Source organism: Phyllostomus discolor, chromosome 11, assembly GCF_004126475.2.
Source record: "Phyllostomus discolor isolate MPI-MPIP mPhyDis1 chromosome 11, mPhyDis1.pri.v3, whole genome shotgun sequence".
Lineage (NCBI taxonomy): Eukaryota > Metazoa > Chordata > Mammalia > Chiroptera > Phyllostomidae > Phyllostomus > Phyllostomus discolor.
Window position 1 is genome coordinate 288,952 of NC_040913.2, and position 248,514 is coordinate 537,465.

The window sequence follows — 248,514 nt, forward strand, 5'->3', positions numbered from 1 at the left end:
GGGCGCAGGGTTCTGCCCTCCAGCTCCCTGGTTCCTGGCGGCTCCCCTCCTCCAACCAGGCAGGCAGGCCTGAGCTGGAAGCAGGGGGAGGGTCCCCGTGGGCGAGGGAGGCCTGTGGGCCTCCAGGACCGAGGAGAGGAGGAAGCTGGGGCCTGGTTGTGGGGCAGGAGGAGGAGACTTCTCTGTGCCGTTAAGGTTCTTTCAGCTGCTCGGAGGAGTAAATGTACGCTAAACCCATTAAAGAGAGAAAATGGCCAAATTTAGTTACATCCATGCACGGGGGAGGCAGGCGGTGGTGTGCGAGAGAGGCTGGAGACAGAAAAGCGCTCCGAGCCACGGGCGAGGTCGGGCCCGGGGGCTCTGGAGGGAGGGAGGGAGGGAGGGCGCAGCAGGACCCCCAGAAGAACAGATGTTTATCCACACGTGTGTCCTGCCCTCGGGTCGGTTCTGAAAGCTGCTCTCTGGCGATGGCTCTCGTTATGGGCGAGGCCCCTGGTTTAACTTTCTTTAAGGAAGAGGGGACACCATCTGCTGAGCCTGCAGGGTCTCGTGACTTTCGGCTCAAAGTGACTTACACCCCGGGGGCACCTTGGGGGGGGCGTGGACCCCCCCTCCCTGCAGACCCCCCCTGAGGCTTCCCCGGGACGGTCACCCTGCAGGAGCGGGGTTGCTGCCTTGCTCTCCACCTCCTGCCAGGGGACCGGGGTGCGGGTGGGCTCTCGAACCTGCCGGCAGCTAGGTACAGTGCACCCTTGGCCCTCAAACTGAATTCCTTCTGGAAAACCGTCCGAGAAGCGATTTGTTCAAAATCGGAATCTTCCTTGTTTGCTGCCTGAGAAACCCCTGGCTGGTTTGGGGCTCCTCAGCAAGAGGCACCTGCACCGCTCACTCGGGGTTCGAGCCTTGGTGGGTTTGTGGAGAGACCGCAGCGCGGCCCCAGGCCGGCCGGCGCCGTGGGCCAGCCTCAGAGCGGTGCTTGGGCTCTGGGTGGGGTGGGGTGGGGCTGGGACTTGGAGCATCGCCCGGGGGTGGTGAGTGCGCCCGGTGGTGGGAACTCCTATCTGACCCCCTGCGGGCTCCTCCGGTTGGGGGTCCCAACAAAGGAGCAGTGGTGCCTGCAGCCCCTCCAGCCCCCACCCTGACGCAGGACGCCTCAGTTCCTCCCCGTGAGCCCCGGCGAGAGGGGGGAGGTGCGGGCCCTTCGCTGGAGCGCCGGGGGCGTGTGCATGCGTGAGCGGGGCCCCGTGGGCCCTTCACTGGGACGCCCGAGTCTTGGGCAGCCCACTTGGGTGGAGTCCCTGCTGCTTGTTCACGTCCAGTGGTCAGGACTCTCCTCCCGGCCCTGGAACCCAGGGTGGGGGGCCTGGCGTGGGGCTGGGACCCCTCACTGCTCGGGGGGACCTGTGCAGCCAAGGTACATCCCCCCTCCCCCGTTTCCAGCCGCCACGTGTGGGTGTGGGACCAGACCCTCTTGTGTCTCCGCCCCTCCCACCAGTTTTCGTGTGGCTTCTTCCGTTCAATTAGTCTTCCAGTTCCCCGTGGAGATGGTTCTGTGGTTGTAATTTTTAATTTATTTTTAGGTTGGGGAAGGGAGGGAGGAAGAAAGGAAGGGAAACATCAATGTGTGGTTGCCTCTCGCCCACCCCCAACTGGAGACTGGCCCACAACCCAGGCCTGTGCCCTGACTGGGAATTGAACTGGTGACCCTTTGATCCTCAGGCCAGCACTCGTCCACTGAGCCACACCAGCCAGGGCTGAAGTTTTTAATGCGAGCACTTGTTTGTTTAAGCCAATTAACTAGACCTCTTCTCCACGTCAGTAGTGCCGTCAGAGGCGGAGGAACCGCATGCCACTCAAGAACACATGGACTGGTGCAGACAGAGACGCCCCGGTCTCTGGAAGTTACCACCCAAGACGAGTGATAAGATCATCCACTGAGACGCTTAAGGCTCTTTCTTGTTGACATTGGAGGGAAAGACAATATAAAATACGTTTTGTATTTGGTTTTGGCGAGGGCGACTTAGAGCCAGCGAGGTGGTTTGTGTTTTCCAAAATCCCTCGTCTCCGCCCCCGCCAGTGGCTCAGTTGGTTAGCGTGTGGTCCCCACACGCCAAGGTTGTGGGTTCGATTCTCGGTCACGGCACACGCAGGAATCAACCAGCGAGTGCACCAGTGGGTGGGACAACAAATCAGTGTTTCTCTTCCTCTCAAATGAATCAATAAAATTTTTTATAAAAACAAAACACCTGGTCCTTTTTCTGCAGCCTCAGGAACTGGGGTGGTAGAGACAGCTGCTCTGGGAGAGCTGGGCGGTCGCTTGAGCGACATCGGAGGCTGACCCGTGGGACCGAGTGGGACTGAGTCTTCCCCTCCTCGAGGTCGGCGTCAGCACCGTGCTCCCGCTGCCCCTCCCCCGAGTGCCGCGCGGCAGGGGGGATCCCCCACGGCTCTGAGAACCCTCCTGGGGGAGGGGGGAGCTGGCGCCTTTGTTGTGAGAAGGAAGAGTTGTGGTTAGTGGCCCTGCCAGGGGTAATAATAATAAAACGGATTTCCTGTAAACCGCTCGGTTTGCTTTATTAGCTAAGCTTATTTTTGTAGGAAACTCCCTGATGTGCACACTGCTTACAAAGTGTCCGTGACCGGCCGCCCTCCCTGTGCGGGCCGTGAGGCCTGGGCATCGGGAGCCGGGGGTGGGGGCTGAGCCCGGTGTGCCACGCGGCACTGGGGCGAGTCTCCGCACTGAGGGGCCAGCACCCAGGTGCTGGGCAAGGGGAGCGGCCACCCTGGCCAGCGGTGGGGTGGCGAGGGGACCCACTCGGGGACTGCAGTGCTCGGAGCTGGGGGCCCAGGACAGCGTCCACGTCCCTCCCAGAAGGTGTGTCCCACCCGTGTGTCTGTGTCCCTTCCAGGCTGCTGCCCGGGACGCCTGTGCCTGGACTCCGGTTGTACCGCCAGCCGCCATGAATCGTCAGGTCAGGTGCTTCCGGGGCGCGTGGGGGTGGGGGGGTGGGGGGACGATCAGTGGGACCCAGCCGACCCTGCTGGCTGTGGTGGGCAAACGGAGGAGGACCCTGTGGCTGGATTCTCGTTCCCCCCCCCCCCCGCCCCCGTATCCCCCTCTCTGCTTGCAGCCTTCTTCTCCCCCTGCCTGTCTGCAGGGGCAGGGCGCTTTCTGATGTGAGGTCATTTCAGCACTGCAGAGGTCACCCAGAGGTCAAACGGGCCAGCCCCGGCCTTCACAGGGTGGCACCTACACGGGGCCTTGTCTGCACCTGCTTTCCAGTGAGCTGGGAAGAGAAAATTGTAACGCATTCCATCAAAAGCTCTCTGCCCCTTTGCTGAGTTCTGTAAGGTCTTCAGGGCCCCCAGCTCCCCTGCGTGCACCCGAGGGCCCCGGCCCTCTGCTGCTCCAGCGGCTGCCCCGGGCGGACGGCATCTGCCCGCACTCTGGAGCCTGGAGCAGGTCCCGGCACTCGGGAGGTTTGTGCAGGTGCCTCCGACATCTCTTCAGGAGCCCAGGAGCCACCCGGCAGCCGCAGGGCCGGAGCCGCGGCGTGGTGGGGACGCCCTCCTGTGTTCCTGCCGGGAGCTGCGGGGGAGGGGGGGAGGGCGAGGCCTCTTCCCCACCCCCGGCACTTTCTTCCTGTGACTGCTTCCTCTCACCTTTGTCTCTGATTTCTTTTCATTTGTGAAAATTGTAAAATATTTTAAGCTGTGGTGGAATGCACATGGCGTAAAATGTACCAGTCACCCCTTCCACGTCCAGTGTGAGGGCCTCAGGCCCGTTCACGGGAGAGAGTCGTCGCCTGCGGCCGGAGCTCTGTCCCCGTCGAACTCCCTCCCCGTCCAGGCCGGCGCTGGTGCCTGCACCTGCCCACGCACCTTCTGTGCCCGTAAAACAACTTCCCCCTAAAAATCGTCTTCTGAAGGGTTTCTTATTTTTCTGTTGAAAACTATCACAGACTCTGGGGCAGAAGTGCACCCACCTGCACCCCCATCCCCTGCCGCCCAGCACGCCTGCTCCACGTGTGCCCGGGCCTCCCACACTCCCCCTCCTCCCTCCCGGGTCTTTGACTGTCCTGAGCACGCCTGGCCGGCGACGCCAACAGCACTGTCCCCAGCACAGTCCCCACACCAGTCACCCACAGCAGAGGCTGTGCAGTGGCAAGCGGGTGGGCCAAGGTCACGGCCACTCCCGGTCGCAGCAGGAGCCCTGGCCCCCCAGAGTAAAGCCAGCCTGCCCGAGGGCCGAGGTATCCGGCCACTACTGCCCAGTATTTGCTGAAAACCTACTGTGTGCACAAGACCACCCAGCGCCCCCACAGGACACGGTGGAGGAGGAGGAGCTGCCCCTGCAGGGTCCCTCGTGGCCGGCGGGGGTGGGCGTGGGTCAGGGACTCCTGGGACTTGGCAAAAGCCAGGGTGTCCTGAAAGCGCCCTGGTGGCTCCCTCCCCCACACATCTGGCTACACGCCGCCAGGATGTCGGTCACACGGCGGACGTCCAGCTGGTGTGTCCCTGGGCCCACAGGACCTCCGGGCCCACAGGTGACTTGGGTCTCAGGCTGGTGTCTGAGGCTCCCCCCCGCTTTCCCCTCAGGTCCGCAACGGCTCCAGCCTCGGGGGTGAGCACCTCACAGACCTGCTGGTGTTCAGCTTCCTCCAGCATGGCCCCAACAACTTCCAGGAGGAGCTGAAGAAGCTGGACCACACTCTGCCGGTGCCCCACGGCCCCCAGGAGCACCTCGAGGAGGAGCTGCAGACCGACGGCAGCCGGTGCAGCCACTTCGTCTTCGAGGACCAGAGCAGAGGTGGGCACCCGTCCCTCTTGCCTGGTGTCACCAGTGACAGTCAGGGTACCTAGGGCTCGAAGGGCTTGGGGCACAGTCCCCACCACACGTCTGGGTGCCATGGGGGTGGCAGAGTCCCAGGTCCATGCAGGGGAGGCCTCAGGGTCTGCAGTGGTTTCTTTTTTTTTTTTCCTTTAAGATTTTATTTATTTATTTTAGACAGAGGGGAAGGGAGGGAGAAAGAGAGGGAGAGAAACATCCATGTGTGGTTGCCTCTCGCGCCCCCTACTGGGGCCTGGCCTGCAACCCAGGCCTGTGCCCTGACTGGGAATTGAACCGGTGACTCTCTGGTTCGCAGGCCGACATGCTCAATCCACTGAGCCACAGCAGCCAGGGTGCAGTGGTTTCTTTGCAAGGACGCTTTGCGTCTCTGCAGCACCTCGCATGCTCACCTCTGCGCACGTCAGGGGCACTGCGGGGCGGGGTCTGACTCTGGCTTCCAGAGGAGGAAGCCGGGGCCCAGAGAACAGAGAATGATGAGCCCGGGTCAGACGAGTCCCGGGCCCTGGCATGGCCGCCCTGCCTCCGGGCCCGTTGTCCCCCACCTTCCTCACTTCCCGCACCCTCATCCCCGTCTAGCCTCAGGGTAGACTCCCCTCTGCTGCCCCTGCTGCTCCCACGGAGGGAGGGGCGAGCACCCGCTGTTCCCCAGCTAGGGATTAGTGGTTTCCACATCGGGTCTGTGGCCCTGCTCCTGCGGCCTGGGCCAGCGTGTGCCCGGCGGGGCGGTCACGGTGGGCACCCCCGCGCGAGATGCGCTCGCTGCCTGGGAAACCTGAGGTGACCGGGAGGCCAGAACAGGCCTGGAATCCTGCCCCACAGACACCTGCTGGCCGAGGGGGTTGCACCGCCCTCTGGTGGCCGCGAGGAGGCCCAGTAGCCGCCTGGCCCTCGGATCCCCAGCTCGGCCTGAGGTCGGGGGTTCGGGCCCACCGTCCCCACCTCAGAGTCCGGCGCTGGCTGAAGGGGTCGCAGGGTGGCGCATGTCACCTCGCCCTCGGGCAGGAATGCGCGCGTCGACTAGGGAGGCGGAAGGCAGACCGGAGGCTCGGGCCACTGCCGGTTCCGTGGGTGAACCCACGCACGGAGGGGCCACAGTTCCCGCAGCTGCTGGGGTGGGAGGGGGACGCCGCGCCCGCGGGGATCAGGAAGGGCCTCTGCTCCGCTGACCTGGCCGGGAGGCCGGGGCAGTGCTGCCCGTCGGCTCCGGAGCCGGGAGGCAGGAAGGGCCCGGGCCTGGGGCGGTCCCGGGCGTCGTTGAGTTTGGCCAGAACGTGTGAAGGGAGGGGCTGGGGTTCGAGGCGACTGAAGGTTCGGTGGGGACTTGTCACGCACGTCAGCAGAGGTGAGCGCGTGGGAACCCGAGGGGGAACGCGGTGCCGGGCGGGCACTGCGTGTGTCAGGGTCGGCGCCACGGGGAGGCAGGTGGAGCACCCGGGGCTCAAAAGGCCTCCGGAGCCACCCGCCGCGGGGAGCGGGTGGGCCGGGGCGCGTGGGGTGCGGAGGCCTCCGACTGGGGGAGGGGGGTGCGAGGCCGGGGCGAGCCGGCGGAGGGAGGGGCAGCCGGTCCGTGCCGGGAGGTGGGATCTGCCCGCGGGCCGAGGACCGGAGGGGGAGATTTCCGTCCCGGTGCGTGGGAAGCCGGTGGGGGGCGGGGGGTCACGCCCAGGAAAAGGGAGCCGCCGTCGGAGCCGTCCCGAGCGCGAGCCTGCCCGCGCCGAGCCCTCACTGGGAGCCGGCGCGGTGTCGTCCCCGCGCCGCGCGGCTGGCGGGAAAGCGGGGCCCTCCTGACGCCGGCGCCCTGGCGAGAGGGCCCGAGGGAGGGCGCAGACCGCACCACGTCGGACGCGGTCCCGGGTGTCGGGGAGGCGGCGTGGGGGGGAGGGTGCGCCTTGGACATGGGGTGTCGAACAGTCCTTGGGGGGGGGGCTGCGAGAGAGCCCCGGGCCCGAGCGGGGCGCGGGGTTGGGGGCGGGCGGGAGGGCTCTAACTGGGCCTGACCCGAGCCCCGCCCTGGCGAAGCCCCGCCCGCGCCTGCCCGGGGGTGGGGCCCGGGCTGCTGGCGGCTCCCGCCTCAGGTGCCGCCGCTCATCCTTCTCGTGGGCGGGCGTGGAATCTGTGTTCGGGGGGTGGGGGGAAGCCTGCTCGCTCGGGACCTCCCCCCGCCCCCCCGCCGCGGGGTGCGCTGCAGGTGGGCGCTGGCTGTGTTCCCAAGCAGCACCCCGCCTTTTCCGGGGCTGGTGCGGGTCAGCGGGTGGAAGAGGCCGCCGTCTGAGGCCGCCTGGTCTCTGCCGCCCCTGCCCGAACGCTCAGGTTCTGAGACTCAGGAGGATGTCATCCGGGACATCGCCCGGCAGCTCGCCCGGATCGGGGACACGATGGACCGCAGGGTCCCCCAGGGCCTGGTGGACCACCTGGTGATGCAGCTCAGGGACCGGAGCCTGTCCGATGAGGTGAGTGAGGCATCCCCTCCCCCAGTGCCTGTTCTGGGGTCCCCGGGGGAGTGGGCGGGTCTTCTGTGCCGGGTCAGACAAACCAGCCTCCGTGAGGGGCCCAGTCCAAGACCCTCCGCAAAGGGGCCGGCAGTGGCAGTGGCAGTGGCAGAACAGCTAAGGGTCTTCCCGGAGAATGAGGTCCCTTGACATTTAAGAACCCTGAGCCCTGAGCCACAGTCAAGAACTTGGGGATAAAAGCAACAAGAGGAGCAAAGCGGATACGACTCGTCCAGAAACAAGGGTCTCCCGCCGCAGGGGACAGCGGCAGGGGACGCCGAGTCCCTTCCCCGGACGGGGCGAGGGGAGTGGCGTTTCAGCCGCGGCGCTCGCTCCGGGGTGTCACCCACCCGCCCACTCACGCTGTGGGGGTGCGCACACGGGTCTGCAGCACCATGTCCTTTCTGCAGAACTAGGGGGAGCAGGGGGAGCAGGGGAAACACCCCAAGGTCAGATACCTGCCGGCAGAAGTTCTCGGGGAGAGAGGTTCCATCCTTCGGACTCCCCCCTGAAAACGCAGGTGCCCCTCACTGCCGAATAGGGGCGCGTTGATGCTCCAGGGTCCAGCCAGGCTGAGCCTCGGGCCTCCAGGGGTGCTCGTCCCTCCTCAGTGGTCTGGTCCCCTGCGCTGCGCTGCCCTGCCTTGGGCGCCCTCCCACACGTCCACTTCATCTCCCACGGGAGTCAGGAGCCTGAGGGTCCTTTCCCACCACTGGCATGGTGGTGGGAATGAGCTCGCTCATTGCCAGTGGCGGCGCCCGAGAGGCAGGGGTCCTTGGGGCGGGTGCAGGCACACGATGCTCCGGGACCGTGTGTCTGGTCCGAGTCGCACTCCAGGGAGTGGTCTTACCTGCCCTTCCAGCCGCCCCTCAACACTGAATTGTTGCTCATTCCCTCTCCCTGCCACCAGGGCTGCTCTGGAACCACCTCCCCGTGACACTGGAGCACCCTAGGGGGAAGGGTGGCGTGGCCCAGTCCTGGTTCAGGCCCCATGGGAGCCCTCTGTTCTTGCCTCTGCAGGGCCGGAGGGCCTGCCTGGCCACCGCGGTGGACCGGGTCTTGCAGGCCTGCCCTAGAGACATGGAAGAGGAGAAGACGATGCTGCTGGTGACCATGCTGCTGGCCAGGAAGGTGGCCAGTCACACTCCGTCCTTGCTGCGCGAGGTCTTCCACACAACAGTGAATTTTATTAACCAGAACCTGCTCACCTACGTGAGAAACTTAGTCAGAAATGTAAGCTCCTTGGCACTTCCCTGAATGCTTCTGGTCTCCGCCTGCTCCCCACACCCACCTCCCCTGAGGTCGGGAGCCTGGCCGAGCTCTCTGCCTCCTCCTCCTCCCTTCAGCCTGCATCTGACGCCTGAGCTGCACGGAAGGCCGTCGGGCCATCCTGCTCAGGCAGATGGGCTCGGCCCTGCCTTCACGAGCAACACAGTGGTGTGGTAGGAGGCCCAGGGAGCCCCTGGTGTCCTTTTCAGCTTCGCCAGCTTTATTTGTAAGACATGCTGCTGTCCTCGGGGAAGGCTCACTTACCCTGCCTGTCGGATGATGACTGCGGGGCAGGCACACGAGGGGCCCGAGCTGAGCTTCTCGTCTGCTCCCAGCTTTACCTCGTCCCCAAATAAGTCTGACTACATTCTTTAAATACACGGTTATCAAAAAAACCTTATCAAGAAGGATGAAGGAGAGAGTGGCCCAAACGGGGGAAACTATCTAAAACCCACCCTGGAAACATGTCCGCCAGGCGATCACCAGGACCTTAAAAGTCCCAGCTCCTCACAGTGCCGCCCGGGAGGCAGGCGTCCTTCAAGCCCGCTGCGTCCGTCTCAGCGAGCCGAGGGCAGTGCAGTGGGTGTCTCGCTTCTGTGCAGTTGGCAGTCTTGGCGACTCTGGGATCTTAGGGGTCAGGAGCGTGACCCAGACATCCAACCCTCTTAATGTTGACCGATAAACCTGAAAGGTTCCTGTCTGCCATGGCAGCAGGGACACCAGGAAGGTTCCCGGGCAGCAGTTGCCAGCCAGCATCTGATGGGTGCACTGGTGCGATGTCATGGCCGCTCCCCAAAGCCCGAAGGGCCCCTACAGCGGCTTGACTCCATGGGCTCGATGCGGTGCCACGTGGCACCAGAAGAGACCCTGTAGGTGGGAGTAGCCACATCTCGGCTCCTCTGGGGAATGCAGTTTTGTACAAAGCCCAGCTTCTTCGGGGCTGAATTCTGGTTTGTAAATTAGAACAGCTGGTTTAGACCTGAGGGAATGATTGTGGACAGAGCCGTGAAGTCCACTCTGTCAGAGGTGTGGGCGGGTGGGGCACAGAGAGCTCATGGGAGAGGACAGCAGTGAAGACCTAACTGGACTTGAAAGGTGCTAAATGAACGGTGTGCCACAGGTGTTGTTAGCAGGGCATGAAGGGCTACAGATTCTAACGCGTCCTTGAAGCAAGTCAGAAAATCCAAGTTTCCGTTGTAGCAGAGACTGCTCCCCCATCTCCCGCAGTTGCAGGGCTCATAGTGGGGCATGCGGCCATTCTGTTTGTTGACGGTCCCAGGCTCCCTTGCGAGCTGGGCATGACCTGCAACCAGCCTGGCAGACCAGGCTGCAGGCCGGAGCGCGTCTCTGACCTGGGTCCCTGGAGAGAAGGAAGTCAGTAAGTGGAGCAACAAATCCATGTTTCGCTCTCTCTCAAATCAATTCCTAAAAAATTAAAGTAAAAAAGTCAGAATGATGACCAAATATCTTGGTGGTAAAAAAAATTAGAGCAGCTAATTCTGGTTCTTTCTGGCTCTAGGAGATGGACTGACGGTGGCTGCAGACAGTCCGGTCGGTACCTGCGCCTGTGGAGACGGAGTCCAACCATGTACACGAAGCTCCTAGAGCAGATGGTCTTTACTCTTTTAAAGGTGATGCTTGAAGCTGGTGCCCCACTTAGAAGTCTCCCCATTGACATACTTGAATGGAAATGGCCACGTGCACATATTCAAACGAGTTTGATCTTATCTTGTAAATCTATGTGTTGTGGCTTTATCTTTTTGAGCTATGTGGATCCCCACTCAAAAATTAAAGTTAAAAGCAGATTGTAAGACAAGATAAAAAACACACTTAATGTTTCTTCTCTAAAACAAAACACTTTATTAAAGTGCAGCCGTGGGGCACAGTCTTACAGGGGTGTCGTGTGTGGGAGAGCAAGACCCAGACGCGGGACTCGTGTGCCCCTTAAAGATCCTTGAGGAACAGGGTGCATCGTGATGCTTAGGGAGGGCTAGGCCTCCTGTTGAAAGACCACACAGCGCAGGAGAGTCTAGATTCAGAGCACGTTGAACGTTTTCAACCTGATTTCATCAGCGTTGAGAAAAACCGCAGGCGAGTGAAAGGTGTGGAGGGGACTTAAGGGCCCATGTTATCCAGTTTCCAGAATCAAGTAGCTGCAGGCACCTGTGTCTCTGTGAGAAGTCCAAGGCTCTGATAAAATTTTCAAGGTGCTGCAGTGCCAGAAACTATTGTGTATGTTCCATGTGAACTGTCTGCTTGTAATCTTGTTTTCATCCTCCAGCCGTAACCCTCAATTCTTCCAAGCCTCAGAGGCTGTATCAGGAGAGAACAGGTTCTTCTGGGCATAAAAAAGGAAAAAAACATTTAAAAATTCAACAGTTGAGGTGCCTTTTCTAGTGACACAAAATAAAATGTCCTAGGGAGCACGGGCATGCGTATGTGTAGCGGTGGTGCCACGCTGCCCGAGACTTGTTCCCCACAGTGTTCACTGGAGCCCTGTTTACACGCGTGACAGTCGACACCCGTCCGTGTCATGCACGTGACCCTCGCTCCATACTAACACCCTTGTTGCTGTGAACATGACACTCTGGAGAAGCTTATGAACAAGAGTAATAAACAAGTACCAATAAACGTTTCCTGTTACCAAACGCTTCTCTGTGCGTTGAGTGTTTCAATTCATAAGAAAACAAGACGTCATTCAGCATTAAATACACACCACGGGGCTAGGGCGCAATCTGGTACATGTTGCAAATACTAAAAGCGAATAGTTGTTGCCTCGCAGTGTGAGGCCGTCGTTTGGGAAAAAATTTCCAGTAAGTTAGCATTGTGAGTGTTTTAGAGTGGACCTTCACCGCTGAAATAAGTTGAAACACGTTTATTGGACCTACACTCCCGCCCATGCCTGCATCACCAGTGGGGGGAGGGGAGGTTTTCTGCCAGAAAGCGCAATTTAAATACAAGCAGTCGATTAAATTAATGGAAAAGAGCTCTAAAACAGCCACTGCTTTGCTTAAATGAACCCATTAGGCCACTATTTCAACGCACGATTTGGTGGACAGGTTTCCAGTGTGACCGACTGCTCATAAAGCAAGGCCGCCACCCGGTCAGGGCCAGGGCGCTGGGGTGCGTGGGAGAGGCAGCCGAACGGCGTTTCTCTACTTCCTCTGGAAATCAAACGGACCCTCGCCCGAGGGTTTAAAAAACGGCAACAGAAACACAAAAGGCTTCCCCCAAAGGTGCTGGCGCAGCTGCAAGGCGGGTGGGTTCGGGCGGCCGGCCCAGCAGCTCCCGGGGCTGCGCGGCGCACACGCCGGAAGCCCGCCGTGCGGTCCGGCTCCCGGCCGGCCGCGCGCTCGCGAGACGACGGCCCCGACGCCCCGGGACGGCCGCCCGCGGGGCGAGGAGGCTTCTCGGGCTGAGGAGAGAGACGAGCCGGTCCGGTATGCTCTACCCTCGTCCCGCGCAGCCGCCACCGCGCTCGCCCCGCCGCTCCCACGGGAACGGAACCCCGACTCCGAGCCGTTCCCCGCCGCCGCTCGAGTCCAGTCGCTGGGCCGCCGTTGGAGCCGGCGATGCCGTTCCCTCGGCGGGAGTGAAGCGGCTGCGGAAAGGTACGTCCAGCCGGGAGAGGAGACGGAAGACGGACGGGGGACCGCGGGCGGGCGGGAAAAACCCCGCGCCCTCCCCGAAGGCCCGGCCCCGGTCCTCACGCGGCTCCCGCTGGGGCCGCCAGGAGCAACTGCGGACGGCGGGGACCTGGCTCTTCCCGCCGCCGCGTGTGGAGAGCTGCGGGGGCCCGTCTGTCGGCGCGCGCCCCGTCGGTTAGTGGCCGGGGCGCGGGGAGGAGGGGGCGCGGGCGGAGAGCCTTTGGCTCGGAGGACTGGCACAGCCGGCGGGGCCGGAGGGGAGAGTCACAGGTTGGTGGGCAGAGGCGGTGCCTGCTTTCCCAGGGGGCGCGACGACCCCGAACTCCCTGGTCGGGGCGGGGGGGGGGGTGAGGAGCGTGGGGGGTCTGTTGGCCCGAGTCCTTGTCCCGGACCCGCGTTGCTCGTCTTGTTGTAAAACAGACACGCGACAGGAGGCGGTTAGTGACGACCGGGGCACTTTCCGAAGTCAGTTACGGGCTCTTTCTGGGAGCACTGGGGACCCCTCGAGAAACAGCGGCCAGAGGTCCACAAAAAGCTGTGTTACGGGCTTTTCCTTTGGGCACCGGCGACCCTCCCCCGCGTGCCAGGCCTGGGGACGGAAGCCGATGCAGGGCTGTGTTCCCGGACGGTGGAAACGCTGCACAGAATCTCGCGGGCTCCCCTCCCTCCCTGCGAGCGCGGCGTCTCGGGTGACGCGGGAACACCCGGCAGTGTTACCCCGCCAGGCTCGGGGCTGCGGAGGCAGCGGGTGGGCCTGGGTCTGCCTGCCGTGCTCCCCGCCGAGGGCGGAGAGGCCGTTTCCTGGCAACCGGGACGCTAGACGCGGGGCGGAACTGCCGCGCGGTCTCGGCGCTCCTGCCTGCTGTCTCCCGCCTCACGACCAGGGTTCCGCAGACTGTTTAACAGGGGAGACGCTACCTCTTTCCTGGGAAAGGAAACAACAAACTACTTTTTAAAAAATGTTATGTCTTTATTTTAGACGGGGGGCGGGAGGGAGGAAGCGGGAGAGGAACAGCGGCGTGTGGCTCCTCGCGCGCGCCCCCTACTGGCGGCCCGGCGCACACGCAGGCCTGTGCCCGGACCGGGCCCGGGCCCAGCGCCCCGACCCTGTGTTCGCGGGCCGGCGCTCCACGCGCTGAGGCGCACCGGCCGACGGCAAGCCGCGCACTTGGAGGTGGCGGGAGTTTGGGTCTACTAGCCCATGAGCGAGCCACCTCTAGCGTTGCACAGCGCGCCCCGAGGGGTCAGTCACCCCAAAGCGCCCCCCAGGGGTGGGGCGGGAAGGGCCGGGAGCCAGCGCGATCCCGGCCCGACGAACGTACTGCGGACGAGCGGCTCCGCCGGAGCCACGGCGCCGAGCTGGGTTCCTGCCGCGTGAACTCCGCTCCGGGCTGAGGGCCTGGCTGACCGGCGCGGGTCGCTTTTACGTGAAGGCAAAGACAGCCGCGTCACTCCGACGGCAATACGACGAGGGTTTCCAACCCCGCTTCCCGGGGCTTCCACGGGGCGGCGCCTGCGGTCGGCCTTGGCCGCGCGAGCCTTGGGCCAGGGGCTGGGTCCCGCGGGCCTCACCGCCCTCGGCGCCGGCAGGGGACCAGCCGGGACGGAGGGGAGAGAAAGGGGTGCCGGGCGCCGCTTTCACACCACTCGGCGCAGACCCCTGCCAAGGCGCCGCGCCCCGGTGCAGGGACGGAAATACCCTCCCGACGTGAACTGAGGCGGCTAACGGGCGCCAGCTGGTGTGGCTCCGGGCACCGGCCCGCGAACCAAGGGGTCGCGGGTTCGATTCCCAATCGGGACACACGCCTGGGCAGCGGGCCAGGTCCCCATTGGGGGCGTGTGAGAGGCAACCGCACACGGATGTTCCTCTCCCTCGCTTAGTCCTCCCTTCCCCTCTCTCTAAAAAGATCTGTAAAAAAAAAAAAAAAGAAAGAAAGAAAAGAAAGGCCCTGAGCGGAGCCCCGTCCCAGGCTGTGCGTCTCCCGCCGGGTCCGAAGGAGCCCCGCTCGGCGGGTCCGGGGCTCGGGCCGCTCACAAAACGCCATACGAACTCGAAAGGCGTGGAGTCGGGAAAATTCACGGCCTTCATATGCTCGGCGACTTTAGAAAACTTAGTAAACGCTCAACTATTTGCCAAAATGCCAGTTACCCACACTTTTTTAAGAGAAGGGATATTCTAATACGTACAAAGTATGCCTCCTGAGTCCGAACCCACGCCCCGGCCCCGCCGAGCCTCCTGGGGTCACTGACACGCGGGGAGGGTCCGGGCCCCAGCGCGGGCTGGGGCTGCGGGCGGCTGGGGCGCTCCTTCTGTGAGCCGAGGAAATGGTCCTGTCCCGAGTTGTTTGAACGATGAGTTCGTGTAAAAAGACGTAATAAGTTGAGAAGGAAACATTTTTTTTTTACCTGCAATACCTTTTATTTCTATAAAACAGCTCTTAAAATAATTTAAACATTCTACGGGCCTGACATTCGCCCACCGGTCGTCGTCCCTCTGGGAGAAGAGCGGGTGCAGGCCGGCTTCGACCCCGGCAGAGGCGGCGAGCGCGGGGCCGAGGAAGCGCAGGGCAGTGGCGGCTCCACACGCTGCACCTCCGTGCGGGCTGTCCCCGCCGTGCGGGCGGGTGGACGGGCACAGAGGAGACGGCTGGGGGGCGGGGGGGCTGGGCGAGTGTTGGAAACGGACGGTCAAGCCGTTCTTCATCCAGAAAGCCTCCTTTCTAGAAGGCAACGATGATCGGAGAGCCCCCTAAGGCACACTACAGAAACGGATTTCCCTGGGCTCGTAATTATTTTATTATAAAGGATAAATTAGCATTCTTTAATTGGGGTTATTTCTCTCAAGAAACAGTCACTGGCTTTTTGCCAAGCTACCAGAAACCCTTCCACCCAGCAGAGCAGTTAGGAAGGGTTGTGGACTGACGAAGACAGTTGGAAGAATGAGGAATGATGAACAGTGATCTTAATTCTGCATTTGAGTTCTCTAAGCACGTGGGTTTCTTCTGAACCGTCCTTTGACCTTAGGTTCAGATGTTACTTAAGTAGGGGCAAGAAGGAATGGCTTTCTACTGCCTACTGTCCACTCCCACCAAAAGAAAGGGGGGGTGAGAAGTGACTTTCTCTTCAAATAGCAAAACTCACAGCTGCTCTGCAGAGCAGCTTCTCGGCGCCCCCTCTGCGGGAGGTGGGGGTAAGGCCACGCGGACAGAACCGGGTGCTGGTGCACCCCGTTTCTGCTCAGGAGCTCAGGACTGGAGAGGAAGGAGGAGCCATTTGCCAGGACCCAGCACAACGCGGCGGGCCAAAGACCGTGTGTCACTGTCCGACAGGCGGGAGGATACGGCGGCACAGGGCAGCGTGGCACCCGCCGCCTGTTCCTTGCCTTAGTGGGGACACCAAAGACCCTAAGCCATGGGTTGCTCTCAGAGATGAACCTGGTTTGTTAGTGCTGAGATGTGCTCAGCCAGTGGGCTTGAGGACAGAGTTTGAAAGTGTGAATAATGTAAATATTTTACTATAAAAGGGAGGAAAAATCAAGGTAATGACCAGCCTGCTCTTCCCCTGTGCAGACACAATTTTTAAAGATTTAGAGAGAGGGGATGGGAGAAAGAGGAGACACACCTCCATGTGAGTGTGCGTCCCCCCTACTGGGGACCTGGCTTGCAACCCAGGCACGTGCCCTGGACTGGGAATTGAATTGGTGACCCTTTGGTTCGCAGGCCAGCGTTCAACCCACTGAGCCACACCAGTCAGGGCTTGACCAACTTTTACATAGTACTGCTTTAGGGAGAAGTTTTAATTTTAAAAAATAAATTTAAAAAAGTATATTTAAAACATCAACTTTTGGTGATTAGGATCGGTAATTTTATCACAAATTTCAGGATCTAAAAAGTAATGTGCTCCACTTGCTAAGATAAATCTGAGATGACTGGTGTCAGGCAAGTGTGCCCACATCATGACACCGAGACCCCTGGGCACAGAGAGGGAGCCCCCTCCCCACCCTGTGGGGGTGGGGTTGGCAGAAGGAAGAAAACCATGCTGATTCACAACAGCACACGCCACCTAGGACCGTCTGGCTCCACGTGCCAGCACTGGACTGTGCAGAGTTCAGCGAAGGAGCCGAACTAGACTTGGGGGTAACCAGGAAAGTCAAGCTTCTCTTTTCATAGCTTTTATTTCGATGACATTTAGGAGACTTTCTGTATTTATTAATAAGAACTATGATTCGGGTGGTCGGTGAGGACTGCAGGTAGCCAGCTGGCCGACTGGAAGTGGACTGAGTCCGAGGCCCCGGCACCAGACAGTGGCCCTGTGCGCCCGAGGGCCACACCTGCAGGGCCAGAGGCCATGTGAGCCATCTGCTCCACGGGACGGGCCTGTGAGCCGTGATCCGCCGCGGCACAGCACCCCTGGGCAGGGAGGGAGCACGCATCCCTCTCTGTGAGGGATGACTGAGGGCAGTGTCTTCACCAGGTGAGGCTGTGAGAAGAGTCGGAGACGGGACGGGGCAGAACACAGCTGCTCTCTCCATGGATCCTGGAGGACACCTGGGGCGAAGGGGAGCCTGGTGGCACCTAAGATGTAGGGCGGAGCCCCCTCTCGTGACCGGACCGAAAGGCAGGTGAGAAGAGCCAGGGAGGAGGACTGCAGAAGGGCGCACGGGCGTCGGGAAGGAGGGCGTCTGAGGGCAGGATCAGTCGTGGCTGAGGGGCACGGCCATCCCGAGGCTTCCAACATCACCCCCCCCCCCCCCCGCAAGCTGAGGCTCTGCAGGGGAGCAGTCTCACCCCCAGAGGGCATCTGGCGATGTCAGGGGACACTTGGCTGTCACAACCAGGGGAGGGTGCTGTGGTACTCAGCAGGCAGAGGCCAGGGATGGTACTAGACATTCTACGATGCGCAAGACAGCTCCCCCAACAAAGAGTTATCGGGAGAACGTTGGTGCAGGGGTTGAGTAACCAGGGCCCAACGGAGGACTTCGCTCCTGAGACCCAGGGTCAAGCCTGAGCCCCAGCCCTCGGGACTCACAGTCAGACACCCATGAGTACTGCCACCCCCCACCCTTCTGCCTGGTGACCCGAGCGTGCTCCACAGTCATGCAGGCAGCTGCTGACGGCTCACACTCAGCACAGCCAACACCGAACATCCTGCTGTCTCTCCTGAGAAATGTGCTATTTCTTCCTCAGAGCCAACGCCACCCCGACCGCCACCACCAGGGCAGCGACAGCGGCAGCCCCTCCAAACAGTAGCGTAGTTGTGCCCCTGGCTGGTGGCAGGGCCCTCTCCTCACCCTTTGGGGAGGGCCCTGGCAGGAGACCCTCTTGCCCTGCTTCCATCCCCTCACTCCGCAGTGCTCCCTTGGGCTCCAGCACAGGCACCGCCTGCTCCTTTGCTTCGCCAGGTTCTACAGCTGAGGAGGGTGCCATGCTAACCTTCCCCACAGCAGTCACCTCTGCAGGCTCCCGCGTCTGCAGCAAGGAGGTGGCAGTGAGCCTTGGAAGCGAGGGAACGGGGGCTTCCGGAAACGCTTCTGGCAGCCCCCTGGCTGACAAGATTCCGGGAGCCTCAGCAGCCTCTCCTGCGCCCTCGGGGATCTCTTCCTTCTCCACGTGCACGATGTCGGAGTTGGAGGAGTTGTTCTCACTCTTCTCTCCAGCCCCGTTGCTGTCTAAGCTTTTGACCTCTTCTGGGTCCACAGCAATCTGCTGCCAGGACTCGGGACCCAGGGACACCGGGAGGCTCTCGGTGTGCCAGCTCTGGCTGGCAGACAGGGAAACCGGTAAGCTCTCCGCCTGCCAGGAGGTGGTCACAGTGGGCGACTCCGGAGGGCTGACCTGTCCAGAGTTGTCGCTGGGCAGGATGTAAATGTCATTGCTGTCTTCGGCAACGACGCCAGGGTCCTCCTCCTCCTCAAGACTGAAGACAGTGCCCTAGAAAAAGAGCAGGAGAGTCAACACAAGGAATGGTAAACATAGTTCAAATAACTGTAAATCTGGAGCAAAGGAATAAACACAACACATTGTTTAAACCTACAGTATTTTCTGGATTCAAGGCATTTACTTATAGATCAATGCAGAGAAAAATTTTTAAGAGATGGTCCTCTGACTAGTTTCACTGAGGCTAAAAAAAATAAAAGTTAATTCATATTTAATTGAATTTATATATATTCAACGCAATAATTAATGCAAACCAGCAGAGAAAACAAGGTGAGAAACTTGCTCTCGAGGAACTGATGAGTTAGCAGGGCACAAAAACAATGCTATGCCCTGGCCAAAGCGCTATGAAGAGTTCAGACGGAGCCCTGGCTGGTGTGGCTCAGTGGACTGAGTGCCAGCCTGCCAACCAAAGGGTCCCTGGTTTGATTCCCAGTCAGGGCGCATGCCTGGGTTGTGAACCAGGTCCCCCAAGTAGGGGGTACAGGAGAGGCAACCACATATTGATGTTTCTCTCCCTCTCTCCCCCTCCCTTCCCCTCTAAAAATAGATACATACAACCTGTAAAAGAAAAAGAGCTCAGATGGAGAAACAACTCTTTGGTGCAGGCTGGAGAGGGCGGGGAAGTGGCTGAAAGCGTCCCGGGGGAACCAGCGTCTACATCCCCCGACCCTGAAGGTCAGGGAAGCATGCATGGTGAAAGCCACACAGAAGCTACAATACCCACAGGACGAGGGAAAGCGGAACAGGAAGCAGCCTAGGTTAGTGTGCAGTTCACACGAAGAAGAACAGGGAGTTCCCTTAGCCGACAGGACTGTGGAGGAATGTGACAGAACTAAGCAATATGAACTTTACTCAACAGGAAAAGGGGAAATGGCTACTCCGTGATGCCTTCACTACAAAACAACAATCAGGGACACCAGAAATGAGACTTTTGCTAAAAGCAAATAGTGTCAGTTTTCATTTTCACATTTAACAGCTTAGTTTAACAGGACCCACTGTGTGCCCATGGACTAGTAGGTGCTGTGTTAGGCACCAGAGTCATAAGAAAGAATGAGACCTAATTTGTGTTGGTAAAAAATTCACTGTCTAGATGTAAAGACTGGCATGTGGCCCTGGCACCAGCCAGGCTCCGTGGATTGAGCACTGGCCTGCAAACCAAAGGGTCCCCAGTTCAATTCCCAGTCAGGGCACAGGCCTGGGTTGCAGGCCAGGTCCCCAGTAGGGTGTGTGGGAGAGGCAACCACACACGGATGTTTCTCTCCCTCTCTCCCTCCCTTCCCCTCTCTCTAAAAATAAACAAATGACCAGCAACAAACTTCAGTGTGATCAAATTTCAGACAGGTGTGTGCACAGGGTGCTAGGGGAGCCCAGAAGTTAGACACGATCAGAAAGACAGGAAGAGAGCCAACCAAGCGTCATGTCAGAGATGCAGAGTTCTACAGAAAGTCTGGGTGGTGCTCAAATGCTGCGGAGTGTGACTAGCATATGTCAAGTAGATTAATTTTACTCCTTAATCAAGACCGGGGACTTCCGGCCAAGATGGAGGCATAGGTAGTCGCACTGTGCCTCCTCGCGCAACCAAAACTAAGGACAACAAGAATTTACAAACAAAAAATCAGAACAGAGAGAAATGAACCGAACGCAAGTCTGACTACCATACACCCAGACCGGTAAGGAGGGGCGGAGTTGTAGGCCTACGGAGAGGGGTCCCAGCAGGGAAAAGCGGTGGCCGGCAGACGCGGGTGCGCAGGGTGCAGACGGCAGCTGACGGACCCGGTGGCAGACCCCGGGCGCGGGAGGCAACGAGCAGACCCAGTGAGGCGCGCAAGGCAGCTGGCTGTCCGCAGCCGCACATTCGAGCGCAGACAAACTAAGTGAAAACGGGCAGCGACACAGACCGCGCGACCCAGGGACCCAGCGCCGCCGGGAAACAAGGCCTGACAGCGCCGACTGAAAACACCTGTGGAAGGTGAGGCCAGGAGATTGTCTCAGCCTCACAGGAGGCTCCTTGGGGAAACCCACAGAGTCCGAGAGAGTGCACAAGCCCACTCACCCGGGGGGCCAGCACCAGAAGGGCCCAAGTTGCTTGTGGGAAGCGGCAAAGGGGACTGAAGTCCTAGAGAGCGCGCAGCGGGCGCCATTGCTCCCTCTCGGGCCCGCCCCCACATACACGTCACAACCCGGCGACTGGGGTGCCCCGCCCTGGTGAACCCCTAAGGCTCCGCCCCTCATGTGTAACAGGTGCGACCAGACCCAAGTAAAAAAATAAATAAATAAGATGGCGCAAACAGAATTAAAAGCCCCAGAGCCAGTTTTTTTAAAGCGACTGAGAGGTAGCCAACCTATCAGATGCACAGTTCAAAGCACTGGTGATCAGGATGCTCACAGGATTGGTTGACTTTGGTCATAAATTAGACAGACAAATGCAGGCTACGATAAGAGACCTTTCGGGCAAGGAGGGGCTGGAAAGAAGTATTCCAAGTCATGAAAGGCAAGGACCTACATCCCAGATTGCTCTATCCAGCAAAGCTTTCATTTAGAATGGAAGGGCAGATAAAGTGCTTCTCAGATAAGGTCAAGTTAAAGGAGTTCATCATCACCAAGCCCTTATGATATGAAATGTTAAAGGGACTTATCTGAGAAAAAGAAGATCAAAACTATGAACAGTAAAAAAAATACATTAAACTCTCAGTAAAAACCATACCTAAAACAAAAGCAAACTAAGCAAACAACTAGAACAGGAACAGAACCACAGAAATGGAGATCACATGGAGGGTTAGCAACAGGGGAGTGGGAGGAGAGAGGGGGAAAAGGTACAGAGAATAAGTAGCATAGATGGTAGGGAGAACATAGACAGGGGGAGGGCAGGAATAGTATGGGAAATGTAGAAACCAAAGAACCTATGACACATGGACACGAACTAAAGGGGGGGGTGTGGGTGGGAGGGGGTGGGCAGGGTGAGGGGAGTGAAGGGGGAAATGGGACAACTGTAATAGCATAATCAATAAAATATATCAAAAAAAGAAAAGAAAAAAGACCGGGAACTTTCCGTGTACACTAAGGGTCTAACGTAAATCAGTAGTCCCTCTAACCACTCCACAAAAAAGGGGAGCCAGAAATACAACTAAGCAAATCACAGGACCACAATGTCAACCATTCTGAGTGCCCCCCATTCACCCTGATCCTGCTGCAATCTCAAGAAGAGATCCCAATAGGCATCAGATCGCCCAGCAATGAATATAAGCAGAGAGGCAAACCAGCACAGTAATTAAAAATTTGGCCCTGGCTGGTGTGGCTCAGTGGATTGAGCGCTAGCCTGCAAACCAAAGGGTCGCTGGTTTGATTCCCAGTCAGGGCACATGCCTGGGTTGTGACCCAAGTTGTGCCCCCAGGAGGGGATGTGTGAGAAGCAACCACTTGTTGATGTAAAAAAAAAAAAAAAAAAAACAGTGTTGGTAGTAAAATAAGAAGTAGCTTGAATCCCACTTCCATCACGTGCCAGCTATGCAGTTATGAATGTCTTGCTTAACTTTTTTTAAACTTTAATTTCTTCAAAAACAAAATGAGAATGACTTAATAAAATTGTTATAGAACTAGGTGTAGTATTTATAGTGCTCAGCTAGTGCCTTGTACACAGTAAGCACTCGATAAATGATGCTATTTTTCAGCGTTTTTGTTGTCGTTTCATTTTGACTGCTGCTGTTTGGGGAAGCGTGAGGAGGGGCCGAGCCGCTCTAAATGCCATCTAGCTCTCTGCCCGTAAGCAGCCTGAGGTAACCTCTGAAATTGATTTGGCAATTCATTTTCAGAGGTCATGCCACAAAATCATGCAAATTGAGAGGTTCACATCCTTGTGTTCACTTCAAGAACACTCCTGAAACTTTCTAGGCCAGCAAAGGTGTGCATGTTTGAAATGCCACCAAGCATCTGAAGGATGTCATTTCACAGAACCCACATGCGCCACTCTGTCGTTGACACCGGTGGAGTTGGCAGATGCGCACTGTCCGACCGGTGGGGCTGGAAGCAGGGTCAATGGCCCAAAAACCGTGAATTCTTGCTGCGCATGCGTGCAAATGCAGGGGGGAATGCTGAGCGGGAGGGTTCAGGTGCACACTCTCTGGCCCCCGAGCACACCCTGGTGGACAAGCCCCCAGGAGAGCGGTGCAGTGCAGGAGAGCACCCGGCCACGTGGAGATGCCGCCACGGAAGAAGAGTGATGGCCCCTAAACCAGAAGGGAGGTTGGACAGAAGAAAAAGATACCCCAGAAGCAAGTGAACAAAAACTTACTGCCCAGGAGAAAATTCACGATAAACTAAATACTAATAGAAGTAAAAAAATAAAGTAAGAGCAGCTTGAAATAATACCCTTCCCTGGCAATTCAACTTTTCCCTCCTCTCTCATTCCTTCCAGAGAGAGACACCGCAAAACTGAAAACCTCGGTCCCTCTAGAAACGACAGTGCTCTACCTCGAACCCACACAGGGCTGCTGCCCGAGGACAGGGTCACAAGGCAAGCATCTTACGTTATTTTTTTTTCACAGCGGTCATGACTTAGCAAAAAAGATCTAGTCCCATTTTTTAAAAAAGAATGTGATATAAATGGGCTCTGCTACCTCCTGGGAACCCAAGATGAGCAGACATTCAACCATCTCAGTGTGAGCTGGAAAATAACGAGTCGGGGGGAACCAAGCTCCCGAATTTCCCCTGCACGAGTCTCCCAAGCAACCGGCAGGGCGCAGGAACACGCTATCCGAATGGGGTTCTTTTTTTAGTGCTGACATCTACCTCCGTAACATTCACGTAACCTGACATTCACCATTTTCAGATGTACAACTCCGTGGGTTTTAGCATATTCACACTGCTGTGCAGTAACATTTCACCACTCTCGGATTCTTCAACATTTCCCTGATTTCAAAACGAGAGACGTAGCAGTCATCCCCTAGTCTCCCCCTTCAGCCCCAGGCGACCAGGCACCCGCCCCCCTCTCTGCATGTGCCTGCTGCGGGGAGTCCACCGAGTGCGACTGGCTGGGAGCCGCTCCCTCGCTGGCACCGGCACTGGCACTGGCATGCGGCACGATCCGCCCGAACCACCAGCCTGGCCGTCTGCGACGACTGGTAAAAACAGTGTCCATGAATAAATACAAGTCACAATAAAAAAGAGGGTGAGGATGGGTGGGGCCATAACGAAAGGGGGTGTTTTCTCTGCAGCACCTCTTAAGGGGCTCACTCCAGGTCTCTTCCTTGATGCTGGGCCTGCACACGCCCCAGCTGCCCCGGAAAGCAGGGGCCTGGGAAGGGAGGCAGCTCATCTGAACCAGAGACTCACCGAGTGGGACCCGCCCTGCCACCCAGCGTCTACTGTCCCAGTCCCAGCGACTCCCCCCACCCCAGTACTTGATTCAAGCCCCGTGCAGGCATTTTACTAACCCTGTTCCCTTTTCGGCTTGTAAGACACTTCAGAATTTCCTCACAGAGGTTACTCCTGTTTAGAAATTTTCAAGGGCTCTTTTCTGCAAAGGTCACCAACAAATTATAATTTTGTCAACAGCACTGTTGTCTTTTACTGACACAGGACTTGACTTCCAGTATTCATAGTACCACATGGGGCAAAAGCAGGTTTATAGTTGTGAGTATGTGAATGAAACAGGTTATTCTCGTATTATTATTTATTAATTATTATATTACTTTCTATGCAAATACTACAAACCTACTTTTGCCCCACCCTATAAAAACCTTACTCTTGCATGATAACTACCATGACTCTTTTAAAACAAGATGAGGTTAGTAAATGACATAAATAGCTTCGTTGTTTTTATTTTCTAGAGAAAGGGCAACTTCCCTAAGCTTGAATTTATAGTTTCTAAACAAACAAAAACAAAACATGAGAAAAAAATATATCCTGCCCAATAAAAAATTATTTTAATAAAAACAAAAAAGGAATTCAGAATAGAAATACAAAGGGAAGTATAACTCCTTATGTTGCAGAGATTAAAAAAGGATGTTTTGAGACATTTAGAAATTTGAATACTAACAAGATATTTGACATGAAAAAATTATTTTTTGATGTAGTAATGGTATTGTTTAGAGAGCCTTTATTTTTTAGAAACCCATACTGAAACTTCTTAAAATTTATTTTATCTTTTTTAAGATTTTAATTTATTTTTAGAAAGGGGAAGGGAGAAAAAGAGGGAGAGAAACATCCGAGTGTGGTTGCCTCTCACACGCCCCCTACTGGGGACCTGGCCCGCAACCCAGGGATGTGCTCTGACTGGGAACCTAACCAGTGACCCTCTGGTTTGCAGTCCAGTGCTCAATCCACTGAGACACACCAGCCAGGGCCCATACTGAAATTTTTATAGATAAAATTATACAATGTGTGCATTTTGCTTCAAAATAATATTAACAGTGGAAGTGCCCTGGCCGTGTGGTTCAGCTGGTGGGAGCGTCGTCCTGTATGACTGTGGATTCAATACCCAGACCAGCGCCCACAGGAGGCAGCCAACTGCCGCTTCCTTCACACTGGCGTTTCCCCCTGCCTCTCTAAAACCAACAAGCATATCCTCGGGTGAGGATAAAGAATAGAGTGGGAGCAGGCAGAGTGTGGATAAAGCCTAACTGGCAACGAGTCAATGACTGCCGGGCCCCAGTGACGGGGGCCCGTTCCGTTGCACTGTCTTTTTCACAGGTGTTTGAAATTCTCCAAAATAAAATGATTTTTAAAAAGTAAGTAGGATAAAAGAATGAAGATAAAGAAGGGTATTATAAACAGCTCTATGCCAACATAACTGAAGATTTTCTAGGATCATATCCTAGAAATATCATCAAAAACTGACAAGAAAAAACAGAAACCTTCCCTTGGAGAAAACACCAGGTGGTTTTCTAGGAAACAAGGCACAAATAATTTCAATCTCACATAAACTGCTCCCGAGCAGAGAAAAATTCTTCCTAATTCCAGCTTCTTGCACGAAGCCAGCACACCTCCACACTGAGACCGAACAGGAAAACCGACAGGCCAGCCTCGCCCACCGAGACTGGCACGGCTGGGGGGCGGGGAGCCACCAAGGGCACACGTCTCAGCAGCAGGAGGCAGGCCAGGAGGCCTCCGTGGCTGCTCCTGTCGGGCCCAGACCCTGGCGAGTGCTGTGTTTTTAGAAAGACAGCTTGTCAAAGGGAAAACTATCACTGTTCACAGAAGCTGTGGGTTTTCTCTGTAGAAAACCCAAGGGAACCTAGAGATAAACAATCGGACTTAATACAAGAGCTCAGGAAATTTCCGGGGTATAAAATCAACATGGAAACTCAGTCATTCAGACAAAGGTGCCATATGATGTTAAACCAGGGAAAACTGTGTGGACTGCATAAAGAAACACTTGATAACTTTTTTTATCAATCTAAAATTATTCCAAAGTAATCTTACTTTTTAAAACGACTTTAAAAAGTCTGACAATATTAAACGTTAGCAAAGACGTACAGTGACAAAAACTCTTACATGCTGCGGACAAAGGTCAGTTGAAGAACACTTCGGCCAGAACACACCTGTACACCTGGACCTGGGAAGTCCACTCTGAGGTGCAGGCCCAGAGCAACCCCGGCACCTACGTGCAAGGATGTTCATGACAGAGTGTGACAGCAAAAAAGTGAAAATGTCTGGTGGTGACAGAGGAATAAATTATAAACAAATAAGCTGTGGTACAGCCACACGATGGGACACCAGACATGAGCCAGCACCTCCACCTGCACTGTGCACCCTTCACAGGGAAGGTCAGGAGGCAAAACTAGTTTGGAGAGGTGGGGAGACCTCACTGTCCCAGCAGCGGTGGCCTCCCACACACCACAGCACACGGGCCTGTGTCTGCGAGGTTACATCCCATGGGGGAGGAGGGAGGTAATCAGCATAAAGATGTCTAAAAAGGATGGCCTAGGTAAATCTCAAGAAGATACTACCGAGTGAAAAGCAAGTTACAGAAGAACACAGGTAGTATGATACTAGTTACATAAAGTTCAAAACACACAAAATAATATATTGTCCAGGAACAGGTATGTGTTTATGTGTATATATGCAAAAACACGTGTTTAAACGACAATAAAGAAGAAGAAACAGGAGCTACCCTTGCGAAGGAGGCAGAACCAGGCAGACGTGGCGCAGGGACACGCGAGGAAACTGCAAAGTGTTGGCTACGTCCCTTTACAATGGATCGATTTTATTTCCTCATCCCTTAGTTATTTACGTATCTTTTGCTACTCTGAAATGCTTCATAATTAGAACTACTTAAGAGTACTACTTAAAAACATCACACGTCAATTTTCGTAAAACCTCGGCAGTGGTCTGACTGAAACTCTAGACCAGCCTCTCCATGGGTCGTCATGCAATCAGTATTAGAAGATATTAAGTGATAATATTCACGACATTAAATCTATGCTTAATTTTTTTAAAGAGCAGATGTTTAAGGCCGCAGCACGTACCCAGCCGCCCTGCTGGATGATGAAGTCCGCCGCGTGGTCCTCCAGGTAGGTCACCCCGAACTGCAGCAGCGCACTCAGGGGCTCCTGGCCGCGCCTCGTCAGCTCCGACAGCATGTGCTGCAGCAGGACCAGAGGCACCAAAACCTGCGACGAGAGGATGAGAGGGGGAGACGCAGATGGGAATTCCTGCAGGTCACTCTACCGAGAAACTATGCTCAGGTGCATCGTTATGGAGTTTCCCTTTTATTACAAGGGAAATAAAACAATGACCGCTGCTAGAATTTCTGTGTATAATATGTACAGGTTTCACACCTCAGGGCAGCAATTTTCAACCAGCACACCCCAAGAACTTTTAAAACAGGAAGCACCTGACTACTGAGTCGGGGGCACGGACCTCTTTCCCCCTCAGACTGTCAGGTAAGATGATGACAGCAGCCAACACAACAGCCATCCACTGTGAGTGAATGAAAGCTGTAACTATTTTCTGTGAGATCAGCAAAAAAATACGTCTTTTGGTGCACTGCAGAGTCTTAAGAGTTAGTTTACGTGCTCCATGAGATGATAAAGGCTGACGCTCACTGCCTGAGCGTGTCAGAAACAACCGTGATACGAAAGCCCGCGTGCTCGCCGGCGCAGCGCCGATGCACAGAGACCCCTGGAGCTTCGCTGCCGCACACGGAGGCCTGGGACGGCCCCACAGGCTCTGGCCGGGCGACGACAACACCTGATCACCAGCATTTACTTTCAGTGAAAAAGCAAGATCCTGGAGAGTGTGTGCAATACTGTTATGTTCTGTGTAAAAAGAACACACAGCGTGTGTGTTTGTACAGTCCTACGGCATCTCTGGGCAAACACAGGAAACCGGTCCCAGTGGTGGCCTGAGCACAGAACTAGGTGACTGGCTCTACTGTTCAGTGCGCACCTGCCTGCAGTTGTTGCACTTTATACCGTGTGCTTTTACCATCCTGGGGTGGGAAAAAGTAAGTTTACAGTTGTGAGTGTGCAAAACAGTTTTATTCTCGTATTCTTTTATTTACTTTTTAAAATATTTTTTTCTTTAAGATTTTATTTATTTATTTTTAGAGAGAGAAGGAAGAGAGGAAGAGAAACATCACTGTGTGGGTGCCTCTCACCTGGCCCTCACTGGGGACCTGGCCCACAACCCAGGCCTGTGCCTTGACTGGGAATCGAACTGGTGACCCTTTGGTTCACAGCCTGTGCCGAATCCACCGAGACACATCAGCCAGGGCTATTTTATTAATTTTTGTATTATTTTTTACATAAAATGTAAACCCACTTTTGCCAACCCCTGTGTATTTGAAAATAAGAACTTTTAAAATGATGAGCTATCTTATAAAAGTCATCAAAACCCAGAGGAAACATTATTTTTTCTAATAACCTTGTGGCTCAGTATTTGAAAATCATCAAAATTTATGACTAGAGTTTCTTGCCTTCCCCCCAAAAATTGCATACTAGAGGAAAAAACTAAGCATTTTCAGTTAAGCATCTGCATGCGATCATTTTTCTAAAACATCAAGAACTACCCAACTGACTGAAAAAGAAATGCAAAAGGAAATTAACCCAATTCCAGTTCCTTGCTACTTAATTGCCAAAGTATAAAGAGAAATTACAAAATATTTCTGCAGAAGAAGACAAACAGAAAAGCCAATGAGTTCATACGAATATTCTCTGGCTTCTAAGCAGAGGCCGCCCTGAAGGAACGGATGTTCTAAAACAACGCCATCCCAAATACATTAAAAACCTCTTCTCATACTGATGGAGGGTACAGGACCACACAGGAGAATGCATCAGGCTCTTCCCATGACTAAAATCCACATCATCATACTGAAAAAAACAGAGCTTGTCCACCCAGCCCCAGCGCTCTGTCTCAGCTCGGGCAATCGGAAACGGCTGGTGAATCAGCCTTGTGGACTCACACCATCTCCTCCACTTCAGAGGCCTGGGATGTGCTGCACCGCAAAAGATCCAAACTTCCCGTCATAATCCACTAACATGAGACATTTTAAAATTACTCCTGGCCAAGCTCAGTTACCTCTTAGGGAAGTAAACTGCAGACATGTTACACCGGCTGTGTGAAACAACACTTACACGTGCCTGTTCCAGGTTCACCTCTTCCACATCACAAAGCCGATGCCCTAGGTCCCCGCCACAGCTACCTGGAGGTAAAGCTGCAGCCCTCCCTCGCCTCGGTCTCCGCTGCAGTCCCCGGTCCCGCGCCCTCTCAGTCCTGCCCTTCTGCAGACGGATCTGCCGTCCTCGGCGAGTCCGCACAGGACGATCCCTGCGCCGGGCTGACCACGTGGTGTCCTCTGCTGGGTCCCTCAGTGCAGGTGACAAGCCTCACGAGACTCCCGGCGGTGTGTGCGTGTCTGCCTTCCCTGCCTGGCACGCTCCTTTCCGGGGACCGACGTCACAACTTCCAGGCCCACTGTCCCTCCAGCACAGTTCGGGTGGCCTCTGTCTCGGAGGGCCCCATTCTCCCGCCTTGGTGACCAGACACAGAGCTCCGTGAGTTCCTGTGACGGAGCCCCACCCGCTGGGAAGCTGACTGGGCACAAGGACGTCACACCATCTGGCCACCGCGCACGTCTCTGCGCTGCCCCCCACGGGGCTGAAAACGTGTTAGAACAAAACAGGACACCCAGGCGTCCACGCCCACAAGGCCCGACGGTTGTATCTCTGGGACTTAGAGCCACCAAATAACCTTACCCTTTGGGTTCGTCTTTTCCGTACTGAAGAGCAGTCATCCCCACAACACACAGAAACCCTGTCTTCTTCCATTACTTTTGCAATAGGGTTCTAAGGTGTCTCTGACCCTAAAACAGAACTACCTCCCACCTCCTCACACGAACCACGGGGCGCCTCCTTCCAACAGGCCAGACCCTGCTGAGGACACCCCCCTTCCCTCCCGACCGTGCGAGCCCGCCCAGGCAGAGGGAAAGTCCGCCAGGCAGCTCCAAGGGCCCCTTCCAGCACGGGAGAGATCCGGGACGGTGCTTTGGTCTGTCCGTCCACCATCTAGCCCATCCACGTCCCGGCAGCTCTAGTGCAGGCCACCAATTCCGTCCGCACGGAATCCACCAGTCAGGCGGGCGGTCTCTGGCCTGTCGGCTTCAGAATAAAACCGAAGACACAACCAGCCGGTGTGCTGCTATCCCGAGGTGAAGCGCAAGAGGAAACACAGACCAGCAAGGGCGGGCCACGGCCACAGGCTGAGCCTGACCACACCCCAGGCCTCCGGGTCCACCTGCCTGTGCCACAGGCAGGCACCTGCGAAATGGCACCTCAGTGACACAGCCAGCGGAGCCCCAGGGACAGGCAGCGTGCAAGTCAGAGCGAGAGAAAACAGGGAGAGGGAGTCTACACGTGACGAGAGACTGAAGCCACCAACAATGAGCCCAAACATCTGTGCGACACCCAGGTGGCAAACTCGGAGTGGAGGACGGGGCCGGGGGCCGGGCAGGACAGGAGTGGGGTGTCTCTTGGGGCAGAAAATGTTTGGAATTAGACAGTGGGCATGGCTGCACACCCCCGTGAACACGCTGGGACCACTGCAGCCGGGCAAGTCTTACGGCGCGTGGATTACGTTTCAGTCTAAAAAATGAACAGGAGGTGGCGTCAGCACCTCAGCCAAGCAGGCTCACCTCCTGGTCTCTCCATTTTGAGGGCAGGTGGGACGGCAAAGGGTCCCTGCTCAGCACGTGACCAGGCCTGAGAGCAGCCTGAGCGCAGGCCACCTCCCGGGAGGAAGCCCCCGTTCCTTCCCCACGGAGGCACACTCACGTGCTCACAGACACCGTCTGGAGCAGCCCTCTCCGCCACAGAGAGGCGAGGCCCTGACGGTGGCGAGCGGCGAACAACAGGACGCGCAGCCTGGGGCCCAGGGGGACTCTGCGGCATTAGCCCAAAAACCGCTTTAATCAGAAACACCCACTTCCCAGCTGGGTTTACGCACTGGGTGAAGAGCTCTAACGGTTCTCGCATTTGCTGCTGCGATCCCTCCGCACTTCACCACCAACACGCAGACATCTTGTGAGAGAAAAGGTGGTTGGTTGGTACCTTGTTCCAGCCGCCGGCGTGGCCCGTGGTCTGCAGTGTGCACTCCCGGTACGTCTGGTAGGTCACTGGCCTGCAGGAATCGTGTTAACAGTCTGTGTCAGCAAGCAGGAAAACCGACACTTCCAGATGAATGAATACACAGTCCCCACGCTAGTGCTGTGCGAACTTTTTGCAAAAGTAACACAGATTACTCAACACTCTGCCTTGTGGGAGACGGGGTTTTCACCACGGGGTGTGCACTTGTCTTCGAGCGCCCTCTACAGGCCGACACGCACGCGGCCAGTCTGGGACAGCAGTTCACATAACAAGTAACAACACATAATAATGTTTAATGTTTTGCAAGTGCTTCAAACTTATCCAACTGGATTTCTATGTTGCAGATAAACACAAACACTTGGATCATTAATATGTGACCAAATAATAATCTAATCTTAATAAAATTAAAGGCATAACTTTAATTTTTTTAAAGGCAAAAACCCTAAAATATTTAAAAATTAAAGAGACATGGCACTGGAAGACTTTTCAAACTGAGGACATAAGAAGCTGGAATAAACAAGGCCGAGGAGCGGAACTCTATTTTTAACTTGGTATCTTATGACAAGAAGCCCTGCAGGGCAGACAGATGAGCCTGTGACCCCGGAGCTCAGGGCACGGGGTGCGGGCAGCGTCACGCAGCAGTGATTCGCTGCGGCCTCCAGGGCCTGTCCTCCGAGTCTTGGCGTCCTGTGCAAATTAACGAGGACAATACCTGGTAACAAAGTGACATACGAAGGCATCAAAAGCTTGGGTAATAGCTTTAATAAAACTTACTTCCCCCTTTTGCTGACAAATTATTAACATATATATATATAAAGGAGAGAAGTCTAATTTTAAAATCTACCCATCCCTGGCTGGTATGTCTCAGTGGATTGAGTGCCAGCCTGCAAACCAGCGGGTCACTGGTTCGATTCCCAGTCAGGGCACAGACCTAGGTTGCAGGCCAGGTCCCCGGTAGGGGGTGCACGAGAGGAAACCACACATTGAAGTTTCTCTCCCTCCTTTCCCCTCTCTCTAAAAATAAATAAAATCTTTAAAAATAATAATTTTTAAAAGGAAATGTGTTATTAAAAATGTTCTGATGACACAGGTGTTCTTTTATACAAGGCAAAATAAAATCGCTACTACAGCAATACTGAGGTGCCAGGGATGACCTTTTTAATAATATGGTACCTCACTGACAGCGTATCCCATCAAAGTAAGCGCAGTACTTTTTAGAAGCCTTGGACTCAACACTATGCACCTGTGACACCTGAACGTAAGCAGATACGACACAGTCGCCCTACCTAGGTCCTCCCTGCAGCTCTACCTGCAGGTCTGTCCCTTCACCTCCTCTCCTGAGCTGCCGGAGGCTGCTGCGCGTCCCAGCAGGCCTCACCGGCAGTTTCGCCATCAGGCTAAGTCCTCTGGCCTCCTTCACAATGGAATGATTTGAAACATTGTATGCACAGACATATGCACATAAACAATCCAACAGACTAAAATATTCAAAGGAAACCTCACACACAGAGAAATAAGCAGCTGAAAAATCAGACCTATCTGCTATGTGAAACACAGCAGAGAGAGAGGGGAGCCCTGGCTGGTGTGACTCAGTCAGTTGGAGTGTCATCCGGTGAGCTGAAAGGCTGCATTCAATTCCCGTTCAGGGCACATGCCGGGGTTGCACGTTCTGTCCCTGGTCAGATCAGTGTTTCTCTTCCTCCCTTCCTATCCCTCTCCTCCCCCCACCAAAAAAATACATTTTGAAAAGGCTCCCTCTGCAGGAAGCGGTAGGGATTAAATTCCCAGGAACACAGTGAAGGAGGCGGTGGCCATTTTCCACTGTTCGAAATACTGCCAAGAACCCAGGTAATAATTCTGCTTCATCATCAGGGAGTTATTTTCAAGGTAGTAGTAACAGCAATAATGACTTTCAAAAATATATTTCTGATAATCTCAATCATTTTCTTCAAAATCGACTAAAATCTAACAACATTTCTTGACTGCTAAAAGGGGTTCAATATTCCTTAAAAAATAAAAGACCTTGGCTTTACTACTTGCCATTTGATAACCTTTAGATTCTGTAAATAAAACATCTTAACACTAAAAATATTTATCTTTGAGTAGAACAAAAATACTGAAAATAAATGCAATGCTAAAAAGAAAAAAAAAGATTTCTGAAGAAAATTTATTCAGGGGCCTAACTCTGATGTACAACCAGAGGTACCAATTTCAAAAATAATTGTATCTGTATTCAGGGTTCAGAGAAAAAAAATAAATATTCATCAAAGACAATATTTTAAAAAATATTTTGTTTGTTTATTTTTAGAGAGGGAGGAAGAAAGAGGAGAGAAACATCAACATGTGGTTGCCTCTTGCACGCCCCCTACCGGGGGACTCCCCCTTCCTACAAGCCAGGCATGTGCCCTGGGTGGGAATTGAACCGGCGATCCTTTGGTTCACAGGCCGGTACTCAATCCACTGGGCCACACCAGCCAGAGCAAAGCAAGATTTTTAAAATTATCACTTACTTGGCAATGGGAAGATATCCATTGTTCTTGTACATTATGAAAAAAAGTCCAAAAATAATGCTTATTAAAAATACTATATAATATTCTTCTTCAGAGAGCTTATAATATCCTAGTAAGTTTAAAATTAACAGATGGATAAACTGAGATAGTTTGTACCAAAATTGGAAACAGAATGAATTTTTCTGTCTCATACACCTGTCATTTGACTCCCAGTCCCAGCAGCTTTCACAAGGTTGGTTTGTTCGGGCAAACGGTCTTCAGCTGGTGAAACAGCTCCAGACAGCGTCCGTGGAAGCGCGCTGCTCTGGTCTGGGAGCAGTGGGGCGACCTGACCACTGCCCCGCGCACCTGCCCTCCCCTCTACGGGGCCGCGGGGCTCCGAGCATCCTCTACAAGAACCGCCACACCTCCCAACTTCCGACTGGGCTTCACTTCCCAGCACCCATAGTGTGGCCTCCTCTCCGCATCTAGGCCCAAACCTGCCCACGTGCGAGGGTGCGCCAACCCCAGCGTGGCTCCACCACATCGCTTCTGAGGGGCAACCTGGGTCTCACGTGCTCGTGTCGCCAGGACGTGCAGAAACAAACCAAATTCTCCTTCAACCTGCGCTGCTTCCTTCTAACAAACAGCAACATGTAACCTCTACGTGAAAGTAGGGAATGACCTCACTACACAGTGATTTGGCTTCTGAATTCTGGCCCTTTGAGAGAAAGGACAGTTGTCATCCTGTTCTGGAGAGCTGGCAGTCTTCATTAAAACAAGTATTTTTCCTAACGCACACCAATTCAATAGTGATTCTCAGCGAAGAACTGGGGGGATGAACTTTTAAGATCTACAGTAAGTGATCTGGTTCCAGTTTAGCACACGTTCTCTGGGCGCCTCCTGCTCTCAGCTCTGACAGGCAGAGTCATGGTGAGGGGAGAAGCCCCACTTCAGGAACACGGCAGGACTTCCACGGCCGGGCTGCAGCCCCGAAGTTCGGCGACACTGGGGCGCCCGCGGCACAGACAGAGCTGGAATCCCCGCTACGAGGCCTGACAGCCGGGCCCCCATCTCAGTGCCGGCCGCTGGCGAGAACGGCAGAGCGTGGGGGGGACCAATGAACAGCTGTGTTTACAGCCCAGGGAGGGCACCCGCGGAAGCAGCTCAGCAGGAGACACAACTCGAGTGCCGAGTGCCGGTGGGAAGGGTGGGAAATCCCTTCTCTGGTGCAGAAGCTGTCCCTCAAACCACAGACAGACGCTTGGGAAAGCAAAAGGAAAAGCACAGAAAAGCGCGTGATACAAGAAGTGCCACGCTTCACGTAAGCACAGCCTCGCCCAGGCCGTGCTGCGCGCATGGCACGGAGACTGCGCGGCCCCTCGCGGCAGGTCACTCACTGGCTGAGGAGCGTCTGCAGCGCCTTCTGCAGGGGCTCGTACAGCTCCCGGGACACTCTCTCTCCAAGGTGAGCCAAGCAGTCTTCCACGGAGCTCTCGGGGTTGGCGGGGCTGAACACCGGAGAAGTGTGCCGGTCGAAGCCTGTGCTGGGGAAGGCTGGAGACAGGGCAGAAGCAACCGGATTGAGTACACAGCATCAAAGTCGTGCGGCAGAAGCTCAGGGGGTGGGACACCTGCTGCTGAGAGGGAGCCGAGTCAGAAGCCACTTAAGAAGGGTCAGATGATCGCTACGGGACAGTAATCTTTCCTGGAACACGAACTGGATAGGTCCTAAATTTGGAGACTTTTTTAAAGGAAAGGTTTTTATAGAAAATCTTAGTATTAGAAAAACACTGGACTGAAATGTTAACATACGCAAACCAATGTAGTACATTACTACAGACCAACGCCATGTAAGAATGATAAATGAGCCTTGGCGGGTAACTCAGTTGATTACAGCGTTGTCCCCGTACGCCAAGTTTGTGGGTTTGATCCCTGGTCAGGGCACATACAGGAAACCAACCAATGAGAGCGTAAGGAAGTGGAGCAACAAATCCATGTCCCTCTCTCTGTCTCTCTCCCCACTTTCTCTCTCTAAAATCTATCAATGAAAAAAAATTTTTAAGATTTTTATTTATTTATTTTAGAGAGGGGAAGAAGGGTAGGAAGAAGAGAGAAACAGCCATGTGTGGATGCTTCTCACACGCCCCCTACTGGGGACCTGGCCTGCAACCCAGGCACATGCCCTGACTGGGAATCGAACCAGCGACCCTTTGGGATGCAGGCCAGCCCTCAGTCCACTGAGCCACACCAACCGGGGCTAAGTGAAAAACCTAAATAAGGTAATCAATGAGATTTATCATCCCTCTCTTACTATTTTGTTTTTACCTTTGTAAAGGTGGAACTTCTTAAACCAGACTCAAATCAGTTTATTCCACCATAGAAAAATGAGTCAATTAGTTCATTCTCTTTTTAAAGATTTTATTTATCTATTTTTAGAGAGCAGGGAAGGGAGGGAGAAAGAGAGGGAAAGAGACATTAATCAGTTGCCTCTCACCCCTCCTCCCCACTAGGGACCCAACCCACAACCCAGGCCCCTGTCCTGACTGGGAATCAAGCCAGTGACCTTTCAGTTATCTGGCCAGCACTCAGTCCACTGAGCCACAGCAGCCAGGACATCAGTTTCTTTTCGAAACGCACTTTGTAGCTCCACAGCCCTGCCCACGGACACGTGTTGCATCTGGGAAGGTTCACGAGGACAGAAGCCACGTCCCAGCCTGTCCTCCTCGGCTCCCTGCTCGCGCCCCGTGGCTGCACCCTTCCCTCCCCGCCGGCAGACGGGCGGGAGGGCTGGGTTCCAGCGGACACACAGGGCTCAGGGCAGGAAATCCCAGAAAGGGAGCGACTGCACCCACTCCCAGGGATTATCAGTAATCTCCTCACACCCAGTATTTACTGCACGCGTCTAAGGCTGGCTCCTAGAAGGCTGTCAACCTTACTCGAGTTGAGTCCACTATTCTTTACGAGGTGCTTACACTCCGAGAAAGACCCAAAGGGCTGCCGGCCGCACCAGCAGCCCCAGCGAGCGGTCTGCGTCCACACGCGGGCTCCGGGAGGTGCGTGCAACGAGACCTGGGCTGCTCTTTTTCTTCTCTTGGCCTTTTGCCCATTTTACTGCGTGTAAGAACTGCTACCAGAAGTGGGCAAAGGGTTCAAACAGAATTGGAATCTTAATCAATTAAAAATGTTGGTAAAGGAAAATAAAAGATTAAAATTAGGTTTCCAGGTTACTTGTAAGTCTCTGTTCATATTCTTCTCCACTAATAGGGAACTGATTTATAATTTTTCTTGTTAAAAACTATTGGGCAATATATAGCCACACAAAAACTGTACAGGAATGCTCATAGCAGCATCCTACTAATAGCCAAAAAGCGGAAAAAACCTAAATGTCCGCCAACTGATGAATGGAAAAACAAAAGGTGGTATACCTACACAGTGAAATATTATTCTACCATAAAACGGAAGGAAATACTGATACTGAGACCACATGGACGGCCCTCAAGAAAACTACGCTACATGAAAGGCCTTCGTAAAAGACCAGAGTGCAGGACTCCACTTGTGAGCCTACCCACAACAGGCCGACGCCAAGACAGCGGCAGATGAGGTGGGGCTGGGGGTGGGGCTGGCAGATGTGGGAAGTGACTGCTAGTGTGTCCAGTGCTTCGTTTTGGAATGTTAAAAATGTTCTAAATTTAGATTGTGGTGATGGTTACACACTTTGTACAACTGGACTGTACACTTTGAGTGGGTAGATTTTATGGTATATGAAATATATCTCAACAAAGCTACAGGTGTGGCTCAGTAGGCTGGGCATCTTCCTGCAAACTGAAAGGTCACTGGTTTGACTCCAGGTCAGGACACACACCTGAGTTTTGGCCCAGGTCCCCAGGGGCGTTCCAGAGGCAACGATCGATGTCTCTCTTGTACAGCAATGTTTCTCCCCCCTTTCTCCCTCTCTCTAAAAGTAAATAATCTTTTTTTAAAAAATAAATAAAGCTATAAAAGAAATCATTGGGCAACATGTCCAATGCAGCTGCCCTGACTGGTGTGGCTCAGTGGACTGAGCGCCGGCCTAGGAACCAAAGGGTCACCGGTTCGGTTCCCGGTCAGGGCACATGCCTGGGTTGGGGTGTATGAGAGACAACCTAGATGTATCTCTAGTACATCACTGTTTCTCTCCCTCCCTTCCCTGTCTCTAAAAATAAGTAAATAAAATCTTAAAAAAAAAAAAAAAAAAAAAAGGATGTCTAATGCATCTGTATTTTTGGAAGGTGAAACAAGAAACCACCCAAATGTTCCTGTTGATAATAAGGGAATAATGGAACAGTCATTCACTATATGGAATTTCATGGAGTTAGTAAAACAACTACTGTAAGTTTATGGTGTCACGTTAAGTACAAAATATGTGGCTACACAGTTGCATCCACATCACTGTTACGCCTTCTTATAGCACAGACACGTGCAAAACGGAGCTCAGCGTACTGACACAGCCCCCTTAGTGCTGTTGTCAAAACCACAGCGAGGGGCACGTACCTCAACAGGACAGCTGAGGCCGTCACTTAACCCCTGAACGGCTGTGTCTAAACTGCTGGGTGCACTTACGAAACACTTAGAAACATGCCCCCAGGAGAGAGAAATGAGAGGCCCCTGGTTTCCCCCTTGCAGCCCTACACCAATGGAGTCACATAATGTTGGGAACACTCTACTGTAAAAAGCCAAATTAAACCAACAGTAAACTGGAACAAACAATCTTCTAAGTAACTAAGAAAATAAGAATAAAGAGACCTTCAGAAATTTCCTTGTCCAGGGATTTTAGCTCTTCTTCAATTTCAGTTTTAACTTTTAATAAAACTTCTTGATCCAGAGACTGTGAAGCTACATCTTGTTGAACTCCTGAAATCAACAAAAAGGTTACTATTGACAGAGGAAGAGAGAAGCCAGCAGAACATGGATAGTATTTTAACTATTAAGTCAAAACCACAAAATCACAACGCACTGTCAAGGCTGGGGCTGGGAGAGGTTTAGAAGAGGGAGCGGGGGCCTGGGCCCAGCCCCGGTGCTGCCGGGAAAGCAGGGCCTGGACGCGGTCGCCTGAGGACGGAACCATGCCCGTCTCTGCCGAGAAGCAAGACCTCAGAAATGGAGCCTGCAAGGCTGCCCAGAGCAGTGACACTAGCATACTGGCTAGTGTCATTAGGATGCTGGCATTCATGGCCCCTTATCTTCATGGAAACCCCAGCCCAAGAGACAGCCTGTTATCATCAGATTTATATCCCCCAACTGAAGAAAACCATGAGTATTCTCGTGCAGTAAGAGGAAAGGGAGTATCTTGGTCTCCAGCACGGAATGGAGAACTAAGGTGAAGAATCTGGAGGAGAAAATTAGACCAAATACTTGACAATTCACTAACTTCTGCCTCAGGTATTTGGAGAACTTCATCATTTCCTCTAAAACACTGAATCCAAATATGACACTGCCCACCCCTCCTACTCAGAATATATTTACAGACGCATTTCCAGCACCGTCCCACCCAGGTGTGCACAGCACTGTTTTCTACCACTGACAAGTTTTATAAAGAGAGGAGTTAGACTTCTGTACGTTCTCATTTTTGAAAGCAAAAAAATTCTGAATTCAAAGATAATTGTATTGCCCTGGCCGGGTCATTCAGAGTTGGTCAGAGCATCGTCCCAACACACGGAGGTTGGGGGTTCAATCCCCAGTCAGGGCACATACAGGAGTCAAACACTGAGTGCATAAACGATTTGAAGAACAAACCCATGTTCCTTGCTCTCTCTAAAAAGTCGATAAAATATTTTTTAAAAATGTAAAAACAAAGATAAGCATATTACTTTGAGCCAAGAAACTTCATTATTATAGCATCTATGGGTCTTTAAAATATCTTTGAAAAACAAAAGGTTAAACATTTCTGTTTCTTAGATTCACTTAGCTTTCCACTTTAAAGTTGACAAAAATAATTTTCCTTTAGGCCACATAAAAAACTTTCCTCTGAGCTGAGACTATTTTTTGTGGAAAACATAAAAGCCCTTAGTTATTTCCAGCTGCAGGAAACATAAAGGATGGCCCTCGGTGCCGTAATTAGCAGGCGTCTGCTAAACTGGACAGTCCACTCACCCGCTCTGCGCGCGCACACACACACGCGCGCACACACACACACACACACACACACGCGCGCGGGAACGGAAGGCGAAGGCGCGCGGGCCCCTGGCGTCGTGAGGAAGCAGAAGGCCAGGAAGACAGGAAACCCCGTTTGAGAGAAGGAAGGCCCAAGAACCCCGGCACGGACGGGACCTCCAGCCCCGAAGGGACCTCCCCCGCTTTGTCAAGGGGTCCCTCCACATCCGAATGCAGCAGCGAGGGGAAGGTCTCCGGAAGCGCACACCCGGGCCTGGCCCGCCACACAGCCGCGCAGCTGAGGGAGCGGCCCCCAAAGACGGACCGGAGAAAAGCGAGCAGCAGGAGGCCGCTGGCCCAGGCGGGGGAGGGGGGGGGGGGCCCGCCTGGCAAAGGGAGTGTCCCCACCCGCCCTCGGAGCACGGGTGAGCGCTCTCCCCACCCCGGCGGAGAGCGAGGGGCCCGCGGGTCGTGACGCCACCTGTCGTGACGCCACGCGTCGTGACGCCATCGAGTAGGCCCTGGGCTGGAGAAAGGGGGGGCCGTGCTGCTTCGTCAGAGGGACGGACGGCCAGGCCGGGCTCTGGCCCGCGGCACTGTCGTGCTCACACCACGGGTGAACTCGCGAGACGACGGGCGCTCCGGCTCGCGGGAGCTGCCGCCCGGTGGGTTAGGCCGACAGCGAGGATGGCGTGTGCCGCCGCTGGGAGGCAACGTCCTGGGCCCAGGGTTGGTGGCTCGCAGAGCCGAGCTGGCAAAGGCAAAGGCCACCGAGCTGGGCTGAGTTACACTGTTGAGTTCTCTGTTCATGAAAGTAATAAAAAGGATCCTTCAAAAATAAAAAATAAAACCAAGACATTACATAAAAACATATACAATCTATAAAGCAAAATTTGAAGACAAGGTATCCCAGGAAGAAGGTGATCTTTATAAATTTTCATGGGTATAGAAGTCTTGCTGTGGCTCCATGGATCGAGTGCCAGCCTGCAAACCAAAGGGTCGCGGGTTCGATTCCCAGTCAGGGCACATATGGGGGGTGTGAGAGGCAACCACACATTGATGTTTCTCTCCCTTCCTCCTTTCCCCTCTCTCTAAAAATAAATAAAATCTTAAAGTATCTTTGGCAAAAAAAAAACCACATTGCTAGGCAAATTAGAAGTGTTAATTTCAAGGAGAATGTCTGGCCTATTTAAAGAAAATAAACTTCAAAAAAAAAAGTCTACCTTGACAGATGGGTTTATTTTCCTAATTTTTTTATAGTGGTGAAATACAAATAAAATTTGCCATCTTTACTACTTTTAAGTGTATAATTCAGTATTAAACACATTCATAATGCTGTGATACGAGCACCATTAACCCATCTCCAGAGCTTGTATCTTGTAAAACTCAAGCTGCAACCCACTACATGCTAGCCCTTCCTCCCGCCCCACAACCACTGCTCCTCTGTCTCTGGGACCCGGGCTACTCTGAGCACTTCGTGTAAGTGGAGCCACACAGTTTGTCTTCTAGAGACGCGCTTGTCTCACTCACAGAGAGACTTCAACAAGGCTCAAGTCCTGTTCCAGTACCGCAGCAGGTGTCCTTTCAGAACTCGCTGCGGTTCTGGGCGGGTCTGCGCCGGCACTGAGGCCTGCAACACACCAGGCACCGTGACTTCCAGAACATGCCGTGACATTATTTAAAAAAAGGCAGACACAGACCGGGAAATGAATTCAACAGCAATCATATTTCTTTCAATGAAACCATCTTTTCTCTCTGGCTTCCTGGAAGGCAGCTCAGTGCAGTGAGACACAAGCTTTGGAGTCAGACACTCCAGCTCATTTTATTATATTTTTAATAACTTTGTTGATTATGGCATTACAGCTGTCCTGATTTTTCTCCATTTGCCCCCTCCACCCAGCGCCCCCCACCTCAGGCAACCCCCCCACCACTGTTCGGGTCCACGGGTCAGGCAGCAGGTTCTTGGCCGCGCCCTTTCCTACACTGTACCTACACCCCCGTGGCTGTTGTGTAACTGCCCGTCTGCACTTCTGAATCCCCTCACCTCCTCACCCATCCCCCACACACCCCCACCCCATCTGACAACTATCTGGCAAGTAACTTCTTTTTTCTTGCTGCTTTGAAGATTCTCTCTTTGTCTTTAACCTTCGCCATTTTAATAATGACGTTTTTTTAAGTGGGCCTCTTTGCATCCATCATAATTGGGACTCTCTGTGCTTCCTGGACATGCACATCTATTTCCTTCACCAAATTAGGGAAGTTTTCTTTCACTATTTCTTCAGATAGATTTCCAGTTTCTTTCTCTTTCTCTTCCCCCTCTGGCACCCCTCTGATGGGAATGTTGGAATGAAGTTGTCCCAGGGGCTGCTTACACTGCCCTCGTTCATTTGGGTTCTCTTTTCTCCTCTGTTCTGCGTAGTCGTTTCCTGCTTCCTTATGTTCCAAATCATTGCTTTGATTCTTGGCTTCATCCACTCTACTGTGGTTTCCTTGTAAATTATTTTAATTAGTGCATCCTTCATTTTTGACTGGGTCTTCTCCATGCTGCTGAAGTCCCAAGTTCCTCGAGCATTCTTATAACCAGTGTTTCGAACTCTGCGTGTAAGAGACTGCTTATCTCCCTCTCGTTTTGCTCTTTTTCTGGAGTTTGGATCTGTTCTTTCACTTGGGCCATGTTTCTTTGTCTCCTTGTTTAGGCAGCCTCCCTGTGTTTGTTTCTGTGTGTAAAGTAGAGCAGCTTTGACTCCATGTCTTGGTAGTGTGGCCTAATGTAGTAGGTGTCCTGTAGGCACCTGTAAGTGGCACGGCCTCCCCATCACCCAAGCTGTGTACTCCAGGTACACCCCTCGTGTGGGCTGAGCACACCCTCCTCTTGTAGTTGAGCCTTGGTTGCTGTTGGCAGATCAATGGGAGGGACTTACCCAGGCCAGTCAGCTGCAAGCACTGGCTGTGACCCCACTAACCTCTGCCCTCCATGGAGGATCAGCTGTGCAGGGGCAGGGTGGTGGCATGCCAATGTGGTCTGTAGCTGTCCACTGGGTGTGCTGGCCCTGGGGTTTCCAGGTGCCGCAGGCCAAGGTCTCCCCCGTTCCCCGAGCTGAAAAGCAATCTGAGATGGCTGCTACTTGTGCTGGGCTTCTCCTGGAGTCCCCAGGAGAAGCAGAACTGTGAATCCTGTCTGGCTGCTGCTGCCAGTGCCAGGCCTGTGGTTCACTGAGGCCAGCTGCTACTTGTTTGAGAGGGCTCAGGAAGCAGGGAAGCCTGAGCCAAGACCAGCCATTCAGCCGGAAAAGCACCTTGGGTGGGGCCCTAAGTTGGGTGGGGTGGAGTCTCTGGGGATCTCCAAGGTTGAACAGTGTTAGCCAGGCTGACGGAGTCTCAGAGTGGCACCAGCCTACACGCTCTGTGGGGAGAGGGTCTAGCAAATGGACAACGGCTTGTGCTCACCCTGATGCCAGACACTTCCGTTTTCCCCTATATACTGATGCCCCTCAAGCTGCCTCTCCGCCACCAGGGCCCAGAGGGAGCGAGTCTGACTGCGCAGGTGGGTCTGTGTGCAGGTTCCCTACAAGGAACTGCTTGGGGCTCCAGAAGTTTCTTCCACCGACTCACTCCCTGCTGGTTTTTGAAGCCAGAAGTTGTGGGGACTTCTCTTCCTGGCACTGGAACCCTGAGCTGAGGGGCCTGGTGTGGCTCTGGGAGCCCTCGCTCCCAAGATCTCCCTCTCGAATTGTTATCTACCACACGTGAGCGAGGGGCCAGCCCAACCCATGTCTGCGCCCCTCCTACCAGTCTGGATGGTTGTGGTGTCTTTGATTCTGTAGCTGTCAGACTTCCCTTCAACTCCATTTCTGACGGTTCTGAGTGATGGCTGTTCTGTATTTCAGTTGTAATTTTGACGTGGTTGTGCAAAGAGGCGAGCCATGTCTGCCCACGCCACCATCCTGAGCGGAAGTCTCATTTTAAATGTTAAGGTCACAGCCCTGGCTCAGCGGGCTGGAGCGTCACCCTGTAAACGGAAGCGCTGTGGGTCAAACTCTCAGCCCGGGGACGGTGCCCGGTTTGTGGACTCAGTCCCGGGTCCGGGCCTTACGGGAGGCAACCAGTTTACACTTCCCTCTTACATCAGTGTTGCTCTCCCTCCCTTCCCCTTTCTCTAACATCAACAAGCATGTCCTTAGGTGAGGACAAGAAAAACTAAGGGTACAATTCACAATATACTCCCCGAAGAAGTCTCACCAAGGAGCTGCATTCCTGAATACCAGGTGTTCCACGGTTTTATATGTTTCCTGGTATGGTCTGCCCCTCAGAGGCCTGACTTCAAACCTTTTCCAGGCTAAAGTAGTCTCTGCCGTGCTCAAGAATGTTGGAACTTTGATCACTGATTGTCATGAGCTACCGTGAATGGAAGTGTTTTTAAGAGAATCTTTTTATACACACTGATATTCTTTCACACCCACCTCCACAGTGTAAGCAGGGTGACGGCCATGCTGAAAAAGTTTTGGTTAGCCTTGTAAGTTCTGCAAAAACATCTCAAATTTAACACCTGCTAGTTTGCTCTTGACCTGCCCTTAATCAGAAACACAGAAATAAGCATTGCAGACGCTTGCCAAAGATTACAGCCTGTTGGATCTAATTTTTTAAAGAGTTTTATTTATTTTAGACAGAGGGGAAGGAAGGGAGAGAGAGGGAGAGAAACATCAGTGTCTGGTTGCCTCTCATGCCTGACCCACAACCCACACATGTGCCCTGACTGGGAATCGAACCCGTGGCCCTTTGGTTCACAGGCCAGTGCTCAGTCCACTGCCTGGGCCAGCCGCACCAGCCAGGGCTGTCAGACTTAGTTTTCTGTAAGTTTCCTGACATGACAGGTGGTCCCTCCATCCCTCTGCATTCTGGATTGTGTGCACCTATGACCCAGGTCCCCAGACAGCGTCCCTGTTCGTGTGAACCGCACTTGGGTGGCGGAGCCACAGCTTCTATCCAGAATCACATCAAGAGAGAGTTCTGAGCACTGGCAATGCTTCCTATCGCGTTTCTCTCTCTGCGCCACGTGCAAGAGCATCGTGCGGCCTCTCGGAACTAGGTGCCCCTCTACGTTTCTGTCTCTGCAGTGAAGGCCCCAGGACTACAGTGAATGGGTCTCCACGTGCGGTGACGACCTAGCTGGGGAGAGAGGGCACTTAAGAAAGAAGACAACGATGGGAAAGAGGTAAATTCAGCAGAATTAAAATACAAAGTTATCAGCATATTTTGAAGCCAGCTCAACTGACAAAAGTTAAAAGAAAGAAAGACAATGAAAAGTCATTCCACATGAGAGAGTAAGAGTCCGGACCAGCTGCCCCCGGGACAGGCACCGGAGCACCCGCCCGTGGTGACGGGGCTGAGAGGCGGACACCCCCGAGAATGAGGACTCGGGGGGGGGGGGGGGAGGCCCCGGAAGGGCCCCGGGCCAGCGAGAGCTGCAGCCCACGCCCGAGCCGTGGAGCTGCACTGCACACGCGGGCGGGCCTGGGAGCTCGCGGCCGTGCAGGCCGTGCCCCACACGGCGTGAAGGGTATGGGGCTTGCGAAGCTGGAAGGACGCGCCTGGGCTCCCACGAGTCCCACAGAAACAAGATCAGAAAGACGGTCATCTGGTGAGCACAGCTGTTACTGAGCTCTAAGTACATGGCGACAGCTGGGGACACACGGTGAACAATGAGGAATGCGTGAACGTCTTACCTGCCATCGGCCCCTCTGGAAAAGCTTATTCCTAAAGCACACACCCAACACCCACTCACACTGCCGCCAAACCACAGCCACGCCGCAAGGGAAGGGACAGCCACGTCTCGGTCCCCAGAGGCCTCGCCCGCCAGATTGCAGGGAAGCAGCGGATGCAGGGACAGCAGCTGTCACCGCTGACACTGAGCCACGTGGAGAACCCCAACCAGAGCAAGCTGCTGCTGTCAGGGCAGGAAAGGCCGCTCGTCCAGTGAGCCAGTGACACAGATTGCGTGGTTCACACTCACCCCCCACCACCCCCACCCCACCGTCCCAGACGCGAGAGCACGGACAGCTGTGCAGGGGCACCAGCGCAGCACGAACCTGCGCTCTCACCCTGGAGGAAGGAAACTCTTCCAAAGGCAGGCGGACCGGCGTGCACCGCCGCCACCCGCCGCAGTGCCAGCTGAAGAGCCAGGGCCTGCAGTCACCAGCCCCGAGATGTCCTCGGGGCTTTCAAAGTGACTGTCAAGTTACCCAGTCTAGATTGGTCAATTGTGCCCGCACTAGACCGTCTAGAGGAAAACACTTTCTGAATCTCTGGTTCCCCCAGTGGGAGGCACAACAGTTAGCAAAACCCAGATTCCAGGGCCCCCGGGGGGCCTCTGGTCGCCCAGGCCAGGGGCGGAGCGCCACGGTCTTCGGGTAGGTTTTCAGGCCCTTCGTCTGGGCAGTGCTGCTCCGGACCACCCAGCTAATTCCCACCCGGGTTTAAAAATCCACCGAACATACAGATGTCATGGCCCAATTAATTATTCAACAGCAAAAGCAGGTACCCTACATGATACCATACTGGACTAGTGAGCAAGAAACCAGATCTTAAAACAACATCCAAATCGCAAACCTGCCAACCAGATGGGGTTTTCAGGCTCCAGCACCCACAGCCCCAGACCCTGCGGCCGGGGAGGGACTTCCAGGAGGGCAGACTCGGAGGGCAGAACGCCAAGGACACCCGCCACGCACCCAAGTCCAGCTGCACGGAGGTCAGGGCCCAATGCCTCCCACTCCTGGTGGGACAGCTGAGGAAGGGACGCACGCCCACCCCCAGAGAAGGGGTCCTGAGGCACCATGGGAAATCTGTCTGGAAAGGGGGCCTGACGTGGCAGTACCCCCCTGACCTACAGAGCCAATGGGACCCCTGTCACAAGTCCAGCGGCACTTTGCCAGAAGTGGACAAGATGACCCTAAAATTTATACAGAACTACAAGAGATGAAGGACAGCATGTTTTTAAAGGAACGAAGTTGGAGAACTCACGTCTCACAATTTTAGAGCTTACCACAAAGCTACGGGAGAAATCCAGATCATGTGGGAACAGTACAAGAACAGAAATACAGATCAATGGAATCTAATTGAGAGGCCAGAAATAACTCTGTATGTTTAAGGTCAACTGATTTCTCCTTACATCATGGATTTCAGAGGGAGGGAGGGAGGGAGACATCGATCTGCTGTTCCACTCGTTGATGCCTCACCAGTTGCCCTGGCACCTGCCCCGACCGGGGGCGGACCCCGCAACCTCGGCGCATCAGTGCTCCAACCACTGGGGTCACCCGACCAGGGCCAGGAACTGACTTTTGGGAAGTGCACCACGGCCGTTCAACGAGGAGGAACGGCCTTTTTCTCACATGGTGCCGGGACAACGGGGTATTCCCAAGCAAAAGAATGAATCTGGACCCCTACCTTCACACCATACACAAAAATTAACGCAAACTGGATCCAAGATATAAATGTAAGAGCTAAAAGTATAAAACGGTTAGAAGGAAGCCTCGGAAAAAATGTGTACGACCCTGGAGTGGGCAGCAGTCACGAGACGTGAGCCCCACAGCAGGAGAACCAGAGAAAACTCCGAGTGGGCAGACTGTGTGAGCAGTGACCACCTCCTGCAGGTCGGAGGACACCGCCGACAGGCAGGGGCGGGCAGCCGCCGAGAGGAGCTAGAAGCCACACGTCTGGTCAGGGCCTGGTGTGCAGAGTGAGTTCATGTAACCCACCCACAGGGAGACAGACGGTCCAAACTAAAAATGGACAAAGGATGTGAACACGCATTTCTCCAAAGATATACAAGTGGCTAATAGGCACATGAACAGATATTCGACATCACTAGCCATTAAGAAAATACAAATTAAAACCACAACGCAATACCACTGCACAGCCACTAGGAAAAGGAAAACTATAACAAAAAATATGGACGACAGCAAGTTTGGCAAAGATGCAAAGAAACGGAACCCTTGGACACTGCTGGCAGGAATGCACGAGGGGGCAGCCACTGTGGAAGACACCTTGGCAGTTTCTTACAAAACTAAACACACTCTTACCGTATCTTCCAATCATGCTCCTCGGCATTTACCCAGATGAGCTGAAAACTTCCATGTACACAAAACCTGCACACAATTTCAACAGCTTTATCCATAACTGCCAAGACTTGGAAGCAGCCCAGGTGTGGGGCACTAGGTGGATGGATAAACCAACTGCGGCACGTCCACACAGTGGAACTCCACTCTGCGGTAAGAGGACTTGAGCCACCACGGTGAGCCGCCACCCCATCCCCATCGGGGTGAGTACCAGACAGAGTGGAACAGAAACGGCTGCTGGTGGGCACGAGGAGGAGCTGGGCTCCCCGGGGCCCTGCGGACAGGAGTGTAAAACGGTGCAGCTGCCGTGCAGGGAAGTGTAACAGTTCCTCCAAAAACTACACATAGACAGACCTCACGATCCAGCAACACTTCTCGTGGGCACACCCTCCAGAGCACTGAGAGCAGAAACCCAGAGAGGTGTCAACCGGGAGGTACAGGAGCATTACTCACAACAGCCAAAAGGTAGAAATAAGCCAAGTGTCCGCTAACGAATGCACAGAAGAACAAAATGTGCCACATGCATACAACGAATACGAGGGAAGACCCCCCACAAAGGAAATTTATTTAAAAAGTGTGCATTTATTCTTACATGTTTAAACTTGTCACCTCCAACTACTCTCCATTTGATGCAATACTCCTATCGAGACTTCTTTCCACTGCTAAAAACAGTCTTTATTTTTTTTCAAAGACTTTATTTATTTTTAGAGAGAGGAGAAGGGAAGGAGAAAGAGAGGGAGAGAAAAATCAGTGTGTGGTTGCCTCTCATGTTCCCCCAACTGGGGACCTGGTCCACAACCCAGGGATGTTCCTGACTGGGAATCAAACCAGCGACCCTTTGCTTCGAGGGCTGGCACTCAATACATTGAGCCACACCAGCCAGGTCTGAAAACAGTCTTGAAACTCATTGACTTTTATGCCTTTTAGTGCTTCTGCTGTTTTTCTGTTTGTTTGTTTGTTTCATAACTTCTACATCATCAAAACGTTTCCCTTTGAGGACATTTTCCATCCGTGGAAACAAAACGAAGTCACTCAGGGTGAGATTGGGGAACAGGGAGGGTGGGGCCTGGGGCTCACGCTGTTTTTGGTCAGAAACTGCTGGACACTCAGTGTGGTGCGGGCAGGTGCGCTCGTAAACCACCCGTCACGAAATGGGCAGACACACTGAAAGGGTCTTCAGAAAAATTCACCGAAGCCAAACACGCCCTCTCACAGCAACGCCCGCCGGTGCACTGACACAGATGGGCTCCTAGAGCGCTCCCCTGGCAGGGGAAGTCTGTACTACCAGACTCGCCCTTCAGGAGGAAATTCCGGTTTGGGGGGGTACCCCCTCGTATTCTTCAGCCTTAAAAAGAAGTGTAATTCTGATATATGCTACAACGTGGATGAACCTTAGACATTATGCTAGGCAAAATGAGGCAGACACAAAAGGACAAACATTGCGTAATTCAAGCGAGGTGCCCAGAAGTGTCAAACTCAGAGAGAGAGAGCGGAGCTGTGGTTGGAAGGAGGAAGAGAAAGTGTGGGCTACTGTCAATGGTCGAACAAATAACGAACCAGTATCACAACTACATGTACTCGACGGTCACATTACCAGTGACCACATACGAGGCTTCCTTCCCAGCCTGAGAGAGAAATGTCGTTTTTAAAAGTTAACCTTTACTGTATTTTGTCCACTCACAAACGCCTGGCTACTATAGTACCCAGGCGCCCCACAGTAGCTGTGCATATGCAAAGGGAGCGGGACAGAAGTTATCTCCCATCAGACGTGCAGCCCAGCAGGACCGGTGCCGCTCAGAACGTGTTCTCCCTCACGGGCGGGCTGTGTTCCACACGGACAAACACGTCCGGGAGCGCTGACTCGCCCTGTGACGGTGCAGCCGCCCACTGCGGAGAAGTGTGCAGGCGACAGGGACACCGTCGACAGCGCGTGACAACTGGGCGGGGCGCCGGGGGCACTGGGAACACCAGGCGGGCTCTGCGGAGGGTGGCTGTCTGACCCCTGCGCTGTGCACCCGGAACCAGGACAAACTAATACTGAATGTAAACTATAATTGAAAAATAAATGTTTTAAATGTGAAATAAAAAAGGTCTGACCTGGCTGGCATAGCTCAGTGAATTGAGCTCGGGCTGCAAACCAAAGTGTCGCAGGTTCGATTCCCAGTCAGGGCACACGCCTGGGTTGCAGGCCCCGGCCCCCAGCAACCGCACATGGATGTTTCTCTCTCTCTCTTTCTCCCTCCCTTCCCTCTCTAAAATAAATAAATAAAATCTTTTTTTTAAAAGGCATACTTTAAAAAATAAAAATAAAAAATAAAAAAGGTCTGTATACAGCACATGACTCACTTAGGAAGAAATGAAAGACATTTAAGGTGACAGAAATCCTGAGTCACGAACACGGCCACCACCTGTCGCCTCCTCTTCTCCTCACACTTCCCACTTACGGAGCTGGAGACCGAGCCACCCCACATCACGCCGACGAACGCCACGCAGGCCCTATTTATAACAGTGTGGCACAGACGTGAACTCTGTATCGCATTCTATTTTTATTTTTGACTTTAGAAACCGGCCTCCACTGTAGCTCCCTGAGCCAGCGAGCCGGCACAAGCCCTGGATGGTCAGCGGTCAGTCTGAGTGCGGTCATGTGGGCTGTCGCGGGCAACAGGCTGGTTCTGGACCCCATCCTGGCTCAAGAGGGAGGACCCCGAAGGGTTGCCAACACCTCCTGGTGAGGGGACTACTAATACTGGAGGGTCTGAGAAAGACCCCCAGGCTCCCCTGCGGTCTGCCCCCATGGTGGGCATCCGGGCTCGAGGGCGTGGCTGAGGTCAGTGCCGCAGAGCCGCTGCCCCGCTGGCCCAGCGCTCCGTGAGCCGCCTGAATGGACGGCACTGCGTCACGCCACCACGCCTCGTCCAGAGGGTAGGCAGTGAGGAGTGTCCTCCTGCAACGAGTCCCAAGCACCCCCACACCCTTGCTCAGGGTGACCCCGGAAGACCTAACTGTCCTGACGCTGGGCCACCCCTGCAGCACACGCAGGCGGAAGTAGCCACAGCGTGACTGTGGGCCCCCGGGGAAGGGGCTCGCCCGGTCCCATGGGGCTTGTGGACAGGGGGCCAGCGTCACCATGGTAACGGTAATGCTCCTGCAGTCTGCGGGACTAGGATCAGGAACTGCCTGGCTCAGACCCTGCAGTCCCCATGTCGGCCTTGGCACCCACGGAGGACCAGGGGGCCGGAGCGTAAAAACCACGTTCTCCCTAAAACTGATCACCAGAACCGCCCTCCCCTCCCCTCCCCCTCCCCCCCGCAGTGCTGCGCAGACGCAGGCCGACCTCAGGCCCCGCCCCGTGGGTGCAGGAGCCGCCCCCAGTGCAGTCCGCTCTGCCCACCCCGAGTCCCAGGGTAGATGCCTGCGGAGGCAGCACTCCTGAGGCTCCGAGCGACGGGACCGGAGTCTCGGGGTGATAACTAGTTTTTAGGGCACTGTGAGAACCCAAAAGGACACCCTACGTGGTACGACAAGCTATAGGCCACGCACTTATTTTAAATGGCAAGGCCCTCATGAAAGCAATATTATTCTGCAATTCAGTAGTTTGACTCTACATACTAACTAATCAAAAGTAAGTAACTTTTTAAAGATCCACGTACGGTGGAAACACCCTAAGTAACCTCCACTGACAGGACCTGTTGTCCCGAGCGGCCGGCTGCAGCCTCACTGCGGATCCTCCGAGGACGCCCCGCGAGGACCGGGACGGAGGCTGCGGGTGGCGTCCTCTGCAGGCTGTCCGCTTCCCAAGGATCGGTTGTTTTCCTCCCTCCGTCTATGCAAGTTGAAACTGAAATTCTCTATTTAAAACCACAGACATCACTGAAATGTGATTGTTCAAAGACACTTGATATTTCTATGAAAAGTAAATTAAACGTTTTGGGAAGCTGCTTTAAAAATTCCATTTCAGGTGGGGCGTGAGGGAAACAGCTGTAGAAGAATGGGGGAAATCATAAAAATCTAAAATGACTCTTTAATCATACCTTACACCTGTGTTTGTGCTCTCACTCTAAATAAACATAAATCGGAAACTATAAACAGACCCGTGTTTTTTTAAAGAAAGCCTTGGCCTTACTTCAATATTGCTGAGGAAATGCACATTTATTAACATTTTTAAGTAAAATTTCTTATGTGTGACTGTGTATGTACGATGCCCTCTTTAATCAACCTTTTCAGCTGCAGCCCCGCTGCCAAGGCCGGTGGCCTGGCTCGGCCTCCACCGCACACCCCACACGCAGGGCAGCGCCACTGAGTGCAGGAAAAGGAAAAGAACACACCTGTGCACACAATAAAGGAGATGAACGTGGAAACATTTTAAAACTGTGAAAAAATCACAAATAATTGATTACAATTATGTAAAAACTGTGAACATCAATAAGGATCATAAAACAATAGACAGTAAAATAGTTGTATGAATGTGGCAACATAATAAATTAGGTATTTGGTATCACATTTTCTTTCATGAGTTTTATTTGGAGGCCCCGGCCGGGTGGTTGGTTAGTTAGAGCATCGTCCCAATACGCCAGGATTGTGGGCTCAATCCCCGGTCAGGGCACATGCAAGAAGCAACCAATGATGCATGAATAAATGGCACAACAAATCGGTGTTTCTCTCTCTCTCAAATCAATATTTTTAAAGTCATTTTGATGTAATTTTGTTTAGAACAGTGACCTACCTTGGGGCACTTTAAATATAATTCAGTATTTAAGAATACAACACACCTGCCCAGGCCGATGGCTCAGCTGGTGGGAGCATCACCGAGTGCACCAGGAGGTTGTGGGTTCCGTCCCTGGCCACAGCATGAGTGGGAGGCAACCAACTGATGTTTCTCTCTCTCTCTTTCTTTCTCTCCCTCTCTCAAATCAATGAACATATTCTTGGGTGAGGATTAAAAAATAAAAAACTTTTTAAAAAACATCAGATATAAGACTTCATTGTTTAAATCTAATATCCTTGAAAAAAGGCAATTCAAGAGACTAAATTGTATTATAAATTGAAAATTCATTATGTGACCCTAATGCACATCTTACTAAGTGTGCAATCCCTAATGACAGTGGATTCTGTTTATTTACACGTACGTAGTAGGTTCTGACCTGTCCCAAGGGCAATCATGTAGAATACCTGGCTCCTGCGCTGGCCCGGCAGCTCCGCTGGCTGGGAGTCATGGCCGGGGCACAGGCCTGGGCTGCAGGTTCAGTCCCCAGTCAGGGCACATACGAAAGGCAACCAACTGATAATGTCTCTGTCGTATCAGTGTTTCTGTCCCTCTTTCTCCCTCTCCAAACCCTCTCTCCCTGCCTCTCTCTCTAAAAACAATGAGCAAGTGTACCTGGGTGAAGATTTAAAAGAAAATAAGAAACTAAATAAGTAAATAAATATATAAACTAAACATCAATCTGTTAAGAAGCATTCAAAAGCAGTTGCTTCTGGGAACGGATCAGGGGATGAGGAGAGAGGCCGCCCCTTAAAAGCCCACTGGTACCACGTGAGCACAGGAACGCAGGCAGAAAGCACCCGATGCTCGCGCTGTCGCACAGGGAGCCGCCACCACCACCACCGCACACAACCGCCTCCGCCAAGGACAGTACCTGGGGCCGAGGAGAGGCGCTGCCTGTGCGGGGGCCCCTGAGAGAGGAGCCCCAAGTAGCTGAGCACCACGAACTTGGTCTCGTAGTGGAAGCCCACGGGCACGGCAGCAGCGGACGCCATGGGGCGGCGGCGGCGCTCCAGGAAGGTCTGCGGGCGGAGGTGCGCAACCTGCGGCAGAGACGCGTTCTTTCAGTTTGAAGTTGGTTATGAGCCCGCACATCTTCCCATGGACTCCAATTAGTCAACCAAATACCAAAACAAGTACTTGTCAGACTCCTCTTCCAGGCAATGTTTCAAAAGGGCACTTACTTACCTGAGGTCACGCCCCGCCCCCGCCCCCGCCCCGGCGCAGGTCCTCTCCTTCCCACTAACAACTCGCGTCTCCTAGGTCAGCGGCAGCGAGGCCCCTGGCCCCCAGGTGCTGTCTGTCTCCCGGTCTCCCTTGGCCCGCCCGCGGCCTGTGGGCAGACGTTCTTCTCTCTGCACCTCTGCACCGTGCGGGTCTTCCCTGAGACTTCCTGCTCCCTCCTTTCTAGGACTTGAGATGTCAATGCGGCGGACACCTCGCTAGGACATGCAAACCAGGACGCCCCTGTAGGGGACGCCGAAGCAACCAGACAGAAGGCTCCTGGGTCCCTGGGTCCCTGTGCAGCACAGCGGCCCCCGCAGCCCTGACCACTAGCTTCTGGTCTGGACTGCCATTTAAGCGCCTACTTTCTGAATCTCTTCGTTAGGCTCCTAACTTGTTTCCTAATCAACACAAGTACAACTTTTTCACGTAGACTTAGCGGTTTTACCTGCCATGCACCTTTTTAAAAAAGATTTTATTTATGCACTGAGAGAGAGAGGGGAGGGAGGTAGAAAGAGAGGAAGAGACATCAATGTGCAAGGGAAAACATCGATGAGTTGCCTTTCACACACGCCCCAACCAGGGCGACCGGTGACCCAGGCCCATGCCCTGACCGGGAATTGAACCAGGGACCTCTTGATTTGCAGGATGACACTGAACACCAGCCAGGGCAACACAGTATCATTAACTACAGTCCCCATGCTGTGCATTTTATCCCCATGAATGACTGACCCCTACTGTGTACCTTACTAACTGTTTCCAACCAAAATGTCTTATTAAGAGCTTTCCAAATAATGTTGTTTCCTACTTAAAACAAAATATGGACTGCTTTAAGATCTCAAGAATATCCAGTAAAAGAAAAAGGTGTGGATAACCAGCAGACAGTAAGAACAAAGACAGGCAAGGCTGGCAAAAGTTAAGACCTGCAACAAGCGAACAGAGGCATGTGCTGGAATGATCACTGTGTCTGTCTTCTGGGGGCGATGCTACGAAACCACACCAAAATATCCAACAAACCAAACAACATGCCTTGGACTGCCCGGCTCGGCCTCCAAAGTTCCCATAAGCTTCAGAAATACCTTCAGAAGGTATTTCAAAGTATTACTGCATCCTGCAGAGAAAGGGGCAAGTGCTGCAGCTGACCCCACGGAACACAAGCAGCACCCCCGCGTCCTCACAAGGCGTGCAGAACACTCGGTCCCACCTTCACCTGGCTCCCCAGTGCTTTAAGGGGCGTTCGCCTTTCTGTCTTACTTTCTTGCCAGCCTGCCATCTGACCCAACTTCCGACCTCGGCGGCATCCTCCAGGGTCAGTCTCAGCAGAAAACACACCCCCGCTTCAGAAGCTCCGACGGGCTAGACGCCCTCCCCCCTGTCCTGGTCCGCAGCGCCCAGAAGACGAGAGGTGGTCTAGGTGCAGCCGAGCCAGAGGGTCACACCCAGGACTGGGGCTCTGGAAGACACTCGAGGTAATGTGCAGAAAAGGCGGCGGTGTGGGTCCGCAGAGGAGCCGACCACCCTAGTCCTGTGGCCGGACGCTGGCAGGGCCCGCAGCAGGACAGCCCCTGGTTCCCGCCCCTCTCCCAGCTGTCCCATGCGTCCTAAGAGATGTCCTCTCCGTAGGTGCCAGTCCACGCCCAAGAGGACTGTGGGGTCACTTTGTGTGAGCAACCAAGACCTAACTGGGACCTACTGTTCTTAAAATTTCTAAGGCAGCTTCCCAACAATTGTAACACACTACGTTCTCAATTTACAGCTTAGAAGACATTCCAGTTCCACAAAGCCCACACACAGACTGGTAATTACACCTCCTGAAACAGAAGACAACGCCTGCTGACAACTGTGTGTGTGTGTGTACATTCAACGTGGGCCTTAAGATACAAGGGGTGCCACAGGCATCAGACACAAAGACAACTCATCAATCACCTGCTCTCAGGAGTTTTCCATTGAGGAGAAGAAAACAAAAACATATAAACTAGTAAGAATGAAGTTCCATGGTACGAGTAGTGCCCACAGAGTGGGAGGCAGCAACCCCGCAGAGGAAACAGACAAGCCTCCCTGGGGAAGGGGAAGAGGAGGCAGAAATCAGAGAAGGCTTCGTTAAGTAAAACCTGAGCCCCGTGGGGAAGGGAGAGGTCTCCACTACCCGACCCAGCCGGGCAGTGGGAAAGGGGTGAACGTGAGAGCTCAAGCAGGATGGGGGGAGGCATGGGGTGGAACAGCATGGACGACACACAAACCACGGCGACCAGTGTGGCCGTGTCCTGCGCCACAGGGGGCAGGGCTCCGCGGCCCGAGCAGATGTCAGCGCCTGCCGTGCTGGTCTGGCAGGGGAGGCTAGGGAGCTTGCATTGGATCCTGCACGCCAGGAGGCATTGCAGCCGTGTCCACGAACAAACCTCCTAAAACTGTGTGCACAGTCCATGCGTGGACTGTGGAGAGAAAAACACTCCCTTTCTTTCATTTGACTCACACATTAGGTAGTGATGTAAACAGGCTGAAAACTACCGCAGAACCCCTTAGGAATCCCAGAAGGGCTTTCAGCCATGGAAGCACACCAACAGATCCCACCACACTTCACAAATCCACCCTGGAGCTGGTGTGGGAGCTGGGCCGGCAAGGACACGAGTCAGAGGAAGATCGGAAACATCTGAGCGAAACAGGCATGAGCTGGACAGGAACTCCAGCGGGAAGACGAGGGACAGGAAAACAGGCCGAGTTCAGAGGTGTGTCAGCGAACCCGGTGAGACGCTGACGGCGTGAGCTGTGTCAAGATGGTATCATTCCTATCTCCTAAGTCAGACGGCGCGGCAGAAGGGCTGGTTTGGGGACGAGGGCACCAAGTTCACGTTGGCGCACGCTGAACTTCAGAGCGCCTGTGGGGTGTGCGGGTGGAGACGCACAACCACTAGCTGGACACCCAGGTCGTACGTGCGGACAGAGGTCTGGACTGGAGACACCGAGCTGTGCCCGCCCGAGGCAGTGGGAAGGAGGCGGAGGGGGCCAACATCGAGGGGAGTAGGGAGAGGGGCTACCGAGCTTGAAAACACAGGAAACACTGCCTACCGTTTTCAGATTACAAAGTGTAGAAAATAAAGCTCAGTAAATCCTCAATCTTATTTGTATCAACGACTCTCAGTGAGGGGTCGGGAGGGAAGAACTCTGTGCCCCACATCACCATCGCCACCCCAAGCATGACCACCAGAGTAAGAGGCAGAGGAGTATCGATTTCTCAGAAGGAGACATGATATGAAAAAGAAATACAATTAGAATTCAGGGCAACATGAACATTTCAGGGGCGGCCAAAAGGTGAGAAGCTGGCAGAGGACGGCGGCCGCTGAAAGCTGGGAGGAGACCAGGACAGAGTGTGCCCAGGAGTCGGGCAGGGCCCGAGTGTGGGCGGAACACGTGAGAGGGAAAGCGCCAGGGTCCCACGCGCGGCCGCAGAGCTCGGCTGAGTGGGACAGTCAGTCTGCTCTTTCACACCCGGAGCACAGTTTGCAGGGAAGGGAGGACAGAGGCCGGGGCGGAGCAGCGGGGCCGAGCACTGACCTGCTCTGTTCTATGTCTGTGCACAGTCGGAGAGACTCGAGCATTTGCACACATAGTTGAGAAAAAGCCAGTGAGATATAAAGAAACACAGAGCAAGGGATAAGTTATAGAGTAAACTTCCAAAACAGAAGGGGGAGGACAGAGCAACTGAGTGTCAGAAGGTAAGCTTTAAAAAGCCTCAGAATTGCCATGGTAGGGTGCAGACTGAGAAGTCACAGGTTTGACTCCAGGTGAGAGCACACACCTAGGTTGAGTGTGCAATTCCTGGTCCAGGTGTGCACAAGAAGGCGACTGATCAATGTTTTTCCCTCCCCACCTCCCAACCTCCTCTCTAAAATCAGTAGCATATCCTCAAGTGAGGATTATAAAATAAAATAAAATGATAAGATAAAGTAACATAATAAAAAATACATATATAGTAATTTATACCACCTACCTCAGACATACTAATTTAAAATGTCATGATAATGGGAGAAAACACAATAAAGATAAAATAAATAAAATAAAGTAAAATAATAGAACATCGTACCTATGTTATATTCCTTACCTACCCCTTAGAACTGTAACAGAAACACACTACAATTTAACACGTTCAATTAAATTAATTCAGAAAGCCCTTTGTTTTTAGGCCATTTCTCCCCACTATAATAAAATTATAATGTAACAAGATTGTTTACTACTCCAGTAATATGGAGTTGAACAGATCTGTAATCCTGGTTTGCAAAGAGAAAAATAAAAATATATCTCAGCCACAAATCAAAACTTGTAATTTTAAACATTAGCAAAGTTATGTGGTTACCTGACCTCTAGTCTCAAAACTCAGTGGTGGTCTGAGTAAGGAACTTTTTTTGAAGTTCCATAAATTAACATGAATCCAATAACTATTTCTTTAATCCATGCTTTATGAGCTCCTACAGAATTCTAAGACTTTCTCCAAAATAAACGTAAAATTAAATAATCCTGATGAAAATTGTGAAATCACAGTCCACTCCCCCAGCTGAGAAACGCAGGTGAGCAAGCTGTCATTTCTGAAGCTCACCGGTCCTACCGGTTCTGATGCAGGGCGTCCCTTTCCGACTCAGACACGCCCAGCTGAAACCCTGCCGCTCAGCCCTAGCTGGTGCCGCGTGCGCTCGGGCCTGTGAACTTAAAGGTCACCGGTTCGGTTCCCATCAGGGCACACGCCTGGGTTGCAGGGCAGGTCCCCACTTGGGGGTGTGTGAGAGGGAACCAATCAACTTTTGTCTCTCTTGCACATGATGTTTCTCTCCCCCCCCCCCCTTCTCTCTCCGTCCCTCTAAAAATAAAGCCTGAAGAGTTGCCAGGGAGCAGTTTCTCAATCTGCTGAAATTTTGGCTTCCCCACAATTGTTGTCAATTTGGCCTGAATAAACTCATAAAAATTTTAAAAATAATCAATCAACCAATCAATCAAAAAAGAGCTGCCCAGAAATGCTCTCACTCACACTGACTCTCACTGGCTGGCAGTGACTCTCCCCACAGACAGAGACTGACTTTCGAAATGGATCCCTCGGGCTCCCGGACGGGGGCGACAGCTGGTGTCACAGGGAGGCCCAGTTCGGCCCCTGCTGCACTCCCAGGCCTGGGCCAGCGGGGAATGAAAGCACGTGTCACACAAAAACCTGCACGTGAGTGGTCACAGCAGCACTGTACGTGTGACAGCCAAGGCACGGAAACGACTGCCCATCAGCTGATGGGCACAACAACACGGTAGCTCCACACAGGGGAAGGGCATGTGGCCAGGAGACGAGAGGAAGTGGACACGCGCCACGGCCAGGCTGAGGCCCTGGGCCGCCACGCACGCGCCTTGGTGGCCGCCGGGTCCCCAGTTGGGGGCGAGCGAGGAGCAGCCAACAGGTATTTCTCTCCCTCTCTCTCTCCCTCCCTTCCCCTTTCTGTAAAAATAAATAAAATCTTAAAAAATTATGCTAAGTAAAAAAGTAACAAAGTCCACACGTGATGTAACTCCCTTTATAAGAAGCGTCCTTCCAGAATCAGGGGCTCTGCTGAGACTGGGGTAACACGACAGCTGCCCAGGCTGGGAAGTGGGGCAGTGGGGGCCTAGGAGAGCAGCTAAGGGGGCTGGGTTTCCCCTTGGGTGGTAAGAATTGGGGTGGCGGTTGTGCACTCGGGGAAAGAACTAAAAACCACTAAATTGTGCAACTGGTGAGTTGTGTATGTTAATTATATCTCAATAAGGCTGTTAAAAAATAGTTTTGACAACTCCATAATATACATTAAGAACTCTTAGTGACCAATTACTTGGAATAATATATAAATCAAAGTCATGTTTAAAAACAGCGATAAAAACAGAACAGCACTACTTAATGATTGTTTAAAACTTGTTGTGTGCCCTGGCCGGGTGGGTCAGTGGGTTAAGGGGTGATTCCGGTCAGCGGGAGCCCGGGGTGTGCGCTGGATCCCTGGTCCCGCGTGTACAGGAGGCAACTGATCGATGTTTCTCTTTCTTTAAAAAAAAAAATCAGTAAACACATCCTCGGATGAGGAATAAAAAAACAAATAACTAAAACTTGTTTTGCGGGTCTAACTTATTGCGTAAGAAGCCCATTTTCTAGGGCGATGACTCTCACTGCTGTAAATCACCGCCTGGGTATTTGGTAAACACTAGCCCCCGGGCTGGTGAGCTCCTCTTGCCTGGACTTGAACTGGCCGGACTCAACCTCACAGAGCCTCCCACGGAATTCAGCTACGCGGGTACAACCCTCCACAAGACAAGGAATCGTTTGGGGGGCGGATGCTGGGAGCGGTCCGTGGCCAAACACAGCAAAGGAGTTTGCAAGCCCCGCACGGGCTGGCGTCGAGGGGAGGCCGCTTCACCGGGCCGGACTGTTCCCACTTGGCAGGCGCACACGCGCAGTGGCTCCGCGGCCCCCCTCCACCAGCCTTCGCTCAGTTTTCCGGGAAAAACCAGAACAGAGAGGCACCACGAGGGTGTGGCCGCGGGACGAGTTGGGGCCGAGAGAACAGGCCGGTTCACGAGCAGCCTCAGGGGAGCCTGGCGGACGATCGCACTCCGGCTTCCAGGCTGGTTTGCTCCACAGCCCACCGGGCGGGGGCGGGGGGTTGCCGCCTACAGGCGGAGACCGCGGGGTCCGCCGGGGCGAACGCGCTCTCGTGCTGGAGCGCCCAGGCTGGAGACAGCGGGCCAGGCCGGCGGGTCTCACCTGAGGTCCGAGCCTCGGCCCGGAAGCCTAAGCCGGAGCGGAGCGGAGAGCCCCCCTGGAGCGGCGGGAGGACAGGGGGCTAGGAGGCGTGGACCCCAGGCAGTGTGTGACAGCAATCGTTATCATCGTCACCGTCCCCATCGCCGGTGTCCGCACGTCAGTGCGGAGAGGACGAGCGACTCCAACGACCAGGGCCGGCAGGGCTGGCCCGGAACCGCTCTGAACCAAGTCCTGCTTCTGGCAGAAGAGCTGTGTTTCGGGGTGAGGGCCCCCGCCGGTCGCCACCCGCCACCCGCTCAGGAAGCCCCGCTCCGCGCGCGATCGCGGCGGGACCTGGCCGGACAAGACCAGCTTCGAGAACGCTCGGGCGACACCCACGGACACTGCCGCGTCCTCGGAACCACTGAGCAGCCGGAGATCCGGCACCGTCTCCAGACACCTTCCCATCCCGTGAAAGCCGCCGGCGGAGCGGGTCGAGATCCCGCTGCGCGCGCCCGCAGCCCCACTCCCCTCACCTGGCCCTGGCCCAGAGGAGGTGGGAGAGGCGGCGGCGGCGGCGGCACTCGTCTCCCACAGCGTCCTTCCTCCAGAGGCGCGGGCGGCTGCGACCCGCGGCCCTAATCTACCGCCGCCGCCATGTTAGGGGGTTAGGTCACCGCCGGCGTGCTTCCGTCACTGCCGGCGTCGCAGCGGGGGGGGGGGGGGGCGGGAGTCGCCCAGGGGCGCCGGGAAAGGCGGGTTTCCCGAGCGGAAGTACGGCCCATAGAGGTCTGGCGATCTCTCCGCACAGATGTGACCCGGAAGAGCCGGCCTTTCCCGGCCTCTCTTCCCTGGTGTGGCTCAACTCTATGGTTCTTGGGATCCGCCGAAGTGTCTGGCGGCGCTGGAAGGAGGCGGTGGGGTGCTCTCCCTCTGTGCGGAGAGAAGCTGGCGACTCCCGCGGCGGGAGCCTTGCTGCGTTCGCAGAACGCGTTCCGATCCACAGACAAGGGTGTTCGAGAAGTGTCAGGAGAGCCGCGGAGCTGGCGGCCAGTGGTTGGGGAAGCACCCTTGAAAGCTGGGATTTCTGGGGGGGAGGTGGCGTGGCGTAGAGAGCCCGTTCTCGGGGCGGGGGGCGGGGAGACCCTGCTGGAGCAGAGGCCCCGTGGAGATGACAGGAGCTGCCTGTATAATCTGTTTTGTTCACAGCACCTAGCGTTGGACCCGAAATAGACTGTTATGGGAGGTCTGCCGGAACCCAGCGTCCTTTGAGGCTAGATTTAGTCGAGAAGGTGTAATATCCAAACCATGCCAAAGCTAACCTCAGGACTGGGTGCCGTGACTAACGACCCCCTGCGTGGTGCCTGCCAATCAGTGGAGACCGTGACCTTGAAAGGGCACCTCTGGAAAGCTATGAGAAGTCTATTGTACCCTCCCAAACCTCTCCTAAAATCCCTGCTTAATAAAACAGATAAAAATTCTTAGGACAACGGACCCAGTTGTGTGTGTCTCTGTCAAAAATCAACGAACATATCCTTGCGTGAGGATTTTTTTAAAAATTGAGGGAATGAAAGGAAGACTATATGATCGTGGAAGAAAGCGAAGTAGAGATTGGATTACAGGATGGCTGGCAGCATCATTCTCCTGAAGGTAGTTAGAATTTACTTCAAAGGTGTGTTAACGTGGATGCACAGAAACAATGGACAGGACTTGCTGGGGGCTAAGATAATCCTTTAATGAAGAAGTGTTATGCGTGGGGGCCTGACGACACATCATTTCCTGCCCAGTTAGGAATTTATAATCAGATCACTTCCTGAGGTTAGTTTCCAGACAACCCTTTTTTTTATCCACAGTACTTTTCTGTGTTTTTTAATGTCTCAAAATTATAACAAATGACAAAGATCAGCACACTGTTTTCCAAGAAAAAAAAAAGACAAAAGCACATTGATTTTGACAGTGCCACGTCTGTTCCAAACATTAATTCCATAACTGATTACACATGTGTCAGTAGATTGCTCTTTTCACTCTCCAACCCGTTATTTGCAGAACACTTAAAAATAAATGGTGGGATGGTCCGTAATAAAGAATGAGTACCACCTCACGCTGACCTACGGATGACAGAGGGAGGCATAATCCTGGAAATGTCTCTCTGGGATGGTGAAGGGAAGTTATTCACACAAAAACTATCAAGATGAGAGAAACAAACTGATCTGGCGTGGCTCAGTTCATGAGAATGCTGAACCAGATGAGGCCCACTGTGTGGGTTTCTGTTGCCCTGAAGTTCTACCAGCCTGTGGCTGGACCCTTCTCTCATGAAAACAGATTCATCAAGTAGGTGCACCCATCTGTCAAACACCACAAAGAACACCACCCACTTAGTAGAGCTGGAAGACAATTTGGTAGCCTTAAAAATGTGCAGCATTGCCATGAAAGGTGCCTCGACAGGTGCTTCACCGAGGACAGGTACCGCACACGCAGCACTCCCTGCGTGCGTGACCTGAACCTCAGGAAGAGGAAACTGTCAGCATTGGCCTCTTCCAATGTCTGGTTCACTTCAAAAATCACTACTGGGCCCTGGCTGGCGTAGCTCAGTGGATTGAGCTTGGGCTGCAAGCCAAAGCATCGCAGATTCGATTCCCAGTCAGGGCACATGCCTGGGTTGCAGGCCAGGACCCCAGCAACCACACATTGATGTTTCTCTCTCTTTCTCCCTCCCTTCCCTCTCTAAAAATAAATAAATAAAATCTTTAAAAAAAACCACTACCCGGAAACAAAGTCAAGGATCTAACCCTTCCATATTAAAGGAGACTAAAAAAACATCTTGGATTAGATTCTGAATTTAAAAAATTGCTACAAAGGATATTGGTGGGACGTGGATTAACGGGAGAATGGACCTGTTAAACTTCCTGAATTTGACTGATGTACACCCTTATTCCTAAACACTGAACTATTTAGAGTCATAATATATAAAGATGCATGCATACACACTCAAATGCTACTTGACTTACAATGGAGTTGCATTCTGATAAACCCATCGTAAGTTGAAAATGCATTTATTGTACTACATCTAACCCACCAAATGTCATAGTTTATGCTAGCCTACCTCGAATGTGCAGCTGGGCAATTATCTTGAGTTCCATGTCAAGAGTAGTTGCCCTTTCTCTTGTCACTGGAAGCAGGAGACATGAGGGGAATTTTGTAGACATATGCGATGCTAATGCTCGAAACACAGTAAACCGTAGAGAATTGATCGTTTACCCTAATGATCTCACAGCTGAGTGAGAGGAGGGACTCGCTGCCACAGCCCAGCATCACCGGAGAGCACAGATCATGTATTGCATATGGCTAGACTGGGAAAAGATCAAAATTCAAAAAGTACAGTTTCTACTGAAAGCATATTGTTTTCACCTTATCGTAAAGTTAAAAAAGAAAAAAAAAAAAACTTAAGGCCAGCCCTAGCTGGGTAGCTCAGTTGGTTAGAGTGTCATCCTGATGCACCGAGGTTGTGGGCTTGATACCAAGTCGGCACATACAAGAATCAACCAATGAACGCATGAATAAGTGGAACAACAAATCGATGTTTTTTCCCCTCTCTCTCTTTAAAATCCAGTAAACTTTTTAAAAAAAATCTTAAGTCTAACCATTATAACTTGAGAGCTGTCTGTATGGACAGTGATAAAGCAAACAGCATTAGATTAACAGTTGGTGGAACCAGGTCTAGGTAATGGGAATTCATTGTACTCTTCTTACAACTTATTATATTTGAAATTTCTTCAAAATTAAAACCCAGTGTTAAGAATGTGTGAACCCTTTAACCCACAATTCTACTAATAGTAGTCTATCCTAAAAATAAAGCTTTCCAGCCTTTGCCTTTATAGCTAGGGAGAACAAAATGGGGTTTGAAGTAAACCCATCTGTAGTAATTTCTGCTCTAATTTTCTGAATAATTCCCTCCAACTGGTTTCTGGGAGCAATGTTAAAAAATGCACAGACCCGTTCAGAAGAATTCCAAATAATTTATGTAGCTACTGCACCCTAAGCGAGATGGAGCATAGCTCTCCAATCCTTAGTAATTCCTTCTCAGAGTACAGTATGGGAAGGAGAAACCTGACACCGTCCTTCAGCCAGCCCGTCAAGGTCAACACCACGAGCCAAAAAGGATGTCGACAGCAGGAATCGTTAGCCTGACCTGATGGCACTGGACGTCTGCGACATTCCCACGAAAAACCTGAAACTCCCAACCGATCTTGAGACATTTCCAGTCGAGGTGCATCCTGCAACGTACCTAACCAGACCCGCCAACACGGTCAAGATCCTCCGATTCCTCCAGAAACTGTCACCGCCGCGAGGACACCTGGGAGACGAGACAACTAAGTGAAGTGTGCCGCGGGTGGGACCCTGGGACACAAGAAGAGCATTCGGTTAAAACTAAGGAAACCCAAATAAATCACCGACGTTAGTTAATACACCAATACTGATTGACTCACTGTAACAAATGTATTGCACTAAAAAGTTAACAATTGGAGAAACTGGAAAAAAAAAAACCCTCATAGTTGCAGTCAAGAAAACGACAAGGGAAACTGTGTGAGAGGGACGAAAGTATCTGATAGCCCTCTGCGCTACTGCTTCTTTGTAAACTTGAAATTGTTCTAAGAATAAAGTCTATTAATGAATCAAAGATTATTGAGTTTGCTGTTTCCATTAAGCCCATGTCAATAAAACACTAAATTCTGGATTTGTCTAAATAAAATATTTAAGCTTCGGACTGGAGAAATCCACACAGCTCCAATAACTTCGGATGCCAGAATCCCTGACCTTCCGTCTGTTTCAGCGACAAGGAGGCTGTTGAGGAAAACAGCGACGACAAATTATTTGCAAATAAAATAAAGGGACTCGCGCCGGGGCACGCGCGCAAGCGCACTTGCGCTTACGCTAGCCTGGAGGCGGCGGGGGGCGGGGAGAAACGGGACCTCCCCGAGCCTACTCTCTTCTCATTGGGTGAGGATGCTCACGTGCCCTGCCCTCGCGATCACGTGACAGGAACAGGAAGCTGGGGTTATAAAGCTAAGGAAAACGGAACCTACGCTGGCTTTTCTCCGCTCGTTCCCTCCCTCGTCTCCCTCGGGCGTAAACTCGAGCTCGTCGCGCACCTGCCCAGCCTCGCCGTCGCCATGGCCCTCAGCGACGCAGACGTGCAGAAGCAGGTGGGGGGCTGGGCGTGGGCCCCGCGGTGGCGCGGCGCCGGGCCGGGGCTGGGCCGAGCCAGGCGGCGGGACGGTGGGCGGGCGCGGCCTCGGGTAGCCCGGATGCCCAGGAGCGTCCCCGGCCCCCGGGTCCCGTGACACGACGGTTTGTCTGCGGGAGGGAGTCCTGCCGACCCGGGAGGAGCCCCACTGCTCCTGTGACGGGCGCCCAGTCTCGCGCTCCGCCTGCGTGGCCTCTCGGCCTCCCACTCGGGTCCCCGCTCCCCGGGCCCTTGTGCCTGGTGGCGCAGAGCGTGGCAAACACGGAGGGAGACACGCAAGGGGAATGCGAGGCTGAGGACGCCGTCTTTTCTGGGCTCCAACCCTGGCGACGGCGGCGGCGGAGAGCCGCTCCCGCGGGCGTGGTTCTGACGCCGCCCACTTGACTGTCGCTTCACCTTGGAGGGGTCGGTCCGCGAGGCCGTGCGTTCCCGGCTGTGCGGAGCTTGGCTCTCCTCCTCACCCGCAGGAGCCCAGCAGTGTTCGGCACGCAGTAGTGAGCCAGGAAAATGGTTGCCAAGGTTGTGAACGAACGTCAGTTTTGCAAGCGAATAAGAGGTCCTGGACCACTGTTTTGTTTAAGAAATGAGCCATACCTTCACGTCTGTAGGCAGTCGGCCGTTAAACTGCTGAAGTCTCTCCGCAGAACCTGTCTGGCCGAGAGAGATTGAAACCAGGGCCCTCGGGTTTTATAAAGAAGGGTTTTAAGCCCTGGCTGGCGTAGCTCAGTGGATTGAGCGCGGGCTGTGAACCAAAGTGTCGCAGGTTCGATTCCCAGTCAGGGCACATGCCTGGGTTGCAGGCTATGACCCCCAGCAACCGCACATTGATGTTTCTCTCTCTCCCTCCCTTCCCTCTCTAAAATAAATAAATAAAATCTTAAAAAAAAAAAAAAGAAGAAGGGGGTTTAACGCCGCAGTTTAATCTCCACCTAATTTGGAGAACTAAGTGTCCTCCTTTTAGAGGCAGTAGGAAAATTCTGTGACTAAAGCTCACTCGCTGGCTTACGGATATTTTTTGATGAGCAATACAGTGTTTTTTTTTTCCTTAGGATGTTTCCATTTCCTTGAAAATACCTTTGAATTTTAGTCTTAACCTAACATGCACTGAGAAGAGTGGGGCGTTTCTTCTTCATTTCAGGGGTTCTTGTGCTGATTGCAAAGGGAAAGGGTAGCAAAAATGGCCTCTGGAAAATTTCAAGAAAGCTTTCAACAGTCTTACAGAGCAGTGGGCTTTTTCAATTCACAATTTAAAGTTTTAGTTGATGTTAAGGAGAGAAAAAAAAAAACATCGATTTGTTGTTCCACTCATCCGTGCACTCATGGGTTGATTCTTGGATGTGCCCTGACTGGCCGTTGAACCTGCAGCCTTGGCTGCTGGGACAAGCTCTCACCAGCTGGCTCCCCGGGCAGGGCTGTGGACTCTTTGATGGACGTTTAGCACTGCTGCTCAGGCTTTTACCGCAGGAAAAACGTGACAAGTGGGAAAGTGCAGTGCCCCGTGAACCAAAGCGTCGCAGGTTCGATTCCCAGTCAGGGCACATGCTTGGGTTGCAGGCCATGACCCCCAGCAACCGCACATTGATGTTTCTCTCTCTCTCCCTCCCTTCCCTCTCTAAACATAAATAAAATCTTTTAAAAAAAAAAGTGCAGTGCCCTCCTCATCCTCCAGTAGAGCGGTCACTAGGACTGAGGCTCCTCTCCCTCTTGCTCTTTCGTTTCCCCCCTTGTCATAACGTGCTGAAGACTCAGGCTTCCCCAGGAGAAATACAGAGGTCAAGCAGTATTTCCTTGGGCTCTAGGTCATCAGTGAATTAGCTGTTAAAAGTATTTTTTAAAAGGTCAGATTCTTCTGCCTTAGGGGTGGAGTTAAATGTCCTTAAGGGGTTGAGTGTAAACAGGCTTTTTTGACCTGGGTTAAAGTTAGTGCCATTGTAGTATTTATAAACATCTGACTTAATGACTGTGTTTAGTGAAACTACCTTTAGAAGTCCAGGCCGAGCTCACTGAAGCTTCAAACTGGACTTGGGGGAAGCTGCCATTCTCACCTGGGCCCCACGCACACGGGTGTGTGGGGGCCGGTCCTTGCTGCAAGGTCACGGGGCTTTCTGTACATGGAGCCCTCATGTAGGTGCCCTGGATGGCTCAAGCCTTGAGATTTTGTAAGTATTGTGTAACTTTTAAAATAGACTCCAGCCCTGGCCAGTGTGGTTCATTGGTTTGGATGCCATCCTGCAAAGTGAAAGGTCGCCAGTTCAATTCCCGGTCAGGGCCCAGGCCTGGGTTGCAGGTTCGGTCTCCAGTCGGGGCACACGGGAAAAGCAATATCTCTCTCCCTCTCTTTATTCTTCCTTTCCCCTCTCTCTAAAAATAAATGCGTAAAATCTTTTTCAAAAGATGTTGGAAGATCAAAGGTTAGATTTCAGGGCGAGGAGATTGTGATTTCATGAGTGCAGCTGCAGTGGACTGGAAGGGGCAGAAGTCGGGTGGGCGTGTGTGGGGAGGAGCGGGGAGAGCTGGCAGAGGGGATGCAGCAGCTCTGCACCAGAGTCGGTCGGAGTGGGTGGAGGCGGAGCAGCTGGCTGGAGGGAGACCCAGTAGATCCCAGCTCCTGGAGAGGGGGGTACCCGTGTTACTGAATGTTGCACCTTGGCCATTTGCTGGAGCAGACTCCAGGTAGAATCTCAGATTCCAGTCCCTGAGCACAGGGACTGTCTGATTCTCCTCACACACAGAGCCTGATGCATCATATATAGTCAGTAAGTACTTGACTGGCTCAGAAAAGACACATTTTCTTCTCTTTTTATACTAAAAAAAAAATAATCTTTTCTTTTTCCTTACAGATTAAGCATATGATGGCTTTTATTGAACAAGAAGCCAATGAAAAAGCAGAAGAAATAGATGCAAAAGTAAGTTCCATTTTTGAGATTTAAGAAGTTACAAAGCTTTACATTGTTCTACTTTGATAAACAGTAATTAGTAAAATTATTTAACAATGCAATGCGTAGGATTAATAAGAGTATCTCTCATAGTAAACATTAAAAACAAGTTTTCCTTTCTGACCTTCTGGTTGCCAGTGAGTGTCCTGCAGTGTCATGGTACGGACGGGAAAGTGGTGGACGGGGAGAGAAGACACAGTCCTTAGAGGGGACCCCACAAAACACACGCAGGCGACTGCCCTTGACAAGAACTCGGAGCTTTTGAGGGGGTGGGCTGGGCTGGGAGTAAAAGACAGAAAACTGTACTTGAACAACTATTAAAATAAAATAAATATTCAATGGGGGGGGGTGGCTCAGAGCTTAAACCGTCCCCCAGCCACCACCCTCCCCAGACTGTAGGTCGGACTTGGTGACCAACTTCCAGGGAAAAGGAAAAGGGGTGACCTAACCAAGTGATGTGGATGGTGGCTCAGGTTGCCCTAAATGTGACCGGGGGAGGACACGTCCCCTTGGTGGTGCTCTCCTCCCCACCTGGGAGTCCTTCCCCAGCACCAGCCTAAGGAACACAAGACGCAGGCAGACCCGGACTGAGGGACGGGCTGTACCGTACCGGTGCTCTTCAAAGCTACCAAGGTCATGAGAAACCAGCGAAGAGACGGTCACAAGTCCGAGGAGGTTTTAGGGCTCCAGTGACCACATAAGTGGTGTCCCGGGTGATGTTTTGGAACAGAAAAGGATGTTAGGTAGCAACAAGGGGAATAAAATTTGGGTTTTGGTTCATTGTAATGGGCTGGTGTTGATTTCTTGGTTTTGACAAATCGTGTATATAAGATGATGGCGAATGGTGGGTGAAAAAGTACAGTCTCATAAATTTGCAACTTTTCTGTAAATCTAAAAGTTTCCTAACAAAAATTTGAAACATTTCTTTAATTAAAAAACGCAATGAACGAACTGATTTTCTCATGGAGTCCAGCATTCAGACATTTGACACCTGTGACTAATTGTGATAGTTGATTAAGGAAGGTGTATTATTTTTGTGTTCCTCTTTTGCTTTTTCATTCCTTGATGCTTATTGCAAAAAAAAAAAAAAAAACAGATGCCTGGGAAGAACATACGGTAGAAAATGAAACCTCCTGCCTGTTGCAAAGGCAGCAGTCGGCCGGCACTGAGGAATTGTGTGGCTGTTTCCAGCTGCACATTATCTGTACACAGAAAATCTCATTGTTCTTCAGGCGGTAACCCAGGTTTCCTGAACTCCAAATTCCGTGTTGCTTGCATTAGCTCTCTAGTAAGCAAATGGACTAAACTTAGAATGCATAATGATTTTTTTATATACAAAACATTCTACCCGATTATATCTTTTGCAGCTTTGTTTCTGGGTACTATGATCCTTGGCCAAACTTTCAGTCCTCTGGTTCATTATTTATGATGGAAATCACTGGTCTTCCCTTTTGAGTGAGTTAGGTGATCTTTGAAGACAAGTAACAATACATTTCCTATTTTCGATCTGAAATAAGGCGATTATAAGCAAGTCCCTCTGCTCACCAGCTGCTTAAAATAAAAGTGTCAGAATCTGATGTCAGGAATGACTTCGTCCCTGGCAGGCAGAAGAAGAGTTCAACATCGAGAAGGGCCGTCTGGTGCAGACCCAGAGACTGAAGATCATGGAGTACTACGAGAAGAAGGAGAAGCAGATCGAGCAGCAGAAGAAGATGTGAGTGGGCCCTGGTCACAGCACTACACTGAGGGAGCGTCGCAGAGTCGGTGGGACAGGAGGACGGAGCGGGCACTCGGGGGCCACGTGGGTCTGGGTCGTGTCTTACGCGGGTCGCTCGCTGCCCGCCTAACCTGGGGCCCCCTGCTCGACTTCTCCCCTCGTCTGTGGAAGTGGGGGCCTCTGGGGACGGTGGGAAGCTTACCCTGGAGTAACTGATGGGAAACTGTTTGCTACTTGGTAAGCACTTAATGAATATTTCGTTGCCTTTGAGAAGAACGTGGAAGAAATAACCTAAATGTATTTCAGTGGCGTTCTCTTTGGGCTATGTACAAAGAGGAGTGTTTGTGCATGCAAAGGAAGCCACACATTTCTTTCTCTGCGGGTTTTGGTTGTTATGTTGCACCAATTCTATTTTCCGTGCCCTTTGCAGTCAGATGTCCAATCTGATGAATCAAGCAAGACTCAAAGTCCTCAGAGCGAGAGATGACCTTATTACAGTGAGTAATTTGCCCCTATGGGTTATAAAATTATAAAATGTTTATTTGCCTATTACAGAGAATTTGCTAGTTACTGTTCAGAATTACCGAAAGAGTTCAGTCAGTCGTATCTAGAGAGCATTTGGTCAGGAGACCGATGCCCAGGTCAGAGAGGGAGCCGTGGGAAGGGCTGTTTGGAAGAGGGCAGAGGCCCCAGAGACGTGGCGCGTGGTCGAGAAAGCCCAGAGGGTCAGAGTCACAGTCAGGACGAGACCGGGGTCCCTGCAGCTCACGATTATCGCGGGGCCCTCGGCTCCCTGTGAGGTGGGGAAGTAAGAGTTTTGTCAGTGTGGGAAGGGAAGAAACAATGACTGTTTTTGCCAATTTGTTCGTCTACACAGAAAACCCAACACCCAAAAAACAGTAAGAACTAGTAATTAGTTCAGAAGGTAACAGAAAGGCTACAAAGAGAACTTAGAGAAATTAAGTTTTCCTGCATGCCAATGGTAACCAATTAGCAAGTAAAACAGAGTAGATCGTTCTATATAGCTACGAACACTATTTTTAATTTTGGGGAACAAATGTAAGTGACAAGACCTCCATGACAAAAGCTGTAACACTTGAATAAATGGAAACCACACCATTCTCTTAGATGATTAAAGAAACCAACCAACGTTGACAGATACTATTCTCACTAGATGGATCTGGCCAGGTGTCGGTGGTGACACGCTTTACAGGAAGCTGTTGCAGGGGGCTGACTGCTGATTGACTCCCCCTCTTCCAAGTTCAGTGCCAAATACTAAATTTCAGGCTGGCCAACTAGGAGAGTGGTGTTTCCGTCAGGAAAAACGGGAAGTCAGGGCCCTCGCTGGTGTGGCTCAGCGCACGGGGCGTCCCACAAAGCAGAAGGGCACGGGCACGGGTTGCAGGTTCGGTCCCTGGTTTGGGGGGCGTGTGAGAGGCCACCAGTGGGTGTTTCTCTCCCTCTTTCTCCCTTCTGTTCCCTGTAAAAGCAAGCAAATCTTTTGAAAAATAGAAGCATTTTCTATAACTGTCGTACCAGCTTGCTCTTTGAATCTGTACCGTACGAATCTTCCCGTGCCGGTCAGGTGTGTGAGTCCGGAACTGACCGCTGATCCGGGCTGTTGCTCCAGACTGGCCTCCAGGGAGCCGCGGTGGTGCCTCCTGGGACGCGTGTGCTCGGACACACCCGGTCCGTCACGCGTCTCAGAGGGCGCGTCCAATGCAGACAGCTGTGAGCTGCGATGCGGGGCACAAGCTGGCACCAGCCTCACGGTGGGTGCGTTTTGTGCTGGCTGCCCAGGTGTAGAGGTAACCTCTTCCTTTCCCACCCTTTGTAGGACCTCCTCAATGAAGCAAAACAGAGACTCAGCAAGGTGGTCAAGGATACAACCAGGTACCAGGTGCTGCTGGATGGACTGGTTCTCCAGGTATCTATCTGTCTGCATAGGCCAGGTCTGCTCCAGTTTATAGCCTAAAACACTGACCGGCTTGCCCTGGCTGGGGTGGCTCAGTGGACCGAGTGCCCACCTGTGAGCCGAAAGGCTGTATGCGTGGCACATCGGTCCCTTTTCCCCTCCCTCTGAAAATAAAATACAACCTCTGTTAAAAAAAAAAAAAAAAAAAAAAAAAAAAAAAAAAAAAACGAGCCGTAAGAGAGGACAGCCCCCTTGCTCCTCCGTCCTCGTCCCTCCCTGTGGCGAGCTCCCTCGTCCGACCGAGAGCCGCGCCGCAGGAGGCGGCGGGACTGTCCGTGTGTCCGGGCAGGACTTCGCGCTCACCCCCCTCCACAGCCCCGCCCACCCGTTACGACTCGGGGGTCCGAGTCGCCTGCAGCCTTCGGCTCTCAGTTCTAAAGCTTCGAGCCAGTTCTCCTGGTTTGATGTCACCACTAAAACAGGACTTGCTTTGGCTGTTGGGGTGCAGAGAAAAGGCTGTGCACATTTTAACCCCTTACGGCCTGGCTGCGAGTCCTTATTTTACTCGGGCCAGTTGCCCGGTTGGTGTGAGGCGCGGCTCCCGCAGAAATTCTGTTCCTGCCGCCTGGGCTTCGGGTGCGTTTTTCTGCCTGGCGACATCGGGCGGTGCTCTTGTGTCCTCCTGTTACCTGCCGTCTCGGGGGGAATCTACAGGGGGGTGTTTTTCAGAACCAGAGGCGAGAACCACACAAACGCTGTCTCGCTGTCGCCCGACCTGACAGCGCGTGTGCCCACTGACCGCACCCGCTTGCGTTGCAGGGCATGTACCAGCTGCTGGAGCCCCGGATGGTGGTCCGCTGCCGGAAACAGGATTTCCCGCTGGTCAAGGTGAGGAGCTCGGGGAAAGAACCCTTCTTCGAGGGGATGGGATGCACGCTCTGAGGGATGGCAGCACGGCCGTGGGGACGAGACGGGCCCCAACACGTTGTGGCAGCTTGGGCCCGTGAGCTCCGCCTCTGGTTTCCGCAGGCGGCCGGGCTGCCTTCCACGTGGGCCCCCACCTCCTTCCCGGGGCTCGGTGAGGCCCGGTCTTCTGAGAACAGCACCAGGCCGCACCCACTGGGACCGAGCAGGGCCGGCCCACTGCTCCCGGGCTGTGGCGGCAGGTCTATGCTGCCTGCTGGCCTCCCCCGGTGACACGGGTGTCACTGGGCACCCGAAAGTTTCTCCTCAAGGCAGACACGGTGCCAGCACCCTGTGTCCTGAGTAGCTCTCCAGGGCGGCACCTCATCGGAGCTGAGGGAGGGAGGATGGAAGACATGCACAGATCTGCTGGGCTGCTGACACCGTCAGAGGAAAATGTCCAAGCTCCTTTAAGATGCCATTTACGTCTGCATTGGGCTGGACAAAAAGTCCGTTTTTTCCACATGATGGCTCTAACGGTGCTTGGTTGTCTTTAAACTTCAGTGTCGTTAGATTGTATTGTGACAGCTGTCGTGTCAGCATGCAATTAAAGTCAAAACTCACCAAAGTTGATGAATTTTTGTGCATCCATTTTAATATTGAAGATGCAAGAAAACATGCAACATTTTTGGCAAGCTATGCTTTATTATTTCAAGAAAGGTAAAAACGCAACTGAAATGCAAAAAGAGATTTGTGCTGTGACCGATCGAACGTGACGGTTGTGGTTTGTGCAGTTTCTCGGTGCCACTGGCACCGTGGCCGAGTCACCCTCTGCTGTGGGGCCGTCCTGTGCACTGGGGGGTGCTCAGCAGCAGCTCCGGCTCTGCCCACCAGAAGCCAGCGGTGGGAGACAGCCGACAGACTCAACGTGTCTGAGTCAGTGAGGTTGTGGGTGAAAATGAAAAACGAGCCTTTCATTCTGTGGGAAAAGCTCAACAGACTTTTTGGCCAGCCCAAGGCCAAAGTGCCCGCAGTGCTGTTCAGAGACTGGACTTTGCACTCTTAGGTGTTTTACCTCTCTAACTGCAACACTGTAGTTAAAAGCCCACTTCCGCCTATAAGAAAACTGGTAAAACGAACACAATAAAAAGTTAACGATTTTAAACACACGGTTGCTTTAAATGCAGGCATTGCTGTGTAACCGTCACCACCGTCTCCTCCAGAGTTTCATCTCCTGAAGCGAAAGTCAGTCCCCATTGAACACTCACTGCCCAGCCCCTGCCCCGCCTCTGGCCTTCTCTCTCCGTGGACCCGACTGCTGTCGCTGCCTCCGCAGGAGGCTCACACAGCGTTCGTCCTCGTGTGTCTGGCTCAGTTCCCTCGGGTAGTGTCTCCCTGGTTCCCCCTGTGCCCCGGCTCTGTCGTCAGGCACACCCACCACCACACCTGGTTCCTCTAGTCCCCTGTCGACAGACCCCTGGGCCATTCCGCCTTTCGGCCACTGAGCTCTCGGGGGTGCACGTCCTGTTGGGTGGCCCAGAGGCAGCCCCGTGGGGCCACGCAGTGACTCCAGCTTGCGGAACTGCCACGCTGTTTGCAGCAGCTGCACCATTTCACGTTCTGTTCTCTGCTCTCTTCTAAAGTCTCTTACCTGAAATCCAGAACTCTTGCACAGTGTGTGCATTTTTTGAGTGCCTGAGTCACGGTTTCCGCTAAGACCGGTGGTTTTCTGCGTTTCCAGGCTGCCGTGCAGAAAGCCATCCCCATGTACAAAATCGCCACCAAGAAAGATGCCGACGTCCAGATTGACCAGGAGGCCTACCTGCCTGAGGATACGTAAGGAGCCTTTCTGCTTTTCATGCCTGCCTCCTGCTGCAAGCCCGGCCCTCGCCTGGGCCTCTGGGGAGGGCGTGTTGTCCGGGGCGCCCTGGTCTCTGCTGGGCCCTGTGTGCTCGTCCCTCTGAGCCAGGGGACACCCTTTGCAAGTCCACCTTCCGAGGGCCCCTTGGTTCCTTCCGTGGAGAAGCAGCACCACCGGTCTCGGCCGAGACACAAAGCTGGGCCCAGACCCCGTTCTGTGCCGAGCAGTGCGGCCTGCCCCCGAGGGCCCCCAGAAGCAGGACGCAGTCGTGTGTGACTGACGGTGAGGGTCCCAGGACAGGGCCTTGCAGAGACGCCACGGTCCTCCTGCCGACTGGGGATGGAAGGGCGCCAGCCGGGCAGGTCCTGGGCAGGGCTGTGCCGAACCCCGAGCACTCGCTGTGCTGGCAGACCCAGCTGCCAGCCTGGGACGGAGCTGAGCCCCATCTGCCGTGGGTCCACACTCGTGCTTCCTGTGCCTTGAGGGTGTGGAGGGAGGGACCGGGTAACTGGCTAAGGGCTCCACCCACCAGGAGGTGCACAGGACGGACGGCCTTGAGCCTTACTGCTGGGTGTGGGTTTGACACTCTGCCACGTGCCAGCGAGGGGTCCTTGACCCATCGTGTGGCCTCACGGAGTCTTGACCTGCTGAGTCCATCCAGGCGATGACACCTGCCTCTCGGGACTCTGGGAGCTCAGGAGACGTAGTGTCTGCAGCCCCTCCCACGTGCCTGGCGCGGGCCTCGCTGCCTGCTTCTGCTCCCGGGGCACCGTCGCTGCTGTGGCTGCAGGCAGGGGCGCTGAGTGGGGCTGTGGTAGACAGGGGGTGTCCGTCGAGACCCCGTTCCTGTGCCATGGCACCCCTGGGCAGGGGCTGAGCGTAAGGGGCTCTCCCGCTGTGGAGGGCAGGCGGAGTGCAGGCTCGTGCACTGCCCAGCAGCAGGGCGGGGAGGCTTCTCTGTCGCCCGAGCCCATTTTTCTTGTTCTCGGAGCTTTCAGAATTTCAGATGAGGGCCTGGGGGCTGCTGCGGTGCAGATTTAAAGTGGAGTTTTAAGTATTTTGCTCAGCAGCTTTGTCATTTTAACAACTCTCTGTAAGCCGTCTTACTTGTAACAAGGTGGGCACCCAGGAGACCCGTGCGCAGGGGTCTCTGCTTCGCTCGCTGCTCACTCCGCTCAGACAGCAGCTCCAGATCTTCAGCAGGGAGCTAAGTGCCGCGCCCTTGGGGACAGCCGAGTCTGTCCACAAAACCGCAGAGAGATGGAGCCAAGGACAGGCAGGGAGGGAGGGGGAGAAGGAGAAAACTGGGGTCATGGCCCGTTGAAGTTCCCCAAAGAAAGTCTGCGAGGCCTGCCCCAGCCCTTGCCCCACAGCCTGCTGTCGAGAACTACTTGGTGAGGCGCAACTCCGCTGCAGCGAACATTCCCGCGAGGCTCCCTGTGCGAGGATTTGACCGTCCCCCGGGCGACTGCTGGGAGACGGAGGCAGGGGCGGGAGTGAGCAGTGGCTGAGGCACCACCGCGCCCCGAAGCTGTGCTCAGACGGGACTCTGTGCATCTGCAAACGGGGACTCAGGTGTCCACCTCCTGACGTTGCGGGCTGTTGGAGGTCCATTCAGGTGGTCGTAGAGAGTCCCGTCGGCACTCGGCCGTCCCTGGTGAGCGACGGTTGCCACCAGCTCCACCCCTTCGAGCCTGGAGAGCCTTTTCCATTCCAAGCTGTTGCTTCTGTCCACTGGCCCCTTGCGGTGCTGAGACACTGCACGCCCCAGCGCTCTGCTCCAGGGGGGTCGAGAGTGTGCGGTGTGTCCGCCTGCCTCAGCCCCGCGGGAACGGTCGTTTCTCTGCTCTCCGCAGCGCCGGTGGAGTTGAGATCTACAACGGGGACCGCAAGATCAAGGTCTCCAACACCCTCGAGAGCCGGCTGGACCTCATCGCTCAGCAGGTGAGGGGGGGGGCCTGGGAGTGGGCAGGCCCCTGCTGCTCGGGGCCTGGCGCTCTCTCAGTCCGCACTCACTTTTCCTTGAAAGGTAGGGCGTCAGCACTGGGGGGCAGTAGCAGCCCCCGACCTTCTGGCCGCAGAGACCAGGTTTGTGGAAGAGGCGGGTGGGGGTGGTGCACACAGGAGGTGGCTCTCAGGCGAGCTTTGCTCACAGCCGGGAAGTCGGGGGCCCCGACTTACAGGAGGGGGGATTTGGGGTCAGAACAAGGGTTTTGTTCATCAGGGTTTTAATGCACGCACTCACTGCAAGTGGAGATGCCGACTGAAGCCCTTCGCCCATCCAGAACGATGGGAACCGGAGGAGGCTGTGTGTGAAGAGATCACTGTGGGGCGGCTGGCCCCCCCCCCCCCCCCAGGGCCCCATGTTTGCATGGGCAGACGCTCTGGGAAGGTGTCACCCTGGGGAGGTGGTCTGGCGCACCTGGGCGTGGGGCGTCACCTCGTGACCTGCACCTGGCAGCTCTGTGCCCCAGCAGAGCAGCCAGTCGCTGCAAGTGGATTTTTTTTAATTTAAATTAAGCAAAATTAACAGTTCTATTCCGGGGTCACTGACCATGTTTCAGGGGCGTGAGACCACATGTGGCTCTGCTTAGAAGGTTGGGCTCAGGTCCCAAGGGGTTTTCAGTTGCTGCAAGGAGCCCCTCGGCCCAACTTGCACCCCCACCTCTGCGCGTCTGTGGGTGTCGGGGAGCATCTGTGGAGTGGACCGTAGGTGGCCCAGAAGGTGAAGATCGGGAAACACGACTGTGGGTGGACACTTCTCCCCACGTCACCGGAGCCTTAGGAACACCCTCCTCGATTTGTAGTGTGTGTGTCCCGTCTGTGCAGTCAGTCTTAGCTCCAGGTTTGGGACGGGTCCAGGACAGACCAGCGCCCTTAGCTCGGTGGCCCCTTCCCGGCCGTGGAGAGTCGCGACCTGGGGTCTGTGGTGGCGCGGTGCGGCTCACCAGTGGAGGCAGGAGACGGGACTCGGGTGCGGCGCGCACGCTGCAGGGGACAGAGGACACGGCGGAACTGCACCCTGGGGCCTGGGAGCTTCCTCACCAGGGTCACCCCACACACTCAGTCCATTTTTTTTTTGAAGGTGCCGTTCTCCCCAGGTCTCCCGGTCGACCGTGCTCATTTACTAACGACGTCACTTCCCCGCAGATGATGCCGGAGGTGCGCGGAGCCTTGTTCGGTGCCAACGCCAACAGGAAGTTCCTGGACTAGGCCGGCCGAGAGGCGGGCGCGTCTGGTTGCCGGAGAAACAGCCCCGCATGGCGTCCCCTCTGCTGCTCCGATTGCCCTTGTGTGTCAGTGGGTGTCCCCTGTCCTGTGCCCTTCGCCAGCTGGTGACAGTGGGGGAGCCTCCCCGTCACTGTGACCAGGAACCTACCTCTCGCTTCTCGGAAGGGATCCCAGCTCCCCGCTGGTCCCGCAGCCGGCGGTGAAGGCTCGGGTGGTGGTTGCGTGGGCCTCACCGTCTCCCGCTCTCCTCTGCTTCTAGTGCCCTAGCGCCGCGGCCCTGCCCGGCGTCCCTGCTCCCCGGGCCTGACCTGCAGGCGGGGCCCGAGTCCTTCCTGGGGGCCCGGGGGCCCCGTCTGCACGTGTGACGTGAAATCCAAGCCAGGAGGCTCTATTTATTAAACAAAAGGTTTATGTGAGCTTCGTTGTGATTTGTTACGCACGCGAGTGAGCGTGGTTGGAGGGTCCGGTTCTCTGTGAGGGATCCGGAGAAGCCCCCGTTTCCCGACTGCCCGGCCTCTGCTGGCTGACGGCTGTGGGTGCTGCACACGTGGACTCGTGTGGCTGGCGCTCGCTCCTGCTCGCCCCGCGGCGTTGCTTCCCGAGCCCCACCCCCCGCCCAGCTGCACACACCACACACAGACACACACAGACGCTCCTGAGACAAGCCCTGCCCCCTGCAGGCCGCCGTCTTTATTGAGGAAGCAGTTCTGTGGGCTCTGGCCGAGTCAGGAGAGACGCAAGCCTGCAGGGTTCGTGGGGAAGGGGCCCACACCCCGCTTCCTCTCACTTCCGGGCCCTTGGGTGCTCAGTTGGACACGCCGGTAGGGGACCGACTGTCGGCTGCAGACCGGGCTGCTCCCAACGCACCCCCCGACTCAGGCAGGGCCCCTGGGTCCCTGAGGGGCCGGACGCTGGCCCTGCCGCTCAGCTTCAGCCCCACGAGCGGACGGGCTCGCCTGGTTTCACCTCGGGGGCCGACTCAGGACTGGCACAGGGCCCTTGACCTGCTTCTCCTTCCTCCCGGAAGGAGGGCCAGGACTTGCCTCTCGTCACTCCGTTCAGGCCAACAAAAGCGAGCCCTCCCGCTGACGCAGACACGCCGGGCTTGTGTGCAGAACAGGGACGTACGGCGTGGGCAGGCCCTGCCTCTATGTCCTGTCTGGGGTCCCGTCTATGGGGGTCCCGTGACCGACACGGCCGAGTGGGTGCAGTTCCTGTGGCAGGCGGGTGGCCGGGAGAGGAGGGCTGCGGCCAGCGCGCCTGCAGGCTCAGCGCGGCTCCCAGAGGGCCGAGGGGGCCCCGCAGCACGGACCCGGCGCACAGCCTGCAGAGCCGCCCGCTCCCTGCTGCCCCAACCAGCGCCAGGAGACGGCCGGGTGGGACGGCGCTCCAGCCAAGTCTACTCGAAGCACCCGAGGAGCCGCTCGCCGATGCCGATGAAGTAGACGCCCTGGGCGATGCCGAAGAGGGGAGCGATGACCAGCGCCCGGCAGCCCGCGCCCTTCAGGAAGGCGGACGGCCCCTCCTGCGCCCAGAGTTTCCTGGCGGAGGGAGGGCCGGGTGAGGCCTGCCGCGGGGAGCGCGGGGCACCCTCCCCCCGTGCAGTTCGCGAGGGAGCCGCTGGGGAGTGCGGGGGACACAGGAGAAAAGCCCCCGTGCGCCCCGCTTGGGCCGGGGGGGAGGGAAAGGAACCGCGTCCGACGGCGCGGGCCTGGGCCTGGGCGCGGCGACACCACGCGGCCTCGCGGGGGCGGGCTCTCACCTGGCACAGTCTCGGATGCCGCTGTAGCTGTCCTCCCCCAGGCCTTTCTGGAGGGTCTGGATTCGCGTTTTCAAAACTAGAGCGAAAGTTACAGTGAGTGGGGAACATCTCGCTCCGGAGTCCTCCTCCCAACACGGAGCGGCCAGGCCTCCTTTCACAGCCGCACACGTGGGGCTGACCCCCGAGGCCCACGCTCTCGGGCGGCCCTGGCCGTGGCCACGGGTTGTGACCCGAGGGCTTTAGGTGGGGGCTGCCTCGTTGCTGTCCTGGGGTGCAGAACTGCGGTTTATCCTGTAAACGACCGCACAGGCGCCTGATTGGCGAGGCGCATCAACCCTGCGGTCCTTCTGGCCCCGACGCACACTCACCGTCCAGGGGGGTCACAGCGACAGCAGCCACGGAACCGGCCACGCAGCCTGACACGAAGGAGTGGGCAAAGGAGGCCTTCCCCACCGGCTCGCTGACCCCGAGGTTGTTCAGGTTGGCAAACAGAGGGAAGTAGATGACGGAGAACGGGATGTCCCTGCAGGGAGGAGGAGGAGGAGGCCTGAGCCACAGGCCACTCGGGGCTGCTCCCTGAGGCCCCGGGCGGCCCACAGCCAGGGAAAAGCCCACGGTTCTGTGCTCCTGCCCTGGCGCCCAGGGACGAAGTGGGTGACGGCGGGTGACGGCACGAGAGGGAACCCCCAGCCCAGCCCACTCCTCGGCCCTCACAGCACCTGCGGCTTCTGACAGGACCCTGATGCAGACTGAGAGGCTGGGGACGGGACGGGCGGGCAGGTGGTGCTGCCCAGGGAACAGAAAACCCCTGGCCTGGGGTACGTCTGAGCAACTGGGAGGAGGTGGGCCGAGGAGCACAGTAAAATGAGGGGGGGCAGCCTCTCACCACCCTGGGGGTGACCCACACAGTCCATTGTGCACAGGACATTCTAGCTGCCCGCGGGCCCCCCCAATCACCCAGTCGCCCTGTGCGCCTGGTCACTGGACACGGGGCCTATGGGCCACCTTCCGGCGGCCCACTCCGTGTGGCCCTGCCCGAGTCTGGACGGAGTCCAAAGCATCGAGAGGCTCTGAGCGCCCCAGGAGGAGCTCGGGTGGGCAGGTTGGGGCCGCCGTCCCCAGGGCCCTTCCGGGTCCCGCGTCTGCACGGGAAGCCTCACCTGAGGAGAGTGGCCCCCAGGCCCCTGTAGAGCCCAGCCAGGCCGCGGGTGCGAAGCAGCTCCCGGGCAATGAGGGTGGCGGACGGGCGCTTCTGAGCGGACAGCGGGGAGGAAGGCGCCGAGTCCGGGCCCCGAGGGCCGGAGGCTGGAAGGGAGAAGGGACAGGCTCCCCGTCACCACCCGGGCCCCACACGCGCAGGAGGGGCTCCTGCTGCCTGCACCTGGGACGACTCGGACAGACGAGGTGGCCGCCCTGCCAGGAGTCTGGGGACGGTCCTGCTCCCGGATCACGCAGGGCCGGCTCCAAGGACACCTCTGTGGCCCTGCAGTATCCACACGAGGCCCTGCCCAGCCCCCCCGTGGGCGGCTCTGGCTGGCAGCGCGCTCACCCTGATGCCGCTGCCTCCCACTCCTCACAGGCTCCGAACCTGTCGGCCCCGTGTCTTCCCGTTGGCTCTTTGGGACGGGAGAACCCCAAGTGTCTGCTGCCTCAGGTGTGAAGCAGCCAATTCCTTTTGTTTAAAAACCAGCTCTTACCCTGGCTGGCGTAGCTCAGTGGGTTGAGCGCGGGCTGCGAACCAAAGTGTCGCAGGTTCGATTCCCAGTCAGGGCACATGCCTGGGTTGCAGGCCATGACCCCCAACAGCCGCACATTGATGTTTCTCTCTCTCTCCCTCTCTCCCTTCCTTTCCTCTCTAAAAATAAATAAATTTTTTAAATCTTAAAAAAAAAAACCCAGCTCTTCAGACTTCAGCAGCGCCTCCTCCGGGTCGCACGCTGAGGCTGGGGGAGCGTGTCCTCTAGTCCCTGTGCCCCTTTGTAACAGTTTGATTCTTGAGAGGTCAACCCCTTTCAGCAGAGTTACTCAGAGTTCACACTACGACAAGTCAGCTCTGGCTGCTGTGGCTCAGTGGACTGAGTGCCGGTCTGGGAACCAAAGGGTCACTGGTTTGATTCCCAGTCAGGACACATGCCTGGGCTGCAGGCCAGGTTGCCAGTAGGGGGAGCTCGAGAGGCAACCACACACTGATGTTTCTCTCCCTTTCTTCCTCTCTCTAAAAGTAAATAAAATCTAAAAGAAGTTATTTTAAAAACATAAGATGAGCTAAATATGAAATACACAGGGTGGAATTATCCTCAATGTGGGAGCAGCTCTGCGCAGACCCCGGGCACCTGCACAGAGGCAGCTGTCTCGCGCCCCCATGCGGCACCCCAGCTGGCGGCATGCCGTCCTGCGGGACAGCGACAGCCCGGTCCGTGACCGGACCTCCCCTGTCGTCTTTAGAGGCGCGTCCCTCACCCAGACCCTGTCTCTCTCTCCTTTTAAAGTGTTTTAGGGAATCTACGAGGACCAGCTTCTCTTTCAGAGGAAACCAGAAGAACAGCAATGGTTCTCCTCTCCCCTCCTGTGCTGCCCCACTCCAGCCCGGCTGCTACGGCGTGATACAATACATCACAACGAAGCCTCCATGGGCTGCGTGTGGACAGCGAGCCCCATCGGTCCTCCAGGGCCTCAGGAGACTGAGGCTCACGGTCGAGGCCGTAGGTACGGTCTGGAGTCAGGGGGCGGGGCCTCTGCCCCTCCCGCACCGGGACTCTCGCTCCTGCTCTGGGTTTTAGAGCTGGATGGCATGGAACCCAGACCGGGAGCCGTGAGGTGCAGGCGCCTGCTGACCGAGAGCGTGAGCTGGGTCGCGCAGTCAGGCCTCGAGCGTGGCCGTGGGGAGCGGGGAGCGGCCTCACCCAGGCGCCCGGCGTCCTGCAGCTGGATCTTCAGCATTTCCATGGGGCAGGTGACCACCACCTGGCACATCCCCGCGCCGCAGCCCGCCAGCATCTCCATCCTCAGGTTCCGCCGCGTCCTGCGGGCCAGGGGTCGGTGCCCATCAGTCCCAGGCAGCCCCCTGCCCCGTCCAGCCGCACGTCCTCGTCCTGTCCCCAGCAGCCGCCACCCACCCACCCTGCTCAGCCTCGGGCTCCCCACAGACAGGAGGCCGAGTCCGGAACAGGCTGCGGGAGGCAGCGCCCCCGTGGGAGCTGAATCCAGTCTGCACCACGGAACTGCCCGTCGCAGGAATGCCCCCAATCCTTTGAGTGGCTGTCACCAAGGCGACAGGAGGCACCACAACAGGAGGCAAGGATCGGGGGCCACTTTTAAAAACTCATCAGCATGAAGACAGACCCGTGACCCACGCACCAAGAGCCCGGAAACAGACCCCAGCGCGCACGCCCAACCAGCCCCGACGGGGGGCAGGGCCCCCTCGGTCGCTGGCATGGAGGAGGCTGGGCTGAGCATGGGAGAGGGAATGTGAGCCCCACCCTAGAAAACGCTCAGGGACCGGTTCCAACGGACGCAGACTTGGATGTAAGACCCGGAACCACAAGAGGAGGGGGAGACGGGGACAGAGCTCCCCACGTCGGCCGCCTGCAGCAAGAGCGGCAGAAGCGAAGACGGACCCACGGGACCTCGGACGGTGGAGCTGCACGGCCCAGGGAGTGCCCGCAGAGCCGGCAGCCGGGCCCTGGGGGGCGGGAAAGGTCGGCTGACCCGGCACCTGGTGAGGGGTCAAGGACCCGAATAGACCCTTTTCCAAAGAAGACACTCAAGTGTCCGGCACGCACGTGAAAAGACGCTCACCGCCACCCACTGATCAGCAGGGAAACGGAAACTGAAACCACATGGAGACGCCAGTGCACTCCCGTCTGCACGGCTGTCGGCAAGGAACCCGCCCACCACCAGGGCCGGCGAGGACGCGGGGAGGGGGGACCCTCGCGCACTGCCGGTGGGAGTGCAGCTGGGGCAGCCGCTGTGGAGTTGCCTCAAAAATGTGCACAATATCTACCATGTGACCCAGGGATTCTGCTTCCGGCCCGAACCCAAAGGAAGCAAGGTCACTGCGTTCACAGCAGCCGAGACTCGGGAGCAAACCCACAGAAAAGAGGTCAGACGTGTGGTTGTGGGGCGGGGGGCCAGGGGCAGGCGTCCAGTTCCAGGTTACACCGGCCGAGGACCTGACGTGCAGCACAGGGCTCGAGCTGACACCGCGGGGCGCTGGCGGCTCTGAGCGCGGCGAAGGGTGGACCCTCAGCGTTCGATCACAGGGAGAAGCGGTAGGGTTCACCGCTGTGTGAGGCCACAGACATGAATGCCGCGCCGCGGCCAGCGCCTCCTAACACGTGTGTCTAGGTATGACGCTGTGTGCCGTCAGCGAGCACAGTGCCGTGTCCCGGCGAGACCTGAACACCAGAGAAGGCGTCCCTGGCCGGGAGGCTCAGCTGCTGGGGGCGCCGTCCCCGACATCCAAGGGCCAGGGGTCCAGTCCCCCGGTCGGGGGGCCTGCGCGAGGCAACCCATCGATGCGTCTCTGTCTGTCTCTGTCTCAACCAACGATGAAACATCCTCTGGTGAGCATTGAAAGTGAGAAAAAACTGGAAGAACTTTCACCAGCTACACGACGTGCACGTGTCCTGCGGCCCACCTACCCACCTGCACCTGCCGTCCGCCGCCCGTCCGTCCAGAACTCCCAGAGCCCAGCAGCACCCTCCCCCACCGTCTGCCCCCCCGCTGAGCCTGCCTCCGCCCGCACACAGGGGGGCCACAGCCCGGCCGTACCCGTCTCCCAGGAGCAGCTGCCGCAGGAAGTCATTGGCCGCCAGCTTGATGGCCTTCTCCGGGGTGACCAGCGCCAGGTTCACGGCGGCACCTGGACAGGGCGGGTCGAGGAGGCTCGTCCCTCGTTTTACTGGGATGAACAGTGTTCCGGCCGCGCCGCCCCCTCCTCCCACCTGGCTCTGCGCCCTGGCCTTGCGCCCGCTCCCCACAGGGACACCCGGCCCATCGGTCCTGCCGCAGCCGCAGCAGCAGCAGCGAGGGGAGCTGGGGGCGCTGCAACGCAGGGTCGTGCCGGGATGGGGCCCAGGGCACCCCCAACCTCCCCACAGCTGCCCGTGTCACCAGAGGACCAGAGCGACCGGTCTGGAGTCACCGGGCAGCCAGGCTGTCCCAGGAGTTCCCGGGCAGAGATGCCAGCCCCCACGTCTGTGACCCCGCCGTGGGCGGGGACCCCCGGCTGTGCCACCCCCTCCGGCCGCCCACCTCGGTACATGCCCAGGAAGCCCTCGGCCCTCGCCGTCTTCACCAGGCAGTCCGTCCTGGAGGCCGGACGGAGAGGACGTCAGCACACGTGGGGGGCCGCCCCCACCCCCCGCTGCCGCCCGGAGCCCCGTCCTGCCGGGCTCCCCTACAAACCCCCCCTCCCCCCTCCCCCAGGGTGCTCACCCACCGCAGAGACGGCCTGGGGGGCCCCTCTCCTCGCCCCCCGGCCCCGGCACCTACATCCCTCTGTACGTGTCCATCCCGTGCTGGTTCTGAAGTCGCGTCTTGGCCAAGTCGATGGGGAACACACAGGTCACCCCCACGAGCCCCGCCACGCCTCCGTTGATGAGCTTTGCTGTGACGCTGGGTCGTGGGAGGAGGGGGTGCAGGGTGAGAGGGGGAGGGGTTCAGGGTGAGAGGGCGGGGCGCATACAGCTGAGACGCTGCAAGGGCTTCTGGGAAGGATGCCCCCAGGGTCGCTGGGTGTCAGAGCACCCCTTCCGAGCCGTTCCCGTCCAGGCCACGGGAGGACGCGGCTTCCAGCACGCCGGGTTCCATCTAGAGCCAAGATCACCGGAAGTGACCCCGGGTCCCGGCAGCACCGAGGAGAGCAGGCCAGCCATCTCCGCTCGGACCCGGGCTTCCCGCCGCGAGCTGCTCAGTGCGTCTGAGAGACGCAGCCCAGACGCAGACAAATTATACTTAATCATATGTGTAAACATGTGATTATTTTTAAAAATCCCCACCTGAGGCCATTTTTTGCACTGTCTTAAAAAAAAAAAGTTACTCATTTTCAGAGAGCGGAAGGGAGGGAAAGAGAGAAACACGGTCTGGCTGCCTCTCGAACACCCTCGACCTGGGACCTGGCCCGAAAGCCAGGCCTGTGCCCCGACTGGGAACTGAACCGCCAACCCTTTGGCTCACAGGCCGTGCGCAATCCACTGAGCCTCACCAGTGGACTTGCTTTTGTCCGCCCTTTTGCAAAGTGAGATAGGACGACAGAAGTATCGACTGGTTGCCTCCCACACAGGCCCCCCCCACAGGCCCTCTGGTCACGGGACGACGCTTGCACCAGCCGGGCCACACCGGTCGGACACCTTTTCCGCCCACAGGGAAAGGGGTTTCTCTCGCCGCTCCCAGGACCCCAGTTCGTACTTCAGGGCCCTGGAGGGAAGCCGAGTGATGTCGCTGCCACAGCAGCTCCGCCCCGAACCCCGCCCAGGGACGGGGCTCTCTCGGCCCCAGTTTACCTCAAATCCTGCTTGGACATCCTGTGGGTCGGGGGCCGAGGACTCGGGGGCTCCCGGGGCGCGAGGCTGCTGTGCCGCTCCTCAGGGCGGACGTCGGCTGAAGTGGAGTGGCGGTGTCCGCGCCCTCGACTCTGGCCCACCGAGGCAGGGTGCGGAGAGCGGGTGTCGGTGGCAAGAGGCCGGGGCCACCTCCCAACAGGTCGCAACCCCTGGGGCTGCCGCCGGCGCCTCCTCTGGGAAGCAACCAGACCAGCACTGACCTCCTGCCGTGGGACCCACACCTGCGATGGGACAGAGCGTCTGAGCCCACTCACGCTGCCAGTATCTCCTGCAACCTTCCGCACTACCTGGGGGACTCCAGGGGCGGGGACCAGGAGAGAGGGGGAGGGAAGCACGGGCCCCAGCCGGCTCAGGAGAGGGATCCTGGGCTTTTGGGAGAGCGGCCGGGGCCGCGGGGGGCGCTGGCGGGTCTGGAGGAGGGGCTCCCAGGGCAGCGGGAAGCCCCCCTAGTGTCCAGGAGCGACAAGGAAACGCTTGAGTCCTGAGGTCGAGCTCTGGGTCTGCAGGTGTCTCCCGAGCTCCTGACAGCCCTGCGGGAAGGCTGGGCTGCGGGAAGGCCGGGCTGTGGAGGCCGGCGGGCGGCCGGGCCTCCATGCATCTGAGGAGCGGGGAGGCGCGCACGGACGGCCAAGCTGCAGCAGCCAGTTTGCAAGACCGTGGCCCAGAGCCGGCTGGGAGAAAATCGCCGTCCGGGGTCTCCCAGCCACTGGCCTCAGTGGGGCCACGGGGTGCCCCCACGGCCCCCAGCTTCCTCAGCTCTGCTGTCGGCAGGGCCGAGGGCACTGAAGCGCTCACGTGGGCCCCAGACCAGCCCCCCACCCCCAACACTGGACCGCTTCCCCACTGTGCATGCAGGCCTGGCCCCCCACCCCCACGGGCAGTACCTCCAGGCCACGTGGTCTCTGGCCCCGGGGCCTCGCCCACACTCCCCATCTCCCCGGCAACTCACCAGCGGTTCCCTGGGCTCCACCTCCCTCCCACGAGTCCCCCCACGCTCCCCAGAGTTGCCCGGGAGCCCTCCCCTGGGACTGGCTAACACCCAGTCCCCCAAACTCCCGAGTTGCGTCACGACCCTTTGTGTGTGGTCTGAGTGCCGTCGAAGGGGTCGGGCACCTGAGCGGGCCCTCAGGTGCAGACCTGAGTCTCGGGGCCCAGGAGGGCGGCTCCTTGCAGCCTGTCCCGTCCCGGGTCGCCCCTGTGACCGTCTGTGCTCCTTGGTGCCGGGGGTGCGCCACAGCCAGGCCCCCTGCTGTCCCCTCCTCTTGACCGGCTGCCTCCTGACCCGACGGGGCCCGAGGCGCCCAGGTAGGAAGCTGCTCCCTCCGCCTTCTGTGCTGGAAGGGGGCCTTGTCCTGCTCACTCTGAGCTTACGCTCCAGACAACACTCACCTGCTCTCAGGAAAGCCTTCGACTCCTCTGGGTGCCGAGGCAGAGGGCAGGTCACACTGCTGAGGTGCGCTGGGGGCTGGCCACAATCCTCGTGTCGTCTGTAGCCCCCCTCAAGCCCCCAGGAACCCCAAGAGGTTCAGCCCAGCCCTCTGGCCCCAGGTGGCTGCGACTCGTGGCTGGTATGACTGGGACAAAAACCGAGGCTGAGGTTTGCTGAAAACCCTGGGGGTGGGGAGGGGTCACGGGACACAGACCTGGAGGTCAGGAAGAACAAACAACAAGAAATCGATGGCACACATGCACTCGGCCAGACGTCTGGTGCCAGGAGCTGCCCTCCGCCCCTCAGACGCGGGCACCTTTCCAGCTGCAGGCGGCCGGCTCTGCGTCTCCCGTGGTCTCCAGGCGTCCCCTCCTCGGGGACGCGTGCACCTGCGGGGGGCTGCCCACAGGGCGTCCCGACTGAGCTGTGACCCAGCCGCTTCTCGGGCAAACTGTCTAATTGGCGGCAAGCACCAAGTCTGTGCGGGGGAGAGGAGGAGACCAGCAAGCCGCATGGGGTCTGCCGAGAGCAGGAACCGTCGCCTGGCCAAGGGTTTGGGAGCGAGACCTTGGTCTCCGGAGCCCCAGGTTCAAACCCCAGCTCCCAAGTTAACAGCGACCTCACTTGAGGCGAGCTGCTTGACTAGCACCTGTCTGCACCCACAGGGGACCGAGGGGCCCACAGGGGACAGAGGGACACGCTTCGGGTCTGCTGGGAGGGGGACATGAGGCAGGAGGGCTGGGCAGCCATTGCGCTCTGGGGCAAGGCTGCTTGGTGACCCTGAGGCTATGGCCATGCGAAGGCCACCATCGGCTAAAAGTCTGTCCCATCCGGGAGAGCGGTGGCTGCAGGTGGCCCTTCCCAGGGCGCACACCTCTAGGGGGCGCTGGCTCATCTCTGTACAACTCGGATACTGGCAGGCGGTGGGGGCTGGGGGCCTTCGGTACAAGAGCCAGAGCTGGGGGTTTCCAGCCACTTTCCTGGCTTGTATCTCAGCCCATTTTGCAGTTTAGGTTTTTGCTACAAGTGGACTGATCCTTAGTTGGACGGGGGACAAGACACGCAAAGGAGTCCTTAAAAAAAAGAAAGAAAAAGCCAATGCCACCGGAGAACGGGTCCGCCGGCCACGTGCACAGACCCAGCCGGGGAGCAACGGCAGGGGTGGACTCCGGGCAGAAAGGCCAAAGCGCCTCTTGCCCAACAGTTGCCCAACAGCGCGAGGACAGGCCAGCCGCCTCCGCAGCAGGGCTGCAGGGCGAAGGTCGGCTTCCCGGCGGCACGGCACCGAGCTGTGAAACGGCGCTGACCCGCGGGAGGCACTCTGTTCCGGTCCCGGGCACCCGGGCAGACACCCCCCTCGCAGCCTGCAGGCGCCCGGCTCAGGGCTGAGTCCCAGGAAATACAGTCAGACCGGACTGACCGTTAGCTGGACTGGCAGAGCCTGGCTCTTGTAAGGAATTCATGTCACGTGTGTTCACAGCTGGGACACGCTTTGGACAGCAAAGGCTGTGTGTGCCCCCCCCCCGGCTGTCAGCAGCTGAGTGGTTCCCCTACCGGGCCCCCCACCACCCCAGGGTTTGGAAAGTCACAGTTGGTGTATCCTGGGGGCACCCCAGACGGCACCCAAGGGCCGGGCGCACGTGGGCACGGAGGGAGAGCACTCCACTCCGGACGCCGTGCAGACTGGCCGGTCAGTTTTATTTCTGTTGTCACGTTCTCTGGGGCACGGACCAAGGCACCCTGCACAGGCCCCTGCCCCCACCGCCCCGGACACCGTCCCGGACGGAGCGGTGCTGGGACCAGGCGCACTTTCTGGGTGACGACAGCACTGAGGACTAGTGTCCGTGGGAGTTCACCCCGAGGAGAAAAATGACACAGACACACAACTCACACACATCTGAGACGTGCTATTTTAAGAATGTAATTTATACAAAATAACCAGTTCATATGGAAATAAATCTACAGACCTCCAAGGATCACAAAGCTTTTTAAAAAGTTCTTCCAGAAAGTCATCCAGCACCCGACACTGAGCTAGCCGTTGAGGTAAGTCGCTCCCGGTGAGGCAGGGCGTCAGTCAGCAGACCATGACAACACACACACAACACGGAAATAAATAGCGCCCCCTGCCCAGCGCCGGCCGGGGCGGTGCCCGCAGCCTCCGCGGCAGGCACGGGGGTGTCCCTGAGCCGTGTGCAAGGCGGGTGGGCGAGGGCTGAGCCAGGCTAGGGGAGCGAGGGGGTCCCACAGACTGACTGATGGGGGCTCGGCCTTTCAGTGGCTCAACATCTGCACCCCCGGTCCGGACCCCACCCCACAGGACAGTCAGCTGCTCCGGGCATTTCCACAGGAAGGCCACGGGGCCCCCTGGGGCGGGGGGAGAGACGGGCCAGGAGGCAGCTTCTCCGAAGGCCTGTCCAGCAAAGGCCACGTGAGGCAGAGAGGGCCTAACACCCACCTGGAGACCACGCTCGCACCAGCCCCCTCGGGCAGCCGGACGCAGGAGTACCCGCCCAGGTCCTGTCCCACTGCAAGGGCAGCGGGACAGGGCTGCACGTGCTAGGGCTGCACGGCGAGTCCAGCCCCCCGGGAAGAAGAGGGCCTGGGCCCCTGCCCCCCGCACGATGCAGGGGCCCTGGAGGGCGACCCTGCGTCCCCGGGTCCTTCCTCCACCCCCCACGGCACCCACTCGGGGTCCGGTGGGCAGACAGACAGACAGACGGAGACGAGGGGGCGGGACGACTGCGCTGGAAACCCGGAGCCGTCCCTCCCAGCGTCCCTCTGAGTGCGGGGCAGGCCTCCACGCTGGGTGACTGGCCCGGCCTGGGGCTGTGGAGAGGACCTGCTGGGGACGTCCAGACCAGGTCTCAAGAGCAGAACCGTGTCTGCAGACCTGAACGCCCCTGAAGGAAAAAGCAGGAGAACAGTTCACCCGGGCGGTGTGGACGGAACGCTCGCCTCAGCCCCGGGCCTCCCGCGCACGGCACGGCAGACTGGCCAGTCGGGGCCGCAGCCCCCGCAGCCCGAGGCAGTCGGAGTGGGGCTCAGCCACCCGCTCACGCGGACCAGGGAGGGGGAGGGGTTCCCAGCTCTGCTTCCAGGAAGCGGGACGGAGAACGACACCGACACCGACACCGAGAGAGAACCTGCAGGTTCCGCCCTCCCTTACGCCCTCGGGGCACCGACCACCGTGAACTAACTTCAGGCAACAGCTCCCTTTTCCCGTGAGCAGACTCCGGGGAAAAAAAGCAACCCAGCAAGCCTTACGAAAGGTCCTCCTCTTATCAGAGCCCTGCTGTCCCTCTCGGGGCCACAGGGGCCTGGGTCCATCCCCCCGGCCTGAGCACGGGCCCTCCCCGGGTGTCCCCCCACCCCACCCAGCGGCGCCTGTCACGCGGCCACCCCAGAGGAGAAGAGACCTACGGTCTGCTGAAGAGCCCTGCGGAGGGCGAGGGCCCGAGGACGGGTCAGCCAGGAGCGCCTGCCGCCCTGCGCCCCTGTGGCGTCCGGCGGGCCTGCCGACAGAGGTGGTGAGAGGCCTGGACGCGCCCGGCAGAGACGGAGCCCGGTGCCCGTAACGCAGGACTGGGCGCCCCCGCGGGTGCAGCGGGGCTGACGGCGTGCCTGCGGCCCGTTCACAGTGTCAGAGTATAATACAGTAGTTCAGTCTCCCGGCTCCCTCCCCGACTGCACCCACCTCTCCGCCCACCGGGGAGGGAGGTCAGGGCTAAAGAAATCACTGGTTTTTCCGTATAGTTCACAGCTTCTAACAGGGGACAGGGGACAGGGTCGGGGCTGGGGGCGCGAGGACAAGCATCGCCCCCAGTGGTGCGTGTGTCCGCAGCTGCCCCACCCCGGGGTCCACACGAGGGGACCCAGTGCGTCCGCCCAGGGGAGGAGGCCCTGCTGCAGTCGGGGTGCTGCTGGTTCGGGGGAGCAGGGACCTCCACCACACCAGCTCCGACGCGAGAAAGCACAGGCTGTCCACGGCCCGGCCGGGCCGGAGCGCGCTGCAGCGACCGGCTGGTCCCCACTGCTTCTGCGCACGCAGCAGCAGCAGCAGCAGCAGCAGCAGGGGGCCGCCCCGGCCACAGCACCCAGCCTGAGGGCTGGCCGGACGCCCGCCCACCGCCCCTCCCCACACCGAGAACGCTGACCCTTCCCTCCCTACGCCAGGCTGGGTGGACGGGGCCCTGCCCCTGTGCGCCTGCTCCCACCCCAGCAGCCGGGGCCACGGCCACCTGCGGGCCGACAGCAGGACCCCCAGGCGTGCACGCACGCACGTCCCTGATGCCACGGCGGGGTCTCTGGGCCGCCTGTGTACCCCGAACGTTGGCCGCTGGTCTCCCTCCCGAGGGACAGTGAGCGTGTGTTCAGCGAGCATGTCCCTACCTGGTCTGGGATGAAAGGTCCCCGCCCCAACACGGAGGAGCTCGGAGGGGACCGGGCCCCTGGACCGCCTTCCCACAGGTGGGCTTAGCCACGCGCCCTTCCTCCCGGACGCCTGCCTTCTGGGCACCCCCCTTCCTCCACGGGACAGTCACAGCGGCCCCAGCGTTGGTGGCGCCTCAGCTGAAACCAGACCCGGGAGCCAGACGGGCAGCGTGCAGCACAGGCGACCTGCCTCTGGAACTGGGGTGCAGTGACCTAATACTGTCGGGGGGTCGGCTGCCACACACACCCACGGGCTCCCGGGGCCACGCTCCCGACGGCTACTTCAACCGCCACGACTGGTTCCACTACGACTCACTCGAAATGAACAAAGGCTAAATACAATGAAACACTCCTAAACTCAGCTTGTAAACCTACAGACCACACTCCTCCTCGTCAGAACTGTGCAACCTCCTCACTGACTCTAACGTATACAGACCTGAGTACTCGCCCCACAGGCGTGATTCGCACTGGGAGCCCCATGCCACCCCCGACCAGCCCTGGCATCCGGCTGGCCACACGGCTGCGGGCACTGCCTGTCCCCCGGGTGCACGCCTCCACCCAGGGGGCCTTGAGGGCAGGCTGCCTGTCGGCCGAGACGGGGCAGCCGGGGCAGTGGGACCCCCGTCCTGGGGGGGTCGGAGAGAAGGCCCCCACCTGTCCACGGCGGCTGGTCACCGGGGAAAACAGCGACACGGCCAAGGAGCCCTCCGCCCACCTGTCCAGCTCCCCGGCTTCCGCGTGACGTGACTGTAAACAGGGAAGACCCCCCCCCCAGGGCTTGTGCCCCTAGTCAGGGTGCCCACCGCTTCAGACCCCACCCCCCACTATGTACAATACATTCACCACCAACAACAAAAATTAGTTTAAAAGGCAACGTGAAAACTCTGTAAACTGGACCCAGCTCCGAACCTTAACACTACCAGGAGTTCCTCTCCCAACGTGTACCTCCGACGTGTACCTGAGTTCAGCTGCTCTCGAGTGCCCACGAGCACCTCCGACCCTGCGTGGGCCATCCCCCCCCCAGTCCAGAGGACTTGCCCTGAGACAGTCCCAGGGCCTGGGAAAGCCCCCACCAGTTCCAGTTCACGCAATCCTGGCCGTCAGCCACACAGGAGACCCGCCCGGGGCCCCGCCCGCCGTCGAGACTGGTCCCGGTCATCCACGGTGCGCGCTGGCTGCAAGGGCTGAGGCTGACACCAGGCGGCGCTGGGGGGTGCGGCAGGGCGGGGAGCAGAGGAGGGCGAGACTCCCTGGCCCCTCGGTCCGACGTCTTGTACAGCCTTCTGTCTCCTGGGGCTGTTTCCTCCCCGGACTAGCTCTGGGGAAAGAAAAACAGGGACGATTTAAACAAAATTCACGTTTGAGTTCAGTGCTAAAAAAACTATGCCAAAGAGCGGTTCCTCCGATCTGGGAAGCGGCTGGATTTTGTTCCCGCAGGACTCCCTGCACACAGGGCAGGACGCTGTGACGGCCACCGACCCTGACTGCAGGGGGCCCACGAGCCACACGCAGGGGCCCGCGGCCCAGCGCCGGACAGAGCGGCACTCAAAGGCAGCGCCTGTGACTTGCAAACCCCACAGCCTAGTGCCCCAGGAACCCAACACACGGGAAGGACGGAACAGGCAGCAGGCTGCATCAGAATAAATGCTGGGAGCCAGTTTGGGAAAACGAACTTCAAACCACCCCCCAAGAGCTGGTCACGGGAGAGCCAGCGGAGGCACAGGTGGGGACGCAGAGGGGCCCCCCGATGAGCCGCTGCAGCGGGCCCCGGGCGGCTGCTGCCCGAGGGCCTGCAGGACAGGACACCCTTCTCGGAAAGTGCCGTCCCCACAGGACACACTGACTACAAGTGAGGAGCGTGGGGCCACGGGCGCCGGCCCACGGCACAGCTGGAACCCACAGTGCGGCGGCGGGCTCCAGGTGTCCTACCTGATCGAGGGGGAGTGTCGGGGCCTTGTGGGGCGGCAGCTCTTCCTGCAGCGCTCCTGGGGCGGGGGTCTTTGGGAAAGAGGGTGGCGGCTGCACGGGATGCACCTGCACGCTACGGCCACGAGAAAGGAACAGGTGAGAACTGAAGGGAGAAGCTGCTTGAGCCACAAGGTCCCAGGCAGACCCTGCCTCCGTCACCCGGGTGATTAGCCTGGGAATCGCCGATCCCGGGACACCCCAGGCACCGCGAGTCTCGAGGTGCACGCCGGGAGCACACGGTCCCCGTTCCGTGGTTACCGGGACCCTGAACACGGGGACACAGCAAGTACCCAGCGTTCGGAACACCGCACGAGAAGGGAATCAACGCGACGGGCGAGCGTTCTGAATCCCGAGAGTCCACCGACTCAACGAAACGTGAAGGTGTGAACCCCGACTGGCTCTGGATGGAAAGTCAGTCAGAGCAGCCGCGCAGCTACAGGGGCGTTTCGGGACCAGCGGGGGAGCCCGGCTCTGCGTCCGACCGACCCCCTCCTCGGGCGCGACGCGCGGCCCGGGGCCGCGTCCGTCCCGGGGACACGTGCGCCCGCGTGCTCAGGGACAAGGCATCCTCGGGTCTGCAGTTCACCTCCCAGCGGTTTGGGGAAAAGGGACCAAAAACAATGGAACGGGGGCGTTCACAGGAGGCAGAGACCCCCAGCACAAAGTGCGGCTGGGGGAAGGGTGCGGGGCTGGACGGGTTGCGAGGGGGCCAGACCTGGCTTCCTGACCAGGCGCCCGACTTCCAAGGACGCAGGAACGGAGCCCGAAGAGGACGCCCCGGGAGTGGCCCGCGTCTCCGCAGTCAGGACGCTCCCGCCCACGAGGGGAGTGTGCCGGAGACACACGGGGCTCCTGGGCTGACACCCCACGAAGCTCCCACCCACCTACGCGGAGCCCAGAAGCCCACCCCAGTCCCCTTCCTCCCCGAAGCCGTTCTCCTCCCGACACTAACGCCTGCTCTTTCGTGGGGGGAAGCGACAAGTCGAGTGAGCTTACCCCGAGGGCCTGTACGCGTCCTGGAAGGGCCCCCTCGCTGCCCCCGCCGGCCCCGCCTGCTCCATCATCACAGCCTGGAAGTGGCCCAGGCCGTCCTCCGGGCAGCGGTAGACGGGGCCCTCTGGCGGGAGGCCGTTGGGCTGGGAGGCCACGGCGGAGGCGAAGGCCCGGGGCTGGAAGTGGCCGGCCGGCTGCGGGGCGTAGGGAGGCCTGGCCTGCAGCACGCCCCCGTGCGGCGGGAAGGCGGGGGGCGCAAACCCCATCCCGGCGCCCAGGGCCGGAGGCGGGGCCCCGTAGAGGTACTCGCTGGCAGGCAGCGCGCCCTGCTGCTTGGTGGCCGCGTTGTGGTTGTCCAGGTCCAGGAACTCCTTGGGGCTCTCCGGCCGCTCCAGGGGCTCGTCCAGCTCCTCCTCCTCCGGGCCGGGGCCCTGCCCGTCGGCGGTGGCGGCCTTGGCGGCCAGCGCGTCCACGCGGGCGGGGGACATTAAGGCAGCATTCAACGTCTCACAGCCTTGCAGGCTGACCATGGTGCTCTTGTCCGAGAACAGGGGCCTCGGGGGGGGCGGCTGGCTGGCGGGGGGCCCGCCCGGGCTCTCCGGGGCCGGCAGCTGTCTCTGCCAGTCGGGGAAGCCCTGGGCGCAGGGGTAGTACGGAGTTCGCTGGCAGTGGTGGTAGGAAGGCTGAGGCGGCGGCTGGTAGGGATACCTCATTCCCTGGTGGGGCCGATACCGGGGGAACGCCCCCGAGGGAGGGCTGCCGGGGTGGAAGGCCCGAGGCGGGAAATGCGACGGCTGGGGCCCCGAGGGCTTGGCGCCCAGGGCGGGGCCCAGGCCCTGCAGGCCAGCGCCGCCGTGGAAGTGGGCAGCCGAGCCGGGGTACTCCAGGCCAGGCAGGTACAGGGCAGGGAACTGGCCCAGGGCGCCCCCCGCCGTACCGGGGTCTGCGCCGGGGGGCGTCGCAGGGCTCGGCCCGGCACACAGCACAGGGTCCTGCAGCGCTTTGCCCCTGGGACAGAGGGGCTGTTCCAGGCCACAGCCCCCGAGGCCCTTCCCCTCCGAGCCGCACGGGGGCCCTTCAGACAGCACCCCGTTCTCGGGCAGAGCCCCTCGGCCGACCAGCGCGGGCAGGTCCCTCGTGCACCCCTGAGCTGTGGGGCCGGGGTAGCTGCTCTCCGAGGCCCAGGCACTCTTGCCCTTGGCTGCCCGGCAGTTGTCCTCAGAGGCCGCGGGGCCCTCGGCCCCCCCGTCCCGGGGCGAGCTCTGCCGGGGGGGCGCAGGGCGAGGTGGCTGCGGGAGGTGCCTGCCGTCGGAGGCGTCTGCCCCGGGGGGCTTCTCGAGCCCAGGCAAGGACGCTGCTGCTGCAAGGGAAGCGGAGACGGGGCCAGTTCAGAGCTCCGCCGCTGAGACGGGACAGGGCTGCACCCCGAGCCCCGCGAAAACCTCAGACACCCGCGCCCTCCTGCTCAAGGACAAGGCCGGAGGCACACAACACTCCCACAGGCCTCCCAGGACCCCAGGCTGTGGTGGTGGAAGGTGCAGGCTGCCCAGTGGAAGCCGAACTTCGTGCCCTCTGTGCTGTGTTGCCGGCACAGGACGCGGGGACGACAGCCTTTCCCCAGGAGCCACGGGTGCCGCCGAGTGACCCGGTGTCAGAGAGCTCCGCCGGGGCCACCGGTCCCGGGGGGGGCACGGGACTCTCCTCCCCAGTCAGCCCAAGTCCCAGGCCCGCCACCTACGGGATCAGGGTGTTCCCTGCCTCCGACTCCAGTGCCCTCTCCTCCTAAGGGGCCTCTGAGGACTCCTGCAGGGTCCGCTGCACCTCACCCCTGTCCGCTCCCAGTCCGCAGGGACGTGCGCCCCCGGGGCACAAGGACAGAAACGACTGGACTTCCAGCCCCTGCTGAGACCTGGCCCCGCGGCACCTCGGGGGTGGAGACTCGCGGGCTGGCTCCAGTCTGCCCGGGAGCAGCTCATCCCCGCCCCTCGAGAGGCTGCGCTCGGCCTGGCCCCCGAGGCTCCAGCCCCCGGAGTCGCCGTCTGCAGATGGGGCCGAGGATGGCAGCGGTCGGAGGCTCGCGGCCGGCCCGTCAGCACTGCGTCTGCGTGGGGGCCAGCGCCAGACACCCTCTTGGGTGTTTGGGTCAGAAACGGCACGGGGGTGGCCTGGGCCCTGAGCGGTCCAGGCGGAGGCGGCTGGAAACCAGTCGAGGTCCGGCTTCCTGCCGCGCAGCGAGATCCCGCACGCATTGACAGCGCCCAGGGCGGGAGTCGGACGGAAGTGTCAATTACCTGGGTCGTGCTCGGGCTCCCGCGTCTCGCTGTTGTCCTGTGTCCTGCCGGGGTCCCCCAAGGCAGGCTTGGGGACTGGCAGGCCCACCGGCACGGTGTGAGCCCCCTGCGGGAAGGGGCCGGGCACGTGGGGGGGCGCGGGCGGCCGGGCGTAAGGCACGCCGGGCGGGCACACGCGGGAGGACAGCTGCTGCATGGCCAGCATCTCGGGGCTCTGCATCATGGAGTCCCCGCCCTGCACCCCGCGCAGAGCCTGGGAGGGGGCTCCAAACAGGGGGCCCGGCGCCAGCGGCGGGGGCTGCAGCCGGGGCCCAGCGGGCCTGCAGGGGGGCCGCATGTACCCCGGAGGGGGAACGCCGTGAGGTAGGAAACTGGGGCGCTCGGCCCACTGGCCGGGAGGCGGCGGCGGCCGCATGCCCCGGGAGTCCACCCCCGCGTGGCCCAGGCTGCGCGGCTGGTGCGGGAGGCCGGCCTCCAGAAGGGCCTTGTCGCCGGGGCCCGCAGGCCCGGGGTTCACGGTGCCGTGGTTCCCGTTCCAGACGGCAGGGTGAGCTCGGCTCAGGTATTTGTACGGGCGGTACACGTGGCTGGGAGGAAGTTCCGGGCTCTCAGGGAAGTCCAGGGGCCGGGCCGGGACCCCTCCGTGCCGGGGCGCCATCAGCCCGGGCTGGAACTGAGCCGGGGGGTACGCACTTCCATCCTGACCCGGGCCACTCCCGTGCCCGAGGCGCAGGGGCCCCGGGCGCAACCCCCCGTGGGAGAGGTGGGCGAGCCCCCCACACACGGGCTTCTCGTCGGGCGTGCCCAGCCCAGGCCCTCGGCGTTTGTCCGTCCCGACCGGAGGCTGGCAACGAGAAGAGAGGGCACGGCCGTGCTCAGCAGACCTGCCGCCCGAGGCGCATCCTCTCCGGGGACGGACCTCCCAGCGTGGGCGGCAGTTACGGCACCCCGCCGGGGTGGGGCGGAGCCTGAGACGCGCCGGGCTGGCCCGCTCACCTGCACAGCAAACAGCTGTGGCTGCTGCAGGGGCTCCCCGGGGTGCGGCTCCGGGACCCGGGAGGGGACGAACAGGCCGGCAGGGTCCGATCCTCGGAGAGGGCCGAACGTCCCGGGCACCGCAGGCCGCTGCGGGGTGCCGCGCGAAGGCAAGGAGAGCGGGAAGGAAGGGAGGAACAAGCACAGGCTCAGGAGCGGGCCCGGCAGCCCGCCCACCCCCAGCCGGCGGCACAGAGGCAGGGCTGCCCAGGGACAGGAGCAGCCCCCGCCCCCACGCAGGACAGACAGGTCGGAGTTCCCAGCCACCTCTGCCCTCCACAGCCACCTCGAGGTGCCCGCCCCAGGGCCTGCCCGCCCCAGGGCCTGCCCACACCGAGGCAGATCACGGAGGAGGGAGGACGGACGGACAGACCAAGGGGGAGAAGGAGATCCCTGCACCCCCCACCCAGAAGGCCCTCTGGCCCTGCGACCGCGCCCACCAGCACCGACACAGCCGGGCCCCAGCCTCCTCACCGTCGGGCCCAGAAGAGGCGCCTGGCTGGGCGGCCCACTGCAGTGTGGGGGACGAGCGAGGCCCCGGCCGCTGGTGGCCCCCGTGTCCCGAGGGGGCTGCGCGGGGCTGCTGCTGGGGCCGTCTCCGGACGAGGGGGGGGCCCGGCGGGAGGGCGGCAGCACTTTCCCTCCGTTCTCCGCAGGCGCCTGCTTCCGGCTGGGGCCCTCGGGGTCGCGGGAGCGCGTGCACACCTGGCTGCCGCCGCCCCGCCCCGCCCGGCTGCGCCGCTTCTCCCGCTTCTCATCCTCCCTGACCCAGAACTCCTCGTCCGTGTCCCCGTCCTCGCCGGGGAAGTGCTTCGCCATCGCCCGGTGGAAGCACCGCTCCAGGTTGTCCGACATCTTGGTGTACTCTGCGGGGAGAGGCGTCGCTGGGCGCCAGGGCAGCGCCCACAGGATGGGCTGCTCCCGCCCACACACCCCCCGGAAGCGACGGGGGCAGCTCGGGGCTCCTGTCCCAAGGGCTTCCGGGCGGCGTGGCTGGACCGTAACTAAGTTTCCGCTGGCCTGGGGCAAAGTTGAGGAGCATCGACCACAACCTCGGAGCCCCCTTAGGTCTCAGACGACAGCACACGGAGCCCTGGCAGGGAGACCCCGAGTCCCCGCCCCCGGAGCCCCGGCACCCTGTCAGTGGGAGCCGCGGGGCCTGTGCGCGGCTCTCCTACCCTGCGTCTGTGCTGTCAGGGCCACTGTCAAACGCCAGCGGCCCCCACCGCCTGCAGGCGACAGGGAACAGCGGCGCCCGCGGCCCCGGCTGCTTCTCCCCAGCAGGAGGGGGCCCACTGCGAGGGGTCTGGTGCACCTCCTCCCCCCAGCCCAGAGGAGGCGGCCCGGGGTTGCTGGAGCACCCGCTGCTCAGGGCCAGGGGTCTCCCTCTCGGCCACGAGGGCGCGCCCCGCTCACCACTGCTCTCCCCGTTGTACTTCCGGCAGTTCCTGAACATGGTCTTCATGTCGCTCGCAAACTCCTCCTTGGTGCAGTACACGCCTCCATTCAGCTTCTTCTCCATGCTCGAGATGTCCATGGGGGCCTGAAATGGGGCACGCCAGGTCGCAGAAGGGGGGAGACACACGCCCTGACCTGCACGAGGCCCAGGGGTGCCGCTGCTCTGAGCCGGAGCCTCGAGCGGCCTGGCTCTCAGGGACCGCGGTGAGGCCACTCCCACCAAGCCAGACACAACACAGGGAACCGGGCGAAACGCACATCCCGCGAGGGGTGACCGTCCGAGGGGTGACCGCGGAGGGCTGGCTACCTTGATGATCTGGTAGTAGTTAGGGGCGTACGACTCGTCCACAGGCTCCAGGAAGGGCCAGGAGTCCTTGTGCGCCTTGACCACGTCTAGGACTGAGAGCCAGAGGACGGGCTCAGCACCGGCAGAGCACGCCGCCGGGGACCCACAGCGGGGGCGGGAACTGACCTTTGTACATGGCGGTGACGTCGTCGTCCAGCTCAAAGCTGCAGGGCCACGAAGTGAGAAATCAGCACAGCAGCGACCACGGCGCCCGCACCCCCGCCCGACCACGGGCACAGGTGGCAGCGCCAAGGCTGGGCAGAGACCCGGCGACGCCACCCGAGGCCCGTCAGTGACAGCGGCGCGCTCCAGAGCGGGCGGAAGGAGGGGCGTGGGGGCCAGCACGCTCAGCCAGAAGGGGGCACACGGCCTTCCCCTCTGCGCGGTGACGCACTGGCCCAGCCAGGGCCCCGTGCCGGGCGTCTCACAGCAGCGCACCCGTCCCCAGGCCTCGCCAGCGCAGCACGGAGGCACGGCGCGTGAGCACCCGGCAGCACCCACCGCACACACGGGTGTGTTCAGGGTGCAGCGAGGTCAGCGCCCACGGGCACAGGGCCCGAGCTGAGGTAGCGGCCACAGGGGGCTGCTGCCCGCGCTGCAAGTACTCACAGGTCCTTCGTCCTCCTCTCGTCCCTCGCAGGGGAGCCGGGGTCCAGGTGGGACAGCTCCCGGGGCAGCTCCTTCCCCTGGGCCAGCAGCCACGCCCGCTCCTCCCTGAGCCTCCGCCGCTTCGCTCGGTCTGCGTGGACACAAGGCGCGCGGCCAGTGAGGCGCGTCCTCCCTGCGGAGCCAGGCCTCGGGGACCGGTCCTCGCCACCCGAGGGGAGGGGGAGGCGCGGCCCCGGAGCCGCCTCACGACCCCACTCGTGCCCCCGCAGTAGCCGGGCGCCTCCATGGAGGAGTGCCTTACGGCAGCCGGAAACCAGCATTCCTCCCGGCCGCCCCGCGTTCAGGCGGAGGGAGGAGGGCAGCAGACAAGCCCTGGACAGTGGGGGGAGGCAAAGAGCAAGGCTGAAGAACAACAAAGTTAGAAGAAAAACCAAAAGCAGCACAGAAGGCTGAGGGAGAATCATCTTTGCCGCCGCTGCAACCCCTTCCTCCGCCCCAAAGGGCGATGTGCAGCCCCGGGGCCAGGCTCTCGGCCCAGACCACACGGACGTCCCTGCGCAGGCGACAGGGGTGGCTGGCTGGGAGCTCAGGGAGCGATGCCCTGCAGCTGAGAGCCTTTCCCGGCTCAGAGGGACACACCTGCCCTCCCAGGAGGTCGGCAGGAGGGGAAGATGGGAGGGAGAAGCCAGGACGGGCCTTGTTCTCCCGCCCCCGTGCTCCGGCTGACACGTGTCTGCAGCAGCATCCCGGCTGCCACATCCGTCCCATGGATGGACCAGAGCATCTGCTCCAGTCAATCAAAGGCACTTTGCTATGAACTGCCTCTAAAAGCTGTTAATGTTTTTAAAGAGAATGACTTCAAGCTTACAGAGAAGTGCAACTACATTAACGGATACCCCTGTATCTACCCAAGCAAGCCGTCAGAGCTTAACATTTCCACCTGGACTTGAGCACGGTGCTTCCCAGGTTAACAGCCCCTTTTCCAGCTGCCTGCAATTTTGTTGCCTCTTGCAACACTGTAACAACAGTGCTTCCCCAAGACTTCCTGCCGTTTGCATGGAAGCCCTCCCGGAAGCAGAACCTGCATGGAACTGTCGGACCGGCGGGTGTGTTGCCTTCACCGTCCCGGTGCCGAGGGGCCACAGCTGCTCCTGGCACTGCCCTCGACCACCACCTGGCCGGGGAACAGCCAGCATTCCGCCAAACCGAGGGGGTGACGCGGCCTGTGCATGGTTTCACTTCCCCTTTCATGACTGGCGTGATGATGCACACACCGCAGTTTATTCATGCCCTGCTGAATTTCCTGCTCATAAACTTGGCCCTTGTGTCCCTGTAGGGTTTGGATTTCTTACTGATTTGGAGAAGTGCTTTAAATACTCTGCTGACTGTGTGTGAAATCATCTTCTTCTGCTCCGTGACTTGTCTTTAACTTTGTTTACAGTGTTTCTTCCACATGTAAGTTCTAAACAACATAGCAAAATCTATCTCTCTCTCTCCCCTTACAGTTTGAACTCTTCTTTATACTTAAAAATTCCCTTTTTATCTCAGTATCTTAAAGATACTCACCTGTATGTTCTTCAAAACAGTTTTGTCCTTTTGTCTACCTGGAAATTATTCCTGCAGGAGAAGCAAGAGACGCAGCCCTCCCCAGCGCCCTCGCCGGGGCCTGCCCCACTGCACTCACCACCCACCCCGGGCCCGCGCCCCGGCCTCGGTCACTGTCACTCTCGTCACCTGGTAGAAGCAGGGTTCCCACCACGTTGTTTTGGAAATTATCTTAGCCCTCTGCTTCTCTGTGTGAATTTTAAGACTATAAAATGTTTTTTTATTATTAAACACTCAGTCAGAGTCAAAACTTCCCGCATGTTCCATAACCTCTTAAGAAGCCGGGTTGCACGAATCACCGAGACAGGTGCGCCCACCACCCACGGGTGGCACCTCCGACTCGGGTTGAACCGCCCCCGCGACAGGGACTTGGCTGAGGGCCTCCCCGAGGGCCCCTCTGCCCTTGGGGTTTCCTGTAAACCCGCTGGTTCTGTGTAGGGGCTTTGATCAAACAGGCGTGATTTCACTGGTGCTTACAACAGTGCCTATGAACTCAGCTGTCAGCCACTTCACCTTTTCCTATTCCGCACAGAGGACACTGCAGAGGTGAGAGTCAGCAGGAGACCGAGAGGAAGGCGTGTGTGGCCCACACCCAGTGGGGCCCAGGAGCCACGGCAACGAGGCTGGACCCCGATGAATCCGCAGCACCGAAGACGGCTCACAGCTCAGGGCCGAGTCGGGACCGGCCAGCACCCGGCCAGAGCCGGCTCCCAACTCCCCACCCCTGCAGACCGACCCGGCGCAGGGCTCCGGCCGCAGGAGCACCTGCCCACACCACGCACACCTGCCCATGGACCACCCCGAGCGCCCGCACACCTTCCACGGCCTTGACCTTCTCCTCCAGCTCCCGCTTCTTCTCCTCCCGCAGCATCTGCTCCTGCTCCTTCCTCTGCACTGCGAGCAGCACCTGGCGCTCCTCCTCCTCCTCCCGGCGCTTCTGCTTCTCCATCCGGGCCAGCAGGGGCGTCTCCTGGGAGGGGCCAGCGGGCGTGAGGTCAGTTCCTCCCTCCGAGCGAGAGCCGGTGTTTCTGATTTCGGTCTATTCAGGAGGTCGTACCGCACAGCTGGGGAATCGATCCCACTCTATCACCCAAAGAATGCACACACACACACACACACACACGCTGACAATAAAACAACGGAGACGGGAAGCGGGGCCACGGCCGACACCGAGTGTGGTCCCTCGCAGGGAGGCAGCCGATCGGGGACGTGGCGGCCGGAGAAGCACGCACGCACGCACGGCGGGCCAGAGACCGGGTGGTGTTTGGACCTCACGTCCGGCCCAAGCGGAATCTCACAGAGCCCCCTCGTCTGAGGTCGCCAGACAGACTTGGCACTGTGACCCCTCACCTTTGTTGTTAATACACTTTACTGATCATGCTGTTACAGTTGTCCCATTTTCCCCTCACTCCCCTCCACCCTGCACCCCACCTCCCACCAGCATTTCCCGCCTTAGTTCGTGTCCAGGGGTCATACCTATAAATTCTTTGGCTTCTCCATTGAAATCCTTAACTTTTATACCTCACTAATAAAACAGTGAGTAAAACTGGGCTTTGGTACACACACTAGTGTTCTTGCTAAACATGTAAGCATTAAAAACTGAATTTATACAACTCAGTAGCAGAAAAATTCAAATAAAAAATGGGCAGATGGCCCTGGTTGGTGTGGCTCAGTGGATTGAGCGCTGGCCTACGAATCAAAGAGTCGCCGGTTCAATTCCCAATCAGGGCATAGACCTGGGTTGCAGGCCAGGTCCCCAGTAGGGGGCATGCGAGAGGCAACCACACACTGATGTTTCTCTTTCTCCCTCTCTCTTCCCCTCCCTAAAAATAAATAAATAAATAACATCTTTTAAAAAATGGGCAGATAATCAGAAGAGACTTTTGCCAAAGACATACAGATGACCAACAGGTGCAGGAAAAGGTGCTCAACATCGCTAATCACCAGAGAGATGCAAATTAAAACCACAATGAGATACCACTTCACACCTGCCAGAATGACCATCATCAATCCATCAACAAACAACAAGTGCTGGCGAGGACGTGGAGAAAAGCGAACCCCTGTGCCCTGCTGGTGGGAATGCAGACTGGGGCAGCCACGGTGGAAAACAGTGTGGAGGGTTCTTGAAAAATTAAAAATGAAAGTGCCCAGGACCCAGCAATCCCACTTCTGGGAATTTAGCCTAAGACATTCAAAACACGAATTCAAAAACACGTGCATCCTCATGTTCACTGCAGCACTATTTACAGCAGCCGAGTTCTGGAAGCAGCCAAGCGTCCATCCATGGACAACTGGATGAAAACGTGGTGTGCAACAGAGACAGGGGTTGAACCTCCCTGGCGAACACATAAGGCTCCTCCCTTACTACATAACAGGTGAGTGGAGACAAAGAAATATGGCCCAAATGGAAGAACAGATCAAAACTCCAAAAGTAGAACTAAGCGATGAAGAGACAGCCAACCTATCAGATGCAGAGTTCAAAACACTGGTGATCAGGATGCTCACGAAACTGGTTGAGTTATGGTCGCAAAATAGAGGAAAGAGAGCAGGCTATGCAAAGTGAAACAAAGGAAAACGTACAGGGAACCAACAGTGAAGGGAAGGAAACTGGGACTCAAATCAACGGTGTGGACCAGAAGGAAGAACCAAACATTCAACCACAACAGAATGAAGAAACAAGAATTCAAAAATATGAGGCGAGGGTTGGGAACCTCTGGGGCAACTTCAGATCCAAATCTCCGAATCTCAGGGGTGCAGGAAGGAGAGGCCGACCCAGGACTCCCCTCCGAACTGCCCCGCCAGAGGGCAGGGCGTCGGCCCCAGACCCCCAGCCAGACCTCGCCCACCTCGCAACTGGTCGAGCCCAGCCCACAGCAGAACGCTCCCCACAGAGCCACCCTCAGCACTGGTCTCGGGGGCCGGTGTTCTCCCCAGGAGTCAAAACCGGAGGACTCCCTGGGGCGGTAAGGCCGGGCGCCCCGGCGATGGACGCAGGCCCAGCGTCCTGCGGTTTCAGCACAGCCACAAAGCCCAGGCCACAGTGCAGGTCATCTCCAGGCCACCTGGTGCCGAGACAGACATCAGGATCGCTACCACACCACGGCTGCTTGTATCTAAAACTCAAGAGCAACATCAACAGACGAAACAGCCCACTGCTGAGAAGACAGGACGTTTTATCTTGCAGGAGCGCTCAGTCCACAGTGAGGACACGCACAGCCTGACTCAGCCCAGAGTGGCGCCTGCCCGGGTCACGGAGATGGGACCCGGGTCACGGAGATGGGAGGGGGCCCGGCACAGAGCCGGAGGGCCAGGGCCGGGCGCTGGTGAGGGAGGACCTAATGGCCGCCAGGGAGAAGGTGGCCGGAGATCAGGAGCAGGCCCGCCCGGATCTGCTGGGGCAAAGCTAACGCAACGCTGGGCCATTCAGCTCCCAGCAAGAACACACCTGTGAGCCCGAGAAAAAAAGAAGTAAAAAGTAAACACAAATATTCAGAAGAAAATAAAAGTTTAAATAAGTTTTTCCCTTTGCAAGGCTCAAGGTAGATTATACTCAAAGACGAGATCCTGGCGTGTCCTATCCCATTGTCGCTTTGATGGAAGTGACGCCGACACTGAGCCAGGCCGTGGGACGCCGTCGGACCGTCCAGGCTGGCTGGGGGCCGGTCTGGAGTGGCCTGCCACCCCCTAGGGCGCACGCCCACAACCCCTCGGCTGCGTGAGTGTTCCGGGCAGCTGACGCCGACGGGACAGCAGCAGCCGGAGAGCAGGCACGGCGGAGGACACGGCGGAGGACACGGCAGCCCTCTGCGGACCCCCGGGCGTGCGGGCAGGCTGCACACAGACCGCACCCCGCTCCGGAGCACCCGCCGAGGGGAAGGCCGAGCGCCAGGTGCCGTGAGTAGGAGCAGCAACCCAGACGCGGTTCCTAGGGTCGAAGCTGCCCCAGCCCCCAGCAGAGAGGGGTCAACATGGGAGGGGGCGGCGGGACTGCGCGTGGGGGGTGACTCTGAGGCGGGCTTTCGGAGAGACCAGGTCTGCACGGGGAGACACGTTGGAAGTCAGGAGTCGGCGAGTGTCCATGAAACCCCGGGGGACAGGTTCTGACGCCCGTGCCCTGGAGGGGGGCGGGGGAGGGGCCGGCACCGCTACAGCCCAGAGGACGTGGGTCTCGTCAGCCCACGCCGCCCAGCGGGAAAGGGACACAGGGGCGGCTGAGGGGCAGGAGCACAGACTCGGGGGGGTGTGCAGGGACCCTCGGGCTCGGTGACGTCCTCTGGGGACTACAGGGGATGGGGTGCGGGGGGGGTCACAGCTGACTGAGGACGTCTTGGACGAGAAGAAGGAGACCCTCGGCCCCCAGGGAGGGCCCCCCCCCCGACACACACGGGGGCGGGGGCAGGGGCAGGGGCAGGGGCGGGGCGGCCGGCGCACCTTCTGCGCGATCATGCTGCAGATCTCGGGCAGGAAGTCCTCGCTGAGGAGCTTGTAGAGCTGCCGCTCCCGGAGGGAGGTCCTCTCCCGAAAGCTCTCCGTGACCTGTCTCCACTCCTCCTCCGTCTGGCACAGGAGCCACCAGGTGCCTTGGCCGGGCCCTTGGGAGCCTGGGGAGGAAGCGGAGGTTGGCCCACAGAGCCCACGAGGGCCTCCCCCGGCCCCTCTCCCTTGCGCGGGGCAGGCGGGCGGGCAGGACGAGGGGCCGGCCACCGTCGGTGCGCAGGGTGCTCCCCCGTGCACTCTTGACGCTTCTGTCCCTGTCAGCGTGCGCGGCGAAGAGGGCGCCCCGACCCAAGGCCACACGCGTGGCCCTCGTGGCCTCTCCTCGGACGGATGGGAACGTGGCAGGGATGTGGTCGTGCGTCCCCTCCCCTGCGCCGCAGGCTGGGCCTGCCCTTCGGCGGAGCCTCCCCGTCCCGCTGACTCGGAGACTCTGCAAACTGCCCTCCCGCCCGTCCCGGCCGCTGGGCAGGGACGGGTGCTGCGAGAAAACGACAGCCCTTCCAGGAGTCACCCGTGTCACCCATCCCCCCGGGTGTCTGGGTGCCCGGGCCACAGCGGCCGGGCAGCAGGGCCACCGAGAAGGGAGCCGCTCCCGAACCGAGTCGCCCGTCGGAAGGGGACGGCCCAGACCCGGCGCGAGGAAGAGAGCTGAGGGGCGAGGAAGAGAGCGCTGAGGGGCGGCGGGGCCGGTCAGATGGCAGGGGGCCCTGTCCAGGGGGCCCTGTCCTCCCACCCCCGCCCAGCTCCGGGGCCCCCCCACCCCCGCCCCACACGGGCCGTTACCATTTCTCGCCCGCAGCTCGGGCGCCGAGGAGCTTCCGTCCTGCTTTCCGCTGAAACACAGGAAAAGGGGGGACACGTGAAGGCGTCGTTCAGAACCGGCGTGTCCCCCGGAAGGCAGGCCCAGCGACACGGGGAGCGTGTGAGCGTGGGGTGGGCGGGACCAGAAGGGCTGACTCCACTGAGGAAACGGCAACACCACCGACCCTGGCACCGAGGACCGCCGCCTGCCCGCGGTTAAACGGAGCCCCACCTTTGCAGGGGCAAAGCTGAGGCGCAGGCCGGGGACAAGGCTGCGGCTGCCCACGGCCCTAGGAGAGCTGGTCCGAGCCCTCGGCAACGGAGCCCACCGAGCGGCGACTGCGCCGAAGTCCAGGCATCGGGCAACGAGACACAGAGGCGCCTGCTCAGCGTGCCAGGCTCGGGGCGCTGCCGCTGTGCCCGCCTCCTCCGGGACACTGCTCCCCCCCCTGGGACGGGCTGGGGCGCAGGGGCCCCGTCCTGCCGCCGGCCGACACGGCAGCTCAGGCCACACGTGGCCGTGGCCCCTGCGCGCTTCAAATGTGGCTGGTGTGACGGAGGAACTGAACTCTAAGTTTTACGTAATTTAAGGACATTTAAATATCGTATTGGACATAGAGCGCTGAGGAACAGAACCACCAGCAGAGGGCAGCACAGTCCACGTACGTTTGTCCCCAGGAGTCCACGTCCCCAGCGCAAAGGTGCGCTAACAGCACCCACGGGAGTGGGAGAGTGCGGCGCGGTCTCTGAGCACAGACAGGGCTGCAGACCGACTGCCACCGAGACCCGGGAACAGACGAGCGTGGGGGGGGGGGGGGGCAGTCCCCGCAGCCACACGCACACCAAGGCCGGTCAGCCTGCCGGAGGGTGAGCGGGGCCCTGCTTCTGGGTGTGAAACGCAGTCAGACCCTGATAAACCTAACAGTCTCTTTCTCTTTGCTAAAATTAAACATGAAGTAATTTAAAACATGTTTAATGTCTCCACTTTTCTTTATTTTAGGAAATCCTATTCTAAACAAAGCAAAGCACATCTGCTGCTAAAATCTCCCTAATGGGAAAGAATGAATTCCTACACTCACATGCGATAATACAGTCCTACTAAATGCCGACTGCTCACCACAGAGTAACTTGCTGCCGCCCCTCTGGAAACACGTGTGCACACATCCCAGAGAACCGACACGCCCCGAGTCGGCACACGCCCGGCTCTCTCAGCGGGTCCCTCCTTGCCAGCGCCGCCCTCGTCTCATCAGACCCCAGGAGGGAGACAGGAGCTGCAGCCGGGCCCCAGCTGCCCCGGGCACACGCACCGGCCACTTCGCACCCCCCACAGTCCAGGTGCCGGCTCCTTCCCCGGCAAAGAGTCAAGGACAAAGGGACGAGGGGAGTGAGGTTCCGCTCGGCAAAAGGCCCTGCGACCGTGGGATTCCCGGGGCTGTCTTACCTCGCTGCAGCCTCCTCCTGCAGTTTCTTCCGCTTGGGGGGCCTTCCTCTCCTCTTTCCCGTTTTCCCAGGAACACCAGAGACACCTTTCTGTCCTTCGCTCTCCCTGAGAAACGGCACATCAGACAGAGGTGTCCGGTCACCGTGCGCATGTGCTGTGAGCACAGCTCCTCTGTTGGGGGGGGGGGGGGGGGGCGGCGCACACAGGAACGACGGCAGCTCCCCCCGGGAGCCGGCATTTCCTGACCCTGTGACCTGAGCCAGACCCAGACCCGGCGCCTTCCGGGCCGCAGGAAGAGACCCGCAGAGGGCAGGAGGGCGGCCTTGCTGCGGGGTGCCGTGGAGGGGCGGGTCCCCGTCGGGGCAGTGAGCACGGCTGCTCCAGGCCTTCCCCGAGGGCCTCCTGGTCCCTGGTCCCCGCCCAGTGGGGCCAGTACCCCACTCTGGCAGGAAGGCGGAGTCTCAGCAGCGGAGCACGTGGCACGTGGAGGAACCCACAGCAGCCACGTGCCTGGGCTGCTGAGACGAGCCGCAGCCCAGAGCAGCCTCTGACCGGGGTGGGCGCCGCCGCCGAGTCCGGGGCACCCCGTGACCCCACCACCCCCCACCCCCGCCACCAGCAGAGGCTCCAAGCCGACTCCTGCTCCTGCTGCTCCGAGCTGCCCGGGGCCACCCCTGCGAAGGCCCCCGGGACAGGCAGTTCCAAACGGAGGGAGCCACGGCGCCACCGAGGCATCCGGTCCACAGGGCGTTCTTGCACAAGGGCACCCGCAGCCCGGCCCGGCCCGAGGTACCTGCTGCAGGCGAGCTCCCCGCCGGGCTTCCCCGGCGCCGGGTCCTCCTTGTACATCCGCGTGCCATAGAAGTACCAGTACAGCGCCCCCGAGTTGTCCTCCCCCAGTGGCTCCACGCGGAGGCTGTCCGCATCCAGGCCCTAGGTGCGTGGGCGGGGGGGGGGGGGGGGGGCAGGACGGGAGAGGGGACTCAGCACTCACACCCGGACGCCTGAGAAGGCCTGGGCAGCCAGCCGTCATCTGGGACACGGACACCGGCTCCCAGCCCACCCCGGGCCACCCCCCCGTCGTTGCACCGAGAAGAGAGGCCCCAAAAGCGAGCTGGGGAACGAGTCTCAGGCATGGCCAGACAGGAGACCACCAGGAGCAGCCCACCAGGAGCCACAATGACGACCTCTTCATCCCGCTGAGACCGCAGCCCCCCGGGCCCAGCTGGCACTGGCCACCCCCCCCACCGCTGCACACACCTCCATCTGCAGGAAGGACCGCGCTGCCCTGCACAGTGACGGCCACCCCGTGGCCACCCCCCGTGAGCTGGGACGTCGTCAGCACAGCCTGCCCCGTCCCAAGACGGGCGTCTGAATGGACCCCGCACAGAACCCGGAGCTGGGAGGGCCGCCCGGCCTTCTCCGGCACACTGGTGGTGGGGCGTGTGCGGGGTCGGGATGAGCTCACTGGCACAGATGGGCTCAAGTCTCTGAGTTTTCAGTAAAACATTTTGGTTACGTTCAATCAGATTTCAGGCCTTAGGAAACAAACTCAGTGGGTAGTGTGGCTGATGACACACAGACCGTTCTCCTGTGTCGTGTGCAACTCCAGCACGTGGAGGGAACGGAAGCAAACTCGAAATTCACCTGACATACATTCCTACACACAGGTGCCTCGGAGTCCTCCGGCCACAGAGGCCGTGTTTTAGAGACGCCACTTCTGCCAATTTGAGAGTCCCAGGACGAGCCCTGGCCAGTGTGGCTCAGCAGACTGAGCGCCAGCCTATGACCCAAAGGGTCGCTGGTTTGATTCCCAGTCAGGGCACGTGCCTGGGTTGAGGGCCAGGTCCCTCATAGGGGAGCACATGAGAGACAACCACACATGGATGTTTCTCTCCCTTTTTCTCCTTCCCTTCCCCTCTCTCCAGAAATAAAATCTTTTTTGGGGGGAAAAAAGGGTCCCGGGACCAGTTACACACACCAAGCTCTGGTGGTCTCTTGGTATGCCCAGATTTTACATACTGGAGTGCTGGGTGGTTTTTTTGGGGGGGGAGGGGGGGCGGGGGGGAGTTGTAAGACAGGGTTTTTTTTCACAGACGTGAAGCAAGAATTTTAAGAACATGCAATATTCAGCCCTGGCTGGCATAGTTCAGTGGATTGAGTGCGGGCTGCGAACCAAAGTGTCGCAGGTTCGATTCCCAGCCAGGGCACACGCCTGGGTTGCAGGCCATGATCCCTAGCAACCACACATTGATGTTTCTCTCTTTCTTTCTCCGCCCCCTCTAAAAATAAATAAAATCTTAAAAAAAAAACATGCAATACTCAGATACTTAAGGACACTGACCTCTTTTCCCTTACACTGTCGAATTTTTAAAAAGACAGCCAAAGTAGGCGTCCTGTGAGTGACTCAAATTACACTTATTTTTTGGTCGGAGCACCAGAAAGTGTGCTCTGGGGTGCCGCAGAATGTCGGCAGTGAGCGGGCGTGCAGGAGATGGGGGAGGGAGAGGCCGAGCGGCCGAGGGGGCCAGGGCGGCGCGCACCTTGAGCAGGTCGAAGACGTCGTCGGCGTCCAGCCGGTAGTCGCAGAGCCGGTGCAGGATCTGCACCCGCGTGCGCAGGGGCAGGTCCTGGAAGCGGGCCTCCCTCAGCGGGTTGGGCTTCCCCTCCTCCAGCTCCCAGCGGTAGTTGATGATGTCCTCGAGGTAGCTGTGGAAGGTCTGGGGCCTGGCACGCCGGCCCCAGCACAGAGACACGTTACTACGAGACACACGGGGGGGGGGGGGGGGGGGGGCTCACACAGGAACCACAGGAGGGTCTGCCGGCCCCTCGCAGCCTGGCGCTGTCGCACCACCTGCCGGCAGGGACCGCGCGCTGTCAGACCCCAAACAGGGTGGGCACAGCAGGGGTTTCCCACAGAACAGGTTGTGTGACGTGAAGCCAGGCACAGCCATGCTGGTGACACAGGTCCGCGTCTCGCCAGTCGGCGGCACAGACCGGGCAGCTGCGGCCACGGCCCGCCTGTGCGCACAAGGCTGGAGAGACCGCGCGGTCCACCTGGCCCGGCTCCCTTCCACCTCAGGTTAACGCGCAGAGGTGGGGAGGACCCCTCGGACACAAGCGTCCGCTCTGGTGTGCGACCATCGTTCTCTACTCCGTTATCCGTCAGTGAGAAGCCACACGACAAAGTACAGTATTCCAAGTTTTGAAGACAGTTTTTTTTCCATGGGAAACATCTAAGGCAGTCTGATGGCAACTGACATGCCTCTGGGTCAGACTTTGGTAATTCTACCCGTGCACTTTGGCTGGCAGACACCAAAAATGGGCCCAGCACCTGACCTCACGCTCCACTGCTAGACCGGCTGCTCGACACCTCGGACCACGCCGGTTCTGACGTGACGTCTAATGCTCGACTTGAGAGCTCCCAGGCCCACAAGTCTCACAAGGGTTCACGAGAACCCAGTCCAGAAAGAGGCCCACCGCTGCCGTGCCGACTTGGGACCTACGGTAACGGTTATGCCGGTGGGAAAGTCAGAGGGAACGGCCTGGAAAAAACCAAAGGGCCCTAGGCAACCAAACCACATTTTTCTTTGGCAGAGAGAGAGGCAACCGTTTCTTTGCAACAGGGGGACACGTGGGTGCGTCCGTTCGTCAGAAAGCCGGGACCCTGCAAACGCAGCAGGGGCCCCTCTCGCCCACGAGGCTGGCCCTGCCCTGCGGGAGGGGGAGCCGGACCAGGAGCCGTCTGAGCTGCCGGGAGAGCAGAGTGTGGCAGCGGTCGAGTCAAACAGGAAACGCAGTGCTTTTGGACACCTGCTCGAGGGTGAGGAGGAGAGGGAGGTGGTGACGTCTCTTTGGCGATAACCCCTGCACCCACCACAACAGGCCCCGCAGCACCTATGAGGTATACGCTGCACAGCAAGGTGTGGCTGCTGCGGTTCACAGGGTGCCGTGTGGAGGCAGCGGCAGGAGATGGGCTGGGCACACGGACCGACGGGCACACATGTGCCCGACGGACTGTCAGCTGATCCCTCACCCCTGGCCCCTTGCCCAGAGCCCTGCCCCTCTCAGAGAGCCCAGGTGAGAGCCTCTCCAGCGGCCCCGCCTGCCCCTGCAACCTGGCCGCGAGCAGTTTCCTGGCCTGGCCTGGCCAGCCCGCCGCATCCCGAGACACCTGGCAGCTTACAGTTGAAGACCATTTGCGTTCCCTGACGGTGTCTCAGCCAAACACGGTCCAGCCGTGGACAAAAGGCACAGGGCTCCCTCACGCTGAATGCTGAGACCGAACACTGCCCTCTGAGACCGGGACAGTGAGTGTGCTCGAATCACCCCGGCCGGCACCGCTGGACGAGGCCAGGAAGGCCGAGGGGCGTGGAGCGGAAGGAGCGCGAGGGTCTTCAGCGACAGGCCGCACGGAAGACCCTCGGGAGCCGACAACGGGCCGGGAAGACCAGGGAGACAGGGTCCGCGCACAAGAGACAACGGTGCTGCACACAAGCCAGCAGCGAGCCCCCGGAAAGGAAACGTGTTAACTGCTTCCGTCCACGGTAGCGTCAGAAACACGGAACTCCCGAAACCAATGGGAAGACGCCCAACACCGTACAATGCACCCCGTAAAACACGGCTGAAACGAAAGAGGGCGAAGAAAGAGACACGGGTCGTGTGCAAGGGCCAGGAAAGTCAACTATTTGTTCCGAGTGTCCATCCGCTCCAGCAGGCCTTTTGTTCTCGGCAGAAGTTTGGGGGGACAAAAGCTACGCAGACGCTGCCCCCACTCCCATGTGGGAGAGTGGGATCGCCGTGTGAACGCCCTCCCACGGAGGGGGCGGCGCCGGAGCTGGCGGCGAGAACGGGCCGGCCTTCCCGTCACGGGGCCCCGCGGGCGGCTGATGGCAGAGCCACGTGGAGGACAGCTGGCCCGGAGACACTTCCACGGGCGCCCCCCCCCCCCCGAGGCCACCCGGCACGGCCAGTTCCCACACAAAATAAATAAGGCCACGCAGCCGGTCACTGACTGTCGAGTCCAGCAGCGTCACGCCGGAGACTGTGGCCATCGGTGGGGCTGGCGGCCGCAGCAGAGGAGGAGGGGCTTCGTGAAAGCGGAGTCGGACGACGGGGGTCCTCCCAGGCAGAACCCCCCACTCGACGGCACCCACAGTTTCTTTCCTTCTGAGTCACAGATTCTGTCGTGCAGATTAACCTGAGATTTGAAAGGCCTTTTAAAGCAGAGGCCCACATACTCAGTTCAGGGAGTCCATGAACTTGGTTGAGAAGATACTAATTTTCATCTTGACTGAACTCTAAAGCGTCATGTTCAATTCAATTCAAAATGTAGGCAACAAAATACAGTAATTTTAGTAGTATGTGTATTTTTCATCAAAAGATATCCAACATATCTGACTGACAGAACTCAGTGGGTGGGCGTCATCCTGCAAAGTGAAAGGTTTCAGGTTCAATTCCCGCTCAGGGCACATGCTCGGGTTGCAGGTTTGGTCCCCGGGCGGAGGGTGCTAGAAGCAACCGACTGATGTTGCTCTCACATACCGATATTTCTCTCCCTCTCTCCCTCCTCGTCTCTCTAAAAATAAGTAAAATCCAAAAACAAAATTCAGATACTTTCATACTTCATTACAGGTGTCGTAGATATCGTCACATAACATTTACAATGATCAGTATTCGCCTATTAAAATAATCTTGTGAAATCAGGCTTGCTGCTAGAGCATGTTATTTAATCAGTTAATGAAAAAGCCTATTACTGTGTCAAAATTTTGTTACCTCAACGTTTCACCGTAGCTGGGCCCTGCCGTGACACGCTGTTGCGACATCACGCCGTGCTCTCCGGCAGCACACAGACATTGCCGCAGGGCCCACGCGAGCCACACACATGGCAGCCACGCACACGCCAGCGCCGCCGGTCTCAGGAGAACCGACTTCTCCCGCCGGCGTCCCTCCTCTGACCCATTTCCCATGTGGGGCTGGGCTGGGAGCTGAAGGTCTGGTCGGCCAGGGTCCGACCTGTCCTGTGTCAGTGACCAGCTGTGACCCGTGTGGCCTCAGGTGAGTCATTCAACCCCCGAGGAACCTGGGACGCCCCCCCCGACAGGTGGCAGGTGGGTGAGCACACCGTGCCGGGCCTGCTGCCGGGCGGAGGGGCCCTGGGAGGCACCAGCGCAGCCCGGGAACAGCGGGGGCCTGGCCGGAGCATGCACGTTCCCTCCGCGGACACAGGCTGCCGCCGCGCCCCCGCCCCCCCAGGGCGCCGATGGCGTTGTGGAGAACACGGTGAAACGGCGACCCGGGCTGTGTGCTGGCGCAGCGGTCACACTGGTTAGTGGGACGAGCATGGCAGCCTGCGTAATCTTCCGGAATCAGGGGCTGGTCACCTAGGGGCCCTGGGCCAAATCCAACGGACTCTGTCTCTCTTTTTACAGCCACGAATAGAAAAGCCACTCTTGCGGAAATGGCTGGGGGAAAACACGATTTATTTCACGACACGTGAAAGTGATATAAAACTGCGACTGCGACGCCCCACAAGAGCTGATGAGACACAGCCAGGCGAGCTGCGGAAGCCCCGCCCACCAGCCCCACGGCCCCGCCCAGTCTGCTGGCGCGTTCCCGCCCGGCCCCCTTGGGAAGCTGCTGCAGCAGCTGCTCTCCCCACGCACACACACACCGAGGTGATCAGCTGCTGGAGACCGCGCTGCGGCTTCCCGCCCTCCGCACCTCCCCCGCACAGCGACTCAGTGGGCGCCGCGACCGGCCCGTTTCACAGCCGGGCCAGGGGAGCGTGGACACCTTCAGTGGCTTCTGACTCCCCATAAAAGGCAACTCTCAGAACCAGAGGCAGCGGGGCACTCATCCGTCCTCGCCTCCCTCTCCTCACGGGCTGGGGTGACCGGAAGACCCCAGAGAGCACGAGCTGGCGCTGGCCGTGTGCACTCGCGGTCACCTGGTGGGACAAGGTGACCCCCACCATGGGCAACTCCTTTCAACTCCAAAAGCAGAGTCCACCGCACAGTGGCTTCCGGCGCAGGTGCTCATCACACAGGCCTGCTCGACATCAGCACCCGCGGGTGCCTGTCCCTGTGGGCGTGTGACACGGCAGCCACCGGTTCCTGAAAGGCTGGGGCCCAGGCCTCTCCCAGACCAGTCAGTTCACAACTAGGGTGCCACCAGCCCTGAAACGCATTTGATCATTCGCAAATGTTTCATTTCATGTGCATATAACGTTTTTACACAAATAAAAACCCAACATTGCTAATGAAAAATATTTTTTAAAAAGGAAAAAAACCCACACCGGTCTCTGCCGCGCCCTGCCCTGTCGCAGGTGCGCCCTGCAGAGTGTGGTCGGAGGACGGCTGTGGCGGACCACAGGCCTCCGTGCCCACCCCGCCCCCCACAGGGTGGCGAGCGGGGCACAGGGCGCCCCGGCTTCCCCTGCTCCGGCCCCTGGCACTTTCCCCCAGAGGCGGGAAACTCACCCCGCTGCGGCCTAGGCGAAGGCGAAGGACGCCGGCCGTCCTCGCCGCCCCAGGTGTAACAAGCACTTACAGGTGTTTAACACCCGAGAAGGATCACTTAAAAAAGATCAGCCCCTCATTTCAAAAGACAGCGTTCGGGACTCCCTGAGCACAGCGCTGCGGTGACGCAGCTCGGGGAGGTGACGCAGCTCGGGGACGGGGAGGGCGGGCGTGCGGCGAGGACGAGGGCGGAGGAGGGGCAGGGGCAGCATGGGGCAGGGCACCCGCAGGCAGCTGACCTTCCCACACGGCTCTGCTGTGCAGACACTTCCTGCACTTCACCAGCGCCCTCTCGGCTCCAAGGCGCGTGGGGGGCGCAGGGTGAGCTGAAATCCACCTCCAAGGAGGGGGTGGGTTTCCCCTCTAAACCACACTGGGGGTGCTTTTTCAAACTTTGCTTTTTATGCTGCAAAAACGCATGGACTTTATGCGAAGAGCACGGACGGGAAGGGCCCGACCTGCAGGCCCAGCACTCAGGCCCCGGGGCCCCGTCCCACCGTCCTCCTCCTCCTCCTCCTCCTCGCCGTGTCCTCAGGGCAGACAGACAACGGGGGGGGGGGTGTCACTCGTCTTCCCATGGACCACGTGACCTGACAGAAACTTACACTTCCAGAGGGGCTTCCTTCCCTGCAGAAGGGCACCTTGTTGATCTGTGGGCTGGCTGACCTTCCCGTCATTTCCCCTTTGTAGGAAGACTGAAACTGTGAAACGAGCCCCAGTGAAAGAAAGTGTGGCAGGAAAGGCCTCACAACTAAGCTCAAGTGGTTCCGCAGAACACCCGTTCTTCTCAAACCCGTCGTTCCCGTAGAGCACGTCATCAACGTAAGCACCTTTCCTGGAGCTCGGAGTGGAGACTAATGGGAAAACCGGAAAAACAGAATCATCCTAGGAGGCTGCTACAGCCACTGGCCCAAGCGGCAAACCACAACCTCCTGTTGATAACTCCGTCCACATGATTATCCAAAACCCAACCGGTCCTCGTCCGACAGCCCACCACGCAACACACAGAATCTGTGTACACCGTCAGTCACCACACACGCATGACGGGATGAAGCACACGACCCAACCAGGGTCGTCCAGGGCTGTGCTGGAGTCAGAGTCTGCAGCTTCCAGAAGCCTGCAAGGCGAGCTCTGCCTGCTGGCGGTCACGGCCTGCACACCCTCTCCTCCAGGCTGAGCCGGGGCCACGTGATGGAGGGGGGCTGGGGGGGGCCGACCGCAAGGGCTCACAGTAGCGCCCAGCCACATGCTGGCAAGAGTCCACGGGCCACAGTCCTGCAGACACAAGGGCACAGCCCAGCCTAGGACCTGCATGAAGCCACGCCACGGACAGCCCGGGACCCCGCATAGAAAGCACCAAGGAGCCACGGACAACCTCTGACCTGTGGAACTTGGAGGTGCCGTGACCCTGAACGACCCAACCTGGAAGGCTACTGCGCGCCAACGGAAAACAAAGACGGGGATGTGTCCCGGCCAGGCCCCGGGGCGAGCACAGTCCTGCGAGGCCCCAGGCCCGACTCACAGAGCTGGGCTGCACCCCGCTCTCCGGCCCGCAGAGCCCAGGCCCTCCCCGACCTCTGCGGTTGGTTTCGGCCGCACCAAGCCCCAGGGTGATGGGCCCCACGGCAGTGTGAGGCAGGCACAAGCGCAGGTGCTGGGGGGCGGGGGCCCGAGGCCCGAGGAAGTCAGAGCGACCACTCAACAGGTTCAGGGTCCCACACGGGGCAGGTGCAAGGCAGACACAGAGTTTGTTCTAAACCGAGAAGTTCCTGAGGTACGAGTGTGATTCTACTCTTTAATTCTTAAAAAGATTTTATTTTTAGAAACAAAAGGGAGGGAAAAAAAGAGGGAGAGAAACATCCATGTGCGGCTGCCTCTCTCGAGTCCCCTACTGGGGACTTGGCCCGCAACCCGGGCCTGTGGGAGTCAAACTGGTCACTCTGCCCAACCCACTGAGCCACACCAGCCAGGACACCCCTCTTCTCTCAAGAGCACCAAAAACTACAACAGCCAGGAGTGCATCTGGCCTAAATAAATAAAGCTGAAAGTTTTCACTGAGTAAACATGAACAACTTTAGAAAAGAGACCGAAAAGCAATCTCAGCATCGTGAAGCCGCCCCTTTCACCCAGACCGAGCCCGGGGTCGTCTGACTACAAACAGAGGACCCTGCTCACAGGCGCCGCCCTTCCCTGGGAGACCGGACAAGCAGGACGAGCTGAGGCCGGGGCAGCAGAGCCAGAGCCGCCCACCAGGGAGGGAGGTGCCGTGCAGTCAGCTGTGGGCGGCGTGAGGAAGGCCGGGGACGGAGGTGGCCGGCCCCCCAGACAGTGGGCTCAGACCGTCAGGGCTCCCCCAACCGCTGCAGGCCGGGCGGTAAACACGAGGTTTCCTTCTGACGGCCGCCACAGACTGCAACCGCGCCGCTCACTGTGACCCTGCGTCCGAGCCGCGCGGGACCTGCTCCTCTGCACCTGCCACCTGGGCTCCGCTCTCGGGCGGGGGGCTCGCAACCGTCACCTCACTGCCTGCGGGCCTTTGGCAGGTTCCCTGCTTGCTCCTCCACTGACCTGTGTGTCGGGCTTTGCTGGTGCAGGCTCTGAGAAAGCCGGCACGTGCCAGCCTGGGCCACGTGACCACGGTCTCACATAGGACGTGCACAGCGTGGACCCCGAAGCGCTCCCACCGTGGCCTGGGGAGCCGCAGCTGCGCCGTCCCCGCGCGGTTCGCCCCACCGGCGCTGCCAGCTATTTGCAGACCAAGACCTGGTCCCGCGCCAGCGCCTGCTGCCGGCACACGGCTGGCCGCACTCTGAGCAGAGGCAGGGCAGCCTGGCAATGGCCCTGGCAAACCTGCCCGGGCGCCCCCCCGCCCCCCGAGGCGTGCACTCTGCGTCCAAGGCCAGGGGATCGCAACTGTTCCCAGCAGCGAGACGCTGGGCAGAAACGCCCACCTACCAAACAGGACTTTTTGGGTAACCACATTTAAAGAAAACCCAGCTATGACGTGAAATTACACACACAACGTGACCGTGCCGTGCTCAAGCCCCACAGGCGCCCGGGCCCCCCCCCCCCCCCCGGAAGAGAGTGGGGGGGCCACGGAAAGCGGCACCCCCGTGTCTGAGTGGCAGCACGGCCCTCGACCCCCCCTCCCACCCCTCCTCCTCTGGCCCGACGCCCGTGTCCCAGGGACAGAGCCGCTGTGCGGTCAGCATGCCAGACGGGACCGCCAGACTGGGGGCCCGCGTGTCCCAGACTCTAACTCAGTGTGGGGACGCATGGCCAGGGCACGGCCACCAAGGCAGGGTCACAGCCAGGGCTGTGGCGGGGACACCCTCCACCTGTCTGCAGAGGCACGGCCTCACCAGGCGGGTGAGGCGCGAGGGAGCCCGAGGCTCGGGGCGGCGGCTGCCCTGGGCGCAGGAGCGCAGCGGGGCCCGGTCTGAATCTGTTCGGCCGCGCTGCTGCAAACAGAAACTGCAAAGGCAGGCACCCCCCAAGCAGAAGAAACCCTACGCTTGCTTGTCAGCTGGGGGGCTTGTGAGGGGACAGAGAGCCGCGCCCCGGCTCAGGGTGGGCTCCCTCGGGCAGGGTGGGGGGGCTCCCTCGGGCGGGAGACTCACGTGATGTCCCTGCGCTGGTAGCAGCCCTGCAGCAGGCAGGCGACGAGGTCGCTGATGAACTCGGCGTCGTCGTGGTGCAGCGCCGCCTCCAGCTCCTGCGGGGAGAGAGCCAGCCGGTGAGAGGCCAGCCGGACGCAGCACTCCCAGCGCCACCCGCCCTGCCCCGAACCACCGGCCCCCCGGCCCCTGGCCCCCGCCCCGGGTCCCCACAGGCCCCCCCATTGCAGAAACTCTTGCGCCTCTTCCCAACGAGCAGCCTTCAGCCGGCGTGAACGCGCTCTACTGAGAACACGGGGCAAAGCTAGGAACCGTCCTCCGTGTGGTGTGCTCAACAGGCCCAACGGGTGGCCCAGCGGGGACGGCTGCAAGGGGCCCCTCTGTTCTGCACGAGCACCGGCAGTGGGCCACTCGGCGGCGTGAATTTCAGGGACACCACAGGCCCCTGGCGGAGGGCCACACCAGGGAAGTGAGGCCACGCCCGGCGGGCGGGTGCGTGGGGCCGGTGCTGGCTCTGAACCTGGATGGGTGGGCCAGCGACAGGGTCCAGGAGGGACAGCGGGGACCTCCAGGGGGCCCTGTTTCTCTGCTCGGTCCCTGGGATAAACTGGCATTTTCTGAGGGGAGGGAGGGGTGGCCGGGCTCGGGGTGTGAGCAGCCCGTCCCCGATCTCGCCTGAGCCTCCCCTGCCCACCGCGGCCCTCGAGGGACCATTCTTCATCCCTCAAACTCCCGCGTCCACAAACACGCCCTCCGGGAACTCCACGGGACGGAGGACCCGCCGACTGACACACACACTCGCGGGTGCAGACAGAGCGCCGACCGCCTCCAGGGGGCGCCCCGAGAGGGGAAGCCTCTGCGGCCGCACGCCCAGGGGACGCCCGGGGGATGCCCAGGGGACGCCCAGGGGACGGGCCGGGCCGCGGGGCCCCATCTGACACGGCCCTGCCTGCCGTGAGCACAAATTTGGGAATTATCGGCGCACCCGTGGCTGTGGTTCCGAGTCGTGCATTAACTCACTGTTCCCTCCGCTCTGGCCAGGGATCGCCCAGGAGAACCAGCGCTGCCCGGCAGAGATAACACGACTTCCCTCGCGGAGCGCACAGGCAGTGGGCACCCACCCTGCGTGTACAGTAACCCAGTCCTTCCCACGCGGCACTGGGAGCTCGGCTCCGTCAGGGGAGGCAGGAACGCACAAGGACAGACGGGCGGACAGAAATTAGCAAAGGTGTCGTGGGAGCTGGGGAGAAAAAGGTGACCCTGGCTTTTCCACCGAGACAGTGGGGGCACCTCAGGTGGAAGAGCCGTGACCCGGACTTCCCCTGGAGACAGCGGGGATCCACCTGCGGGAGCACACAGGGGCCCTGGGGCTGACTATCCGAGCCCCGGTATGTGTGGGGGGGTGGGGCAGCATGCCCCACCCAGGAGGAGGCTTCTTGAGGAGGAGAAGGGCAGGGCGAGGGAGACACCCGGCTCCGGCTGACCTCAGGGAGAGGCCAGGGCAAGACCCGAGTGGCCCCCACCTGCAGCCATGTCACCAGGCAAGCACGACTCGGGAGTGTGCCACAGCGGGACCGCGGCCGCGCCACACCTCGCAGGCGAGCCAGGCACTGGACACAGCACGGCAGGTGAGCCCTCGCACCTCTGCTCCCGCGACGTGAGGTGAAGGAGCCACGTCTGTCAAGGTAGCGCTGCCGCCTGTCCCCACTGCTCGCAGTAACCCCCAGCCACCCCCGGTGCCTGCCCCGAGCAGGTAATGGTCTGGGAGCACCGCCACCAGGCTTCACCGTGTCCTGTCCACGAAAACCGTCCTCTGCAGGCCGCCTGCCGAGCCACACACTGCCGTCCTTCCCCACCGCGGTGAACCAGGAGCGCCGTGCGACCCCTGACCTCAGGCACGGCCGTGTGCACTGACGGGCGCTCCCCAGTGCTTCCCCAGAGCACACGCGCCCCCCCCACCCCGCCACCTCAGCCCAGGGTCCGCCTCGGGGGTGAGGAGAGCAGGTCCCCTGCTCCTTACAGAAGAACATCACTGCTACCAGCAAATCTACCTAAAAACCAGGGAAAACACGGGACATGTTGTGAGGTTCCAGGTCTAAGCCGTTGCCAAGCAGCACCCCTGCCGCCATCTTTCCGTGGCTGCCGCCACACAGCCCAGCGGCACGCCAGGCCGCGGGGCGTGAAGCCGGGTCTTCACGACAGAACAAGAGCTGAGGCTGACGCAGGGGAAGCGTGGCACCAAACACAAAACAGCCTTAAATTCAAGGGTTGCCACATTGTACTTACATGTAAATTATGAATTTTCAAGCTTAAAAATACTAACATTTTGTTAACCTGTGGCAGTCGGCACAAATCAAAACCAGTAAATCAGACCCACAGACTCTTTCTGAGTCTAAGAGCGAGGGGTCTCAAACGCACGCCTGCGCCGAGTCACCCGTCTGCAGCGCGTCCGCAGTGAGTCTAAGCTCTCTTCACCCCGCACCTGGACTGCGGCCGTCTCCCCGGGTGCTGGCAGGCGGGAGAGAAGCACCGACGTGTGAAACGTCCACAGACCAAGGACAGGACGGGCTGTGGACCAGGAGTTACGCCCAATGACGTCCGTGCGTCTGAGGTTTGAACAGGAAGGAGCCACAGCACTCCACAGTCCGCCTGCCAGGACCAAGGCTTAGCTGGCACGTCAACCCTGGTTTTCTGAACGCCATCGGCAGGAACCGGGGACTTGCCCCGCACCTTATCTTGAAAAAGTGGTATAAGTGACCTGTCCAGCTGCGGTGGCTTGGCTACCAGGGCTGGGCAACGGCTCTCCCCAGGGAGTTAGCCTTGCCTGGCCGGCAGGCCCGCCAGAAACGCCCACAGCCGGCAGGCTAGTGTGCCGACGACCACCGGGCCGGTGCGGCGCGGAGAACGGGCAGGCGTGAGCCGTCTCTCCGGTGACACAGGCACTGAGGGGGACTCAGTGACCTCCGCAGACACTGTCCTGCAGCCCCTGATGGGACAGGGAAACTCCTCGTCAGCAAGAAAACGGGTCTCAAAATAGAAAGTTGCTTTAAAAAACGTATTGCACAATACCGTGCTTCATAAACCAGAAGCTACCTAGCTAACCCACCAAAAACACAAGCAGGCCCAGGGCAAGTCATGAGCTGACGAAGCCCCCAGTGAACTTCAAGTGCAGAATCAGTCAAGCCCGAGCCACAGGCGAGGCGGTGAGCCCAGGCGGGCATGGCCCCACTGGGCCCTGCAGTGGCCAGCGGCCACCGGCGGTCTGTGCCGACCCGGGGAGCCAGCGGCACTAACGCAGGCCCGGCTCACCGCCCTGCGCTGGGCACCGGCTACACGCGTTACAGAAAGGCAGCACAGCAGAGAAACAGGAGAGCAACTCCAATCTGCTGAACGGGAGAACTCCCTGGTCGATTAAACATCTCCCACTTCGTGGGGACAGAGCCGGGTCTGCAAGAAGCAGATGTCCCGGGGGGTCCGTTTCACAACAGCGTGAACAGACTTGGCACGCACGGGACCATGTGCCTAAACATGGCTAAGGTGGTACATTTTGTGTCGTGTTTTTTGCCACAATGTAGAAAAAAACTCGGTGACGCATCTACTTCCAAGGGTGGGTGCACGGATCAAATGAGGCAACGCTTCATAAAAGGGGTTCCTCCAGCACACAGTAGGTGCTCTGTAACAACATCACGATGATTCCTCTTCCTCTCACGGGGTGTGTGTGTGGGGAGAAAAGCAACCGCTTTACAGACAGAAAGTGGCCTTCCACACCCGAGAGGTGTCTGAACAGAAGTCCCCAGTCTTTGAATGCACGGCCTGTGGGTGCACAAGCCAGGGAAACCTCCAGAGAAACACGGGGAAGCGCAGGTTCTTCAGAGCCTCCCTGCTCGTGCCCCGTGCAGCGCCGGGCCCTCCCCAACACCCCCTCCCCTTTCTGCATTTCCTTTTCACCGTGCGCAGTGAGCTGTGAGCGAAACCTGAACTTTGCCAAGAAAACCAGCCAATGGGGGCCGAGAGGGGACCGGGCCCCTGCTGCTGGGCACGGCGAGTGGCTGAGGGAGGCGCCACCTCTGTCCCCGGGCAGCGGCGTCACAGCTCATCAGGGACAAGTCCCTGTGACATCGCCTGAGTCTCACCCCCCCCCCCGGGAAGCAGAGGCTGCTGGGAAAGAACACAGGGCTCAGCACAGGGACCAGGACAGGCCGGGGAGGGGGAGGGGGAGGGGCCCTTGGGTCTCGCCTCCGAAAAACACCTCCAGGCCTGCCCTTCCGAGATTCCCGGCTGCCTAATAAGCAAAGATAATTTCCAGACTTAGAATATCACTAGTCTTTATGAAGATTTATTTATTTACTTATTTAATTCATTTATTTATTTATTTAAGAGGGGGAAGGGAGGGAGAAAGGGAGAGAAACGTACATGTGTGGTTGCGTCTCACGCACCCTCTACTGAGGACCCAGCCTGCAACCCGGGCACGTCCCGACTGGGAATCGAACTGGTGGCCCTCTGGTTCACAGTCGGTGCTCAGTCCACTGAGCCACACCATCCAGGACACAATATTACTGATTTCTTTAATGTGCCACCTCTGTAAACAACTTTTCTTAAATAATATAAAAGGTACTTCTTATTGCTTGATATTACTTCTAATTCCTGCATCTTTTGCTAAAAATAATGCTAAAGAGAGAAACTTTCTTTTCTTCAATTTCCAAATTAGGGTAAAGACCACTGATTTCTACTACTGCCATCCAAGCACAATAATTCCTTTGAGCTTACTTAAGGAGGGAAATAGAGGCATAAAGAATGTCAAGCCCTGGCTGGTGTAGCTCAGTGGACTGCGTGCCAGCTTGCAAACCGAAGGGTCACCAGTTCAACCCCCGGCCAGGACACAGGCCCGGGTTGCGGGCCAGGGGAAGGCACAAGAGGCAACCGCACATGGATGTTTCTCTCCCTCCGTTCCTCCCTCTCTAAATATGAGGAAGTAAGATCTTAAAAAAAGAAAAAGAGGGAGAGAGAATGTCAAATATGTTGTACCTGATTTTAGAAGGTCACAAATCACCTTAATTCATACAAGAACCGACTCGGTCCGAGACCGGGCTCCTGTCTGAGACCGGAACCGCTCACACGCAGGGTGCGGAGCCGCCCAGCTGCTGCCAGGAGAGCCCACCTGCCGCGGGGCCCGGAGTCGGAGCAGCCGGCCTGCGGCCTCCAGGGGCGCCCGAGCCGGGCAGCTGGTGCTCTCCAAGCCGGTGTAAATCAGTCTGATCCCAGAGGCCTGCCCCTGCCAGCTCAGACTGTGAAGTCTGCATCAGCTCAAGCGGGCACAACGGTGCGACTTCCCCAAAGGCCGCACGCAGGTCCCACACCGCGGCCCTGCGCAGCGTCCCTCCGGGCACACCTGGGCCCGGAGACAGCGGTGCCGCCGTGCCCGGCTGGGGGCCAGCAGAGGGGAACCCGAGCAGCTCCTCCAGTCAGAGGGGACCGCCCCCTGGTTCCCCGGAAAACCCTACCCACACCAGAGAAAGCATAAATCCACAAGAAGGTGAGTTTCTGAACCTTGTCCGTCAGTCACTGGCGTGGCTCCAGAGGTAATAAAAGGCCAAGAAGGTCCAAGGAGACACCCAAGACGCAGAGAGGTGCCCGAGCACCGCACGTGCCCCGAGGCCGCTGCGGGACACTGGAGGGACACCCAGCCCCGCGGCCGGGGGCCTGGGCACTCCCTCTCAGGCCATGCCCACGGCACAGAGCTTCCTAGACTCGAGTTTACTTTGATTTCCTGCTGCCACTGTAGCTACTTAAGGAAATCTCCCCACCACCACCACCTTACTGAATTTATTGGAGGGGCACTGGTTAAGAAAATTATACAGCTTTCAGGTGCAGCTTAGGAAGACATTCGCAGCAGCTCACGTATTTGCATGAATTTAAAAAGTGAGACAGGAGACCTCCTCGGACAGCCTGCTGGAGACTCTTCAGACCCTCGTCCCCCTCGTCGCCCACAGCCTCGGCTGTGCGTCTGTCCTCTCTGCCGCTGGACGCAGCCCTGGACGAGCTGGAAGTTGTTCTAGGTGCCAGAGTCCCCAGGGAACAGGCAACGACTCTGAATGGAGGGGGAAGGCTCCCCCAGCTGGGAAGGCTAATGGGATGTGGCTTTCAGGACACCCCGCAGGACGGAGACTGGAGGGTGACAAGGCCCCCGACCTGGTCCCGGCGGAGAGTGAGGGGCCGAGACCAAAGGGATGACAGCAGAACCGTGAAGGAGAAGGGGAAGGGGAGTTTCGGAAGCAGGGAGAACAAGGCTTCCCGCCCGCACTGCGTGTCCAAGAGAAGGCGGGGGGTCTGGGTGGGCACGCTCCCTGGGCAGAAACAAGGACGACACACACTGAATGGAGGCCGGGTGGGGGTGGGGGTGGGGGTGGGCGAGTGCTGGTTCAGTCCAAACACGGTCCTGGAAGTTCAGGTGCTGCTTACTCCTGTGTCCCGCCTCCTGCAGCAAACGGCAGAATCACACACACACACACACACACACACCCTCACGTAACTTCGACGTGTGGAGGGGCTGGGCCCTTCCGATGGAACCACCCAGGCAGCCCCACACGGGCGGCCACCCGACGGGACGCGAGTGGAGGGGCGTCCCGGGCCCACGAACGCACACTCTGCACCAGGCTCTCGTCACCTGAGCACGCAGGACGCAAGGAGAATGAGAGCCCGTCCTCCAGTACTACGTGAGATGGAGAAAGAGGTGCAGGAACCGAAGCCCGGGTGACGCCTGGCACGGCTCTGGGGGAGGGGCAGGCTGCCTTAAGAAGGGAGGGCTGCCCACGAGCACCGGGGGGCCCAGGCCGAACCCCCAGCGCCTGCACAGGAGCCACGGGGGGTCCGCAGAGAAGACGCAGGGACCTCAGCCGCGGGGAACGACAGTCTGAACAGATGCATGTCAGAGCTGCCAGCAAGGCCATCAGGAGAAATCCGGGGAGGTGGGGCAATCCAGAGATGACCGGGGTGTGACTGTACCTATGAGAAAACAGCACCATCTGTCCTGGCCAGTGGCTCGCTCAGCGGGTTGGAGCGCCGTCCCGTGAGCCAAAAGGTTCCGGGTTCACCCCCCAGCTGGGGCGTGCACAAGAGGCAACCAGTCAGTGTTTCTGTCACATCAGTGCCTCTCCCTCTCCACAGTCAATGAAAAACATATCTTAGGTGAAGATTTTTTTGAAGAGGAAACGGTATGATTCATTTAAAAAATGTTACAACCGAGAAGGGATGAGCTGGCTCACGTGTGCTGGGCACGCAGGTCCGAGGTGAAGACGCGGAGGGGGTCCCCGGCCCTGTCTGACTGGGCGGCGGAGACTGACCGCCTGGCTGGGGGCAGGGATACTTCATCGGGCCGGGGAGGGACCACCCCCCACCCCCTGGGTTAGTAAGGGGCCTGGTGTTCGGGAGGTGGGGCGTGTCCCACCCATTTCAGTGAGTAAAATGTCACTCTGAGACTCGGGGCCTAAGGACACCACCCACTTCTTGAACTGACAAAGCCGAGGGTCAGAACTGTTCATCCGAAAGCACTCCCCACAGACGCTGGAGGGGAGCAGGGGCGCGCAGGGCAGAGGGGGAGGCCACCCCCGCAGGCAGACAGGGTGGGGTGCTGCTGCTGGCGGAGGAAGGCTTTTTCAGCAATCAGCGTCTCTCGTGAACAGTTATCTTGAACGTAAACACTTCTACTACAAGATACTCTCCGTTGCTTTACTCTAAGGTAACAGTAGTTAGGCAAGACACAACAGCCTGAAACCACCTCAGCCGATGCCAGATTTAGCTCTTTACAGGTGTCGTTCGATTCCATCATTTTATGAGACGGGAAGAAAACAACAACTTCACAATGATTCAGAGCGTGCTCTGGGGTGTGACATCGATTACAAGTGTTGGTTGTCACTACAACAACCACGTGGGTGAACAGAAATCCACACCCACAGAGCAACTGAGGAACCCAGGGATCCTGTTACAGGAACAGGTAGTTGTAACTTGGGGTACATTTTCAGAAAGCAGCATCTAAAGTAAATTCAAAAAATTAAGACGGAAGTGAGGGTGAAGTGCTCTAGAAAACTGCACCAGAGTTGTTCAAAAGTGGGTCTAGTGGTAGCCCTGGCTGGCGTAGCTCAGTGGATTGAGCGTGGGCTGGGAACCAAAGTGTCCCAGGTTCGATTCCCAGCCAGGGCACATGCCTGGGTTGCAGGCCATAACCCCCAGCAACCGCACATTGATGTTTCTCTCTCTCTCTCTATCTCCCTCCCTTCCCTCTCTAAAAATAAATAAGTAAAATCTTAAAAAAAAAAAGTGGGTCTAGTGGTGATAAATTACTTTTTTGGAAATAACAGGGAAAAAGCAGTTATTTCTGAATTTAAAAATTCAAGTGCTTATGTAAAAATCTCCAAAGTAAGTTTTCCAAACAGAAATGTGACTATTTCATCTCTGTCAACGGAGCTCACACGTACCAGCCCTGGCCAGGCAGCCCGGTTATCACTTGGAGCGGTGTCCCCACACGTCAAGGTCGTGGGTTCGACCCCCAGCCAGGGCACACACAGGAAGCACCCAGGGAGTGCACGGTGAGCAGAACAAGTCTCTCCCTGAAAGTCAGTTTTATGTCAGTTTACACGTAGTATGATTGAGTCGATACTCCCCAAAAGTTCCCCTGGGCCACCTCCCTGGGAAGGCTGCTTAAATTCAGGCACACATGACAGCTCTACCCTGCTACCACCACCGGGAAAAGAACTGTTTTAGTCACAGGAACGCGTGCAAGTTTTCACCGACTCGCACCCTTTTCCACAGGGAACCACACACATCCCCACGGAAGAGACCGAAATGGTCCGGGAGAACGGGAAAGGTTCGGGAGCAGCAGTTTACAGGGACCCCGTTTCCTCTGAGACGCAGCCCAAGTCGCTCGCCGTGTTCCTCACTCAACGTCCCAGCAGGAAGGATGGGCACCTCCACCCCACCCCTGCACCCCTGCACCCCCACCCCTGCACCCCACGCCTCCACCCCTGCACCCCACCCCTGCACCCCGCCCCGACATCCCCGTTACCGTCCCAGGCGTTGCCTCGTGCCCCCGTTCACCAGGCCCCCGACCCAGAAGGCTTCTTTATGGCCCCAGAGCTCTCCTGTCTGCCTTCCCTTTCATCCTCCCTCATCTCCCACCAAAACAGTAACAAACAAACAAACAAAAAAAAACACAAGAAAACGCTGCCCTCTTTTTTGATCTGGTGGACCAGTGAAACACATAACCTGGCATTTCCCCACTGGGTTTTCCTCAACACCTGCAGTGGGACACGTCAGCCTCACGGCAGGAAGGAGTTAACAGATAACCCGGAAAAGCAACAAGCCGGCGAGTCCTTGAGAACCAGGCAAAGGAGTCAGGGTTTGAGTGCAGAATGTGACGCAAGCGCCCTGGGGGAGGGTCGTGACGCAGGCAGAAGGGGAGGTCGTGGGAGGAGCACACCCAGGAGACAGGGCTGCCGGGGGACTGCGGCCCGAGAACCCGGCGCGCTCTCTGCAGGACACGGCAACGCCGGGGCGGGGCGGAGCGTTCACGGCCTGCTGGGGCGCCCGCGTTCACGCTCACACGTTCACACTGGACTTCCGTTCCTCGCGAGTGCAATGCGTCCAGAACAAATGTCGGCGGTCCCCGAGACTCGCCGGGGCTCGGCGCGGCGGGCGGAGGCCTCCGCGGCCAGCCTGCGCTCGCCCTTCAGGGCCGGTGTGGCCGAGTGGCCGACTGCAGCACACGGTCGGTCCCTTCAGCTATGTGGATGCCTTCAAAACTCCACGCTGGTCAAGAAATCTCACCGGCTCGCCCGAAGCAATGAAGCTGCTGGTTAACTGTCTGTACACAGATGACACATGAGCTCATTTACAGTGAAACACGCAGAAAAATGACTGAACCTCAGGGACCGTAAAAAAAAAAATCCTGTCACAATATTATCGTCAACATTAGGGATGCAAACAAATTTCCATTCCCGCCACTCTACTGCAATCAAGCCAAATCCAGCGAACGGTCCTCAGCACCACGCAGGACCTAAAGCCGCATTTACATTCGCCGACTCCCACCTTCACCTACGGCGAGCTCCTCTCACTCCAGGGCACACCCTCGCCTCCCAGGCAGCCCCTCTCCACCTTCACTGCCCCCCCCAAAGGTTCTCAACAGGAGGGGACACCGTGGGGCCCGGCGCTGACCTGCTTCTCCTCCTGCCCTTCCGGGGCTCCAGCCTGAGAGCTAACGACTCTTACTGGCACCGCCCACCTCTCAGTATTCCAAAGTTGGCTCAGCCAGAGGGCACAGCTGAGGGTCAAACAGGCTGCACACACTCCCCAGAACCCGCACTGAACGCTGATCCCACCGCCTCACGCCTGCGCCTCACGCCTGCCTGGGCACAGACCGTCCCAGTCTCAACAAACAGCGTCTCCTTCGGGGTGCTCCAGTGGAACGCTTCTTGTTCCTTCCGGATCCTTCTCCAAATCAAGTGCAAGCTGGCCTTGCAGCTGTGAGGCTGCACCTGTACAGCCCCCAAGGACAGCCTGTCACTCCCACCGCCCACCACCCACCCTTGCTCAGCCCACGTGCCCGGCAGCCTTGCACCCTACCCCTCCCACTTGCCCGTGCACCTCTGCCCTCTTGTTCTCGCTGCCTTGCATCCTCGTCACTAGTGCAGACGGAGGCGGAGTGAGCCGGAGGCTGGAGTCCCAGGCAGGTTCTCTCAGAGGGCCTGTGCACGCGGACGTGCTCACTCTCCCCCCTCTGCGCTCCAGTGCTGGGGCAGCAGCTCGAAAGGCACCAGGGACACAGGGAGGAAGTGAAGCGTCGACATCAGGGTGAGAGCTGGGGGGCAGCTTCCTCCCAGACAGACGCGCTGGCAGGGGCCACTGCTCCTTCGCTGAGCCCCACCCCCCACCGCAGAGCACGCAGGCACAGGCGGGAGCCAAGTCCGCGTCTCCACCAGCCTGGCTCACACCGTCTGCCCCGCCCAACTTGCGGGCCCATCCAAAACCCTCTACACAAATGGCTTCTCTTGCCTTATGCTTCAGACTTTCCTAAACTTTCTCAACAAGCCACATCTGACCTCCAGGGGCCCCTGGCTAAGTGGCCCCAGGCCCAGCAGTAGCAGCAGCCAGCCTTGGTTCACAGCCTGGCCTCTCCTGGGCACCTCCTGGGAGGCCCCAGAGCCAGTGCACCCTGTGGGCTGCTTCACACCATGTTGAAGCACCGCCCAACCTCCTCCACGAGTGGACTCAGTGGACACCAGCGCCCCCTGGAGTGAGTCCTGCTCCCTGGGCTCAGCCCCTGCCCAGCTGAGCCTCTGTGGTGATGGCAGCCAGTCCTTGCAGCTGACTGGCCTGGGAGCAAACCCCTCCCAGTGACATGCCGACAGCAATCAAGGCTCACCTACAACAGCAGTACACAGAGCCCACGGGAGGGAGCGGGAGCGGCACACCTGGAGCACCCTAGGGAACACCTGCCCCATAAAACCACGCCCCCAAACCCAAGAGACAAGCAGCTCTACCTAGTACACAGACAGAGGCACAGGGAGGCAGCCAGAGTGAGGGGGGAAAGAAATACAGCCCAAATAAAAGAACAGAGGAAAACTCCAGAAGAACGAAGCAAAATGGAGACACGCAACCGACCTGATGCAGAGGTCAAACCACAGGTTACAGGGGTGCTCATCGACGTAGGAGAAGAGGCACTCAGAATTTCAACACTGAGGCAGAAAACATGGAAATGGAGATGGGAACCATAGAAAGAACCAGTAAGAATTGAAGACACTAACCGAAATGAAAATTACAATACGGGGGATCAACAACGGAGCAGACGAAGCAGAGAATCAAGCCAGTGACTCGGAAGACAAGAAAGCAGAAGACACCCGATCAGAACAGCAGTTTTTAAAAAAAGCACCGTGTAAGGAGCCTCCGGGACAACTTCAAGTGCATCAAGTGTGTCAATGTTCACGACGTGGAGGTGCTGGAAGGATGAGAGAGAACGAGAGACTGAAAGTCTATTTGAAAAAAAAAATGATGGAAAACTTAACCTAATCACAAAATAACACACAAGTCCAGGAAGCAAGGAGAGTCCAAAACAAGACCCCAAAGAGAGCGACACCAAGACACATCGTAATTAAACTGCCAAAGGTTAAAGACAAAGAGAATTTTAAAAGCACAAAGAGTAAAGCAGTTAGTTACCTCCAAGGGAGCTCCCAAAAGACTGTCAGCTGATTTCTCAACCGACACCCTGCACACCAGAGAGAGGGCAGCAAGAAATACTCAATGTGATGAAAGGCAGGGACCCACAGCCAAGATTACGCTCGCTACCCAGCAAAGCTGTCGTGTAGGATCCAGGGACAGAAAAAGAGCTCCCCAGACAAGAAAAAGCTGAAAGAATTCATCACCACCAAACCAGCATTACGTCAAATGTTAAAGGGTCTTCTTTAAGAAAAAAAGAGGGGAAAATAAGGTCAAACGTGACGTGGAGATTATCCTAAACCTGCTTTTCAAAAACGGTGATTCGCAGACACCATGCAGACAGACACGCAGCACAGCCAGCGGGAAGCCCCCCGGGAGCGGGGGCGGCGGTGGGTGAGGAAGGGGGTTTCCTGAACAGCAGAGCCTCCAGGCAACGAGGAGCGAGAAGGTGGGGCTTCGGAGCTGCGGCAGCAGAAGCAGAGACAAGGGGGCCCGGGCAGGGACAAGGGGCCCAGGCGGGGCCCACCCCACAGCAGCTCGGCTGCTGCCAGAAGCTGGGCCTTCAGTCACCGCTTGACACGCGTGACTCCTGCAGGGTGGGCACGTGAACCAGGATTCAGCCACAGGGACGTCAAGGGAGGAAGCAAAGCGAAGAGCTGTGTGCCTAGACACCAGCTCTCTCGTCTCCCGGAGAGTGGGCAGGTGACAGGGAAGACCCGCCACGGTGCCCTCTTTCTCCCTCATCATCCCCGGGCCCCGAGCCGGAAGCAGGAGTCCAAAGCTCGGGCGGTCGAGCCAGATGGTTCTGGTTTCCAAGCTGGCACCTCCCCTTACTCAGCTGTGTGTAACTGTGCGAGAATGAATTACTCTAAATCTGTTTTCTTATCTGCAAGTTGCGAATATTTCTCTCGTAAGTTGTTCTAAGAAGTGCATGAGACCATGGACGCACACTGTCCGAGGGCAGCAGAGTGCTCAGCACACCAACTGTTGCTCCACGGTCTCCCCCGCCCCTGGGGCCCTTGTCCTGCCTGGAGCAGCGACCCTTCCCGGCAGCTCACGGGACAGGCAGCCTCTGCCAGCTCACTCTGGAGGCCAGCGCTCAGGATTCCTAGTGTGATCTGTTCAAGAGCGGCCCGACACTGGGGCGATGCAGAAATACTGCTGGGTCTCGAAGAGACCGACAGAGTCTTCAGGAGACTTTTAAAAACTAGCTGTCACAACTGTGCAATAAAAACCCAAAACATTTCAAAGAAAACCCAGAAAGCACGTGTTGACGAGGGTATGGAGAAGTCAGAATCCTCGTGCACGGCTGATGCTGCAGTGAGCAGAGTGACGGTTCCGGAACATTCCACACAGGTCCACCACGTGACCCAGCAAGTCCACCTCAGACGACGGGGCTCAAACATACTTGCACACCCGTGTTCGCGGCAGCTTTACTCACAATCGCCAAAAAGCTAAGCGACCCCAACGCCCACGAGCGAACAGAGAGAGAGCCGACACTAGGCGTGCCCGCACAGCGGAGCGTCCCCCAGCCAGAGAGGAGGAAATCCGGACACGTGACCCAAACCGGAGGAAACCGGACGTCAGGCTGACGTCACCGAAGCCAGACACCCAGCAGGGCTCCTCCTCAGCAGGCCTCCAGGGCAGCCGACGTCCCAGGACAGGGCGCACGGTGCGGCTGCCTGGGGCTGCGGAGAGGCAGGGAGGGGGCTGCGTGGCCGTGGGGATGGGGTCTCGGTGTGGGAAGGTAAGCCGTTCGGGGATGACGGAGGGGGGCTGCGCAGCAGGGGGAGTGTGCTCACACCTGGAACTGCACACACTCAGCCGAAAGGGCCAGGCCTGTGCCGCGTGCAGCTCGCCACAGCAACGACCCCGAGCGCTCACCACGCACCTCGAACCTCGAGAGAGGACAAACACCATCGTTCAAGCTCAGCTAATCCAAGTGTTCAAACTGCTTTCCTCCCTGTAAAGGTAAGGAATCTAAACTACCAGCATAGATAGAGCTTACCCCTATGTAGGCAGTAAGTGATCAATATGTATTTTTTAAGTGTTTATTTATTAACCCAGGTTGGTGTGGTGCAGTGGATTGAGAGCCAACCTGTGAACCAAAAGGTTGCTGGTTCGATCCCCACTCAGGGCACACGCCTGGGTTTTGGGTCAGGTCCCCAGCAGAGGGCATGCAAGAAGCAATCACACATTAATGTTTCTCCCTCTCTTCCCTTCTCTCTTAAAATAAATAAATATTTTTTAAAATACATACTTACTAGAGATGGAAGAGAGGAAGAGAGCAAGAGAAACATGGATCAGTTGCTCCTCACTCGCGCCCCAACCCTAACCCTAACCCACCTCCCGCTTGGTGGGGTGACGGACCAACCAACCGAGCCTCACCGGTCAGCACGGGGTCAGAGGCGTGCGATTACTGTCAAGTGTGGCGACAGGCACCCTCTGGAGAAGTGCGGACGGAAAACAAGTCGGCATGAGAGGAAAGGGCGTGTTCTACTCCTCTTCTACCTTAAAGAATCCCCTGGCGAAGATACAGAGCACAGAGAGTGCCAGAGCCCCCAGACGGAACCAGAACTGGGCCTCTGCCTGTCCCCTCTCTTCCGCGCCCGCGCAGCGGTCTGTGCTGGGGGACACGGGCACCGTGACCGCGAGCAAGTCTGGCTCCTGGCCTCGGGAAGCTCATCCTCTCAGAGGGACGAGACACAGCAGACGCACGCTGCAACGCGGGTGGCGTGTCCGGAGGTGGACAGCCTGGGGCACAGGCCCAACGGGCAGGAAGGCACCACCTGCCACGGGCACACAGACGCTGCCTGTGCGTAAAGACAGGAAGCTGGGCGCAGGGGGTGGGTCTGCAGCCTGAGCAGGCTTTTCAGGTGTGCTCAGGACTCTCGGCAGCTGCTCCCCCATTCCGACCCGGCACCCTCTCCCCTCCCCTTCCTGAGGCGTTCAGTCCGAGTTCGGTCTCAGAGTCCGTCATTCCCAAGCGAATGGCTGCAGGAGCAGCGGCGGGACTGATCCTGGGTTCCACTCTGGTCAGCGACAAACCTGGCCACTACGTGGGGTGGCAGCTGAGGTTCGGTCTGTCACTGGGATGGAGCAGGGGTGCACGTGGTCCGTGCACCTTGGCTCTCCCCCTCACGGGCTTCTGGTGCCACGTCAACGTCACCCGCCCCTGCCTGGCCGAGTGCTGTGAACAAAGGTTCGGCCGTCCCGTGGTGGGAACCTGGTCCTTTCCCTTTGTCTGCCCAGCCCTCTCCTTCCCCGTGGAGCTCCTCCTGGCTCGGACCCGGCACGAGCGGAGTCAAGGCCAAGCCACCGGAGTCAGGTGAAGTGGAGGAGGGCTTGTGGTGGGAATCCAGGGTCGCGTCCCCTCTCTGCAGAAGTCAGTCCACCCTGCACTCCCACTAGGAGAAGGCACCTTCGCTTCTGCACCTCCTCAGGTCCTCCTGCGGGCGGGCACGCAGGGCGTGCTCGAGCTCCCTCTCGTGTGCAGCACCTGCGGCTGGCTGGCGCACCAGGTCCCCGTCCACTGCGGGACTGACAGCTGCCCCGGACCCTGCCCCTGCCGGGTCGGGGGCCACGGAGAAGCGCGTGTCCGTCTACACCCACGTCACCTCGTCCTCCCTGCTCACCCTCTTCTGCTCAGGGTTCTTCGCCTGGAGTATCCACCCACCATCGCCTGCTGGACAGGCACCCGGGGGCTAGGTTCTGGCCTGACGCTGGAAACGTCTCACTGCGGAGCACCCTTCCTCCCCCACAGCAGGAAGGTGGTGTTCCTGCAAACGCCGCGTCTGGGGCAGGGCTTCCTCCTGCTACCCTGCTCTGCCTTTCTCGTTCGCAGAATAGACACGCGCTGTTCCTGCCTTCTCCCCCCACAGCCAGGCGCGGGCCGTCCGCCCACCCGCGGGTGCACTGTCCCCTCACACGTGCTGTCTGGTCGGGTCCTCAGCAGGAGCCTGTGACACTGTGCCTGCCACTGCAGTCCCCCAGTCAGGATGAGTTCCCACCGTCTTGCGACAAGGAGCCGCGAACAGTCCAAGGGGACTGCCTGACTGGGCACTGGGCCCCAGGGGGAACTGCCGGGGGAGCAGATCATGCCCCTCCCCCAGAGAACCCACAGCGGGACTTGCAGGGCAGGCTCCCCAAGCTCCTCCCGCACTCAAGTGTCCAAGGAGTCCTACTTGGGAGGGATGCATGTGGCTGGGGGCAAAGAGGTTCGCTGGATGCAACCCACTGGGTCCGGCTGTGCCTACAAAGGCGGTCAGCCCCAGATGGACCTGTCCACGTGGGGACGCGCTGGAGCCCAGCGCAGGTCCACGTGCAGGTCACACTTCTCTCGGGGCTCCCTGCCGAGTCTGGCTGTCTGTCAGCACACGGCGGTTGGACCAGACAGACAACAGCCAAAGCTCTTCTTCTCACTGGGGGAGGGGCTGAGATGGGCTCCGGAGCGAGGACGTCACAGGGCAGGCACAGATGGGAGGCCTGTCCCCACCGCGGTCATCGGAGCGACCGTCTTGTGCCCAAGGCTCGGGCTCCCCTCAGGGGCGTGGTGTGCGGAAGAACGCAGCGTCAGCAGCCCTGCCCTGAGGCTGGTGGGGCCATCAGACCCTCAACACCCCGTGGGTCGCCCGCCTGTGCCTGAGCTGTAGCTCGACCTCTTGCCTCTCCAGCGCCGGTGGCAACCGGACTTGCTTCTGACTCGGCGACCGCAGCTTCTGCGGTGGGGTCACATCGGGCAGCACTCCCGCCGGCAGACCGGACAAGGAGGCTCACGTGGTGGCTCTGACGGGAGACGGTTTCCGCGGCCCCAGAACCACCGCGGGCAGGCGGCCTGAGGGGCGAGGAGCCCTGCTGCCAGCCAGCGGGACGTGGGAACTGGACTCCGCCAAGAACGTGCGTGAGCTCTGCAGCGGCATCCTCCCTGGTCAGCCCTGCACACGAGAACACAGCCCAGCTCGCCCCGGACGCCCTGTGTGTGGGGCCGTGAGGGCCACCCCCACGGTGGGCCCTGAGCCACAGGGACGGAGAGATGACGTAAGCACAGGAACTGCCCGGAGCAGCCTTAGCCTTGGAGGAGGCAGAGGGGCTGCCCGAAGAGCTCGGCCTTTGACCTGCACTGAGGGGGTCAGAGGCTGCCACTCAGAAGAGCGAAGGCAGCTCCCGTGGTCGCTGTGGCAGCGGCTGCCCGTTGCTCCCAAAATACACACCGTCCTCGTGCGCGAGCCCCGGGAGCAGCGCCCGTCTCGCACCCTTGCGGTCGGCGAGCCCTCGCCCTCCCACCTCCGCAGGCGCCCCGGAGACCCCGGTAACCGCTGGCAACAGGCAGCTATGCCCCCACAAAAAGGAGTCTGGCCGACTCTGAGACCTTCTCCGCCCGTCCACTGTGTGGAGATCTGTGTCCACGGTGAGGCGGCACCGTGGACAAGGAGGCCGCGGGACGCTCACCCGCACCCACCGAGGGGTCGCGTGAAAGCGGGACCCCCGTGCTCCGAGTGGGTTCGCAGTGGCCTGCCCCAGGGAGGCGCGGGGCGGGAGTGAAGGGCGGGGAAGGACGGGGAGAGAGAGGGAGAGTCGAGGTCTATTTCCAGATCTCCAGTGACCGGGACCGGGGGAGGGAAGGGATGGGAAAACCCTCCCTCGATTGCACACAGGTCCCGAAGATGCACGTGCGCAAGGAAGGACAGGGCGATCACAGCTGCAGTAACTGGGGACTGAAGAGAAAAGACCGAGGCGGCAGCAAGTGGATGACAGACAGCCCCTTTAACAGTTGCGCCCGGAGTCCAGCAACTCCCAGCAGTCGGCTGGAGACGGAGCTGGACGATCCCGCGGAGCCTCAACAAAGGGACGAAACAAACTCGAGTCCCTGGGCCCCCCTCCCGACAACGCGTGAAACAACTTGATAAATGATTGCTCTGTCAGGGGACGGGGAGATGGAGACGTCTGGGAGCAGAGGAAGGAATGCGTCTAATTTAGAAGGCCAAGGTGGGGGAGGGGAGGGGAGGGCAGGGGAGGCAGGAGGCAGCCCGGAGCAAGGCCACCTCGCGACAGGCGCAGGCAGAGGACCTGGAGGCACACAAGCCCAGCAGACGCACGCGGCAAGGAGCCAGGTCCTCGGCGTCCCACAGGAGACCCCCCGCCGTCCGCGGCTCCGCAGCCACTACCGTTCCAGGGGGAGGCGTTCACCCTCCCCAGCCCGTGTCCCAGCCTCAAGTCCAAGCCCAAGAAACCACGGCTCTCCCGTTACTCTGTTCATCCGGGGACGACAAGAAACGCAGGCGCCGCGGCCCCCACCCTGCCCGGGCCGGAAGGCTGCTGGGTCGGAACCCCAGCCCACAGCACAAGAGCCCCAAGTTGAGCTCGATTCGAGAAAGCGTTAATTACCCTGAAACAAAAACGGGAGTTCACCTCTGGGGCCCTTCCCCCTCCGGAGTGCGTGCACAGCTATTTATACCGCCTCTTCCTGGCTGAGAAGGGACCTCGGTCCCGGCGGACGGCCCCGTTTGGGGAAGACTCCGTGGGGACAAACTCGGCCGACCCTGAGAAGCAGGCGGACAAAGCCTCTCCGTCGGAGAGAAGGGTTGTTGAATCAGCAGTGGTAAAAGTATGGGTTTTTCAAAATCAGCTGCCCAAGGAGTAATTAATTCAAAAGGGACGTTAATTATTCAAAAGGGACAAAGCCTGAGTGTCTGACGGAAGAGCATCAGGCCAGCTCACTGAGACGCACGTCACAGGCGGGGGCCAACAGGCCGCATGTGCGCAGTGCCTAATGGACCCTCCCTCCGCCGCCCCGGTGTCCCACGCGGCGGGACCAGGGCAGGTCGCAGGGGAGCGCTGTGCTGGGCCCTGTAACGAGACTCCACCTGAAGTCCAAGGCCAGCCCTCACTGTAATCAAGCATAGTCTAAACCATCGGTAAACTGTATTTCAGGAAAGGGAGGGAGTTGGGGAACCTGCCTGTTCTGACGCCCAGGACCCACCCCTTGGAGGGTTACAGAGAATCCATCCTCCACGGCCCCAGGCTGAACTCGTCACGGCAGTGTACTGCCGAACACCCGACGCGCTCCCTCACGGTCACAGGAGCGCTGCGCGTGCTTCAGGGGGCAGGACGGCCACGAGGGAAGCCACTCTAAGTGTGGGCTGCGTTGGAGGGCCCCGCCCATCAAGGTCACCTTTTCTTGGGAGTGAATGAGATCCAGGGAGTCTGTTCTAGGCTCCGTGCATTTGTGATCTGCCTGAAATTTCCACTGGTTAAAGAAACCCAGATGTCCTGTGACCATCTCCCTTGCTAATGCCCCCAAACCTGCAGCAGACTACGCAGATCTAAAGGGGTACTAGGGCTTCCTAAACTTAGCGGTGAGAGAAAAGGCACCGCACCCCACCTCTGACTGGAGACAATTCACAGGTGCAGGGTCTGCAACGACACAACCCTGTCTCCACCTTCCACCTGGCCCTACCACCTTGCGGCCACACTCTGGCTCTTACAACGAAGCAAACTCCTGTTTGTGGTCCGTCTACTTCCCTCGGGTGATCTGATGTGCCTTGCAGCGGGGCCTCTTTGGGTCCATCTGGTTCAGGACTCCCTGCACTTCCTGGACTTGTCTATCTCCTTCACCAGGTGAGGGAAGTTTTCTGTCACGTCATTATTTTTTCAAATGGGGTTTCAATATTTTGCACTTTTTTCTCTTTCCAGCACCCCCATTATGTGGAAGCTGTCCTGGAGACTCCTTACACTATCATCTGTTTTGGGGGGAGGGGGGATTATTTTTGCTGTTATTTTTCTCCTTCCTTAGACTCCAAATCACTGATTCAATTCTCAGCTTCATCTACTCTATCGTTGATTCCTTGTAAATTATTCATTTCAGTTAGCGTGTCCTGCGTTTGTCGGATTTATTTTGGTTTCTCGGTCCTTTGGTTTCATGCTGTCGGGAGTTCTCACTAAGTTCCTTGAGCATCGTCATAACCATCGTGTTGACCTCTGGTAGTTTGCTTGCTTCCATTTCAATTTAGTTCTTTTTCTGGATATTTCTCCTGTTCTTTCATTTTGGGTTTGTTTCCCTGTCTCCTATTATGGCCGCTTCCCTCTGTCTGTCTCTGTACATCAGGTTAGGAGCTGCCACGTCTCCTGGACTCCGCCGAGTGGCCTTGTGTGGCAGGCGTCCTGGGTGCTCCAGCTGCATCCCCGTGGGCTGTGTGCACTGTCCCGCTGCAGTTGAGCCTTGACTGCTGTTGGTGTCACTGGGAGAGATGGGTCCCCAGGCCAACCAGCTGCAAGGACTGGCTGCGAACACGGCTGAGGAGGTGATGTGCAAGGGGCGACCCTATGGAGCAGGACATGCTTCAGCGAGGCTCTGGTGCTCACAGAATAAGCCCTTGAGTGTGTCGCTCTGGAGGTGGCTGGGTGGTGCCTGGACACGACTGAAGTTGTCCACCTGGTGACGCACTGTCTCGAGCCTCCCGAGAGGTGCAAGGTCACCTGTGTTCTGCCCGGGTCCACCTGGCATGAGGCACAATGCAATCTGCAGATGGTGGCTACTTATGCTGGGCCTGGAGGTGCCCAGGAGAGGCCTAGCTGTTAACCAAGGCCAGCTGCTCCTAGTGCTGGGCCTGGGGCCACTGAGCAAGAGGCAGGGGCACAGACGTCAGATGCTGCTTGCTTGAAAGATTTTAGGAAAGCCTGAAGCATGAGGCGAGAGGGGCCAGTTGTATGGAAAGGCCACGGAAACAGCTGGGGTGGGCCCAAAAGTTGGGTGCGAGTGGGGTAGAGTGACACCAGGGCAGGCAAATAGTGTCAGCCAGGTTGATGGGGACTCAGGTAAAGGGCCTGCCTGAAGCTCTGTGCCGGGAGGCTCATCAAAGGAGCAGTGGCCTCTGCCAGCACGTCTGTCTGGGAGGAAGCTGCCCCCCAGTCTCGCCCTGATGTCTGACGCTTCACTTCCTCCCTGTGTCCCTGGTGCCTTTCGAGCTGCTGCCCCAGCGCTGGAGCACGGAGTGGGGGAGAGTGAGCAAGTCCGCGTGCACAGGCCCCCTGAGAGAACCTGCCTGGGACTCCAGCCTCCGGCTCACTCCGCCTCTGTCTGCACTGGTGCTCACAGCCAGAGGCTAGGGAGACTCTCCTCCCAGCCCCGGGACCCTGGGCGGGTTGGGGGACCCAGTGTGGGGCTGGGACCCCTTGCCCCGCAGGGGGACCTGTGCGCTAAGCCGTCCCTCCGGATTTTTATCTGCCACACGTGGGTGTGGGGCCGGCCGGTTCTGCATCTGTCCCTCCCCCCAGTCCCGACGTGGCTGCTTCCTCAAACCCTGAGTTGCAGGTCATCCGCTCAGCATGTTTCAGGTGGCGCTGAGTGGTGACGGTTCTGCAGGTTAGCTGCGTTTCTGTCGTGGCTGTGGGCGGAGGCGAGCACCACATTTACCTACACCGTCATCTTGACCGAAAGTGAAGACTATTTATTATTAGAAGTCTACATACAAGTAAGTTTATGCACAAGATGGAATGGATTCCTCTTAGAAATGAACCAATTCAGGCAAAGGCTAGGACGTTCTGGAAGATGTTCTAGACCGTAGGTTTACCGAGAACAGGAAACAGGCCTGTTTCATAGTTTCTGTGCCACACACCAGGCCTGATGCTTTACGCACACACAGTTTATGATTCTCCCAAACACCCCGCAAGGTAGGCCTTACTGTCGTCCACTGGAATAACTCAAAGCCAGGTTTCCTTACAATCCAAAGAAAACAGGTCATTTAACTAATCTAAGCTTCAGTTTCTTAATGTGTGAGAGAGAGAATGCAACCTACACAGAGTTCGTCTAGGAGCCAAGTGAAATACAGTATATTAAAAGCCTACTACTAAAGTCACTCAAATTTGTGTCTTTTACTGCAACTTCAGCAAAAACAGATGCAGCATTCAGAAAGCTACCAAAATGTGTAGACGTGACCAGAGTTATGAATCACACTCAAAGACCATCCATACTGTTATGCGCACCAGGGTTCTCTGTAAATTGATGTAACCGCTTAATCACGCAACATGAGCAACCGAGTACTTTCAGAGCATTTACAAGCAGGGGTGGCTGTCCTGGTCCCGAAAACTAACCGAGTTAGCCTAGCACACATTTGGTGACGTGCACTGCCCCAAGTACGCTGAACAAGTAACCATGAAGAACGGGCAGTGACTGTCCACCACTGCTATGACTTACACGGGCAAAGTACTTGTTTCCAGGGTCACCTGAAAGCCCAGCACCCAGCTGTTTTTAACAAGAGCAGAAACACTGCAGCCACAGCCGACAGGAGTGATGCCACCTGGCACTTCTGGCCCCTGGACGTGTCCAGACACCGGGTCCAGACACCGGGGCAGGAGGCTGGGAAACAAGCCGGACTGCACAGAGCACAACTGAGGCTCGGGGCAGACGGTCCTTCCCCGGCATTAAACACCCAACAGGCACTGGCCCTGAGCGAAAGCTGGCAGTAGGAGAGGGAGGAAATCACTCACAGCCTGGGAGACCCGGCGGGGGGGTGTGTTCGGGGTGCAGGAGGGGTGGGGGAGGTAACTGTGACGAACGACAAGGGCTGATGGGGGATACACTGGCTGACGCAACATCTTGGAGATCGGGGGATGAAGCGGGGGTGGCAGATGGAATGACAGCCCACGGCCGTGTGGGAGGAGAGGCAGGGGCGGGGTGCGGAGCGGCAGGACCATCCCGCAGGCGCACACCTGCAGCGTTTCCCAGGAGCCTGCGCTCGCTGTTCGGCCAAGTGAGAGCAAACACAGGTGACCGCGAGTGGCAGGCAGCGCCACGCTGGGCAGAAACCTGTGGAAGGCACACTGCAGGTGAAACGGCGAGAAACGCGGCAGCACCCCAGGAGCTGGTCGTGTGACGTGAAGTGGACGGCCAGAAACAATCCTGTAAGAAGCCGGCACGAGAACCCACCCCAAGCCTAAGTGCAGAGCTGCTTAGGGCAAATCCACACGGACCCACGGAAACAGCTCGCCCGTGTGCTGCAGTGCACCACCGTGGGAGCTGGACTCAAGTGCGTCCCACACCTTCACTACGTGAGGCTGGGAGGGCATAGAGGGTACACACTGCACGATTCTGTTCATTCTGTAAAACGTGCGAATCTAACCTGCAGTGGGAGATCAGACCAGCAGCTGCCCTGGGTGGGCTGGGGGCGGGGGGGCGTTAGTACGACGAGAAGGGACGTGAGGAGAGTTCCTGGGGGAATGAAAGTGGTCTTTTGTTTGGGGTTGTGGTTACAAAGGTGTATACAGTGGCTGGAACTCAACAGTACCCATATACTTGAAACCTGTATATCTTTTTTGTATACTTCAACAAAGTATACGTTATATTTCAATAAAGTATACATTATACTTCAGTGAAGTCTATTTAAAAAAAAAAAGACTGGGAAGCATAATATATTCCATCAAGATTTCTTCTCACAATCAGTAAATGAAAAGTTTAGGCCCTCAGCCCTGGCTGGTGTGGCTCAGTGGACTGAGCACTGGCCTGCAAACCACAGGTCGCTGGTTCGATTCCCAGTCAGGGCACAGGCCTGAGCTGTGGGCCAGGTCCCCCAGTAGGCAATGCGGGCGAGAGGCAACCACGCGTTGGTGTTCCTCTTCCATTCTTTCTCCCTCCCTTCCCCTCTCTAAAAGTAAATAAATACAATCTTTTAAGACGTTTAGGCCATCCAGTGCTAAAGAGCGGTAAACTGCAATATATAGATTCTCGGCTGCCCAGGAGTTCCGTCTCCAAGGAAATCCAAAGAGCCACACTTGCACCTCTCGCCCTTAGCACAGATCGTAGCAAATAACATTTTGCATCCTGAAGTTTTTTTCCCTACTTTTCGTAACACTTGAGCAGTGAATGCATTGATAACATTTTCACTCGCTACAACTCCAGTTGCTGTAATACTTTTCCTTCCATAGACCTGAAAATAAATCATTGCCTCTCTGGGACACAAGTGCACTACAGTAAACTTCCCATTTCATAAAGCAAAACTGAGTGATCAAGGTGACCCTCAAAGAAGATACAATGCCAACCACGGCTGTTGCTACTGGGGACACGGAGAGCCGACGCCTCAGCAGGGCTCCGGCGGCTCACTGGGCTTGGCCGTCTCTGCCCGGGCCCCCCGATACTGCCCTGGGGAGCAGCCCTGGCAGAGGAGCTCAACAGTCCTGTTTCGGCCAACGGGACTGAGGCCTCCCCGCCCAACCAGAGCTGCTGAGCTACAGCCCCAGCATCTGCACTGACCATTTAGAGCAGCTCCACTCTGGACAATCAGGACAATGCCTCCTGGACCAAACTCCAACGACTGGGGCCTCATCTGCAGGAGGACAGGCCAATCGGGGCCAGGAGCAGGGACTCGGGTCCATGTAAGTTGCTCCCAGGGGCCCCGCAGCCCACTCCCCCCGCCAACCTTGCTGGGGCGGAGCGGAGGAGCCTGCCCAGGGGCCCCCCAACCACTGCGGGCCGTCTGCTCAGAATACCATTTCCTCCTTCACTGCCCCCCAAATTGGGGGTTCCCACTGGTGTTGAATTGACACCAATGACCTTTGGTTAACACAGGCCTTGATTTAAATTTTTCTAAATGCTATTTTGATAAAAATGCATACAACAGAAACTTGTTAAATGAATGTAATGAAGCCCATTAACAATTAAATCTCTTCGCAGGACTATAAAGCTCAATAAACTTCTAGCTATGGGATAAGGCTATTTTAAATTCTCCAAAGATAAAGAAGTACCCCGTTGTGAGAACACATCTGACAACAGTGTCAACGTGAGATACGCATCAAACGACTTTAAAAACATTAATAACTTGGGCGCTTTGAGGGTTTGTCAGAGGGGAGCAGTAACAAATGTGCCCGTCTGATGTCCGTTTGTGCCGCTCACTAACAAGCCAACCAACCGGAGCGCCGAAGCGACTGCAGGACCCGCGCCGGACGCGGCGCGGTCTGCAGCCTGAGCTCGCAGCAGACGGCACCGGCCTCACCCGTTCCATCCTTCCCAGCGTGAAGGAGGGGGAGAAAAGTACCAGCGTTTGGCAGCAGGGAAACAAAAGAAATGTACGGGACAACAGAGGTCGAGGACAAGAGAACAATGAAAAGGATTCCAAATCCCATCTTCTTGACCCATTATTAACAAACTCTCGCCCTGGCTGAGCACCAGCCCCCAAACCAGAAGGCTGTCTGTTCAATTCCGGACCAGGGCCCCCGTGGGGGGAGTGGGAGAGGCAACCAACCAGTGTGCCTCTCACACACGGTGTCTCTCTCCCTCTCTTTCTCCCTCCCTTCTCCTCTCTCTAAAAAAATAAGTATTCTTTAGAAATTGTAAACTCAGTAACTATTAGTACTCGTGTATATAGGGTGTGACAGAAGTAGGTGCACAGTTTTGAGTACACGGAACAGCTTGTTCTTATATTAATTATTGCATTATTACCTGTACAAACTATCAACTTACTTTTGCCCCACCCTGCACACATAAATCACTGCTTGTTCCTTGGCTGACCCTTTGCCTCTGTGGCCGCCTGTGTTCAAATATTCTACAGGAAACTCATCGCTATTCAGGGGACTGCACTCAAAGGCGCTTCAGCAGGGAGGGCACTCCCGTCCCTCAGCGCCAACCGCTGGCCTCAGCGTCTCAGCACCCCCACCTCTCCGACACAGAACGGAAAGGTCCAGAGGCACTAAACACAACCCTAGGAACAGTCTCTTCCCCAAATCGCCCACACACAGGGAAGCCCGGCCCTCTGGGAGCAGTGAAGGGTTCTCAGAATCTCCAGTGAGCAAAAAACTCAACGGAAGAACAAAATCTCTCCCCAGCGGATGCTACAATGGATGGACGGACGGTCGGAGAGATGGAGTGCGAGATGAAAAGCTTCAAATGATTTACAGAGTAAAGCAAGGACTAGCTGCATAAACAAACTGTAAGACCGCCATTTCCAAACTCCAAATTCTGGCCCTCTGGGGACAGAAGCCCCCTCCCACGGAGGCCGGCCACCCAGGAAGGCAGAACGGCCGGCCCGGACTCCCCACCCTGTCCCGTCCCCCCCAGCAGCTCTAGGGCCTCCCGCGCTCTCTCCCGCCCGCGGTGCCCATGGGCACCTCAGTGTAAGTCAACTACAACAGAACGGGGTACGCAGACACCATGCTACTGGGAGGAAGACGGACTGCAGGGCCTCCATGAAGAACCACCCACAAACAGAAGGAGGGGCACGGCGCTCGAGCTGCTTGGCGACCATGACCACCGCAGAGGGAGCGCACCCACGGGGGCCACTGCAGGAGCGGGGTGCGCACTGACGGCCACAGCGCCGGGCAGGGATCTGGGAGATGTGAAGGAGACTGCAAACTTCTTGTCCTTTTAAAATTAAACGCACTTTGCTTTACGTATGAAAACCAGTACCAGGCCATGCAGACGACCCACGCCGAAACTCTGGCCACACACGTGTGTTTTCACCCATCATTACTGCTGCTTTCGGGTGGTGTCATCAAGGTTAATCCAGACCCCCTAACATGCTGATACACTTAAACTACAGGTGAAGTCAGTCTGAACAGTCCGAGATAACCCTAACTGGACACAGGGAGTGCTTGACCGCCAGGCTGCCTTCGTGAGACGGCAGTTGTACCGGGAGCACCGAGACTCGCGGTCCAGTCCGACGGTTCTGACAGACGCGCTTTCCCGTCCCTGTGCGTCTTGGCCCACCGAGCGGAGTGCAGTGAGCACCTCCTCGCACCCCCAGTGGGTGTTCAGACTTTAGTGCACTTGGTGCGCACGGGTCGCCACGTCTCCAGGAGTCCAGGTGCGTGGGGCCCTCACTCCCTGCTCCCCCCGCAGCCCCGGGGAGCGTGGCGCCCTCGGTGCTGAGTGCCAATGCTGTGGGTGCAGGAGCTGGTCTGGGAGAAGGTAAGAAAACCTGCCCCCAACACACACTCCTCTTGCTTCCCCGTCTCTCTGCTTCACAAAGGAAAGAAGGACTTCAGATCCAGTACCGTACTGCAGCTTGGTGCTCTGCATCCTTTTATATGGAATTATTGTTTTTATTTTTTAAATTATTTTTGAGAGACTGGCTGACTGATTTGTTGTTACACATGCTGATATATCCACTGGTTGATTCTCGTATGTGCCCTGACCAGGGATCGAACCTGAAACCTTGGGGCATCAGGACAACACTGTAACCAGCTGAGCTGCCAGGCCAGGGCCTGGAATTATTCCTTAAGGTGAATTAACATTTTATCTTGAGTGCCTTGAGCTTCATGGCACCATGACACAACGGCAGAAACCCAGACTTTCGTGAAACTGGGGATGTGAACCGCTGCCCTGGGACGAGCCAGGAACTGTTGTCGGTCTGTGGGACTCTTCCTGGAGGGACGCGTCCATGATCAGCTGTGGGCCCGCGCTCTGGGAAATGCCGGTCGGGTGCTCACCCACAGCCGGGCACCTGTCCCAGCGGTGAAGCTGTCTGCGTGACACCCCCAGCAGAAAGCGGTTTGCCTAGTGGCCCCAGACCAGCGGCAGGAGGACGAGAAAAGGGGCCAGAGAGGCAGAGCGCCGAGCCAGGGAGGGAAGAAAACGATGCTCAGTCGGTAACTTGAACAAAAAGCCAAGTGCTTCTCAACAGGTACGGTTCACTCGAGAAATCAAGTGATTCTCACGTGTTTGTTCACTTCCTCAAATACACGGTTCACACCGTCGGCACTGAGAGAAGTGGCTTCTATGTGAATCATATCACCACCCTGAACACAGCTCTCCTCTCCACAGAGAAGACTATTTAGTACAAGAACATTTCCCATTCTGCACGGGCAACTCTCACTGTGCAACCCAGCAGGCACGGTTGCAGACAGACGCCTCGAACACGCAGGCACGGCCCCACAGGCACGTCACGAGGACGGTCACCAAGACGGCTGGAAAGACGTACAGACTGTCCTAGTTATAATCCATCCCAACAATGTTTCTCCCGTCCTAAGGAGCACATGAAAATGTGTGTCAGAGTATCACAAGAATAACCTTGCATTTGCTAAATTAAATGTTTGGTAATATCAACTGCCAGCTAATTCACAATCAGTAACCAAATGCCTGCAGTTCGCTTCAAACTCCACCATCACTAAGAAACTGTCTTCCTGGAGGGCTAGGGTGACTCTGGAATCCCTCTTCCAAATGCACAGGGCGTTTGGGGAGCTCTGAACCACGCACGAGAGGCCAGACGGGCTCGAGCTCCTGCAGCAAAGCCGGCCCTCTGACACTGAGCACTCTGCCTCCTCGCCGCCGCGGGGCTGCCAGCCCAGGCAGACTCGTCCAGGGAGGAGATGCTGGACAGCAAGTTGGGGCAACTGGGCCTGCCCGGGGCCTCGAGCCCTCCAAGGGCGTCTGCCTGGAAACAACGCCTGCGCCACAGTGAGAGGTCGCAGGCCCCGCTGCTGCTGAGGACACCCATTACCTGTGCCCCTTCACTCCCAGCTCCCGAGGTCAGACGCGGTTTCTGACTCAGGCCCTGGCCAGGGAGGCCCACGATCGCCGCGGGTCTCCTACCTTTAAAACCAGCCCCACGCCCAACTGCAGGCTCTGCAGAAGATGCATTTCCAACAAGGTCACAGAAAGGTGTGCGCGCCCCGAGAGGGTGTAGAGGTCGAGGTCAAGGTCAGACACTCGCTGTCCACCTCAGACAGGGTGTCAGGCATTTCCAAGAAAACTGAACGGCTACTCAAGTCAGACTGCGGTCTGTCTGCAAGGCCAGCACGCGCTGCTCACAGGACGGGGCACAGACGCCGCCGGCACCAAGAATGCTGCACCCACACTGCCACAGGAAGGGGGCCCCCCACCCACGAAGCCCCCACCTGTCTCCACGTGCAGGCTGAGCACCACTCACAGACAGCAGACCCCGGGCGGACCCCTCACAGCCACACGGGGCCGTGGCACACAGCGGCCCCAACCTCCGAAGTCCTCCTTCCCCTTCAGCGGAGCCTTTGGGAAAACTTCTCCTTCTCCCTGACCAAAGCAAGATCCTCCCTCAGTCACCTTTGCTGAAGCAGGAGGGAGCTGAAGTGCCCATGGGGACTCCCCCCCATTGTGAAGGTTAGCAAGTGCACGGAATTCTGAAGGGAAGCCCAAGGCCAGCTCCGATGAGACACACCCAGCCCGCTCCAGGCACGCAAAAACCGAGTCTCTGGAGAGAATGGGGGGGGGGGGGGCCCACAGGGCATTAAAATGGAAGGGGAAGCTAGAAACGGAACAGGAAGTGCGGCCGTAAGGAAGAACAGGAGTGGACCCCGCCGAACGTTGCTGAGAGTCAGTGGTGGGAACCAGACTGCACAAGGAGAAACCGCCCTCCGCACGCCTTCTCATCCCGTGAAACGGGGCAGAGCCCCGACCTGCAGCCACCGCTGCGTGTCTCTCACTCGACACGTGAAACAAATGAGGCAAGTTGCCAGAATATCAGCCATCGCAAGCAAAAACACCACTTCAAAAAAAAAAAGAAAGAAAGAAAAAAAAGACTGGTTGGTACCCCAGCTGCTGTGGCTCAGCTGGCTGGAGCGTCATCCTGCAAACCTAGAGGTGTGGGTCTGTCTGAGCCCCAGGTTGGCCACAGAGTCTGTTACGTTTTCCCGTGAAACAAAACACACACGTTTCGTTTTCACCAACAACTTTACTGACTGGGGTGTGCCGAGTCTGTCCTGTCGGCTGTCTCCCACCGTTGCTTCTGGTGGGCAGTGGCCGGAGCTGCTGCTGAGCACCCTCCCGTGCACCAGACAGCCCCACAGCAAAGGGTGACTCGGCCACAGTGTCAACAGCACCGAGAAACTGCACAAACCACTTTTTTCACACTTGATCAGTCACGACACCTTCTCCACATACTGCTCCAATCTTTTTTTTGTATTTCAGTTGCGTTTCTACCTCTCTGGAAAAGCACGATACGCTGCAAACGTGTATTTTCTTCCATCTTCACTATTAAAATGGCTGCACAAAAATTCATCCATTTTGGTATTTTTTTAAATGCACGCTGATATGATAGCTGTCACAATACAATCTAACAAAATTCCTTCAGACAGAGCTGAAGACAACTAAGCACTACAGAGCCATCTTGCAGATGGAACGTAACGGACTTTCTGTCCAGCCCAACAAAGAAAGCAACCAACCAGTGTCTCTCTCTCACATCAGTGTTTCTCCCCCTCCCCCCCCACCTCCCTCTCTCTAAAGTCTACAAGCACGACCTCGGGTGAGGACTGAGTGAGTGAATGAGTGAATGGCGGCACATAACCGTGAGCACAGAAACTCACTGTGAATTTTATCCTAAGGAGACGGAGAGGACACAGAGATCATCTTCACACCATGGGTTTACGTCAGACTGAGAAAGACCCAGGTGTCCAACACCTGGGGGTGGGAGGCCACAGGAGAGTGTTAAATGAACACGCCGGCACAACCATATCAGGCTGTGCTAGTACACACCTGCATATCGACATGGAAAATGTTCATTCTGTGTTACTTTTGAAAAGACATAAAACACGCTGTAACACCACCACGTATTTTAAAATCGTGTCTGCATGCAGACCTATATAGGCTCAAAATAAGCTAATTATCAATAACCATTTTATTTTTTTTCTTACGTCAACTTTCCAGTTTTATCAATGGACTGCTCCAACACGCCGAGCATTTAATCAGGCCCTTCGTCAGAGATGCAGAGCACTGTCTGTGAGGACCAGCCCACCTGCGCGTGCACACAACCGGAGCCGAGGGGGCCCCGGAGCCGAGGAGCCTGCCTGCGCGTGGCAGGGTGCACGCGCCCGTGGCCGTCTGGCCAGCCTCCCGCTGCTCCGCCACCTCCCACTCTCCCTTCCTCTGGGTGGAAGACCCCCGCACCTCACGTCTGGGCCCTGAGCCGCGCTTCCTGGAGGAGGCCCCGGGAGCTGCTGGGGGGTTCGCAGCACCGACGCCCCTCTGGGTGGAGGGGTGATGACACTGGCTGGGGCGTTCGGTGCAGAGGGACCCGACTAGGAGCCAGAGGCCCCCGTCACCGGCAGCAAGCCACCAGCTGCTGTGGTCCCAGGGGAGGGGGCCTGCGCCTCCCGCACGCGCCGACTGGGGGTGCAGCCTCCGAGGCATCCTCTGCAGGGGGGCACCTGCGTGTTTTGTGAGATTTAACCTCTCAGGTGCCCCATTCTTGTCGCCACCGACTGGTTTTGGGACAGCAGCAAGAATTTCCTCCTCCTTTTCCTTTCCAATCCCAGATTTGGCTGCTGAAAACTTCCTTGTGTTCAAGGGTGGGACCCCAAAACAAAACAGAATTCATTTTTTTAAAATTGTGTATTTATTCTTATGTGTTTAAATGTCAGTCACCTTCAAAGTACTCTCCATTTTATGTAATGCGCCTACTGAGACATTTTCTTCGGCTGCTCAAAAAACAGTTCTGAACTCATCAACGTTGGTGTCTTTTGTTACTTCTGCTGGTTTTTGTTTCACCTCTTGCAATCAGCAAAATGTTTCTCTTGGAGGGTTTTTTTTATCTGAGCAAACAAAAAAATGTCACTCGGGGCGAGATCAGGTAAACAGGAAAGGTGGGGTACAAAGATCACACCGTTTTTGGTCAAAAACTGAACACTCCGTGTGCGTTGTGGGCAGGTGCACTCATAAATCCCCCATCGTGAAATGGGCAAACGTGTTGTGTCTTCAAAAAAATTCACAGAAGCTGAACGCAGCCTCTCACACCACCACCAGCTGGTCCACTGATACAGGTGGGTCCCTAGACCACTCACCTAGCTGGTGGGCCTGTACCACAAGGGGCCCAGCCTCCATAAGACAGTTCTGCTTTGGGCGGGGGGTCACCCCTCGTGCATGCCAACACCTGCCAACTCCTCGGACTCGGGCAGGGTGTAGGCTGCAGTGCAGCTCCCCCTCCTCAGGCATCTTGGGCGTGAGGCGACCCTTCCTGGCCTGCCTCCAGCATCGGCCTTCAGGCTTCGGCCTTTGGGCTTCTTCTCCGCAGTCTGGGCTCCTCAGCTTTTCCACCCACCGTCTCGCAAGATGGGAAAGAGCTACAATCAAAACTTTATTTTTAAGAGAAATGGGATTGTTTCACATTTTGACTTTTACTTTTCTTTTTTTGATATAAAACAAAAACAGGAACCGAGGTGCCAATGGTCCGGATTTTACTGGGTAAAGAGAGAAGTCCTACGCTAGAACCGACCTGAACCGAGCCTTCAGTTCCTTGTGTCTCGGCTGGAACGTTTCCAGGCCTGCCCAACCTGACACTTACTCTCAGCAAAACCGAGCGTGCACACCCTGCGTCCGTGACACCGCAGCCCTGCGCGCGGGGAGGCCCAGATGGAGCCCCAACCGCGGCGGACGGCGGGAGCTCGTGGACTCGTTCCAAAGCGCTGAGCCTCCGCCTGCAGCCCTCTGCTAACCCTCTTCGTCTCGCCCCGCCCGTCCCCAATTCTGGGGACATGCCCACGGCTCACGTAACCGAGATCGGCCCTCCGGGTGTCTCTTCCCGTAAGTCGGTAGGAATATAACATTAAATTAATTCTCAAATAAAGCAATGCCTTCTGACTGTTCTCTCCATCCAAAAACATCACTCTGTGGCTAATGCTGAAAGCTACAGAAGTTACTAGAAAAATATGAAACAAGGTGGCAGATTACGAAGACTCAATTTAACCGACAGAAGTCATCAACGAACGTGGAACAATGAGGAAGAAAGATCCCGTCTCTGCCTACTGCTCCCTGCTGGGCATGGCTCTCGCTTCCGATCCCCACACCTCCACGGCCTCCCTGTGCGCGACTCGGGCGACCTCTTCCCCTGTAAGACCACGAATTCAACTTAAATCGTCTCAAACACCCTTTCCAGATCTTACCTTCTACGGTTCTGGAAACAACAGGCAAAGGGAGGATGAAAGTGGGTTTCCGGAATGGGTTAAAATTCCCTGCGAGCAGATGACAAGAAGATGAAAAACCAAGTGGATCTGGTGGGAGGAAGCCCATTCTTGCGCAGGCAGGGTGACGGGGGAGTAACTGAACGAAGAGGACACCTCCCTCCCTCCCATTCGAGACACCCTGAAGAGGGTTCTCCCGCTGTCAGTGAGGGGGCAGTGACTTGGGAAAATAAAAATATCCGACCGAGTACTGAGTACCAAGTGACCGGCTTGCTCCGTGTGAGTTGCTCTGAACCAGGCAGACTTAAGAAAACAAATGTGCATGAACACAGCCCCTGCTTTTAGGAAGCTTTTTTTCTCTCACTCGCTCATTCGGGGAGTCTTTATTGGGCACCCACTGTATCCATGGACAATTCCAGGCACTGGGGACTCAGGAGTGAGTAACACCCTGGCCCGCGGCTCAGGTGGTTGAGCGCTGCGCTGCGCTCCAAAAGGCGGCGGGTTCAACCCTCGGGCAGGGCGCACACCTAGGCTGGGGGCTCGGTCCGCAGTGAGAGTGCATGACAAGAGGCAACCCATTCATACTTCTTTCTCTCCCCCCCCCCCCCCCCCCGTTTCCTTTCTCTCTAAAAATCACTAGGCATATCCTCAGGTAAGGATTTTTTTTTAAAGGGTAAAAAGGACAGACAAAATGCCTGCTTGCTGAAACTTCTGGAACACGGCGTGGGCAGGGGCAGGCGTGACGCGGCCAACGGAAGGGGCACCGGCCGCGGGAAACGGCAGGGAAGCCGCGGGGCACGCACTGCTGGGAGCGCGGCGGCCCCGCGCAGCACGCGCGGACGGCTGTGTCACGGGAGCTCGCTCGCCGTAACCTCTCCACTCCCTTCTAAGTTTCTAAAACTTGGTGCAGCTCAGTGGACTGAGTGCCGTGAACCAAAGGGACACTGGTTCGATTCCCGGTCAGGGCACAGGCCTGGGTTGTGGGCCAGGCCCAAAGTAGGGGACATTCGAGAGGCGACCACACACTGATGTTTCTCTCCTTCTCTCCCTCCCTTCCTCCCCCTCTCTCTAAAAATAAATAAAATCTTTTAAAAAATTCTGCGCAAACAAAACTCGGGCTAGAATTTCGACTCTGAAGACGAGTGGCGTTCTGGCGACTCGGACGGCTGTCGCACGAGTCGGGAGGGCACCCAGTGGCCTGAGCCCCACAGGCAGCAGCAGCGGGAGCAGCAGGGCTCCTGGGATGGGAAGTGTGGTCCCTGGACTTCCGTCCCGGGCTCTCCCCGCAGCTCCGGAAGACAGACACCCGGGGAAGAACGGAGAGTCCACAGAGACAGAAAGCAGACGGTGGGGGGCGGGGGCAGAGTGAGGGGAGAGGGACTCTTCAGGGGGCACCGGGCTTCCTTCGAGGGGATCCCAATGCCTTGGAACTAGACAAATTACGGTCACGTAACACAGGGAATTCACTAAGTGCCATTAAACGTCAGGCTTTAATGTGGTTCACAGCTAGCTTTGTCATGTAAATTGTACCTAAATTTTTTAAATTAACTTGAAAAAGTAAACAACAATCGTTCAGGGGTCTGTACCAGCAGCTGATGACGAGACCATGTAAGTCACGGAAGATTCCTGTCCTAACCGACACTCAGGGGCTCCCTGGCCAGTGCGGTGCGGCGGGCTGGAGCGCCACCCGGAACCGGAAGGCCGTGTGTGCGAGTCCCAGTGCGGGCAGGCCCCTCGCAGGGCCAGCCACCCACTCCTGCAGCCAACCAGCGCCCGCCTTTCCTGTGTCCCGTCCCTCTGCCGCCAGCTCGCCCGTCTGCAGAAGGGAAGGCCGTGGTAAGGCACCTCGCGCAAGGTCTCCTCCAGGTCCGCAAGTCCAGCCCTTTGTCGTCTTTGTCATCGCCTGTGACTCGCCACCGGCCCAGCGCGGCCCTCCCTCTCACCAGCCAGCCTCCTCTGCGCCCCAGGCTGCCGCACGCGCAGGGCTGGCTCGGCTCACCCGGGAAGCGCCCTGCCCCTGGAAACCCTCCAGGATGGGGGCACTGGGTGCGGAGAGGGCTGGCCCCAGACCCCCCTCCAAGGGAGAGCTGGCACGCAGCTCCCCCACGAGGACCCCGAGGACACTGCTGCTGAAGGAGCACGCGCGTGGTTTCAGGGCTCCTCTCTGGACCGGGACCTGTGTCTGTCTTGTCCGTACTTAGCGTGCTGCTTACACCGGGTCCTTCTCTCGAAACCGACGGAAGCCTCCGCTTCTTCATCCCAGGAGAGTTTCCATGGGCCTCGGACGTTCCCCTTCCACAGGAGCGCGCCCAGGCGTACTGGGCAGGAGAGGGTTATTTTAATTCGTTCTGCGAAGGCTCAATGAGTTACAAGCAACCTCACTTAATTATTAAGTAGCCAAGTGGGTGACCTCGGTGGCTGGTCAGTGCGACAATGAAATCCTGTCTCCCGGTTCAGAGCTGTCGCCCCGTCGGAGGGCAGACGCCGAGGAGCTGCAGGGAGAGCTGCCGGGCGTGCCCCAGGACTCGCCCTATGAATCCGGGGGAGGAGACAAATCCATCCCACGTTTGCTCCAGGCTGCGTCAGCCGATTTCTAAAGTTCCTGAACTGAGACATCTGCAGACACACCAGTTAGCAGCAGCAGCAGCAGCAGGCACAGTCTTTCAAACATGCGCAAACCCTTTAGCAAGAGCCCACACTCTGGGCCGTAAAACACATCTCGGTCAATTTTAAAGGATTCAAGTCACATGGAGCATCCTATCGGACCGAAACCAAATGGAAAACCAGTAACAGAGAGCTCTCTGAACACGCTCCAAACACGCGGCACTGCCAAGCAGCTCGGAATCCGGGTCCCGGCACCTCAGGGGACGCACTGCCCAGCGCGGGGACGGGGGGAGGGAGGGGGACGGCGGTGACGGAGGGGAGCGAGGGGCATCCAGGTGGGGAACCAGGGGCCAAGGTCAATGTGCAAAACTCAATCGTATTTCTATGTACCAGCAAAAAACAGCTGGGATTTTAAAAATGTAAGACAGCATTTTAAAAGTATGAAATGCTTCAGGATTAAGTCTCACAACAAAAATATGAGAGACCTAAACAGTGAAAAGAAAAATACTCACTTTTCAGTGAGAACTTATGGGAAACCTAAACAAAGAGAGATACAGCATTTTCAGGAATCCGAAAACTTAAATACTATTATTGTCAAGTTTTCTACAATTTGATCTATGCATTCAACACAATTCCAATCAAAATCCCAAGCAGGTTTTCTTTCTGTAGAAACTGACAAATTCTAAAATTCCTGTGGAAACACAAACAATATAAAATAGCCAAAACACCTGAGAATGAACAACAGCGTGAACGTTACTAACATTACTTAGTTTTAGGACTTCTTACAAAGCTACAGTAATTAAGATAGTGTGGCACTGGTCTAAACACAGGCAAACAGAGTAACAAAACTAAACCCATACGTATACAGGTAACCAATTCTGGACAAAAGCACAAAAGCAATTCACTGGATGAAGGCTGGCGTTTCACAAGTTGCTAGAATGTATGCACAAACAGAACTAAAAGAAACTTTGATCAATACCTCCAACTACACGCCAAAAATCAACCAAAATGGATCACAGACCCAAATATAAAATCTGAAACAGTAAAACTTCCAAAAGAAAACTTTGTGACTTTCAGAAAGAAAATGGTAACATACAACCATATAAAAATAAACTGATAAATTAAAACTCATAAAAATTTTAAACATCTGAAAAGACAACCACATACTGAGAGAAAATATACATCAGAAGCATTTTGTATTCAGAACATACAAACAACTTAGCAACCCAATTTTTTAAATGGGCAAAAGATCGTTAACAGAAATTTCACCAAAGATACATGAATCGCTAATACACACACACACACACACACACACACACGGTGCCAAATGTCCTAAGCGCTAGAGACACAAATGAAAACCATGACCCAATGCCACTCCGTGCCCACCAGGACATCCATCATCACAGAGACAGGCAACAAGGCCAGACGGTGATGCAGCGTGGCCGGGACTTGAACCCGGCTGTTGAGAACAGACATGGGTGCAGCCGCTGCAGTAAGCGAGGCGGGCAGCTCATTACAAGGTTGAACATGCCCTGGCTGGTGCGGCTCAGTGGACTGAGCTGAGTGCCAGCCTGAGGACCGAAGGGTCGCCAGTTCCATTCCCGGTCAGGGCTCAGGCCTGGGTTGCGGGCCAGGGCCCTGGTAGGGGGTGCACGAGAGGCAACCACAAACTGTGTTTCTCTCCCTCTCTTCCTCCCTTCCTCTCTCTCTCAAAGTAAATCAAATGGTTTTTAAATTTTAAAAACAAACAAAAACAGAAAACACAGCCGGTCACGAAGGCTGGATGCAGAGCTGAGACTCACACACGGCTGTGGGAAGACCAGGAACGAGACCAGTTCTCAGCGTACACGCATCTGCCCTGTGACTCAGCGACCACATGGCTCGCGTGACCTCAGGGAGAGAGTGCTTCAGCGACTTACTCACAACGGGAAAGGACTCAACGTCCTCCCGCCCCCCCCCCCCCCCGTGACTGGTCTGTCCCGTCCATGCAACACTACTGAGCAATGACAGGAACGAAGGGCTGACACGTGCAACACGCACGGACTGCAGGTGCACCACGCCAAGTGAGAGACGCCGGATTCAAACCCGTGGCTGAGGGCTCCATCCCGGGCAGGGCCCATCGGCCTGTGAACATGTGAGCGTGTGAACAGGTGGGACGGCAAATCGGCATCCTCCCATCAATCAATGGGAAACCGTCCTTGTGGAGACAAGTGGATGCTGAGACGTCATTAAAGCATCAGCACTGGTCTCGTTAAATGTGAGCAGGCGACTGTGGTCATTTGGGAGAAGGTCCCTGTTCCCGGGAAATGCCAAAAGGTGTTTTGGGGATAAAGGATCACCACATTGTCTACTTATTTTAGAACAACTCAGGAAAAAGCTCACGTGGTGAAATGTTAACAACTAATAAATCTAATGGCAGGTTTGAAGCTTTTTTAAATAAAATGACAACAGGACATCTAAAGCTTTAAAAATGACTTTAAGCCCTGGCTGGCGTAGCTCATTGGACTGAGTGCAGGCTGCGAACCGAAGTGTCGCAGGTTCGATTCCCAGTCAGGGCACATGCCTGGGTTGCAGGCCATGACCTCCAGCAACCGCACATTGATGTTTCTCTCTCTCTTTCTCCCTCCCTTCCCTCTCTAAAAATAAATAAATAAAGTCTTAAAAAAAAGTTGGGGTAAAATTCCTCAGTTTAAAAAAAATGACTTTACTTTGTGAATATTGTTATAATCCATGTTAGCATACTTCTGAGAAAACAAAAAACTTTATGAAGTTATATTCCTATCAGACACTAAAAAGTCTCGAATCACTTAAAATCTACATGTAAAAACTGCATACAATTTGTAAGCACAAAGGGAATAAGGGATTTGAAGATGACCAGCAACTGCGGTGCAGCAACAACTCAGGTGAAGGGCCGCACGTGGGCTAACAAACTGAAGAACAGGCGAGAGTGTGGTGCGCGCTGGCGTGTTCTCGGCGAGTCTGCCCACCCAGCCGTCCACGGCAGCGACTCAGCAGTGCAGAGGCAGGCTTGGCGGACACCGGGGGACGCGAAGGGAGCACACTGAGCACTGACCACCCCCGTCCACCCGCCCGGACGCATGCAGGACACTGGCTGCTGCTTCTGAGGTCCTGCCGGAAACACAGCTCCCGAGCCTCATCGCAAGGGCGGACCCAACAAACCCAAAGTGAGGAGCCGTCGCTCAGATGCGCTCCTCCCGGAAGGGCAAGCAAAGACGGGGCGACCGCCCCCCATGAAAGGGGCCAGGGGACCCGGAAGCTGGACACAAGGCACAGCCCCAGACTGAAAGCCTGAACCACAAAATAGGATCTGAACAGATGCTTTTCCAGCAAGACACACACAGCCAACAGGTACACGAAAAGTTGTTCAGCGTCACTCATTATCAGGGATTATCAGGGAAATGCAGATCAGAACCCCGGTGGGACAGCCCATCCCTCCTGTCAGAACGGCCGTCAGCAATAAACCCACACACAGCCAGCGCGGCGAGGACGCGGGGAGAGGGGACCCTCGTGCACTGCCGGTGGGAGTGCGGCTGGGGCAGCCCCTGTGGAGGACAGTGTAGAGTTCCCTCAAAAATTACAAGCGGATCTGCCTGGGTATTTACCTGAAGAAAATGAAGCCAGTGTACCTGCCTCCCACGCTCACTGAGCACTTACAACGGCCAGACACGGAAGCAACCGTGTCCACAGACGGATGAATGAATGAAACTCTGGTGCGTGCGTGCGTGCGTGCGTGCGTGCAACGGAGCATCATTCAGTCAAAACAAGGACCCCTCCCCGTCTGCACCAGCACAGGTGGGCCTCGAGGGCGCTCTGCTCAGTGAAGGAAGGGTGGGGGTCAAACACTGCACCCCAGCTACAGAACCAGCCCTAGGGAAGCAATGTACAGCGCGGTGCCTGTCATTTGTAGTACTGTATAAAGCTGCTAACTAAGTAGGTCTTAAAAGTTCCTGCCACAGGAAAAAAACTGTAACCAAGAGCAGAGATGGACGCTGGTTAGACTCTCTGCGGTGCTGACCCCGAGGCGCACACAAGCCACCGAGCGGCACACGGAGACCGCCGGCCGTCAGCGCCGCTCCCGCGGGGGCGCAGGGCAGAGGGGCTGACGCGGGGGGCACACCTGGCACAGGGCCCGGAGAGCCCGCCACGCGCACCAAGTTCACCGTGGCTTTTATCACGGAACGTGAGATAAAAAGTGACTAGGGGAAAGAACGTAAGACTTCAGATGAAAAACACCAGTCCCATCTGGGGAGAAGTATCTTCTGTCCGCGGTTGTTATGATAGTAAACAACTAAAAATAACCTTAATGACCCACAAAGGATTGGTTAAATAAATCACAATTTCCTGCAGCTATTAAAGGTTATAATGTAAGTGCTGAAAAGGCATTTTATGTCACGCGATATTATGAACAGAATAAAACAGGATTCAGAAGAGGAGCTGAAACACAATCCCACCTACGTTTGTAAAACACTGAATATACGCACAGAAAAATTGGCAAGCGCTGGGCTCTGGGGGGCAGGGTGTGCAGGCTGCCTGACGTGGGGCACCTGCAGGACTCGCTCCCTGGGGTGGGCGCGGAGCCCCCGAGTGCACGCCCCCCGACCCCCGGCTGGGGCGCAGCCTCTGCTCCCGCTCGCAGGCTCTGGGTCACAGCATGCTCCTGGCGGCGCCTGCCTCCCGGGCTCTTTCCCACACCGAGTCGGTGACCCCCGCCCCCCCCGTCTCCCCTTGGTCACACCCCCAAGAACGGAGGGGGCGGTGACCGACCCAGTTCACCTCTCCTTGCAAGATGCGGCGGACGGCTGCCAGGACACAAGTGCACCTGACCCGGGAGAAGGGAGGAGAGGCAGGGGGCGGGGAAAGGGGCCCAGAGAGCTGCCAGATACCCTCCCAAAATTTTTGCAGAGCCACAGGAGAAAGATCAAAGAGACAAAGAAACGAAAAACGGCCTTTCTGGTGACCCGTGACTCCCCAGGCCCTGGGAGCCTGTCATCAGGTGGAGCACGTTAGACCCACACCCGGCTGTGCTCTTGTGCGTGACGCTCACCACACGAGGACCGGAGCCCCACAGGGTCCCCAGACCACTCCCTCCTGAGCAGAGGCAAGCGCCCAACTGAGGTACCCAAATCATACACAGTGAAGCAAGAGCAAATCGAGGGTTCCAATGAAAAAGGGGTCCATTTCTGTGTCTGGATTTTCATTTTTATTCCTCTAAGCAGGACGCTGAAACACGGAGCCACTGACCCTCAGGGGTGGGTGGGGGAGAAGAGCCGTGCTGGCGCGCAGTCCGGGGCAGGACCTGGACGCAGGCGGGACTTTCGCGTTGAGGAAAGGGGGTGGGGGTGCCCTGTGGCGGCCGACTCCTTCACGGCAGCCCTGACATGTGACCCACGCAGACGCTGGCGTTTCTTCTCACCAGTGTCTGGGTCACCTGTAAAAAAGTCCACGCTCATTTTCAAGTTCTCCCTTCCCCACCTCTCTCTCGGGCTCTCCCTCCCGCGCCTCTTCCCCAGACTCCGGGGCAGCGCGGCCGCCTTCCAGGGGAAGGGGCCCAAGCTCCGAGCCCTGCGCCGCGGCACAGGCCTGGCAACGGTGGCGGCACCCACCCTGCGCCAGCCAGGGAGCCTCGCGTGGCCTGAGCGCTGGCCAACCCCGGTCACCGAGCTGCCGCCCCTGCCGGGGGCCCCCTGCCTCCAGAGTCCATGTTCACAGGACACTCCTCCACAGCGTCTGCGAGCTCAGCGCTCTCTCCGTTACCTGCGGCCACAGACGTCCTCAACGGACACCAGCCTCTTCAGGGGCCGCGGCACCACCGGTGGCCTCCTCCTGTCCGGGCTGAGCCACCACCGAGGACAACGGCACTCTAACCGGAGAACTGCACACCCGTGCCACTCCGGTGGTTACAGCAGCCATCCTCCTCCTGTGTCTATCACGGCTACCGATACCCGACTCGATCTACAACGCCTGGCACACGGGACAACATTCTTCGTCTCAAACTGTCCTTCTTGTCTGCAGTGTCTGAGTACAAATAAGGGCCCTGGCGTCCGTGGCCTGCGGTGACCTCCTGCCTACTGCCACCAACTTCATTTCTCACGAGCCTTCCACTAGAAGAGAATGCCCCGACCCAGCCGGCTACACCGTCGTCTTCAACACGAGCCTCCACGGCGGCCTCTCCCGGCACGCTTCACACGGGCTCTCCGCCGGCCGCTGGACTCCCTCAGCAGCCATCTCCTCGACCCCTCGCTTGGCACCTAACACTGGTGTCACACTATCACTGCCACCCACTTGGCCTTTAGAACAGAAACACACACCCTGGCTGGTGCAGCTCGGCCGATCCAGCATGGGCTGCGAACAAAAGGGTCGCTGGTTCAATTCCCAGTCGGGGCACGTGCCTGGGCTGCAGGCCAGGTCTCCAGTAGGGGGCGAGTGAGAGGCAACCGGTTGACATCTCTCTCACACATTGATGTTCTCTCCCTTTCTCCCTCCCTTCCCATCTCTCTAAAAGTAAATAAAATCTTTAAGAAAGAAAAAGCAGGAAAAAAGCAGTTAGCTACCCACAAGGGAGCTCCCATAAGACTGGGAGCTGATCTTTCAAAGAAGCACTTCTAACCAGGAGTGACTGGCACAAAAGGTTCAAAGAGACGAAAAGCAAAGACCTACAACCTACACTGCTCTACCCAGCAAAGCTGTCGTTCAGAATCCAACGACAAAGACCCTTCCAGACAAGGAAAAGCTAAACAAACTCATCACAAAAAATGTAAAACAGACTTAAGAAAAAAAATAAAAAACATGAGTAAGGCAACAGCTACATACCTATCAATAATTACTTTAAACTTAAATGGATTAAATGTTCTAATCAAACACATAAGGGGCTGAATGGATAAGAAAACAAGACCCTTACACTGGCCGCCTACAGGACACACACTCCAGACAGTAAGACACACACAGATGAAAGTAAAGGGGTGGGAAAGGCAGTTCACGCAAATGGAAACAAAAGAAAAAAGGCTGGGGTAGCAATGTTTGTGTCAGACGAACTAATTTGTGTCAGACGAGCGAGACTGTAAAACCAAGGCTACGACAAGAGACCAAGGAGGACTTGCCATGTACGACAGCGAGCTGTGGAAGCGCCCTAAGTGTCCACGGACAGGCGACGAGGCACTGCACCCGGAAGAACATTACTCGGCCGTGAACAAGAACGGCACCTTACTCAGCGGCAGCACCAACGGACCCAGAGGGTGCACGTGAAACCAGAGGAGAGAAAGACGAACACCACGTGACCTCACTCCCATGTGCAGTCTAATGAGCGGGAACAAACGAACAAACACCACGGAAACGACTCTCAGACACAGAGAACCAACCGGTGGCTGACAGATGGGAAGGGGGCTGGGGGGCCGGGCGGGAGGGTGAAGGGATTAGGAGGTGCAGACGGGCAGCTGCGAGGCAGCCCCAGAGACAGGGAGTGCAGCACAGGGAACACGGGGACACCCTGGGGTAACTGCGTGGTGTCACGAGGGCACCAGCCTTATCGGGGTCACTTCATAAGTGACAGACGTGTCTAACCACTGCGTTGTGCACCTGAAACAAACATAACCCACGCCAACTGCGATTTGCACTGTAATTTGTAGCTACACTAATCCAGCAAGTTCCGAAAAAAATAAACCACCCCACCTCCCCCCGTAACACTGTCCCCTGGACAAAGAACTCCAGGACACTGGCTCTAGCCCTTGCCTCCCACACCTGAAAGAATCTGCAAACACCACCTTTCAGGGAGACAGAGGAGACACAATGGGAGCGGGGAAGAAAGGGTGGCTAAAGAAGCAGACCTGTTCATTTAACACTTTTTCTGTCAAGCACATCAACGGCCCTCAGTGCCATTGTCCCCGAAACAATGACCTCACAGGGCCAGGGGGCTCATTAGAAGCACTGGTGGGGGGGGGACCACTCTCCACCAACCAGACAGCTCAGCAGCATTGTGCACTGTAAGAGCTCACTCTGTTCTCCGGAACTTTCACTGGAGCACAGCTGAAAGCCCGACATTACGCACGTGAGGTGGTCAGTGCAGTTGTGACCCCAGGACTTCCCGTTTCCACCACATCTTGGTGGGGGGAGAGGGCAGAGCAGGGTGCACCCAGTCTGCTGTGACCACCACTCACACACTTAACTCAGGGGGCCACAGGCCGCAGTGACACGCTGCCACAGCAGGTGGTCACTCCGGCAAACCCCCCCCAGGGGAAAGGTGGTCCCCCAACACTCCTGCGGAGTCGGGGCTGCGGAGCCAAAGCCCGGAGCCGACTGCTGCGGCGTGATGCCCACGGGAACACGACCGTCACTGCGACCGACCAAATACCCACTGTGACGTCCCGAGGTCAGGGCCTTTCCGCGGGAGCACGAAACACTATCTTCCTCGGACTCCTACGTAAGTGAGCCAGGTTACACGTTAAACGGGTGCGTGGATAACGAAGCACAAAGCAGGGCAGGTAAGAGGTACTCGGAGGGGTCATCCGCCTTCCAAGAAAAGAAAAATTCCTTTGGCTTCGGAAGTGACCAGCTTCGTGCTCTTGCACAAACTCTGGGATCCGGGCCCTGAAGCAGGCGGGACACGCTTCCCCTCCCCCACCGCGGTCTCGGCCCACAGGAGCCGAGGCCGCAGTGGGGGCAGCGCAGCACGGAGCAGGAGAGGATGAGGCGGTGTGGCCAGGCCCTGCTTCCCGGACAAAAGACCAAGAACGAAAACTGAGGCGCTGGGCCCCAGCAGGGAGCAGACACCCCCAGATGGCAGCGACGTCCTCTGAGATGGACACTTCCCGAAAAGACAGCTCCAGGAGCCGCGGACAAATGACCACTGACATTCTCCAGGCTCTTTCTCCCCCGGGCTCCAAGCCTGCACAGCACGGTCCTACTGCGAGGTGATCATCACAACACATTTCTTCCCCGAACCAAAATGAGAGTTCATCTGAACTCATAAACACCGCCACACTGAGAGGCGACTCCCGTGGGAGAAAGCACGAAAAACATTCAGGGTGACATCGACAAAGGCTCTGTGCTTGGTGTGGTCTGAACCGAAAACTCTGAGGAATGATGAACTCTCTGTGCTGCACACGTGCCTACGTCCCCAAGGTGCACGCGAGGACCGGCACGCGCACACTCCCACGCACACACTCACGTGCACACATGCGCTCAGGTCCGTCTCACTGAACTTCTGACCTGGTCCGTCTAACCCCCCAGCCCCCCAGTCCCAACACCAAGACACCGTCTAGAGCAGCCGCGCTCTGACAGGCAGTGGCAGCCGGGCGCCGGCCGAGTGGCTCCGACTGCCCTCCGTCCACCGCGGCCAGGCCCTGCCGGAGGGAGTCAGCTCTCGGGCCCCTCCCCACGGTCCCCAGACCGCTCTCCTTCCGCAAGACAGGAAAAAATTCCGTTTCTCGAGTTGCTGACATGTGCGACTGCTAATGACACGCATGTCTGGGAGCGGCTTCAACTGCCTTCAACTTCTAGTAACAGAAATGTATTTTTAAGATTGCATTTATTTGTTTTTTTAAAGAGAGGAAAGGACGGGGAGGGAGAGAGGGAGAGAGAGAGAGAGAGAGAGAAACATCAACGTGTAGGTGCCTCTGGCACACCCCCAACTGGGGACCTGACCCGCAACCCAGGCACATGCCCTGACTGGGAATCAAACTGGTGACCCTTTGGTCCCCAGGCCAGTGGCACTCAATCCACTGAGCCACACCAGCCAAGGGGAAAAGGGAAACAGTAGGCGTCTGCACGAAGGGAAAAGAATCACTGCAAGAAGGAAAAACTCCTCCACTTCTCTCTCTCTCACACACACACACACACACACACACACACACACACAGTGCACCTTCCTTACGATGACCAACCCTAAGCCTTCCCCACTCCACCCGGAAGACGGGAGTCTCACCAGGACAATCCTGCTCAGATGCAAGACCCTGGGCAGTGTCTGGAGGCACTTTTATGTGTCACGGCGGAGGCTGCCACCAGCTAGAGAGAGCACAGAGGCCAGGACGCTGCTAACTGCATTGAGTGCCTCCCCTAGCAAAGGCTCATCAGACCCGAAACACGCCCCCCCCCGCCCCCCATGCTGCAGCCGAGGAGCCCGGGGCACCAATGAAGCCCACAGGACCCCGGGTGCAAACGCCCGCGATTCCTCTCTCAACCGTAAGAACTACTGGAAAAAAATTAAAGAATTAAAAAAGGCTTGCCTCGTTCTCCGTACAAATGGGTTAGTAATTGCCACAGGCTAATGTGAAGGACGGGTGAGGAGAGCACCCAAGGAGCAGCACCCAGGGAAACGCGGAAGGACGGGAGGCCGAAACGGACCTCTGAAGGGTGCAGCAGCAGAGGGAAGGGTGACCGCCAGCCAGAAGCTATCGCCGGGTCTCATTCCAGCTCTAAGCACGCACGTGCTCCACAGAAGAAACGAGAGCGAGGGGACATAATGTGACGCAAGACCCCCGTCCTCCAGAGCTCCGGGGAACCTCCTCCAGAACTCCGCGGAACCTCGCGCCCCCACTCAGGCTGGACACCTCGGGGCGCGGGGGAGCGGCCGACCCTCACGCCTGCAGAGCTCATTCCCGAGCACCCTTGCAGACACGGTTTCCACAGAAAGGCAGGCTCACATAAACCACAAACGCACCGAGTGTGGTACTGCGTCTTCACTTTGTACAAATTTAATGTTAAGACCCAGATCCGGCCCTGGCTGGTGTGGCTCAGTGGATGGAGCACGGGCTGCGAACTAAGGGGTCGCCGGTTCAATTTCCAGTCAGGGCACATGCCTGGGTTGCGGGCCACGGCCAGGTCCCTGGGGGGGGCCACGTGAGAGGCAATGACACACTGATATTTCTCTCTTTCTCCCTCCCTTCCCCTCTAAAAATAAATTAATTAAATATTTTTTAAAAAGACCCAGAATCCAAACACAGCTCCCACCCTGGGTCCAAACCCACGAGGTCAGGGCGACTCTGGGTCAGTTGACAGCACTGTGCATACTGAGGAATGGTCCTGGAGTCACTGGACTGTGGCCCAAGGGAAACCTGGGAACCGTGTAGTTTAAAATTCCCACTTTACAGGAGGGGCATTTGAAACCTCGTGGGATGTGCCCAACACCACAACTCGAGGGAACGACGCAGGGGGCTCACACCCCAGGCTGGCGAGACGTGCAATCCCACCGAATGGACCTCAGGCCCCACCGTCGGAAGCCGGGCAGACCTGCCCACACGGAGTTTTTACCCGCACCAGCTTCTGCACCTGGGTTCCCAGCATCCTGCTAGTGCTCCTCATTCTTGCCTGTCCCAAACCACAACGACCCAGCGTGGAGCCTCTCCCCGTCAAAGGGCAGCCGGTCGGTCGGGCGTGCCGAGTGCGGCCAAGGTGTATTATTTTAGGCTATCCTCGTTGTGTTCCAGGACACTGCGTGAGGCCGAGCTGAGCTGCTGCCACGGAGCCGGCCAGATGCCAGCCCAGGCTGCCCTTGCGAGACGAGAGGAAACCTCCCCTCCTACAACGGCAGAGGCCCCCAAGGCCCCTCGGAAGCTCCCCTCCGCAAGCAGAAGCAGCTCTGAAAAAGACACACTTCCCTTTCAAGATGCTGGTGTGAACAGAAAGGGCCCCAGCATTCCCTCCAGGGCATCACACCGACAGAACACCCCCCTTCAGGATTTCCAACAGCATGAAGACCTGCCTCGCCACGAGCCAGCCCGTCCGCCTGTCTGTGGGCTCTCCAGAGGCCATTTGCCATGTGGCACCTCCCAACACACAGGTTCATGGGGCCAACCACCTATTTCTAACTCAGTTTAAATCACTCCTCTACCGGTCTACTCAAACACCACCCTCCAGTGGGGCAGTACCCAGTCACCCCTTTTTAAACTGCAACAACCCTCTCAGTGTGGCCCTCCCGCTGGCTCTGCCCTGCTCGACTTCTTGTCACCCCAACGCACCACCCAACTCATTTACCGTGTCTCCTTCCACTGAAGAGGGCAGGTATTTCCGCGTTCACAACTGTATCCCCAGCGCCTAGCACGCTGCACCCAGCACACCGGGGATGCATGGTAAGTATTAGCTGAAAGAAACAACTGAAACCATACACTTGTTCGTCCGTACTTAGTTAAGCAGTTTTCAAACAATCTTCACCCCACGTTATTAAGAAACAAAGAACTGTCCACTTGCACTGCGCAATCTCGGTCTAGCCCCTCATTTCACAGACAATGAAAATGGACACGGAAACAGTGTGAGGGCCCTGGCCCAGTGGCTCAGCAGGTTGGGGCACTGTCCTGTAACCAAAGGGTTGCGGTTCAACTCCCGGTCAGGGCACATGCGTGCATAGCAGGTCCGGGAGCATTCAGGAGGCAACCCCATCGATGTTTCTCCCTCACCCCTTTCCCTCTCTCTAAAAACAACGAGAAGAAAATATTCTTGGGGATGGTAAGAAAGGGACTGTGTGAGACATACAGTTTGGCATCAAAGGTCCTGAGATCCACGTGAGCCTTCGTGCAGCAGCTCAGCCTCTCTGAACTTGCCATTGCCTCCTCTGTACAGTGAGAATAACTCCTACCCCACCGTGATGGCTCGGGACACAAAATGAGGTGACACTGGGAAAAGGTACACAGTGCTCCCACAGAGTATCGCTTGTCACCAGACTATGTTAACCTGCCCCGAGTCACGAGAGCCAGTGAGTGGCACAGTCAGAGCACGAGCTCTAGACTCCTGACTCCCAGCCCAGGGCCTCTGGTGTCACGAAGCGAGGCCTCCGATGGCCCTGTCCAGGGCCAGCTTACTCTTCCGCCTCGTTCAAGGCTTCTCCACCTTTGGGCGGCAGAGGACAGCACTCGGGATTTGAGGAGAGTGGTAACCCCTCTCCTGCAGCAAAGCCCACTCGTGCGCACCAACACAAACCTCCTGCAGGCCCGGGAGTCCACCCACTGACACCACGGCTGTGCCCCTGAGCTGCCCTGGGCAATTTTCATTACTTATTTTAGGGAGTGACAATTCACGCCGTGGCACTCTCCACTGACAAGCTGGAACACCAAGAGCAGACGCCAGGAGTCTGAGGTAAGAACACTGCCCTGGTCGGTCACCACGCCGAGGCAGTGAGGGCTGGAACCCCTGCCACCTCCAGGGAGGGTGGCCAAGGCAGCAGTCCTCAAAGCCGACGGACAATCACATCATTTCTACTGTGCTGCCACGCTACACAAGAACCGCTCAGACCATTTTCACACAACTGTTTTCAACCGTCACCGAGAGGCACCCTGGCCTCTTCCCTGAAGAAAACATGCCCGGGGCGTCTGGGGTGGGGTTTCTGGCCCCGGCCCCAACCCCATCACCATTCGCTCCTGACCAGACTGTGCGCAATGATTCCGTCCTCCCCTTCCTTACTTCCGTCAAGGAACAGGCTGCATTCACTGTAAAAACAACGCGCCTAGGAAAAAGACAAAACGGCATTAAACCTTCAGGGAGATGAGTAATGGCCACTGAATGCAGCGGCGCTGCCCAGAGGCGCCTCCGCACCCCCTGGGGAACCCGCCCCGGGCGCAGCCGCCCCGCAGGGCGTCTGGCGCGCTCCCCACGTGCTGACAGCGTCTCTCTCTGAGTGGTGGCCGTGTGGTGACTTTCATTCTCTCACCTATAGTTTGCTTTAATGTTCAAGTTTTACACAATATGTATGTATTATGTTTAAAGTCCGAGACTTTGAACAACTTACAGCATTGCCTATACGTTCACAGACTTTTGGTCTGATGATTACAGAATCCCAATGTGGGGGGGCGGGAAGCAACACACAAGGCCTCACACATACCCCCGCCACACAAAAATTAAGTCTATTGACTCTTCCAAGGAAATCCTGTACATTCAAGGTTCACGAACCAAGTTTTTCTTTTAACGTGCAAAAATAATATCTGTGTCTGGGGGATGGTTCTCTAAGTGGGAGGTCCCGACCCCTCTCAGAACTGTGGCACGGACCCTCCCACCCTTCCTTCCAAGGGCTGCTTCGCTTCCAACAGAAGCCAAGTCCTCGAGGGTTCTGCTTCCCGCATTTCCCGAACCCATGAGCTCGGCCTGGAGGTGCAGGGTGAGACGAGATCCTTCCCACCAGTGGAGACTGGCTTCCTAAAACAGCTGACACCCCATTTCCACCCCTCGGTGTTCCTCATCGGTTCTCTCTGTTAAGGCTGCCACCAGTTAAGATTGTACATACAGCCTCTTCAGCTGGCCTAACAAGGTACAACTCAGCATTCGTTTTTTGTTTAGTTAAAGATCGGTCTTCCACTGCATCATAAATCCTAACCATGGGATTGTGTCTCAAACCGCCAGGACAATAAAGGATTAGATTAAAAAGTCATCTAAATGAAATAAAAATAAATTTATTCATACTTAGAGAATCAAAACTGGTAAGTGTTCTTGGTGAGGTCTCCAGTCACGGAATCAAATGTGTTACCAACCTAAAAATAGGTTTTTAAATTTTGATTTCTGATAGTGACTGAAAATTGTAAGTTAAATTTTACATTAACCATTTCGAAGCACATCTTACCTGAGAAATGAGAAGTTTATACAGGTGTGAGTAGTTATCAAAACGGAGCCCAAATACCCACTCCCCCTGCGCGTTTGAAGGCGCGGACCCTCCACGCGAGAGGGTGGCCTCCCAGAACACCTCCAACGGCCCATCACTCACCTGCGGCTGACTTTTCCCTTGTTACCCACACACATGTGACCTCTCCTCTCAGCCTGCACTTCCGCCAGCAATTGCATTACACACGCTAACTCTCAGAAATCACGTTTATTTCTCCCAGTGCAGCACGAGTTATTTAGAGAGGACGCTACGTGACTGTAATGAGGCAGGATTGGGTACCTCTATTTTTCCATCAACAGAATGGGAATAAATGGGTTCTGAAGGGTGAGTTTCCCCACAGCACTCGTGGGACGGGGCCGTCACCTCGGAAACGGGGATCTGCAGGGAAGAGAAGGGGCCGGCGCCCCCGACGCGTGGTTTCGGGCAGAACCTCCCAAACAAACAGCCACCATTTTGAGCCCCGGGACCTGAACCGCGCACGGTCTTCCGCCAACCGAGGGAAAACACAGGGCTGCCCGAGTCCTGGTGGGGCCTCGCCTGGCCTTCGGCGTCCCCCAGCCTTTCCTGTCTGCGGCCCTGTGTCTCCGCTGGAGTCAACCTGAGCAGCTGTCCCCCGACCATTTTTAGTAAAAAGCATGCTTTTTACAGCCTCGTTCAAACTTTCCAAATAAACACGGAGGCGCTCCCTAAAATACCCCGGTGACTCCGTCTTCCTAAAAACAGAAGCAGCAGCACGCGATGTAATCTCATTGTTTTAATCGGTTTACGGAACTAAGGGGCCGGTGAATGGCCCCAGTTATCAGCCCGCATTCCTCTTCCTTCTCCCACCCTGGCCCTTTGGATCTTTTCGTTCTCCCGATTTCCCCAACTCTGCAAGAAGAGCGAGTTCCCACACTTCATTCATCGGAGAAGCAAACAGTACTTCCACAAACGACTCAAAGTCTAAAAATAAGGGCGAGGACAGAAAATCCTGGAGAAGTAAACGAACTCAAATCGATCCGAAAATGGCAGAAAGTGAGCTAGGTGGGGGCGGGGAGGCCGCGACCACGATTCGCTCCTCCGAACGGGCGACTCCCGGTTTGATGACTCCATCGGCGAACTCCAGGGCAGGACTGGAACGAAAAACTGACCCGCCGTTTGCATCCACCTTTGTGCACAGGCACAAGGTGGGAAGTTACCACGCACACTGCTCAGAGGCGACCGCGCGATGCAACCTGCCGACCAATCAAATATTCCACACCGCCTTCCAAAATTAAAAATAAAAGGAAGGAGAATGCGGAGGCTGCGGGGCTGGTGGCTCTTCCAGGCGACCGGGTCCCTTCCGTCCCCCACTCTCCCGCCACCAGCCCCGCCGCGAGGAGCCCGGTCGAGCGCGGCGCTCACAAAGCCTCGGGCGTGAGCGCCTTTGGCCAGGCCAGAGCCGCCCCTCTCCCGCCGCGATAATGGTGGCGAAGCCGACCCCGGAGCTCCGCATGTCCCGGCATGAGGGGGGCCGCCCGTTCCGAGCGGAGAGGCGCCGTTCACAAATAACGGGAGTCCCAAACTTTCCCTCCGCCCCGACTCAGCCCGGCGCGCCCGCCGCCGTGGGGACGCGCCTCGCCCGGCCCCGCGGCCCCGCCCGGTGCCCCGTCCCGCCGGCAGCTGCCGCGCCGCTCCCGCCGTCCCGAGAGAGAGCTCCCGGAGGCCGAGGAGCGCGGCGGTCCCACTCCCACAAAAGCGCGCTCGGCCGCCCGCTCCGCCTCACAGGAGCAGGCGCGGCGCGCGCGGCGGCCGCCCGCCCCCGTCCCGAGCCCGACTCCCGCCGCGGCCGGTCCGCTCCGAGCCCTCCGCCGAGCCTCTCCCCTCCGCGCGGAGTCGGGCGCCGCGCGCCGCCGCTCACCTCGATCTCGAAGTCGGGCAGGCGGAACGCGGTGCGAAAGAGCGAGCAGAAGTGCGCGATGGCCGGGACTTCCCACCAGGAGCGGAGCTCGCCCAGCCCGGCCGCACCGCCCTCCTCCGGGCACATCTCCCGGCCCCGGCGCTCGCGGCCGGAGCGCCGGCCCCGAGCTCGACGCGCGCCTCGCGGCCCCACGCTGCCCGCCGGACTCCCGCCTCAGCTCCGCGGGCGGGGGCAGGGGCGCGGGCGGCGGCTCCTCCCGCTGCCGCCGCCGCTCGGCGAGAGCATGAGCTGAGGGCGGGCGCGGGGGGCGACGGCTCGCCCGAGTCACTGAGGCGGCTGAGGCTCCGGCTGCCCGCAGGCTCCGCGCCCGCGCCCCATCCCGCGGCGGCCGCCCCCAGCCGGTCCGATGCAATCACCGCGCGGCCGGCGCACACAGATGGGGCTGGGGGCGGGGCGGGGCGGGGCCCGAGCGAGGCCCGGGGGCGGGGCCGCCACGAGGAGGGGGCGGGGCCGCCCCGCCAGAACAACAACCCCGCCCCCACCGCGGCCGGGACAGCTGCACGGGAGGAGAGGGGGAGGGGAGAGCGAACTGAGCACCCCAAGAGCGCAGTGCGAGCAGACGCGGTTGAGGGGCACCCCAGGAGCAGCGCAGAGAACCATTCCGCTTCCCAGGTGTTCGGGATTGAGGAGTTCAATGACTTTCAGGAGCGAGGACAATGACGGTCTCCCGCCCACCCCCCACTAGGCCTTAGTGGTCGCATCCTGTTAAAGGGCCCGCGGCGTGATGCTTTCCGTTGGGGCCAGATGCAGAAAGACGCACGTGTGGGAGTTCGGTTATTATTGGTACGGAGGGTAGCACCGGAAAACCTGCGGACCGGGCACCGCGCACATCGAAGGCCTCGAGAAATCAAGTGGTTTCCACTTGTTCCTGAACACTTTTATTCCATCCGAGAAGCACTAGGGAGCTCAAAAGTGGCTCTTTTCTTCGAGGGAAGAAGGCGGCGGGTCTGGTAGAGCTGGAACCCAGTGCGATGGAGGCTGGAGCGCAGCGGGAAGGGTGGGGTAGGGGAGGCACCAATCAGCCGACGCGCGGAAGAGCGATCCCTCCCACCACCGCCCTCCCTCCCCGGGAATGGGCTCGTGTGACTGCCCTAGAGAAGCGGAGCCTGGAGCCCGGAGATACCCTGGCTGCAGACTGGCTGCCTGGAAGGGTGCGCGCTGTGTAGTGAGAAAGTTGGGGGATGGGAAAAGGGAGCTAGTCTGAGGAGTGGATTCTGGTGGGGGTGGGGACATGCGCGCCTTAGGCTGAGAGAATACACCATCAGAAGGGTGGGTGTTGAGGGGTCTACTTTAGAAATGTTGCATTCTACACTGTGTTAGAATTCTGCTGAGCCTGAAGGGGAAAAAAAAATCACCTCCAAAGCAGACCAGAAATTTGGAAAAACCAATTGAATGCCCAGATTATTTGTAGTGGTCACTGTGATTCTGTATCACACTGACCAAAAAGTTTGTTTTCTGTAAGATGACTCTGGGAGCGCGTAGTTGTCTTTAATTTAGAAACAATTTTATTAGGTTGTATTGTGACAGCTGTCATATCAGTGTGCATTTATTAAAAAATTTATCAAAATCGGTGAATTTTTGTGAAGCTATTTTAATATTGAAGGTGGATTAAAATACACAACATTTTACACATATTATGCTTTATTATTTCAAGAAAGGTAAAAACGCAACTGAAATGCAAAAATATAAAAATAAAGATTTATGCAGTGTGTGGAGTAGGTGCTGTGACTGCTCAAACGTATCAAGAGTGGTTTGCTGGAGATTTCTCGCCAAACGATGCAGTGCGGTCCGGTAGACCGGTTGAAGTTGATAAGGATCAACTCAAGATATTAACTGAGAACGACCAATGTTCTAACACGCAGGAGGCAGCCAGCATCCCCAAAATACCCAAATCAATAAAGTTACTGGTGAAAATGAAAAATGTGTCTTTTACTTCACCGAAAAAAACAAGCCCAGTATTTAGCAAGTGCATTCTAAGGTCTCAAAGGGCCTGAGAGGGTTCTGGATTCCACCTCTCAGGCAGGAAGCACCGGCCCCTGATGCTTCCCCCCAAGCTAGTCGAGCACTTACTGCGTGACAGGTATAGCCACAAAGTGTGTGGCAGGGAAACCAAAGGTCCTCTTCTGCCTTGAGTCCTGGTGAAGTCTGCAGAGACCCACCAGGGGGATGGACGCTAGGTGACAGATTGGGAGCAGGCTATGTGGGTGTTTGCCTCCCACCCCTCCACCTCGTTTTTCTGGTAGTTTCAATAACCTGTTTCATTTTTATAAGGCAGCAGTTCTCAAAAATCCAACTTCTTAAAGAAAATGTGTAAGTGTATCTTTTATGAATCAACTAATCTCAAAATACTTTCAACTTTTAAGACACTCTGCTCTCCCCCAGAGAAACAACCCAAAAGTTCTACAATTTCGTTCATTACCTGGAACTACTTAATGGTTTAAAATGCAACTTCATATTACACTATCTATGTTCATCTTTGAGAGAAGCATCCATCTAAAGAGCAAAGGCTACATTTTGGTGTGTTTATAACGCACAGCTACCAGGTACATACGCTGTTAGTAGACCAGATGTAAGAAGGGTGTCCAGCACCTGTGGAATTCATCCCATAACCCGAATTAGATGTTTTCTAGACTTTTTTTCCTTGTCCTCCTCCATTTCCCCAGGGGTCAGTTCGACTTTCCACCCTTTCTTATTGAAGGGTTACTGCTTCCCTCCACATTTGGCTCTAATCCGTTCCATCCTGACCATTCGTTCTGTTCCCCGCCTTCTCTTCCCTGGTTCTCCCTCTGTCTTCTTCTTGCCTTTACCTTTTATCACTGTTTCACCTTTTTTACCTGGCCACTTAATTGTCTTTACTGGCCAGCTTCCTGATCGTGCCGAGAACGTCAACAATGCCAGAAAGCAGGAAACTAAGACGTCTTGGTGACTCGACTACATTTGAACTAGAGTTACGACCCTCCCCCGCACCTCCACTTGAAAGCTACTCTGCTGCCCTCCTCCCCCCACACCACTGCCCCATCCTGCCCATCAGTGATTTTCAGCCTCTTTCATCTCACGGGCCACATAAACTAATTACTGACATCCTGCGGCACACCAAAAAACATCTTTTTTGCTAATCCGACAACAATAGGTATAATTTTCACTGATTTACAAAAAAATAATGGTAATTAAAGCCCTGGCTGGCATAGCTCAGTGGATTGAGTACGGGCTGGGAACCAAAGTGTCGCAGGTTCGATTCCCAGTCAGGGCACATGCCTGGGTTGCAGGCCATAACCCCCAGCAACCGCACATTGATGTTTCTCTCTCTCTCTCTCTCTCTCTCTCTCCCCCTCCCTCCCTTCCCTCTCTAAAAATAAATAAATAAAATCTTTAAAAAAAAATAATGGTAATTACCTACCCTTTTTTGCTCCAAAGTGACTTTTAAAAAATCAGGTGCTTATACTTGCATGTAAGCATTTCTGGTACCAAGAATTAACCAATCAAAACACAAAATTATTACACGAGGTGACCAATAAGACACACCTCTGTTACATGACCCCCATATTTATGGTTCAAGACAGGGCATGCACATCGGATGGCTTCTGCCCTGTGGCTGGTGTAATTTTTTGTTTGACAATCCAAGGGAAAACAGGTCAGTGCCCCTGACTAAACAGTCAGGTACCGTGTGCTTTAAAAGGGTTACAGCCCACCTGTGGCTGCTGCCCAGGGGTTCCAAATCCCTGCTGTGAACCAACAAAGCTGTGTTGGAACTGGAAGTGCCCCCTGGTGGTGGCCTGGGTCTCTCCCCGCCTCTTCCTGGTGATTCGCCGCCGGGACCTTTTTCTTCTGAGGGTCCCTTCTCAGTGACAGGCACATCAGCTTGAGACCTGCCTCTTTCTGTCCACCTCCACCTCTGGCTCAGGGTCTGCAGGGCTGGCTTGGCTGCTCACCCCACTGGGCTCTCCGCTCACCCCAACGTCTGCCCACAGCCTGGACCCCGTCCGGGTCTGAGGAGCCAGTGAGCCTCGTGTGTCTTGGGTGCAGGGAAAGGGTGGCCACGTGTTCCCTGAGTTCGGGTTCTAACCGGAGCCTCCATTGGAACTGACACCCTGGACCTTTGACCCTGCCTTGAACATTTGCCCCGCCTTCCCCCACCCCCTCCCCGAAGGACTTAGCTGCCCCAGCTCTGCTTTCTGGATGTGCTTCCCACCTAATCTCCTGGAATCCGGATTACTGACCCTGTACCTGCACGCTGGACACTCGCCCCGCCCCCTTCCTTTCTCCCGCTGTTTCCTCACCCCTGGCGTTCTCCGGCCTGGCCAGTCCCTCCACCCTCTACGCACTCCTGTGTCATCTTCCCGAAAAACATACACAGCTCCTACCCGCTTCCCTTCCTCTCTCCACTGCCGGTACCCTCAGCTGACCCTGAAAGCACCAAGCGGCTCTTTCTGGACTTGGAGGAGCAGGAGGCACCAGCAAGGGAGAGGACACCCACCTCCGCAAGGACTGAGAGATGGGGCCCCGGGAGCCCCACAGCCAGGATGCCCACCGAAGGCTGTTGGTCAGGCTGCAGAGGTTTCTGGCTGAGGGAACCAGCTCCACCCTCCACCAAATGGTGCTGAAGAGGTTGTTCACGAGTCACACTCACTGGCGGCCTCTGTCCCTTCCCCCGACGACCCACAGGATGAAGCTCCCTGGCCGGGAGGGCAAACCCGCTGTGGTTGGAGAGATGATAACCCATGACGTGCGTGTGAAGGAGCTGCCCAGCCTCAGGGTGTGTGCAGCGTGTGGGAGCAGCTGCCGGAGCGGACTCCTGGTGGCCATGGGCCAGCTGGCCCAGGGCTCCCTCAAGGGCAGTGGCACGTCCTGCTCTGAGGTCCTTGAGGGCAGAGACTCGTACAGGCATCTGGGCACATCCCAGGGACCCAAAACCGGTGTGCCCCCTGAGGGCTGGGAGTTCCAGTGCGCCAGAGGCATGGGCCAGCCGTGGGCCATCCGTGGGCCGGCCGTGGCAACACAAACTAACCCCAGGTCCTGCCTTCTCATTAAAAAGATTCTGAATGCTGAAAAAAAAAATGCCAAGAAGCAATTCTCTTGTCTATCTACATCCTTCAGCTCCATGGTCTCTTCTACATAAATGGTTTCCACTTGAAAAAGCACACAAGCTCTCTGGCCACACGGACCCCCTTCGAGGTGGTGAAGGGCTAAGAGGACAGCCTGAACGCGCATCCTGTGGAAGGCGGAACTTTTGATTCTGGAAATCTTACATCGTTTCTAGGGAGAAGGTGAAAGTAGATGGGAAACAGGAAGTCTTGGGAATGTTGTTCACACTGAATGCATCAAGAATAAAATCACAGCCCTGGCTGGTGTGGCTCAGCAGACTGAGCGCCAGCTTGCAAACCAAAGGGTCGCTGGTTCGATTCCTGGTCAGGGCACATGCCTGGGTTGCAGGCCAGGTCCCCAGTGGGGCACACGAGAGGCAACCACACACTGACGCTTCTCTCTCTTTCTCCCTCTCTTCCCCCTGTTAAAAAAATAAAATAAAATAAAATCACAGTAATTTCTGAGAAACAGTTCTCTAGAAGATATTGACAATATCTCACCAAGAAATCCCTTAAGAAGAACAGTTTTCGTGACTGGCTGCGTGTAGTCGCATCTGATGAGGAGACTTTCAAACCTGGTGACTTGCCGATTAGTCAAGAGGAAGGTGGGTCCCAGTCTGAGGACCAGGGGAAGCCACCTTTCTCAGGGCTTTGCTTACAATACAGAAAGTGAAGTAAGAGCAAAAAAAAAAAAAGTACATAAAATAGAGATGGACTTTTAGTGTATCAGTGAGTAAAGCCTGTAGCCCTGTGTGTGTTAAACTCCCGTTTCTTATTTCGGTGTCTGCTGTTTGCCTGCTGCTGGCCGCCCTTAGACAGCTGTTGCTCTCGGACCTTACATAGCTCATTGCTGGTGGAGTGTCTCCTAGGGTTTCTGAAAGTCACTGCTTCTACAAAGGTCCTCAGGTTAAAGTGTGTGGCAGTGTACAGGAAATAATGAATAAAGCACAGTTTGGGGTATAACTTTATATAATAATACATTTTTCAAATTAAAAACAAGGCCCTGGCTGGGTATCCCAGTGGTTAGAGGTTTGTCCCACTATGCCGAGGTTGTGGGTTCAATCTCCAATCAGGGCACATACGAGAAACAACCAATGAATGCATCAATAAGTGAAACAACAAATCAATGTTTCTCTCTTTCCCCTTCCCTTTCTCTCTCTAAAAAAAATGAATAAAATTTTAAAATAAAAATAAAGAATTGAAATTTTAATAACACACAATCATTAGTTTGGCTAGTCAGTTTTGCTTTTTCATGAATGTTGCGAGAACATTTATACACTTGACCCTGGAACAACACAGGTTTGAACAGCACGGGTCTACTTATACACTGATTGTTTTCAACACATAAATGCAGCACTAAATGCACTAAAAGTGCATTCTCTTTTCCTTATGATTTGCTCAGTAACATTGTCTTTTCTCTAGCTTACTTTATTACAAGAACAGAGTAACATGCAAAACGTGTTAATCAACTCTTTTGTCATAGGCGGGGCTCCCAGTCAACAGGAGGCCATCGACCGTTGGGTTTGGGGGAAGTCAGAAGTTCCACTTGGATTTTTGACTGCACAGGGGGTCGCCGCCCCTAACCCCCAAGGGCTGTTCAAGGGTCAACTGTATATTTCTTTGCCAAATACGCAGTAATTTCAGCAGTGACGGAATTTATATAGGTTTCTGGACAATAATATGAGAACCTAGGCACTACTTTTTTTTTTCTTTTAACTGAGCATTTATTGAATTAAATGGTTCTGGCCAGATGGCTACCGTATTGAGGCCGGTGAAATCCCGGACGCGGGTAGACGGGCCGTTTGCGCTGACTTTGCCTCCGCTCCCCAGACGCTCCTCCTCCTCCCCGGTGGAGGCGGGAAGGTGAACCGTCCCAGGCGGAAGGCGTGCATCAGGACGCCGCTCCCTGGCTACCTGGGCTCGCGGGCAGAGGCGGCCTCGAGCGCGCGGAGCTCCGACTGCAACCAAATGCCAAGTGGAGGCCTCCGCCCCTTCTCGGAAGGGAGCCCGGCTGCCGTAATCCCCCGCGGAGTCCTGCGGCCCGGTCCGTAGCCTTCTCCGGACCCCCGCGTCCACGAGTGCGACTTTTCAGTGCTTCGAACACAAGCCGCGGGACTGGTTTGATGTCCCGAGGTTTATGGGGTGTCCTGGAGGAAACGAGGCAGCCGGGAGGTGGAACCTGTGCTGTTCCGAGGCCACGGGGCCATCTTCCGGCCTGGGACTGGCCGGGGGGCCAGGTGGGGGCAGTAAACGGAACCCAGCGTTGCCCTCCCGCCGGCTGATTCCTCGGCCACGCTGTGCTCTAGCCGCCTGGGCCGTCCTCGGGCATTCCGTGGAGTGGTGTTGACCGGGACACCTCGTCGTGGGATGTTAAGTCACGAAGTGGCTCCTTCACACAGGGGTGGAGGCCCAGGGCCACTGGGTGATCCTCAGATACAGCGCCCTTGGGTGGCCGGGCGGCCAGATTGTCCCTGCAGCTCTCCCTGGCTTTCTCCGACCCTGTTGGGGTGACAGTGAGAGTTGAGCCTCTGGTGGGTCACGGGAGCTGGAGAAGCCCCTTGACAAAGTTTCAGTGGGGCCTGTGGGCCAGGCCGCGGGGGTCTCCGCCCCAGACACAGACGCAGAACCGGCCCCCCGCCAGCACGAGCTGCCCTTACGCCCGGTAACCACCTCTCGTCACACTGTCTCTCTGGAAAGGACGAGTGTAGAGCAAGTTCCACACGATTGGCTGCAAACACTCCCGACCGGATTTGCCGAACCTTGGAAGGCGCGAGACGCGGAGAAGTGCAGCCTCTTCCGTAAGCACTGCACCTGGGACGGCACACAACTCTGACCGCTCCTCCCGAGCTCTCTCTCTGACTCCGGCCCCTCCTCGCCATCCGCCTCCAGCCTGACCTGGCCACCCTGGTTCCAGACCCAGAATCGGCCTGGAGCGGGAGCAGAGGACTGTGGGAGCACTGCTTCCTCTCCTTCAGCTGCCCGTGGACGGCTGGGTGTGAGCACCTCACACGTTCCTGACACACTCTCTCGCACACCCCTCTTTTCAGATGAGAGGGCCGTAAGGCGCCAAAGGGGGCTTGGGCGGGCTAATTTAAAATTTTACAAGCTGCAGAAAGTGAGTGAGATTAGTAGTCAGGAGGCTCCAGTCCACTCTGAGAAAAGGCTCTTCCTCTCTCCACCTCTTCTGTGAGAGGAAGGGCTTGAACTACGTGGCCCCTGTGGCGAGGCGACTGCTGGAGGACCAGGAGTCCCACCTTCACGTGCAGATAAACCAGGAGGAACAACTGGGGGGTGAGACAGACCCACAACCCAGGGTCCTGGCAGGGAAATAAAGCCTCAGACCTCTGAGTGAAAACACCTGTGGGGGCTGAGGCAGCGGGAGAAACTCCCAGCCTCACAGGAGAGTCCACTGGAGAGACCCACAGGGTCCTAGATCGTACACACACACACACACACCCAGGAAGCAGCATGAGAAGGGCCCAGTCTGCTTGTGGGAAGAGGAGGGAATGACTGACAGCAGGCCCAGAGCGGAGCGAGCAAATAGCACTGTTCCCTCTCGGACCCTCTCCCACATACAGCATCACAACACAGTGACATGGGTTACCCCCACCCCCGAACACCTAAGGCTACGCCCCTTAATACATAACAGGTACACTAAGACAAAAAAAAAAGGCCCAAATGAAAGAACAGATCAAAGCTCCAGAAAAAATACAACTAAGCGATCAAGAGATAGATGACCTATCAGATGCAGAGTTCAAAACACTGGTAATCAGGATGCTCACAGAATTGGTTGAGTTATGGTCAAAAAATAGAGGAAGAAGTGAAGGCTATGAAAAGTGAAATAGCCCTGGCTGGCGTAGCTCAGTGGATTGAGCACGGGCTGTGAACCAAAGTGTTCCAGGTTCGATTCCCAGCCAGGGTACATGCCTGGGTTGCAGGCTATAACCCCCAGCAACCGCACATTGATGTTTCTCTCTCTCTCTCTATCTCCCTCCCTTTCCTCTCTAAAAAAATAAATAAATAAAATCTTTTTAAAAAAGTGAAATAAAGGAAAATGTACAGGGAACCAATAGTGATGGGGGAATGAAACTGGGACTCAAATCAATGATTTGGAGCAAAGGGAAGAAATAAACATTCAAGCAGAACAGAATGAAGAAACAAGAATTCGAAAATATGAGGAAAGGCTTAGGAAACTATGGGATTTCCAGGAAGTCCAGGAAACTCAGAGAGTCCAAAAGAAGTTGGACCCAAGGAAGCACACAACAAGGTACACCATAATCACATTAGCCAAGATTAAAGATAAGAAGAGAATCTTAAAAGCAGCAAGAGAAAGGGAGACAGTTACCTACAAAGGAGTGCCCATAAGACTGTCAGCTGACTTCTCAAACCTTACAGGCAAGAAGGGGCTGGAAAGAAGTATTTAAGGTCATGAAAGGCAAGAACCTACATTCAAGATTACTCTAATCACCAAAGCTATGATTTAGAATGGAAGGGCAGATAAAGTACTTCCCAGATAAGGTCAAGTTAAAGGAGTTCATCATCACCAAGCCCTTAGTATATGAAACGGTAAATGGACTTATCTAAGAAGATAAAAAACCATGAACAGTGAAATGACAACAAACTCAGAACTATCAACAACCAAACCTAAATAACCAAACACAAACTAAGCAAACAACTAGAACAGAAAGGGAGTCACAGAAATGGAGATCACTTGGAGTGTTATCAGCGGGGCGGGGGGGGGGGGGGGGGGGGATGGGGGAAAAGGTACAGGGAATAAAGAGCATGAATAATAGGTACAAAATAGACAGGTTGAGGTTAAGAACAGTATAGGAAATATAAAAGCCAAAGAACTTATATGCACGACCCCTGGACATGAACTAACGAGGGGGAAGGCCGGTGGGGGGGGGATGCAGGGTGGAGGGGAATAATGGGTAGAAAATGAAACAACAGTAATAACATAATCAATAAAATATGGTTAAAAATAAAAAATAAACGGCCCCTGTGTGCTATGTGTTTTGCCTTAAAAACAGAGCCAGGTCGATGCTCTTCCACTTTAAAACGTCTTGCCACTCGCCGGCTCACAGCTCGGGGACTCTCCCTGCACCTGACAGCTCCGGTGGGCGCTTGCTTCGCTGGAGACCTGCCGCAGTGTGGCTTCGACCTGCCTTTCGAGCCTTCTTCCCAGGCCTCGCCCCACCCCACCTGACCCCACCTGACCCATGCCTGCTCTGCACCTGCCAGCTGAGCCATGCACCCCCATCCCCGGAGCTCTCCGCCTCCTGCCTCTGAGCACGCCCTTGAACCGCCTGGAAAGACTCAGCCTCTCCGCCCACGACCTCCGCAACACTCACTGCCCTCGCAAAGCCTCCCTGGAGCACCCTACCTCCGAGGTTCCTCTCCAGGGGCTCTGACCCGACGAATTGCAGTTTGTGTGATTCTCTTACCAAGCACTTCCTTGGGTCAGCTTTCTATCATTTATTTCGAAGTGCTACTTAAATCTGTTACTGTAGTTGGGGTTGTCCTGTTTCCTCAACCAGATTAGACTTGTGGAGAAGGGTTGCCCTAATACGCAGCAGTGACACGATTAACTTGATTATATATTATATAATGCTGATGTCATTGGGTGACAGCATGAACCATAAGATATTCAGAATAATGTTACTTTTTAAAAATCAATAATAGCTAAAGTTTTAATGACAAAATATATTTTAGATTCCCTCACTCAGGAAAATATGTAGAAAATTACTTTTAGTTGGTTTAACCGCTAAGAAAAACTGGGCACTGCTGTGCTAGGCGCTGAGTACAGATCGATGAATAAAACTGATATTTTGGTGAAAAGAGCCAGGTTCGAACCCTTCTGAAACTCTGTCCTTCTTTACTGTATATCACTCACTGTTTATTACTGAGACGTGCCGAAGCGCTGCTGGCCAGCTTATTTCAAAATACAATACAGCTGATTCCAAACACTCGTTTTTCTTCCACGTCTGTTTTCTTTCCCGGCCACGTTCGTGTTGTGGATTTCTGCCTGAAGACAAAAACAGGACAGAGGCCATCTAGGGCATCGTGGGTAAGAAAGGAGAAACAATTTCACACAATTGTATGTTAGTTTGTCAAGAGCGCTTTTATCTTTTTTCTCCAAGTTTTCCCTATTTTTTGCTTAAGTTTTACCTTGGACTCCCCCATTATTATTATTATTATTATTATTATTATTAATCCCCACTCGAGGATATGTTCACTGATTTGAGAGAAACATCTGTCAGTTGCCTCCCTTACACGCCCCACCGTGGGTTGAACCTGCGACCTTTTGGTGGATGGGTTGATGCTCCAAAACCCAAACAAGCGGAGTCGCCCAGCTAGGGCAAAATGCCCCCTTCTTGTGCCACCGGTGCTTGTCCCACTACCTCAGCTTCTGCCCCAGCTCTCCTTCCTTCCCAGCCGCCTGCAACTGTGGCTCCCGTTCCACTACCTCCACGGGTCAGGGGAAGCGTGCCCGTTTTGCATATTCTGCAAGGGAGAACGTTCCAGAGGGATGCCTGGGAGAATCCAAAAGGATGGACAGGCTGAAGGATAGGATGGAGGTCATTTTTTGAGAGAGACGGTGGCAGAAAGCTTAAATTGTTTCATTTATGTTTACATTTTTAGTCCTCACATGTTTACTGATTTTAGAGAGAGAGGAAGCGGGGAGAGAAAGAGAAACATTGATTGGCTGATTCCTGTACCCACACTGACCGGGGATTGAACCCACAACCTAGGTACACGCCCTGACCAGAAGCAAACCTGCAACCTTTTGGTGCACGGGGTGACGGGGTGACGTTCCAACCAGCCGAGCCAGATGGCCAGGGCAGTTTAAATTCTTTTTACAAGTGTGCTGGGATAAGGAGCCAAAGTCACCATAAGGGTTCCCTGTGAGTGGAGAAGGGGGTTGGCAATGCTGTGGTGCTCAGTGGAAGTGTGCCCACCTTCCCAGAGATCTCTCTGAGCATCTCTCCACCTCCTTGCCCTTCCTAACGACCCCCTGGAAGAAGCACCGTGGTTCTCCTTTCTGCCTTCACACCTGTCCTCAGGGCCCCACCTCGGGTCGGGGATTCTCATCACTGCGAACCTCAGTGCGGTGGGCCAGCCAGCAGCCGGGCCTTGCACAGCACTTTAACAATGGCCACCGGGCTGCCAGAGCCCCCGCTGGGGCAGCAGCTCTCTGTGTTTCTGACCTCACGACTGGTCATGTGTTGCTGCTGTAAAGCCGAAGGGTCAGGCTCGCCACCCTCCTGACCCCGGTTGGGAGCAGCTTGGGAGTGGCTTCTGGCGTCCTGAGAGGCTGGGCCCTGGGCAGAGAGACCGGGGCTCTCGGTGGCCTTGCTTCTTTCTGTCTGTACCAGCTTGTCCCAGCAGGGACCGGGCCGAGTGGCCTCCTCACACCATGGCGGCATAAAGGAGAGGACTGCAAACGTCTGCTAGCTCAGCACTCCAGGGGGAGAGTAAAAAGCAGCTGAGCCTCCTCTCCCCTGGGTGTCCTCTTGCATGCAGGACTCGGAGCCTCACCAGGGTTTATCAGCCACTAGAGATCTCTTCTCCATTCTGTTCTAGAAACTGCGTCGAAGAGCCAGCTCTGTGCTGCCTCTGGGTTGCTGACTCCCTGTGTGCGTCGGCTTTGCTGCCCCGAAATTCCTCTCCCGGTTCCTGGCCCGGCGGCTTCGTCTCCCCTTGCTCATGACAATAGATCAAATAGCTCTGCAGCATCTCAACCCTCAGCGCCGTCCAGAGGCTGGGGAAATTTTTTGTATGTTAATAAACTTCATTGGAGAGATGGCCAAGGACAGCCAAGACTATTTTCCTTTTTTATAAGAGCAGAGCGCAGGTATTTTGTAAGGCCATAAAGGTTTGGAGGTTTTTTTTTCCATTTATACCATTTCTTAGTAAAAGTAGGATTTTTTTTTTCTTTTTGCATTTGTGTCTACAGACTCTGAAGGCAGCCAAAAAGGACTCTCCCTTCATCTTTTTTCAAAGGGACTACGACCCTTCATTTCTTTTAAATTATTTTACCTCGCTTTGTCATTTCTCTGGCCTCACGCTGTCCCTACTCCACTGAAAGGGTGCATCATCTTGGCTGACAAGGGCTCCGAGGATGCACACACCTGGCCCCAGACTCCCTAGCTGGGGTGGAGCCGTCCCTCCAGTTTGCTCCTGTAACACGGAAGTACACACCCAGGTAGAAAATTCCGTCTCTGGCCTCAGGGAGTTTCTCGTGCAGTTGATAAGATTGTCCGAGTCGCAGAGCACAGGCGTGGACCACTCGATGACGCGGAAGTTACGAAGGCTCGTCAGGAATGTCTAGTCCCCTGGGCTCCTTCTGGAGTGAACTGGGGTGTTTTAGGGGGGTTGCATGAGGAAGATGGGTCTTGTTTTTTTTGTTTTTTAATGTATTGATTTCAGAGACTGAGGGAGAGAGAGAGACACCACTTTGTTGTTCCACTTCTTGACGCATTCAGTGGTTGCTTTTTGCACGTGCCCTGACTGGAGGTCAAACCTGCAACCTTGGCGTATCAGGGCAACCTACCCAGCCAGGGCACGTGTTACCTTTATAAGTAAAAGACGATACCTGGCTGGCGTAGCTCAGTGGATTGAGCGCGGGCTGTGAACCAAAGCATCGCAGGTTCGATTTCCAGTCAGGGCACATGCCTGGGTTGCAGGCCACGGCCCCCAGCAACGCACATTGATGTTTCTCTCTCTCTCTTTCTCCCTCCCTTCCCTCTCTAAAAATAAATAAATAAAATCTTAAAAAAAGAAAAATACAATAAACTTATATTTTAATAGAAAAAGAAGAAATACCTACTAATTGTAGAGAATTTACCAATAAACTAAACAAAATATTAAACAAAATTGTCCCTATCCCTGTCAGAAGTACCTCCTATTAACATGTTGATGTATTTTCCTTCAGCCATTTCAACATAAATTATTTCAATAAAAATACATAATTTTGCATCTTTTTCTCCTTAATGTTAAAACAGAAGCCACACAAGCTAGGGCAAGCGTAAGTTCTTTTCATAATAAAGTATTTTAAAGTCACCCCAACCCTCAGTGGCTTGTAAATTCTGAATTTCGTAAATGAATTGAGGGTTACCTGTGTGTGTCCCAGCAGACCTCCTGGGTGTCTCCAACACCCTTCACACCCGAAGTCCACTCCGCACCGCCGGTCAGCGCCCTCCTGATGTCCGAGTGGCCGGCGTGGTTTGACTGTCGTCCCCTTGGGGGTAGGGATGAGCCCGGACTTGCAGCCTCAGGGTTCGGACTCAGCCCCAGAGAAGCCTGAGTGGACAGCGGAAGCTTTTGCGGCCCAGCCTTGTCGCCTGTGGAGAAGCCCTGCTGCACCTGCCGCTCCTGGGGGCCTGGGGACGCAGCCTCAGCCTGAGCTTCCGCAGCCGCTCACGCTGCCCCCCACCCCCCCGGCCCCGACCTGCTCGCCACCTGGCTGTCTCGCTCGCTGGGTGAGTGGCGTGGTGTGGGTAACCCTTGCTCCTGTGCGCGTGAGCCGGCTGAGCTCCCGAACCTCCCCTGTGGGTGCTCTCATCTCGTTTGTCGGGTAGGTGGGACTCAGGAATGGAGCGGTGAGGCTTGAAGGGGTTAGCCACGAGGTCCGGGGAAGGCAACAGTCCTGCAAACGTAAGAAAACCTTTTGTCGTCTCTGTGGGCTTCTAACACGGCTCGAAATTTCGCGTCAGCTTCCCCCCAAAGGGCCCGGTGTGCACCCCTCAGGGTGCTTCCCGCCCGAACTTCCCCCGCCCAGGCAGGCCACGGGCGACAGGTGACTGATGGACGTTTCCTCCAGTGATGTTTCTCTCCCTCGCTTTCTCCCCTCCTTCCCGCTCTGTAAAGATAAATACGATAAAAAATCTTTTTAAAGAGGGAGAGAGAGGAGCCGTCCGCTCCTTATGAGAAGTTCCACGGAGGCCCGCCCACCACCGGCCCGGAGGGCTCTGGCCCAGGGCTCCAAAGGGCAGCCGCTTGCCGGCCCCCCGAGGTGGGCGTGCTCCCGGGGCGTCCCGCTGAACCCCCGCAGGTCCCGTTACTCACCCACTCGCTCGGGGACGCAAACTCAACACCTCCGTCCACACCCGATCTGCTCTCCTCCCCCCCCCGCCCCCCACCCCACCCGCTCTGTGTCTCCAGCGCCCGGCCCCGTCTTCCGCCCCCCACCCGGGTGGATGCTCTCGTCACCTCTGACCCGGGTCACCCGCCGCAGCCCTCCGAGCTCGTCCTGCTGAATCCTGGCCCCTCCCACGAGGCGCGGCGTCTCCACTCTGGCCCTGTTGGCGCTTTGGACCAGATACGCGTTGGCGGTGTCTTCAGACGTTGCCAGCCGTCCCCGGGGAGTGCAGCTGCCCCAGTTGAGAACCACTGCCCCAGATTGTGAGCTCCTTTGGGGCAGAAACCATGCCTTACTCGATTTCTATCCCTAGCATTTCTCGTGGTGCCTAGGAGGCTGTGGAGACTCAGCACAAATGTACGTAATGAATGAAAGAACGGGGAAATGAGTGTTCTTCCCACCGACTCTGCCGGCACAGGTACGTGGAGCAAGCCCTGGTGAGGACACCTTCGCCACATCTGTAAAATGTACAAGTTAACTTACCCTCTGATCCGGCCATTTTCCTCGCGGGGTTTCTTCTACAGCAGTTCTCTCACGCGTGTAAGAGGACATGTGTTCCCAGTCCGCCAGGTTATTGTTTATCAAGCCGTTGTGACAACAGAGGACGAGATCCTGACTGGCCATCGATGGGCGAGTCTTTGGATGAGCCCTTGCCCTCCCTTCGAGGAACGCTCAGCCCCCGTGAGAGAATGGGAAGCCCTCTGAGACACATCATGAAATTTTAACCAGCAAAGCGCAGGACGGACTATTTGTGTAGAAAGGGGGGATGAGAATACACATGTGTACTCACGTGTGTGCACACACAGTCCAGAGGCTCCACGATGCTCATGGTGGCAGTGGTCTGTGTGTCTGTCTGTGTGTGTGCGAGAGAGGAGTGAGGGGGGGAGCTGGGCCGGGGGAGGAAGATTTTGCACGGTGTACTGCGACCTATTTACAGTACCTGATTTTTAAAGTTCTTAAGTACATTGCCTGATTGAAGTAGTTATTTTATAAGAAAGGCAGAAAGTTTTCATGGAATTTATAGGCATTAAAATGTACAAAATTCTGCCCTGGCTGGTGTGGCTCGGTGGACTGAGCGCTGGCCTGCTATGCAAAGGGTCACTGGTTCAGTTCCCAGTCAGGGCACATGTCCGGGTGGCAGGCTGGATCCCCAATTGGGGGCGTGCAAGAGGCAACCACACATTGATGTTTCCCTTCCTTTCTTCCTCCCTCCCTTCCCCTCTCTCTAAAAAATAAATAATAAAATATTTTTTTTAAAAAAGAAAGTCTCTGTGCAACAAGTGTTTTCTCTAGTCCAGTGTAACAGTCCATAGGTCAATAGGTTGTTTGTTTGTTTTAATTTTTTTAATTCAAATTACCATTCCTCTGGTATTTACTGAGAAACTACTTGGTGCAAGACAGAGCAGGAGATGTTTTGAGGGAGAGGAAATGAACAGGACACACTCCCTGTTTCTCAGCTGGTTGTGACCTAATCAGAGTGTGCGGAGCCCGCATCCAGACGCTGCACGTGGCTTGTGCCTCTGCTCAGGTGTTACCACCCACCTCGCACCCTGACCCCTTCTTTCTTTTCCTTCTTTTTCTTTTCTTTTTCTTCTCTCCTTTCTTTCCTTCCTTCTTTTTCTTTCTCTCTCTCTCTTCTTTCTTCTTTCTTCCTTTCCTCTTTCTCCTCCCTCCCTCCCTTCCTCCCTCCCTCCCTCCCTCCCTTCCTCCCTCCCTCCCTCCCTCCCTTCCTCCCTCCCTTCCTTCCTTCCTTGTCTTTCTAGCACCTACCCAATATTTGCCCAGGCAGCACCAAAATCCACACACCTACCTCCTCCCAACTTGTCCAAGAAAACACAGGCTTTGATATCTCCCCACACGCCCACGTCCAGATAGATCACAGACCCTTCAGAACACTTGCTTACCCATCCCCTCTTCATTTCCAGTGCTACCCCCTCACTCCTGCCTTTCTCTCCTCACGCCTGGGCTAATCCAGTCTAGTTTTTCCTGTCTGCACATCACTGCCAATTCCTCAGAAACGGTACGATAAGCGTCACAAGATTCTCTTACTGGGAAATGTGCAAGACCTCCCTCTCGTCCGATACAGAAAACCCAAACTCACAACGTAGTGTGTAAGGCTCTCCCGGCTCCAGCTCCCAGCTGCACGCCCCCTCTGCCCGCTGTGCCTCTCCACCGTGACTTCTTTACCCTCTGCTTCCACTAACATCACGCAGCTTCAAATGGCTCCTCACCCCACCCCAGCTGTTGAAATCCCAAATCCTATTCACCCTTCAAAGCCCAGGGGACACCACACTTCCTCTTCCAGGGGGTCTTTCCTGATTTCTCGGTCCTCTTCAGCTCCTTTGGACTGTCTACCATTCTTCATCGCACATACATCTGTCACAGAGTGCCTCGTAGTGTAATTATTCATTTCCACGGCTTGGCTGTCCCGAGAGGCTGCAGACTACGTGTGGGCAGGGATCCTCTTCTACATGCGTCTTCCCATCAGACTTGCTTGGTGCAGTACCCTCCACAGAGAACAGTCTTAATAAATACAAATAAATGTGTAAAATCGTAGCGTTTCGAGCCCAGTTCCATTTGTAACAGTGGCAATAACTGCCGCTGAGTTATAATTGAAACCAGAAAGTACACTTTGGAGAATAATTAAATTTCCTTGGCTCATTAAATGTCATAATTTGGGAAGTGGCTTTAGTAATGTGGTCATTTTTCTGCTAAACCCCAAGCCCAGACCGTCAGGTCACGATGACTCAACATGTGGAAACATTTATCAGCCACTAAATGCCGGAGCGGAGGGTTTTTCCCGCTGCCAACAACCAATCCATCAGGGCACTTAATTCCGCACACTCTGGGCCCAGAAGCTCCGAGAGGAATTATGAGAGATACAAAAACAGTTTTAAGTTGTCATCATTTCATGGAGGCTTTTGATTTGATTATGAGACAAAATCAACACATTTGAAATAATTCAAAAATAGCAGCCTGACAGCTCTGGGAGGGCAGGGGGTGGAGAGCTTAAGCAAAAAAAAAAAGAGAGAGAGAGAAACTCATGAACACAGACAACAGTGGGGTGGTTGGTGGTGGGTACAGGGGTTCAGGGAGGTGGAAGAAGTTATAGGGGGATAAATAGTGATGGAAAAAATAAAAGTATTTTATGTTTTTAAAGATTTATTTATTTTTAGAGAGAGGAGAACAGAGGGAGAAAAAAGGCAAAGAAACACTGGCCTACAATGCGTGGGCCCTGACTGGGAATCGAACCGGCAACCCTTTGGTTTGCAGGCCAGCACTCAATCCATTGAGCCACACAAGCCAGGGCTAAAATTATTTTTATAAAAAAAAAATTAAAACAGCCCTGGTGGTTGTGGCTCAGTGGATTGAGCACCAGCCTGTGAACCAAAGGGTTGCCGGTTTGATTCCCAGTCAGGGCACATGCCTGGGTTGTGGGCCAGGTCCCCAGTGGGGGGCGTGTGAGAAGCGACCACACAAGGATGTTTCAGTCTTTCTCCCTCCTTTCCCCTCTGTCTAAAAATAAAATAAATAAAATCTTTAAAAGTAAATAAATACAAACTAATTTAAAAATAAATAAGGCTAATGTGTATGATATTGGTCATAAGTACCACAGAAATTACTAGAAAAGAAAGATTAAAATAACAATAGTTCCTTTTGCAGTGCTTAGTATTTGTCAACTTATTACCATTACTTCATATAATTTCCCCCAAATCTTATGAGCTAAGCATCGATACTCTCACTTTACAAATGCAGAAACTGAGGTTAGAAGTTAGGTCACTTGGCCCTGGCTGGCGTAGCTCAGTGGATTGAGCTCAGGCTGCGAACCTAAGTGTCGCAGGTTCGATTCCCAGTCAGGGCACATGCCTGGGTTGCAGGCCATGGCCCCCAGCAACTGCACATTGATGTGTGTGTGTGTGTCTCTCCCCCCCCCCTTCCCTCTCTAAAAATAAATAGATAAATCTTTAAAAGAGAGAGAGAAAAGAAGTTAGGTCATTTGCCCAAGTCCTAGGAACAGAACTAGAAAATATCACCATTGACTCGCCAGAATCCCCACCCCAGCGCCGTTGGATTCCTGACCCTTCGAACCTGAGAACATAACCACTTACCGTTTCATGCACCTGTGTTTGGGGTCATCTGTTCCACAGCCACAGATAACTGATACGTCCAGGGAGCCGACGAGATGGATGGGAGCGTGGACCAGGGCAGTCACAGTCCCCTTTCGGTCTCGGTGTATGGCAAATGCCCGGCACCTGCGAGAGGAAAAAGGCCTGAAGAGCAGCTCGCCGGCTCCCGCTGGTGCGGCTCAGTGGGTTGCAGCAGCCTCCCGCGCACCAAAAGGTTGGGAATGGATTCCCGGTCGGGGCATGTACCTAGGTTGCAGGTTCAGTCCCCGGTTGGGGTGCGCAAGGGAGGCAACCAATTGATGTTTCTCTCCCTTTCTCCTTTCCTCTCTCTTTAAAATCAACAAACATATTTTTTTAAAAAAAGCAACGTGCCCAAGTCCTGCGGCTACTAACCAGTGGGTGGGCCTGGGATTCAATCTGGGCCGCATCACTCAGCGCTGGCGGAGGCCACAGCCACGCCCCTCGGGCTGGCGGGAGAGCAGCGCGGCGGGAAACACCCACAAGAAGTCCGCGTGGGGTTTGTTCATCCGCAGCCTCAGAGCCCCTTGCCTTTGCCAGGCTTCACCGCACCCCCGAGTGCCCGTTTCTGGGACGCCAGGGAGGACGTACTAGCAAAGCAACCGCTTTATTTTTTTTGGCAAAGTATCCTCAGAAGCAGGGTCCGGCACAAGTAACGCCGCTCCTTTATTGCAAGCTCTTTTATTACAAAATCATAAGCATGTCATTCTGGAATATAACCCCGTCACACGCAAGCACCCCCTAGGACGTTTTAGGTGAAATGGTCAAACGAAAACTGTCAAGTACTGCACCTGCGTCATTACCCTTCCAAGCACGCTCAAGCAGGCCGCGCTTCTGCTGGACCCTGTGTGTTTCCGGCTCCACAAAAAGATCCATCCAGAGCAGCTTGCTCTGCGCTATGCACGGCTGGCGGTTCCTTTGCTATTTAAAGTAACTCTTCACGGGAGTAATGATAGTGTCACCCGGAGACTGCTCTCCGATTTAAAAATAAAATAACTTGGCCCTGGCCAGGGGCTCAGTTTGGCTGGAGCAACGTCCATACACCAAAAGGTGGCAGGTTCGATCCCAAACAATGCAAGGCAACCAATCAATGTTTTTCTCTCTCTTACTCTTTCTCTAAAATTAATAAACATATTTGTAAAAACATTAGATTTTATTTACTTTCAGAAAGGGGAAGGGAGGGAGAGAGATATCAAGGTGTGGTTGCCTCTTGTGCACCCCCTACTGGGGACCTGGCCCACAACCCAGGCATGTGCCCTGACTGGGAATCGAACTGGCAACCCTTTGGTTTGCAGGCCACAGCTCAATTCCCTGAGCTACACCAGCCAGGGCCAATTTTTTAAAAAATAAAATAAAACAACTTAAAATGCACATAAACAACAAAATACCCACTGAGTCAGGTCTTTCTCAGCCCTTTTTATTTTTTTTCTTTCCTTACCCATTCAAGTCTTTGCAGAGAAAATTAAGAGTCACTACAAATCCCCTCTTAAAACACAAGCCTCCCTGCCCTTTCTAATTAAGACGCTGAGCGTCCTAATAACAGGCCGCGTAGGTCAAAGTGTCCAAAATTACTCGTCAGAGGCAGAGGCCAGTCAATTGTCAGATATCCCCTCGCTTCTCTTCCATTTGGCCTTTGAAGACGATACCAGACTATTATCTGAACAAAGCCAAAAAAAAAAAAAAAGGCAATTAACCTGGTTCCAAACAGCTGATCAAATGCTAGGGACGGGCAAGAGATCAACGTGACGGGGGGGAAGCTGAAGCATCCTCTCGGCCCAGGTCTCCCTCCGGCCACGGTTTCCCCAGCCGTGGCTCATCTGCTCGGGAGACCTGGGGCCCGGTGAGCCTCGCATTTGGGAACTGGGTCCCCAAGTCAGGTTTCCGAAAAAGCCCCGGAGACCAAGCTGTGCTGTCACCTCTCCAGTGATTCATCGGGAGCTTTCTTCTGAAATCAGGCGTAACACACACCTAACGCACAATTTCATCATTGAAATTATGAAGTTCAGCTGAGGTCAGATCAAGAGGTCACATGGGGGACCGATGTACAGCAAAGTGGCCGTAGTTAAAAACACTGTCCCGTCGATCTGGAATTTGCTAGGAGGGCAGATGTGAGGTGTTCTCAGCACGTATACACAAGAGGTCCTGTGTGCCCTGCGGGTGTGGCTCATTGGATTGAGCCCCCCAGCCACCCACGCTGGTCTGGGGGCTTCTCAGCATTGCCCCCCTCCTCGCACCCACCCTGCAGGTCTGCACTTCATATCGCTCCTGGACGACTACTACTGACTCCTACGGCCCTCGCTTCACCTTGCCCTCCCTCCTGCCCTGATCGCCAGCTTCGTATTGGTCTTTCTGATCCACTGTTGCCGCAGGCACCTCAGGTGTAACCTGCTGAACAGCACCCTCAGGATTCTCCCCAGGTCACCTGCCCCGTCATCCCCATCACTCACTGCACTCTGCTCTGTGTCCTTCTCTCCAGTTCTCCGCACTGACAATCTCCTCCTTCGTCCCCTTTCCTGCTGGCGTGGCCTCTCCCTCTTCCTCTTCCCTCCCCCTGAATCCCGTTCTTTATTCCACGTGTGGTACACAGAAGCCCCGAGCACGGTGCCAGGCGCTGAGGACGTCCTGGTGAGCGTGTGCAGACGCGCTCTGGCCTTCCCGGGACCGCAGGGGAACGGAAGACACAGATCAGTCCACAGGTCGTCGTGACGCAGAGCCACAGGCGCTTTGACGGGAAGCCCAGAGCCCAGAGATTCTGAGCGGACGGGCCCCTCACGACCTCTGCGGAGGTCAGGGAAGGCAGGAGGAAGACTGAGTCAGACCTGCCGGAATGCCCTCCATGGACCGAGGGGGAGTTAAGGATGTTGCCGCCCGGGAAGGACCAGAGGCAATGAGACAGCAGGACACGGCGGGGAAGGGAAGGCGTCCTGGGGGCTGGCCGGGTCAAAGGGCTTGGAAGTCCTTCCGGGACAGTCTCCGAAGGGCGCAGAGCAGGGGAGAGATGTGATGGGACTCGGGCTAGAAGAGCACTCTGGGGTCTCCACGTGGTGACCAGCGGGAAGACGGGGACGCCCAGTTGTCTCCAGGCTGCCTGAGCTGTGAGCCAGCCACGGAGCTGGACGGACCTAGGGCCAGCAGCTCACACCAGTGTGCTTCCAACCCCCGCTTTCTCTCTGTGTTATTTTTAACAGTTTATTTTTTTTAGACAGAGGGGTAGGGAGACGGAGAGAAGAAGAGAAACATCAATGTGTGGCTGCCTCTTGTGCGTCCCCTACTGGGGACCTGGCCTGCAACCCAGGTATGTGCCCTGACCAGAATGGAACTGGTGACCCTTTGTTTTGCAGGCCAGGGCTAAATCCACTAAGCCACACGGGCCAGGCCTCTATGTTGTTCTCAATCCTCACCCGAGGACTGCTCATTGATTTCCTTTTACTAAGATTCTGTGTTTTTATTTTTAGAGGGGAAGGGAGGGAGAAAGAGAGGAGAAGAGCATCAATGTGTAGCTGTCTCTCGCATGCACCCCAACCGGGAACTGAACTTGCAACCCTGTTCAGGCCTGTGCCCTGATGGGGAATCAAACCTTCACTTCCCAGGATAATGCCCAGCCCACTGAGCCACACTGGTCAGGGCCTCTGATGTTGTCCAATAAAATAAGTATGTTGCCCCAGCCGGGTGGTTCCATTGGTTGGGGTGTCATCTGGGACACCAGAAGGTTGCAGGTTCGATTCCCAATCAGGGCGTGTGACTACCTTTCAGGTTCAATCCCCAGTTGGAGCACACAAGGCCACTGCTTGATATTTCTGTCTCCTTCTTTCTCTCCCTTCCTCTCTCTCCAAAATCAATAATATATATATATTTTTAATTGAAACCAAAATAAGTCCTGGCTGGTATCGCTCAGTGGATTGAGCACCAGCCTGTGAACCAAAAGGTTGCTGGTTTGATTCCCAGTCAGGGCACAGGCCTGGGTTGTGGGCCAGGTCCCCAATAGGGGTGCACAAGAGGCAACCGCACATTGATGTTTCTCTCCTCTCTTTCTCCTTCCCTTCCCTCTGTCTAAAAATAAATAAATAAAATATTTTAAAAAGAAAAAGAAAGTAAGTATATTGAGGTTGGAGACATGGCTTCTCTCTCTAACCGGCCTTAAGCCCCCGACTGGTGCTCCCCACGCTTCGCTCCACGGTTCCCCCGCTGGTGCTTTAGTGACGGGCGAGGGGGCGGAGCGTCAATGCCTTGGGAGTTACGGATGGGTTGTGCTCGGCTCTGCTCTGCTCTTTGCAAAAGGAGACGTCTGAGTTAAGTACAAGGGTCGCCGTGCAAACAGCACTTCCCACAGAAACTCCGATGTCAAGAATGGGTTTCAGGGCACAATTACACACCACGGTCTGAAGTGTGTGTGTGTGTGTGTGTGTGTGTGTGTTTGCTGTTGGCTTGTTTGCAGGCACATTGAATACCTTTCGTTTGGTGACAGGGCAGCCATACAGGGAGGCTGCTGAAATGCTCACTCACAGGCCTCACCATGACATCATCTCCAGGGTGTGACAGGCTTTGTAGAGGGCAGACCCGTGGGGGCCAGCAGTTGGCAGAGTGAGGGCTCGCTGTGCCTGGGAGGTTCAAACTGGCAGCTGCCTCATGTGGACTCCTCAGGCAATTGCTCCTGCCTTGCCTTCCGTGGAGCTGGCTCAGGCAATGGTGTTTGGAGCCGAGGTCACCGCAGCGGGGAAAGGCCGCTGGACCAGGGGCCACAGCAGGAGAGGGGGCGAAATCCCGACAGAGGTGGTGGGGCAGGAGACAGAGGCCCCGAGGTGGGGGGCGGGGAGAGGGAGTCAGAGTGGGGAGCACAGGACGGGGGCGGCTCTGGAGACCCCTCCTGAGCTGAGGGTCAGGCCAGACCAGGACAGACAAGAAGCCTAAGGAGCGGTGGTCACGAGCGCGGCCTGCCAGGGACGAGGCCGGGGGGCGGGAAGAGGTAGCTGGGGTGCCGGCCAGCTTTGTCCCGAGGACTTCGGGAAAACGGAGGAGGAGACGGTCGGGGGAAGGCACCTCGGCCCCCTGGGTGAGGGAGGCACATGTTGGCCACAAGGGGAGAGCCTGGCCCCGGGGACAGAGGGGCTCCCGGGGAAAGGACACGTCACCACAGTCACCAGGACCAGGACAGCCAGGGAGGGGCCCAAGGGGGGGCCAGGGAGGGTGCTGGGCAAGGAGGCTGAGGTCACCACGGCCCGAGGGTCCTGGAACCAGGTGCAAATGGCCGCGGGTCCCCAGAGGCACTGAAAGAGAAACGAGAGCAGCAGCAGCACCACTGTGGGCTCCCGCTCGGCTCTGGCGAAACGAAGGCCTTCTCAACAGTAAACACGTCTGGCCCGGCCCGTGGGGCTCAGCTGACTGGGCACCGCCCAGTAAACCGAAAAGTCGCGGTGCGATACCCTGTCAGGGTGCCTGTCTGGGTTTCGAGTTCGGTCCCCGGGGGGTAGGAAAGGCAACGATCAATGTTTCTCTCTCACATCGGTGTGTCTCTCTCTAACTCTCTCTCTGAAATCAATAAGCATGTCCTGTGTTGAGGATTGCAGAAAGCAAACATCTGAAATGCAACCCACTTTGTAAAGAAGTCACCTAATAGAACAAAAAAGGTGGGAAGTTACCCAAATATCCATCAATCCATGAAGAAATGAACAAATCACGGCACCCAGACCGTGACCCAGCGGAACTCGGGAGCAGTGTGATTCCCGCGAACACGCGTGCAATCCCCATGAGGCCGCCGTGGGCCCCTGACGGCCCGGGGGCCAAGGGAGTGGAAGGCGGGGACAGGGGGGCAGAGGAGGCGTCTTGAGGTGTTCTGAGTGTTTTATTGTCTGTTCCCTCGTAAAGAAAGAAAAAGTCGTGGGAAGGGTGATCTGGGAGGAGACCCAGCAGGAACCGCAGCCTGCACCCTTGCAAGCAGGCCCGAGCGAGGGGGGCGCGGGGGCCCAGCGCGTCTGCGGGGAGAAGCATCCGCCGAGCCCGGGGGGGACCGCGTCGCTCTGAGGAGGCGCTTCTGTTCCTGGGGCGGGTGCCGACGAGAAAGGATGTTGCCGCTCTCAATAACGATTCCTCAGGCTCGTGCCCGCGCCCCAGGAGTCAGGCCGACAGACGTCTGCATCCCCCTCCGCCGCCTCCACCCAGCACCCCCGCCTCCGCGGCCTTCACCGCCTGTGTCTGTGGGTCGTGCACACAGGTTCTTGGCTGATCCCGCCCCATCTTTCATCCAGCCCCGCCCCCTCCCACCCCAGGACCGCTGTCAGTCTGTCCTCCGCTTCCGTGTCTCCGTCTCCTTCCGTTCAGTTTGTTCATTCGAGTCCACGTTTGGGTGAGGTCACACGGTATTTGTCTTTCTCCGACTGGCTTATTTCACTTAGCATGATGTTCTCAGGTCCATCCACGCTGTCCCAGAAGGTAAACGTTTCTTCTTTTTTTGGCCACGTAGCATTCCGTTGTGTGGCCGTACCACAGCTGTTTCATCCACTCGTCCACCGATGGGCCCGGGGGCTGCTTCCGGAGCTTGCCGTGGTGAGCAACGCTGCCGTGAACACCGGTGCTCCTGTTCCTCCCAGTGGGTGTTTCGGGATTCCCAGAAGTGGGGTCACTGGTCAAAAGGCAGTTCCATTTTTAACTTTTCGAGGACGGACACCACCTTTCCACCTCCCCACGCCCGGCCCCCGGCCCCCGGCTGCCCCGTCCTGCGTGCCCACCACCGCGGCCCGGCCCCAGGAGTTCCAGCACAGGTGAGCCGCGAGGCTGGCAGGGGCCTCCCTGTGAGTCCTTCCGCCTCGGACCTGACATTTGAAACGTGATGCTCCGTAGGCGGGCTTGCCAGAAACAGGCCGACGCGTTTCTTAAGCAGGTCAGCAGGTGAATGCCTGACCCCACAGGCCAGATGACCCCCATGGTGTGGGCAACCCCATCCTATTGGCCTGGCCTTTAGCTATTTGGGGAGATAGTTCCGGCCTACAGCCCAAACTTGGGGTGCTGTGGTCGAAGAGGCACCAGGGCCTTGCCAGTCTCAGGGGGCCAGAGAAAAATGGGGTGTCCCTCCCCCCCCCCAGCCCTCCCCATGGAACAACACCCTGCAACCCCTCTCAGGGCCGAGGGGAGTTCCCAGCCCTTCCCAGGCAGCCTGGAGGAGGCCGGGCCAAACTGCGGTTTGGGAGGAGGTTCCGCTGAGCTCCAGGCAGGGTCCCTCCCACCCCTGAACCGGGAGGAACAATGGCAGGAGCAGATGTTCACCCCCAAGCTGCAGGGAGGGAGGGGGAGGGCTGCATCCCCACACCCACTCCCGCAGGAGGAGGCCTCTGCGGATGGAAGGGGGGTGGGGAGCTGCCGAGTGAGGGGTGGAGCCGTTCCTGTGTCAGAGGCCCACAACCCTCCCCCCTCCCCTCCTGAGCCGTGCTGTGTTGGGGGCTGCCTCCTCCTGCCCTCGGCTCTGTCACCACGGGCTCTGGGCCAGAATCGCAGGGCCAGAATCGCAGGTGGGAGGCCACACCTGCAGCTTCGAGGGCAGGGGCAGCACCTGGGCCTTGCTCCCGGCCAGGCGGGCTGAGTCCCAGACGGACAGCTGCCAGGATGGGGGCTGAGGGCCAGCCGCCCTGCCTCCCGTCACTGCACTCCAGCTCCATGCCCTGGAGCCGCACTGAGCTCTTCTGAGGGCCTTTCGTTCCCTGTCAGTGCCCCTGACCACACTCACGTCCAGCCACAGGCAGAGAGGGACAAAGCTGGGACCCTCCAGGGTTAGGATGCCTCGGTGCTTATGCCTCTGGCTGCTGGGCCAGGAGTTTCCTTTGATTTGACGGGTTTTACCTGAGAGCCCTTAGCAGCCAAGGGGCCTGAGGGCCCATGGCCTGCGGCCCCGTGGCCCCGAGACTGGCGGGCAGGAGGGGGACGGGGGAGGCGCAGTTCCTGACCCAGTCAGGAGGAAGCTCGGTTCCGTCCATCCGGGGCCCTGAGGAGCCGGCCCCCAGGGGCTCTCCAGGGAGGGCCTGGGCCTCGGCGAGTAGGAGGCTGGGCGCCCTGTAACTGGGCCCGGTGCCCTCTCCGGGCGGAACCAGAGGTGCCCCGTTTCCTCACACACGCCCGCCCCGCCCCGCCACCTGCCGGGGGACAGTTTCACTCCTTGGTGCAGTGGAGAGCATTTAAAAATTTTTTCTATTTAAGAAGAAAACAAAATAAACAAAAAACTAAAAAATTAAAAATGTCTTATTTACTGGCGTTGGAGGGAAAGAGGAAGGAGGAGGGAGGGAGAGACAGAAGCACCGACTTGGTGTTTCCCACGGCCACGCGGCACACATGGGTCGATCCCTGTGCGTGCCCTGACCGGGGACTGAACCGCGGCCTCGGCGCAGGGGGACCAGGCTCCGCCCAATGGAGAGGCCGGGCCAGGGCCCGGAGAGCGTTTACCAACCAGTGACGTGCGAAGGTTCCGTCTCACAGCACGATCGGCGATCTGAAAACCAAGAATCATCGCTTCTGTGTCCCTACAGTCGAGGAAAAGGGGGTCGGCTCTCAGGAAATGCACGTTTTGTCAGAAAACACACACGAGGAAAACTGCGAGGCCTGCAACCGTCCACCCGGGACCCTGGACCAAACTGAGATACAGGCGGAGAGGGCGTCCCCGGTGCGTGTTGGGGGCGGGGGGGGGGGGGCGGCACCTGGGTCGATCTGGACGACTCCTGCAGCCCCTGCTGGAGGGGGACGGGGTGCCGACCATGGGGCGGGGCAGAGATCGGGGTCCCCTCCTCACTCCAGGCTGGTGCTCACAAGGGTCCCGGCCGGGGGGGGGGGGTCTGTCCGGCTTGCCCATAGCAGGGTCCCCTCTGCCTCTCCCTAGCTGGCAGCCCGCCCCTCCAGCCTCAGACAGGTAACTTAACCATTAAGTGAAATAGAGTCAGTATCACGCCCCAGCCGAGCCGGCAATGGGGGCTCATTAATACCCTTTCCCCTCTTCTGAGGTTCACTTGTGGAGGTGGGGGTGAAGCCCGCACCCTGACCTCGGGCTGCCCGCCGCTTCTTCCTGAATGTTCCGCACGCACTCTGGTACAAGGACACGTATACAGGTTGTCTCAGCCTCCCAAGATGCCCACGTGGCTGCCTTTCTTGTTTCGGCTGAGGGAACGGAAGCTCGGAAGGTCGGAACAGCTCTTCCAGGGTCACAGAATTAGCCCACAGCAGGGCTGGGCTTTGATGAGACTCTAAATCCCACACCGTCAGCCCAGCCCTGGCCACTGGGTCTGCCCTCCACCAGCCCTGCCGCGGAAAGCTCCGGAAAGGGCGTTGAGCTCAGAGCCTTGGCGTGCTCTTTCTGGGGAGGCCTAGCCAGCTGCTCTCCTGACCCCAGCCAGTCAGGGTGAGCGGCCGCCCGCCGGGGTCCAGCAGGAAAGGAGAGGCTGTGTCCGCGGCTGGGACTCTACCAGGGAAAGGAGACACCGTGAGTGGCTGGTGACTGAGGCAGGGGCGGGGAGGGGGAGCTGGTTCGTGGAGATGGAGGGTGAGGGGGGCGGGCAGGCACCGCCGAGCTCGCAGATCCGCTGCCATTCCCGTAAACAAGCGCAACCTTCAGCTCCCAGGAGGCCCGGCGGCACACGTGCGCCTCCGCCTCCGGGGCCCTCTCCCGGCAGCTCCTGCAGGCGACGCCGCTCTGCCAGCGCCGGGGTCCCCAGCCCCCAGCCCCCAGCCCCCAGCCCCCAGCGCAGGAAGCAGAGCTGCTGAGAATCCCTCCCGCGGACCCGCCCTCCCGCCTAGAGGGTCTTCGGCGGGCGGGCGGCGCAGCATTTCCTGGCCTCGTTAAGCCGGGTAATGAGCAGCTAAGAGGGAGGTTCAGTGCCCCCGGGCTGCGGCTCAGGGCCCAGCGGTTTATGACGGGGGCGTCTGCAGCCCGGGTCCCTCCGGCGGAAGTTAGTCCCCAGAGCCCTGGGGACTCGCGGGCCGTTTCCACAGCACAGCGAGCCCCACCGGGCGCAGAGACCGCCGCGTCTACGAGGGCCTGGCTGGGGACCCGGGAGGGCGTGGGTGGGCGGTGCCGGGGCCTGCTGGAGGGCTGATGGGAGCGGTCCGGAGCCACCGGGCTAATGCCCTTGACTTAGCTCCCGGCTGGGGTGTCCTTGGCAATTCCACGTGGCCCCCAGTACTTGAGTCTCGCGTTTCTTGCTTGAGTGACAGGACCGTGCGCTGTAGGCAGCTTCCTGAGACCTGGTCTGGTGCCGAGGAAGGCAGCCCGCACCAGACACGGACCTGGCTTCCCTTGGGTCCCCGGTGAAGGAGCTAAAGCTCATGTCCTGGGAAACAACGGGGACGTCAGAAGCCAGGAGTGGGCTGGGGGCGGCGCCCGGTGGAGAGAGGAAGGCTGGGACCGGGCCAGGTATTCCGGGATGCTCAAGGGCCACACGCTGCCCAGCCCCAACCTCGGCTGCAAGCACTGAGAACCCGCCCCAGTGGCACACGCATGGCCCTGCCCCCAGGCACCTGTGACTTTGCACCTGTGTCTGTCCTGCTGGTTTGCACAGCCACCTTGCAGACCACCTGTCAGCCGGGGCACCTCTGGGGTGCAGGGGAAGGAGCCCCCAGTAGGGCCGGGGCGCTGGAGCGGCCTCCATCCTTCAGCTCCTGCATGAACGTGGGGGTCACGTGACCTGTCAGCTGTGGGGTTCCCACGTGTAAGATGAGGGCTCTGGAGGTGCCGGCCTTCAGGATGCGGTGACCACCCCCCCACTGTCCATGCTCGGTGGGGAGGGCCGCCATTCCCGGGCCTTTCACATGGGGGGGCCCAGCGTGCACTGGACCCTGGGGGACGTTTGCCGCATCTGTCCTCTGGGGCCGGCTGCGCCCCGTGACGTGGGCTGAGGCCCACACTCCCACAATCAGTGTTTTGATCTTCTCTAATTTTCTCAGTAAGACCCATTTGGTCCCTGGCGGTTCCCTCCATTGCATTCTTGGCAGGTAGAGTCCAAGGTCGACGGGAATGTTGCTCCTGCCCTCACTTTCCCTCTGCTGTTTTCATCGTCCCACCTGTTCTCTGGTCCCCTGCTTGTCTTTCTCTCGGTGTCATGGCCTTATCACTGACCTATGACACTGAGTTGCATGAACACAACGTGACGGCTGGATGTCTGTGCAGACTGCGAAATGCTTCCCTCTCTAAATGACACGAGTCAGGTCACAAATAACAGGCTGTTTCCCGTTTTTTCTCTCGCTGTAACTGCCCACAGGGTGGAAGGGCACTTGCTGGCCGATGCCTACTCAGAGGGGCCACTTGAGCTGCCCCAACCCTGCAAGGACGCCTGGTGCTCTTAGAATTCCCCAGGTCGGGGTGTCCCTGGGGTTCAGGATCGGGGAGAGCAGGCGTGGAGCTCCCACTCTGGGCCTCTGCCCGCTCTCCAGCTGGGCCGCCGAGCCCAGGCGCCTCTGCCCAGCAGCTGGGCGGGCGCAGGGCCAGCTGGCCCCGGACACGTAATCCTGGCTAAGAAGAGGAAGGGGACAGGGTCTAATTTCCCGGACGGACGACGGGAACCAGAGCCTCGTGTCAGAGAAGCCCTTTCCCTGAGAAAGGCGGGAAGAGAAAGGGGACAGAGGAGGGAAAGTGAGGGGGGAAGGCGTGGGTGCGGCCCCTCGGAGCACGGAGCTCCTCAGCTGGACCGTGAGGACCCCTGCCACCCCCGGCGCTGGCTCTCGGTGAGACCCTCAGGGACAGCCGAGGGACACGGTTCCTCGGGTGGGCGGCGTCTTTCACAGGCCTGTCCCCTACCCCGGCTCTGCTCCTTAGCAGCCTCTGTCCCTTCCTTTTCTAAAAATTTTTTTTTGATGTGTATTGATTTTAGAGAGACGGGAAGGGAGAGGAACACAACACTCGATCGAGAGACGCATCCATTGGTTGCCTCCCATACGTGCCCGACTGCAGTGGAACCCATGACCTTTTGGTGTCTGGATGATGCTCCAGGCACCCGCGCCCCCCGGCTGGGGCAGCCTGTCCCTTCTCCCACCGGGCGAGCACCCCGTGACTCCCCGGGCGGCGAGAGCGACCCACTCTGTGTGGGCACATGTCCGGCCGGGCTTGGTGGGGTCGGGTCAGGGTTGTTCGTCTCCCTCAGCTACAAATGACTGTGGGTGTATTTTTAGGCCAAAGCCGCGGAGACGCGGGAGGCTGCTTCGTGACGAGGTGCAGTTGTGGGAGACACGGACATACGGCAGAACCTCCGTCCCCAAGGTGCGGCGTGCCGTCTGGCTGAAGCCCAAGGCTCCCGGCCGGAACAATGAAGGACGGAGCAAAAGAAGCCCAGAGTGGAGCCCAGACGTGTGAGCGGCCGGGGAACCGGGGCCCTGGGCTTCTCCCCGGTGACAGCCCCTAATGGTCCTCTCAGAGTCAGCGGAGGTCTGTCGAGCTGCCGCAGGGTGCCGGGCGCTGGCCTGGGCACTGGGCACTGGGCACGCTGCTGGGAGCGAGGCAAACGGGCCACCCTGGAGGAGCGCCCCCTGCAGGTCTCACCTCGTCCCATCCACACGGTTTCATGTCCTAGAGCTCATTACTTAGGTATGTGCCATCTGTATTCACGGAGGACCAGGCAGCTGACACACGACGGGACCCAAAACCAAACACCGGGTGGATGGTCAAAGTCCAGGATGGCGCCGGAAAACCCGGGTTCAGGCGAATGCTGTGACACCTGAGCCTGCACCTCAGCTCCGAGCCTCCTGGTGGCTGTGTCAAAAGGGGAAAGAGTGTGTCTGACCCAAGGAAGCATTTCCTGAGGGTCCCTTCTTTCCCTCCCGCTCTGCCCCACGCGCTGAGCCTCACGCAGGCGCGCTCCCTTCGGCAGAAGCCTGGACACGCTGCCTCCTGACCCCGGGTGCGGACGGCTGGCCGGGCTCCCAGAGCCCCACCGACGGCACCTGCCCTCAGTGTCCTGTGCCCGGGCCCCTCCCACCTGGCCCTGTCACAGCTGGTCACAGCCCCTCGGGCGCTGCACTTGGTCCTCGTTTCCCCCCCGCCGGCTTCTCCCTGCCCAGGGCCGAAGCCTGTCCCTCATCCGCGTCCCCAGGGCCCATCAGAGTGCCCCGTGCAGTGTCCCCAACCAAAATTTGCTCCCAACGATTTTTTTTCCACCATCAATTATGTGCCAAGCAGCACAAATCGTCTCATTCGTGTGGCATCTCCTGCAACTCTTAACAACCGCCCTGCAGCCTCCAGGCCGTGGTCACGACCGTTTTACAGACGGAGATACTGAGAGTCGGTGGCGAGGAGGGGCGGGCGCTCCCAGGGCCAGCCCCCAACTCTGCCTGCCTGACCGCAAAGCCTTTGCAGCACGGGAAGCACCTTTCACCTATGACCTTTCACCGGAATTCCTCTCCTCTTGAGCTGCCCCGTGGACCCTTGAGGGAAATGGAGGAACGCCTTTCTCTCCCCACAGTGGCTCCCACAGGAGGGGCGTGTGAAATCGTTTTTGGCGATGAGAGCTCTTTTCCTTTTAAGGTTGGAAGTCATTATTTATTTAAATCCCTTTGAGAGGAAGGGGGAGAGGGACATGGATCATCAGTGTGTGCCCCAACTGCGGCAGGGGGTGGGGGGCGGGAGGGCAAACCCGGAACCCAGGCATGCACTCTGACCGGGAATCGAACCCTCAACCATTTTGTTTACCAGACGATGCTCCGTCCAACTGAGCCGCCCGGCCAGGGCGGCCATGACGGTTCTTAAGGCAGACACACGTGCAGAACCACCCTGCGGGCTTGCGCGGCACTGGAGGGGACTGGCAGCTCCCGACTGCCCCGCTGATTTAAACTCGCAGGCCGCGGGGCTTCCAGCCGGAGGGGACCTGAGCGCCCACAGACTCTGCTCCTGGGCCCCTGGAGGGGTGGCTAAGGGCACCCAGCTGGCTGGTCGAGTCTCAGGGCGAGGCGCAGGGCCAGACCTGACTGCTGGCACCGGCATCATTTTCCCATTTGACTGAAAGCTCCTGCCCTGGCTGGCGTGGCTCAGTGGATTGTGCGTCGGCCCGTGCACGAAGGGGTCGCCGGTTCGACTCCCAGTCAGGACACAGGCCTGGGTCGAGGGCCGGGTCCTCAGTCGGGGGCGCGCAAGAGGCGACCACACATTAGTGTTTCTCCCCCTCTCTTTCTCCCTCCCTTCCCCTCTGTCAAAAATATAAATACAATCTTTAAAATAGAATAAAAGAACATTCCCCTCAATCCTGGAAACACGGTGAGAGCACACGGCACCGCAGCGGCAGGCAGCTTCCGCCAGGCAGGGCTGCTCCCGCTCCTGCTCCGGAGGGCATCGCTGGAGGCACCCCTGCGCCCTCCCCCGCCCGAGCCTGCCTTCTGGGCCCGGGGAGGCTCTCGCTGGAAACGCAGGGCTGGCGAACGGCGGTCCTTGCGGCTTGGGCTGGCTCCCTGCTGTGCCCACAGCCTGGTCCCCGCCACCGCCCAGGGGACCCTGGCCGTGTCTAGAGACATTTGATTGTCCTGAGTGGGAGGGGGGCTGCTGCTGGCAGAGGCCGGGAATCCTGTTTCTGAAGGCTGCAGTGCACAGCCCCCACCCCCGCCCCCAACCCCGCCCCCAACGAGAAGTGACTGGACCAGAAGGTTCGTGAGGCCGAGGGGGGGAAACAGCCCGCAGGCAGGAGTCCCCACCCGAAGAAGTTCCACCTGCTCCTCCGCCCCACCCAGGGAGCCTGCAGGCGCCTCCCCAGAACCCCTGGGCTTGGCCTGCGGGGTTCCTGCCGCTCCCACTGGGTGGGGTCCACTTGTGTTTCCAAAGGAAACCCTGTCACTGAGCATCAGGCTGGGCGCAGAAGGCCTGGTGTCTCACGGAGGTTGCACACTTGCCCGTGCCACAGAACGTCACCTGAAAAATCAAGAGTAGTTGCGTGTGTGCGGTGGGTCTTATTTCCATGGCACTGTGGGGGAAACTGAGGCTCCGAGAGGGTATGGACTTGCCCAGCATCACATAGCCACCGGCGGCCTTCGAGTTGGTGCTGGGCCCCGGGAGCTCCAGCTCCTTCCCACAGAGCAGTCAGCAGATGGAAGGCAGGTGTGTTTCCCAGCAAATGCGTGCCTCCTCCCCGAAACAGTGCGCTTGGCGCTCTGAGGAAAGAGGGGGGCTCGGGGGTGAAGCCAGGCTGGCCAGGCAGTGTCAACCCCAGTGCAAAGGCCACGTGGCACAGGGACCCCGGGCCGGGAGTGGCTCTCCACCACCCAGCCCTGGCACACAGCCTCGCGGGGAGGAGGCGCTCGGTCCCTCTCGAATCCCCTGCCCCCCACCCCCACCCCCGCCGCACGTCATCTGTTCCTCCCCCTCCCCCACCCAGGCCCGCGGGAATCCCTTCCGCGGCGCTGGGGACTTATTAAACTGCACCGACTCAGCGCCGACTACCAAACGCAGAGCCTGTTGTGACAACCTGTGTTTTGTTACTGAGCGCAGACACACATGCTGCTGGAAAGGGGGCCTTTCTTCGGGGTTTAAGCTGCTTCCTGCCCCCCGCATCCCAGGGATCTGCCTCTCCAGTTTGCACCGGAGCTGCCCCTGCGGCTTCTGCTCCGGTTAACCCCTTCCTCCCTGCCTCCCTGTGCCGGGGCTGGGCCAAGGGGCCAGACACTCTCTGGCTCCAGGCCTGTGGCTGCCACGGATTCATTTTCCTCGGGGGCCCGGGAGCTCCAGGAATTAATGTCTGAAAGTGCACTGTTTTGTTCAAAACGGCTCCGGGAGGCGGGAGAGCCGGGGCTCGGGACACGCGGTCCTCATTTGCCACTGGTGCGGGCAGGGGGAGGGGCCGTGCCGGGGCGCAGCTGCGGCGGCGGCAGCGGCGAGGTTTGGCTGCCGGGAGGAATGGGGGCAGAGAGCGCGAGGGAGAAGGGGTGGGACTTGGGGACCGGAGCAGAGTCACGGGGGAGGAGGGAGCAGGTGGCGGCTTGTTTATCTGCTCAGCTGTTTTGTGTCCCGGAGCCTGAGAGCGACAGAAGCAGCTGGGGGAGAATAAGCAACTGGGCCAGGGGCCCTCTGGTCTTTCTGCCGCAGCCACAGGTTCAGAAACCAAAGCAAGCCCCCCAGAGAGCGACTCCTGGGGGTGCAGCCGCCCTCCACCCACCCGGGTGTCAGGGCTCTGGTGCCAGTGTCTGCCAGGCAAACAGCTGGGCGATGCCCTCCCGGCCGAGGCGCGGCGGCTCCTGCAGGGCAGGAGGCCCCATGGGGTCAGCACTGGCGCCGCCTGTGTCCTGCTGGGCCCGCGCCCTGTGCTCCCACCTGTGGGCCGGCGCGTCCTCGGGGACCAACCAGCTAGCTCGGAGCCTAGGTGTCAGCCCGGACCAAACCCACGACAACCGTCCCTGGTAGAAATGGGTGGCCACCCCACCCCTCCCCCATCTCCCTGGGGGCCCCCTCTTCAACTGCTCAGGCCGCTGCAGTGCGTGACTTGGGGGTCCCCTTCGCCCCCTCTGAGCCCCAGGGCGTGTGTAGCCTATGCAGGCTCAATGGTTTGGAAACAAAGCTGGGCAGCCATTTAATTCGCCTGAAGTCTTTTTTTCCTCTTTTTAGACATTTTTATTTATTTATTTTTAAAGATTTTATTTATTTATTTTTTAGAGAGGGAAGGGAGGGAGATAGAGAGAAACATCAATGTGCGGTTGCTGGGGGCTGTGGCCTGCAACCCAGGCATGTACCCCGGCTGGGAATCGAACCTGCGACACTGGTTCGCAGCCCGCGCTCAATCCACTGAGCTATGCCAGCCAGGGCTTGACATTTTTATTATTGATGTTAGAGAGAGAGAAAGGGATTGAGAGAGGAAAAAAAAGTCAATCAGTTACCTCCCGTACACACCCCAACATGGGATCGAACCCACAACCCAGCAATGGGACCGGGACAGGAATCGAACCCGCAACCTCCTTGGTCTGCAAGACAACTCTCCAACCCACCGCGCCACGCCTGAGGTCTTGCAACCCGGTTAACACACACGCCTCCCCTCTGCTCCCAGGAAACGGGGACAGCTTGGTGCTGTAACTACCGCACAACTTCAAGTCTGCTTGTCTCCCCGCCCTGGCTCTTCTCCCATCTTACCCTTTCCCTCCTGTTTGTTTTACACGAGAGCCTTTGCTGGGACTTCCCCGTGGACAATCCCCCCAGAAGTCAGTCTGATGCCGACGGACTCACTCTGACCCCTGGGTGCACAGAGGGTCTGTTTCTCGGGCCCTGATCTGGCTGTTGGGGACAGTGTGGGGCACAAAGATGGCTTCTGCCTCAGTTTCCCCAGAGTCAGTGGCTGCCGGTTCACTGAAGCAGCCACAACAATTCAGGGAGGCACACACAGGTCCCCACCCACCACTCGGAGCCGGACTCTGTGGGGCTTTACGGTGCCCACTTGGCAGGAGGGATGGGGAAGGCTGTGGAGGACTGGCTTTGAGATTTGGGGAAGGAGGGGTCATGAGACTGTCTGTCTGTCTGTAAGCCGGTGAGACAGAGGACCAGTCCCCGACAGGGAGGCAGCTGGGGTGGGAAGCGCTGGGAGCAGGGGGCCAGGGACTTAGCATCAGGTTAGTACCTGCTCTGCCTCGAACACAGCAGATGTTGCCAGTCGGGCACGTCCACTCTCTGGACCCTCCTGTGTCACGTGCTGGATGAGAGGCTCTGGTCCCGGGGTCCTTGTCCAGTCCACATTTTCTTGCATGTAGAACGCTCACTTATTCCTCCTGAGCCCATTGCCTTCTCATAGACCAGGTGGTCCCACAAACTTCATGGGGGTCAGTGATGCAGCTGGCTGCCATGGTTGTTTCCCCAGACCCAGAGTCCCTGGCTGCAGCCCCAGCTCGAACTCTCATCCTGGGGAAGCTTCGGAAATTCCCCTGGCTCAGGCCAAGGTCAAGGATTCCCAAGGGCAAGAAGAGCCAGGAGAGCATGCCCAGCCCCTCCCCCGGAGCCCCCTCCCAGAGGAGCACCCTGAGCCGGCTTTACTAAGGTCAGGGTGCTGCATCTTCAGGGGCATTCCATCTAACGCACCCATTACTGGTGCTGAGCCCTCATCTGTGACTGACACAGCGGGACCCAAAGGGGTGCAGAACGTGGGTGACCTCATCTGGACCCCAAGACAGTTGACTGATCGGTTTGGCCAGGATGCAGAGTGCACGTGGCTGTGTACACGAGGAAGCCACCTCGAGTGTGGTTCATGAGTGGAGCAAATGACGGAAACCAGGGAAGTGTCCTAATATTGGCAGCAGGACTCGGGATTGGAACGTCACTTGCTGCGATGCATTTGGTTGGGTTAACAACGTGTAACCAAAAGTGGCCTAAACAACAGGACGCACCCCACCTCATAGCGCACAGCAGTGCTTCCTGGAAGCTCAGGTTTAGGCTCTTCTTTCTTAGGAATTCAGGGAGGGTTGATTATGTCAGCGGAGGGCTGGTTATATCAATTCAACAACAAGACGACTCCCAGTTTGGGGCGTGGTGAAGGGGATTTTATTCAGTGCAAACAGCTCAGCTGTGACTGAGCATGGCTGTGTGAGGCAGCCCAGGACCCTGCCCCTCCCAGCTGCACAGCTCTACCTGCTTAAGCATGGCCAGGCTGGCCCACTCCTGCCCACTCCGCCCCACCAGGATCCACTGGAAACACGGCAACCTGAAAGGGAAAGTGCACTCTGGGAGCCATAGGAGAGCTGACTTATATAGCCATAAGTCCCCACCCCTGGTCCCTAATTGGTCTGTCCTTATGCAAATGAGGCCTCCTCATAGTTTGATTGGTCCAAAAGGCACTGTCTTGATTGGTCAGAATACTGCCACTCTGATTGGTTAGTGAAAATGCCAATGGGGCTATAGCTGCAGCTCCTGTGGGGGAAGTCTCAGTCCCATTGGTTGAAACAGAATCCCAGGAGCTCCTCTACAAGGGCTGCTCCCCAAGTGAGGTTTGGGGGGGGTCCCTGGGCAGGAATGGCTGCTAGGCTCTGTGTTTATTTTTATTCTTGTTTTTTTAAATTTGAGTCCAGTGAGCCACCAGTCCTTCTTGGTAGGCATGCTCTTTCTCAGCGCCCACAGTCAGCGTCCTCCTGCTCCTGCTGGTGGAGCCGCACCCACCGGAATCCACGCTCCTGATGAGCTGCTGGCGCCCCTCGGGAGTCCCCCACACCCCACCCCCCACCCCCCCCCCCCCCGGGGAGGATGCTGCAGCCCTCCAGCCTCCTCCCTGCAGTTAGCTCCTCAGTCCGGCTCTAGCAGCGGCCTGTGTATTGAGATGGGCGTTAGCCTGGGCCCGGCTGGACCTCCAGGGCTCCCGGCTCTGGGCCAGCTTGCCCCGGCCATCCGCGTTTATCAGGTTTTGTCCTCCTGGTCTCCATTCCTTTCAAACAAACCCCTAACAGGGCCCTGGACACTCCCTTTCTCAATGAAAGCGAACCCTCAAGTCCTTGGTCCTGGATGGTTTTAAAAACCACTCCCAACCTGTCCCCGAGATGAAAGCACTTTGGCCATCACGAGGGCTGGGTCGCCGCCCTGTGGACTCCCGTGCGTGCGTGGAGGCGAGAAAGGCCGCACCTGGGGAACCTGCAGCGCACCTGAGAAACCCGGGGGCAGGACTCCACGAGCGACCTGTGCAGCCCGCGCCCTGGGCCCAACACGGAAGATCCTCTCCGAGGGGCGGCGTGGGCAGGCAGTGGGAGGGCCAGAGCCTGCCTGCATGCGGGGCCAGTCTGCATCCCTGGCCCCAACGTGACGGGGAGAGAGAAACGGGGGTGTCCGTCCAGTCTGTTCTGGGTCTCAGCGCCCAGTGCTCTCTGTTCTCCTTGTGGTTCTACTTGTCCCTCTGGAATTCCCTCGGCTTCTCATCCTTGTTCTCCTCCCCCCCTCCCATCCCACGTCCCATGCCCTCAGTTGCTGCCCCTGCAGGCTCGGGAGCCCCTAAGCCGACCCGGGCACTCTGGCAGCCGCTGAGCGCTGCCCGAGGGGGGAGGGCCTGTGGGGGTGCTCGGTCACCCTTGTCCGCGGAGTGGGGTGGGGGGTGGGAAGCTGAGGGGCGGCTTTCAGTTCACCTTTGGTGGTGGGGGGAGGGCGGGACTCTGGGAGCAGGCCAGACCCACAGCTGTCTCGTGATTTTAGAAAACCTGAAACGAAACTGGAGATTCCGAGTCGTCGGTGTGACCGGGGCTTTCTGAGCAGCTCTCGCCGTTGGGACAGAAGTTTCGCTGCTGGGCAGGAGCGGTGGCTGCGACTCGCGGATGCTTCGGGCCCAGCGGGTTGTCGCTGTCTGCGCGCTGCCTCCTGGGGCTTCCTCGCTCCGCGCCCCACGACGCAGGGCGCGGTCACACGTGGCCTGGGGGGCGCCCTGGTTGTCTCGCACCAGTGTGTTCGGCCACCCCAACAAAAATCGCTCAGCACTGGCAGCGAGCACGTGGGCTGTTTCTTCAGCCTGCCGCCACGTGGGGACTCCTTCCCGATGCGGTCAGGCCACGCCCACGTGGCGCTGAGACAGCCTGGTCCCTCCCTTCCAGGGCCCCAGCCTCGCAGGACGTGGCACACAGAGGGGCTCCATGGCCGGCTTCTGCGCGAAGGACTGATTTTTTTTTTCCTTCTGTCTACAAAGGGCAGGACAGAACTTCCTGAAGGTTTGCAGGGGCTGTGGGAACCTGAGCGTGATCTTCGGATTCCGGCGCAGCTGCGCTCTCTCCCGGCCCCTCCCTTCAGCTGGTGGGACGGACTGGGTTAGTATCCCGACTCCCACAGTGTTTTAGCCCCCAAATTCACGTTGCCCCCCCCCCCCCCCCGAATCCCTAGCACCTCAGAACGTGACTGTAATTGCAGCTGAGACCTTCACAGAGGTGGTTAAGTTGAAATGAGGCCGTGAGGGTGGGCCCGATCCAATCTGCTGGCTGTCCTCACACGGAGGACATTGGGACACCCGGGGAGACACCAAGTGCACGCACAGGGGACAGAAGGAGGGAGCCCCCCAGGCCATGGAGAGAGGCCTCGGGAGGGACCGAAGTGGCAGCCCCTCGGGTTTTGGACTTTTCACCTGCGGACCGTGAGAAGTGCGTGTCTGCCCTTTAAAGCCCCAGCGTTTTGTGCGGCAGCCCCAAGCCTTCCGGAGACCCCCATGGCTGCACACCCCTGTGGGTGGGAACTCCCACACACAAACCGCCGCCCGGCCTCGTCCTGGGCTTGCGCCTCCCCAGGCTGCCTACGAAGGAGAGGAAGGAGCTCTTGTTCTCACGCAGAATTCCTTCCCACCCCTGCGGCCTCTCTGAACCCTGCCACTGTCCACGCACGCAGCCCTGATGCCATAGGGGAGCGCACAGTCAGGCCACCGTGCGCTTGCGGGGACTCCTGGGAACACCCGCCCAGGGCTGGCGGAACCTGTCCCTGCTGCCGGGGAGGCCGGGCCCCTGGATACCAGCCACGGAGCCTTATCGAAGGGTGGGCTCAGGGGGCGAGTCTGAACAACTCCTGTGCCCTAACGGGCAGCAGCTCAGGAGTGACCGGTGAGCGGCGGCCTGCTCGGACAGAGAGAACGGCGGGTCTGTGGGGGAGACCCAGCGGGAGGCCTGGGCCCCACGTGCAGGGGGGGCGGACACCCCCCTGCCGGCCATTTGATCCCCCAGAGCGCTCGGTGCAGGCAGAGGTTTTTGTAAGGAGGGAGGAGGAAGGGGGGGGGGGGTTGAAAAATTCTCCACACACAGACGAGCAGTCCATTCCCACAAGGCAAGTGATGGTCCGCTGTGGGTCACCCTGGCTTAGCCGTCCGGGCTCCTCGGTTGAAGGTCGGCAAATCTCCTGGAGCCAGGGTGCCTGAGGGTCAGAGGTGGTATCTTCTGAAGTCAGTCACTGGGACCCTCCCCACACATGCTGGGTGACCGCAGGCTGCACGGGAGTCAGGGTCGGCATGGACAGGAGCAAGGTCCAGGGAAGGGGGGTGGGGGTCACAAGTGCCCGTGGTTAGATCCCCCCGTTACGCTGCTGGCTGGTGTCCACACCCTCCCCAAAGAGTCTCTTCCTCCGACCCCTCTGCAGGTCTCTGACCTCCTGGCCAGTCCCTCCTTCCTCCTCACTTCTGAGTTCTCTTCCCTTGTTGGAGGAGATTCGTAAGCTGCTTGCTCATCACGCGCTGTAGTGAACTCGGCTCACCCCCGCAGGGCCGCTCCAGCCTCTCAGCCGTTTCCTGTCCACTCCGCCCCACCTCTGCGAGCAGGAGGCTCTGGGTCCTCCCTCTCTCCCCCCCCCCCCCCGCCCCCCCCCCCCCCCCCCCCCCCCCCCCCCCCCGCTTGTTTCTGCAGCAGCCTCACCAGCCTGCTTCGCTTTGAGACGGCTTGACTGAGGTCCCTTGAAGAACTCCTCAGGTGGCCTGCTCCGCGACTCCTTCTGGTGACCCACAAGCAATGAGTCCGTCCCTGCAAACAGACTTCACCGTCACCATTGCAAAGGGCCCCCAGGGGGGAGTCACTGCACACTCAGTTTTTTTTAAGATTTTATTTTATTTTTAGAGAGAGGGGAAGGGAGGGAGAAAAGAGAGGGGGGAAACCACATGCGAGAAACATCAGTCGTTGCCTCTCATAAGTGCCCCGACCGGGGGACCCGCAACCCAGGCATGTGCCCTGACCGGGAATCAAACACAGGACCTTTCAATCTGTGGGCAGTCGCCCAACCCACTGAGCCACGTGGGCAGGGTGCACACTTGGTATTGGACAGTCCCCCAGGCTGCTCCCTCAGGCAGGCTTGGGAGCTGGGGAGAAGCAGCCTGAGAAGCGAAGCTGAGGCCTGGAGGCTGGGAAGGCCAGGGAAGGAGCAGCGGGGAGGTGAGTGAAAACCTATTTCAAATCCCCTGGAAAGGTTGTCCTTGTCTCCCCTCAGTGTGTCCTAGGGCCGGGACTCCTAGATGGAAGGCGATGTGCCTGTCACCCCTCAGCATCACGGAACGGGCTCGACCTAACTTCTCGTTGCCGCCGACCTGCCTGCCTCCGTCCTCCTTCCGTCCCTACACTTCCCTCCTCAGAACCTCCACGTCTGGACTTCCTTGGCGGAAACGCCTCTTCTCCCTCTGGCTAACTTCTGCGCTTTCAGACCTCCTATGCGATGACCTCTCCGTCTGCTGAACGTAATTATTTCCATGTATATAATTAGCTAACCATGTGTGCCTGCTCCTGCTCTCCCTGTAGGCTGCCAACCTCGCCAGGGCAGGGCAGCAGATCTCAATAACTATTGGGGGAATGAACGACTGAGCAGAGGCAAAGAATCCGGAATCCATCGCTTCTTCATCAGCGAACACGCGGCACATGCCCGGTGCTGAGAACATCAGCGTGACATTTAGCCCCGTGCCAGCAGAGACCCTCCCTGGGGACAGCACCTCCCACCGGAGAGGAGAGGAGAACCCAGCGAGCAGGAAGCACGGGAGAGCGTGCCGGTGCGAAGGAAGGCCATGTCCTCTGGCCTGTGATGAGTCCCCACCTTCCGCCTGAGACAGAACATCCCTGTCCTTTTCCCGTCTCAGGGACGCCTCGGGTTTCGGTCTCGTCCTTGCCACCCTCAGTCACTGACTCGGGGGTCCTGTCCTCTTCCCACTCACTCGCTCACTCTCGGCCCTAGAACTTGCCATCAGCTTTTCCGGCCTCCAGCCCCCGTCTGGCCTCTCTCTTCTGGGCCCGGGCTGGTTTTTCACAAAGCACCGGAGCCCACCCAGGGTCCCCCTTCCTCCGCCTCAGCCGGCTTATCCCCTGACAATAAGGAGCACTTAAAGATTCATTATGTCCATTTGCATATAAAAAGTAATCCTTTCGGCCGGGGCAATCCGTTATGTATGGCAACTTTAAAACCAGTTAAGGGTCTTCATTTACATTTTCACACAGACCGTGCTAAGCTCCAGGTTTTGGGGATGGAGTTACCCCCAAGCCTCTCCCTTCACCTTAAGGTGGAGAAACGTAACCAGGAGGTTGTTCCGTCCCACCTGTGGGGCGGTTCCAGAGGTGAACTGCTGTTTCAGGTCCGTTGTGGGGAGGGGCAGTGCACGCAGGCACACGCAGCCCCCAGGTCCTGGTCTCAGGCCGCAGGCGGAGGCCTGACCTAGTCACCACCTTGGCTGAGACGTTGAGATGATATTGGAGGGTCCTTGGGAAGTAAGTGGGTCACCCTTGTGGAGGTACGTCCTAGGTCCCGTCTGGGGTTGTTTTGGAGGCAGGGGAGGCTCTGTGCCCCATCGCTCCCTGCCTCCTGCACTTGAACTTGTCTCTGGGCCACTGGGGTCTCAGCTTGGAACTTCCTGGTTCAGCAGCTGCCCACGGACGGTTTCCTCCCCTGGCCCTCACGGTCCCTGCCCAACGGAGCTGGACATCATCTCCCCTGTGTTTGCAGAGGGAGTAGTAAAGAGAAGGTGCAGCCCTCGGAGGACAGAGGCCACACCCCAGGGTGGGGGAAAGCAAGGTGGGGACCAGAGTCCAGGGGCGTTCAGAGCGCGTGGTTCTCCTGAGGGCCTGGGGCCTGAGCGTTGACCGCTCGCTAGAAGGAGGGTCCGAGGAGAAGAGGCCTTTCAAAGGCATGCGGGAACCTGGCTGCACGGAACACGTGGGCAGGGCTCACGAGTGGCAAGGAGAAGCCTTTTCCTGAGAAAGTCACAGACCTGGGGCGAGACGGCCCACGGGGGCCCACCGGCCCAGTTAGGAATTTACGGCCAGATCGTCCTGAGCGGTCACTTTCCATAGCCCCCATGTTCTCGTCCACATGTTTGTACTGGGAACCCGGCTTGACCTGCCTCCCACTGGCCTGCCTCCCGGGCACACCCAGCCCGGCTGGCGTGGCAGACTAAGGAGGGCACATGCCCCTCTGTGCCTTCCTCCTCCCCGGGGTGCTGCTCGGGGTCACACCGCACCCCGGCTCCTGGCAGAGGCAGCGACCAGCTCCCTCCTCGACCGAGTACGCAAGGCCCCACCCTGCGCCTGTCTCCTGCAACGCGGTGGTTTTCAGCCCTGGCTGCAGGTACGAGTCTCTACGGAAGCTTAAAAAAACAAACAAAAACCAGTGCTTTTCCCGGGCAGCTCCTCTGGACTGAGCACCGTCCCGCGTGTGAAAAGACGGCCAGTTTGACCCGGGTCAGGGCACAGGCCGGAGCTGTGGCTCAGTCCCCGGTCACGGCGCGAGCGGAAGGCAGCCAGTCGATGCTTCTGTCTCACACCGATGCTCCCCTCTCTCCTACTCCTTTCCTCTCTTTCTGAAATCAGTGGGCACGGTCTCGGGGAGGATTTAAAACACACACACACACACACACACACACACAAACAAACAACTTTTTTTGCAGGCTGACTTGGCTGCAGTCCCCCGGGGGCCGAGTCCCATGCCGCCCGCCCAGAGCCAGCCTTTGTGGATGTGAAAATTAGGTCCCACCTGTACCCAGATAGAGCTTCCAGAAAGAAAAGCTCTATCTGTAGTTCTGATCTGTTTTTTAAAAATGTTCAAAATATTTACGTTTGAAATCAGTGATTTACCCGGCTTACCTTTCTGCTTCAAACAACTCTGTCTTTCCCCCTCCTCCTCGCTTGTTCCTCCGGACCCCCCTTACTGTTACAAAATCAGTCTGAGCTGCCGATGAGGGAATTCCTGAGTCCTTTGTGTTGTCACTTTTGGGTTTCCTCTTGTTTACCCAATGGATAACGTTTATGCCCTTTGGAGATGACAAGGGTCCCAAGGGTCACAGCCATCGAGGCACAGAACCGGAAGTGCTGGGGAGTTTGTGGGTACATTGAGGGCAAAAGGCCTTGAGGTGGGCTCGGAAGGAAAGGGGTGCCTAGCAGCCAACTCCTCCCACGGGCCTCCCACAAACCACACTTGGGGAGCAGCCCACGCTGGCCCTGCCGTCTGAGCAGCCCTCGTAGAGGACTTCCTGGGATCCCACTTCCATCAGTGGGAGCGAGGCTTTCCCTGCCCGGCATCTTCACCAGCCAATCAGAGCAGCTCCACTCTGACTAATGGGGAAGTGCCTCCGGGGCCAAACGGCCAGGGTCTGGAGTCCTCATTGGCAGTGAGGACAGACCAATCAAGGACCAGGGGCAGGAATTCCTCTCTCTGTACAAGCCAGGCCCCCTCTAACTTTACTAACCACTTTCCCTTCCCACTGAGAATTGGACACGGAGTTTCACCCCAAATGGGTGGGGTGGGGCGGGGCAGATCGGAGCACAGCACAGGAGAGCGGGACTTCCCCAGCCCGTGGCTGCCGCCTCGCAGCCCAGCTGTGTCGCAACCGAGCTGTCTGCACTCGGGTTTCCTTCTTCGCCTGCACCCCCAGCTGCAGGTTCCTCTTGGCACTGAGTTAGCGCCGATGAGTGCTGGCTGACAACCCTACGAAGGACTTGGCTTTTCCCTACCTGTCTGCCCTCACATCCTCATTTCTCCCCCCAAACATTCACCTTTTATTATATCCGCCATCGCAGCCTTCGCCCCGCGGGCTGCCCACCCCTTCATGATCACGTCTCGAGGGGCGGTGCCCTGCCCCAAGTTCACGGGCAGATTCCAGCGTGCTTCCTTGGGGTCCTCGTCCAACACTCTGTTCTGGGTCCTATACAGGCCCTCCCCCCAAATAAGCACCGATGAACACGTGTGCACAACCGCCCCACACAGACACACACCAACACACGCAGGCACTGCGTGCACAGGAACCTCCCGGCTCCAGCCCGAGGCCCCCGGGTCCCGCAGGTCGTGACCCCCTGGGCCGTGCAGGCTGCAGGGAAGTGAAACCTGCCTCCACGGGAAGCGAAAGAGACCGTGAGCCTGTCTCCCGCCTCCGACTCAGCCCCTGGGGCACCGAGCAAACAGTCTGCAGTTTCTGGAGCTGCTCTGAGGTAACCGGGACCCCCGGGGTGGGGGCCTGGGCGGAGCGCTGGGCTCCGGAGGTTCCTGGAGGTGACCAGGGAGCCGGGCGCCTGGTCTCCGCTCACTGGGCGCAGGCCTCCCCGCCGGGCTCCGTCCGGTGGGAGGAAGGACACGGGCCTCCCCTGCCACAGGGCTTTGGGAGGGTCACGGGCCCGAGGACGTCTGCTTGGAACCACAGATGGGCACGGTCCGTTTCCCTGGTCTTAGTCTGCAGACGAAGTGTTCTTACAGGGTTTTCCTTCACCCTCCTTTCAAAGTCCAGAAACATTTCAGAGAGAGAGAGAGACAAGAAGAAGTAAAATAAAACAGCAAGAGGTTTTTTCCTTATGCTTGACCTGGCTCTGGCCTGCACTCAATAAGTTTTGTCGGGCGGGCCAGGAAAAGTCCCGGAGCTGGGCTGAGTGAATCCATCCGTTGGGGGTTCTCAGGGAGGGCGGAGGTAGAGGTTTGGGCACTTGGTGGCCTCTGTTCAGTGTCGCAGGGAGAGAGAGACGAGGGACTGGGGCACCGAGTGGGGCGGATGGGAGGGTGGCGTGGACGCCACTGTCCCCTTGCAGCCAGCACTGTCTGTAGTCTGAGGGGGAGGCGAGGACTCGATGAAGTCGGAGGGGCCCCTCCAGCACCCCCTCTCCGGGTCCAGGGTGGACCCGAGCCTGACTGTGAGGCCAGGGTGACCTGTCCTCCGGTTCCCGCTGGTGTCCGATGTGCCGTGCAACAATCAAACGTGGGTCCTGGGGAGGGTCTTGAGTGCAGTGCATTTCATCGATTACCGAACTTCTCATTTTTGTCACATCCCTGCACCTGTTTGCATGCACACACACACACAAACACACACAATTTTTTAATTAACTGGCTTAGCCCTGTCTGGGTGGTCTGTTGGTTACAGCATTGTCTTGTACACCACAAGTTTTTGGGTTCGATTCCTGGCCAGGGCAAGTACCTAGGTTGCAGGTTCAGTTCCTGCTCGGGGAGCGAACAGGAGGAAGCTGATCGATGTTTCTGTCCCTCTCTCTCACGCCCCCTTCCTCTCTCTCTAAAATCAATACATACTGTCCTTGGGTGAGGATTAAAAAAAAAACAAGAAAAACTTTTCAGTTTTCAGTACCTAAATTTCTAAAAGCTCCTTGTCATTCTGTTTATTTTTTGTTCCTATATAAACACAATATCTTTTTTAAAAAAATCTCTAAAGATATTAATTCCAGGTCTTTGGAGTTCTTTCATTTCCTTCATTGTCTCCGTTTCCCTTTAGCTCCTCCTCTCTGCGTGTTATTTTTAAGTTTCGGCACCATATCGGGGCCCCTCTTCACGTGGCTTCTGATACTTTGCTTGTCGGTCACATTGGGAAGCCGGACCCTAAACACCAGATCGCAACGACGACTTGCTCTCTGCGTGCGCAGGGCTTGCTGACGGAAGAGCTGCACCAGGAGGAGGCCTCCCCGCAACGTTCCGTTTGCGGGCCCTCCGCGCGGGTACCCGGAGGCCTTGTCTCTGGGGCCTCAGGGACGAACCCTCCCACGTGCCACATCTGGTGCCCCGAGAACAGGGAGTGAGGAGGAGAATCGACACTTAAACCTTTCATCGTTTTCACTCGCTCCCCCTTGCTGGTGTGGTTGAGTCCATCTGTGCATTTCCTCTTCCAGACACCCGATGTTCGGGGGCACCCCACCCGGGCGCGCCGCCCTCCGCTCCCTGCTTTTGGTGGGAGCGACGGCCTTGCTCTGCTCCGCCGGGCCCATAGACGAGAAACGGAAGCAGCTGCTGCGCAGAGAGAGGGCGATGCGGCTGGGGGGGCAGCTGGCGCTGACCCGGGAAGAGGCGGGCCAACCGCGTCCTCATGGCGCGCAAAGAGGCCGAGACGCGGCCCGCGGTTCCCGCCCAGCATGCACTTCTTCCGGGCCAAGCGCCTCATCGAGAAGAGCGCCGTGTTCCGCGTCCTGCAGAAGATGCCGAAAGGTAGAGGCCGGCGGGACGCCGCTGGGGTCCCGGGGAGGCGGGGAGGCGGGACTTGGGGGTGCTGTTGCTCTGAACTCGGCGGCTCTGCCCCTGGTTCTTGCTGGCAGATTAGGGGAGGGGATGTCCGAAGGTGCTCCTGGGTCACCCTGGAACCAGACACCGTGCTTCCTTGGGGACGCTGTGGCAGAGAGCACGCGGGAGGCAGGCCCCAGGTGCCGCTGGCCGTCCTGACACAGCCGGGAAAGCGTGCACCCGTGAGACCGTGTCCGGGCCCGCAGGACCCTGGTCTTCCCTGCGTACCGTCCTTCACGTCCCTCCTTCCAGCCTTTTCCCGGGGGCTCCGTCACCAAAGAGGGCGCTCGAAAGAGCGTCTTGGACGAACACGTTTCCAGTGGAATACTTTTACGGTATAAACCCATGCATACTGCGAGTCAAATAATCCTCATCCAGCACACGCAAACAGCCGTGTGCCGCTTACGAGGACTTTGCCTTTTTTGCTTGATGTCACTAATAGACACAAAAAATAAAACCTGTGAGGTCGGTGAAGGGGTGTCCCCAGGGGCTGGAGAACGTAAGCGTTAGAGAGCGGTAGCCCTGCAGAGCCCCTCAGCCGGAGCCCCAGGGTCAGAGCCAGGTGCTGAGACGGGGCAAGAAGTCCAGGGGACGGTGTATTCTGGGCCTTGAGGAGCACCGGGGGCGAAAGCGCAAGCCCAGGGCCCCAAACCGCAGCTCCCGCAGACCAGAGCCCCATGGGAAGTCGGGGGCGGGGAGCAGGAGTCCAGAGCTTCAGTTAAATGGGGGTTTCGATGGAGAGCTGGCAGCTGAGGAAGCCCCACAGGGCCCCTGGCCTCAGCCGCCGCCCCACCCCGCCCTCCCCCTTCCCCGCCCAGGGGCCGCCCTGCACGTGCACGACTTCAGCATCCTGCGCATGGACTGGCTGGTGAGAAACGTCACCTACAGGCCCCACTGCCACTTCTGTGTCACCCGCCACGGGGCCCTGAAGTTCAGGTTCGCTCACCCAACGCCCCCGCCGCCCGCGGAGTGCTCGGAGTGGGTCCTGCTGGAGAAGTACCGGCAGGAGCTGCGGAACGTCACCGCGTTTGACGAGGGGTGAGTGGCGGTCTGGATCGCGCCGCGCGCGCCGGGCGTGCGCAGGCGGCCGGCCAGCCGGCGCGTCTCTCGGTGCAGACGTGGCCTTACCAAGTCCAGAGGCGCTTTCCTGGAGCTTGACCAGGAAGTTCCCATTTGATCAGCAAAAGGTGTGAACAGCAACGCTGTTCCTGCATCAGGTGAAATTTGTCTCGAGGCCCCAGGGGAGCCGGAGGAGGAGAGGGTCTCCGCCCCCAGTCAGGGACAGGTCCGCGGGCGGGCGAAACAGCTGGAAACTCGGATGGAGCTGTTTCCTAATGAGCCTAGGTAGTAATGTTATAATAATTATTATTATTATTTAATTTTCAAATTTTATTTATTTTCGGAGAGAGGGGAAGGAAAGGAGAAAAACATCAATGTGTGGTTGCCTCTCTAGTGCCCCCTACTGGGGACCTGGCCCGCAACCCAGGCATGTGTCCTGACTGGGAATTGAACTGTCGACCCTCCAGTTCACAGGCCGGTGCTCAATCCACTGAGCCACACCAGCCAGGTTTAATACTTTTCATTTTCATCTCGGAGCCACCTACGGGGGTTGCATGAGGTTACTTCCCTTGATGAGCGGGAAACACGGAGCCCGGCAGGGTGGAGGGAGCGGCCCCAGGCCCCCGAGCTGGGAAACGGCTCGTGTCCACGTAGGAAACGACCAGACAGACCTGGGAAGGCCTCTGTGAGCTTATCTCGGCCAAGCCGACCACGGTGGCCAGGGAGCCAGATCTCCACGGGCTGAGAAAACGCTCCCCAGAACGGCCGTTCTGCGCCTTACTCTATGCACTACAGTCAAAGGACGGGACATAAGGGGGCTACAGAAACCCATGGGTGGTCGATTGGGGGTGGGGGGTGGGAGAGAGCAAAGCAGGGAAGCCCCTAGGACCCCAGGACGGGATGAAAAGTAAAGCAGACACTGCTTCTCCCACAACGGTGGGCGGGCGCAGGGTGGCAAGGAGTTAACAGTTAACGAGATAACAGCAACAATGAGGGGATTTGTGGCCTTTGCCCCCTGCCCTGAGGGGTCTGGAGAAAGGAAATTCCAAAGGTGTGTCATCAAAGATGCACAAATAAAGATCACCTCCTCGGGGAGACACTGCCAGGACCGCGCTCTCTCTCGGGAGCTTCCTGCCGAGGGTGCCCCACGCGGTGCCTCTGGGTCCGAGTGGGGAAGGCGCCATGCAAGCCCCCCTGAGCCGGTCAGGCTTCACGCCTGGGTGGCCCCTGGTCGCCCCCACTAGTAAGGGGTGTGAACCTGGCCGTGCAGGGCCGCGTCCAGGGGTCTTTCTGTCAGACAGACCCCAGCATCCATCTGCCAGGGCCGCCCTAGCACAGCAGACCGAGTGACTCAAACGACAGAAATGGTTTTCCCACGGGTCCGGAAGGAGGGGTCCAACCAGACCCAGGAGTGAGCAGGCTTGGCGTCTCCTGAGGCCTGCCCCCGCCCCCCGGCCGACAGCTGGCTGCCGCTCACCGGGCCCGGGCCCAGGAGGCCTGTGCTGTGTGCCCGCCCCCACCCTGGGCTCTTACAACAGCCTGGCCTAATGTCGGCCTGGCCCTGGAGCCCGCATTTACCCCAAACGCCCCCTTCAAGTCCGTCTCTCCAAGTGCCGCCCCGGGGGGTTAGGGGGTCCGTGTATGGATCCGGAGGGTCATAGTTCACTGCACAACACCTGCCAACGAGACCTCGGTCTGGCAGGTGAGGACAGGGACAGCGGGGTCGGGCGGCTCAGTGTGCAGAGCGGACGGGAGAGGCGGGGTGGGTGTGCAGCCTGGGCCGTCTCCTGGGGGGGAGCCTGCCACCTGGCTCGCCTGCTCCCTGGAGGAGGCTCTTCCCGGGAGGGAGGGAGCGGCCAGGAGGGCCGGACCCCTGCGGAGCCTGCTCACGGCCCCCTGTGTGTCCCGGCAGCCTCCTGAGGAATTTCACGCTGGAGACTGAGAACCCTGAGGAGGCCTACCCAGACCGAGACGTCCTCTGGTCCAGGTTCCAAGCCATCTTCTTCTCCATCTCGGGCCTGGTCAGCTACGCGCCCGTGTTCAGGGACTACGTCTTCCGGGGCCTGCAGGAGTTCTGGCAGGACAACGTGCTCTACCTGGAGCTCAGGGCCGAGCTGCTGCCGGTGAGTCGGCCCCTCAGTAACTCCCTGCGGACCCTGCAGGTCGGCACAGGCTCCCCACTGCAGTGCCAGGCCAGGACTGGGTGACAGCGTCACCCCCAAGGGGCCCTGGGCCGTGAGCAAGGCACCCTGAACTGGGCTGGGCTGGCCCCAGCCAAACGGGGACCGTGACCCCCACGGTCTCTGCTGGTCCCCACTCCTCGCCCTGGCCCCCGGCCTTGGGCTCTGTGCAGGGCCTCCTTCTGGGGCCTTTCTTCACCTGTCTCCTTTCGTATCAAACGTTAGCTTCCCTGAACCCCTTGGGGCTGTGCTGTTGGTGCGGGGCGCAGCTGAGGATCTGGTCGCCTGTAACGGTGGGGACTGGCAGGTTTCTGGGGACACTCTCTGTGGAGCCCAGGTGCATTCATCTGGGGTCTTGCGCGGGCAACGCTGCCAGCAGCGGGGCTGGTGGGAAGCCTTGCTCCCTCCCAGGTCCCCCGCCCTGGCCCCCCGCCCCGTGCCAAGCTCAAGGCCGGGCAGTGCAGGCCTGGTGTCTGCATGGGAGGCGGAGGCCTAGGGACCTGCCAGTCGCCCACCCCTGGTCTGGGCCCCGACAGCTCCCTGCACTGTGCCTTCTCCTCCACCTTCTGTTGACTCTGCTGCTGCTTTGTGTTTTATGCGTTTTACTTATTTAGTTTTAGAGAGAGGGGATGGGAGAGAGAAAGAGAGGGAGAGAAACATCAACGTGAGAGGAACATCGACCGGTTGCCTCTCATACGCACCCCCGTGGGGCATCAAACCTGCGACCCAGGCCTGTGCCCCGACCGGGAGCCAAACTGGCGACCTTTCGCTTTGCGGGACGACGCCTGGCCCACGGAGCCACACTGGCCAGGGCTGCAGACTCTGCTCATTTCCTGTTTGTTCAGCCTCAGGAATTCCCTTCCTGATGCTTCCTCCACTCAGGCTGCACCAGCCTCTTCTTCAACCTCGGTGGAAGCAATTCCACTCTTTGGCTCGAAATGACAGCCTCTCACATCCAGAGGGTGATCGCTCCCCACCCACCTTTGTCCTGTTTTCCTCCCACCTCTTCCTCCCTGTGTCTCTCTCTTTCTTCTCTCCTGCTCATCCAGTCACGAGACAAACGGCAAGCTCCTACCCCGTAAGCTGCCAGGCTTGGGGCTGGGTGTCCTTAAGAAGGACACCAGTTTGTCTTGGGAGACTCGTGGTGAAAAATACACTTGACAGATATTCTTGTGCATGTCAGAGAACCAGCCCTGCCTGTGTGGCTCAGTGGACTGAGCACCGGCCTGTGAACCGAAGGGTCACCAGTTCAATTCCCGGTCAGAACCCGTGCCTGGGTGCAGGCCAGGTCCCCATCTGGGGATGTGCAAGAGGCAACCAATCAATACTCCTCGCTCTCTCTTTCTCCTTCCCTTCCCTTCCTTTCTCTCTAAAATATATAAAAGTAAAAAACCTTTTTTTATAGAGATAGTTTCTTTTTTAAAATTTTTAAAAGATTTTATGTATGTATGTATATGTATGTATGTATTTAGTTAGTTAGTTAGTTACTTTTAGAGAGGGCAAGGGAGGGAGAAGAGAGAGAGAGAAACATCAGTGTGCGGTTGGTTGCTGGGGGTCATGGCCTGCAACCCAGGCATGTGCCCTGACTGGGATCGAACCTGAGACACTTTGGTTCGCAGCCGAGCTCAATCCACTGAGCTACGCCAGCCAGGGTTAAAAGTAAAAAATCTTTAAAAGAAAAAGAATGATTTACATGGTGTAGAGGGAATACGAAGAAGGCACAGGTTAGTGGGTCCCTGGTGGAGGAGGGAGGCGCGAAGACCAGGCATGCCTGATGGAGCGCCCCGGAAGGTGAGGCTTGGTCCCCTGAGCCGAAGGGCAAAGGTGGGCAGAGGCTCCCTCCTCGGCGGGGCCAGCAGCATAGACCAAGGGGAAGGTGCGGTAGACGCTCCTGTGGAGCGAACAAGGAGGGACAACGGGAGCTCCTCTCGCCCAGATCCTGAGACTCTAGGGACTCTCATGGAGAATAAGGCTGCAGCCCTGGCCGGGTGGCCGGGTCGGCTGGAGCGGAGTCCTGCACCCCGCAAGGTGTGAGTCCGGTCCCAGGTCGGGTCGGGTCGCGCACGGGAGGCAACCAGCTGCTGTTTCTTCTTCCCTCACATCGAGGTTTTCTCTCTCTCTCCCTTCTCCTCCCTAAAACATGCCTTCCAGTGAGGACTTTATGTACACGTATCACACCTTTGCCCAGGAGGGGAAAGCACCAACCCCAACAGACTGTTGAAGACTGTGGGGTCACGGGCATCCACACGCCTCTGTAAACCCTCTCTGGGGAAGCCGCAGCGTACGGTGACCCTGGTGTTTCTGCTTGGATCCCTCCACTGACTGGGCCGCCCCCGGTCGGATCTGAAGGACTCGGTGGCTCTCCAGGGAAGGACACACCTGCCCCGAGAACCAGTAATTCCAGTTTGCGGTCGGCCCCTTTCCCTTCTCCTGAGACAAAGCCCCCTCACCCCCCCACTCTCCCTTTCTCAGCCTCCGGGGCTGACCCACCTTTCCCCTTAGACATGCTAATGCCCGCCCTGAGGGTAGCTGCCGGCCTGCTTTCTCTCCCGGCCAGCTCCACGCACAGGGTGCGAGGTGTGCTCGCCGGTTTGACCCGAGTGCAGACGCGTGTCTCCCTCGCGGGTCTCGGGGAGCAGGGCGGGGCTCCGCTGGGCGCCCCCGGCGAGCCTTCCCGAGTCACATGAGCTGTGTAGACAAGGCCTGGGCACCTGGGCTCCTCGTACATGGAGAGAGGGAGCGGGTTGAGGGTGCCCGCTGTTCGGGGAAGAATTTCCGAGGTCGATGAGCTGACACTGGACCTGGTCTGTGTCACGCACAGCCCCTCCCGGGACGACTGATGTCACGTTAGTAGGCCTGGAAAACCCTTCTCTCTCCCCAAGCGTGGGCTCAGCCCACCCTCCCCTTGGGGTCTGGCGTGAGCCCCCCCTCATCTGTGTGCCGCTCAACCCCTGGCACCGCCTCCCGGAACTGCGGGGGTCCACGTCTCCCCCTCTGTCCCCTGTCATGTGTATTCCGGCCCCCGTATCGTCATCCGGCGTGGGAGCCCCGGCTTCCCAGCCAGGTCGGCGGCAGCTGTGACACTGCCCGGGTCTCCGAAGGCCCCAGGCGGTGATCGTGCTGGTGGGTGGGGTCCTCACGATTGCACCCGGCCTTCTAGGATTCTAACTCTGCGCTCTGGGGCAGGGCTGGAGGCTGCTAGGGACCCAGCCCCTCCCCTCCCCCAGGGCTCTGATGCAGGTGGTCTTTGCCCAGACCACACCTGAGAGGCTTTTAGAGCCCGGGGCAGCCCCCTCCTCCGCCACCGGGGATTCCCAGAGGGGCATCCCGGCCGGATCCCAGGCCTCCTGCCCGGGAGCGTGTGCCCCCAGGATGTGCCCAGCGGCTGCTCCAGCTCCCACCCTCCAACCCCCAGCTGGGCCCTCCGGGAGAGCCGCTTCCTGTTGGGCAAACCCTGGCCGCTTTCTCAGTGTGGGTGGGGGCCCTCAATCCCACCTCAGCAGGCAGGGCCCCCAGGCGAGGACCTGGCCGGCTGGGAGGTGGCTGCCTGGCGTCCTCGCCTGTGGGGTGTCTGGGGTGGGGGGCTGGGCCGTCAGGTTGGAGGACAGAGAAAGGCCCAAAGCCCTGTGTCCTGCTCGGCCTCACCCCCCTTTTTCCTGCTGCTGCCCCGGCCGAGTGGGGCGACGGGCTCCCAGACATTCAACAGGGGACCCCACCCGGCTCGCCCCCTCCCCGCTCTGGCCCACCCCCACCGTCCACAGCCAGCCTTCCCAGAAGGTGGAGGGCTCCCGGGATTTGGGATTCTGGGAGAGGCCGCGGGGGGTGGGACCGGACCATTTGTTCTGCTCTGACCCTGGAACAAAGGCCTCTTGCAGTGGAGAGCCTGTGCCCCGACGCCCCCGTTCGCCGGAGCGGGGGCGCCACCGACATTTACAACTAAAAACCGTCTGCTCTGGAATTTCCTTTGCTGCGCCGCGCTGCCCCCCCCACCCCACCCCACCCCCCACCCCGGCCTGGTGGGGCTAATTCAGGGCCTGGGACGATGTTGATGGACTATCCTGGCTGCTCAGCCTCCTATTGTGTTACTAATGCTCAATAACAAAGGCCACTTGCCTTAGCAACAGTTGCTAGGCGGGTCTTATCTCCTGGGCTCCAGTCCCTTCCCCCAGGGCCAGAATCTGAGGCCCAGGCCGGTCCTGGCCCTCCCGAGAGTGGGCTCCTGTAGCCCAGCCAGATCGCCCACGGGCGTGGGGGGCCCTGCAGGCTCTTACTGACGGAGGTCTCAGGGAGAGACAGGTCTGCGGCAGGCCCGCTGGTGCCGGCCAGCCCTTGGGGCTCCGCTCCCTCTCCCCCCTCCATGAGGTTGTCCCTGAATTCTCAGCAGACCCCTCAGGAGAAATGCTGCCTGGCTTATGGCTGCAGTGAACGCTGCCTCCTGGCGCTGGCGTGGCTCCGTGACAACACCGACGGCAGCCCTGGACGGGGTGGCTCCGTGGGTTGACGCCTAGTGTGTGAAGCCAAAAGTCGTGGGTTCGATCCCCAGTCAGGGTGCAGACAGGAACCCACCAATGAGTGCAGGAGTAGGTGGGACGCCAAACCAAACTGATGTCTCGCTCTCCCTCTCTCAAATCAATCAATCAATCAATCAATATATTTAACACTGAGGCATGTAAATTGGTCCCACGCGTCTCTCATCCAGGAGGGCTTGTTCCAGGGATGCAGCCGCTTTTGCAACCTTCAGCCTTAGAGAGGGACCTGAGCACCACCTGCCTGTGCTCACAGGTTGCTCGATTCCTACTGTTGACTCATCCTGCTAGGAAACCGCCGATTTTTGAGCTGTTCCCCTATTTCTGGTTGATGGACGGGTAGTATTATAATTCATAGTTATTATTTCGAAGTCTGTTCCAAGACCAACTCATTCGCTCCTCGCTCTGCTTCTATGAGGCACGACTCCTTTGGAACAGGAGGTAAACATTCAGGGCCTGAGCTGGAAGGCTGACACAACCCCCCGCAACCAGCAGACAATGTCCCCCGCACCGCAGTTGGCTTCCCAGCAGTGTTCTGACCACACCAGGGGGGCCAGGAGGAGTTGAGGGCCCCCAGCCCACCCCGGTGGCAGTGGGGGTGCTCTGGAGCACTCAGAGTCCACCCCAGGGGCTCCCACTAAGCCTGCAGTTTCTCTGGGAGAGGCTCAGGAGAGCTGGGCACCAGGGGACCCATGAACGCCTGGTGCAGCCCCTGTGGCCGCCCGCGCCGGGGCAACCGGCTTGGCGCAGACATAGGAAGCCGGCTTCTCCGGCGTTGAGCACAGGGACGGCAGAGCGGAGGACTTGGAACCCCGGCCACCGGCCTCTGCTGCCTCTCTCCACGTGCTTGATTATCGCTCTGCCCAGAGTCGTCTTCTAGGCCCGTCACAGGTGTGCACAGGTAACCAGGTTCTTAGCGATCGAGGACAGAGGATTGAACCGAACACAGAGTTTTAGTGTAAGAAAGAGGGAAGATTTATTAAGCGATAGTACACTCCACAGGACACGGGAGTGGGCCAACTCTGAGCAGAGATTGACCCTGTGGGCTGGAGGGATTCTATTCTCATAGGGCAGAAGCCCCCTGGCCAGTCTTTGGCGGGCTTCTATTGCACAGGTACAAGAGTTGCATTTCAAAGTTCCTGCACATGTGTGGTTTTCCCTGATTCTCTTGACTGGCTACTGGAGAAGGGAGTCCCACAGTGTTAATTCACTATAATGCCATTATAATGAATCGGGCAGTGCGCATGTGCATTCTTTGGGCCACCATATTGAGAGTTATCCCAGAAAACAGGAACAACCGGTCTTAGGGGGTCTTTGTCACGTACGGATGTCTTTTATCTTAGCCCTGCGGGGCCTCTGGGGTTTCCTTCCTGACTATCTCCTGCCTCAACTTCCCCCCTGAGAGACGTGGTTCTTAAAACTCTTTTGGGGGTTGTTGAAGGGTGAAGGTCATTCTTCTGTAACTTCTTCAGGCTGAGATTGGGGCCGCTGTCCCTGCCTAGGGAGAACCACGGAACTCTCGCCCTGTTTTATCTAGAGGGAGAAGAGGAACCCCTGAGGCCACTGCAGATGCTGCAGGACAGTATTGTAATTCCTGCTCCCATTCTGAGACCGTATCTCTCCATCCCCTAATTTATATTGGGCCCAAACAGTGTTACAAAAGAAAACTAATCTCTTCTTTTTTAATTTTTTGGGTCAAATTTATCCCGGTTGCTAAGAATGCAACCCAATGGTGATTTGGAAGGGACAGAAGGTGTAGTTCCCATCTCGACTGCGGTGATGCTAAAGAGAAGGAAAAGAAACACAAAGATACTCCTTTGCAGACTAGAGGTGTCCTCTGTGCTTCCCTCGGGAGCTCTCCTAGTGGGCCATGGGCGTCCCCTGGGATCCCACCGACCTACCAGACGTCTCTGGCAAAAGAAATCCTAGTGAGCATCGGCCGACAGAAATCTAAAAGACTTGAGAGGATCACCACAGTCTACTTCTTTTTCTTTCTTTGTTTAATTCAGGGGTTTTGAGGTCCCTGGACGCCATTTGCAGCATTCACGGTCCTACACTGAGTGTCCAGGCTGCAAAGAACTATTGGGAAGGGACCATGCAGCGTTCTAGAGCCACTGCCTGTAATCCTGGCAATCCCAGACTCTACCCTTGTGGCCCGAGTACATTTCCATGTCTCTATTCTCCATCTACGGAGACCCTCATTCTCCTGTAAGCTCTCAGATCTGGGGCAAAGGAAGTGTACTACTAGAAAAATAGTTTCTGGCCCTGTAAGCCATTCAGAGGAGCACCAAGATGATCTTATTATAAAATGACTCTTTTTCCAGATCACAAAGAAGACCCTTAAATATTCTATCTCATTTTCCAGAGCTTTAAGAAATTGCACCTGTGTCTGAAATTTCCCAGAAGGGACCTCAAGAGATGTCTAAACCACCACCCTTCATACTAGAGGTGGATCTCATAGCAGGACGATGGACTGAGAGAGGAAATTAAAATACCCTTATAGGGGCAAGTAAATCACCTTGGAATTCCAAATTCAATTAATTAGGTCAGAGTGGCTCCACCTGGCCATTCCAGTAACCAGCGACCAGCAGGCACCTGTTGTGCAGTTGAGTGATGTTACTGCCTACAATGATAGTACACACATAGCAAAGATGGGGGTGGCTCATTCCTGCAACTGTCCTTAGCACTAGCCTGTCAATGACCCCAAGGTAGATATCCTGGTACAAAGACAGCAGGAGCCCTTCATACATAAAGGCAAGTGGGGTATGAGTGAAGGTATAAAGGCCAGAAGTCAGCTGGGGAGGAAAAGCATAAAAGACTGTCTGTGGGCCTGATGAGGAGTCTGCAAAAGGAAGCCATAGCGCAGGGGAGGTGGTGACTGATATCCTGCATGGGAGGCCCGACTATGCCTATTGGGGGAGCGGCCATGGGATGGGCAGGGTCTTGTGGTTTTCAGTGTGTCTGATCCACGTGTGGACATTTTCTTGCACCTGGTGGGGACTAAGGCTAACCCCGTTCCGCATCCAAGTCATCCTATCACAGGAGTCTTCAAGTGGCGGGCGCCCTTGTGGCTTTTAACTGCCCGACCTGTGCCCGCAAATTATCGGCCAACCTTCCATCACGGAACATCAGACTCCCCGAAACAGAATAGGTGGCAGCGGAAAAGGGCATCCCAGGTGTCAGAGCAGCAAAGGGGGCTTACCACTCTGGTGTCTTCTCCTGGCTGGCTCGCCAAAAGCTGTCACAGGTGGGCACAGGTAACCAGGTTCTTAGTGATCGGGACAAAGAATTGAACCAAACACCCAGAGTTCATAGAAGAGAACACGGGAGCAGGCCACCTCCAAGCAGAGATTGACCTCATGGGCTGGAGGGACTTTATGCTTATAGAGCGGATCCTTCTTGGCTAGTTGTGGTGGGCTTTTACTGCTCATGTACAAGTAGTTGCATTACTTTAAAGCTACTGCACATGTGGTTTCCCATGATTCTCCCCGATTGGCCACCGGGGAAGAGGGTCCCACAATGCTACCGAATTGACCCCCGTTTCTCCTGGGGTCCCCCTGTACTAGGCTCACCTTTCCCTAAGCCAGAGAATTACAGCTCTCCATGTTAGAGATTGGTGAAAAAGAAAGGAATTATTTATTCAAGTTATACAGGCTAAAAGTAATGACTTAATGTCTTTGTCAAAATCGTAAAATCCCTTAAAACACCCACAAACACACACAGTCCTTCCTTCCCCCTTTGCCCAGTCTGCGGTACCGTATCTCAGGAAAAGAAATAGAAGTCCGTGGCTCAGGCAGCTCCTGGTTTTTCCCAGTAATCTGTGCTCGGCTGATAGGCCTCCCTCGGTTCTCAGCACCATCAGCTGTGTTGCCGGGATCGCCAGGTAAAGCCACGTGGTAGTTCTCTGCTAAAGCCGCGTGGTGATTCTTCTCATGGCTGCGGGGGAGGGCCCCCCCTACATGGCTGCAGCCACGTGCTTCTCTTCAATGGCTGCGGAGTCTGGGCTTAAATACCCTTCCAGCTTCACTGGGCTCCACCCTGAGTCTGCACAGGGGTGGCCCCATGTCGTGGAGCCAATCATCTCCAAGCTCTCACGCAGGCGCTGTAACCAGGGGGAGTTGCCTCCCAGTTACATCTTGGGGGGAAGTTCCTTCCCTCCCCCTGGCTCAGAGCATGGCCACAGCTATTTAACATGCCTGTGCAACCAGGTAAAGGTTACAGATATGTACAATGACCACGCCAGAGGTTAGCTGCAAGGGTTAGTTGCTATGCAAAACAGCTCTCCATGGCCCTGCCCCATGTGTCCCTCCCCCCAGCTCACACCTATGCTGGAGAGTGAGGACATTCTATGTATCCTTCTAATGTTTCCTGGACACCTTGAGTTCTGAACCCCGTTACAAATCCTTCTTTTGGGGACCCTCCGGCTGCACCCTCCTACAGGCCCAATGGTCATTTGTTGATTTTTTTTAAAGGTTCCTTCGTCTCCCATCTGCTCCGTTAGTGCCGCCCCACCCGCCACCCCTCCGACCTCCCTCCGCCGTTCTCTGAGACACCGCCAGGGGCTTGGCGCCTTCAAAACGCCAAGCAGGGCGCGCTCTCTCAAGTCCGCGCCTGCTCACCGAGCGCCCCCTCCGCGCCGCAGGAGCGTGAGATCAGAACCGCCCTCGGGGGCTCATCACCCAGGCGGCCCTGGCTCCGAGTGCAGGTTCTGGGCTCGGTTCGCTCAGTGGCTCGCACACTCACACGTTCAAGACATTCTGAGGGTCCCGAAGGGCTTGTGTTTGTGTGGGTCACACCCCCTTTCCCCTGTGTGACGCCGCCCCCGTTAGGAAATAACAGCAGAGACATTTTCCAAGCACAAGAGTCACACCCCCCGTCGTCTGCCAGAGCGACTTTGCCCCATCTGCGCAGCTTCTGGAAAGTTCTGAACACTCGGGAGAGAAGGAGACTAAAAAGACAAGCGATGTCGCCCCGGCCGGGCGGTGGCGCGGGTGGGCGGAGCCTCGTCCGGATGCTCGGGGGTTGCAGGTTCAGTCCCAGGTCGGGGCCCATGCACAGGAGGCAGCCACCGAGGGCAGGAACAGGTGAAGTGGCTGGTTGGTGTTTCTCTAAACTCAATAAATGAAAATTAAATTTAAAAAAAGACAAACAATATCTTAGATTTTTTTTTAGAAAGGGAGTTCTGACTTTGTAGACAGCCTGAAAAGTCTGGGGGAGCCCCCGGGGCTTTCCCAAGGACACACGGAGGCTCTCGCAACACCAGGGCTGCAGGTTTTAACGGAGGGCCTGGAAGCCCGTGGAAACCTCGATCCGGGGCAGGAAAAGCGCTCTTTTCAGAAATCCTCGGTGGACGGGTGTGGGTGGCGGTGAGAGCAGCAGCGTGTCAGAGCGGCGGGGCCAGGCCGGACCTCTGTTCAGCAACCTCCGCGCTCGAGTTGTGGCTCAGAGAGCATCGGAGCCAAGACTCAGACTCTGAGAGAAAGTTCAGACAGAAAGTCGCAGAGGTAGAAGGCGTGAGCTGCAGGTGAAATGGGCTCAGGATACAAGTTACAGAGGAGGAGGAAGGGCCCGAGGAGCTCAGGAGAGACAGGGGTAGAGGTCGTGCACAGGGAGGGGGGAGGGGGGCGAGGGGAAAGGTGCAGGCTTAGCCCCTAAAGGGCTTTTGAGGGCAGGGATTTTATGGGGGGGCCTCAGGGGAAGATCTCAATAGACGGCCAATCAGCGTCCCAGGTGTGTCCTTTCAGGGTCCTGGTCTCCTCCGATTGGTCAGCGCCAGGGACCAGGGCGGGGGTTGTTAGTCATCGCAGCTGGTCCTGAGGCCGGCCAGGGCCGCCCTTGTCCAGTTCTGCTGTTTCCCTACACCTGGAGCTGAAACACGCCTGAGGCCTGGGAGTTGTCTCTGCGGATTCGTGCTTAGGGAGGTGGTTGTATAAGGGGCCATGTGGGAGTCCCAAGGCCACTCGTCCTTTTCTTGTTCCTCCTCCAAGGGGTCTGCTGCGTGACCAGTGACGTGGGAGCACTGGAGAAGTCAGCCTGGGGGCCCGGCCCTGTCTCCCCAGTGTAGCCTGTTGGCGGCACCCGGGGCCTTCCGCCCTGGTGACCCCGAGCACCTGCGGCCCGCGGGCGTGCTCTGCTGAGGTCTAAGTGCCGACCGTAGTAGGAGAGGAAGAAAGAAAGTTTTCTTTCATCTTCTTCGGTTGTGTTCTTGGGGCTGCAGGTTAACTGACAGAAGCCACATCAACAGGAGTTAATGTGATGTTAATTAAAGAAAACATTGTCTTCATTTTTTTTTTTTTTAGAGAGAGAGAAACATTGATTTGTTGTTCCACGTATTCATGTATTTACTGGCTGATTTCTGTCTGTGCCCTGACTGGGGATCAAACCCTCAACTTTGGTGTATCGGGGAGGACACTCTCCAGTGACCCACCCGGCCAGTGCTGATGTTAACTTTTTGTAAAGATTTTATTTATTTATTTTTAGAGAGGGGGAAAGGAGAAAGAAGGAATAGAACATCCATGTGTGGTTGCCTCTGGAGCGCCCCCTCCTGGGGACCTGGCCTACAACTCAGGCCTGTGCCCTGCCTGGGAATCGGACCATCAACCCCTTTCTTTCCAGGCCGGGCACTCAGTCCGCCCAGCCACACCAGCCAGGGCTGCTGCTAATTTTTATGGGCACAGAATCCTTCATGAAAAAGAGGTGGACACCCGAAGCAGTGGGTAGTGCAGGTGCTTGCAGACTACTTCGTCAGACGGAAATCAGCTGTGGAGAAGTGACGAGCCAGAGGAAGAGGGGCCTGGACTTGCAGGGGCAGTGAAGGGCGGGACGGGGAACACGTGGAGGGAAGCAGGCGAGGACAAAGGCTGTGTCTTAGCGAGGCTGCTGGGTTCAGACCCACCTCTGCCGACTTTCCGTATGGGTCCTGAGGGTGTGTCCTCCTGGCAGGGCACAGGGGCAGGGACACCTCCACAAACGGGTCTAGGTCCTCCCGTCAGGCAGGTGAGAACAGGGCCGAGTGCACCCCGTGAGTTTGCTGCTCCGTGGTGGCCTTCAGTGAAAAACACTCGTGTACAAAAAGCAGCCTATTTTGGGAGGGTAAGAGGTCCTACCGAGACCACACTGACCCCTTCAGGAAACCGTAAGAATGATGGGCAGCCCTGGACGTGGGGCCCACTCAGCCGGACCGTTATCCTTTGCACCAAAAGGTGGTGGGCTTGATGCCCAGCCGAGGCACATACCTGGGTTGCAGCTTCCCGTCCCCAGTTGGGGCACGTCCAGGAGGCAACGAGTCACGAGGTCTTTCTCTCACACGCTTCTTTTTCTCCCTCTCGAAAATCAATACATGTGCCCTCAGGTGAGGATTCAAGAAAAGAAAGAATAGGCAATACCAGACCCTGAGCGAACCACACCTAAGGTCCTCCGCTGGGGCAGCCCGGCCGTCAGTCCGTCTGAGCGTGCTCGCTGGGAAATGGCCTGGGGGGCGGGGTGCAGTGCCAGGGTTCGGGAGGGCAGCTGCCAAGGAAACCGAAGAGCAAGGCCCCTGGGGCCAAGAGAAGGGGCTGGAGACAGCCTCCTGCTCGCCCGCTCCCCGCAGCAGCCGGCGGCAGAGCAGAGCCCTCCAGGGAGGGAGGGGCGGGCGGCCGCTCTGTGGGCCTGGGGCGCCCCGGGGTCCAACGGCAGCGCCTGCGGGGGGGGGGGGGGGCGTGAGGGACGAGAGAGGACAGCGCCGCCGCGCAGACGGCAAACAGGAGAGGAAGTGCCCGTTTCTCCCGGGAGAAGCGCTCGCCCCTGCCTCCCTTCCCGTCTCTCCGCCTCTCCTGCGGGCTCTGTCCCCGGATGTGCCCCCTCCAGCTGCCCTCCCGCCCCCTGCGGCCCAGACCCCCTGGGAGGAACCCGTTTGCTCGCAAAGTAGCCCCCCCCCCCCCCCCCCCCCCCCCCCCCCCCGCTTCCTGTTTATCAAGTCCTGCTCCCACCCCACCCCCAGCTCCACACCGCGGCCGGCCGACCCCCCAGGGACACTTACTGAGCCTCCCCCCGCGTTAACGCAGCCCCTGCTCCCCGGAGACCCCTGTTCCTCTAACACAACTCTTCCTGCTTCGGATCGGGAAAGGGGGGACAGCCGGCCTCTCCTCCAAACTGGACGCCCCTTGAGGCCGGGCGCCCGGCCTGGTTAGCTTGTCTTCGTCTGTCCCAGCGCCCAGCCCAGCTTCTAACGCCCGTCCGCTGGGCACGGCATCACCCTCCCTGGGAACGCACGGCCCCTGTGTCCTCCTTCCCACCCCTCACCCCACCGTCTCTGCAGAAAGGTCCAGGTCTCGCCCTGACCTGAAACTGCCATCGCACAGCCACTTGGAGCAGGTGAGACGGGGGCTGAGACCTGGTCCCCCGGAGCCCCGCCCCCACCCCACCACCCGGGAGCCCTCCTGGCCGTGGAGCGGCCCCACCTGCCCCGAAGTTGCTGTGTGTGTGTGGGGGGGGCCACTGTCACACTCGTCCACCTCTTCCCTTTGCTTCGCCTCCTGTCCATCCCTGGCTCTTGTAACCATGTCACTCTCAGCGTCCCTCGTGGCCGCGGCCCCTGCAGGAGTGCTCCACCTCGGGCGGGAGAGGGGAGAGGACCTGGGTGCTGACCCCCCACCGGCCTATTCTAAACTCGTCACTTCGAAGTGGGGCAAGAGACAGGAAGGAGGAGACACTCCGGAGGTGCCCCAGGGCTGAGATAAAGGACAACAGGACAGAGACCCTGGTCTAAGACCAGTTGTCCCTGCTCTCTGGAAAACCACTGAGTCATGGTGACTCATGCAGCACCTGCACAGGAGATGCTACAGGACCCCTGACCCGATCCCTGCTTCATTGTAATGGCATTATAATAAGTTAACATTGTGCAACCCCCTTCTCCAGTGTCCAGTCAAGGAAAAGCATGGGAGACCACATGCACAGTAGCTTTGAAGCAATACAACTACTTGTACAGGCGCAATGAAAGCCCATCAAAACTAGCCAGGGAGGATCCACCCTCTAAGAATAGCATCCCTCCGGCCCCTGAGGTCAATCTCTGCTTGGAGCTGACCTGCTCCCATGTCTGTGGTGCATACTATGGCTTAATAAATCTGCTTTCTCTCTTCCTGCTCTAAAGTCTGTATGTTTGGTTCAATTCTTTGTCTGCAATCATCAAGAACCTGGTTACCTGTGCCCACCTGTGACAGCTGCCTACCCAGCCTCTCCCACTATGGGCCAGGCCCTGCTCTGGGAAGGGGGGACCCAGCCGTCCACAAGACAGGCAGAGAGAGACCCCAGGTCAGCCCCCCAGAGGGGCCAGGGCTTCTCATAGAGGCGAGAGGCCATCAGAGGCGTCACCTGAAACATTGCCAGGTCCGGCCTGGTTTCAGAGGTGATTGGTGGCGGGAATGAAGGTCCGTTCCCCTCACCTGCGGTGTCCACCCGGGACCGTGCTCCCGGCCCCAAGGTGTACGAGCTGAACGGGACGACCCACGGCCCCGAGTGGATGGTGGAGACCTACAGAGACGTGGCTTCCCTGTTTAAGAGGGAGCATCCCGGGTTTGTCGGAATGAAAATCATCTATTCAGATCACAGGTGAGCGGGAGCGCGCTGAAACGGTGGGAGGGAGAGGGGGGTGTGGGCAGAGCCTGGGCTGGGGAGGGACGGGGGGTGGGGGGGGAGAGACAGGGCGAGGAGGGAGGGGGGCCAGAGACCCCTGGGCTTGTGGGTGGGGGCAGGGAGAGTCCCAAAACCTGCCACCGGCAGCTTTCCAGATGGTGATGCTAAGCTCTGATTCCACATCTGCTTGGGTGTTCAGGGAACTGGCCCATTTCTGTTTTAATTTGCCACCAGGGTTCTGTTCTGTGACGTGTGTGGCTGCAGGTGAGGCCTTGGTGGGCAGCGGGGCCCTGAGTGACAGCTGCCCCGGCGTCCGGGTGTGGAGACCGCCACACCCGCAGTGGCGGCGCCCGCAAGGCCTGGGCGGGGGGAGGAGGACCGCGGCAGGGGCTGCCGGACACAGGCCGCGCCGTCCTCATGTCTCTCTGCCTCTCCCAGGTTCAAGAACGTGTCCCTCATCACGGAATCCGTCCGGATGGCCATGCAACTTCAAACCAGATTCCCCGGGATGGTGGCAGGGTTTGACCTGGTAACAGTCTCCAGGGGCCAGCAGTGGGGGGCGGGGGGGGGGGGGGGGGGGATGGTGGAGGGACAGCCCGCAGAGAAGGGAAGCGGAAGGGCCCGGGCGCCGGGATCGGGAGGGATTCGGGGAGCAGGGCGATGATGATGATGACAGACGGGGGTGTTCCCGTCCCCCACCTCCTGCCCCGGTTCACCCCAGCACTGCTCACGGTCCTCTCCCCTCCAGCTGCTCAGGGGGAGTCACCACCACCTACCCCCCCCCCCATCAAAGCCTCGGCCACATGCCCCCAGCCAGGCCTCACTCCCCCCACCCAGGACTCGTTGCTGAGTTAACTTGGGCTCGTTGGCTGAGAGGCGCCTGGACGCCCCCTTTCGGAGCCGCATGTCGCTCTGGGGGCTTCGCTTACGTGGCCGCGCAGAGCGGCCAGGGCCCCGAGGGGGAGGTTTCAGGGGCTTGGTTTCTGGGCCCAGGGTGTCCTCCTGGGTCCCTTGGGGGGGCCCAAGGCTCTGCTGTGCGGAAAAGGGGCAGGAGCCCCCCCATCTCGGCTTCCGCCTCAGAGCGCGGCTGGGCACAGGGGCCTTGGCGAGGGTGCAGGTTCCGGAAGAGCCCGTGCGAGGACAGACGTGGACGAGTCCTGGCGGGAAACGGGCGCAGGGGACGGGTGGCTGTTGTTCCAGGGCCCGCTGGTGGGCTCGGTTCCTTTCACGCCTACGTGCCACCCTGCCACGCCGAGTATCCGTGTCTGCTTTAACATAGAAACGTGGCAGGGCCGCCCTTACGGCTTCGAGTGGGTGCTCCGAAGGAGGGGCCCAGGGCCCGGGGCTCGGGGCTGACCTGGGAGCACCCTGTGGGGTCATGGCCCTTCCTGGGAGTTACGGGGGCGGGGGAAGCTGAGTGGAAGAGGGACCCCACCAGGACACTGCCCCCCCACCCCAGGGACTCCTCGGGGTGACTGGTCTGGGCGCTCGCTGCCCGGCTCCCTCACTCTCTCTCGGTCTCTTCTGCCCTCAGCCTCTGCCTCTCGTTCCCGCTTGGTCTGTGTCTCCCAGTCCCCGCCCTCTGCCTCTCTTGCTCTCTGCCCGTCAATCACGGTTCCTTCCCCCGAAGGAGCCCAGGGCAAAGCACACGGGGGCTTGGAAGGCCGTGGGGGGAGACGAGATGGGAAGGACTCGGGGGGATTCTCTGGGAGTGAGAATGCACTCTTTTCTGTCCCGATTCTGCCGTGGGGGACCAAGTCCTCCAGCCACAGAGGCAGGGTCCAGGGAAGGGCGCCCCCAGGCTGCAGGGCGCCACAGCAGAGCGAGGCCGGGCCCCGCCGGCGGCCCCACGGCCCCTCCTCCCTGTGCTGCAGGTGGGGCGGGAGGACACCGGCCACTCCTTGCACTACTACAGGAAGGCCCTGACGCTTCCCGCCGCGATAGGCTACCCGCTGCCCTACTTCTTCCACGCCGGGGAGACAGGTGAGCCGCGTGGGGAGGGCTGCTCAAGGCGCAGAGGAGGAGGAGACGGGTGGGCGGGGAGAGCGCCCACGGGCAGGGTCTGCTCCCGTCCCGGCAGCAGCCGGCTCAGTCCCCGCGGAAGGAACCTCTGCGGCGCTAACAGCGGGCCGTGCGGTACCTCAGACCCGCCCCCAGCCCGTGTTCCGCAGACTCGGCGCTCAGGGCTCCCAACGCAGTGCCCATGGGGCGGGGCAAAGGCGCGGGGGCTGCACTCGGGCCCCTGATCCGCTTTATAACGAGCGGCTCATGTCCGAGAGGTCCGCTCACCTTTCCAAAGTCACGCCCTGGAAGCGACCTGCCCTGGCACCCAGGGGCCCTGGAAGCGACCTGCCCTGGCACCCAGGGGCCCTGGCACCCAGGGGCCCTGTCCTCACGCCTCCCTGCCCAAGCGGAGACCCTGCGTTGCCCAGTGGTCTGACCGCCATTGTTTCCGACACGCCCTGAGCTCAGCACGTGCCCCGCTCCCCGGCCTCAGGTGGAGAGCTCGGTGGTCTCCCAGCTCCGCCCACAGCCCGATCCTCGGTGGGCCGACGCTGAGCCCAAGGAGTCGCAGATCACGGCGGCAGTGTCAGATCAAAGGGACCGTTTAGGGGACCTAGACCAGGAGAAGCGATGGCTGCTAGTCGTCCCCTCCCCCACCCCCACCCCGGGCCGTGGGTCCTGGCACCTGGCACCTCGGAGGAGGGGTGGCAGGGAGCTGGGGTTTCTCGGCCAGGCCTCATCCCGGAGGAAAGGCCCCTCTTTCTGGACCTTCCGAGTCCGTTCGGACCGCAGCTCTCCCGAGAGAGCTGAAGAGCTGTTTGTGGGTGAGGGGGCGGGGCTGTCCACTTGGAGGAGCCTGGGGCCTCGCTGGGGAACAGCACACCTGTGTGAAATCTCCTCCTCGCAGTAACTAACTCGGGATCCGGCCGGATTCCGGGACGCGCGGACCCAGGAGGAGATTTCAGTATCCTAGAGCAATGCCCGCCCCCCACCCCCTCTTGAAAGAAGACGCCCTTGAGAAGGAAGGACCAGATGAGAAACCACTGACAATCCACCTAAAAACACGCACCCTATTCAGCAATGGGAACCTTTTTTGGGGCTTTATTCCTAACGGAAAGGGGCAATTTTCCCATTTTACTCGTGGATCGGCCTGGGTGGTTTGGGCCGCCCGGAGTGGAGGGCTCACACGCCCGGCAGGCTCGGGTAGCCAGGCCCTCTGTTGCGTCCCGGGGCGTCATGCCCCTCAGCGATGTGGCGCTGCAGGCCTGGCCAGTCCCGGGAGCACAAAACGATACATGTTTCCTTCAGGAGAGGAAGCCCCAGAGGCTCCTGGCCCGTGACCCCGCCTGCCGGCCAGCTGCAGGCCCTCCCAGCTGCGAGGGAAGGACGTCGCCACAGGTGTCCTCCTCACCCTCCGACGCTGGCCTGGCTGCAAGGCGGGTGCCACGGGGACAGCCGGGACCGAGGCAGCCAGGAGCACCTGCCCCGGCCTTGTTCCCGCTGGCCGCTGTGCTCTGGCCATCGCTATGGTCCCCAGAGCCCTGTTAAAGGATAGACAGTAACGTAAGGGCTCACAAGTAGTTGTGTCGCTAGCCTCTGCAGCACGTGGTCGTGACGACTGCGAACATCGAATCCCCAGGAAGCAGCTCTGGGAACACACACACACACACATACACACACACACACACACACACACACACACGGAGAGAAGGCGTAGGGACTGCAGGCCGCACGGACCCAGGAGGGAATCCCAGCCTGGCTCCTACTGAGAGTCTCGTTCCGGCTACGAAGCCCGAGTCCGTCCCAGCTGCCCCGGGTGTCACATGCTCACGCACACACGTGCTTGCACACGTGCACACGTGCTCACCGAGCAAAGGCACGCCATGCTTTCCTGAATGTTGTTGGGAAGGAAGTGTGTGTGTGCCTCTGGGTTTCATGGCCGTTCAGCTTGCTTCTCTTCCTGGGGTGGGGGCTGGGGGGCGGGGCTGGAGGCTTCACCTGAGGAATACCTGTGGGCCAGGTCCGCCCTCTGGAAGACTCCCCCTCTCCCCAGACTGGCAGGGCACTTCGGTCGATGAAAACCTCCTGGAAGCCCTCGTACTGAACTCCACCAGGATTGGCCACGGGTTTGCTTTGACCAAACACCCGGCTGTCTGGACTGAATTGTGGAAGAAGGACATCCCGGTAGAAGTCTGTCCCATCTCCAACCAGGTGGGCGTGGCCCGTGGGACCCGTCCAGTACGGCGTCTGCCCCGGCCCCACCCTCTGCTCTGACCCCCAGACTTCCTCCTGTATGAGCTCCCTCCGTGGCTCCCTCATCCCCTGTGTCCCCCACTCCTCCCACCCGGCTGAGTACAGCTGCTGAGGGACGACGGGCCCTTGCCTGACCCAGCCCGAACAGTGAGGCTGCCATGAGGGGCCCCGGGGAGGGGGGTGGAATTTTGGGCCAAGCTGTGGACAAGGCTAAAGGGACCCTGGGGTGGGGGGTGCAGGGAAGTGGCCGGCGCTGTGGGTGCTGCTGCTCCGAGCAGGAGGGAGCAGGACCGATGCTTGTGTGTGTGGGGGGGGGTTAGCCTGGGAGGTTAGGAGGAGCGGGGTCAGGGGTCAGGGGGCACGGGCCGTAGCCGTGCGTTAGGACTTTGTCCAGAAGGGACCCCCACACTCAGAAGGGGGTGGAGCTAAGGCAGGAAGACGGGAGCCCCTGGTGCTTCCCGGGGCTAACCTTCCTCGTGACGGCTCTTCCTGGGTCACAGTTTGTCCTCCCTCACCCCCCGGCCTCCCCCTGGGCAGGTTCTGCAGCTGGTGTCCGACCTGAGAAACCACCCCGCCGCTGTCCTCATGGCCACCGGGTTCCCCATGGTGATCAGCTCGGACGACCCGGCCATGTTTGGGGCCTCGGGCCTGTCCTACGATTTCTACGAGGCCTTCATGGGCATCGGCGGGAGGAAGGCCGACCTGAGGACCCTCAAACAGCTGGCCCTGAACTCCATCAAGTGAGTGGCCGGGGCCGCACTCGGACCCCCGCCCCCAGAGCCCGCACGCTGCCTTCCCATGGAGGTCTGGTGCAGAAGCCTGGACGGGATCCCTGTGTGTTCTCCACACTGTCTCCGGTCCGTGACTGCTCCCGGGCGGGGGAGGGAGGAGGATGTGTTCTGCCAGCATCCGGGAGTCCCCTCCCCCTTTCCTGTCCTGCCCCCCAACCCTTCCCCGGGCTGACCTGGCCTTCCCTTCCTGGGCAGGTACAGCGCCCTGCAGGACGCAGAGAAAAAGGCCGCCATGGAAACCTGGGCAAAGAGTTGGGACGCCTTTGTAACCCAGCTGGCCAGAGGCCGGAGCGAGAAGGCAGCCGTGTAGGCCCCTGTCCCCAGCTGTCCGCCACGGGCCGTCTCCCTGTCGCTCCGTTGTTCCTGAGTCCACTCCAGGGCCGTCCCCACGCCCGTTTCTTCATGCAGATCAGCAGAGGCCTTCCATCTGTTTAACATCTCAGAAATACGCCATCAGCCCTGGTGGGGGGTGGCGCATGGGTTGAGTGCTGGCCTGGACACTAAAGGGTCACCAGTTCGATTCCCAGTCAGGGCACAGGCCTGGGTTGCAGGCCAGGTCTCCAGCAGGAGGCGCACAAGAAGCAACCACACATTGATGTTTCTGTCCCTCTCTTTCTCTCCCATCCCCTCTCACTACAAATAAATAAAATCTTAAAAAAGAAAAGAGAGAAATGCTTGATCAAATGAACTTAGGTTTTTTTATTTTATTTATTTATTAAAAAAATTTTTTTAAACATTTTATTTGTTTATTTTTAGAGGGGAAGGGAGGGAGATAGAGAGAGAGAGAAACATCAATGTGCGGTTGCTGGGGGTTATGGCCTGCAACCCAGGCATGTACCCTGACTGGGAATTGAACCTGGGACACTTTGGTTCCCAGTTCGCACTCAATCCACTGAGCTATGCCAGCCAGGGCAGGTTTTTTTAAAGTATATTTTATTGATTATGCTATTACAGTTGTCTCATTTTTTTTTCCTCCCCTTTATTCCCCTCTGCTCTTCATCCCCTCCCACCAGCATTCCCCCCACCCCCTAGTTCATGTCCATGTGTTGTACATATAAGTTCTTTGGCTCCTCCATTTCCCACACTATTTCAACTTCCCCGTCTATTTTGAACCTACCATTTATCCTTCTTATTCCCTGCACCTTTTCCCCCATTCTCCCCTTCTCCTCCCCTGCTGATAACCCTCCATGTGATCTCTGTTTCTGTGATTCTCCTGTTCTAGTTGCTCATTTTTTTTTTTAGGTTCATTGTTGGTAGTTGTGAGTTTGTTATTTTACTGTTCATAGTTTTGATCTTTTTTTTAAGATAAGTCCCTTTAACATTTCATATTATAAGGGCTTGGTGATGATGAACTCCTTTAACTTGACTTTATCTGGGAAGCCCTTTATCTGCTGCTCCATTTTGAATGGTAGCTTTGCAGGATAGAGTAATCGTGGATGTAGGTCCTTGACTTTCATGTCTTCGAATACTTCTTTCCAGCCCCTTCTTGCCTGTAAGGTCTCCTTTGAGAAATCAGCTGACAGTCTGATGGGAGCTCCTTTGTAGGTGACTGTCCCCTTATCTCTTGCTGCTTCTAAGCTAGAGAGAGAGGAAGACTTCATGGTGTCAGGCTCAGGGACACCAGCGCTCCGGGTTCCCTCCTCTCTCTCTGGCCAGCGCGCCGGGGCCCTCTCCACACCCTCCTCCTCATCTGGTCTCTGTGTCGGGCCTTCCCAGCGCTGCTTCCTCCCTGTCTTCTGTGCGTGTCTCTTCGCCTCCTTTCCCTCCTCTCTCTCTCAGGACTCTTCTACCACGTAGTCTCGTTCACGCTTTTGCTTTTAAATACCATTCATTTGCGGAGATTCCCAAGTTTATTTATTCACTTAGATGGCCCACGGGCATCTCAGAAACCTACTACGTGCCATTCTGAACTCTCAATCTCTGCTCTTTCGATCTTTTTTTCCCCACCTTGGGAAATAGCACCTTCCTCCATTCCACCCAGTAGCTCAAAGCAGAAATTTCCCGTGAAATCCTCAACGCTGCTCTCTCCCCACCCCCTACAGCGGGCTGCCTCCTGAAGCCACCCAAGCCTCTCCCCTCCACTGCTGTCGGCTGAGCTCAAGCCCCTGCTGCACCCCCCGAAATTATGACAATGACAATGGCCTTCTCCCCTTGATCTCCATTGATCTCCCCTTTCTTCTCTTTGCCTTTTCCACTTCATTTTTCACAAAACAATGCCTTTAAAAAAGTTACATTAACTCAGCCCTGGCCGATATGGCTCCGTGGCTGGAATGTCTCCCTGCACACCAGAAGGTTGTGGGTTTGGTCCCTGGTTGGGGCGGGGAGGGGAGGCAACCGGTCCACGCTTCTCTTTCACATCAATGTTTCTCTCTCTCCCACCCTGTCTCTCCAAAGTCAATAAATATATTAGAAAAAAAAAGTTCATGTAAGTGAATTCAGGCCACTCCATCGTTCACAACTCAGTGCACTTAGAAAACCACGGCTGTCTCAGCAGCGCCTCCTGTTGGACGCATGGCCTTCTGGCCTCCGCCCACGCCAGTGACCCTGGGAGCGTGGGCTGTGGCCGCTGGGCCGGGTCCTCTGCTCCTCGGAAAGCCCAGCCTCTGTGCTGCGCTGGGCTCCCTCCTCACTGCCTCCGCCCGGGCTGCTCCTGTTCTCCACCCCCAGGGTCCCACTGACCGCTGGGCGCCTTTCGGGTTTTGGGTTCACAGTGCTGTCTCAGAAAGGCTTCCCACATTCCTCGACCTGGCAGCACCTCTCGTGACACCTTGTCGATCGGTAACTCGACGTTTGTTTCTGGGTTCCTCTCCCTCCCAGCAGACTGGAAGCTCCGTGTGGACACGCACTAAGGACTGTTTCATGTGCACGTGGCCCCGGAGTCCGGCTCCGTGGCCCGGCTCTGTGCCCCGAACCTCGCCTGTACCCAGGAGATGACGCAGTGAACCAAGGGACACGGACCTACACGGGCTGGGCTGGGTGCTGAGACGGGAGAGGGCCGAGCGGAGTGTCCCCTACAGAAGACCTCACGCCAGAAGCGGGCTGCGCCTGTTTCACTCTCCAAGCCGCCCAGGGTTCTGGAGCCTGCCGCAGCCCCTGAGGCTAGAACCCCAAAACAACCCCTTTCCCAGGCCAGGAGTTGGAAAGACTGAGGTTGTCCTTGCTTCTCACGAGAACTGATCAGTGAAGGACGGAATATACAATATACACCTGTATTTACAGGCCAAAATCGTCAGTATGCCAGGTTACAAATATTTTCATGTAATATATTTCACATAATACTCGTATATGTTACTTTACATAGCTGTCATCCTGGAACAACACACTCTGCTTGGCCCTGCCCTGGCCAGGCGGCTCCGGTGGTTGGTGTTGCCCAGGTGTGCCAGGGCTGTGGGTCGGAACCCTGGTCCGGGATCATACAAGAATCAGCCCATGGATGCATGGATGTGTGGAACGGCAAATCAATGTTTCCCTCTCTCTCCAAAAATCGATTTTAGAAAGTCATCCTTGTCCTTTCTTCTCTGTCAGGGCGGGTTGGGCTGGAAGAGCTCTGGGGGTCTGGGAGCAGTGTGGTGGGGCCGGGAGCCGTTTGGGATGGGCTTCAGCCCGCGCCGTGTCCCCAGGCCTCGACGCTCAGGCACAAGGGGCTGCTGCCCCGCAGAGCTTTGTGGCCTCATGCCGAGGTTTTCCAGCTAATGTCCTCCTCACGCTCCACCTCCAGGGCGCCCCGATCCAGCCTGCAAAGGGCCTTGGCCCGGAGGCTGTCCACAGACCCTGCGCGGGGCAGCAGCTAGCCCCTCGGGAAGCATAGGGTTGGGAGAGGCCTGACGGTGGCCGCATCTAACCTTTGCGATCCGGGGGCCTGATACCGGCGGGCGTTCCTGTCCACTCCTGGGGGCCCGGGCTAGTCCCGGCTCACGGAGGGGGTCTGGGCAGCTTCAGCTCCCCACCCCCCCCTTCCAACGGCGCCCTCGTGTCTCCCGGAGGCCAGCAGGCTTCAAACTCCCAGGGGCGGCGGCTCCCCCCCCACCCTCCCCGGGATGGGATGACCCCTCGCGGGACCTTTGGCGGGCTCCCAGTCCCGGAAACGGCCTCAGTTTCCTGTCCCCACCCCCACCTCCCGGCTGAGACCCTGACTCCTGGAACCCAGGGCCTGGGCCGGGCCGGGAGCCTTCCCTTTGTCTAGGGCCCGCCCCCCACCCCCGCCTGCGGACTGCTGTGGCCCTCCCAGACCCAAGGACTGCCATTTAGTGGGAACCGGCCGAGACGGGAGCCTGCGGAGAGCAAATGGCGAGGAGCGCGAGCCTGGGGCTGGCAGGAGAGACCCTTCCCGGAGCAGCCTCCCGGCCCGCACCTGTGGCCCGAGCCCCGCGCGGCGCGGCGCTGCTGCCCCCTGGCGGCCCCGCGCGGAGCCACAGGGGCCCGGTCCGGGGCTTCCCGCGCGCTCTGCTGTCGCCACCCGTCGCTGCTCGGAACCACACGTAGTGACAGTAACATCTGCTTGTGGACCCTGGTGTCTGATGCGCAAAGTGAAAGGACGTGGCTCAGGGTGGGAGGGTAGTGCCGTCACGAGTTTCAAATTTTATTACATTTAAATAAACATTGTAAGTAGCTATACGGTCACATTTAATTTTTTTTTTTTTTTTTTAGAAAAAAGAAAAGGGATACATCGGACAGTCTTCCCTCCACGCCTACATCCTCCCATTCTCTTTCCCACCCCGCCCATTTTTCCCACCAGGTCTTAAGTTTCTTGTGTTTTATGCAAAAATAAACAAATGCAAATATAAATATTCTGTTTTCCCCTTTCTGACTTAACAGACAGCATACTATCCACGCTGTTCTGAACTCTGCTGTTTTGATTTAGCAATGGGTCCTAGGGATCTTTCCATTTTGGTACTTACAAAGTACTTTTTTATAACTGGGGGAGTTTCATTGTGGGGACACACTCTAGTTTAATTAATAAGGACGTTCCAGCCCCTACACATTGGCACCTGGATTGTTTTTAAAAATCTGTTATTATAAACATTTTATTTTTTTGTTTTGTTTTGTTTTATATTTATTTCATTTATTTATTTTATTTTATTTTTATTTATTTTATTTTTTTTCTATTCCATTCTAGTCTAGTCTATTCTACTCGATTCCTGTTTATCCTCACCCAAGGACGCACTCACTGACCTTGGAGAGAGAGGAAGGGAGGGAGAAAGACGGGGAGAGAAACATTCACCCACCCCTCCCAGTATGCGCCCCAGGCATGCGCCCTGACCAGGAATGGAACCGG

At 57.5% G+C, this 248,514-nt stretch overlaps 6 protein-coding genes and 2 long non-coding RNA genes across 15 annotated transcripts in view; 4 read left to right on the forward strand and 4 right to left on the reverse strand.

Moving 5' to 3' along the window:
- Window positions 1-11,258, forward strand: part of BID (BH3 interacting domain death agonist) — a 21,906-nt gene extending 10,648 nt beyond the window's left edge. For 2 of the 3 annotated variants that reach the window (XM_036011134.1, XM_028526758.2), the window contains exons 2-6: window positions 2,910-2,972; window positions 4,600-4,810; window positions 7,163-7,302; window positions 8,362-8,574; window positions 10,130-11,258. In XM_036011134.1, the coding sequence (XP_035867027.1) occupies window positions 2,961-2,972; window positions 4,600-4,810; window positions 7,163-7,302; window positions 8,362-8,574; window positions 10,130-10,141 (588 nt within the window). In that variant the 5' untranslated portion in view covers window positions 2,910-2,960 and the 3' untranslated portion in view covers window positions 10,142-11,258. Of the gene's footprint in view, window positions 1-811; window positions 873-2,909; window positions 2,973-4,599; window positions 4,811-7,162; window positions 7,303-8,361; window positions 8,575-10,129 lie in introns of those variants that run through there. The other variant, XM_036011133.1, reaches the window with a different exon arrangement.
- Window positions 11,259-15,095: 3,837 nt separating this feature from the next.
- On the reverse strand, window positions 15,096-60,917 carry BCL2L13 (BCL2 like 13). Of its 5 annotated transcripts, XM_028526500.2 has the most exons (7): window positions 60,765-60,914; window positions 53,143-53,311; window positions 38,049-38,156; window positions 34,664-34,820; window positions 30,739-30,808; window positions 26,659-26,802; window positions 15,096-18,187 (listed from the first exon to the last, which is right to left on the reverse strand). In XM_028526500.2, exons 2-7 carry the CDS (start codon window positions 53,261-53,263, stop codon window positions 17,429-17,431), a joined length of 1,359 nt encoding a protein of 452 aa, XP_028382301.1. In that variant the 5' UTR covers window positions 53,264-53,311; window positions 60,765-60,914; the 3' UTR covers window positions 15,096-17,428. The 5 variants fall into 5 exon arrangements, 4 of the variants coding, with proteins under 4 accessions (XP_028382301.1, XP_035867022.1, XP_035867023.1 ...); XM_036011129.1 differs by lacking the exon at window positions 38,049-38,156 and having other exon boundaries at window positions 15,985-18,187; window positions 60,765-60,916; XR_004899806.1 differs by lacking the exon at window positions 30,739-30,808 and having other exon boundaries at window positions 18,092-18,187.
- A 120-nt stretch (window positions 60,918-61,037) lies between these two features.
- On the forward strand, window positions 61,038-62,149 carry LOC118497281. Its single transcript, XR_004899807.1, has 2 exons — window positions 61,038-61,284; window positions 61,438-62,149. It is a non-coding gene; the product is annotated as an uncharacterized LOC118497281 (long non-coding RNA).
- A 3,099-nt stretch (window positions 62,150-65,248) lies between these two features.
- On the forward strand, window positions 65,249-78,452 carry ATP6V1E1 (ATPase H+ transporting V1 subunit E1). The gene is made up of 9 exons (XM_028526599.2): window positions 65,249-65,432; window positions 68,314-68,379; window positions 70,014-70,123; window positions 70,557-70,623; window positions 71,964-72,053; window positions 72,861-72,929; window positions 74,686-74,780; window positions 76,662-76,749; window positions 77,956-78,452. Exons 1-9 carry the CDS (start codon window positions 65,400-65,402, stop codon window positions 78,016-78,018), a joined length of 681 nt encoding a protein of 226 aa, XP_028382400.1. The 5' UTR covers window positions 65,249-65,399; the 3' UTR covers window positions 78,019-78,452.
- LOC118497282 lies at window positions 69,124-70,024 on the reverse strand. Its single transcript, XR_004899808.1, has 2 exons — window positions 69,955-70,024; window positions 69,124-69,878 (listed from the first exon to the last, which is right to left on the reverse strand). It is a non-coding gene; the product is annotated as an uncharacterized LOC118497282 (long non-coding RNA).
- Window positions 78,453-79,389: 937 nt separating the features above from the next.
- SLC25A18 (solute carrier family 25 member 18) lies at window positions 79,390-86,590 on the reverse strand. The gene is made up of 9 exons (XM_028526945.2): window positions 86,305-86,590; window positions 85,295-85,417; window positions 85,055-85,110; window positions 84,572-84,662; window positions 82,702-82,820; window positions 80,959-81,103; window positions 80,167-80,321; window positions 79,799-79,874; window positions 79,390-79,577 (listed from the first exon to the last, which is right to left on the reverse strand). The coding sequence occupies exons 1-9, from the start codon at window positions 86,322-86,324 to the stop codon at window positions 79,436-79,438; spliced, it is 927 nt and encodes a 308-aa protein (XP_028382746.1). The 5' UTR covers window positions 86,325-86,590; the 3' UTR covers window positions 79,390-79,435.
- Window positions 86,591-93,432: 6,842 nt separating this feature from the next.
- LOC114508466 (cat eye syndrome critical region protein 2) lies at window positions 93,433-172,789 on the reverse strand. Of its 2 annotated transcripts, none has more exons than XM_036011137.1 (18): window positions 172,536-172,789; window positions 120,409-120,503; window positions 111,812-111,995; window positions 110,062-110,201; window positions 109,269-109,373; window positions 107,810-107,859; window positions 106,961-107,130; window positions 103,346-103,499; window positions 100,925-101,054; window positions 100,442-100,479; window positions 100,277-100,368; window positions 99,928-100,054; window positions 98,986-99,377; window positions 98,473-98,601; window positions 97,477-98,320; window positions 95,189-96,539; window positions 94,154-94,265; window positions 93,433-93,542 (listed from the first exon to the last, which is right to left on the reverse strand). In XM_036011137.1, exons 1-18 carry the CDS (start codon window positions 172,659-172,661, stop codon window positions 93,537-93,539), a joined length of 4,245 nt encoding a protein of 1,414 aa, XP_035867030.1. In that variant the 5' UTR covers window positions 172,662-172,789; the 3' UTR covers window positions 93,433-93,536. The 2 variants fall into 2 exon arrangements, with proteins under 2 accessions (XP_035867030.1, XP_035867029.1); XM_036011136.1 differs by having other exon boundaries at window positions 95,189-96,542.
- Window positions 172,790-218,675: 45,886 nt separating this feature from the next.
- On the forward strand, window positions 218,676-243,886 carry ADA2 (adenosine deaminase 2). Its single transcript, XM_028526892.2, has 10 exons — window positions 218,676-218,758; window positions 220,430-220,742; window positions 221,633-221,852; window positions 223,786-223,996; window positions 238,040-238,167; window positions 238,630-238,720; window positions 240,066-240,174; window positions 242,249-242,406; window positions 242,986-243,188; window positions 243,435-243,886. The coding sequence occupies exons 2-10, from the start codon at window positions 220,670-220,672 to the stop codon at window positions 243,547-243,549; spliced, it is 1,308 nt and encodes a 435-aa protein (XP_028382693.1). The 5' UTR covers window positions 218,676-218,758; window positions 220,430-220,669; the 3' UTR covers window positions 243,550-243,886.
- The last annotated feature ends 4,628 nt before the right edge of the window (window positions 243,887-248,514 follow it).

Excerpts from the sequence above, each read along its gene's own strand:
- BCL2L13 (XM_028526500.2), bottom strand. The coding sequence starts at position 53,263 with ATGGCGTCCGCTGCTGCCGTGCCCGTGGGCTTCCACTACGAGACCAAG. Across the intron at positions 34,821-38,048 it reads GGACAAGGAAATTTCTGAAG|CCTTCCCCAGCACAGGCTTC; the intron begins GTCTCTTTATTC and ends CCCTGTCTCCAG. Across the intron at positions 26,803-30,738 it reads ACGCCGGCGGCTGGAACAAG|GTTTTGGTGCCTCTGGTCCT; the intron begins GTACCAACCAAC and ends CTCTCGTCGCAG.
- ATP6V1E1 (XM_028526599.2), top strand. The coding sequence starts at position 65,400 with ATGGCCCTCAGCGACGCAGACGTGCAGAAGCAG. Across the intron at positions 70,124-70,556 it reads ATCGAGCAGCAGAAGAAGAT|TCAGATGTCCAATCTGATGA; the intron begins GTGAGTGGGCCC and ends TGCCCTTTGCAG. Across the intron at positions 72,054-72,860 it reads TGGATGGACTGGTTCTCCAG|GGCATGTACCAGCTGCTGGA; the intron begins GTATCTATCTGT and ends CTTGCGTTGCAG.
- SLC25A18 (XM_028526945.2), bottom strand. The coding sequence starts at position 86,324 with ATGTCCAAGCAGGATTTGAG. Across the intron at positions 85,418-86,304 it reads ATGTCCAAGCAGGATTTGAG|CGTCACAGCAAAGCTCATCA; the intron begins GTAAACTGGGGC and ends CCCACGACCCAG. Across the intron at positions 79,875-80,166 it reads CGCTGTGACCCCCCTGGACG|TTTTGAAAACGCGAATCCAG; the intron begins GTGAGTGTGCGT and ends CTTTCGCTCTAG.
- LOC114508466 (XM_036011136.1), bottom strand. The coding sequence starts at position 172,661 with ATGTGCCCGGAGGAGGGCGGTGCGGCCGGGCTGGGCGAGCTCCGCTCC. Across the intron at positions 107,131-107,809 it reads CGAGCTGCGGGCGAGAAATG|GCTCCCAAGGGCCCGGCCAA; the intron begins GTAACGGCCCGT and ends CTTCCTCCCCAG. Across the intron at positions 96,543-97,476 it reads GGAGCCCGAGCACGACCCAG|CAGCGTCCTTGCCTGGGCTC; the intron begins GTAATTGACACT and ends CCCTTGCAGCAG.
- ADA2 (XM_028526892.2), top strand. The coding sequence starts at position 220,670 with ATGCACTTCTTCCGGGCCAAGCGCCTCATCGAGAAGAGCGCCGTGTTC. Across the intron at positions 220,743-221,632 it reads CCTGCAGAAGATGCCGAAAG|GGGCCGCCCTGCACGTGCAC; the intron begins GTAGAGGCCGGC and ends TTCCCCGCCCAG. Across the intron at positions 223,997-238,039 it reads TCAGGGCCGAGCTGCTGCCG|GTGTACGAGCTGAACGGGAC; the intron begins GTGAGTCGGCCC and ends CCCGGCCCCAAG.